At 40.5% G+C, this 225,191-nt stretch overlaps 11 protein-coding genes across 13 annotated transcripts; 6 read left to right on the top strand and 5 right to left on the bottom strand.

The window, feature by feature from the left end:
• The first annotated feature begins 4,789 nt into the window (after positions 1-4,789).
• On the top strand, positions 4,790-35,992 carry mical1 (microtubule associated monooxygenase, calponin and LIM domain containing 1). Its single transcript, XM_072366257.1, has 23 exons — positions 4,790-5,101; positions 7,595-7,802; positions 8,249-8,356; positions 8,474-8,569; positions 8,718-8,873; positions 9,508-9,608; positions 9,854-10,111; positions 11,464-11,579; positions 12,001-12,127; positions 12,425-12,503; positions 12,703-12,850; positions 15,768-15,958; positions 16,944-17,050; positions 17,264-17,326; positions 17,446-17,701; positions 20,130-20,197; positions 20,422-21,232; positions 21,354-21,454; positions 21,547-21,660; positions 32,752-32,845; positions 33,621-33,714; positions 33,970-34,043; positions 35,431-35,992. The coding sequence occupies exons 1-23, from the start codon at positions 4,844-4,846 to the stop codon at positions 35,622-35,624; spliced, it is 3,822 nt and encodes a 1,273-aa protein (XP_072222358.1). The 5' UTR covers positions 4,790-4,843; the 3' UTR covers positions 35,625-35,992.
• A 19,121-nt stretch (positions 35,993-55,113) lies between these two features.
• camk1gb (calcium/calmodulin-dependent protein kinase IGb) lies at positions 55,114-63,567 on the top strand. Its single transcript, XM_072366921.1, has 13 exons — positions 55,114-55,219; positions 56,521-56,632; positions 58,672-58,797; positions 58,933-59,007; positions 59,124-59,262; positions 60,099-60,222; positions 61,145-61,220; positions 61,336-61,448; positions 61,538-61,616; positions 61,797-61,884; positions 62,173-62,522; positions 62,614-62,711; positions 63,023-63,567. The coding sequence occupies exons 2-12, from the start codon at positions 56,547-56,549 to the stop codon at positions 62,669-62,671; spliced, it is 1,314 nt and encodes a 437-aa protein (XP_072223022.1). The 5' UTR covers positions 55,114-55,219; positions 56,521-56,546; the 3' UTR covers positions 62,672-62,711; positions 63,023-63,567.
• Positions 63,568-68,468: 4,901 nt separating this feature from the next.
• Positions 68,469-69,366, top strand: g0s2 (G0/G1 switch 2). The gene is made up of 2 exons (XM_072366860.1): positions 68,469-68,577; positions 68,697-69,366. The coding sequence occupies exons 1-2, from the start codon at positions 68,525-68,527 to the stop codon at positions 69,070-69,072; spliced, it is 429 nt and encodes a 142-aa protein (XP_072222961.1). The 5' UTR covers positions 68,469-68,524; the 3' UTR covers positions 69,073-69,366.
• A 10,395-nt stretch (positions 69,367-79,761) lies between these two features.
• taf8 (TAF8 RNA polymerase II, TATA box binding protein (TBP)-associated factor) lies at positions 79,762-86,400 on the top strand. Its single transcript, XM_072366407.1, has 8 exons — positions 79,762-79,912; positions 81,083-81,242; positions 82,980-83,078; positions 83,167-83,229; positions 83,406-83,530; positions 84,696-84,843; positions 84,919-85,061; positions 85,845-86,400. The coding sequence occupies exons 1-8, from the start codon at positions 79,865-79,867 to the stop codon at positions 85,983-85,985; spliced, it is 927 nt and encodes a 308-aa protein (XP_072222508.1). The 5' UTR covers positions 79,762-79,864; the 3' UTR covers positions 85,986-86,400.
• Positions 86,396-89,246, bottom strand: LOC140271908 (ciliary microtubule-associated protein 3-like). Its single transcript, XM_072367211.1, is given in 9 exon segments — positions 86,396-86,506; positions 87,373-87,491; positions 87,573-87,701; positions 87,997-88,085; positions 88,087-88,094; positions 88,276-88,348; positions 88,350-88,378; positions 88,494-88,546; positions 89,225-89,246. Coding segments are annotated over 9 exon segments (588 nt in total). The 3' UTR covers positions 86,396-86,440.
• LOC140271265 (V-type proton ATPase subunit S1-like) lies at positions 88,767-94,309 on the bottom strand. Its single transcript, XM_072366406.1, has 10 exons — positions 94,146-94,309; positions 93,500-93,620; positions 93,134-93,208; positions 92,838-93,031; positions 92,700-92,737; positions 92,498-92,583; positions 90,753-90,979; positions 90,596-90,631; positions 89,861-90,098; positions 88,767-89,776 (listed from the first exon to the last, which is right to left on the bottom strand). The coding sequence occupies exons 1-10, from the start codon at positions 94,265-94,267 to the stop codon at positions 89,564-89,566; spliced, it is 1,350 nt and encodes a 449-aa protein (XP_072222507.1). The 5' UTR covers positions 94,268-94,309; the 3' UTR covers positions 88,767-89,563.
• Positions 94,310-94,953: 644 nt separating this feature from the next.
• gdi1 (GDP dissociation inhibitor 1) lies at positions 94,954-105,855 on the top strand. Its single transcript, XM_072367952.1, has 11 exons — positions 94,954-95,464; positions 96,451-96,558; positions 96,732-96,831; positions 97,010-97,144; positions 97,226-97,424; positions 98,738-98,869; positions 98,979-99,078; positions 99,220-99,391; positions 101,825-101,969; positions 102,073-102,127; positions 103,159-105,855. Exons 1-11 carry the CDS (start codon positions 95,420-95,422, stop codon positions 103,309-103,311), a joined length of 1,344 nt encoding a protein of 447 aa, XP_072224053.1. The 5' UTR covers positions 94,954-95,419; the 3' UTR covers positions 103,312-105,855.
• Positions 105,403-118,893, bottom strand: itih6 (inter-alpha-trypsin inhibitor heavy chain family member 6). Its single transcript, XM_072367948.1, has 17 exons — positions 117,742-118,893; positions 116,847-116,882; positions 115,574-115,728; positions 113,895-114,005; positions 113,505-113,752; positions 111,397-111,566; positions 111,155-111,271; positions 110,846-111,017; positions 109,100-110,734; positions 108,925-108,957; positions 108,608-108,625; positions 108,450-108,497; positions 108,311-108,340; positions 108,128-108,172; positions 107,915-108,028; positions 107,422-107,805; positions 105,403-106,750 (listed from the first exon to the last, which is right to left on the bottom strand). Exons 1-17 carry the CDS (start codon positions 117,853-117,855, stop codon positions 106,482-106,484), a joined length of 3,699 nt encoding a protein of 1,232 aa, XP_072224049.1. The 5' UTR covers positions 117,856-118,893; the 3' UTR covers positions 105,403-106,481.
• A 99-nt stretch (positions 118,894-118,992) lies between these two features.
• On the bottom strand, positions 118,993-129,971 carry pfkfb1 (6-phosphofructo-2-kinase/fructose-2,6-biphosphatase 1). 3 transcript variants are annotated; one of them, XM_072367950.1, is made up of 14 exons: positions 129,729-129,971; positions 126,770-126,862; positions 126,542-126,638; positions 126,293-126,359; positions 124,903-124,977; positions 124,509-124,565; positions 124,247-124,368; positions 123,941-124,148; positions 123,708-123,854; positions 122,915-123,019; positions 121,843-121,972; positions 121,640-121,702; positions 121,496-121,560; positions 118,993-119,085 (listed from the first exon to the last, which is right to left on the bottom strand). In XM_072367950.1, the coding sequence occupies exons 1-14, from the start codon at positions 129,778-129,780 to the stop codon at positions 119,026-119,028; spliced, it is 1,341 nt and encodes a 446-aa protein (XP_072224051.1). In that variant the 5' UTR covers positions 129,781-129,971; the 3' UTR covers positions 118,993-119,025. The 3 variants fall into 3 exon arrangements, with proteins under 3 accessions (XP_072224051.1, XP_072224050.1, XP_072224052.1); XM_072367949.1 differs by having other exon boundaries at positions 126,770-126,895; positions 129,729-129,970; XM_072367951.1 differs by lacking the exon at positions 129,729-129,971 and adding an exon at positions 127,998-128,182 and having other exon boundaries at positions 126,770-126,895.
• A 13,793-nt stretch (positions 129,972-143,764) lies between these two features.
• On the top strand, positions 143,765-145,354 carry ugt5e1 (UDP glucuronosyltransferase 5 family, polypeptide E1). Its single transcript, XM_072366941.1, has one exon. The coding sequence runs from the start codon at positions 143,765-143,767 to the stop codon at positions 145,352-145,354; it is 1,590 nt and encodes a 529-aa protein (XP_072223042.1).
• Positions 145,355-181,270: 35,916 nt separating this feature from the next.
• On the bottom strand, positions 181,271-202,269 carry ccn5 (cellular communication network factor 5). Its single transcript, XM_072366980.1, has 5 exons — positions 202,143-202,269; positions 200,790-201,006; positions 200,065-200,313; positions 185,087-185,325; positions 181,271-182,131 (listed from the first exon to the last, which is right to left on the bottom strand). The coding sequence occupies exons 1-5, from the start codon at positions 202,203-202,205 to the stop codon at positions 181,853-181,855; spliced, it is 1,047 nt and encodes a 348-aa protein (XP_072223081.1). The 5' UTR covers positions 202,206-202,269; the 3' UTR covers positions 181,271-181,852.
• Between the last annotated feature and the right edge of the window lie 22,922 nt (positions 202,270-225,191).

Here is a 225,191-nt window from a genome sequence, read left to right as displayed (position 1 = left end):
AGCCCAACATTTTCCAAACAGAGCACTTCGCTCCCAAACTGCAGGTTAACTTGTGGTTCTCAGAGTTTCTAAAAGCAGAATGGGAGGCAGAGCCTTCAGTTATCAGGCCCCTAAAAGCAGAATGGGAGGCAGAGCCTTCAGTTATCAGGCCCCTAAAAGCAGAATGGGAGGCAGAGCCTTCAGTTATCAGGCCCCTAAAAGCAGAATGGGAGGCAGAGCCTTCAGTTATCAGGCCCCTAAAAGCAGAATGGGAGGCAGAGCCTTCAGTTATCAGGGCCCTCTCTGTGGAACCAGCTGCCAGTTTGCATTTAGTAAGCGGACACCCTCTCTACCTTTAATTAAACGTTACGTTAATTAAATACAATGTGTGATGCAGCTGCATCATCTAACCAATGTCTGATTGACTACCACTGTCTTTTATTATTTCTGTCAGGTAAGCATTACATGTTTGTGATAACATCCATAACTGTCAGACAGAAACCCCACATGTGCAAAACAATGCAACTTTTCAAGAAATTCAAAAAACAAAACCTATTTTTTTAAAATAAATGACTACTGTGTTTTCAAAGTTTAGATTTTGTCTCTGTACTTGATCACATAATTGAATGTAACATTATATTAGTAATACGCCAGAAGGTGATTTCATGGCTAATGTGGATATGAGAGTTTTTGAGACGTTTATTTCAACATCAACTGACAGGTGACTATTTTTATTCTAGCTTTGTTTGTGTTCATTTTTTTACCTTTCATTAAATAAAGTTGGTGACAACATTGTGTTGGAGTGCTATTACTTGGCCACTTAAGATGGTATTGCCTATGACAACATACCAAACTGCGTCACATTTCTTGTGGTTTGTCTGACCCCCACTCTTCTTCTACATATCTCAGGCCTCATGACAAAAGATTCATTTTGTAATTTGTGATTTTGTCATTCTTTTGTAAAGAAAAGCTGTACATATTCAAACAGACAACTTTATATTTAAGAAGACACTGCAGTTGTTGCATAGCAACTTATTTAATGCTACTTGTGTATTCCTCTTTGGTTGAATGAAGGCGCTACCTAAAACTATGAGACCTTTCTGCTCTCGATTTGTGGGGTAAATAGAGATGAAAATGGCCGGAAACAAATTGAACCCTTTTAGAAAAATATTACTTAGATGGAAAGTTGAGGTTTTGCAGACAGTTCCATAATCCAATGGAGTAACAAGATGAAATTACAAGCTATTTTTCATCTTTTCATTGAAGTGCTATTTGTGGAACCACAGACGGATGTAACCCTGCCTGACAGCAATGATATTTACTTTTGATTCAGTTTACAATGTAGATTCAATGTGTCATAACATCACAGATGCCTACAAAAGCTTGGCAAAGGATACACTAAATTGAAACATCCTTCTTGATCTTTTTGGTTAGGATTTTGCTGTGATCAGTTTCCAAGCAGGACGAACAAGTTAGTAGATAAAGAGGCTGAAATTAGACAAATCAAATTAGCCTTGGTTTTTTTATTATTATTATTTGAAGACAGTCACAGACACATAGGATCGAATCCATTTTTAGAAATACTATTTACTCAAGTACGAGTAAGATTCATGCGCTTCATTTGTTGTTTCTTTTTACTACATCATATTTGTGTTTATGTTTTTAAAAAAATGTTTTAAAATGTTGTCCTACATTTGTCTTGTGAATTGATTACAGAGAAAAAACAGTTGTGGTATAGTAAATAATAAATTGTATCGAGAAGGACGAACAAATGAAATATTGCAGTTACGCTTTTTGTTTGTTTGTTTTGTAAAAAAAGGACCAGTTGATCGCCAGTGCCATTGATGGCCATATTCCTCATAGCCTACTCTATCATCACGTGCGCTCGCGCTCACTCTGAGGCTGTATCAGAAAGCCCCGGAAGAGACTCCACTGGTGCAGGAGGTGCAGGTGAAGCAGTCGTAAACATAGGGGGAGAAAACAAGCCAGCGTGAAAACCAGGACTTGGTTTCACAGAAATTTGTTTCCAGCACGACTTCGAAGGTGGTAAGATTACTTCAGCACGTAACGCTTATTTCAACGAGTCTTTGTTTGATTTGAATTGTGTTGATTTGAAAGTTCAAAACTTTGTCGAAGGGTTTTGTTTCAGAATGCTGTGCTTGTGGTTACGTGTCGTCTATGTTCACTTTCACATTTCACGGTGCTTGAAGGAATGATTTAATTGTATTATGTGCCGCTTTATGTACCCTAAGCTCTCATAGGATTTGAACGTCCTATTAAATCTGGTCACATGGACTCGTAGTATGTTGAGATGGAAACCTGCTTTGGCACAGCAGATCCCATTCAGTGGTACATTTTCCTGTTATTTAATAAAGTTCCTATCATTGTGAGCTCCTACATTTGAAAGGGTATAGGTAAATGTCTCCGTTCATAATTTGGGTATTTCTTGCAGCCAGATAAGTTTAGGAAATTACATCTCTTAGGTTTTTTTTGTTTTCCCTTCTATTTGTGCCACCGATTCTGTTTTTCTCTCTTCTTCTCTGTGTCCCTCTCCAAAACCTTCCAGGATGGGGGTCAGTGGTGCCAACATCCTGATACAAACATTGCCAGGAGCATAGTGCAGATTTCTTATGTAATAAGGTGTGTGAGTCCACTCGCAACACAATCCATTGTGTAAAATTCAGCTTTATCTCATGGTAAAGGCTTTATGGTCATGGTTACAACATTCCTGCTGAAACAAGTTTCTTCTTTGCCTGACACAAGTCATATGATGGTTATCATAGTGTGTGTGAGTATGCCTACCTCCCCACAGATGACTGCTCATTCAGCATGACCTTAAAGTTTTTAGTTTGTTTTTATGTACTGTGGGAAAGTGGGTCTAAAGATAGTTGTGGTTCTTTGCTTTCTTTCATGTGACAGCATGTCTTCGAAAACTTGCTTAAACTGAGAAGGTAGCACAGCAGCCTACTTTAGAAGCAGAAAAAAAAGCTGATCATCTAAATTATTTTTTAGCTATGACAGGTTGTCTTGTCTTCACCTCCTTCTTGCTTAAGATTCTATTCGTTTGCATGCTGGCAGCCTCTGTAGCCTGCTTAGACTTTCACCTGCAGTCTTGATATGAAGATTATTTTCTGACCAAAGGTAACTATACTGTTTGCTCTGTTAGTGTCCACACCCAAATCTAAAGTGAGCCTTGATCTATTTTTAAAACATGTATCTTTGTATAAATCTCAATTTGAAAGCGGCTCTGCCAGCTTCTTAGAGATATTGTTTGCTTCAAAGCTGCCTTATTTTCATTTAAGCAATGCCTTTTATGTTGGCACCCCTGTGTTTTGTGATTATCATTGCGATAACCATGAAGACTTGGCAAACAAATACAAATACTGTTGTTTGTCTTCTGGTTTATTGTAGGCGATCACTTCTTTTGATTGTTTTGAACACTGTTCCATTGGGTTAAAGGCAGAAATGTAATAAACAGGAAGAGATGAACTTGTTTTAGCTTCCTGTCTTGTTTCTTTATAAGCTGCATCATTGTGACGTTCATATTCAGTAAAAATCTACAGACATTAGCAAACAATAAAAATGCATTGAAGGAATTTAGCTGTTCATTGCAATTGCAGAACATATTCTATTATGTTCACATCCACACACATCCTGCAGTGGTCTGTAATTAAAGACTTTACTTCTCAGGCGCAGGACAGACACTGTTAGATAAAACATATGAGGAAGTCATAATAAGAGCGTTTGTCACAGGAAATGTCAGGCAACAGCACTTTATCGTAACATGCATTTCTGTTGCTGCTGCTGGAAAAGTGTTGCAAATTTTGCAAATGGTGTTGCAATGTTGATGTCGACAGAAAAGACCAGCATGGCGTCTTTGAAATAGATACTTTTCTAGCATTTATCAAAGTCATGTTAAATGGACTTGTATAGCGCTTTTCTAGTCTAACTGACCACTCAAAGCGCTTCACTACATGCCGCATTCACCCCACTCACACACACTCACACACACTCATCTTAAGATTCATAACTATGTGCTTTTTCTAATCATTCATACACACATTCATACCCCAGTGATACACTGGGAGGGGTTCAGTGTCTTGCCCAAGGACGCTCCGACATGTAGCCCGGGGAAGCCAGAGTTGAACCACCAACCTTCTGATTGGTGGGCGACTGCTCTTCCTCCTGAGCTACAGCCGCCCCAATAATATTGAGGATTTTTAATCTTTGGCCAGACAAAGAAAAGAATTGAAGAAAACTGAGTAGTATTCATTGAGTTATGGTGTTTTGGAAAATATCATAATCAAAATGAACATAAGCTATATGTTTGCTATTTAGGTAGTTATTAATTTCAACCCATGCACCATATGGGCCAAATACATAGAAAAGGTTATACTCTGTATATGTGTTAAGCCTTGTATTTCCATCACTAAGTGTACTTTGCATGTTCAAACTTAAATGCAAACATCTTCGGGCAACGTGTGAGAATGACACATCGGTTGTGGGTGGGTTGTTCATTTATAAAAAAAATATGGACAACCACAGAAACCACATAGGAGAAGTTGCTAATGAATCAGCCAGCCAGGTGACTAGAAGCTCTCAGGATTTGAACACTTGGACTGTAAATACGAGAGCATGAGGAGAGAACTTCCCGTTGCACAGTAGGAGGAAGGTTAGGAAGACTGGAACACCTCTGTAAATGGAAACAAGAACTTTGTAATCCTTTGATTATTTACAGTAAAGATATCTCCACAGTTTAATTACTTCCAGATGGAAACTGCTAATGCCATGTTGACCTCTTCTTTCACAGCTAACCAACAAACTCTGTGAACAGAAGAAACTGAAGCTCTTGTCATCATCAACCATGGCGAGTCAGGATCCTGTTAACCCTTCACATGCTACGTTTGATCTCTTTGTCCAAGCCAAGACTCTTCCGGAAGCGAAGTGCCAGTTTTCAGAGCTTTGTGGGCAACTACACATTGATCCTAAGGATTTTAGGAGCTTCTATACCAAGTTAAAGGAAAGACTGAATTACTGGAAGGCCAAAGCCTTGTGGACCAAGCTAGACAAAAGAGCATCTCATGCAGCTTACCAGCAAGGAAAAGCCTGCTCCAAGAACAAGGTACTGGCTACCAGAAATTCTTTATAGTATGTTTAAATCGTTTACTAGGTCGTTGAGTTTAAGAAATGTAATTCTTGTTATTTCCTTGTTAATTAGACTTACTTTGATTAGGCACACATTGTGGTTAAGGTTAAAATAAAACAGTGTCTTTTGACGTCAGATACATTTGAGAATATATGGTAAAAATAAACTACAATCCTTTATTAAGACATGATAGAAAAACATCAGGTTCTTACCAGCTGTTAAAATGAAGTAAATACAACCTTAGATGAGAAACAAACTGCACATTGCACAGATCCATAATGAATCTAACAAAAACTAGTTTGTAAAAAAAACTAATGCAATTCCATTGTATGCCACTATAAACCAGAAGTTTTGGCAGTTTGCTGGTTAGTATTCTTCAGGTGTGTGTTAACGCAGTACCAAGGAAGAAAGACATCAAACATCTCAGACCGACTGTCAAGCAGATCATTTGGGCTGGTTTTGTAAGCATGAGACCTGGGCATCTTGATTCAACCATAAACTCCTCTGGATATAAAGTATTCTGGAGCCAAACTGTAACTTCAAGTTGCTAATGGTAAAGGTGATTTTTGCTAGCTGTAGTAGGCGAAATGCTTAGTTTTACACATAATGACACGGTGTGATACTTCATGTGTTGTTGTTCATCTGACTTAATATATACTTAAGATGATTAATGACCAGATGATTAATGACCTGATATGTGCTTTCTTTTGACCATGACTGTGAACTAATCACTGGTTTTTAGAAGTTTCAGAAAACGTAGTCTTATCACAGTCTTTTTTGGTTTGTACATTTTCTTAAAATGTTTATTCTACATTAAAAACTGAAAGTAAACAAAAGCACACACAAAGAGATAATTATCTCAAGTTAAAGAACAGCTTCTTCTTTTTAGCTATTGCAATTCAAAAGAAGAAGTTTGAACCTCAGTATTTATGGTATTCTCCTGAAATTTGTACCCTAAACTTTTAACTAATGCTAAACAGGCACAATGTAGGGCTGGGTGATATGGGAAAAAGTCATGTCGCAATATATATATATATATATATATATTATATCAGTCGATAACTTTCAGCATCCATTTGAACCCCTTATTGGTAGTATGTCTTTTGGAATACAATAAGCTACTGTATTTGTAATATCACGGTGTCTCTTAGATTTTTTGTCATACGGCATGGTACTGGATAAAGCAGACTCTATGGTCTTCTGTTGCTGCTGCACAGGCGGTGTTATTCGGGGAAGATTAGCCCTTGTTCAGGTGTTGTGCCGAAAAGAGACTGCTTGCCGAAAAACGACTGCACCGTATTACTCTGGATTGGAAGTGGTTACGTTCTCCGTGTTCTCCGTTCCAATCCAGAGTTATGCGGTGCAGTCACTTTCCGGCAGGCCTTTTAAAACCTTCTACATTCTTTTCTGCATTTATTTCCTTATCTTCATAAAAGCATTGAAATTGAGGTATTGAAATAAAACTTTATTTATAGATCACAGCGGTGTAAAATCACATTGCAACGATAACACAACAAAAGTGGCAAGGTAAAGCATCTCCCCTCATCAGTATCGAAACATCGGGCTACTCTTTTTTTTTTATCTGCGCCGTTCTTTTTCCATAGCCTCTTCACTTCGGCTACAGGACATTTCTTTTGCACAGTAAAAAAAAAAAGAAAAAAAGTCAGTTCTCTTGGTGCTGCGCCTGTCAGTCGGAGGCAGTCGTTTTTCGGCACAACAACGGGCTACTAATTCACTGTACGTGTAGCAGGTTGCAACAATGTCATCCCTTATACCTTGGACTGTGTCTTCCGTCGGTTTTTCCGAAGAAGCACTCATTTTCTTTTTTTATACAGCTTTAGCAGCACAAACACACGCGCCACGGCTAGCTGATGGCATGGCTCTATTCCAGCCACACGATTGGTTCAGCGCGGCACAACTCTCGTTGTCATTGGCTATTCGTATTGTCTGTCAATAGACGGACGAATGTATTCTATCGAAAAGTATATTGACCATGTTTCCAGCCCTTGCACAATGTCAAGTTTTTTTGTTTGTTTTTAAAAAATATACAGGTTGTACAGGGTTCAAAATGTATTTTGTGAAAAGCAATTCATAACTAGAATGATTTAGAAAGAGATTGGTGTTCAAGTACAACTGGTACAAATAGCCTAACACTGCCAGCTCTTTTTTTTAAAAGCTCTTTCATCTGATGATTTAAAAAAAAAAAAGTATAATTAATTGAATTACAAATGTAATATCGGAAAAAAAGGACTGAAAAAATAGGGAATAACTAAAGGGGCTGGGGATATTTTTCTTTCCATTGTAGAGAGTTTTAAGAAGAATGCATTTTTATTAAACCTCCCATTCATCCTATGCATCAACATTGATTGCCCTACTAAAGGGCATCAACTTTTCTGTTTTCTCAGATTACCTAATTAATTATTTTCATGACATTACAGATGCTGAATGTTTTTCTGTTCTTTATCTTAGTGTCTTGTTTTGGGTGCTGGACCGTGTGGGCTAAGAACAGCCATTGAGCTCTCCCTGCTGGGGGCTCAGGTGGTGGTGTTGGAAAAGAGAGAGGAGTTCACCAGGAACAATGTGCTTCACCTTTGGCCCTTTACCATCTACGACCTCCGTGAGCTTGGAGCCAAAAAGTTCTATGGCAAATTCTGCTCTGGCTCTCTGGATCACATCAGTGAGTGACTTTGACAATTACGCCAGTCTGAAAATAAAACATGTAAAAAGAGGAACCAGGAACAGGACCCCACCTGTTTATTGATTTGAGGTTTTCAAGCTCAAATGAAAATTAGATCTACTCTCTTACATTACATTCCCATGCTTAAATTTGTAGACTAAATGGCATATGCCAAGATTCAATAGCCTAAGTTTTATTTTAGCTTAAAACTCTTGTGAGAAAGCTTAAAGGCTTTGTAGTTATTGACTATAACCAGGACAATAACTAGTTAAATGATTGAATTGCACTTTTCAGTTATCAAACAAATAGACCCTCAAATGTAAGATTTGCTGCTTTTGCACATTTAAATTGTAGCTCTACAAAATGATAAGCATCCCCCTAATGAAAACAACATTCAGTGTTTTGGTTGTCTTGCATACGCCTTTCCAATGCAATATGCTTTTCAGGCATCCGTCAGCTACAGTTAATGCTGCTGAAAGTATCACTTCTCCTTGGGGTGGAGGTGCACACCAACGTGGAGTTCTGTGGCCTGATTGAGCCTTCAGGAGAAAATGGTACTACATTTAACAACTACCTCTCTCCTTCAAGTTCACCCTTTGTTATGTTGTAAAAGTTACAGGTATTTGTGAAAAGCAGTAAAGTAGAGTATGGTTATTATGTCTTCTTGAAAGGTTGGATGGCCAAGCTGGAGCCTCAGTTTCATACTGCCGCAGCCTTTCAGTTTGACGTCTTCATCTCTGCTGGGGGAGGCAGGTTTGTCCCTGATGGTGAGACAAACACTCATGCACTCTTGAATTGCTTCAGCCCTCCTGTTGCAATAAGGAGTACAAGGCCAAAATGCCTACTTCCCTCAGCAGTCTATTTCAATTATTGAGCTATCAGTCCAGTTTCCTCTTTTTCTTATTTTTTTCTTAGGTTTTAAGCATAAGGAGCTCAGAGGAAAGCTGGCAATCGGAATCACAGCCAATTTCATCAACAGGAACACTGCAGCTGAGGCCCAAGTAGCTGAGATAAGTGGTGTAGCGCGTATCTATAACCAGAAGTTCTTCCAAGATCTGCTCACTGAGACGGGTAGGAATCCAAATAACATCTGCAGTCACATACAGCTGCATGAAAGGACACATCCTCTGACTGCTGTCTATTTCAGTATAATGTTTGAAAATTAAGGCAAGAAAAGAGGAAATATGTTCCATCAGATTGACTTGTTTAACTCTCTGACTTGCTCAAAGTGAGAACATAAATGATGGAGCAGTGTCACTTAAGAATAACATTTCCAGTAACATCACAGCTCAATTTTCTTTTTTTTTTAATTATGTTATGCCCTGCTGAATGCACCCTGTAAAGCATGAAATGAATGTTCGTACTTTCAGCTTGAGTTCACAGTGAAACAAGCACTAGTGCTGTTAAACTGTATTCTAATTCTCATTTTCTATTACTTAACTGGAATGAAATCTATTATTAATCTCTGACTACACCTTCATTATAGTTAAATTGCATTTGTCATCTCCCTCCTCAACCCATTTGAGCAGTTAAAAAAATTCTAATCCACTTTAAACTTGCGTTTGGCACTGCATTTCATAAGCAAACAAACTATTGATAATGGGAAACGCCACATTACACACAACCTTCCGATTCTCTACTTCTTGTACACTTTAGTGTCTGTCTTGCTATGCTCACCATGCTTTCACTCCATGTTCCATTCCAGGTATTGATTTGGAGAATATTGTCTACTACAAAGACAACACCCACTACTTTGTCATGACTGCCAAGAAGAAGAGTTTGCTGAATAAGGGGGTAATTAAACAGGTGAGAACACGTCCATTATGAAGAAAAAAAAGTTTGTTTTTAATTTGCACAGGCTGCAGCTCTGTCCCCTGAAGAAATAGAAACATACCAGATGAGTGCAACAGCAAAGTAAATGTATCTATTACATCTTCTTTTCTCTCCAGCCAGACCCTCTACCTGATGCAGTAAATCAAGTATAAGAATTGTCATTCTGTCAGAAATGGTGATGTGAGTGATCACATGCCACCTCTTATATGTCTCCTCAGGACTATGGGGATGCAGAACAGCTGCTGGCAGCTGCAAATGTTGATCGTGAGGCTTTGTGTCGTTACGCGCAAGATGCTGCTTTCTTCTCCACTGGTGGTGAACTGCCTTACCTTCAGTTTACTCAAAATCATGCTGGCCAACCAGATGTGGCCATGTTTGACTTCACCTGCATGCATCGTGCTGAGAATGCCTCGCTGGTCAGAGAGAGGAGGGGCAAGAAGCTGTTAATGGGTCTTGTTGGAGACTGCCTTGTGGAAGTAAGAGTTCTGTTACTTTGTTATTTTTTGTTCATTCTTCCAACATTTAACTAGGGAATGTCATCTTGTGACTTCAGTCATTTCTATATAGTATCCGAATTGGTATGATATGAGTGCTTCAACTGAATCAGGTCTCTGTTGGTCTAAAGCTGGCTTAATGAAACTAATGAAAAAAGAGCTGAATCTACCCCAAATGCCTGCAGATCTAAGGAAGTTGCTATCAGGTTTTAGTTTGACTTTGAGTTCAGGGCTTCTAAGCAAATGTAAGCTTAAGTTTGTATGTAAGAAATGGGCTTAGACAATTAAAAAAAATGTGCAATCCTGTCACTGTGTTTTAGCCCTCCTAAATTATTTATATTTAATTCAGTGAGGCAGAAGAAATAGAAATATCCAGCCCTGCTCATCATTATGTCAACCCAACTTCAAGTTGAAATTAGGCTGCTTTCACTGGACTTCAAAGTACAGCTAATGCAGTATGAGGAAATAACTGAACTAACAATGCTCTTCCAGTATTTAATCTAATGTTGCAAACTCCAACTAGGAAATCTGACCTTAAAATGGTGTTCTTACTTTATTTCTTTGTCAGAGTTAAAAAACCCTTGTCATTGAATGTACCATCAGCGGCTCCGCTATTAATGAGATAAACTTTTGAAAATCAGCCTAGTCTTTGTGTTAAATTAAACTGCCTGTCGAGTATTTTTTTTTATCAGTTTAATTTCTGGTTGTTTGAGACCTCAGATTGTTTACTTTATACACTCTCATATGGTAACAATGTGCTTGAAGACCTTGCAGGAGAGGGGTTAGAGTGAACTCGAATGGGCCACTTAAAGCTCTAAAACTATCTGCTCTGTAAAGAGATGTGAATTCATTGTGGCAAAAAGATCTGTTGCCTTGTATTTCTGTGGTGTTTTTGGTATTTAAAAAGACATTTCATTTAGAGCCTAAGAAATTGTGTCAACTTGTGAAAATAAGGCATATGTCTATTTTTCAAATATCCACCTGCACATTGACCAGGAAGAAACAAATTACTCCACAAAGGACAGCATGCTCTTGGATAACTCGATATTTTATGAACTGGGTCTGTTGTAGCCAAAGATAATCTGGAGTCAGCCCCTGATTGCAGAAAGGGGTTTTAGGTTTTAGGGCACCTTATTAGAGTCACATAGCAGAGTTGTTGGCTTTGACTATATACACTCAGTGTGATTGGTATAATTTGCTAAGCATTATATCTGTGTACCGTTGCATTTGCATATTAGCACCAAGGTCTCTTAAGCATGTTGATCTTTGGGTCAAAGCACTACATTGCTGCTAATATATCTGTCGACTGACCTCTTGTGCTCTTTTCTCTGCAGCCCTTCTGGCCTCTGGGGACAGGCATAGCTCGTGGTTTCTTAGCTGCTTTTGATACAGCGTGGATGGTGAGGAGCTGGGGTATGGGAGCCCCACATCTCAAGGTCCTAGCTGAGCGGTAAATTTCATGATACTCCTTGGCTGCACAAGAATCTGTTGACTTCACTTTTTCATCATGATCAGTGTTATGAGAAGATTACCTAATGCGTCTGCTTTCTGTTCCGTTGCTTCATGCCAGCTGCACTCACTGATTCTATTTCATACCAGCAGCAAAAACGACAGATTTGACTAAGTACTACAATGTTCTCAGATAGTCCATGATAAATAGAAATGACAAAATTTCCAGCTTGCATAGTCATCTCATTGTCAGCCAACACCACTCATCCTGAGATCGTTAGCATGATGGGTAATTGTTTTGATTGCATAGGCAAGAATAGATAAAGGAGGCCAACATGAAGGTATAATTTGTGCTTTTACAAGAGTTGTTGATTCATTTAGGGTTTTGCTTTTCCCTAATTTAGTCTGGGTTTATTTTACAGAGAAAGTATCTACCAGCTTCTCTCCCAGACCACACCAGAAAACACCAGCAAGAAGTACGCTCTTTACTGCATCGACCCCAAGACACGGTACCAGAGAGTCAACCTCTCCTCCATTCATGCCAGCCAGGTCAGCACTGTTATCCTTTATTTATTAAACAGAGATTGAAATGAACAGTCTCTCAACATGTCATCTTGTGAAAACCTTGCCCAGTTCAAGGACAGTAAACAATGTTGCTATACCCTACAAGGGGCTGGAGCTCTAAAAACTGCCTGTGACAAGCTAAACATATTGCGTTTTAGCTACAAATATTCATCAACATCAATTGTTTGTGTTTAAAAGAACATTTTAATGACAAATGGATTCCTGTGAGCTTAAGTCTCACCTCTAAAAAATCTTCACTACTCCTCCCATCACTCAATTTAGGTGCAACACTTGTATGATGTTGATAAACCCCAAGCATCAAGCAAGAAACAGAAGGACAGTCACTCTCATACATGTCAAGGTAAGCAGCTCCTCTATACACTCAACTGCCAGCACAGTGGTTTTTCTGGTTATTTGTCCCCATTTAATTCAGTTAAACCAGGAAACACTGTGTCAAGAACATTAACATGTCATATATATATATCACCAACAACTGTTGTTATGACTGTGAAACCAGTGAAGGTCCACCTTACTGATTAGGTGTCTGTTTGCTCTTTCAGATTCAGTCAGTGGTTTTGAAGAGTTGTTGAAATGGTGCCAGAAACACACCAAAGACTATGAGAATGTAAATGTAAAAGATTTTACCCAGTCCTGGAGGTCTGGGCTGGCTTTATGTGCTCTGATCCATCACTTCAGACCTCATCTCATGTGAGTTGCATTTGGAGTTACCATCTCCATTTTCAGAAACACACCAAAGACTATGAGAATGTAAATGTAAAAGATTTTACCCAGTCCTGGAGGTCTGGGCTGGCTTTATGTGCTCTGATCCATCACTTCAGACCTCATCTCATGTGAGCTGCATTTGGAGTTACCATCTCCATTTTCAGCATAGTTTTGAACAGGCAAAAGGCTTGGAGAATACACAATTTATCTTGCAGTGTCGGCAACCTCCTTTACTTGCACATACTTGCCTGCACCTCCCAAAACGCGTGTGTGCGTGCGTGTCATCAGAATCGTTTGAAATTGTGTGCGCAACGATCATCTGAACGTCAGTAATCACACGACCCGTAGTGACTACGCATAACATTCATGCTTTTTTTTTTGGCGAACGCACGCATTAACGCTTGCATGAAGATAATTGTAAATTTTTGTCATGCACTCACCCGTACGCGGAAATGACGTGTGCACTCTCACCCATGACAAGAATCAGCGTCCGTACGAAGCAGCGTCCGTACGAAGCAGCGTCCGTACGTAGCAGCCGTACGAAGCAGCCGTACGAAGCAGCCGTACGAAGCAGCGTCCGTACGAAGCAGCGTCCGTACGAAGCAGCGTCCGTACGAAGCAGCGTCCGTACGAAGCAGCGTCCGTACGAAGCAGCGTCCGTACGAAGCAGCGTCCGTACGAAGCAGCGCCTGTACGAAGCAGCGTCCGTACGAAGCAGCAGCCGTACGAAGCAGCGTCCGTACGAAGCAGCGTCCGTACGAAGCAGCCGTACGAAGCAGCGTCCGTACGATGCAGCGTCCGTACGAAGCAGCCGTACGAAGCAGCGTCCGTACGATGCAGCCGTACGAAGCAGCGTCCGTACGATGCAGCGTCCGTACGAAGCAGCCGTACGAAGCAGCGTCCGTACGAAGCAGCGTCCGTACGAAGCAGCGTCCGTACGAAGCAGCGTCCGTACGAAGCAGCGTCCGTACGAAGCAGCGTCCGTACGAAGCAGCGTCCGTACGAAGCAGCCGTACGAAGCAGCCGTACGAAGCAGCGTCCGTACGAAGCAGCGTCCGTACGAAGCAGCGTCCGTACGAAGCAGCGTCCGTACGAAGCAGCGTCCGTACGAAGCAGCGTCCGTACGAAGCAGCGTCCGTACGAAGCAGCCGTACGAAGCAGCGTCCGTACGAAGCAGCCGTACGAAGCAGCGTCCGTACGATGCAGCGTCCGTACGAAGCAGCGTCCGTACGAAGCAGCGTCCGTACGAAGCAGCGTCCGTACGAAGCAGCGTCCGTACGAAGCAGCGTCCGTACGAAGCAGCGTCCGTACGAAGCAGCCGTACGAAGCAGCGTCCGTACGAAGCAGCGTCCGTACGAAGCAGCGTCCGTACGAAGCAGCGTCCGTACGAAGCAGCGTCCGTACGAAGCAGCGTCCGTACGAAGCAGCGTCCGTACGAAGCAGCCGTACGAAGCAGCGTCCGTACGAAGCAGCCGTACGAAGCAGCGTCCGTACGATGCAGCGTCCGTACGAAGCAGCGTCCGTACGAAGCAGCGTCCGTACGAAGCAGCGTCCGTACGAAGCAGCGTCCGTACGAAGCAGCGTCCGTACGAAGCAGCGTCCGTACGAAGCAGCCGTACGAAGCAGCGTCCGTACGATGCAGCGTCCGTACGATGCAGCGTCCGTACGAAGCAGCGTCCGTACGAAGCAGCGTCCGTACGAAGCAGCCGTACGAAGCAGCGTCCGTACGATGCAGCCGTACGAAGCAGCGTCCGTACGAAGCAGCCGTACGAAGCAGCGTCCGTACGAAGCAGCGTCCGTACGAAGCAGCCGTACGAAGCAGCGTCCGTACGATGCAGCGTCCGTACGAAGCAGCGTCCGTACGAAGCAGCCGTACGAAGCAGCCGTACGAAGCAGCGTCCGTACGAAGCAGCCGTACGAAGCAGCCGTACGAAGCAGCGTCCGTACGAAGCAGCCGTACGAAGCAGCGTCCGTACGATGCAGCCGTACGAAGCAGCGTCCGTACGATGCAGCGTCCGTACGAAGCAGCCGTACGAAGCAGCGTCCGTACGAAGCAGCGTCCGTACGAAGCAGCGTCCGTACGAAGCAGCGTCCGTACGAAGCAGCGTCCGTACGAAGCAGCCGTACGAAGCAGCGTCCGTACGAAGCAGCGTCCGTACGAAGCAGCGTCCGTACGAAGCAGCGTCCGTACGAAGCAGCCGTACGAAGCAGCGTCCGTACGAAGCAGCCGTACGAAGCAGCGTCCGTACGATGCAGCGTCCGTACGAAGCAGCGTCCGTACGAAGCAGCGTCCGTACGAAGCAGCGTCCGTACGAAGCAGCGTCCGTACGAAGCAGCGTCCGTACGAAGCAGCGTCCGTACGAAGCAGCGTCCGTACGAAGCGTCCGTACGAAGCAGCGTCCGTACGAAGCAGCCGTACGAAGCAGCGTCCGTACGATGCAGCGTCCGTACGAAGCAGCGTCCGTACGAAGCAGCCGTACGAAGCAGCGCCCGTACGATGCAGCGTCCGTACGATGCAGCGTCCGTACGAAGCAGCGTCCGTACGAAGCAGCGTCCGTACGAAGCAGCCGTACGAAGCAGCGTCCGTACGAAGCAGCGTGTGCACATCTATCTATCACTGTGACAGACGTCTACACGCTGCTTCATACGGACGCAGCTTCTTGTCACATGTGAAATACAATCTGCACATAACAACGCACGCATGCATAGCAAAATAATCATGCGTGCACACGCACGTTGCTGCATATCTCTATGGTTGTTTTGACATCGATGTCACCTTGTATTTATGAGAAAGAAGCCAGACCGTAATCTAAAGCTAATGTAATTCATTTTCAGTTAGCTGTGAAAAGATCTGCTATAGTTAGAACTAAGTAATGAAACATGCTCTCTCTTTCTTCCAAAGTGACATGTCGTCCCTGGATGAGTCTGATAGTGTTCACAACAGCCAGCTGGCCTTCAGTATCCTAGAGAAGGAGTTGGGAATCCCTCCTGTTATGTGTCCAAGTGACTTCACCAAGAGTGTTCAGATAGACAAGTTATCCATGGTCTTCTACCTTACTCAGATCCAAAATGCTTTCACTGTGCCACCAAAAGGTAAAATCTTATTTAGGTGGGTTAAAAAAAAAAAATCTACCGGTGTCTGTTTAAAATGAAAGAATGCTTTACAGTATGCCACAGTCAATGTTTTTATTTAGAATCACTAGAGGTTTCTTGATTTAGATTGATTTTTGATCATAGCTGTTAATGACAGCAGCTTCAAACTTATATAACTTGGTTGCTAAGACACTGAACGTCATTAACATCACCTTAAAAGGGTCAGGTGTCCTCCCACTGATATGTGTTCAGTGTGGAGTGGTGATTAAGTCAGTGCTGTCTCTTTAAGACTAAGTTACCCACAATTCATTGAGCCTAAGTGGCTAGTGCTGCACTCGGAGCCAGCTTCTACTGGTTGTGCTGCTCCCCTGCACTAAGCCAGCCCAGCGGCAGACAGAGCAAACAGTGTGGAGCTGGCTTATCAGGGTCCGACGGGAGCACCTTCTCTTGAAGGGGAGCTGTTGTTCCACCACTGGGGAGGGATTTTCTCTTGGCTGTTTATAGCAGAGGTATTTTTACATATTCTTTTTCATATGAGCAGTTTATTTAGTAAATATGTAAGCCCAACGTTGGAAGGTACTGAATGATCTGAAGTGGGTGTGATATGCGCTCTGATGCTGCTCTGCTTGGAATCTACTGACTGACGTGCAGGCAGGAGGGAGCTGTCAATCTTGAGTAACCTCATCTTAATGATGAAAGAGTGGGAGTGATAGTGGATTAAGAAGTTCAGTTCAATTGCTGCTGCTGTGATGCTACAAAAAATACAAGTAAGATTGAATTATCTAGGACTGCATCCTAAATATTTTAAAAAAGGTACGGTCAGACTATTTGAAATAGCTTTATGAAAAGCTGCAAATTGGCCATTGGTAATTCATTGGTAATTAATGTGTCTTTAGATTTGTTATCCAATCTAATAATAAGATCACCTTAATTTAGTGTGTTTCTCTCTGACAATTTTCTTTCTTTCGTTTTCTGTTGTTGACAGAACCTGCAGGCTTCTTGCCGTCCTCCAAGTCTCTTAGTTTGTCCCGGACACAGTCAGCTGTCTTTTTCCTGAGCAAGCTGAAGCACAACTCTCTGCTAAGACGCAAGGTATGCCCACTGTGACTAGATTGTTGACACAGCATGCAGAAATGTTTGATAATGTAATTTCACATCAGGGCTGGCCTTCAATGAGTGTTCTTGTTTTGTCTGTTATTCCTTTGTGATAATGTTTTATGGTTCCAGTCATTAAAATGGTTTAATTGTGTGTTCCACATAACCAACTAAATTGGTTGCTTGAAGTTTTTCTTGTTTTTTCTGCAGGAGAAGCTGACAGCTGAGAAACGAGTCACAGAGACTGAGAGAAGGATGGGAGATGTTGACAGTGTGAGTTTCATTTTGCTAATCACTCAACCTTGGAACTTTCTTATCATAAGTTGAATAACACCTGCTAGTATTGCTTTTTTGGTCCTGAACGTGACTTGGCCCTCTGATCTTCTCCTCAGACTTCAGTGCCTTCTGTGTCCCCTGAGCTCAGTCCTCTGCCTGCTCCGGCTCCAGCATTGGCTCCAGCTCTGGAGTTTGAGCCTGTTACTCCAGTGTTTATGACAAATAGTGAGGAGTGCTACTTCTGTGCTCAAAGAGTGTATGTTCTGGAGCGCGTCAGTGCTGAGGGAAAGTTCTTCCATCGGAGCTGCTTTACATGTCATCAATGTGGCATCACACTCAGACTTGGGGGATACACCTTCGAACAGAATACAGGTGAGCACAGTCAGAAAATAATCACATAAGTCATGTGCATAGTTGCTAATTGTACAAAATCACTTATTCATGAAGCTTCATAGAGCTGTCAAATCTTTATCTGATCTTTATTCTTTTCTAATCTAGCAGTTCTCAATCAAAGTACTTAGTGGTGCATTTTTTTGTTGAAAATAACTTCACCTTTAATATGATGTGCCCGCTCAAAGCGATATGGCAAAAATATCATATCACGATTTTTTAAAAATAAAATCATGGTTTCGATTTTATCACAATCTTAAATTAAAAAGTGAAAAACAGCCAGTGTTGCAGAAGTATTTTCGGCTGGGCAGTTCGTACCGCGGCTCAACTACTTGAAGCAGACGTTCGAACCCCTCTTTTTCTACCATATCTTTTGCAAGATAAAAGGTAGCTGCTTCTGTTACCTCTTTCTATCACTGCTTTGACTGTCATACGGAGTGCCTTTGTCAAACGCCTGTGTTAATGTTGTCTGTTTTGGTCTTAGCTAGCTGCTGCCTCCACCTGCGATACGGTACCGGTGCCGCCGGGCCCCTCGCTGTTTGGCTCTCAACATACTGTTTGGGATGCTTCCTCTTCGAGTGATTGGACAGGTTCGTCGTGTTGCCACCCGACGTGTCAACCGTTTCTGTGCAAACTTTGCCAATTACATTTGTTTGCGCTTGATTAGTTGCGGAAAATCTAAACCAATTCCATATAATGGAGGTGGAATTTTTTTAGCGACCAACTAGCTATGGCTCTCCATGCGGCTACTGCTCCACACACAAACAAGGAGGCGGGTGAGAAAACACGTCACTGCCCGTAATTCGCTGTGATTGGTCGGTCAGGTTGACGACGTAATACGTCTGGTGCGTCGGTGCATCAGCATAGAGCTGCAATTTATAGAATGTGCCCGAGACGATCTCTGCAGTTTGACAGATTGTTACGGATCGTCTTCACGTTGCAATCGTTCACGATTTAATATCGTCATGTCGCCCACCCCTAATCTAAATTCTGATTAAAAATAGATTCATAATTTTAAGTTAACCTTCTTGTGTCTCTGATTTGTTTTTAAGTCTTTTTTATTTTGGTTACATGTGATATTTCTACAGGCAGTGTTGGAAAGTATCTTACCTCAAATTTTTTTCAGATACCTAAAATAATAGAAATTGTGCACATTACTTGTTTGGTTTTTTTATTTCTGTTTTGTATCTTTGTTTTTTTGCAGCTTTACGTTCCACTCACCAACATTTCAGATGGAAAAATATCAATTCTACTCAGTTGCATCTTATTTGATGGCTTTAGTTATTATTTTATTTTACTGACTATAAGTCATTGATGAACGAATTTGCTATGACGTCACGCATTGCTTTGTTAACCTCTGTTATGAAGTCTTAAGGTCAGCATTTGGCCATTACAATATGTGGCCTTTTTGGAGTGGCCATATTTGGACAAGAGGGTGTATCTACCTTTGAAAACTGTGTGGACTTTTACCACATCCCTTGTGCACAAAGATGTCTCCAGGTTTTTTTAATTTTTATTCTTTTATTATATTATATACTTTAGATGATGGAATAAAAGTTTTCTCAATTTTACATTGAACATTCTGAAGTTGCTCTACCATTTGTAGACATCCTTTCTAAGGTGCTCTTTTTATGCCCAGGTATATTGTTGATATATTGCCACTTAGGATAAATAGTTGCAATAACTTCCTCCGGCTGTTACTCTGTCGAAACAGCCTTTTGTGCACATGTTCCAACTTTTGGACTTTCAACATTTGATGTTTTATTGTGCATAAGATATTCATCTATGAAATCAGTTTTTTATTGATATTTTACACAGTCCCAACGTTTTTATAAATAGGGTTGTAAAATTAAGCCTGGTGCCTATTTTCTTAAATAATATCCAGTGTGGGTTTTGCATTTTAGACCTGAGCTGTTAACAGCTCCTCCAAATAGAATTTTTTTTCACTCTGAATTTTCCACATGATTTCATTTGAGCGCATGTTTGAATAATTTAATATCTCACCAATAATTAATGTAATAGCAAAAAACCCAGAAATGAAAACAGATTTGTTTCTTAGGACTTCTCTTTCTTGTTGATTTATAAATAACCTAACCCGTTATTAAATTAACCCTTCAAATTTATTTGCTGCCTTTGTATATAACTCTGTCTCTATTAGCTGGAGCAGTAACATGCCCTGATACGTTAGTATTAAAAATAAACTGATCTCCTATTCAATATATTGATATGTCAGAGAGACTACTGTCTTTAAGACTTTAAAGACTAATGTTGATAATAGCTGCTAATACTTCTGCACTTAGACTATTGGATGCAGGGCTTTTACTTGTAACGGAGCTTTTTGATATTGCTGAATCACTGTTACACTTGCTTCGGTAAAGGGCCTGAATTGTTCTTTTACTGCTGCCCACAGGGAGATTTTACTGTGAATTGCACGCTGAAGAGCTGGTGTTTGCAAATAGAGTTGAAACATCGCATGAGGTGGGTCACTGAACAAAAAAATGTAAATCATTCTGTCACTTGCTGCTGTTTACTTCAGACTCGATGTTGAATTCTTATTCTCAGAATGCTCTTGTTATACAATCTTCTGTTGCATCATTCTTCTGTTGGTTGGTTCAGTGTCAACTTGAACATGTCTAATAAGCATGTTTGCTTGAAAAATAAATGTAAACTACTGACTAACGTCTGACTCCTTCTGTGTTTAGGATAGCAAAGGGAATTACAAAGAGACAGATGAAGAGAATGAACTTTTGGGTGATGATTATACACCATCTCCATCAGATGAGGAGTATGACCACACTCTGGAACGTGGGTCCTCTACTCACGTGCGGTCACCTGAACCCAAAGAACCAGATCAGCATATACTTGAATCCAAAGAAGAGTTGCAAGAACCGCACAAGTCATGCACTTCTACTGACCTTCTTCTTATAAGTGAGACAGCAGTGCTTACTTTGGAGGAGATAGAAGAAACTACACCCTGTCCAGTCCCAAAACCACGCTTTTGTCAACAGACCACTCCCAGCTCAGAGTCCTCTCCCCCAATAGCAAAAACCCGTACAACTTTCCTGCTAAATCCATCCACTCCAGAAAAACCTTCATCTCCTGTCCCTCCAGAGGAGACATCCAAAGCAGGGCCAAACTTGCGCCCTAAACAGTTCCTGCGTAAGCTTCAGTTAACCGATGAGGAGAAAAACCAACTGGGGAATCTTCAGAGCTTCAGCGTAGACTCAGACTCAGAGACACATGGTGGATCTTCCTCCTGTTCCTCTTCTTCTGCAAATGCAGGAGTGCCTCCAAAGCTAGAGGGCTTGGATGGGCAGGATGAGGAGGGCTACTGGAGTGGGAGCACAGCTAGTTGTATACGGGAAAAAAGGAATCGACGCTGCTTCAGGAAAAAAGAGATGCCAAACGGGCAGAACAGAGTACGGTCCAAGTTTTCCCCCTGGAATCTTTCCTCCCCGAGGATCAGTAGAGACAACCGGCTCAGTGTCCTTGTTAGTCAGCCAGGAAGAGTGGGTGCGTTTATATATATTAAAAAATGAAGACAAGTAATTGCAGAGAAAAGCTTCCTGTTGCATTGTTTTGGTCTTGGTGAGTTGGATTATGTAGTAACTGTTGCTCTTCCCTTTTACAACAGAAACAACTTTCAGACATGTTCATAGTGCCTCAGAGGATGGTGTTGAAGGAGATGATGATGATATGTTTGAACACGATGACATTGACTTAATTGATATGAGGGTAAGGAGAAGAGAATATGTTTTCATTTAATATGATACCATATAGTTGCTGCATTTTTATCAGAGCAATCACATAAGAATTTTTGCCTCAAGTTTCAAATGGAGCCATCAGATCCCATTGAGGCAGAGAAGCTGGAGTTGATGAGGATGAAGACTCTGGAGCGGAAAGCCAAGATGAGTGAATTAGAGCGATTTCGCAAAGCTCAGGTCAGTACCTTGTCTCTATAACTGCAACTTTACTTACACTGTTGTTAAATTTGTTAACGGATTGAGGAGTTGATGACCATGGCTCAGTTGATATAGTGGTTAACAACCACCAACCAATGTGTCAAAGTGTTCTCAGGCCAGATAATGAATCCCACAATGCCTGTTTGATTTCAGAGGAAATGCTCTGCACACTGTATATAGTGTGTATAAATGTGATTGGAAGTGCTGTACGAGTTTCTGGGTGAATGAGAAACACATCGAAAGTGTTTTGTAAAACTTTAGAAACAAGGTTAAGGAGATAAATGTGAAATATTTGTCATTTAAACGAAAACAGTTTGTATTGTGGAAATTGGTTGTCCAAAGGATTATTTCTAACAGTTCAGCTCTGGTTAATTTGGCTGCACCTTTGGTTACCATAGTTACTGTGTTTGATACTGATGACAACCCTGTTCTACAGTGACTTTATCAGAAAAGCAAAAGATTAGCAACTGAAGTATCTGCATACAGAATGGCAAAACAAACACATGCTGTTTTGGTGAAGAAGTCTATTACTGACCTTTTTCATAAGCATTCTGATTTCATGCTGGTTATGACAAGAGCAGCTTTCCACACAACAGTGGAGCCCGTTAGTTACCACCAGCAGTTGGAGTCTGCAGCTCTTCATCTATCAGACTGCAATTGTTGCAGTGGCTTCTTGGCTTTTTCTTTTTTTCTTTTTAAGCCACGGTGAAAGACTCTGGAGACTCTGAACTGTTCGTAAATATTATTTGCTAATAAATTTGCTTGCATTATTTTCTGTGCACTCAGTGTGGCCACTGTAACACCCCCATTTCTAAATTTTAATTTGTTGTATTATTTATCTTTTTGGAGTTAGAAGTGACCACATTTGGGTTGAATGGAGAGTGATAGCTGAAACCTGAATAATGTATTTGAAGTCTAATATCTATTAAATTATTGTGAATCAGAACCTGATTTTGACATTATCAAGTCAGTTTAATATGTGTGTACACTGCTAATGACGATGACCCTTCTTTTTTTCAAAACCTCTTTCTTTCTATATCATCTTACCCTGGTCAGTACATAATTGGCTGTGATTTTAATTGTGTGTTAGACTTGGGTTGGGCAATATGGACCAAAAGTCATATCCCTATATATTTAGGCTGAATATGGATATGCATTATATATCCTGATTTTTTTTTTTTTCGCAAAATGAGTGCAAATGTTCAGTCAAAGCCAAATATGACAATTCATTTTATTGAAACCGTCTATTTCAGTTGAACAGTTGCAAAGTCAAATGAATGGGGGGAAAAAAACCTATAGTTTATCATAATAGCTAAATGTCTGTTACCTTGATGATATCAACAGGCTAACCAGCATTTTAAAGTCATAATTGCCTCACATTGACTAGGTGTAACATTAAAGTGGTAAACACATAAATGCATGACTAATTCTTATCTAATAATCTAATAAATATGGTTCTGAAATCTGCCATTCTGTATTGTAAATGATTTCACTTTTAGTACTTTACGTTTTCTGTTTTATTAATTTATTTAACTTCTATTTAACAATCAATTTTTCGTTGGAGACCTGGCCAAGACGGCAGCATAAATCACAAAGTTGCAGACAGATACACAAAGGAAAATAAGAAAAAAACAACAACATTTTAATATGTTTTTGTTGAAAGTAAAATATCCGAATACTCCTTACAACACATCAATAGCCAAGTGTAATCTGTGACCGAAGCACTGCATCCTCAGCCACTCGTTCAGCTCGACCGCTTTGATTATGTTGCTCCTGTTGTCAGTTGTTATAACAACCGGGATGCTTTTCCAGCTTGCAATTGCGCACTGCTGGGCCTCAGCTATATGTTCTATATGTAGAGGTATGATCCTGGGGGAAATAACTTGTTTGGAGACACGCGGTTTTCATCTCCCAGTCTTCAATGAAGTGAACTGTCACACTTATGTAAGGCGCACATGTTCTGCTTGACCACATATCACTGGTCAATGCAAAATGGGTGATGTTAGCGAGCCAGTCAGCAAGGCTCTGCCTGACCTCTGTGTACATCTCATGCAGAGTAGTTGCGACTTGGAAGCTCATATCTCGGGTACATAGTTTTCAGTAGCTTTTTAAATCCGACTTGTTCCACAGTTGCAACAGGGACAAAATCTTTAGCAATGTGATAGGACTCCGCTTTAGTCATAGTACACCACTTGTCGCTTTCCTTTTCATAAGGCACACTGCGAGAAAATGAAGCTTGCAGCGAGCTTTGTTTCGGAGCTGGAGCTTTTTTGGGTTGTGGATGGCTTGCGGCTGCAGCACGCAGTTTCACACACTCTTTGTTACTGCAGTTTCTGCCACTGTTTCATGTGGTGAAAAAGACTATTGCCTCCACCCATGGCTGTAACTTTTTTTATGGCACTCTACATACCATCTCCAAATTATTGAGCCACTGCTTTTTCTTTTACTCAGAAATTCTTCCACACGCTCCGCAGATGATGCTGCTCCCTCCATGTTTGTTGTAGTACTGTAGTACAGCAGAATGTTTGTTCCGCCCCCCCACCCCATCCCTTCTCTGTGCATGAAAGAGGAGGGGCGGGGGCGTGGAGAGCAGTACAGAGAGCTCAGCAGCTTACCTAGGATCACAGCACAAATTTGAACTATATCGATATATGCAATATTTTCTAATTCCATATCATATTTTAAAAATATATTGACATATTTTTTATATCAATATATCGCCCAGCCCTATGTTAGACCCGACACAGGATCGTTCAACTGGTATTGATACCTCTTATCAACAAACAAGAAAAATTTTCAAAGAATTCATGATTGATCTAAACTTAAGCTGATATTTGGCGATATCTTTTCATTATTCATGATATTCTATTTAAGGGGAGAGATGATAAATTGTACTACACATAAGTCCAAAAAATATTATTCACAGCCTAACTCTCTGGAACAAAAAGTTAAAAAAAAATTAGAGCGAGAAATTCATCACAATGGCACCCCAGAAAAACAACAAGAGCTCCTCTTACTGAAATCCCAGTACAATGAGTTAACCACCAATAAAATAGCCTCAGTATGATCCAAACAAACATACTATGACCAGGGAGAGAAAGCTGGAAAGCTGTTAGCATGGAGATTTCAAAGGATACAAACTGATAGACCTATTAATTCAATTAAGTGACATGTTGGCAAAATCCTGATCCATCCATATGAAATAAACACTACTTTCAAAGAGCTTTATTAGGGTTTATATAAATCAGAATACAGCTCAGAAAAACAAAAGGATTTTTTGTATTAACTCCACTTTCTAACACTACCTTAAAACTGACCTTGATAGCAATGACAGGCTTAAGCAATGGAAAGGCACCAGTGCCCGATGGCGATCAGTCTGAGATGAGATTGTGAGAGCGACAACGAAGAGACTGAAGTGAGTGACGAAGTTCTGAGGCTGTTCAATTCAGACATTGAAGAAGATGACTTTGATGGTTTTAGTGTGCAGGAGGAAAATGAAGAAGGCAATCAATGACTTTTCCTGGTAGGCTAATGTTTTTGTTTTTTTTACCAGCCGTGTTACAAGCACTGTTTTATTCTGAACAATAGGCGTCTCAGGATTGACCCGTGGGGAACCCCAGAGGTCATAGCCATTTGGTCTGAGACACAGTTACCAATTTCAACAGAATATTTCCTGTCCTCGAGGTAGGACTTAAACCACTTGAAAGCACTACCAGAGATTCCCACCCAGTCTTCTAAGCTCTGTAATAAGATTGCATGGTCAGCTGTGTCAAAGGCAGCACTCTGGTCCAGCAGAACTAAAACTGAGACTGAGGCCTGCATCTGTGTTCAGGCGAATATCGTTTGTCACCTTGATCAGAGCTGTCTAAGTGCTGTGGTGGGGCCTAAAGTCCTGATTGGAAAGTATCAAAAGCATTGTTAGACAGGAGAAAGTAAGTAAGATGTTGGTATACAGCTTACAGATCTACACGCCAAGGCTGTCCTATGAGCCCTCTATTATTTTTATTTGCTGTTGAACCTTTGGCCAAGGCGATCCGTCAGTCATCTGACATTATGGGCAAGAGAAAGAACACAATTGGTCTCTTTTTGCAGATAATATTGTTTTGTTTTTAACAAAGCTCGAACCTCACTTAAAGGGGAACTCCGGTATTTTTAAACCTAGACCTTATTTCTGGCATGAAATACTTTTATCTACTCACCGAGAACAGTTTGGTGAAAGTCGGCTTCTTTCGAAAGCTATTTAGACAACTTGTGATCAGCGTATATCCATATAATGGAGTGAACGGGGCTTAGATGATGCAGCCTCTAAATAAGGCATTATCTGTCTTTATTTCACCAATACTTTAAGAAGAATGAATGAATGAACGTGTGCTATAGCTCTGTTAGCTCATAGCTGCTGTTAGGTGGCTACTTGCGGCTATGGCAGAGCTAACGGAGGGAATTCTACACAGGCACTCTACTGGGACTCCACACGCCTCCCTGGTGCACAGTTTATTTACTCCTTTCTCTGTGACAGTCGGTTAACTTCACACAGCGTTCACTACTGCTAGTTTTGTGCAACATGGCAGGATATTTATCAGATTTTGACAAGTGAAAGATGACACTCCAGTCCGTGTATCAGTTACTGTCAAGAGTTTTGATAAACGCTCAGGATGGCTCTTACCATTTGCTGATTTGACCCAAATAATTTCTCTGGATTCCTCAACTCCAGGAATGTCATCAGGATGGATTACAGTTCGTGTTGCACCTGTGAAAAGTTACCTCCATCCTGGAAACATTCAATGTAATCTCAGGCTTGATGTCCTACTGTAACATAAGTTCAATTCCCTCTAAGTTTAACACTTCTTCTTGCTTTTCTGCTTCTAACCTGGTTACATGCTCAGCTCCTGTTTTTCCCTTATCTAGTCATAACTGACTCCCAAACTCTTCCTCTGTCTTATTCTTGCGCCAGGCAGTCCCTCGCCCAATGCCCCCTCCTTCCACACAGCTGACATGTATCTCTTCCTGCTCTGTCTCTCCTCCTCTGTCTCTGCTCCTGTTTTGGTCTGTGTTTTTGCTTTCCCTCATTACATATATAGTTGCTTCTCTCCCTTCCAACAAAAAGTTTAGTCCTTTCTTGCTTTTCCTTTTGTTGTTAGAGTGCTCCTCTGCATGCCCTCTTTATTCCATTGCTGTGCAAACACATTAAGATTACTTTTTATTGTCATGTTACAAGTGTTACATCCAGTTCGGCACCTGTTGAACACTCATGCACAACCTTTCTATTTGATTTAATTAATATTTATCTGCAGGCTTAGAAACTGCTAATAGTATCAATATATTACTTCACTTGTGCAACTCTCTGGTCACTGTGGCTGGTTTTAAATGCACCATAAAAACAAACTTTGCCTTGTTATAACTGTTATGACTTGTTAGGATTCACTGCAGCTGTCTTTAAATTTCTCTTTAAGAAAGCCATTGTTTGATATCTGACTCACATAGCATATTTCATTGCTGTGTTTTTGTCCTAATACTCACTTTAACCCGTTCTGTAAAGCACTTTGCTGCTCTGTTATCAGATAAATGCTGCATGATATGAGTTCCTTTAAATTTTAGTTTTTCCTCAAATTTAGAAAATGTTTCAGTTTGGCTTGAAAACCATCTGCACCTGAAAGGTTTGACTGTCTGGTCTCAGACTTGCTTCAGGTGGAAATGATTGCATTTTCAATGCCTTGAACTTTGTCATTAAATAATATTACAACAACTCATTAACCTTAGAAGTAGAAATGAGTTTAAAGGCAGTGAAACTGGAGGGTTTGTTAATCTGTTTACTGTCGCAAGCAGGACACGAGAGTTAGTACTGCAGTTTTTGATTATTTCAGAAAAATAACTCTTCCTCGTTTTACACAAAGTCTGGTTGAACACACATAGTTTTTCTTTGTAAATCTCATAATGAATCTGGAGCTTTGACTTTAGTTTGGTTCGCTGGCACTCCCTTTTCTGTGCCCTGACCGACTCTTCTTTTCTCCATGGCGCCCTTTGCCCACTTTTAAACCATTCTAACCTTGACAGGAGCAATGGTATCCAAAGCATTTAAAAGACTTGATGTGTAAGAGCTCAACAGATCATCATCATAAGAACACGGAGTATTTTCAAAGCTAATCATTTGCATAAACTGTGTCCCTGTTCTGTCATTTATCAGTGAAGACCCAACTGCTGGTTTGGGTGTGACAAACAGGTCGAAGAAAACACCAAAATGATCAGATAAAGCAACATCGACTACCTCCATATTTAGAATAACAACACCCATTGAAATGAGCACATCTTGAGTGTGCCCTCTGCTGTGGGGGGGCTCAGTCACACGCTGAGTTAGACTAAACATTTCAAGGAAAGCAGTGAGTTAGCTTGCTTATTATGGGCTACGTGCACATTCAAGTCCCCTGTTATGACTAAACAGTCAAAAGCAATGCACACAGAAAGTAATTCAGTAAAGTCATCAATTCTGTGGTGATACAAAGTATGGAAGATTGTTTTATCTCCGTTTTAAATGACACATACCCGAATTAAGGAAAAAACTAAATGTTTTATCTTGTGAGTGGGTATATTGGCCCTGAATATGGCACAAAGACCCTCCCCACTCTGGTTTTGTCGTTTCATCTCTCAGTTAAACACATAAAATCAAAAGTCAGAATGCTGTTGGTATAAAACTTTTTCTAGGACTTTGCCTAAGAATGGCAGGTTTGATATGGAAATGCTAAAAATCTCAGCTTGTAAAACATCTTTTGCTCAGACAGTTTTTCCTGTGAAAGGAGTAAAGATTTGAAATGCTCTGTTTGTTTGTCTGAGATCTTCTGAACTTTAACTCTTTAAGAGAGCTGTTAAATCTTAATTCACAAACTTGATCTAATGAACTTGATCTTGTTTTAAACCTTGCCTTTTTAACTAGATTTACTTTGTACATTACTTTTGTCTTCCCCTTCTCTAGGATTGGGCAATGTTACAATGTTCAAATCTCCCTCAAACCCAAAGTATTTAATATTATCTGGGTTTTTTTAAACATGATTTTATCACTCCCACTTAACTCCCTATTAGCTATAAAAAAAAAGGGATTCCCCATATTTTTCCTCCTGCAGCTAATCAATTTTCAGTGGAGTTAATCTGATTAACTAGTCAATGAAACACTACTTCTGTCGTTATGTCACCAGCAACAACAGTACGGCACCCAGACTCCAATGTTTGCTGTTTCACCACCACTTCAACTTAATCCAAACTAGACAGTAAAACATTACTTCTGTCGTCACCATCAGCAACATCAACAGACCAGCAGCTGTTTCACTCTTTATACATACATAGAAAATATAACAACAACACTGCAGCAAAGAAACAAACAAATAAACAAACAAAGATGGATTTAATTCTTGCGATCTCCCATCGCAAACTCTCTTAAGAAAGATTCCATTTCTAACACATGGCGCGGAGTTATTTATTCCTGTAGTCTTCTCACACAGACTATAGACTCACTCACCTTTACTGACTGATTTTATGTTATTTATCATGGGCTAATCCAACACAACTATACAGTCTTAAGCTAAAGGCCCTTTGATACTAAGCTGCACTCGAAATAGCAACATTATTCCTTTAAAAAATAGCAATGCCCCTACTTAGTTAAAGGCCGCTTGGGTACTCAGCTGTACTTGCAAAAATTCACCATTATTTGTAAACATCTTAATTAAATGAAGTAACTGAATTAGTCAGTAAAACATTACTCGTGTCATTTCACAAACTACAGTACGGCTAACTGCAAGAGTCTGCAGCAGCTGCTTCACCACCAGTCCAACTCAGTCTGAATTAGTCAGTAAAACATTACTCGTGTCATTTCACAAACTACAGTACGGCTAACTGCAAGAGTCTGCAGCAGCTGCTTCACCACCAGTCCAACTCAGTCTGAATTAGTCAGTAAAACATTACTCGTGTCATTTCACAAACTACAGTACGGCTAACTGCAAGAGTCTGCAGCAGCTGCTTCACCACCAGTCCAACTCAGTCTGAATTAGTCAGTAAAACATTACTCGTGTCATTTCACAAACTACAGTACGGCTAACTGCAAGAGTCTGCAGCAGCTGCTTCACCACCAGTCCAACTCAGTCTGAATTAGTCAGTAAAACATTACTCGTGTCATTTCACAAACTACAGTACGGCTAACTGCAAAAGTCTGCAGCAGCTGCTTCACCACCAGTCCAACTCAGTCTGAATTAGTCAGTAAAACATTACTCGTGTCATTTCACAAACTACAGTACGGCTAACTGCAAGAGTCTGCAGCAGCTGCTTCACCACCAGTCCAACTCAGTCTGAATTAGTCAGTAAAACATTACTCGTGTCATTTCACAAACTACAGTACGGCTAACTGCAAGAGTCTGCAGCAGCTGCTTCACCACCAGTCCAACTCAGTCTGAATTAGTCAGTAAAACATTACTCGTGTCATTTCACAAACTACAGTACGGCTAACTGCAAGAGTCTGCAGCAGCTGCTTCACCACCAGTCCAACTCAGTCTGAATTAGTCAGTAAAACATTACTCGTGTCATTTCACAAACTACAGTACGGCTAACTGCAAGAGTCTGCAGCAGCTGCTTCACCACCAGTCCAACTCAGTCTGAATTAGTCAGTAAAACATTACTCGTGTCATTTCACAAACTACAGTACGGCTAACTGCAAGAGTCTGCAGCAGCTGCTTCACCACCAGTCCAACTCAGTCTGAATTAGTCAGTAAAACATTACTCGTGTCATTTCACAAACTACAGTACGGCTAACTGCAAAAGTCTGCAGCAGCTGCTTCACCACCAGTCCAACTCAGTCTGAATTAGTCAGTAAAACATTACTCGTGTCATTTCACAAACTACAGTACGGCTAACTGCAAGAGTCTGCAGCAGCTGCTTCACCACCAGTCCAACTCAGTCTGAATTAGTCAGTAAAACATTACTCGTGTCATTTCACAAACTACAGTACGGCTAACTGCAAAAGTCTGCAGCAGCTGCTTCACCACCAGTCCAACTCAGTCTGAATTAGTCAGTAAAACATTACTCGTGTCATTTCACAAACTACAGTACGGCTAACTGCAAGAGTCTGCAGCAGCTGCTTCACCACCAGTCCAACTCAGTCTGAATTAGTCAGTAAAACATTACTCGTGTCATTTCACAAACTACAGTACGGCTAACTGCAAGAGTCTGCAGCAGCTGCTTCACCACCAGTCCAACTCAGTCTGAATTAGTCAGTAAAACATTACTCGTGTCATTTCACAAACTACAGTACGGCTAACTGCAAGAGTCTGCAGCAGCTGCTTCACCACCTGTCCAACTCAGTCTGAATTAGTCAGTAAAACATTACTCGTGTCATTTCACAAACTACAGTACGGCTAACTGCAAGAGTCTGCAGCAGCTGCTTCACCACCAGTCCAACTCAGTCTGAATTAGTCAGTAAAACATTACTCGTGTCATTTCACAAACTACAGTACGGCTAACTGCAAAAGTCTGCAGCAGCTGCTTCACCACCAGTCCAACTCAGTCTGAATTAGTCAGTAAAACATTACTCGTGTCGTTTCACAAACTACAGTACGGCTAACTGCAAGAGTCTGCAGCAGCTGCTTCACCACCAGTCCAACTCAGTCTGAATTAGTCAGTAAAACATTACTCGTGTCATTTCACAAACTACAGTACGGCTAACTGCAAAAGTCTGCAGCAGCTGCTTCACCACCAGTCCAACTCAGTCTGAATTAGTCAGTAAAACATTACTCGTGTCATTTCACAAACTACAGTACGGCTAACTGCAAGAGTCTGCAGCAGCTGCTTCACCACCAGTCCAACTCAGTCTGAATTAGTCAGTAAAACATTACTCGTGTCATTTCACAAACTACAGTACGGCTAACTGCAAAAGTCTGCAGCAGCTGCTTCACCACCAGTCCAACTCAGTCTGAATTAGTCAGTAAAACATTACTCGTGTCATTTCACAAACTACAGTACGGCTAACTGCAAGAGTCTGCAGCAGCTGCTTCACCACCAGTCCAACTCAGTCTGAATTAGTCAGTAAAACATTACTCGTGTCATTTCACAAACTACAGTACGGCTAACTGCAAAAGTCTGCAGCAGCTGCTTCACCACCAGTCCAACTCAGTCTGAATTAGTCAGTAAAACATTACTCGTGTCATTTCACAAACTACAGTACGGCTAACTGCAAGAGTCTGCAGCAGCTGCTTCACCACCAGTCCAACTCAGTCTGAATTAGTCAGTAAAACATTACTCGTGTCATTTCACAAACTACAGTACGGCTAACTGCAAGAGTCTGCAGCAGCTGCTTCACCACTTCAACAATTTAACTTCATTGGTCTAACAGTTGTTAGTTAAATAATCACAAATTTTTGTCTAATTTTCTTTTTTCCTTAATAGTGACACTATTTCTCGCCAACAATAGTAATACAAATGGATCCACTGATTCAAAAATAGATCCTGTCACCTTTACCCCAGCCAGTGGCAGCCGGCCTCTATCAGTAACTCTGCTGAGAGGACTTCAGTTAGGAGTCCTGGACTCTCCCGTACACGGTTGCAGCTCCGATCCTGGGTGGTGGAAAGGATTTTAGGATCCGGCTTGAAGGACCAATATGTCAGAAAAATTCTCATAACAGTGTTATGAGAACCAAAAGATAGGAGGAAGCCTCCCCCATCACATGAACCTTTATTCTTGCAGCTTTTCTCATAGTATAACTCCATAATTTTTCTAACAGCAGCTAACTAATGTCACAATGGCTTTATTATTAAGAAAACAAAATCCAAAATTATCACCAGCACATTGATTATAAGGCATAGCACTGTATACTGACTTGTGGGAATAATTTATATTCTTAGTATTTGATTGAGAGAAGTTAACATTTGTTAAATGGGAAATTTACATTTCAAAAGACTTCCGCTGTGGGTTCACTGCGTGACCATGACCATCTTTGATATGATTAATGGATTCAAGGTGTCAATGAACCTTAAACACTGTCAAAATGATTTTATTTTATTTAAAAATTTCTAACAAAATGTCTTTTTCTTTTTTCCCAGTCAATCCAGAGAAGACTGGAGGAGATTGAGGTGACCTTCAAGGACCTGGAGGAGAAAGGTGTGGAGCTAGAGAGAAGTTTGCGAGGAGAAGCTGGTAAGAACAAAATGTTAACACCATGTTTTTGTTTATTAATCCAATTAAAGTTTTCACGAAGTAACAATTGAAGTGCATTTCCTGTACAAATAGCTGCCAGGGAAGCAAACCCTTTCCCAGTTATCCTAGCCTGCTCTGATTTCTTAGCTTCATTGGCCTGAGGAGGCTCTACTCTCCATTCTGAATCAATTCTGTTGAAAAATGGACAATTGAAAAAGTGTTTTCTTTAACACAAAGTTTGTATATGCTGACAAGTACAGGATGATCAATATTTTTATCCTTATGTAGGAAAACGATCACTTTAAACACCCCGAAGATTACATACAAAATTCATTGTATTTTTCTTTAATTAACGGGAAAGATGTACAGGTGACAAAAGGTACAAAACTTTTTTTTTCAGAAACAAAGGAAAACCCATATAAAACAAATATCACTTTTTTTTTAATCAAATCCGATTTCAAAGTGGAGACAGAATTCCATGTTACAGTAGGCCACATATTCACTACAAATCATCACATAGGCTGTCTTTGCTTTATTACTACATTTAATCAAATACATGTAAGCATAACAATGGGAGTGTTATGTTTGTAAGTCAGTTGAACTTGTGATAAAGTTCCTCAAGTGACTGTTATATTAGATGCAGCAAATGATTCTTCCATCATGCCACTTTATCAAGAATTTCCATACAAATGTGTCCTCTTCTTTTTTTTTTTTCCTTCTTCTCCTAAATCCACGAACATGCACAGAGTTTCAAACACTCTTTTTCTTTGTCCAGGCAACAGTGATTCTCCTGACAAGGTTGAACAGTGGATCCAGCTGGTCCATGAGAAGAATGCATTGATTTCTGAAGAGTCTGATCTTATGGTGGCGTAAGTCAAATTCTCAAACCGTGATACACAGAAAAATCACAGTAGGTAATATTACAGTATTACAAAACCGCTTTGTGCCAAGCAGAGGAGACATGGCAGGCATAGGGGTCATAACATCAGACCGTGGAGCTATTTTTGGTTACTGATTGCTCTCACAGTGGTAACAGCTATTATTCATATGCTCTTATGGTGACCTGTGGCAGTAGAGGACTGTTCCTGTATACATGACTAAGATGGTGTTCGTTTTCCTCTCAGGTCCCGACAGCTGGAACTTGAAGACAAGCAGAGCATGTTAGAGTTGGAGCTCAGAAAATACATGGATCTGAAAGGTATGGAGCATGTGCATGCATAAAATTCTACTCTTGACACTAATTTTGATATTTTTAAAACATGTCTGAGAGTGAAACCAATGTCAGTCTCCAATGACAAAAACTACTTAGAAAGGATGGGAATGACTTATGCAGTTGAATATTTTTTTGGCCAAAAGTTGGCAAAAGGAGGTCTTTAAGCAACTGGTTTAAAAAGACTTCAGTAGAAAAAATCCCTGAAAAATTCAAGTTTGTAAATATTTTTGTAGATCAATTTCAATAAGTGACAACATTGTGCAGGTGCATATGTTTGTCCACATATCCAGGAAGTGTCATTTGTGTATTACAAGATACATTATGAGCAAAAACAACTGTCACTGCTGTGGATTTTTGCTTTGTGCTGCAAAACACCACAAACAGTCTAAGAGAGATGAGGTCAAACCAGGGCTGGGCATTAATATGATCTTAAAGTAAACTGAAATTTGATTAAAGTTAGTCTCTGTGATATAAACATGTTAAAATTTTTAGTTGATCTATTGATAAGAGTACACAGCTTATCCATCGGCACAAACAAATGCGATAAAAGCCCATGTTTCGGGCCATCAGGTAGTACACGCCCATCTATTATCGCGAAGCATTGTTTGAACTACCAGCAGAGAATAGGACTGAATTCATGTTGGGGAGAATCAATGGACCTGTTGACAGGCACAAAAGCAGGTGTGACACTGAGATTGAGAGTGAATTTATGTTGTTCTCCCAAACTGTTGAGGTAATTATTTATTTTGTCAATTTTATAATCCAAAATAATCAAATAGAAGGAAGAGCTCACAGTATGACAGGCACACTCCAAATACAGAGCCAGCCAATTTTACCAAGTACAAGTTACAATGGACCTTAACTGCAGTCTCTTGAGTGAGTGTAGCAGCTTTAAAGCAGACAAGGATGTGAATGTGAGTGCAACACGTAATATAAAGATATTATGTTGGTTATGTTATGATGTGTAATGCAAATAGAAATATAACTGTAAATGCATGTAAATATTGTTGAAAAGAAAATTGTTACAGGCACAAACACATCACCATGATCAAATTATATCAATAATTAATGTGATTGTGCAATAAAAAAAAAAAGATTTTAAGAGAATAAGGCCCTAGAGCAAAGTGCCTGTATGTTCTAGATAAAATATTGGTAATACCAGTCCTGACATCTTGTTTGTTGGGGCTTTGCTTGACTGTAAATTCAAATCACTGTACCATCTAGCAATTCCCCCTTAATCTTCTTTCCTTCAGTAAGGGAAGTGACTAAGAAGACAACTTACATGTATATGTAGATTTTATTAATGTCCATTTTTGCTCAAGAGGTTGAGTGTGGTTTCATTTGTAATTGGAGGCATATCTTTGTTTGACAGACAAGACACCAGATCAGCAGGCAGAAGAAGATCGAGTCTTTCAGCAGAGGATCGAGGTTGTGAATATGAGGGACACTTTGGTGTCATTTCTGGAAGAGAAGAGGCTGAAAGAGATCAGTGAGGAGCAAGAGGCTTTTTCTATCATGGAGGCCAAACGGCACTCAAAGTCAGAGTCTCAGGTTCACTGGGCTTAAGCCTTTTGTGAACACACCTGAGCAGCATGGACCTGTATGATGCTTTTTAGGGGATACTTTTTGTCTGTGCGAAACTGGTTGCTTTCAGACTTTGGAGCCTGAAACTTGATGAAAAATCAAATTGATGAAAAACCAAAAATGAGACTATATTGTTGAGGAAGGTGGTCGCCTCGAGAACAGGATGAAGTTCAGCCTTAAGAACTGGAGTACGGGTGAATCAGTTGTAGTCCACCCCCTAGAGGGAGGCACAAGCCTGGAGATCTAAGACTTAAACCCAATGTGTCCAACAACTGCAGCCTAGCCCTGCCTATCATGATAGTGGGATCATGGCAATACACACAGAGCAGATCATCATTACTGAGCCTGAGCCAGACGGGGGGGGGGGGGGGGGAGTGGCTGGATTTTTTTGGATGGTGTTTTGGAAATACAGTAGTTTGATGTTCATGTTGATTTTAAACGTCATCATGGATAAGTGCTACTGCACGGAAACACATATTATATATATCTTAATTCTATCTTTAGTCTTTGTATCTTAAAAATAAAGATGATAGAGATTTAAAAAACTAAGGAATTTGAAATATTAGAATGATGAATTATGAGTTTGATGTTTTGTTTTTTTTCTTTTTGTATCCAGTTTTCATCTATTAATGTTAATCTGTTTTGTAGCACTTCCTGCTTTTCACCATGTTCTTTCCTCATAGCATGTTGGGTAGTTAATCTCAGGGGTTGATAGTTCAGTCCTGTTGGCTCAAAGATAGTCTTATATAGTCTTATTGATGGTCTTCAACAGGCGGCTGCTCTTTCAGTGGCCATGTATTGTACAAAAAATGAAGAATTGGGGTGAATAAAATGCATACTAAAGTGGACCGCTTCATTTATTCATAAATGCCACCATTCAGCGGGTGTTACTGAATAGCCAATACATGGGGAAAGTAAAAACAAGCCTTACTCTGTTCATTGTCATGCTGCCATTTTGTGCCATCTGAATAGTAGTTTCAAATATCAAATAAAGATCATGTACTTTGATGTTTTGGTTTTCATGTTTTAGGTCATGAATGAATGGTCGTGAATGACCTGTACCAGAAGCAGGAGTAGTGATTTAGCAACGTAAGTTAAGGTTCAGATCTGGATTTTCAGTATCATGAAACTGGTTCACCTCTTCAAGATTCAAGAAGCTTTATTTATCCCGAGGGAAATTGCTGTGCAACAGTTATGGTACAAGAGGGAAAGTACTAAATTAAATGAAATTTAAATAAAATAAAGCATACATAAGTAACTAAATAGAAAATGTGCAAATTAGCAGCCTCAATAGAAACGATATACAGTATACAAACAAAGTGATCGGGAGAAAGTGTCATAGTTTAAACTGTAAAGTGACATTTGGCCTCAGGACACAGTGTTTCCACTGACCCTCTTTCGGCCTGCGGTAGATGAGTTAAACGGTCTGATGGCCACAGACAGAAAGGACTTCCTCTGGCATTCTGTCTTACACGGGTGGAATGATGCTGAAGGTGTTTTTGTGGGAGGTTGGCACCAGGTGGAGAGGGTGAGTGTTGTTGTCCATGATACTATGCAGTTTACACGGCCTCCTCCTCTCAGACACCACCAACAAGAGAATCTAGCTGAACCCCCCAGGACGGACCCAGCCTTCCTGATGCCCCAGGACACCAAACCAAAGAAGATGGCACTGGCTACCACCGACTGGTAGAACATCCTCAGCATGATGTTACATACATCAAAAGACCGGAGCCTCCGGCTCGGACACTTCTTGTACACAGCCTCTGTGTTCTTGGCCGAGTTCAGTTTGTTGTCCAGGTGTACTCCAAGGTATACACGCTTAAATCATTCTGGTGACTTACCCTGGAAACCTAACATGACGCCGAGGAGGAGAATCTCTGTTTAACTCTTACTGGAGTCGCAGACCTGTTACGCTGCTTGACTTAATTCAGAAGTATCTTTATTAAAGATGTCTGCCAAATGGAATGTTTATGTAGCCATAGGTCTGTCTTAACTGATGTTAAGAAACCTATTGCCTTAACATTGGTTGTCATGAAATGCTTTGAGAGGCTCATCCTGCACCACATCAAGGCCTGTCTCCCCCTCAAACCTGGACCCACATCAGTTTGCCTACAGAGCTAACAGATCAACGGAGGACACCATTGCTACAGCTCTTCATATAATACTCCACATCGAGCAGCCAGGAGGCTACGTAAGGATACTGTTCATAGACTTCAGCTCAACATTTAACACCATTATTTCTGACATCCTGGTGGACAAGCTGGGTATGCCAACTGCAATGTGGCAGAAAGGCAGAACCTGCAGAGCGTCATTAACGCCGCACAACATATCACTGGCAGCCCCCTACCCTCGCTAGAAGACATTGCCAGCACGCGATATTAATTTATTCCTGTTTTATTTCAATTTTTATTATGCACTGGTTGAAAAAACACTGCAATTTCATTGTATACCTGATGTGCAACGATAATAAAGATTATATTCTATTCTAAAACGGGGATTGATTACTCTAAAGTTTATTCCAGGTGACCTTTAAGTATTTGGAACTAACATTCATGACTTTATCAATGAAAATCATCATTGAAAGATCAAAGGTCTACCTGCCTTTGCCCCATACCTTTTGTTGTGTGTGCAGTGTGTGAAATTTGCTAAATTGCATCACTTGATGTCTTTTCGTCCATATTCATGTCCACATATATCTTAAAAAGTTTTTTTTTAAATCATTAAAACTACTAGACAGCTAAAATATCTCTTGTTTGACATTTTAAATCTTGGATAACAAAATGAATGACAATGAATGTCTTTAATCACTTTTATGTTGGTCATTTTGGCCATTTAGGTGCACAGAGCATTTAGAACAGCTGGTACTGAATCTAACAGAATAAGACTGTTCCTTAGATACCTTCTTCTTTACGTACATACCTCAAGGACGCATGTATTGTGTTTATTTAATAAAATACACAATGAGGTCTACTCGTACTTTATTGACGTGGCATAGATGTAGATCAGCTTATTTATTACACAAATACAACTTGTCAGCTCCTCACATTCTTTTTTTTTTAGGCTCTCCTCTCCGTCTGGCTGCGTTGCTTTTCAGTCTGATAGAATCATAGGTTATAATTCGTCAACTGATGCCAACTCCCTGGTTTTACATGAAAGTATGTATATACAGAGTCCGAAAAACTGGGTAGACTGTCGTGTTCGTTTGTCTGAGAGAGGAAATACAAACTCAGAGTCTAGCTCAGAATTTCTTAAATGGCTCAAGGATCAAGATACACAGTGATGTGGACCTCTCTCTGCCTGATCAGAAAACAGGTGCCACTCTTTTGCAAAATAAACTTTTATATTGCCATACAAAAATTATGTGAATATTATTGGTCCAAAAGTTGGGGAGAAGCCGTGGTTTAGCCTTGGCTTTCCCTGATTGGTCCTTGGTCCTATATCAGCCTGATACCCCATCTCTGCTTCAGTCAGACGTCTTCTCCCTGTGTGGGGAAAACTCCCGATCTCCTTGTGTCCGGTACTTTTCCACTACAGGCTTCATCCCACCTGTTTTGACTACCCCTGTAAGCATGTACACCCGATTTGACGTTATCAGCACACATCAGTAGGGGCCTACTAAACCTACTGGAAGGCTCAGGAGGCTGTTATCAAACATTTCTACCAGTGGGTCATTATTTCAGTGAGTCAGTGGGAGAAGGCCTGTTATTAGGCATGTGCTTTTTTTGGTTGTTTTTCAACTTTATTGACCAAAAGTTTATCTCTCATAATATATTCATCAAAACTATATTATTTGATCATGTCGTAGGCTCTGAATTGGAGTAAAAATGTGTTTACAGTTTATACGTTTATATTTTGTGCGTAATTATGTAATTATTAGTTCGGCTGTACTACATATTTGATATATTTCTGAGAAATGTCTTTCTGAGACCCTATAAACAACCGAACTTTGCAAACCGGAAGTACTACGAGTACAGTGTTAATTTTGTATGATGTCACATTGTGCTGCTCTAAAAGTATCTGATATAAACTTATTTTAATTTTCTTTGTATTGATCAGCTAGATTAAGTGTAATTATTAGTTCGGCCGTACTGGATACTTGATATATTTAGTAGATGTATGTTTTAGTATTTTTTCACAACCCTAATTTGCAAAACGGAAGAAGCTGCTAACCCAAAACCACATTTCTACAATAACAGTTAGAATATCTAACATAAACCAACATCTTTACATTTTTTAAACATCAATTATATAGATTAAGTGTAATTACTAATTCGGCTGCACTAGATATTTGATATATTCAGTAGATATATGTTTTTAAAACCCTACATGGCAGAAGGGAATTGTAGTTACTTTTAAAAAATTGTCGTATTTCTTATAATTATTTGATAAGACATTTCTTATTATTTGGAGGGGTAAATACTAAATTTAGAGTACAATGTGTTAAAAACAACAACTGCGTCCATTTCGCTCGCGCTACTGCAGTCACTCACTCTCTTGTCCCTCTTGTCTGGGTGAACCATTCAGATTCCGCTCTCCAGCAGTGGCCAACACTGTGTTTGAAATCACTCACTCATTCCCTACTCCCTACATAGGGTAATAAATGTAGTGAACTATGTCGTGAGCTGAACAGAAAAATCTTTCGACACTTCCGGACACTAACTCTTGGCACCGGTAATTACGTAACACATTAACGTTGCCTCACACAGTACTTGTCCGTTTACTACTGCATTTTTGTTAAATTAGAGGATTTTGATTACTGTCCTGTAATTTTTATCTTCGTATTTTGTTATTTAAGCATATTTCCATATTTTATTCTCTTGGCTCTTTAGTAACAGCAAGTTACAGTTGTACTGCTCCACAACTCATGATTTTGTCTCGCGCTTGTCATCCAGGCTAACTACGAGCAATTCAAAAGAAAAAAAAAACTTTCACTCACTCCCTCTGCAAAGGCGAAACGTTGCATGATGGGATATCTTGCTCCGGTTAGTGACCATCAGATTTCGCGCTGAATTGTGGGATACATTCAGTGCACTATATTGTGAACATCAATAATCACTAAACATTTGGACACCACTACAAAATGGCATGGTCAATATATAGTGCACTATATAGTGGTGAAGGAGCGATTTCGGACACAGAAGAGGCGCCCATATTTCATTCATCACAGTGAAAAAAACTATTGGCAATATGGCGAATTTGAGGGCTAAGCATGTAAGTTGCTCTATTGTTGGCTGCAGTGACCGGCACAATACCCTGCATAAGTCAGAAGAGGAGCCAACCTCTTCTGACTGATTGCCTTCCTTTTCAGAGGGGCAACATTTGTGACTTTGACACTTGCGACTTTGTTTTGCGGTAAGACATATTGCATCACTTCCTGTTGCTTTGTGTGTGTACTGTGACATTTCTTGCTCCTCTTGAACTACTAATAATCACCTTATTTCTCCCTATAATTTACACATCTTGCATAGTTAACTCTATCCCATACTTGTTATATTCTAACGCTCACTCTTACAGATCTTAAGTCTTTATTTTTCACTTTTTAGCGGTGTGTCTGGTTCTCTAGCTTAGCATGGCTACCAGTTCTCTTCCTCCATCTCCTGCTTTCACCTGCTCTGTGCCCCGATAGTGAGCCAGGCCCCTTTAGTCAGTGCGGAGCCAAATAGCCTAACTAGCTCTATTAGTTGTCCCCTAGCAGATCCCGAGCAGCCGGGGCGTCAGAGTGGCTGGGTCACTGTCAAGAAGAGGAGTCTTAGTCCTAAAGTCAAGATGGTTCACCATCAACTTGTCCACGTTTCAAATAGTTTTTCCCCACTCAGCGACACACCCGCTGAGGAGAAAACCCTGGTAATTGGCAGCTCTATAGTCAGAAACGTGGCATTAGAGACACCAGCGACCATAGTCAAATGCATTCCAGGGGCCAGAGCGGGCAACATAGAATCCTATTTAAAACTGCTGACTAAGGATAAGCGTAAATACGGTAAAATAGTTATTCGCGTCGGCGGTAATGACACCCGGTTACGCCAATCGGAGGTCACTAAAATTAATGTTGCATCGGTGTGTAATTTTGCCAAAACAATGTGGGACTCCGTAGTTTTCTCTGGACCCCTGCCAAATCTGACCAGTGATGACATGTTTAGCCGCATGTCCTCATTCAATCGCTGGTTGTCTAGATGGTGTCCAGCAAACAACGTGGGCTACATAGATAATTGGCAATCTTTCTGGAGAAAACCTGGTCTGATGAGGAGAGACGGCATCCATCCCACTTTGGAAGGAGCTCTTCTAATTTCTAGAAATATGGACGAATTTATTAGTCATCCAAAAACATGACAACCCAGGGTTGAGACCAGGATGCAGAGTTGTAGTCTTACACACTTCTCTGTGGCTTCCCACCTGATGCTGCCCCCCCTCCCAATCAAAAAACACAAAAGGAGCAAATCCTCTTGTGCAAAAAAATTTAAAACAAAAACTTTAACTGACCAAAAACATCAAACTATTAAATGTGGTTTGCTGAATATTAGATCTCTCCCTTGAAAGTCTCTGTTAGTGAATGATTTGATTAGTGATCATCATATTGATATATTTTGTCTTACAGAAACCTGGCTGCAGCAGGAGGATCATGTTAGCATTAAGGAATCAACTCCCTCTGACTATTTAAATGTTCATGTTCCTAGAACCACAGGCAGAGGAGGAGGAGTGGCAGCTATCTTCAGATCAGGGTTACTAATCAGTCCTAGACCCAAGATTAGTTTTAGCTCTTTTGAATCTCTGATTCTCAGTTTTTCCCAAAGTGGAAATCACAAAAACCTCTCAAAGTTTTCATCCCAGTTACTGCAGAGTACAGATAAAGTCATTGTAGTGGGTGACTTTTATATTCATGCAGCCTAAATATTAACTTTAATTCTATATTAGACTCTATTGGATTTTCTCAAAGTGTTCACAGTTAACAGAGAACAGTTAACAGTGTTCCCGGCTACCTAAATTTTACTCCAGTAGAACTTGACTCTCTTGTTGACAGCACTATAGCTTCAATGCGTACAACACTGGACAATGTTGCCCCTCTGAAAAGGAAGGTAATCAGTCAGAAGAGGTTGGCTCCTTGGTATAATTCACAGCTGCTTTAAAGCAGACTGCAAGAAAGCTGGAGAGACAGTGGCGTTCCTCTAATTTAGAAGAGTCTCAATTAGTCTGGAAAGATAGTTTAATAACGTATAAGAAAGCACTTCGTAAAGCTAGAACTGCTTATTATTCATTATTGATAGAAGAGAATAAGAATAATCCCAGGTTTCTTTTCAGCACTGTAGCCAGGCTGACAAAGAGTCAGAGCTCTGTTGAGCCATGTGTTCCTTTAACTCTCAGCCGTCATGATTTCATGAGATTCTTCATCAATAAAATAGTTTCTATCAGAGAGAAGATTAATGGAATCCTTCCCACTATTATCACTGATGTATCATCAAGTAGAGCAGCTTTAGAAGTATCTTTAGAACCTGAATTGTATTTAGACAGCTTCTGTCCAGTTGATCTATCTGAGCTAACAACAGCAATAGTCTCTTCTAAACCATCAACTTGTATTTTAGACCCAATCCCAACCAGACTGTTCAAGGAGGTTTTCCCCTTAATTGACACTTCCATATTGGATTTGATCAATCTGTCTTTGTTGATAGGATATGTACCTCAGACTTTTAAGGTTGCTGTAATTAAATCTTTACTTAAAAAACCTACTCTTGATTCAGAAGTGTTGGCTAATTATCGATCTATATCCAATCTCCCTTTTTTGTCCAAAGTTCTTGAAAAAATAGTTTCAGCTCAACTTTGTGATCATTTACATAGAAATAATCTGTTTGAAGAGTTTCAGTCAGGATTCAGAGTGCATCATAGCACAGAAACAGCACTGGTGAAAGTTACCAATGATCTCCTCTTAGCCTCTGATAGCGGACTTGTTTCTGTGCTTGTCCTGTTGGATCTCAGTGCTGCATTTGATACGATCGATCACAGCATTCTGTTACAGAGACTTGAATATGTTATTGGGATTAAAGGAACTGCATTAGGCTGGTTTAAGTCATACTTATCTGATAGAAGTGCCATGAGGATGATATTTGTTGTAATTTGGAGCTATATAAATAAAACTGAATTGAATTGAATATACACATTTAAGGAGGTGGGGAACTGGTGGAAACAATCAGGGCAGGGAAGACAATTAGACCAGCAGGGGAACGCATAAGGAAGGGGCACCTGAAACAAGAGGAGAGATACATTTAAAAATAAAATAGGAATCCACAAGACAACATAGACAAAACAAAACATAAACATGACTGGAAAAAAGACATTGACATGACATTGATATGACATGAAAAAAGATTCATACCTGTGGTTGTGGTTGATTCATGGTTGTCCGTCATTGGTTTTGCAGCCTTGTATCTGCAGAAGGGACAGTGGAATAGTCCACTGTTGGTGTATTTGGTCACCGTTGGTGTGTCACCATATACTGACGTGTCTCTACATATCAGAGGGGGAATGAATACACAAAGTAATAATTAGAATTTCAAAAGACCAAAAATATGTTTATGTTTCTGTATTTATCAGACGCTTTTATCCAAAGCGACTTACAAATGAAGATATGACAAGCTATATAAAAAGCTAACAATAAACTACATGGAAGGAACCCAGGAGTCCGACTCTGTCAGAGGTGACAGAGTAGAGATAGGGTGCAGGCTTAGAAGGAAGTGCAGAAAGATAAAGTGCAGAGATAGAGGGGGTAGGTAAGTGCTAGGATAGGAGATGCTCTCTGAAGAGCTGGGTTTTCAAGAGTTTCTTGAAGATAGACAGGGACGCTCCTGTTCTGGTAGCGCTCGGTAGGTCATTCCACCATCGTGGGACGACAACATGAAAAGAGTTTGGAGTGTCTTAGGCGTGGTGAAGGCACTGCTAGACGAAAATCCTGGGATGAATTGAGGGACCGAGTTGCGACATAAGCCTTTGCAAGAGCATTCAAGTTCCATTAAGCACTTTGTAGCTAACATCAGTGACTTGAATTTGATGCGGGCGGCTAAGGGTAGCCAGAGGAGTTCAATGAACAGAGGGGTGACGTGTGTTCTTTTAGGCTGATTGAAGACCAGACGCGCCGCCGTGTTCTGGACCATCTGCAGAGGTTTCACAGTACAGGCTGGGAGACCAGTTAGGAGAGCATTGCAGTAGTCAAGGCGGGAGATGACCATGGCCTGCACCAGGAGTTGGGTGGCTTGTTGGGTTAGGTATGGTCTGATCATTCTTATGTTTAGTAATGCAAAGCGACACGAACAAGCAACCGAGGTAACGTGATCTTTAGGTTAGTTGGTCATCAATCATGACACCCAAGTTTCTAGCAACCTTTGATGGAGCAAGAGATAGGGATTCGGTTTGGATGCAGATGCTGTATTGTATGGTTGGTTTGGCTGGGAAGACAAGCAGTTCAGTTTTTGGGAGGTTAAGTTGGAGGTGATGGGCTTTCATCCATCCTGATATGTCAGAGAGACAGACTGAGATTCGTGCTGAGACCGTGTGATCGTCAGGTGGGAATGACAGATAGAGCTGGGTATCATCAGCATAACATTGGTATGAGAAGCCATGTGATCGGATGATCTGTCCCAGTGAGGTGGTGTATATGGCAAAGAGAAGAGGTCCCAGTACTGAGCCTTGGGGGACCCCTGTGGCAAGGTGGTGCGCTGCAGAAGTGTGACCAAGCCAGGATACTTTGAAGGACCGACCAGTGAGGTATAATTAAAACCAAGAGTGTGCTCTCCCTGTGATGCCCATGCCAGAGAGTATGGACAAAAGGATACTGTGGTTGACAGTGTCAAATGCAGACAATAAGTCAAGCAGGATAAGTACAGAGGACTTAGCTGTCGCTTTGGCTTCTTTTAAGGCTTCTGTCACAGCCAACAGAGCCGTTTCGGTGGAGTGTCCACTTTTAAACCCAGATTGGTTTGGGTCAAGGAGGTTGTTATGTGAGAGGTAATCAGTGACCTGCTTAAAGACCTTTTCAATGATTTTAGACAGAAACGGGAGGAGAGAGACCGGCCGATAATTCTCCACATGAGTTGGAGGGAGGGAAGGTTTCTTGAGCAGCGGTGTAACCTGAGCTTGCTTGAATGTGGTAGGAAATGTGCCCGATGTCAGTGAAGCATTAATCACATGCATGACTGCTGCAGTTACAGTAGGAGCAATGGATTGGAGAAGATTAGAAGGAACAGGGTCCATCGGGCATGTAGTAGGACGGCTACATGTGAGAAGTTTAGGCACACTGCTCTGAGTGAGAGGGGTGAATGAGGAAAATGATGCAATAGGACCTCTGCATGCAGATTTTGTGGTACCAGGTTTGGTAAACTGTTTGCTTATAGCTGCCACTTTGTCAGTAAAAAATGAGGCAAAGGTGTCTGCTGTTAGATTGGTAGCAGGTGGTGGAGGCGGAGGATCAAGTAGAGTTTTGAAGGTGGAAAAAAGTTTCCGGGTGTCAGTAGTACTATGAATCTTGTTGATGTAGAAAGACTTTTTTTTGCATCAGTAACACTGGATGCGAATGATGACAGTAGCGCCTGGAATTTAGCTAGATCTGCAGGATCTTTTGACTTGTGCCATTTCCTTTCGGCAGCTCTGAGATTGGTGCGCAACGCTCGGAGAGTATCATTAAGCCAGGGGTGAGACTGGGAGGATCGGGAGGGTTTGGTGGATAGAGGACACAGACTATCCAGAGATGAGCTCAGTGTAGAGCAAAGGGACACCGTGGCATCATAAACCTGAAGGGAGGAGAATGTGCTGGAGGCTGGAAGAGCGAAGGCAACAACGGAGGAGAAGCGGGTGGGCGACAGGTTGCGGCGGAAGGAAACCATAGGGGTAGTAAGCAGATGGTCTTCTCGGGTGACTCACTCTGAATTGAATGAAATAGTGGTAGTGGACACGCGCAGGTAGACACGTTAGTCTTTACCCAAGAATGTCTTCGCACGAGAATGACTGATGCTTCAGGCGCCAACCCCTTACTTTATGTTGTGCACAGCTGTTCATGTGTTGGCTAATTGCACTAGGCTGAGACCGCCCACCGAGAGTTAACCAACAAGTGTTTTCAGAGTGGAGAGTGACCGCCCGTTCACAGCTCCTGAATACTCTGATTGCTTTGCGATGGCCCAAACGACTAGGCAACAGGTTTCACCCACGGATGGGTTTTGATCACTCTCACAACAACAACAGATATTGAATTAGGCAAGAAGCTTAGAAAAAACTTACACTAGCAGACACACAGTTCTTTCGGTGCAGTTCCGATACCTTCAGTGTGCTGTAGTGAGTTTTTTAAAGCTCTAACCTTAGTGAGAGGACCGCCTACCGAGAGTTAACCAGCAAGTGTTTTCAGAGAGGAGAGTGACCGCCCGTTCACAGCTCCTGAATACTCTGAATGCTAATATAAAATAATTTTTCACCTCAATAACAAATGTTGATTCATGTCATGTTATGGATGCTGAAGAGCATGGATGAAGAACAGCTGACCGTCTGCTAACATGACAAAGACTGTCAAAATTTGATTTACACTCATTTTTACACAATAAGTCACATGACCTGGAAGCTGTTGAGCTAAAATGCTCATATTTATTTAAAATTAGTGTAGGAGCATAGTACTACACTGTTTTATGAGACACACATTTGAGGGCTGCATTGGGATGTAGCCTACTTGTGTTCTCATTAATGTTTCTTATTCAATCACCTCAATCACTGAGTGATTATATAAAGATAGAAAAATAAATAAAATACAGAGGAGGAGAACAGAATATGAAACACCCTTTACTTAATTAAAAACTAAATTAAAACAATAAAATAGGAGTGTTATTCCTGACCAGTGCGTCAAAAAACATGCTGGCCAGGAACGAAACAAACAACCCCATGAATCTCTTTTTTAATAGCCTATAAAATTACGTGTTTTCTCCTGCGGGACGGGAGAAGACACAAAATCAATGCATTTCTATTATTGTGCGGGCATAAATTCTCAAAGTTTTGCGGGTGTGGGCGGTACCGGTCAGAAATTTTGACACTCCTCGTTCATTTTGAAATCTGTAAGTTTCCACATGCTGTTATAAGTTTGCCTCGCATTTGAAATGTTGAAGCGACTGGCTTGACTGCAGTCTCGTACTGGCCCAAAAGTATGTCAGCCTACTGTGAAAATGCTCAATTACCAGTCCAGCCATGGCATAAGTTAATAACAAAGCTAATAACTAAGAACACGGTGTGTCATCACAGAGAGCATAGCATATTTTAAAATAAAATAATGTTACTTCCTTCCTTGTCTGTCACAAATATTGCAAAATAGCACATTAAAACAAAAGAAAAACCTTGCTTAATTCCATTTTGCAAACTGTAATCTTCTTCTTCTCAACAACACGCACTTCTCACTATTCACTACACCAATCTTTTTACACCGCTCTGCTTCTTCTTCACTTGCACACATTCTTCTTCTGCGATTCAATGTGGAGACAGACTGCAAATTGAGGCGGGGCTAAATATGGGCGTGGCTCAATGGTGAGCCCCGCCTCGATTTGCGGTCTGCAGTCAGGGCCTACTCAGCTCAGGAGGCAGAAGCAACTCTTAGACATACAGAGATTGTGGGTAATGTTCAAATGGCCCGGGGTGGCTTGGGGCCTGGCCCAGGCAAACCGGTGTGGAGTAGAACAGATCCCAAGGAGAAGAGAAAGCCAGTTGTTGAGCAGGTTTGTAGACAGGAGGAAATGTTAAGGGGTACAAAGGCAGTGGCTCAGGCTAAGCAGGGACAGTGGTTAAATTGAGAAGGTGTAGAGAAGAAAAAGCTTAGTTGGAAAGAGCTGTGGAGTATGGAGGAAAGGAGTATTAGATTTTTGAAAGGTGCAACATATGATGTATTGCCAACTCCCCAGAACCTAAAACTCTGGGTAAATGGAGACCCATTATGTTCATTATGATCAGATGCTGCAACTCTAAGGCTACGTTCACACTGCAGGTCTTAATGCACAATTCCGATTTACTTTACCTCTTCTATTTCTACCCCCTACCTGAACCAGGCTTTGTATCCCCACCCCGCTCCGCTATGACTGGTGTGTAGTTGGTGAGAGGCTGGTGTAGCTTGTGGTTGTGGGGAAAAAAAAGATGGTTGCTGTGGTGTGAGGAGCAGTGATGGCTGGCATTAGGGGAGTGACTCTGGGACACCAGTGATCACTGTCTAGCTTCCTGGAGGTGTTGTGGGCCCAACTAGATGAAACACCGATGAAAGGAGGTTCCCACCTGATGACCCCAATGACATGTTGGTCAGCACTGCTCACTGGTCTATGTAGGGATTATGGAAAATTATTCAGTCTGGTCCATTTTTTTTCTTTAGCACAAGTTTCTTGTTTTTACCTTGAAAAGCAATAAGCATTATTTTCCAGCTCCAATTCATTTAATTTACCCTCCAACATCATTAAGATTTACATGCTGGTGTCTTTAAATTAATAATTTTTTTGTTCTTTGAATGTGTGATTTCTTATCTTTTGCTACCTGTTTCATCATTTTCGTAACAGGCTACCTTATGTAAGGCCCTGGACATTTCCTTGATCTGTTTACGGTAATCCAAATGCCTTCTAACTTAGCTGCAGGGGATTTTAAGAGCCTTTAAGGCGTTGGTATTTACTTTTTGGTTATCTAAGAGCAGCTGTGTTTGACATCACTTTAATGATGTAATTAACAGAGTTGGAGTCAAATAGAGATAATTCCACGAGCAGGAATTAAAGAGTACAAACAAGTCAGATATTATATTGTTGCTATCTCAGTTTCTACACATGATACTGTATACCAGATAGGGTTATGACAGATGAAGTGCTTTAAGGGGAGGTGCGGTTGGGTGTTGCCATTCCATCGAAGGGCTAACACACAGAGACACTCACACCTACAGTTAATTCAACCATTTAACATGTCTTTTGACTATAGAAAGTAATGAGAGAAACCAGAAATCAGTATTATCAAGCACAATGATAGAGAGTTGCAGTTTTCAGTCACAGCACTGACTATGAACTTCTCTGTATACAAAATTATTCTCGAGTCAAATGTGAGGGTGTCTGTCCAATAGCTCAAGCTTAACCCAAATCGGGCCATGCAACAGGGCAATGATCCCAACCACAGCAGTTAATCTACAATAGAATGGCTGAAAAAGAAAGAATCAAGTATGTCTCCAACATCAAGCATCAGACTACAAGCCTGTCTTAAAGACATAAAGACCTGGATGACTCAGAACTGTCTGCTTCTAAATTCAGACAAAACTGAAGTTGTTCTCTTTGGACCTGAGCGCTTCAGGGAGAAATTGTCTAGTTATATAGTTACTCTAGATGGTATTTCCCTGGCTTCTAGTTCTACAGTGAGGAACCTTGGAGTTATTTTTGACCAGAATTTATCATTTGACACACATATAAAACTGGTTTCTAGGACTGCCTTCTTTCACCTTCGTAATATTGTTAAAATCAGGAACATCCTGTCTCAGGGTGATGCAGAGAAACTAGTTAATGCATTTGTTACTTCAGGATTGGACTACTGTAATTCTTTATTATTGGGCTGTCCCACATATTCTCTGAAAAGCCTCCAGCTGATCCAAAATGCTGCAGCCAGAGTTCTGATGAGATCTAACAGGAGAGATCATGTTTCTCCAGTTTTAGCTTCTCTTCATTGGCTCCCTGTTAAATTCAGAATAGAATTTAAGATTCTTCTCCTCACATATAAAGCTCTTAATGACCGAGCTCCATCATATCTTAAAGATCTCATTGTAAGATATTTCCCCAACAGACCACTTTGCTCCCAAACTGCAGGTTTACTTGTTGTTCCCAGAGTTTCTAAAAGTAGAATGGGAGGTAGAGCCTTCAGTTATCAGGCCCCTCTCTTGTGGAATAAGCTGCCAGTAAATGTCCGGGAAGCAGACACCCTTTCCACTTTTAAGATTAGGCTAAAAACTTTCCTTTTTGATAAAGCTTATAGTTAGGGATGGCTCAGGTGATCCTGAAACATCCCATAGTTAAGCTGCTATAGGCTTAGACTGCTGGGGGACCTCATCTGTCACACCTTTCCTCACTTTGCTCTCTTTTTCCCCCTGTTTAATTTCAAAATTGATTTTATGTACATGTGACATTATTGTGGTTATTAACTTGTGTTTCCCTGTTCCAACAGATATCCTTTGAATGGTGTTATGGTGTTTTTCCCCCCTCTTTTCTGTCTTCTCAAACCCCAGCTGGTCGAGGCGGATGGCCACCCTTCCTGAGTCTGGTTCTGCCAGAGGTTTCTTCCTGGTTCTGGTTCTGCCAGAGGTTTCTTCCTGTTAAAGGGAGTCATTCCTTTCCACAGTCGCCTCAGGCTCAGGACGGGAGATTGGACTGAAGACAAGTTTCGGTGCAATCAATGAATTGGATTATTTTGAAATGAATTAATTGGATTCGATTGGATTATGATTACAATGAATTGAACTCCAATGGGCTTGAACTGGACTCTATTATTTAAGTGCCTTGAGATGACATTTGTTGTAATTTGGTGCTATATAAATAAAACTGAATTGAATTGAATCAAGGTGATAAAATGGTCCTGTCAAAGTCCAAAGTCCTTAACTTGGCTGAAATTATGTTAGGGGGAACCTTAGGAGAGCTGTGCATTTATAAAATAAAAAAATAATGAGGCAACGTTGTAAAACAGCAAAAACAGGGACATAATTTGTTCACAGTGATGTGCAAGACTGATAATGATTACTTGATGATGCAATGTTGTACTCTATACATGATCTAACTGGAGAACTTAATTTTGTATGTTACATTACATTGTACTCAAATACTACGTTAACACATACATTTTACAAAGGACATTTCAAGGTTAGGGAGTAATGAAATCCAACACAAACTTATTTTGTAATGTGTTCATTCAAATGTTGGAGTGAGGCAAAAGAAAGGTAGAAATGTTTATAGAATAAATGGGTAACAGTGTTCTGGAAGATTCTAGAAATAACTGATTACTTGTTAACTGGTGAATGTATTATGATTGGATTTAAAAGGAACTTCCACCAAATACTTTTTTTACAAGCAATATTGTGTCATGACTCGTCATTTCATGAACTTGAAAAGATATTTCTGATTACAAGATTTGCAAAGAACCATGGTCTTTTGAAATATACAGGGCTTAAAATGTTTTGAAAAGATTCAAGGATTCTCTGGCCCATTTCAGTACGTAAAAGCCAAGGACAGAAACTACTGTTTGACATGTGTGACTATCAAGCCCTGCATGGGCCAATATGGGCTCGGGAGTATTTTGGAAAACAGCTTTCACTTAAAGTGTTTGCTGTATCCATGAATGTTACTTGAAACTATATTAAGTATACTGTATTGTATTGTATTGTGTAATACTGTACAATTTTTGTTCTGTGTTTGTAGGTAAAGATAAGCTCTGCTTGAGCAGGCAGGTTGGACAGGTCCATTTAAGCTTTGACATAAAACAAATTACCAACAGGTGGGCTTTTTTTCTCTTCTGGGGGAGAGCAGGAGCGGCACACCATGGGAAACTTATCTGTCAGTTATAAGCAAAAGGTGCAAAAAGTCTAGATATGAGATGGTATGGGGTGTATCAGTGCCTATCGGATGATTACTTGTATATATGTGAAGATACCAGTGAAGCAGAGGTGTACAGTGGACGTTTCGAGAGTTCTATGCTACCATTGAGGTGACATCTCTTACTGGGGGATTTGCGGTTATATTAGCAGGACAATAATGGACCTCTTTCTGTACGACTTCCAACAGTGTGGCTTTGTAGACGCAGAAGGTTCTTGACTGGCCTGCCTGGGGTCCTGATCTGTCTTCTGTTGAATGTTTGTATAGCCTGTCATGAAATAAAAGCAATCATGGACGGTTGAGTGGCTGAAATCTTGCATTAAGCTAGAATCAACATGCAAATTTGATTACAATTTTTGTCCACAGTTTTCAAACAAATAGAGACTATTTAAATGGAAGGCTGTCACAATGATCGAATAGAAATAGAAAAATACTTTGTTCATCCCCCATGGGGGAAATTCAAATAGTCATATAGCTCAGTTGAAATATTTACAATGATTGTATATTAGAACAATAATAATAATAATAATAATAATAATACATAAATGTGAGAAGAACATGTCAGCAGTCACTGTTATAAAGCCTTATGGCTGTGGGGACAAAGGACCTCCTGAACATATTATGAATGATAATAATAATAACAAATTCAACTGATGTACATACATCTCACCAAACTATATTCTAATGTGCTGGTGGCATCAAATTTCAAATGTATAATTTATTTTATTCATATTTGAAGTTTGTCAGTAAAGATGCTGGAAGCCATTTTCTTTGTATTTATGTCTGTTGAATAAAGCAACATTTTTTAAGAGTGTCTCTGATATTTCCCAACAGAATCTTTATATCCAATGTCTAAGTGTCACCAACATGACCATTAAGACAAATTTGTGCAAATCTGGTACTGGTGTCTACAGCAGATACAGCATACTACTGGAATCCATATACTCTTATCCTACAAACCCCACTTCCCCAAGACAGACACACAAAAGCTATCACAGTTTTTGAGAAGGCTCTCCTTAACAAAGAGGAAATATTTTGGTCACCAGTTCTGTGGTCATATAAAGATTACTGTGATTAAAGTGATTAAATTCCCGAATTAAAGGCGTGGAAAAATGTGGATAGTTTTTTTTTCTCATACATCTCTGACTAGGTGCCGAAGCTGATTTGGGCAATTTTAACATCCCAAACTGACATACTGATAAAACTGTTATTTTTCTTCTAAACTGATCATTTCTCTCCTGACTGAAAATTTAAACTGATTTTTTTAAAGGCCTAAAACAGAAGATGACCAGAACAACCTCTTGTGCTGCTATCCATGACAGGATGAACCTGACCAGCTTTTCATATTCACTCTCCATTTGCAATACATTTTGCAATACTCATCCAAAACTCATCCTCATTTTCAGAATTTGATGCTCCATCAAATGCTAGCAGCATGTTGTGTTTCATGTATCTGTTATATCTGAACTGCTGAGTTTGATTGTGTGATTAAAATGTTAGCATTTTATAAACAGACTGTAAAGTGATCAGAGAGGTTCCTCCCTTTCATCATCTCTCTGTGTTCTTTGTCACTGCTTATTGTGTGGCAGGTGACACGAGCACCTGATGCAGATTACACATAAGCCTGTTAAAGGTCACCGCTGAAGTCCACAATGTACAGTGTTACACTAACAACTTAAAGCTGGATTGTAGAGAAGGGCAACGTGTTGACCTGCCTCATATTTAGATGTGATGTGAAAACTTGTCTGAGCTGTTGTTTCGTTTTCCAATGTCTACCTTTGTGATCCCTGACCTTTTTAACAAAACTTAATAACAGATAACATATTTTATGTTTACACATTTTGTAAAGTTCTCCGTCAACATGACAACTAATATATATTACATTTGTATCAAAAAGTTAACTGCAACACACAGTTTGACCTCTGACTTTCTGGAATATAACTGCTAATATCCTCATGCAGCCGCTCTTCTGATCAAACTGGTGGAATAGGCATAAAATGTAATCTTTAAACCACTCAAATATCTTACTAATAACACCATTAGTATATTATGTGTTAAAGTGTCTAGAAAACATATATCTAAATAACAATACATGGATTTTTTCATCTGTAATTATCTTTCAAATCTGAATTTACATTTGACATCTGAAGAGATTAAAAAACAAACTCTCTGCATCAGTATTCACATCCTAAATCTTTACAAGTACAGCCAATTTGGATTACAAGTCGCAAGTATATTACTATACTAGTATATTCATTTATCTCCTGGTCAGTTTCTTAGAACTCTAATGGCATTCTCAGTGACACATTCAGCTATTTCTAGCTTATTTATATTTCCAAATGTTTGTCTTTCTGTTTACTGTTCACCTGTACACATACATTTTGTCTTGCTGGATTGTTTTTACCGTTTGCTGTCGCTTACTGTTACTTACTGTCAGAAGATTCTCTTGGAAGCAGACTCTACCCTCTGAAGAAGCTCAGATCTTTCAGTGTGTGCAGTAAAAGGTGGAGGTGAGATGGCTGGATGCTGAGCTGTGGTCAGCTGGGGGAGCAGCACCAGTATCAGAGATGCCAGCAAAGCTCATTCTCCTATCTTCCTGTCCTATGTTTTTTATCTTTTTGATAGCGATGCATGCTGTAGAATGTTTTTGAATGCGTGGTGCTCTCTTTCACTTATGCCTGGCTTCAAAACAATAATGCCATTGTAAATACCCCCCCAACACACACACACACACACACACATTTTTCTGTGCGAGATGTGACTTTGGCTGCAAGCCCAACCTGTGAATGTTCAGATGAATGAGGCGGCCCAACGGAGGACTCTCACCTGTCAGACTGCTTGCACCGCCCATCGGCAACATTCATGGTTGTAATCTCCGACGTATCAACGGCTTTTGTACGGTCTCAGACAAAGTAATCTGTCCAGACGCCGGTGAGCTTTTGGCAGGAGAGTCAGAGCAGAGCTTCCTCAGCGCAGAGTCTCTAGGTAAGTCTCAGTCAATGTGATTGTGAATGAATCCCTTCTTTATCCCGTGAATTGTTTGCTTTTCTTGTGTCTAACAACGGCACACAAAGGATTGTGGATTTGATTAGTTGTTTTTCTCTTTTTTTTGAGGTAATCATTAAACCTATAGGGTCCAGTGCTGCCTATTTCCAACGGTATCACTGCGACTTGAGGGCTGTGCGCTTCAAACTTGATATAAATGTTTGGTGATTTTGCCGCAGAGTGATGATGCCAGGGAAAGAGGATGGTATCCTCTTTTTTACTGTCCACTGTCAAGCGCCGGCAGAGCAGTTTTCCTCCTTGCCTTTTGTCCCCACTTTAACTGAAAAGTATGTTTTTTTTTCGTCAGGAAAAAAAAAGTCTGGTAAAGAGATCGAATAATGCAACATGTTGTAAAAGCTTTGGATCACTGCTGCAGGTTTTGACTTTTGAAATTAGTGCTGTATTGCTGATTATGGTGTGAGATCCCTTGCTGTTTCCATGTCATGTTATATATGTTTGATTTTAGGTTAATGTTAGTACACACACACACACACACACACATACAGCTGTTCATAGAGACTATATACCATGTGTTCAATGTTTTAGAAGTGTTGAGACATTTATTTTAGAATTCAGGTCATTTGTTCTAGGCTTTTCTCTGGTATCTATACCTGTTTGAAGGTCAGGTCTTCAGATCAGGAGTCACTAATCCATTATATAAGAGAAAATAGGGCAGGAAACCAAACTGGGTAACATGTTCATTTAATGTGCTCTTAATCCGTCTCAGTACCTTTTAGTTTTATTGGCTAAGTCATTCTGTCCTGAGCTCTGATCCTTTTGAGATGTTTGTGATTTCAGCACACACAGATTTTTTGTTTGTTTCTTTTTCTAACACCACAATAATATTCAAATGAAATTGGGAACTGAATTTGACAAACAATTTTCATATCATAATGGATCATATTATCTTTCAAATGCATGGAAAACAAGCTTTCTTCACTTTATTCCTTGCTTTGTTTTCATCGAAGTAGAGTGGACGCACAACTGTTTGATGGGGTTTGACTGTCTGAGCAGCACAGCAGACTCGCCTACCTTCATACCTGCTTTCTCGTGACTCTTCAATAATCCCAAATGACTGTCTGGCTATGATTATGATAATGAGGGAGTGCAAACATAAAGCTAGGATTACTTACTTCTTGTGTACCTACATGCAGCACTCAGATGCTCAAGGTAGACGAGGGCATTGTGGAGCTTCGGTGTTAGGTGACATCTGTGCTCTTTTTTTTCCTTAATACCAAAAGAAATCCCTGCTGAAGCACCTGCAGAGATGGGGCGTCAAGAGGCTGACTATGTGTGGAAGAAGACCACTGAAAACATCCAGGAGGTTTTTGACTTCATGGAAGAGTTGGGATCGTAAGTACTTTTGACTCAACATTTAACAACATTATTTCAGCTGGGTAGGTCTTTTCCCTTTCTGATCCTATCGGGAATGTTTTGCACAGCTTGATGTTCCATAGGACTGATGAGCAGTTAGATGTGACTGACATCAGGAGGCATACTTCAGTGAAGTCTGCCTTTCCTAGAATATAGACTTTTATTCACAGTACTTTGACCTTTTGAAGGGCTTTTTGTGTTGTCAAAAGAAAAAAAGAAGCAGGACTGCTGTCACTATCTGAGTCATCCAATTACAGCTTTGATCTCAGTTGAAGACAATGAACCCACAGAGCTTTTCAGTCCATTCTCTGGTGTACAGTTAAGTTTCCTGTCTTCCATCACAATAAACAGAAGAGAACCCAGAAGGGAAAGAAGATAGCGAGGAACACAAAATATAGCTGTCTCACCGGGCGTAGTCACATAAATTACTTCCCATCGGTTTCCTAGCAATAGAGACACATCAGAATGCATTTGGAAAACACAGCCCAGTTTAAGTCTGCAATGAAGTTTTTTAAAAAAGTTCTCAACAAGAGACTCTTTTGTTGGTAAAAATATTGACATCAAGAACATCCCAGAAAGAAAATTAGATCTGGTAACCTAGCAGTGAAGCAATGGAATAAGAAGAGCTGTGAAGATGTGCTTAGGAAACTTATTCTGTCTGCATATGATGATGTATGAGTGACAAACCTTTTAAACTCAGCAAACACACAAACTGGAACGTAAAACTGAAAATAGCTGTAGCCCAAATCAGTTCTGTTATTTTTTTACCCAGTGGAAATATATGTCACTTTATAATAAGAGGGCAGCTACATGATATCCAGTGTCTACCCACAGCCCCTTAACACCTGTTTGTGACCTGGTCTGCACTGCATCTCTTCCTTAAAGATCCTTCCTGCACATGCTTAGTGTCTGAGCTTTGCGCCTAGAATCCCCAGCCGGCCTCGGTTTCCATTGCGTCAGGGATAAATAGCCTAATCCACCTGGTAGAACAACTATTCCCAGACTGTGCTGAAGATAGCATGGGTACAGAACATTACAGAGCAGAATAATACGCTTCTGACATGTTAAGCCTCAGAGATCCTTGGCAGATCTTCACCTTGTGATATAGCTATTTCTGCCTAATTCTGGATGTCTCTAAGAAGTTTGGCTCAGGAAGCTTCATCAAGTCCTGAGTGATGCAACACAGAGAAATTAAAATGTTTCTTTGATCAAAGGAGAGGTTTAATGCAAATTCAAAAGTAGATGCAGGTAGTTTAAAGTATTCTAATGGCCTCAGAAAAATATGTTTCCCCAAGAAGACATACAGCCTGTGTTGTTCAGGTGGTCATACTTTAATGGCCCCACTTTGATAAAAGGGAATACACATTTCCTCTTACAAGTAATCTCTTCCTGTACTGTTTAGAATAGAAAAATACTTTATTCATCAGTCATGACTGTATATCAGAACAATAATAATAATAAATTACTAAATAAGTAAATAAATGTGAGGAGAACATGTAGCCTTATGGCTGTGGGGACAAAGGACCTCCTGAACCTCTCAGTCCTGCAGTGCCGTGAGATCTCAGGAGGAAGAGACTCCTGTACACTGCTTCTATGTCGGCAGACGACTTCAGTTTATTCTGCAGTACCACCCAAGGTATCTGCAGGTCTGAACAGTCTCAATCTCCCCTCCATCAATGCAGACTGACTGGCTTGGAGTCTTAGATCTCCTGAAGTTCACCACCAGCTCTTCTTTTTGGTCCAGCCATTGAAGGCCTCCACAAGGTCCCTGTACTCCCTCTCCTGTCCACCGCACACACATGCCACAACGGCCGTAGCGTCAGAATACTTCTGTGTGGCAGGACTCTGAGTTGTACCTGAAGTCTGATGTGTTCAGGGTGAAAAGAAACCAGCACCCTGTGGAGCCCCAGTGCTGCATTCTAGTGTTCCAGAAAAACAAACAAAAAACAAAAAGGTGTGTTTAAAAGCAATCGGAGAAGGTGTGACCACATACTCATTTTTATTGTTTTCATTTACAGAGGGGCTTTCTCAGAAGTTTACATGGTGAGGGAGAGGAAGACAGGAAAGACTTTTGCCATGAAGTGTGTGAAGAAGAAAAAGAAGAGGGACATCAACCTTGAAAATGAGATTGCTGTGTTGAGAAGGTATTGTTTTATTTTATAGGAATTTTGCAGGAATTGAGTCCTCTTGATCTGCTTTATTTAGTGGTTATTGTTGTGAAAATATTTGATTATAACAGAAAGGTCATGATGAAAGCACCTCTTATTTTTTCCAAACAGAATCAAACATGAGAATGTTGTGGGGCTGGAGGATTTCTATGAAAGTCAGACTCATTATTATCTCATCATACAGCTGTGAGTTTTCCCTTTTTTTAAAAAAAAAAAAAAAATCACAATATCCAATCATCAAAGTTGCTAATGAAAATATTTGCTGAGATGAAATATTAATGGTGGTTGTGTGTCCATATCAGTGTTTCAGGTGGTGAGCTCTTTGATCGGATTCTGGACCGAGGGATGTACTCGGAGAAGGATGCCAGCAGGGTAATTCAGCAGGTGCTGCAGGCCGTCAGTTATCTTCACCAAAACGGTGTTGTGCATCGTGACCTAAAGGTATGACTCCGACAACATAATGACCAACATACATATGTGAATATACATTTATTTCCATTTTGGTATATTTATATCCTTTTTTTAATTAATCTGATACTGTAATTAGATTGTGACAATAGAGGGAAAAGAGATCAGATGGGGTTGTGAAGTTGTGTTTAGTACTTATGAGTAGTCAATGCAGTAGACAATAGTCAGAATGCATTCATTCAGAGGCAGGGAAGTGCTGTGACCGCAGAGCCAAGCTGGCAGGTACAGGAGAAAGATGAATTTTAGTCATTGAACATAATTCAAATCTCATAAGCTTAAAGCTGTTTAAGCGAACGCTATCTAGTGGATATTTACACACTCTTACCTTTGCATCACATTGATGTTTTCTTGGACACTATGGTTTCTCAAGCTAAGATCATCAGTACTGAGCGGGTGGTTTGCAGCCACCAGTCATATACAGTGACTGCACATTACTGACACACATGGGTGTTTTTCAGTTCAGAAAAAACAGTGCTAATATAAAGAAGTGGTCAGAGGCCAAAGGGCCAAAATTCATAATATAGTGTTTGTTCATTGTGCTATAGGTTTATGAAGTTTGAGTCTTCATCTTGAGCAGGTGTTGGCTTCACTTATCAATTGGTTAACTTCAAATCTCATTTAGAATTGGCATGTACATCTTTAATGTTTTTAGTTTTATCAGGTATTTTTTGGTACAGTTCCAATAACAGGATTAATAAAGTACCACAAAATCAGATATTTAAGTACAAGTGTTACTCCACCACAGGTGAAGTTCATCACGAAGGACATCTGTGTGTGAAAGGCTCACCTGTCTCTTTGTCCCTGTGCAGCCAGAGAACATTCTGTACTACAGCCAGGATGAAGACTCCAAGATTATGATTAGTGACTTTGGCCTGTCAAAGATGGTAGACAACGGGATCATGTCGACAGCCTGCGGCACCCCAGGATATGTTGGTAAGGAAACAGCTCTTCCTTGTAAATAATGTAGGGAAACTTACCAACTGAGAGGCTCTATATGTGGAATTTTTGTTTCTTTACACACAGGTTTTTAACCCTATAATGCCAAATGCATCAAATTTGATACAAGCATTTCTGAGACCTATTGCATCACCATATGGTAAAAACTTTACTCAAAACCCTCCTGTGTACAATCTGATACTCGTCTTCAACCCCCTGGTGGATACCTTTTTCACTACAACAATTCAGACAGCACTTAGGTCAATCCAAAATGGCCTCCTTCAATTAGTTCCCAACTCGCTGGATCAAGGTAAAGAAAATTGTGGTTTTTGAGGATTTTCCAGAAAAATTTTCTTTGAAATTTTTACTAATATTTCAACAAGAACACCTAATCTGCTGAAGCAAGTTATAATTATTTGATTTTCTGCATTTTGGTATATAGTAAAATCATGCAGAAAATTTGTGTTCAAATTTGATACTATAGGTAAAAAGTGGAATCTTTTTTCATGGTGGAATATGCATTATATTGACCATTACAAACATGTTTTGATGAATCAATTACACAAATTACAGATCAAAATGGGATGTTTAGAACAAATAATTGCACTCAGAAATTGGTAAACCCAGTGTCCTCTTTCGTTAGCATCACTCCCCTAACCCTAACCCCAAGACCACATGAGACGCTGGGATCAGAAGACCAAAACATGTGTCATGAAGACGCTGATGTTCTTGTTGTATCGCCAGAACTGCATGAAATGCTCGATGTATCATTTACGATACAAATGGGAAAACATATATGCAAATAAGTTTTTGTAATTTTTATTTTGCTTAAGGCCCAAATCAAGGTCTCAGATTAAAACATTTCTGGAGTCAGGCATTACTCACTTCCATACCTTTAACATTTAATTTCTACTTTCAGCCCCTGAAGTTCTAGCACAGAAGCCTTACAGCAAGGCAGTAGACTGTTGGTCAATTGGAGTTATCACCTACATCTTGTAAGTATCTGCTCCAAATGTTACATCATTTGCCAGCACACATGCACACTGTTGACCATTTTCTTGGAGATCCATTTTGTGCAGACATGATAAATGTTAATGCTTTTCATTGCAGACTCTGTGGATACCCCCCTTTTTATGAAGAGAGTGAGACGAGACTCTTTGCCAAAATCATGAAGGCACAGTATGAGTTTGATTCACCCTTCTGGGATGATATATCTGAATCTGGTAATTACACCTGGTGCTAACATAGACCTATTGTGCATATATAGAGAACTGCCTTTGGTCTAAAGTGCTCTTTTTTTTTGTATGTGCAGCAAAGGATTTCATACGTAATATGATGCAGAAAAATCCCAATTTGCGCTACACCACAGAGCAAGCGCTCAGACATCCCTGGTGAGCAACACTCAGTAGCTTTATGAAGAAACAGTTACACTTTACAAACACTCATTCATACCAGCATAAGGCATAGGAATTAAATTAGAAGTAGGAATGTATAATAAGGTCACACCAATTTTAACTATTCATCTACTGTGAGATCAATTCAAAGTTTCTGTTACATTATGTGTTTTCTAGGATTATTGGAAAGACTGCCCGGAGCCAGGACATCTACTATTCTGTCAGCATTCAGATCCAGAAGAACTTTGCTCAGTCCAAGTGGAAGGTGCACTGATTTCTTGGCTTTGATACAATAAGCTAATTTGTTGATTATCTGCAGTTTTAGCAGATTAATTAAGTGTCCGTCTAAATTCCTGATGACAAAATGCTTTTTCTGTTCAGCTTTACCAGTTAGTTTAAAGCATTACGTATATTTACTATATGTGGAGATGTAGTTCAGAAGAAGCATTTTTGTCAAATGTTTTGTAAACCTCACCACAAATAAGGAGTTTAAGTGAAGCTAAGCTCTCAGATCTCATTCATCTCATTCTCAGCCTCTTTCATGTGTTTACAGCAAGCCTTCAATGCTGCTGTTGCCATCAACCACATGAAGAAGCTGCAGCTGGCCCATACAGAGATGGCCCTGAGGCGGACCAGTGTCCCAGACATCAAAGTGATCAGCGTGTCCTCCCCCAAAAAACCCCACAAACATCTTGATCTAGACAAGCCAGAGCCCAAGGTGGCAGATGTCAATGGGAACATAAATGAGACGCATCACATGTCCCTGCCAGTGAGCCCTATTGATCTGAAGAGCCACTGCCACCCACTGAAGGCCTGTCAGAGCCAGGCTGGTGCGCACCATGCACCCACCATAGCTGAGCAGGGAAAGCATGTCTATCACTCGGAGCCTGCCAACCTGAATGGGTTAGTATCACTATTACACGATGATGTTCATTTTGACCCTCTGAATTCATCGTAAGGCTGATTCACAATAGAACTTCTTTTCTGTTTGTAGGTATGCTAAAAACCGCAATGGGAGGAATTTACAGACTGGAGTTTGTTCTGTCATGTGAATGCTACATGAAGTTTTCATGCCATAAAACATTTTATCTGGTAGGTTTTTTTTTTTTTTTTTGGTTTTTTTTTTTTTTAAAGCATTTGTTCATCATGACCAGTTTGATATTAGCTTTTATTCCAATCTTGATTTTCTATCTGAAATCAGCCAAAGTAGCTTGAAACACTGAGTAGTCTTTATTACATTGTTTGACACTATGTTTTGCTCCATAAGTGAAGACATAAGTAAAGACCCAAGGAAAATAATAGTTTTTTTTTTTTTTTTTTTTAAAGAATCTTGTAGTGCAATTTTCAATACATTTTCAAATCATTCTTGTGGGCCTCACTCTCTGTGTTTCTGCCCTCTGCAGGTCAGTGCTGTTGTTTTGATACAGCATGTATCGGTCAGGAGCTCCTCCGTACTAAGAGGTGTTTGACGCTATGATGGACCAAAGTGACCTGTGTGGTTTACAGTCCATGTGACTTTTTATGTTGGAAAATAGTGCCAATGAAGCTTTCCAGCATCCACACATGCTCACACAAATTTGACTTGCATGCCCAGCCCATTTCAACATTTTAGACCAGATTCAAGGACATGTCTAATTTAGATGGAGATATGATGGGCTTGCTTGCTAGAAGGAATGCTGAAAGAAAGTCCCTGACCTCTTACGTTAGCTTTATATCAGGACAACCTTTTGTTTTCCCTTTTTTTGTTTTTATTAGGGACCATTTGCTTTTTTTCAAGTGCTTCATGCTCATTTTTGGGGGGGCAATATTTTCGTTATTTGTTGTTAAAGAAAGGGCACACAATCAGAGAAGACTATTATTGTACTTCATCTTATCTAAGGCATCATTATAAAGCCAACCTGCATATATGAAAAAACTCACTGCTTCCAATAAGCCATACTGGTGTAAAATGTTAAGAAAAGTTTTGTTATTAAATTTTTGTTACTTTCTTTGTGTCGTTTATATTTTATTCCATTTTTTCTAAAGTATTTGCTTCCTTTTTTTTAAGAAAAAAGGCAATGATTTAAAAAAGAGCATATCAAACAAAAAAAATGTTATGCTCCTACAAATGAAAAACTTCCAGTATAAATGTCTTTTTTCCTAATTTCATTAAACGTTTCCAACATTTTAACCCGACTCTATAACCTAGTTTAGTGTCATCAATTACACTAAACTCCAAGCCAATTACCTGGTTGTACTTTAGTGGATTAGTTATCACATTAGCATCCATCATAGTCAGGATTACCAAGAGCTGTGTATTTGGAGCAGGAGGTTTCAGACAACAAATTACTGCTAGCCAGAAGAGATTAAACCTGTTCTTGGTACCAAAGACTTAAATTTTAGAAATCTACGTTGGAAGTCGGGAATCCTCAGTGATGATTTCGAAAACATATATTCCTAACAGCAGAGATCATGGTTACCAGCTTGGCTTTTACTCTTGTCCTTAACGGACTGAAATTGCACAAAGGGTGTAGCAGAGGATTTCTCAAAGAATCCCTTTCTGGATAATGCTTTTGTACTGAATCAAAATTCGAATAACCTCATGATACCGGTTTGATATCCATGATAAATAGTCTGCACATATGTAGCAACTTTTTGGGCTTGTTTTTAGGTTCTATAAAGTCCCAAGCAATGTGTTTTACACTTGATTAACACCCTCATTCATACATACGCTTTATTATGTATTTCTACTTCATGTATGTAGTTCTTTTTTTCTCTTTTTCTTACAATCAGATACCAATGAACAAATCCAAAGCAATGTGTAGCTAATTGCCTAATCTAAAAAATTATATAAACTATGTACTGCTCTTCTATCCCATGAGCTCTGTCTGAAAAACTTTTCACATCTACTCTATGGAGTATAAACACTCCTCACCCCCCTCAACCACATGGCTGACTTGGTGGAGTCCAGTGTTGAGACAGACTGTCTATTCAAGCACCAAAACATAGAAATGTAGGGCAAAGGTCTCCAAACAGTCTCAACCTTTTCCCAGCTGTTGCCAACACAAATGCCCAGAGGTGAGTTGCTGAAAGAGGAACATTATTGACAGCATAAGCAGAGTGATATTTCCAGTAGTGGCTTAGAAAAGCCTGCAAATGGGTTGAGAGGCTGTACATGAGTTTCACCACTGGGAGCAATAGTTGTAGAGTATGAATGTGTGTACGTGCTGAATGTCATACTTGTTCAGCATATGGCAAAATAGACTGCAATAGCAGCGTTACTAAAGCTATCACCAGTATACTTAAACATTCATTCTACAATAATCGTGCTAGAAGGTGAGCATTTGGATAGAGATTAAGCTTTATTCTAAGATATAATGACCAAACAAGTAACCTATTATCCTCTGTGTAGAACATCATTGGGGTGTAGTGCTATTTAAGGACAGGAGCACACTCTGCCCAGCTGAGGCTTGTTTTAGTTGGTAAGTTATCTTTCATTCATCAACTGTCTGACCAAAACACCTTGACTTGACTTTATGAAAAGGTCTGGTTGCAGTTACTCATTGAATTACTTAGAATCACCTTCAGAAAGCAACATATGTAGAATCATATCAATACACAGGCATAGAAGCCCATCTAACAAGTTCTGTTCATTTTGATGGTTTATTCATCCACTTCAAGCAAGCAAACTACAAATCCCAATTCTAAATTGGGACACAAAACGAGATTGCATGGGTTTTCTAATCTCATAAACCAATATTATATTCACAATAGAACATAGAAAACATATTAAATCATCCTGGGTCTAATTTTCCATACTAATGATACGCCAAATACTTTCACTTTGTGAAACGTCTGGACTACAGGTAGATAAGTTTGAACCCCACATCCTTTGCACATCGAGTTGTCCTTGGACAAAACAGTGAACACCACATTGCCTCTGATATCATTATCAGTTTGTGATTGTAAAGAAAAAGCTCTGCATATATAAAGTGCTTATACAGTCATGTGAAAAAGAAAGTTCACCATCTTTAAATTCTCAAATTATATATTTTATGACATTTATTTATTATGTGTTATTTATCCTGTACAGCACTTTGGTAGACTGTGGATATTTTAAAGTGCTTAACAAATAAAGTTGGATTGCAGTAGATTGGATATTATGACATAACAAAAACAAAAACATGTGGTCCTCACCAGGCCTTGAAATTAGGTAAATACAACCTCAGATGAGCAACGCATGAAATGTAATTTTTTAAACAATAACTAAGCCGAAAGGCCAAAGAAGCATGTGAAAAACCAAGGGCACTTGTAGAACCACTTTTAGCAGCAATAGCTTGGATTCTGTATAATGTTATGAGTCGCTCACATAAATGTCCATTTCTCTTTACAGTGTTGTTTCAGATCAATAAATGGTAAATGGACTTGTACTTGTATAGCGCTTTTCTAGTCTAGCTGACCACTCAAAGCGCTTCACTACATGCCGCATTCACCCCACTCACACATACAGCACGTCTTAAGATTCATAACTACGTGCTTTTCTAATCATTCATACACACATTCATACCCCCAATGATACACTGGGGGGGCAACGTGGGGTTCAGTGTCTTGCCCAAGGACGCTCCGACATGTATCCTGGGGAAGCCAGAGTCGAACCACCGACCTTCCGATTGGTGGGTGACTGCTCTTCCTCCTGAGCTACAGCCGCAGTTTGCAGTTTTTTTTTTTCGTTTTTTTTTTTTGGGGGGGGGTTGGTTGCAGCTCTTTTATAGTCTAATTGCAGCATTTAATCAGGGTTGAGGGTTAAAGTCTAGATTTTGACAGGGCCATTATAACACCTAGATTAATTTCTCATTTAGCCATTCAGTTGTAGGTTTGGTGCTTTTCCTAGAATCATTGCCCTGGTGCATGACCCAACGAGGCCAAGTTTTAGCTGACAGATAGCCACCCATTTGACTCAAAAATACTTTGGACGCAGAGGAGGTTGATTCAATGACTGCAAGGTGTCCACTTCTCGCTGTTGCAAATCATCACCCCTCCACCATCGTGCTTCACAGCTGGTATGGGGTTTTTTTTTTTTTTAGGAAGAAGGGGCACTTCAAAACAAGCTACTTCCTCTGTGTTTCTCTAATACGGTTTTAAAGTTGAACATTTAACATGCTAACTGAGGCCTGTAGAGTCAAAGATGTAGCTCTTGGATATTTTTCAGTTTCTATGAGCTTTGAACAGTCTTGCTGGAATGTCCATTCCTGGGAAGATTGACAACTGCCTGGAATGTCTTAAACTTGTAATAATAATTGTTTTCACTGTAGAATGATTTTGTCATAATTGTTTGGAAATGGCATAATAACTCTTCCCAGCAAGAGTTGCTTCTCTGGGAGCATCACTGATGTCTGCCCTCTTTGGCTTCGTCTTAAAACGTGCCTGAATTGTCCAGCACAACAAACTGCCCAAACTTCTGCTTTCTCAGATTGACTGATGATCAACAAACCATTGCATTTGATGAACCACACCTGTCTTCTACTTACCCTTTTCATTCCTGTGGAAGCAGCAAGAGTGTATTTAAGTATTTTTACACACTGCATCCACATTTTACTTTAGAAAGAAAGAAAACAGCCCCGGTTACAGCCCAGAATTTAAAAAAATATATAAATAAATTTAAAAAAGACCTTATTGTCCATATGCTATCGATAGTTATTTTCGTATGTTAATTAGTTAAAACCCGGATTCAGCACGGCAAAATATAAGACTCAACTGCAATAATGGCCTAATGCATGAACTATTATAAAGACTTAAGAAGTTATCTTATTGTATTATTTTGTGACTTATTGTGCGGTTGTGTTGACAGAATTTTAATAAGGTCGATTCGTTTAGTCTGATAGGCTTTACTTAAATCTATTAATCTTTAAGTGTTAACTTTTTTTATTGCTCAATCAATTTTACATCTTAGACCACGAATTTTTTTTTATTTACTCTACATTTTATTGACGATCTGATATACTTGTACTTAATGTTCATGAATTTCAATAGAAGCAGTGTGTCGAGCGTCAGTCTAGACCAATGTGGGAGCATTTAGCCATTTACATGGCAAAAGGTCCAACCATACGAAATGGCTGTGTGCTAATCCTGCATGATCTGGTGTGCAGATGTTGATCCAGCCCTCGCAGTCATTTGATACAGTCATTTTCATGACACGTCTCTCTGTTACAAAGATCAGACACATTTCCCAACTCACTCGCCTGACTTCACCCCTCTCTCCTGGACAGCGGGATCTGGGTTAAAGGGCAGAGGGTTTGAGAAGAGGATACCGTACACGCAAATCCCAGCTGTCTCTCATTGCGTTATTGTCGACAGTTTACAGAGAGCAGGAGCCAGAACAGCTCGGAACGGCATGATTCAGGGGATTGTGTAAAACGTTATCAACTCTTGCAGTTTATCTTTCAGTGTTCAATAAGGGGTATTCCATGTGTGACCAGTACAGCTGTTAAAAAACTGTCAGCCAATATATGGGACTGGCTTTTCACAGACTAATGCGTTGTGATTGGACACTGTCCAAGTCCTCATTAGGAAGACATTGCATGTACAAGTCAGGAGGAATACATTGATCACTCATGTTGAGTGTTCAGTATAATAAATCCATTGTTCAATTCGACATTATCTCCTTATAGATAGCAAGTGACTGTCAGCACACCTTAATTTTGTTGACTGTTTGTGCTGCTTAACACATGGGATGTCACATGCACAGTATCATTAGGATTTGTTTCACTTCTTGTCCTACAAACCCATGCCCTTTAACACAAAGAAGTGCCCTTCTCTATGAAGCAATAGCAGTACAGTAGCCTCATGAATATGCATTGTGGGAGTTGACTTGTCAATACTTCTGTTTAAATTGCAGGATCTGCTCCTGCCTCTCTGCCTGCAATTGCATGCTTTGTGCCAAACATTGGGAGAAAGTCAAGGATTTGGTGTGGACTTCAAAGTGAGTATCTTTATAGTACAAAATGACTGGTTTAAATCTGAGCAAACCACTTGGTTTTCAAAAGTAAATTGTGTTTATGGGCAGTTTTCTTGAAGTAAAATACCTTATTTTCCATTCAGCAAAGTCATCAAATATCAGAAGATGGAAAACAGTGGCGACATCATCCCATTTGTTAAGGAGATGCTGAAGCAGAGGCCCAGCCGGAGCATGCTGAAGATCTACATACTTGGTTCTACTCTGGCGATGCTTGGAATGGTTGGTGGACTGGTGGAAATGGTTTTCCTGCCCTTTTCAGACAATCACATTGTTGAGGACGAACAAGCTGAGATTTTCATGGAGGAGAAGAAAGAAAGGAAGCAGGTGTTGAACGCACACTCTACCTTGGTTAATATTTATGCAGAGGACATGCTGGACACAGTATTGTCTGAAGCCAAGGCCAAACATCTGGGTACTGCTGTGCAAAGAAGCTCAGCCAACCGCTTACATGCTTCTTAAAGAAACCTCCATACAAATGGACACAAGAAGTGATGTAATGGTGGTGTATTTACGTCACCATGTAGAACTGGTCCCTTTCAACTCAATTTATTTCAGATTTGGTTGAAAATGTAATTTGCCCCCATTGATGACCAAAAAAGACTGAGTTGATATACTGATAACTGCAGGACACAGTGATGTCAGGCTGCTGGGCAGCAGATACATTTGCATGAGATGTGATGAATGTGTTGAGAAAACAATGGTATGTGTGGTTTAATTAATTTTGCACTTCAATAAAAACATTTCTCCTGGCAACAGACTCATTCATGATTTGAATAGAATCTGTGGTGCCACTTCATGTGTTAGAAAAAGAAAACTGAAAGGCAACAAACTTTGGATGATTTACTACTTTAATGTCTTGTTATTGGTTTACTATTCAAATCGGAAAAATGTAAAAGCGAAACAGAAAAACAATTCAAAACTTAATGTTAATTTTACTGTCATGAAATGAGATAAAAGGAAAACAAACAACTGTCAACTATACATTTGTTACACATCACCTTTGTCAGTCTTAAGGTCCAGGTTAAAGACTTAAGATAACAAAAACTTGCTTTAAATATCAAAAATCACAATATGCATGTCAGTTTTCAACAAGGAGACTGCTACATGGATGCCTCCACAATTGTGTACCATCATATAGTACCAAACTGCATATCATCTAAACACTGAGGAAGCAAATAAATTAATACATTCAATTCCTTAGAATAGTCTGAAAAGTGCTCACTCTTATGACTAGCACTGTGTCATTTTGGCCGCTCCAATGATGTTTTCATAGCATCCCTAAAACCAACCTGACATTTGCACTCACAGACACACACGTACACACACCTAATTGACCCTTCGCTAAGCCCCTCCCACAAACTTCTGTCCAATCCTACGTTAGCAACCGTAACTATGCACAAGAGGCCAGTGTGCCTACGGGACTTGCAAGTCCGACAGTCGACATCCAAGAAGTTTGGAGGCTGGTGTTGAATTGTTTGCCTTCCCCAAGCCGCAACAAGAAAGATGCCGGGTACCAGAACCGGGCCAGACCAGAACCGGGCCAGACAACGCCACCTGGGGAGTCTCACCCCAGGAAATACCGTATCTTAAAACAGTGTGACTGAGACCTCAATTAATTAACAGACACGCAAGTTTGTTTGCCGACACAAGACAGAGGTTCCAAAGTGAAGCCAAATTTATTAATATCAATTAAAGTTAAATAATGAAAGAAAATCTGTAAAAAGGGATTAACACAAGAAAAGGAATCAAATTATGAAAATGTAAATTTTATTAACAAGTTATTTTAAATTAAATAAAACAAAAGCTATTTTAAAAACACTTACTCTAAAATAAACAAAAAGGGAGCCGACAAATGCCAGCTAAAGGGAGGCAGCCTACCTAAGCGTGTGTTCCAGGGGTGCAACAACTTACCCACCATGTGTGCTCACGGCAATCACTACAAACTATGCATCACTACGAACTGTGTCCCGGTGAGCTTTAACACTACAAACAGTGAGGGGGAACCACACTACCGTGCCTAGCCTCCACTATAAGCTGACTAATGCCACTAAAGGAAAGGAAAAGGAACAAAAAACAACAATATTACAAATACTTAAACACACCAGTTGGTCCAGGCTAACATGTGCAAATATAGCAAGGGACTGATACCAAGGAAAAAATCCATGAGCCCTTGGAGAACTATCAAAAGAACAAGGGTTCATGTCTTAGTACCACTTCACATCACAATCGTACAAATCAGCAGTTCACACATACCTTGATTCATTAGCACGAATAAGACCATACGACCAGGCAAAAGAGGGGGTGGAGAACTCAGAGTCAGCCCACACAGCAGCCAGAGAGAGACAAAGAGACAGCCATGTGGCCACAGGTGTCTTAAATCACTTCAGCCTAATCAGCAAGCAATAGGGAGGGGTTGGCCTGAACACCAGGGTGTGTTCAAGAACCCACTACTTAGTGTATACAACCCTGGTTTCCCCATCACAATCCACCCCTATTTTTTTTTCAATCGTTGGCCCAAACGATTACCTTATTACCAAGGTCTAAAAATGGCTGCATCAGTTAAAAGTACATTAGAGGCAGTAGCCCTTGTTGCCCTGCTGACCACTGGGTGTGGGGGGTGTCTCCCAGCTGTGGGACAGGTGGTCCTCCTTACAGCACCAGTGACTGGTTGATCCTCTATTTGAGAAGGTGGGTGTGTAACCAGCGACCGTCCCTCTGGGGTCGTAATGGTGATGGTTGTAGGAGCGATTCGCAATCGAACCAAGGATGAAGTGTCTGCCTGGGCACATAAATTCACAGGTGCATGAGTCGTGACGCTCTCAGGCCATACCACATACCGGTCACCATCCAACGAGTCAACCTCTTCAACAGGGGATTCCACATCTTCTGGGGGAACAGGGGTTTCAGCTGCATCTGCATGTCCAGGATGGTCTTTCAACAGAGAGCGATGAATATTTCTTGCCTTACTTGGATCATGTACTGGAGTGATGGTGTACACAGATCCTCCATCTCTGGGGGCCTTTATGACCCTGTACACAACTGAGCTCCAGACATCATGAATTTTGTGGCGGCCCCTCAACCCCACATTCCTGAGGGACACCAGCTTTCCCTCTGGTATAAGAACATGTTTTACATTGTGATCATGCAGTACCTTTCGTCGGTTGGCAGCAGCCTGCAGGTGTTTGGTGACCCCTTCAAATGCCACTTGGAGCCTGGCCTGATGCGCCAGAATCCAATCATGTGGCCACTTACCAGTGGCCGGGATGGGATTCCTTCCTAAAAGGAAGTCAACAGGTAAAAGGGATCTCATCCAAACATCAAAAGGAAGGGAGACTCGCTTGTATATTGATGTACTGTGGTGTTGTATAAAAAAAACAACTTGAGGCAGATAGGATGATCAATCCCTTTTCTTTGTTGTAGGCAAAGTGCGTCGGCGGTCATGCAGGGTGCAATTAAATCGTTCACATGAGCCGTTCTCAGCAAAGTGGTACAGAACTTTTAAATACCATAAAGACTGCATAGCTGTTGCACCAATACACTCTCAAAATTTCTTCCTTGATCAGAATGAATACAACTGGGGACAGCAAACCTGCAGAACCACTCGTTTACCAGTACTTTAGCAACAATTGAGGCCCGTTGATCAGTGGCGGTTCTAGGGAGGGACCAGCAGGGGCCAGTGCCCCTGTGACCCCCTGGTTTTTGTCATAGTTTTTGACTCACCGGGGGGAATCAGAATGTTATAATTGGCTTTGTTCTTAGACATTGTGTTTTCATATTCTGTATTTTACTAAATAACCTCTGTTCTGAGCTGGTACTTTTCCACTCTGCTCATACTGCACAATCGATGACCTTAAATGGTCCAAGACCTTAGAATGACATAAACAACTGGGTCAGACAAAACATCTCTATTGGAGTAGATAGGTCTGGTACAATAGATCCACACCTAAAACAGCACTCACACACACACACACACACATTGTTTATCACATCCAAAGAACACAACGAGGACAGCGGCTGGCCTGATCATGCCACTAAAACCTGGCCAATTATACTCTGACAAGTGTGAAAACAACTTCTGTGAGATAAAGCTGAATATAAATATGAAATGTTTCCGGATATCGGGGCTCGGCCTGACGGATTTCCTGCGGGAGCTCTGGCACTCTGAGTCCAGCGCTGCAATATACTTTACATGTGACCACTAATAAATACTTTATTTAATAAACGATTTCCCCAGCTTGTTCTTGGGCTTCCAATGAAAGAATCGGGCTAACAATTGGTGCCGTGACCCGGATTGGCTGACTCTGAGACCATGTCCGATCGAGGACTTCCGGGGACTCTTCTTCAGACAAATCAAGGCGCCTAAAGCACAAGGTGAGCAGAAAACCTCTTGTCTTTCTGCACATTGGTCATTCTAAATTGAATTGTCTGAATTAGGATGTCCTCCGATCACTAAATCAAAAGCACGAAATTACTGTCTGCAGGTTTACTGAGTGTCACATGTAAAGTATAAACACATAGTCTCACATAGGGAGAGTAATATGTCACCGGGGGGAATCAGAAACTGGAAAAAGGCAACGTACAAAGATGGAGGATTTGCAGTTCATTCAAAGTCTGAGTGGCATAGACAAGCGATGATTGCATGGAGGGACAATGAGAGAGCAGTAAAAACAAATGCAACACTGGAAAATGTCCTAAACAAGGAACATAACAAACTAATTGTAGAAAACAGGGAGTACATAAAAACAATAGGGGAAGTGCTGCTACTTACTGCCACATAGAACATTGCTCAAAGAGGACATGATGAGTCTGCAGACTCCAATGATAAAGGGAACTTTATGGCTATTCTGGAGACAGTTGCTAACCATGACAAATCTGTTAACAAAAGGTTGACTTCCATTCATAATGCAAAGTACGCCAGCAAAACAATTCAGGTTCTGAGTTGTTTGGCAGATATAGTTCGAAACGAAATTACAGAGGAAGTGAAAAAAAGTGAAGTCTTCAGTATCATGGCAGATGAAACAAAAGATGTTAAAAAAAGAACAGATTTCTCTAGTGCTCAGATACTACTTCAGTGGAGCTGTCCAGGAGAGTTTTCTCCATTTTGAATCAGCATGAGAAAGGCTTAACGCAGCAGGGCTTACTGAAAAAATAATTCACATTTTGGAAAGTCATGGTCTAGAATACAAAAACAATCTTGTGGGTCAAGCATATGATGGTGCTTCTGTCATGAGTGGTAAACACTCTGGGGTGCAAGCCAGAATCAGAGAGCAAGCAAAATATGCCTTATACATCCACTGCAATGCTCACAGTCTCAATTTAGTTTTAGTTGACATAGTAAAAGCTGTCCCAGAGGCAAAGGAGTTTTTCTCATTACTTGAGAAACTTTACTTATTCACATCTGGGTCATATGTCCATCCAAAATGGCTGGCTATACAAAGACATATGTATGAAGGTCCACCAAGAGAACTCCAGCGTTTAAGTGACACTCGATGGGCTTGCAGATTTATTGCTTTGCGTATTGTTATGGATAGATTGCCTGCCCTTAAACGAGTACTGCAAGAGATAGCCAAAGAACACAGAGGTGACAGAACTATTGAGGCTCGAGGTCTACTGGCACAGATAGATCTTGATTTCATTGCGCATCTTGTTACACTCTGTAAAGTATTCAGAGAAGCAAATTTTTTCTGTGTTATGCTACAGTCTCCATCACTTGACTTTTCAATAGCTGTTGATTTAGTTTATGCTTTAGTTCAGACATTGAAGGACTTCAGACAAGAGTCATTTTTTGATAGTTGTGGGATGAGGTGTTGAGCATTTGTGAACAATGTGAGTAAACACCTACAGCCACCTACAAAATGACAAAAAAGGCTAAGCTCGAAGCTCAGTCAATACTGTGTACTGACTTTTGTTGGTCAGAGTGTGTCAGAACCAGATAAAGACTACTTTCGTATAAGCTTTTTCTACCCTGTCATTGATGAAATGCTCAGTGAGCTTGACAGACGGTTTTCAAAGACAAACTGTGACTTAATGAATAGCATTCAAGCACTGAACCCCAAAAGTGATGCTTTTTTGAAAGAAACAGCTCTGTCGTCGTTTGCCAGATTATATGATTCAGATATTGATGACTTGGGCCATGAACTACATCAGTTCAGGCAAATTTTGGAGAGAAAAATAAAGACTGGGATGCAGACACCCTCTAACACAGTAGAGCTAGTACAGTTCATTGAGCCATACAAAGATGTATTTTTTGAGCTCTTCAGACTCTTCAGCTCTTAGTTGCTATCCCAGTGAATTCTGCTTCCTTTTTCTACACTGAAGCGGGTGAAAACATGCCTCAGGTCCACAATAAGTGAAGAGAGACTAAGCTATCTGAGTGTACTTAGTATTGAGTCAAAGAGGGTAATTTCTTTGAATACGGAACACTTTGTAGATAGATTTGCTAAACAACACAAAAACCGCAGATTATTGTTACTCTAGTGGATGAACATGGATGGATGTGCAGAGTTTTTGCTTAAAAAATTGTGAACCTTTCCTTTAACCTTTACATCTTGTTTGGGTCAAATGTGACCTGTTTTGACATTTGACAGCTGTAAAAACACACCAAATACTGTTTTTATTTGTTTTCAGTTGGTCAAAAGTTATTATCACGCTGCTGTTTTCTGTCATTAGTTTACTACCCAATTAAAATAGTTGAAATTGTAAACACTGTTTTAGTCTCACTTATCCCTTGTCTGAATGAGGCATTTGTCTTTTTTCCCTGGGTTGTATGTGCCCCTCTTTCTTTCTTTTTTTTCCCCCCTTGTCCTGTTCAGCATTATGGCAGCAGAATTGTAATCTGAATACCTTTGATGCCAAACAGATTTGCTTTGCCAAGGGAAGTTTTATAAATGTAAAGCTCCCCTTGATGCCCATTTATTTATTTCTGTTTACAATATATAACATGTAATAGAACTGAACCGGACCGGGGGACAAGGAAAGAAGAAGAGGAAAGAAGAGGAAACAGAAGAAAAATAGAAACAAAAACCAGACAACCAGCTGCTACACCTGTAAAAAACAAAACAGACAACAATCCATGGCCTCTGAGGGGAATCCAGCCTTAGCGCCACCAGGAGCACCTGAAAGCAGACAAGAAGAGAAAAAACAAACACACAAACAGACAACAGGGGGGCTGCCAGTTTAGCAAAACTTGCAAAGTTTGCAAAGCCAAGAAAAGACTGCAATTCTGTTACGTTGGGCGTACTTTGCCACTTCGCAACAACATCAATCTTACAAGGGTCTGTAGCCACACCTTCTTTGGAAATAACATGTGCCAAATAACCAACCTCCTCTTTGAAAAAACAGCATTTCTCCAACTTGGCCTTGAGGTTTTCCTGCTTCAGTTTCTCCAGTACAGCATCCAGGCGTTCCATATGTTGGGCTACAGACGAAGAAAAGACAATCACATCATCCAAATATAGCAACAGGGACTGGCCCCAAAGATCCTCTCCATGAGTCTTTGGAATGTGGTAGGAGCATTACAAAGCCCAAAGGGCATTCTGCTCCATTTGAAAAGGCCAAATGGGGTACAGAAAGCTGTTTTCATCTTATCTTTTTCAGTGACCGGCACTTGATTGTAGCCGCTAGCCACATCCAGAGTAGAGAACCAGTGAGCCCCGGAAAGCACACCAAGAGACTCTTCGATATGTGGCAATTTGGCCAAGGATGGCCAGCATGGTTTTTAACAATGATAATCCCATATGTAATGATTTTCTTTTTGCTCTGCACCTTAATTCTGTGTGTACTGAAATGGCTGTCTAATGTGCTCATGAAAAGGATGATTCATTCCTTCACATATGTTCAGGTGAACGCCAATGTTGCTGATCAAAATTCAACTTCTCTTCACATTCCTGACCCCGATCATTACCCCAGCTCAGACTCTGACTCTGATGATGACATCTTGTAAATGTTTTTATTTTGTTTTCTTATGTTGTTTTTCATTGTTATTATTTTCTCTTCTCTAAACAACTGCCATGATGATACATTTTGAAACAGCATACCGGATACTTAAGTTGTGACTGCTTTTTTTCCCCTTTTATTTAGTTTTCTTCATTTATTTAATTTAAAAATAAATAAAAGTCGAACAATACACACCCAAAGAACAGGGCCCCCCTCACGTATGAATGCTCTGATTTCCGTTTGTCTGCATCTTTCCATTCCATAACCACTGAATGATGTGGACTGATCTTTTCCTTGCAACGAAAAATAAAACTTGGCAGAAAAAGAAAAGTTGCTCATCAGAGGTATTAGGAAGGAAGCGTGAAAAACTATAACCACGTGCAATTTTGTCCTTAGACGCCGAAAAGGCGTTTGATAGGATTGAATGGGGATATCTTTTTGACGTCTTGAAACGATTTGGATTTGGAGAAAAATACATAAACTGGATAAGATTACGATATACAGAACCAATGGCAGAAATTTTAACTAATGATCAGTTTTAATCACCCTTTAGATTGTGTAGGTCCACACGGCAAGGCTGTCCCATGTCTCCATTATTATTTGTTCTTGCCATTGAACCTTTAGCTATGGCTATACGCCAATCAGCTGAAATGACGGGAATTACAATTGGGAGACGGGAACATTGTTTAGCTCTTTTTGCGGACGACATTGTTTTGTTTTTAACAAGCCTAGTTACCTCACTTGTAGCATTAAACCAAATTTCAACTGAATTTAGACTTTTTTCTGGATATAAAATTAACAACTCTAAAAGTGCTTTATCAATACTATATAAAGAGGAGAGGGAACGCCCACTGATTCAAACTCAGTTTACCAAAGCTACAGAGGGGTTTTCCTATTTGGGAATGAAAATAATTCCAGAGATTGATAACATTGTATCTGCCAATTATGCCCCGCTGGTTAAAGGGATAGAGGATATGCTTGAAAGATGGAGTTCACTTCCGATTTCCATGATTGGATGAATTAATATCATAACCCAAAATCTCTCTTCGTCTGTCAGCCCCTTTCTTTAACAGACTGAGGAGAATTATCACCAATTTTATTTGGAACAATAAGCGCCCTAGATTACGTCTTTCGCTCCTTTACCTACCATTCGATCGGGGAGGGCTCAGACTGCCCAACATGAAACTTTACTACTGGGCTGCTCAACTCTGGGCTGCCATGTTCTATTTCCTGAACAGCGATGTTCCAATCTGGGTGGAGATGGAGAATAGTTTAACAGAACTTCCACCATGTTCTTATTTATTCAGCACAAAGGAAAACACTCCTGAAGCAAACACGTAACCCCTTTTTAAGGAACACCATATCAATTTGGCATTTGGCCCACATCTTTTTGAATGAAAACATTAAACTATCATGCTTCACTCCTATCTGGGGAAATGATAGTTTTAAACCTGGGAGGCAAGATGCAGGTTTCAAACAGTGGAGATGGCTCAGGTGATCCTGAAACATTCCATAGTTAAGCTGCTATAGGCTTAGACTGCTGGGGGACCTCATTTGTCACATTTTTGTCTCACTTTCCTCACCCCCGCCACCATATGTGGAACCGGCACCATCTTTAATCGAACAATTTACAATTGACCATTTACAGGACAGGGGCCAATTATCAAAGTTATACACACACTTTTAGATGGTTTGAGGGAAAGCTCTCATTCTTATTTGTCCGCTTGGAAGAATGATCTACAACTGGATATATCCACATAGGAATGGGAGAAGACCGGTCTTCTGACCCAAACCCAGAGTATTAACATGAGAGTCAGACTACTACAATACAAATGGCTTTTTAGAACTTACATTACTCCCGTCAAGCTAAATTATTTTAATCCCAATATTCCAACTCACAATTGTTTTAAGTGTAACATAGAAAGGGGCACTTTGTTGCATTATATATGGGAATGTAGGAAGCTCCAGGAATTCTGGAAAGATACACTTTTCTTGATTTCAAGATTAACAGACTGTACAATCCCTGTTGAACCTAGACCATGTCTATTGCATATATATCGGACTTTGTGGTAAATGCAAAGAAAAGAAAGCTCATAGATTCTTGTTTGTTGCAAGTCAAGAGAGTAACAGCTTTAAAGTGAAGAGATATTCAGGGTCCTAATCCCACCCAGTGGTTAAAAGAAATGTCTTCACACCTAGCTTTGGAAAAGCTAACATACATTCTAAGAGGTAAAGTTGAGGAATTGAATGACATGTGAACACCCTTTTTGCGTTTTATGGACAATCTGCACAATGATTCTCATGAACAAAGATATTGCTGTTTATTTTAATGTCTCCTTTCTTTATCTTTCTTTCTTTTTTCTTTCTCTCTCTCTTTCACACTGCACTAAGACTACAACAATGTGACTCTGCTGTTCTGCAGGAAATGGGATAATTGTACTTTTGCCAGTATTTTTTAAATGTTCTTTTCTTGGTTTTATTTTGTTTATTTATTTAAATATATCATTATTATTATTATTATGTATTTACATATCTTTATCGAGTACTTTTGCTGAGAACCTTGTTGGGGTGAGGGGGTTGAGGTTATCATTATCAGGCCCCTCTCTTGTGGAATAAGCTGCCAGTAAATGTCCGGGAAGCAGACACCCTTTCCACTTTTAAGATTAGGCTTAAAACTTTCCTTTTTTATAAAGTTTATAGTTAGGGATGGCTCAGGTAATCCTGAAACATCCCATAGTTAAGCTGCTGTAGGCTTAGACTGCTGGGGGACCTCATCTGTCAAATTACATTTCTTGTAATTTGGCGCTATATAAATAAAACTAAAATAAAAACTAAAATAAAGTACTAAAATTGAGCAGTACTGTTTGATGGAAAGTTCTACTGTATACACAGAACAAATAATGAGGAGCAGTAAGGAGACTACAAGGTCACCTGCATTCATAACATAGTTCACCTGTGAATTACTAAGCGTGCATATATTACTATATCTGCCGGTATAAATCATCCATACAGAGACTGAAAGTAAATAGGGACAAAATCGCCCCTTATCTGACACCATAACTGACCTCAAATGGAAAGCCTGCTGACTTCAAGTGTGAAAACCATAGACATGTATGTTTATTTTCGAGTTTGAAGTGCCATATTATAGATAAACACTGGACGGCAGCATTCAATTAAGTGAGGGGTGATTACAACTTCCGCTCAGATGGCGGAAGCAATGTAATTTACTAACGGCGGCGAAACGCTCGTCGGTTAAATAAAGTTATTTTTACGCAATTTGTAATTCACGTAACAACCTAAATTGAAAGAATTGCAGATGACGGATCCTGCGGTGGCATCGGGAGGGTCGCTAAATGCTAGCGGGGTAAGAGATGCTTTTTACGTCATAAGCAGACCGCATCCAGGTTTTAGCTAGCATAACACGTCCGACTGAATGAGATAACCTCTATGCGATGACATGTTTCAACACGATACCGAAAGTTAAATGGATCCTTTTTTGTTCAATAAGAACCAACTTTGCTTTTCTGTGTATTGTAAGGTTAACTATAGTTCAACCTCTTCATTCTGCATCGTCCGTAAAGCCAACGTGTGTTTTCTTTGCTGGATAAATGACAGTGTTCCACATATGTTTTAAAAATCTTTCTTCAGAAATTTCCAGAACTTCACCGAAAGTATACTTTAAACTAATTTGACCTATTTAGGCCAATAACACAAAATACTGTGTTTTTCTTGTTCATACTTAGCACGTTGCTCACATACATTCAAACAAAAATGTCCCACATGAATGTAGCTAAGGAAACAGGTCAGAGCCTCCCATTGGATAATTACTGCATGGATGATGATGTGTCAACTGGCAACAAGTTATTTAACCCTAAGTGATGCAGTGAGTAGCTTCTTTTTTTTTTTTTTTTAAACAACCCTGTGATCGTGGAAAAGATGTGCATATGTTTCAGAAGGGTCCTGTTACTGGCATGCATCGAGCAAAGAAAGCATCTAAGGAGACTGCTGAAACTGCTAACATTGGGTTAAGAACTGTCTAACGCATTATTGAAAACTGGAGAGATAGTGGGAAATCATCATCTTCGAGGAAGAAATGTGGTAAAAAAAAATCTTGAATGATCGTGTGGTGATCACTTAAACGTTTGGTGAAATCAAATCGTAAAGAAAACCCATAAAGATGAAGTCATGTGGTCTGATGAGTCCAGAGTTGCCCTGTTCCAGAGTGATGGGCGCATCAGAAGAGGGGCAGATGCACTCGTCACAAGCCTGCGAGGGCAGTGCTATGATCTGTGGTTGCTGCAGTTGGTCAGGTTCAGCAAAATGATGTGCCCAAAGAATGAGGTCAGCTGACCACCTGAATATTCTGAATTACCAGGTTTTTCCATCTTCTCTGATGGCACAGGCATATTCCAAGATGACCGTGCCTGGCTCAAATTGTGAAAGATGTGTGAACTCACATGTGATTCAGGGACATGCTCCCTGAGCCTCATGTGAGTTCAAGGGTGACGTTTTCTTTTCTTCTTTGCCCTCTTAGCGTGGGGGTGGGACTAAAGCAGCCCCCAGCCCCGCAGAGAACTACCACCTGGCCCGACGTCGCACCCTGCAGGTTGTTGTCAGTGCCCTGCTGACTGAGAGTGGCTTCGAGAGCGCAGAGAATGCAGCAGTGGAGACGCTCACTGAGATGATGCAGAGCTGTATGTATGAATCCTGAAGTGTGGCTTCCACCCGCTGATGAATGTTTGAAGTTTCTCTCAATATATCTGTAATATTTTGAATATTAACCCAAAGTCTTCTGCAAAAAACCACACTTTAATCTAGTTTATTCCACACAAAATGACCTTTAAGATAATCTGAAGCAGAACTTTTCTGCGTGGTGTGGGCTGTTGTGTGTCAAGCTGAGTTTGATGCATCACTTCCAGAAACTGATTTACCCAATGTATTTTAATGTGAAAATATTAGTGGCATAAATATAGAATAATCACACTTGAAGGATGTTCTTTAATTAAATATATTTGTAAAATACAGATACGACAACAAACAGTCCTATTTAATTCAATTAAATTCAGTTTTATTTAAATAGCACCAAATTACAACGAATGTCATCTCAAGGCACTTGAATAATATAGTCCAATTGTTCAATTCATTGTAATCATAATCAATCAAATCCAATTAATTCATTTCAAAATAATCCAATTCATTCATGTAGAGTCGATTCAAAAATTAATATCCTAGCTAAGGAAACCAACAGATTGGACTGAAACTTGTCTTCAGTCCAATCTCCCGTCCTGAGCCTGAGGCGACTGTGGAAAGGAACGACTCCCTTTTAACAGGAAGAAACCTCTGGCAGAACCAGAACCAGGAAGAAACCTCTGGCAGAACCAGAACCAGGAAGAAACCTCTGGCAGAACCAGAACCAGGAAGGGTGGCCATCTGCCTCGACCAGCTGGGGTTTGAGAAGACAGAAAAGAGGGAAAAGAGGGGGGAAAAACACCATAACACCATTCAAAGGATACCTGTTGGAACAGGGAAACACAAGTTAATAACCCCAATAATGCCAAATAGGCCTATAGCAGCTTAACTATGGGGTGTTTGAGGATCACCCGAACCATCCCCAACTATAAGCTTTATCAAAGAGGAAAGTTGTTTAGTCTTCTCTTCTGGCACTTTCATGTCTTCTTTGGTCGACTTTTATGTTTCCCTCTAACAAGCCTCCCATCCAACCAACTGAATTACATTCTTGAATGAGTTTTAGGATCCTTTTCATTGTTTCCAATGATGGCTCACTTGTTGGGGCCATGTTTCCTGACAATCAGCCAGGTGCAGCAACACATTCAGGTCTTCAGACATTGAATTCAAGTACTCAGTGCTAGCATTTTAACAGACTCGTTTAAATATTTAAACTTCTGCAAATATTTGTTTTAATAATGCAATTCACAAAGTAATTCTGTGTTCTTTTCTTCCACTTGGAAAAAAATAGCAGAGAATGACAACCAATTTCTGTTTTTTACAAAGCCAGAAATTTCAGCTATTGAATATTATTTGAATACTATTTGTTTTATATCTGTGTGCTGAATGAATGTCCTTCAAGTATGGTAATTCCATCATTTTTGAAGGTGGTTTTTGGCTTTATGTTAACAGGAGAAATTTCCCCAGGAAATACATTATCTGCAGCTTTATAGCTCTATCAAGAGAGATCTTTTATATCTCACCACCATTTGATTTAGATACAATAAACTAAGCTGGGGATGATTTTTTATAAAATGTAAATTATGAGGACTTAAAAAAATATTTTCTGCACCAACAGAGAGCACAGTGCAAGCAGGACTGATGATACTTCTTTGAATTGTTAGTTTGACTTGTATGTTATGAGCCATCCATTTGTTGTTATAAAAAACATACTGAAACAAAGTTTCATCCCTTTTTCCTTTTAGACATAACTGAAATAGGTCGATGTGCTAAAGCATATTGTGAACACACAGCCAGGAGCATCCCGACCCTTTCAGACACGGTGGTAACGCTTATTGAAATGGGTAAGATCACAAGTGCACCAACATGTGGATTATACACCGCTAACAGATGTTAAACTTGTGAGATGTTTAAATCTTTGTGTGACAAAAGGTTTCAATGTCGACACCCTGCCTGTGTATGCCAAACGATCACAGAGGATGGTCATAACTGCACGTAAGTGTACGATCTTCTCCTTATTTTTAGTTTGGACATTTAGGAATTTCATGAATGATGTTTGTAGTTTAAACTGATTTCCAAATAATACCTGAAAAATTTAATGAGGATATTCTATCATTTTGTTGTTGCCTTTTTTCAAATGTGGCAAATTTTTTGGACTTGCATAATTTCAGCTCCAGTGACGAACTCACCGGTGACGCCTAAATCACTGTCAGCTGGACAGAAGCGCACACATCCACCTCACATCCCCGGTTACTTCCCCGAGTTCCCAGACCCTCACACCTACATCAAAACACCTGTGAGTCAGAAGCGATTTCATTAAAGGAACCCTGACTAATGCAACCTTCATGTTCTCGAATGACCCTTTCCTTCAAAAACAGTGCTCACAATTACTTGACTTGATCAATAGATATAAAGTAATTGTTGATTGATGACGTAATCTCAGCACAGGTAATAGTTACTGTTTCAATAATGTCACAAATTTGACCAGCCAGCAGTAAAGATGTTGATTCATGCTGCTGGTTTTGGTTGAAGTGTCCTGGTGAAAAGCAACGAGAAATGTGAAGAGAGTCTTCATGCTTATACAAATACCTTCCTAAAGACCTGTGGCTGTTTTCTGTCCACACCTTCCCTTCCCAGTGGGCAAGAGCTCACAGGTGTAGCTTCACTTGGCCATTTAATTGGATTACTGTGTTTGTTCCAGTATACAAGCACAGGAAGGAAAATTGTTTTCACTGGTGATCTTATGCCCTCTCTCAGTTTGTCTGTATTTTTTTCTTGTTGACCTATGGTATCACAGCTCAAATAACAGGCCAAAAATGTAGCTGGCAGCAAACCTGTGCTATATTGGAGTGTGTGTGCTATATTTCTTTATTTTTTGTTGTACTGGCTCATTCTAGCAGAACTTGTTGTGGTAGCACATTGTTAAATTTCACACTGCTTTCAGTCATTTAGACCTTGTAAACATCACAATCACAGTTGAACACAACCATTCTTGAACCATTAGCTCACTATACAGCTGGTCACAGAAGGCTGGGCTCCTCTGTGCAACAGCTGCCTTTCAAGGCTAGCAGAGGCCATAAACTTTTCCCAACTCTCGCCTTCCTACTGCTGATCTTCATCGCAGTGTACATTTCCAGTGATGTCCTAAGTGTCGTCTTCACCACTTATGCTGTGCTTGGGTTTTGGCCGAATGGTAGTCCTATTTATCTTACCGTTGGGTCCAGAGACTGGGCTGACATTACTACCAATAATGCAATGTGACATAAGCAACTGGCTATGGGCTACAGGTGGAAGGATTCTTTGGTAGCATTTTGAATACCACAACCTAGTGGTCAGTGTAAAGCCATACCAGTAATATTATTGAGAGTTCCTTTTAAAGAGATCCATGGGGAAAAAATATCAGTTCCTTTTTTGCATGTTATTCATTATTAATTCACTTAGATGTGTTTTACTTCTTGCAGACATTCAGAGAGCCTGTGTCAGAATACCAAGTGGTGCGAGAGAAGGCAGCTACCCAACGGAGAGATGTGGAACGAGCCCTCACACGGTTCATGGCCAAGACTGGAGAAACTCAGAGCCTCTTTAAAGATGACGTCACTGCCTTCCCATGTGAGTGATCCATACCAGGATGATCTCTGTTTTAACGTGCCGAAGCTTAAACATATTCCCTCTGGCTGTTGTCAGTGATCGCAGCACAACCAAGCACCATCCCATATCTGAGTGCCCTCCTGCCCTCAGAGCTGGAACTGCAGAGTCTGGAGGAGACGGACTCCTCTGAGCAGGATGACCAGACTGACAGCGAGAACACGGCAGGAAATATCATCGCTGTAAGTCCTCACAGCTGGAATCTGGTTTCTGATGCTGTTATCTGTTGCTGAAAGGTTTATCTGTTGTACTACAGTTGTGATAGTGAAGTATATACAAATCAACAGACACACAAGCTGGCACATAATAAAAATCCCACTATTTATACATTTTGAGGGATTTATGTTTTTTTCCTTCCCAAATAGAAAGCTCTCTAAGAGTAGTTGTCATAAACAGATGTCGGTCGCATATGTGTTAAGCTAACTCTAGAAAACCCAAATGCCTCTTTGGCAGATGTTGCTTTTGTGTGTCAGATGTCTAAAGAAGACCATAACTTACTTTATTCTGTAACTAGCTTATTTCTTAACAGAATTAAATTAGGTTTGTATTGTAAACATGAAAAAATGACATTAAGCTGGTTATTTAAAAAAAATTAAATCTGTGCTTTCTTTATTTTTAGAAAAATTAACTAGTTTCATTAGTGGTTGATTTCTTTGGGTTTGTTTAGTAGTGGCTGCTCCTGGCCTTTACACACAACAGCACAACTCAAGACCCACAGCATGGGATTTTTGCTCTGCCATTTGTACCCAGATGTCACAACACACTAACATACTTTTTCTGAGCTCTGTTAACTGTGTTTGGAGTATTTTTGTTAAATTAAGCTTATTTGCTCCTTATGATGGATCAACTTCCTTATGGGTTTGTGGTTTGAAGCTTAACACCAAACTTAATGGTGTTTTTCCCAAAAATGTCATGTATCATAATGACTGCTCACTTCCATTTCTGTTTCTGTTTGCATCGTTCAGGACGATCCAGGTGCTGACAAAGAGAATTCTATACTTCCTCCAAGTGGCATTGTTCCATCTACCAAGGCCAGCGAGGACAATGTGATTGACAACCCATACCTCCGGCCGGTCAAGAAGCCCAAAGTGAGGAGGAAGAAATGAGTTAGGACCTACCTGTGCTAACAGACTTGTATATTCCTCAGTAGTTGGTGTTATCAGCAGTCCAGTCAATGATTTCCTCCACAGAGGAGTGGCCCAGTGTTGAACAGGTATCAACAGCTGCTTTTCTTGCCATTGGAACCTCTGCCATTGACTGTAATGTGCTGACTGACACAGTCTGTTGAAAATAACTGTTTTTTGTTTTATTTTGTCACTTTTTCAGCAAGAACTCACTTTGTATATACTTTGTGTAAAGTCATTTGGTAAGTAACTTAAATGTGTAACAGACTATACAAAATTCCAGTCATTTTGTGAATAATGAAAAATGGACTTTGGTTTTTAAAAGAAAATTTTGACAAGGGTTTTTTGCGGTTTTATTTCAGGCAAAATTCAAGTAAAATAATCTGATAACAAGATGTTGTGTCATTGTCACGATGAGTTTAATTTGTCAGATTTAACTAGTAGTACAAACCCAGATAGGCCAGTCTTTTCCTTTGTTTAAGAAACTTCTTTTCATCTGTTAGCTGAGGACAAAAAACAAAACAACCAAAAGAGCATTTATGTTCATTCTTTTAAAGCAAGAGAAAATGTTTTAACAGCAGTTGTGTGTATTTTTTTCAGCACTGTAATGAAAACAAACCGTGTGAGCTCTGCACATATACAGCCATACACATACATTTGTTGCCATATTGAAAATGTCCACAAAGATGCCAAGAGACGTTAAAACAACATGGTGCTTTGTGGGGAAACCGAAGTCATGAACCGTGGCATTTCTGCCTCTGGGTCCTCCAGGGCAGTTTCAGGCCCAGGAATCTACATAACGGGCCAGTGTCAGAAGCACATCATTTCCTGGTTTACAAACTTCTCTGGCTTTGCATTAGGAAAATTACAATTCAGTTGAATTTTTGTGAAATTCAACCAAATATTTAAATTTCAAACTGGATGTATGATCATTTATGGAACTCTGATAAGCTCCAAATCCAATTGAAGGTTTATTTATTTAATGAGACACACACACACACATTCCAACTAGTCAGAACCCATATTTAGGGTATCCTGATGTTAGTTTGGATGAATCATAATTTCAAAAATCTACTGTTGATGTCTGACAGTTAACAGATTTTGACATACAAAAAGATCAAAGTTGATGTTTTAAAACTCCTTGGATGGATATTTCATTTTGTGAAACACAAATTGTTACTTCCTTGCCAACATGAGATTAAAAAAACTCATCACTCAGAACAGTTTCACATACAATGGGAATAATAATAATAATCCATAAATGGAAAAACTCAATGTGAAAGTATTACATGCACAAGATGTTGATGTACAGTATATTTCAGTTTGGTTAACAAGCATGGGTCGAAACATTGACTATTCATAAACTTACTTTCACCCTGAGTGACGTATTCTCTAACGGAAGCAGTCTGGACCAGTCTGGGCTGCCAAAGCACTTTGGCCAGCTCACTTTCTTGTTTTTCACTGTATCTTGAGCGTATGTCCCAGGGCAAAAAAAAATATATATATATATATATACACCCCTCAGCTCAGTTGTGAAGTGTGCATCTAGCTATGTCTCTTTTCCTCACCCTGGCGTATCTTCAGCTGTACACTGCACGTGTTTAAATGTCTGTGTGACTGAGCTGAAAAGTGTTTTTCCAAGAGGACGGCTCATCGACTTGCTCTGATCTGGCTGATATTGCTGTGGTGAAGGGGTCACTATCTAGGGACAAAAAAAATGTATTACAGGAATTTATCCCACTCATAAGTGTGTATGGATTAAAATGGACTCTTAAATGTAGGCCATGCTCCAAAAATCTCATGATGCAACATCACAGCTGACAGAGGCTCATATTGTTTCACATCTCTGGTCTGGTCTGCCATGGGCCTCTTTCTCTTGATTAATGATTAACTTTATGTGAAATAGAATGGAACTCTTTAAGCTAATGAGATGATCATTAACTGTGTTCCACAAATTAAAGAAGAGTTGACTCATTTGCGAATTTGATATAACTTGCCTTGTTACAAGGTGCAAAGCGCGCAGCTGTCCTAGCAGAGAGCCCATATCCCCTCTTACTCCCAGAGGTCTTCTGTAAACTGTGTGGTGCCAAACTGAAGGAAATTAAAATATATAAGGCATGTGTTGGACGAACGGCCGACAAATATCTCTTTAATAACTGTTAAAGTATGAAAGTGATGTAAAACATTTCTACATATGAATTTACTTTACGTTAGTTCATAAACACCTTTCCTGGTGTTAACAAAATAACTTCAAAGTTTTAAAGAAACAAACTTCAAGGTTGTCATCGCAGCCAGGGCCAAGATGTGGCACTTCCTGTCCTGTAGACCGACTGTACTACAGTTCAGCTGTAGTACAGGGGGAACAGTTTCCTTTCCTGGGAATTTGAACTATTATGTTATGAGCCGAAACCGCTGGTATTTGAAAGATAACTTCTTGTCAAGGAAGAACTAGAAACTAAATGAGAAGGTAGAAAAAAATCTTGCACACACCAGCTTGGTCGCTGCCTTCCTCGGTGCAGTCTCACTGTTTTGAATCACATTAACTATTGCAACAAAAAGGTATTTCAGGGTTAATGTTTCACCAAGCCGAAAACAATTTGTGATCGTGTTTCAGATTTTCATTTACAGTACATTCAAAAATCTTTTTTAGTCATCAGCAATTGATGCACACAGCTAAATAATTGGGTTGTTCTCATTGATGCGATTCAATTATTTGAATACAGACTTCAGCATTTTGACATTGTTTAATCAGTGACACAACCAACAAAGTATTCTACAATAATACATCAGCTCAAAATCAAAAGCATCCCATCATAATGTTTAGATATCTTTGTTTGCCATTTAAAAAACGTCATGGCAACTGCACATCAATATCACTGACAAAACTGAGGCACCGTCATTAAATAAGTTGATGATCGTTTGACAAAGGGTCAACTTTAAGAGAGACGTTCAGCAGAGAAAATCTTTTTATATAAATAAATTACTTGTCAAGAGAATATTTTATTGCAGTGAACTCGTGTGATTGAACCCTGATAAGTAAAAGCAAAACTTAATACTAAGGAGTATTAAGTACTACTAGGGAAGTATTATATTTCTGTAAGAGAGAATCCAGTTCAGAAAATATCACAAGTGATCTATTATATACAGGCACTTCTTTCATTACAAGTAGTCTTATTTAAGCTGGGAACAATCAAAAAGTAAGAACTGAGGCATGGTCTGACAGCATTCAGCGATCACATTCATTTTGGCAAAGAAGGCATTCTTTGGTAGAGTGCAAATTATTCTAGGGAAAATATCAAGAGCAGATGGCAAATCTTCAAGCACATGCACTGCAAAATCAAACGGTAAAAGTTGCATCAATTTTGGCACGATATGGAGAGTTGAAGTGGAATGTGTTTTGGAAGCTATCAGCATCAAAAAACCTGGAAGGGGTCAACAATGAAAACGAAATGAGAATATCTGAGAATGTGATTCAAAGATCCAAATGTATAAAAGCAACCTACTTGGGGGGGACTAACGTACACTAGAGTGTGTGCATGTTTGTGTGTGTTAGGAACACTTCACTCCGACTGAGGCACTGAAATCGACGGCCCTTTGGGGTCATCAAATCGATCCATGGTGTTTAGCTGCATGATCATGTGCAGACCGTACACAAGGACTGTAAGCACAAGTAATGAGGTGAGCAGGCCCATCCAAATCCCTGGAGTGAAGAAGCCTGCACAGTCACTGGCATAAGAGAAGTTTGTTCCATTGGCCAAACCAAAGCCCTGAATCTAGAACACAAAAATAGTGTTTGTGAAATACTTCATGACTCTAAATCAAAACAGTCTTGCCATAGTGGTGACAGTCAGTTGTACCTGGAAGTCGATAAAATTGAGCCTAAACTGGGATGAGGTTTGATTGGAGCTGTTTGGAACAAGGAGTGCATTTTGGAAGCTGCTGACAGACTTGCAGTGGAAGGAATACTCGGCAGGGGCGTAGATGCTGTGCCTCCCTGTGAAAGAGGCAGTTAGACCATTCTTCTGCAGCTGCACCGAATCCAGGGTGAACCAGTTTCGTGCAGACACTGGATAGAGCCGCTGACTCATTGTGAAACTACAGTTCAACAAAACAAGGGCAGTGTGTACGTTAGTGAAAAAATATCAGTTTCTACAATACAGCATATATGAGACAAGAGTTGAACTGATAACATCTTTTAACTTCTGGTGTATGTATATGTCTGCATGTGTATGGTCAAAACCATGGCTGAAAGAACAACTGAGAAAAAATAGCTATTGGTTGGTTCGAGATTGGCCTAAGCAGAAGGAATATCAACATTTTATTTCACAACGGTGTACTATTGCTGCACTATTGAGGTGGAGCAATGGTACAACTCCTCTACTGTAGACCTGGGCCAACGCAGTTACATGTTACTACTGCTCATCAAAACAGCTGAAACATTTAGAAGGCAAAGAGTTGGTTAGATTTAACACTCAAAAAGTTTAGAGAACTGAGAATCATCCTCAATAACGGGGGCCACACTTCTAAATTCCATGAGCCTTTTTAATAAAACATTTCAACTGTTCCTTCATAGAAGTAATTTATTGCCTTACCTTAGTGTGTAACCCGATGCATAATTGAGCACAAGCCTAAGTGAGAAAACGCAATACATTAAAAAGACTTCTTTCCTTTCAATTACATTAAAGTGAAGTTCTCTTGTATACTGGTATATGGTGGATGTTTTCTAGAAATGATAAAAGGTCATCTTACACTGAGTTACTGCTGTTACACATGGATCCAGTCAAGGATGGGGTTTCTGTGGCGAGGTCAACCCATTCTGAAGTCCTTGAGAGGCTGACATTGAGATTTTGCACCCACAGCATTATGCAAGGACTACCTGTTTGATTAAACATGATGGGTGGCTTTACATCAGATACAACTGCTTGTAGTAAGGACCGGCCCACTTGCTGGTTTGATACAGACGTTTCTGAAATGACCTGCAAAAGGAATACAAGTGCTTTATGTTCTCAGTTATTTCTGGCCAAACATTCACTGTTTTTTTTTTTAACTAAGTACACCCTCTTTCAGTGCTTAAGTTTTACATATCAGTGTCAAATCAATATCAAAATAAAAAAAACCACATCTGGTCCTTGTCTGCTCTTAAAATGAGCTAAATAAAACGTAATATAAACAACACCACATGAGATATTCTGCCATGTCATGTTCAATTACCAAAAAACAAGTAAAATGTAGAAGCTGTGTGTTAAAAAAAAAAAAAGTACACCTACTCAGTATACTTAATAGCTTGTAGAACCACCTTTAGCAGCAACTAGCCGAAGCATTATTTTTCTTTATGACATCATCAGTCTTTCATATTGTTAAAGACAAAAAAGTTTAGCCTAATTTTAGACTAATTCAATTATATATTGAAAACCTTGAGGGCATTTGTTTTTACACACTCCCTAAGGTCTCACCACAGTATTTATTATTATGTATGGTTGAGGTTTGGAATTTGACAGGGAGATTGCAACACCTTGGTTATTTTCTTTTTCAACCATTCTGTTGCAGATTTCTTGCCATTTCTGGGATCATTGTTGCATTATCTAATTCTAGTCAAACTTTAACAGTTGGACAGAAGGCCTCACAATTGACTCAAGACCATCTTGGTATTCAGAGGCGTTCATGGCCAACTCAATGATTGCAAGTTGTGCAGGTTTGGTGGCTACAGAACCAGCCCAAATCATCATCCCTCCACCACATGCTCGACGGCTGATATGAGGGATTTTGTGCTGATGTGCCACATTTGGTTTTCGCCAAACGTGGCACGGAGCTTTATGACCAAACACCTAAATATTGGTCTCTTCTGTCCAAGGAATATTGTTCTAGAAGCATTGTAATTTGTCCAGAGACAAATTTGCAAACCTAAGCTTTGCTGCCATATTCTTTTTAGAATGAAAAGCCTTTCTCCTGGCAAACATCCAAAACAAGCACTACTTGTTTGGTCTAGGAAGATTGGCAACTGCCTTGAATGTTTTCCATTTGTAAAAAAAAAATTCTCATTGAAGAATGACGGACTCCAAATAATTTGGAAATGTCCTTAAACCCCTCCAAGATTGATGATCAGAAACAATTGGTTCTCTAAGATTACTGCTGGAATTTTTTCTCCTTGGCACTGTCTTAACACACACCTCAATGCTCCAAACCCAAAACTGCTTTTTATATGGGTGGTCACACTTGTAAATTGATTAGGAGTGCCTGGCTCCTGGTCATCCTTCTCGTTTCTATGGACACTGTAGAAACGCTTCTACATTTGAGCTTTTTTTAAAAAAATTTTTTTAGACATAACGACTCAGGTCGTGTGTTGTCATTTATCTGAAGTTGAATTAATTTTAAGACTAGGTAAGGATCAGATTGCTTTTTAATCATGTTAAAATTTAGTTAAAACTTTGTAATTGAAAAGAGTGTGTACTTCTTTCACAAGACCATTTTATATAAGGAGAATTATGAGATTTTACTCTTGAAGGCTGGAGTCCTGTGTATATGGCAGTGTAGGGAAGATCTTTTCCTTTCATGACACTTAGAATTTTTCCAATCATTTTGTCTGTGGACAACAAGATGTATTCAAGTTAAATGCTACACATCAAAAACTTTTTCAACACTAGACATCTGATTACAACTAAATATTGGTCCAAAATTATTATAACTGTTAAAACATACCATTGTCCCGTAGGTCTTCCTTGCACAACTTGTGCATACTGTTAAACAATAAAAAATAAAAGGGAAAGGATCAATTTGTCAATGTCTTCATTTCAAAATAGATTACCTAGAGTATTTCAGGAAAACAAAAAGTCTTACTCGCTACAGTAAGGTAGATTGATGAGCAACAGATTGCTGACAGATGTGTTGATGCTCAAGTGTGATAGAGTGTCTGCATCTACAAGCAGAGGTGGAACACCAAGCGTCTCATGTAGCAGAGTGGGGATGGCAGAGAGGCCTGCCCACTCTAAGGCAGGAAGTGTCACTGATGAAGAAGAGGACTGGAGTGTAGCCTGAAAAGGAATAAGAGGAAAGAAATAGTTTTAGCAATCTTCATTTTGTACTAATTAACAATCATAAGTTAATCAACAATTACTGATTTATCCTAAACCTACCTCTAGGTTTAGAAAGGCACTTTCCTGCTTGTTTCCAAACACTCCACCAAAAACTGTGAAGTCATCTTTGCTTAACTGAACACAAATAGAAGGCAGGAATATATTTTTAGTTTTGGAAAACACAAGATAGGTACAACATAAATCAACTCTATTAACCAGCTACAAAAAGATAATTCAGCACAAACAAACGACCTTCACAGTGTGCTAACAGGGAACTGTGAAACAGGAAGTGACCCCATTATCACACCAGACTGAGAAGACTGTTAAGTGTCACATGAGTATGCATTGCTGTAGCTACTATGTTTAATGCAACCTTTGAAACACAATAGGGATAACAATAGGGTTTTTTATGTAGCAGACACCGACCTTGTCCTGCAGAAACACAAGGACAGTGTGGGAACCAGAGCCAAAGACAGAGGTGAGGTAGGCAGCCAATTCGTCATTGGATGTTATGTGACCAGCTGCAGGTGAGGCCACCGCTGGTAAACTTGAAAAGCAAAAAAAAAAAAAAAAGATAAATACAATTACATATCTAATATATCTAATAGCGTCAACACATTTTTGAGAACTGCTGTCGATCTCAAAACACTTCGCCTCAGTTTCATAGTGCAACACAGTATGCCATCCTTAAGAGGAAAACAGGACACACTGTCACTCAAAACGGAATTTAAGTCAGACTTAGAATAGCCGAATAATAACATTAAATATCATCTGAATAGTTCACTTCAACACACAACTGTTAGATATACACCTTTTACCTTGACACAGTACGATCCTATAACCCCTGCTGGTATTTCACTCCTTCCGTCTCTCATACTGTATGTGCCTCCTCGTTTTAGTGTGAATAAATTAAGCCTTTCCCCTCTCTGTAAACGTTGTTGCCGTTTTTACATGCAAAAAAAAGGTTGTTAGAAACGCAACTAGCCCTAAATGTTAGCTTTAGCAAGTCGTTTGTTAGCCATTGTTAAGGGGAGTGTTAACACAGAAATATAGAATGGAAATTAAATATTACCCATCACTGGTCCACATAAGAAATGGCACTTGTGCAGTGGCGCTCCCTGAAGGTAAACGGGAGACAAAAAAGAAAATAAAAGCCACTAGTCGCCCTCGTCTACAGAACATCGATCCTGCCATTTTAGTTGAGCTTTTCCGTACTGCTCAGCTCACGTGACTCCAACCAGCTGACAGTCATGTGCAACGCTTCAGCACTTCCTGCTTCTCTCATTCAACTGCCCATCACGTAGCGGCCTTTCAATCCAGTTTTGCTCCCCTTTTCTTGTTCCTGTTGCACTAAGAGTTCAGGAGTGAATTAACTTTTCCAAGCAATGGCACATAGACCACTGTCACGACACGCCGTTCTGCCGTGAAGTTAAATGTACCTCATCACATTGTTCAGTCAAGCATGTCTCGTTGCAGCCGAACATTTGATGTACTATACACCGACTTCCATACTTCTTAGGATGCCTTATACCGAGTGTGCTGTGTATTTTATTTAATAATGGTCTTTCTCAAAGTCTGAGGGTACACCTGGCAACTGTCCATGGTGCTGACACACTCTTTTATTTATATATATATATATATATATTTCACCACATGTGTTATTATGGCCCATTATCTTACCATTGCACTTTCATTGGAAACCATAAAGAAAATATATAAGTCAAAATGTTCACTGTATTTACAAGGGTTGCGTGCTTTAAGTTCAGTGAAAGAAACTCCCCATCCCCATCCGCACAGCTGTGGCAGCGGATGGATACCACTGCCCGCATCCACGCAACGCTGCGCCTTCAACTGGGAAGGAAAGACAGAAAAAAATAGAGACCACACACTTGGTCAGCTGCAAAATTTCCAAACAATTGCGAAACTCCTGGCTTAGCTGTCGAACGAAACTGGGCGTGTGGCTATAAAACGCTTATTAAAACCAATTCAAAGCGGTGTTTTCTCAAAGAGACAATCTTTCAGTTTGAATCCATTGTGTTGTAAAGTGGGGAGAGATAAGGAGGATACGCACTATTTCCCGACGCGCAACGACATTGCTCTAGAGTGCTACGCTATCAGGGCCATCTTTAGTCGTTCTCGCCGGTGACAGTGTGGACGATATATTCCATTGGTCATTAATGCTTGATGATTAATAAATAATATTTAACTTAGAAGAGCCGTTTAAAGCAGTTGGCCTCAGAAAGGGATAGTATTCCCCTGCGTTTGGACTCATTTGCATTCTTCCCTTAAGTACCCTTCATTTCTCAAGGCAAAAAGAGGGCGAGACGGGAGAGACGGTGATACAACATGGATGAGGAATATGATGTGATCGTTTTGGGCACTGGACTCACAGTAAGTAGTCGAGTTGCGTTTGCTCTGTCCAAAACAAACCAGACTGATTGTGTGAAACAAATGACGGTCTAACCCAGTCGGCAGGTCCGCTATGAGCGCGTGAGTGAAAGCCTCCTGCATCTGTTGTGCTGTGACATTAGAAAAATACTGGAAGATGCGCTTTGGAAATATCGAGAAAACGTTGCAACTGAAGCTCTCGTGATACACAAGAGGGAAACAATTCTTCAGGAGTTGTGGTTTATTTTCATTTTTGTTTTCCTCTGTTTTTCCCCCCTTCTCAGTCTCACAGACGACTTGGTGTAGTGTTACACCCTGTAGCATCTTTTAGGCGTAACCCCAGTGTGTCATGATCCTCTTTGCATTACATAGGCCCTCATCCTGATCGACGCAGGCCTGAGGACGAGTTTGTTCAATGCTACGACCCTCGCCCCAATTACTTTTGTTAAACACACCCAGTGCATCAGAAATGCGCCGGATAGGCTTGTGGGAAAATATTGTATTAATCTATGTTTTAAGAGCCACACAAGCAAATATTTTGGTAGTTTTAAATGCTGTCAGACATACTCTTTGTCATTTGTTTCTTTATGTTCTTTTATTTGATTTATTACAGTTGCATCCGATTATTATTATCAATACAATAATAATAATAATAATAGTGTACGTGCACGAGTGACACAAACCTTTTATGCATCCGCTTACTGTTGAAGCCAACTCGCATTCCCAATATATTTCTGCATAAAACTAATGAAGTACATATACATATGATTTAAAAAGCTCAATGAATCATCACATTGTGGATACCAAGGAAGCATTAAATCTAATGTGGTCGTCTTTCCTGCATTAGACTTGTCTTTGTCCATCTGTGCCTCTCTTGCGTGAATAAATACCTCCTTACCTGTGCCCCCTGAGTTACCTTTATTTGATGTCTGCTCATTATTTCTGATGTGAGTTGAGTGCTCTGTTCTGAGTTTGCTTGTTTCCTGCAGGAATGTATTCTGTCTGGGATCATGTCTGTGAATGGGAAAAAGGTTCTTCATATGGACAGGAACCCCTACTATGGTGGGGAGAGTTCTTCCATCACACCCCTGGAGGAGGTACTGGATTGATTATGAAACTAATCAATCTATGATTTATGTCCCTCTGTATATCTCATCAGGCATCAGCTTCTTCTGTTCTATAGTGCTCATTCACCAACAACTTTTTCCTTTTGATAGTGTGAACCTCATAGATTTTATGTTGATGTCCTCTTTCCTGTCCTTTCCCACAGCTGTACAAGCGCTTTAATCTACCAGATAGCCCACCTGAGTCGATGGGCAGAGGACGAGACTGGAACGTTGATCTAATCCCCAAGTTTCTCATGGCCAATGGTGAGTATCAGATTACAGGATAGACATTATATAATTCTCAATTCTATGTAAATTAGCCTGTGAAGTACAAGGAGGAAACTTGTTTAAATGGGTCTTTATGTCAATACTATATAGGCAGAATGTGTTTTTAGAAAGTTAATCACATATTATAAGTTGTAGTTCATTTCTGTGATTGCAGGTCAGCTTGTGAAGATGCTGCTATACACAGAAGTGACAAGATACCTTGACTTTAAAGTAGTGGAGGGAAGTTTTGTGTACAAAGGAGGAAAGATCTACAAGGTGCCGTCAACTGAGACTGAGGCGCTAGCTTCGAGTAAGACACCTGGTTAAATCTATCATCTATCAAATCTATCATGGGTATAGTTTAATGTGGAGCCTTTTTTTAAAATTCCAGATCTGATGGGAATGTTCGAGAAGCGAAGATTTCGCAAGTTTTTAGTCTTTGTGGCCAATTTCGATGAGAATGACCCCAAGACTTTTGAGGGCGTGGACCCTAAAATCACAACAATGAGAGATGTTTACAAGAAATTTGACCTCGGTCAGGATGTCATTGACTTCACTGGCCACGCCTTGGCCCTCTACAGGACAGATGAGTAAGAGCATATAGTGAACATCAAATGAAAAAAAATCCCATTTTGTACTGTGCAAAAGTCTTGAGCCACTCCTCATTTCTTTGTATATTTCCTGGACAGTAATTTCAGCAATTTATTGAAGCATATACAACCATAAATGTACCATGGCAAAAAAAGAGTTTGTGCAATTCTAACAAGACTGAAATTCAATATTTGGTATTATCAGCTTTATTTTTCAACACAGCCTGGACCTTCATATCTAGGCAGTCTTTCTTGTACTTTTTTGAAACAGTCTTCTGGAATAGTTCTCCAGAGTTCTTAGAGGATATTCCAAGGCTTTCCTTGGATGTTTTTCTGCCTTTTGCTCCATTCTTCGTCAAGATGATCCCACACTGCCCCAGTAATGTTGAGGTCTGGTCTCTGGGTAGGATTTATCATGCCAGATTGATGCCTGTGTCTCTTATATTTAGTCCAGTTCCAAAATGACGTCTTGATAGCCATGCTTCAATGAAGACCATTTCTGATAAGACTGGAGCCTATCCCAGCTGCCATTGGGCGGATGTCAGGGTACACCTTGGATGGGTAGTCAAGTCCATCGCAAGGCCAATACAGAGACAGACAACTATGCATGTTCACACTCACTCTGACAGTCAATTTAGTTTGACCAATTAACCTAAAACAAATGTTTTTGGTCAATGGAAGAAATCCAGAGTACTGGGAAAGAACCCACAGGGTGTTTGCATGTTGTCCGCCATGGGACACATGGGTCACGTATGAAAGGATTGAGGCGGAACAGGCAATCAAAGTTGTTCAGCCACTGATATGTCTCTAAGCTCGCAAGAGAGTCAACAACAGTGGCGAAACAGGCCCACCTCATGTGTGCTAACACGCATCAATGCTAACCAACAGTGCTGCTGTTACTCAGCTGATGTGTCTATTGACACACTGATACAGGGCTGTTTAGCATATATGAATTACAATGCAGCGAGTTAACAGGGTGTTTTTTTTATGCACATTAGGCACAACCAATATGTGAAAGAGGCTTCTGAAAGACTTTCTAAAACCCTGAATAATATTGTTCACGGCCACTTTCAAATATTACAAAAAGTCTTGCTCCTTGGAAGCAAAAGATAAATAAATGAGAGGTGGCTCAAAATATTTGCTCAGTCCAAATTTCAAATATTAGTATTTCCTAACTTTATTTTGTTTAATGTAGCAGGGGATTTTAACATTGAATGTATTTTCTGATATTTTGTACTTGACTTCATTTTCTGTTACAAACATTTATGTTGAACAAAGTGAACCCGACTCCTTCATGCTGTTTCTGCCTTCAGCTATCTTGACATTCCCTGTTTGGAGACGATCAACCGTATCAAACTCTACAGTGAATCACTGGCACGCTATGGAAAGAGCCCCTACCTCTACCCCCTGTATGGCCTGGGAGAACTGCCACAGGGTTTTGCCAGGTATTTAGCTCATAATACAGATCATTTGATGGAAATGTAATGATTCAAATAGAAATAGAAATTAAAACTGGTTCATGATTTAACAGGTCTTATTCTTATGTTGTATAAGGTTGAGTGCAATCTATGGAGGAACCTATATGCTGAACAAACCAGTAGATGAGATAGTGATGGAGGGTGGCAAAGTGATTGGAGTGAAGTCTGAGGGTGAGGTATGGCCACGCTGATCTTTTGTCCAAGAATATGCAAGTTCAACAGTGTTTTAGCGAAGTTTCAATTGAGTTTATTCACTCAAATTAGTGGCCTTTATTAAGATGCCTGCACAGTACATCATTGTCTCATTCTTGCTAAAGGTGGCTCGCTGCAAGCAGCTCATATGTGATCCCAGTTACATACCGGATCGTGTCCATAAGGCGGGTCAGGTGATCCGTGTGATCTGCGTCCTCAGCCACCCCATCAAAAACACTAATGATGCCAACTCCTGCCAGATCATCATTCCTCAGAATCAGGTCAACCGTAACTCAGGTGAGCAGTGCCCCAAACAAACAACCATTTGTGATTGTAATAGAAGTAGTCTATAGGAGCTGGAACGATAAAACTGGTTTCAAATAAGTACGTTTTCTTACTTTTAGCGGAATTGATTTTTCTGCCCTGCAGACAGAAAGGCTCATTCTCAGGGAGACAAATCATTTAACAAATAATTTTGCATTATTGTCCTTTGGAGAAATGTAACAAATTTAGCCCTCCCCCACCATCCCAAAATAGATTACTGTAATCATTAAAAGCAGAAAAAATCATTTATTTTTTATATTTATCTCTGAGAGTAGCAATAATAATTCTTCTTGCTATATCGTCAGTGGTTCACCCAAGTCGGCAGTTCCTCTCCGCTTTTAGAACTCTTTAGTGAACTTTTTAGTTTTGATTTTGCAGTATTAAGCAGAAATTTCCAAAATCTCAACCAATCCTATGTAAGAACAGAGCTAAATTTTACACAGAGAGCCACCCCAAAAAGCCAAAACTTACAACTCCAATTTGAGATAATTGGTATCTTGACAGTGGTTGTCAGCCCTGGTTATGTTCTTAGCACTGTTTAAAACTGGACGAGTGGGTTGATTCTGGTGATTCACTTTTTGACTGATCCAGTCAGAATAAACATTTTTTTCTTCTGTTCAAAGCTCTGAAGAATATTCCAAGACTTTGCAGACAAGGCAGAAAAGGAATGCTGGCAGAAAAATGATATTCTTATTTTACAACTAGATGTCCTCTCCGTGGCTGCCATATGTTTCATTACAGAAGCACGTAGCTTTTTTGAGTTAAAACTTGATACATTTAAAAATTATGCTCAAGCATTCTTAGCTTAGACACTCTTCCATAATGAAGGATTCTTGGAAATTACTTTATATTTTGGCCAAATTAAAATACAATTAATTATACTGGTTGAACATTTTCTGTATTCATAGTAGTGAATCATTTACATCTGAAACTCCAAATATAAACTCTTCTGGTGCAGATCAGCAAGAGTTCATATGAATAACTAACCATTGAAAACTCTGGCTTTAGGTAAGCCATACCTCACTAACATTTCTGTGTAAGCTAAAAGGTTGTTCAGAAGAGCAACGTTTTTCACCTTGTAAATCCCTCAAACCTCAAAAATTCCAAAGCAGTTCAAGTAAGAGCTATGTTCTTTGCATTAGACAGTAGTTTACTACATTTAGCAACACAGGGGGACTGGATAGTAGTGGTATGATTGCCACCTTTCATGTGGGTGACCTGGGTTCAAATCCTGACACCCTTGCATTAAAGGTAACCCCTCCAGTAGGGGTCCTTAGGCAAGACCCCTAAACGCTACCTGCCTACCTGGGATATGAGTGTAAGTTTGTAAGTGCTTTGGATAAAAGCATCTGCCAAATGCATAAATACAGTCTGCTGTCTTTGGGTTTGCAAAACTGAGACACAACATGAACTAATTTACACTACACAGAACCAGTTGGGTTTTTTTCCTACGCTGAAGTGACTTTGGAAAGATTCACAATCTAGCATTTGCTTAAACCACTGTGAAATTTGAAAGATTTGAGTTTGTGGAACTTCACAAAAGTTAGAATGTCCCTTCACAAAATTTCCCTTTAATATCCATTGGTTGAAGACCGTTTTGGCGCGGGGAAAAAAAGGAAGATAGAAAAAGTCAGGAACTGAGAGCACAGAATATTATTCAGTGGCCTTAGACAAAAATATTTCCCTCAGAAGGTGTGGAGACAAAAACGTTGCAAAAGAGAGTCAAAATAAGAGATGCATCAGGTGGCTACATACAACATCTTTAAAATGATACTCTATATACTTCCCCTCACATATTAAAAGGGGAATACCAATGGTTGGGTCTTCATTCGTAAACAGCAAATCAAAGGTTATTTTTTGAAAAGCTGCAGTGAAGAAATGTGAATCTGATACGTTTCCATTGACTGGTTTAAAGCAAAAAACTAGGTTGTGTTGTAACTCTAAACTCACCAGAGAGTGGTAGTATAGGCTACATTGCTAGTGTTAGTAATTTGTCAAATAAGTAGTTGTCCTAACTTGAAACAAACCTTAAAAAGGAGAAAAGAACCATAATAGTGGGGAACGACCACAAGGGGTAAATAAAGAGAACACGTTTGCAGAAATGACTTTTATCTGTGGTAATAACTGGGATATCATATTTATAGCTTGGGGGATGCTGATCAGTCACATGAGTGCATTATTTGCTGGCCCAAGCTGGAAATAACTGATGAGTCACATCAAGCTTTATTCCGATGTCAGGTCAGATGTGAGTTGAAAAGTTGTTAACATCCAGTCTCCTTCAAAACAGGTTAAAGAACACCTCAGGTGAAGGTATAAACTGATAAACCTAGCCGTTTCCAGTTTGTTTCTGCTGCTTTAAGTGGCCGAAAGGTGTTAATTAACTTTTTTTCTCTGACAATTCTCCAGACATCTACGTGTGCATGATCTCTTACGCTCACAACGTGGCAGCCCAGGGGAAGTACATTGCCATTGTCAGCACCACAGTGGAAACCAGTGAACCTGAGACTGAGATAGAGCCCGCCCTAGAGTTGCTGGAGCCTATCGACCAAAAGTCAGTGCAGTGTTTACCTTCACTTATTTCTTTGCCATTATTTAATGTTTTGTGCATGTATAGTTAAACAGAATTAAAAAAATTCTTTATTTTTTTATGATAGGTTTGTGGCTATCAGTGACCTTTATGAGCCCACAGATGATGGAACTGAGAGCCAGGTAAGACATGTCTTATCCAAGTTACCGTAAATTCCAGGCTGTAGAGCGCACCTGAATATAAGCCGCACCCTCTGATTTTAAAAAGAAAATCCATTTTGTACTTGTATAGGCCTCATCGGATTATAAGTAATATGAGATATTTACACAGAAAGATGTTACATGTGAGGATTTTTAAACTTTAAATTAAATGCGTATGGTAACATAAACAAATGCATACTGCAAATGCTTTTTTCCCAAACAGAGCCTGTAACACCGATGGTTTTAACTTAAATACCTATCGCTAACGCACAAATACGTAGCATAAATGCTTTTTTTTCGACTAGTACACGGATGGTAAAAAAAAAAGACAGTAGCTGACCAGGAAAAGTCATTGATCGCCTTCTTCATCTTCCTGTGCACTAAAACCATCAAAGTCATCTTCTTCAGTGTCTGAATTGTACAGCCTCCGAACTTCGTCACTCCCTTCAGTCTCTTCAATTTACAGTAATTTAGTAGTGTAAGTGTGTGGGATTTCTCCTACAGTTTCATTGGACCACTGTGAACTATACGTTAATTTTATTGGTCTAATGTTAAGAGGCAAAATGTTTTTGGCAGCATGAAAAAAAAAAAGAAGAAAAAAAACATATATTAGTCGCACTGTGCTGCGCGGCGCTCAAAGCCTGGGAAAAAAGTAGCGGCTTATAGAATTTTACGGTACATGCTATTCATAGCTAATATAGCAATATCAGCAGCTTGGTCCACAACTTTTGTCCAGACTGAAGTATCTTATTGTTGTGAAATTTTGCATAGCCATTAATGGTCATTATAGGATGTGTTTTACAGACTTTGCTTCAATAGGATGGTGATTATTTGATGAGATTTCGATATAGGTAATATAGTTCCAAAAAGGATAATTTCTCATTACTTTATTTTATTTTATTTTATTTTCCAACATGACAGAGTAACAGCATTTAATTTAGAGCACCATTGCACTTTCTCAGATTTAAAAGTATTGTTGTAGATTCTCAGTCTTGCAACTTTATTCTTCCCAGGTCTTTGCCTCAAGTTCCTATGATGCCACAACTCACTTTGAGACTACTTGCAACGATATCAAGGATATCTACAAACGCATGACTGGGACCGACTTTGACTTTGAAAACATGAAACGCAAACAGAACGATGTTTTTGGGGAGGATGAGCAGTAAGGGGTAGAGGGGCTTCTGAGAAAGGGTGTGGCCAGAAAAGGAAGTGGGGGCAACAAATGGCTGAGAGATGGCAGATCCTGTAGTAAACTGCAGCGGCTGCCTGACCAGTGCTTTAAAAACAAATGGGTGGGTGGGGGAGAGTAGTATGAGTGCGATGGACAGAGGGTGTGTGTATGGGCTCAGCCTCTCTTCAGCTGTTGGCCTCCATTTCTTTAATGCTCCCTTTCTCTCTCTCTCTCTCTCTCTCAACCAACACATACATTCAAACACATAAATGCTCTCAAACACAAACAAACACGCTTTTCAAAGACTCACGTTCCCTTTCTCTGTCACTAAAAAGCGGGGTTGATAAGGTCTTTCATTCCATTGTAGAATATACAGAATAATCGTGTCTTAACCATCATCATTTATTACTTCTTGTAGATTTTCAGAGCATTTAATTTTTTCTTTAATGTCTTTCTCCTCATATCAGACGTTGGGTGAATGGAAGGCTGAGGGCAATGAGAAGTCCGAACTTCAAGATCTGACATGAGATCTGTTTTGGCTTTGTGTAGAATCCTCTGGTGACGTGCATGCATCTTTTACACATGGTAATATTGTACATAGACTCAAAGACACTGCGGTCTGAAAGCTGGACTGTTCCACACACCACTCCTGTCAACCCTGCTTTCACTTTTCTCTTGCTTAGTCTTTTACCTGCATTATTTCAAGAGACCTTATGGTAAAATCTGTTGGTTGGGCAAAAATGTGATGAAAAGTGACATATAAATGGGCTGTTCTTTAAACTGATAGTGCTCACTGCAATGCTGTTGTTGTTCCCTGTGTTAGCAGGCAAGCTAACAAGTGGCTATTAACTGTCACCCCATTCCAAAATGATCTCTGTGTGTTATGTCAAATTTGAATTGTATAGTTTACTCTTTAACGTTTCTTTAAGTTTTATTTGTGTATAAAGGGTGCACACCTTACTGGCTGAAGTTCTGAAGTTTACGTAGCAGTGGTTTAAACTGTGGTCTTCAAGTTGAAAATAAAAAAGGGAATGTCAGAAGCAAGAGAGCCATGGAGCGGATTTGTATACTGTTAGGTAAAGCTTTCTATGAAGGGCTTTGGAAGATTTGAAATGAGGGAAGAAGAATCGCTGAGATCAAGTGTGACGTGGGGAAAGGAATGTATGTAGTCAATGCTGTGGGTATGACTTGTGAAAAATGCCACTTTTGACTTACGAGGATGAAGACTGAAATTTCAGCTTACAGTGAAAGCACCAGATTGTTTATGTTGTTAAGATAAGTTTTCACTCTTGGGACTCAATAGAAGGAAGAATTTGATGCTCTCATGATTTTAAGACTTTGTAGCATAACAAAAGTATGAAGCCACAGTCACTAGTGCTGTCCCTTTAGAATAAACTAGATTTTGTTTGGTCTTAGCCTCAATGTGTGGTGTACTTCAAACGTCTTGACCCTTTGGGAAATTTGACTGCTTTGTTTTAACTAACAGGCAGTTATAGGTCAGTCTTGTGCCAAAAATGGTGCTTCTGTTATTGGCAAAGCTTGCTGACAATATTAAAAGTTCGCTCCTGTAGTGTGTGCAGACTAACTTAATACTGTAGAAGGTATATTGTTTTCCACTACATTAGGGGTGTTCTTGTACACCTGAGTGGAGACAGTTCCTTGCATTTCTGCAGTGCACACTTGCAGTTGATTTGCTCAATTGATTTGTGGCTTAGCTTGTTACACAAAAAGAAGATAAACAGACAAGATGCTTTAAAACCAGTTCCCTTTTACTTTATCCATCATGACCAATTCCTTAACAACTCTAAACAAATTTACTGTGTGTTTGGGGTGCTGATGTGTCTTATCATTGTGATCTATTTATTTGAACTTCGCTGATGTATCGTGGGAAGGTTCACGTCAAATGCCGAATATGCTATGCTCATAGTTTTATTGTCTAATGATGCAATTGATTTTAAAAGTTGATGCACTCCTGAATTTTTTGTTTGTTATTTGCTCAGTTGTGTTATGTTTACCTTACTCTATGATCATTCCATTATTTAATGTTATATCAGCTTTCCTAAGAAACAGGTTTTGATGGAAAGAAAGCAGGAACAGTCATCATACATCTGAAATCAAACTCAACACACACAGCCTTGTATTCACAACAATTTCACATTGTACATCATTTGTGTGTGGTCTTCATTCCATAAACATCTAATCTGATAAAAACTGGAAACCCTTATACATAGATATATTTGAGGCTCTTTCCCCCTCATTCTCCCACAAATTCTGATATTGTACTCTCCTTTTTTATTTATTGAGAACAAAAGCCTCACATGTGGTTGTACTGTTTTAATTTTCATCCAATATGGCCTTGGAAACCACTATTGACAGTGTCCCTTGAAACAAAAAATTGTTCAGACTGAGTAGTAGAAAACAATGTCTTCGTTTGATCACTAGTATGTGAAAAATGCCTAATGTCTTGTGTAACAAATACAATTAATTAAACTATGAATGAAATTATAGAAAAATAAAAAGCACATGGCAAACCTGGAAAGACCTCGACTTGGATTTGTGTCTCTTTTTGAGGATGTCTCGCTTTATGGGAGGATTACCTATACAGACATAATATATTACATACACTTGTACTAAAACTTACAGAATTATATGATTTTTAATTGACACAAATTTTTCTGAAAGAGAAGATTATGATTTTAACTAAAACTATTTGGAATGGAACATAATCTGTTAAATTACTTGCGAAGAGGATTTGTGTGCAGGACATTTTGGAGCAAGTGCAAAGTGCTAAAGCACAAATGGACATTATGTAGATGCCATGCGACCAGGAGAACATCAGGTGTAATAGATGTAGAACACAGAGGCCTGATCCAGTCAGCAATGGAGAGGGCATATAGGCACCACTCAGTCCTACAATTCAGGAACTGTACATCTTCATAATTCCTTTATATACTTTTTCACTGCAGCCTCTAACCTACCGCACTCTCTCCTGCTTTTTTATAACATCTCACCTACTGCGCCTCTCATTGATTCTCAGCCAGTCTGTGGCAACATGACATTATTGCCCAGTGTGCTATCAGTTTAGCTTCATGCTTTGATAGTCATGCCATTATAACTGCTGTGACCTGAGCTGTGAGGAGGAGAGACATGGTGGGGCAGACTCAGCTAAAGTTCCAGATGATTCACTACATAGCTCTCATAGAAATGACCCAGCAGTCTCTCAATCTCTGCCTTTGGCACCACCCAACATTTACCAAGGTGGCGTTTTTGCAGTTTGTCTTTCAGCATCTTGTCCTGCAAGGTTACTGGCATCTGCTCTGATCCCCACATCAGGATGCCCCTTGCTACAATCTTCTCCTTGTTAGGTGGGTGAACACCTCCATCCAGATGATCATTCTTCAATGTTACATTTACATCGGCATGCTGAAACTGGCCTGCAGGCAAATACAGAACATTGTTTCAATGCAATGCAATGCAGCTAACCACATCTACTCAATCACTCAAATTGATATTTGTATAGACAACCCCTCAACAAATTCAGTTGTCATTGTGTTTATTAATAAAAGGTAGGCACTATCAATGACTTTGCAGGAAAGGAGGCAAAAAGTAACAGAAATTAATAATCATGATAAAACCTTCAAGTTCAAGAGAGTAACTTTCCCCCTTTTTTCTCTGCTACCTTTTCATGTTCAATTACTTTCAGTTTCACACATCAGTTCACTTGCTGTTCGTTTCTTAAACAACAAAACTATTTCCTGAGGACTAGGCCTCACAATTTCCTAGTTAGGGTTAGGAAACAGAACCCCCTAGTTAGGTTACACCACTTACCAAAATGAATCAGACCTGTCAGATAATGATGCAGAAATATACTCTCACTATAATAACCCTTTGTAACAAAAACTGACACTACAGGCTTTCCTCTGTATTGATTTGTAATAAGGTGTCTTGACAAAACTGATCATAATGAGAATGATGTACGTTTAACCTATATTTGAGCATTTTACATTGTTATGTCAGTATGTTAACCACACTTATTCCACTAGTAACAGGGAGGGCCGTACATATTCTCTGTGGGATCTGACATTAAAAAGCTTCTTCTGCATACCCAGTAGGCCTTGGGTTGAGTTTGAAAGTCCCCGTCCATCTTCGATGTAAAAGCCGAGGTGAGCCATCTGTAGGTAGCTGGGGTGTTTGTAATGGTGGAATAGGACAAGGAACTGCACACCCTTGGCCAGCTTAATCCAGCAGCTCTGATGGTTGTCTACAGTAACAGTCACTCCCTGCCTTGTCACTGATCCCTGCTGATTGATAGGTAGGGTCTCCAGTCCTTCACCTTCCACTATCACAGAATCAAGTGACAGCGTGATCATGAAGTCACCAGAGCTGCCTGTGGCTGAAGAGATGGTAAGCTGGTCAAAGTAAGTTCGAGAGCGGGCTTCTACTCCATGCTTGGAAGGGGCTCCTATTAGGTGACCATCCACAATGATCCCTTGAAGAGGAAGATAAATATAAAAATACATAAATACATTTCGTAAAATGTCAGATGTACACCTTAGGTACACATCATGTTAGATTTGAAATTTTATTGTTCTATACACCTCGCTCTGGGTCCTCCAACAGTCTGAGAACATCATTTGCTCTGCCATCTACTGTAAAACACAGGTTCTGATGCAGCTTTGGAAGCTGGACCACAAAATGAGGATCGCCATCAACTAAAACAGACAATAGGCTAAATACAGTCAGAGGACATAAACTATTCAAATGACTCTGAGGGTATAATTATAAGCAAATAAATAAGATAGACTCTTGACCTGATGAGGTGAGGACTCTGATACTGTTCATCCTGGATGGAGGTTCTAAAAGCACAAGACATTCAACTGAAGAACAGTCCGCCTCACTCCCAACCACTGAAACCAATGGCAGTGCACATCATATGTTTAGCATTTCTCTATAAACTGCATAATATTTGATACCTACATGATTTGAATACTTACCAAATGACTCTGTTTCTGCTATTTCATCCCCTAATAAAAGAAATATATTTTCTTTTCTTATTTTTTCTCAGCCCTAAAAACTTGCAGAAGTGCAGAATTTCCTGATTTCTTCAAATTTCTTTAAGCAAATAAAACTTACAAGCCTCATAGCTGTTATCGTAGTCATAGCCATAAGTTGCATCATGATCTGGGAAATTCAGGTAAGCAAAGAGTGAGGTCAGGGCACATGTTGCTCACCAGTGGTCTTTTGAGTTTAGAAGTAGAAACAGAACCTGTTTAGTTGATAATGTTACCCACCTTTCACATCGTCAAAATCTACAAAGCAGAAACGAAAAGACACAAGATTACAGATTTTCCCAATTTTTGTTTTTATTGTTTTTTTGTTTTTTGCCAATCACTTGAGTGTAAGTAACTAAAAAAAGAGACGTAATAATGTTAACTTGTTTTATTTTTTTTTTTACTTTTTAAATTGCTATCAAAATTTAATTTGGGAAATACTCCTTTTCTCAGGAATTGTAATACTCAGTCATCCTAATGACTCGTTAAACTAACCTAATTATGAAATCTAGTTACATTTAGAAGGCAGATGACAAGGTAAGGCAGGAAAACGGTACCTTTTTGTTGGATCTGGATTAAAGTAGAGACATCTAAGAGAGAAAAAGCATTCAATTAGGGACAAGTATTCATAGGCCACAACTTTAACATGTTGATTGTAACCATCAGTGCACAAAAGGTTTTTGATTGGAAGTCTGATTCAGTGCACCACAATCAAAAAAGCTTGTAACCTACCCAGAAGCTGAGCTGCTTCCCACATTCCTGGCCCATCTGTTACACCAGGCATAGGAGCAAAGTTATCTGACACCAGGGTAGCGAGACTCAAGTCTGTGTCAGCATTTGAGTTTATGTTGTTTTCTTTCAAAGCTGGAGCTGGGGCCGGAGTGGGAGAGGTGAGTGTCGATAACAGCTTAGGTGGGGCAGAGGTGGTTTTAGGCTGATGAAGGTCTGAAGCAGATGTGGCGCTGTTCTCTACATCTGAGGATAACCCTTTCACCTTGATAAGGTTGAGAGTTGTCGACAAAGGACTGGGCTGTTGGGTTGTGATTCTCCCAAGTATGGGTGCAGGATCAACTCTGGATGAACTGACTGGCAGTGAAGTGCTAGAATGAAATGTTAACATACTGCTGGTTGTTGAGAGGATGGTTGTTTCCATGGCAATGGACCTTGGGGTGGAAACCTTTCCAGGCGAAGGAGGCAGTGCTGTTTTTAGAGTGTTACGAAGAGAAGTGGATATCTTTCCAGTTGAGGAAGGAGAGGTAGCTTTTGAATAGTTTTGGGAGACACTGGGCTTTTTTCCAAAGAGCAGTGCTGGGGCACTTTTGGTGGGACTAGATCCGGATGGTGCACTTGTTTTCTTGGACTGTGATGCTGCTGTTTCTGTCATGGGAGATGGCAACAATTTTTTTTTAGGCTTCAGGGTATTTAAAGGTGGCTGAGGTGGGTTTGGTTCTGATTTGTCAGGGCTGGAGTTAGATGGTGAGCTGGGCTTCTTTACAACACCTGAAGATGATATTTTGTTCGTGGCCTTAGTTGTTGCTGTTGTAGTAGCAGTGGTTGATCGTTTCGCAGTAATTGGGGTTTGAGTTGTTTCATCTGTATCTGGCTTAACAACAACTAAAGAAGTGACTGGTGTTACAAAATGATATTTAAGGGAGAGGTTGGTGGCTTTTTCTGTTAGTAATTTTTGAGTTGTAGGGTCAGTAGCATTTAGTTTTGCCAATAACAGCTCCTTGATGGTTAAGTACGCCCAGAGACGATGCACAAAACTAGGGATTCCTTCCAAATTTCCTAAACAGTCAAATGAATCTGTACTCCCATTTTCTTTTGCATGGGAAATATGCACATCATTTTCCAACTTTATGCGCTGCTTTGAATCAGTAGCTGACACTGACACCTTTAAAACTTTTATCCCTAGTTTAACTCTCCCTGCCACAACCAATTCAGACCCTTGAAAGTAGTTTGGAAACAGGGTGCGGGAAACATCAAATGCCTGATCATTCAAGTAAGACAGCTGGATGTCTGACAGCAAAGGGTTGGCCACTTCATCATAAAAGCCCTTCAGCTGCAAGGCAGCATCAGCATCTTCATAAACCATCCTGGCCACACCTCGGTTCTCCAGAGCCAGGCGTTTGAGAAGAAGGAAGTCTGCATCATCGCCAAAGGCAAGGCCAAACAGGGTGGCCGAGCCCAATGCTCTCTTGGCATTATTAAGGATATTGTCACTAGAAGTAACTCCAATGGTTGCTTCCCCATCAGTGAGGAAAATTACCAGAGGGACGCGATGAGATGTGAGGCGGCTTGAGGATCCAGTGGATGAAGGGTTGACAAGTTGGGCAGCTGATAGCAGAGCAGCATTGATATTTGTCCCTGATACAACAGTGTGGAACAATAGAGACAGTGAGTGTTAAAGCACATAGCGAAGAAATATTAATTGTGACTGAAATTCCAAAGCTGAGAAAGCATGAAATTTTCACTCACATCCTTCTGCAATAATTCTCCTCACAAACTCTTTGGCCTCTCGTACATTCTGCCGAGTTGCTCGCACTGTTTGTCCTTTTTTCCAAGTATGAACCTTGTCTGAAAATGTGATGATGTTGAAGTAGTCTCCTTCTCTTAGGTCTCCAAGGATGGTGTTCATGGCCTGCTTGGTCTACTGACAGACATCAGCGGAATTATTGATTCATTCTATTTTAACAAAAAACAATTAAGTTTTAGCAAATTTCCCTTATCTTAAAATTCTCAGCGTAGCACTAGCCATTGTAGGTCCATTAGATTTATTAACTTTACCTGCTTTATCTTGGTGCCCGTCATTGAGCCACTGACATCAATGACAAATATAACATCCTTAGGAACTACTGGGAGCCTCCTTGGTGCAAAATAATGTACAAAGTATCCACCATACACCTAACAGGGAGTACAGAGACAGTTGAAGTTGAACACTGATGTTGCAAAAATCATATTTTTGTGATGTAACAAACATGAACAATCAAATATACATAACATGCAAGAAATCCAAAGATGCTTCTGACCTGGACATCTCCTATCAAGTCTTTGAGGTTCACGTCATATTGAATGATGAAATCAGCATTAAGTCCTTTGGAGGAGATACTGTTTTGCTGCCGTACAGTCGGACTGTAGTAAACTCTGGCACAGCTTGCACTCTGCTCGACTTGAGTGGAATCAGGGGGGTTTGTATCACCTGTAGGAAATTAGAAGATACTTAAATCCACATAGGAGTCAAAGAACATTTATATTTCAAGCTAAAGTATGTATATCTCCAAACAGGAGGCACAAAGATCAGAATTAGGGTTTACCAATCACCAGTAGAGTAAGGTAGAGCAGGCCCCACTCAAGTGCAGCTTACCTCCCCAACTGTTTCATTCAAATGATAAGGAAACATAATATGGCCTTAGCCATAACAATAAAATTATTAAAGGATTACAAAAGCCACCAGAAATGTCCACACTTATTTTACCCATATTAATCTTATCAAGGTTCTACAAAGGGCTTTAACATATTTTAAAATATGAAAGTTTGGACTACACTAGAGCTTGACATTAAACACATCTAATGGTTAAAGAAACTGTACAGCAAGGATAATGGAATGTCATTCAGACAGGATAGATGTGGCCTAATGGTATTTAAGAGAAGCTAAATTATCACAACTTAAGGGGTTGAACTACCAGAGGCAACATGACAAATATGCAGGACAGCTACGATCATCTTGGGTCATTAAGAAGTTTTGAAGAAGTCAGCCACATCCAAGTGCCTACAAAGAGAAAGGAGGATCCTTAAGAGTCAGCTGACTTGGAAGAACAAAGTCGAAGTCATCACATAAGACCTGCCAGTTATATCCTGAAGGTATAATAACCTGGCCAAAGGAAGAGATAGCAGCCACTGATATTAAGACATGAAACCTATTCACAATGCACGGCGGGGGGTTTCACCTCAAGTCCAATTGGGGGAAGGAGGGAGGCTAGGGGATAGTTAGCATCAGGGCCGCTATCTGAGACAAAACAGCAAAGGTCTACGGCGATGTCCTCCAGTGATGACCTGAATGCATGAGCCAGCTAAAACCTAATGCCGGACTGGAGAAGTGGCTGATTTTGAGAAGCGCTATCAGCAGCTAGAGAAGTCAATTCTGAAAGACAGTATGGACGTTCCAAACATGGAAGCACAAGTACAGGCATAAAGAACAAGAATAACAGAGGCCCGAGTCTGCCACACCAGACAGGACCTCAGTTGCAGGCTGCGCAAAGAGGCCTCTGAGACAGTCCAACAGATAGTTGCAGGGTGTAAGATGCAGTCATGTATAGCATGCAATAGTGTACAAAAACATCTTAACTAATTATGGGTTGGAAGTCCCAAAATCAAAGTGGGAGATATCTACAAAGATGATCCAGGGATCCTTTGCGGCATCCAGGTCCAGACTGATAAACTGGTGATGGCTAACCAACTGGATATTGTGTTGGTCGACAAACTCTGAGGCAGTGGTGATAGATGTAGCAATCCCAAGCGACAGCAACATCAAAAAGAAGAAACTCAAAAAGGCCTAAAAATACCAAGAGCTAAAGGAGAAAGTTGAATTAATGTGGGAAGTGAAGGCAGCATTGGTGCTAGTGGAGCACTAACTTGGGAGATTGACCAACAGGGGACAACTACTCTTTTCCACCAGAGCAACAACTACTCCAATGTAAAATACTTTTTTTTCTGAAAATGTGACTTCATGGGCTTCTGGACAAAGGCAGATGTTTCATCCTGTTTTCAGTCTTTATGTCAAGCTAAGTTAACAGGCATTTATAGAGCATATATGTTTGGTATTAATCTTTTTTGTCAAACACTAATATCGGAACCAAGTGATCATATTTCCTAAAATGCCTAAATAACTCTCTTTCTAAATAAACTTGCCAATTTGATCAGTTGTGACTGATCCCATTGACATTTATTTTGTCTCTTGATATTCCAATATTTATCAAAAGTTAACTTTACTCATAGATACTTATCATGATTGTTAGATGATGGTTAGAAGATGATATACCTGCTGTACTTTATTGTTTTGTCCAAGACAAGAGTGAAATTTGAATTTTAAATCTACATAGTCCTGCATATCCTGATTAATCACTTCAACGCATTTTACCTTGAGCTGTGTTTGAGAGCAGTCGGCTCGTCTTCAGAGGAAGCACCTTAATGAAACTAATGCCAGTTCTCTCTGTTATACTGATATCTAAGGTGAGGTTCTGCACAAACTGTCCGGGCCTCAGACCCAAACTGAGCTCGTAACGGCCAAGTCGACGAGGTAACAACTCTTCATAGGACAGGAGGAAGGACATATGTGTTCTTGATGGCACACTCACTGCCACACGAAACTTCTCAATTTCCCTTTCTCTGCAACACCACAAAATAATAGATAAGAACAAAGGGAGTTTCATGTTAATAAACCTACATTAGAGTAAGAATACATAGTATGACATTGCAAATTAAAAATGTAAAATTTGCTGTTGTTGCTAAGGGTATTGGAAGTACTGACTTGGTAGCAACAAGTCCGGCTGTTTTTCCTTGCTTCTTAGCAGCATCGTAAATTCTCCTGGCCGCAGTTCTTTCCTTCACCTGGGCAACATACACCTTACCATTGGAGGTGCTGATGGGATAGAGGAAAGAGGAGGAAGAAAAAGCTCTCTGTTTGACTTACAGTAGCCAGATTATGTTTCAGTCAGTGGCAAGCATTGAGTGTTTGAGCAAGATTTATTTTACTTTAACTCTTGTATTTCCAGAGTAGTCACAAAGCTGCTTCACAAACAGTCATCATGCTTATTTACAGATGGAGTTCATACCATCTGAAGGAGGAGTGGGAGGTTATAAACAGGGTGAGTGGAAAAGAGTAATTTCCCTCTAAAAACAGCATTAATGAAAAGTGATCTTGTCGACTGGTGACACTCCAAGGGAGTGCTGCTGTGTACTACATCCAGCAAAATCCCAACCAAAATAAGTATTCAAAATTTGACTTCAGTTAACTCGTTGATGTCACATAACAAGGTGCTAAAATAAGGCAATGTCTTTTGAGCAAATATCCAAGGAGAAAAAACATGGTAATAACAAGGTATACCTAAAAAAAACACACAGGCTTGAAGTGGGTCTTGTTTGAGACACAGAGTAGAATGGCATGAGAGTGCAGAGTGGAAAGTGGAGGTGCTTATATTTATGTGGCTGAGGGACTGAGGGTATGACTGAACATCAGTAACCTTCTCATAGAACACAGAGTGCTTAGTTTCACAGACAGAAATGCCAAAGTACTAACGCAATATGTTTGCCACAACTATTTCCCTTTGGGTATTTGATGACATGACGATGACCATATAGGGTCTAGAGAGTGTGTAAATATATAGAACTGTATATGTGTGTGAAAAGAGAAACGAAAGAGTGAAAGAGAAAGGTAAATGTGAAAGATTATAGCTTTAAAAAGCAGTTCATCTAAGTCTACATCCAACTATGCATACATACAGTAGACGTGTGTGTTTAGTGTATCTGAACTGTCAGGTTGTCTTCATAAATTATGTCGGGGAGAAAAGGGGGGCTGGGCAAACTTCTGTTATTTTCTGTATTCATATTCTGACTTTCATTTACAAAGCTTGGTATTCATCTGCCCTCAGGTTTCCCCTCCTCCTGACCTGTTTCCGCTCCCAAATCTAGCTACGGGAATGCTGAATTATTTGTTTTATTTATATTTAGCTTATTTAAAGAAGAGTGGTTTCCATCCCACTAAGTAATTAAATTACGATATGCATCTCCTCTGGACCAGAATTGTATGTCCTTACATGATTCTTTTAAACTTTTACTTCTGGATTGTGCCAATCAACGAGAACATTCGTTTTATTTATTAATACTTCTACCCACATGGAAGGGGAATACCATTTCTTCAGATAAGAGATGATATTTCTTTGTCAACTTCAACACTTTTGAGACACAGAGTAGAATGGCATGAGAGTGCAGAGCGGAAAGCTGTGGATTCCAGATCTGTGATATTCAAGCTTATTATATTCAACACTACCTGGTGTGAACTATAATCCATAATACAGTGGAATCAGGAGTAGCTGCATTTCCAGATTTAAAAGGGGATGGTAAACAGTAGAGGAAATAAAGAGATAGACTCTCTAATACAAATCAGTTATTGTAGTTAACAAACAACGAAACTGGATATATTGGACTTACATGGTGAAGTTGGAAATGAAAGCAGAGGAGGGCAGGTCCACCTCAAAGGCTGCCTCCTTAATGATGGGGAGCTGATTCCACACTGAACTCTGGACTGTGGTAACAGCATAGTGGGATGCCACTGTACACTTCACATGGTATTCTATCACCTTCAGCTGACAACATAACAAACATACATATCACTTTAAAAGTAAAAAAACAGACTGAGGTTTTGGAGTCACATGGAATTCATATCGGGCTGCACGGTGGTGTGGTGGTTAGCACTGTCACCTCACAGCAAGACGGTTTCAGGTTCAACTCCCAGCTGGGGCCCTTCTGTGTGGAGTTTGCATGTTCTCCCAGCGTATGTGTGGGTTCTCTCTAGGTACTCTGGCTTCGTCTCACCATCCAAAAACCTGAATGTTAGGTCAATTGGTGTCTCTAAAATTGTCCCTAGGAGTGTGGTTGTTTGTCTCTGTGTGGCCCTGTGATGGACTGGTGACCTGTCCAGAGTGTACCCTGCCCAATAACCACTCGGATAAACTCCAGCCCCCCCATGACCCGACCAACAGATTAAGCAGGTATCGAAAATGGATGGATGGAATTCATATCATAAAGATACATAGGACTTTTTTATAAGGCATTAGTCTGCTCCACTGACTGTTGAAAATGCTGACTTGGTGGTCTGATTTTGCCACGTAAAGGAAATGTATTTAGATCCAGATATCATATTTTTAAGAATGTAAATTCACAAATCTGGTGCATCTGTGTTGCATAGGTACCAGAACAAACCCATTGTGTTACACAGAAAAAACTAATTATAAACCTTACACATTACATTCTGCTGTTTTTATTCCTCATATCATAGCTTTCCCTGCAATGCTTTGACAAGTTAATGAAATGACACAAAGCAGTTCCCTGCATGTTGTCTCTGCCCTCCCTTCATTTACTTGGGGAATGGTGGTGCCTGCTGGGACCAATCTGGTCAGTGCTGGCCACATTACTGCAGGACAAGCTGACAGGTAGGAGGAAGAGAGCAACACTCCAACTTGCTGTTTTTTTTTAAGAAAACTGTGGTTTGATCAACACAAAAAGGATTGCTTTATGTTCTCTGGGAATTGCTTCACAGCAAACCCTGAAGCTAACTATGGGGAAAGCCACAGTGGATGAGCTAACGATACCTAGAAAGGCAGAAGTAGTTGTTTCCCTCTCTGTGAAGTTTCCTTTGCAATTAAGTTGCACAAACAAAAAAATATATATTTGAGCATCTGCTGTATAACCTTCACAAACTTACCACTGGTTTTGTTGGTTTGCTTTGACGTTTTGCTCTCTGGAAAAGAAACAAGGCAATAAGTGAGAAAAGTGGTAGGCTAACTTTGTAAAGTTTGTACTAGTTGCTTATAGCAAAAGGCATGTTGTATTCAAACTGTGGTATGGCACAATAACTCTTTATGAAAGTGTATTCAAATGCCTCCTTTTTTGGGTAATCTTCACAACCTGAGGTCAAGATTTGGTGTCAAAACAGTCTGAATCAAAGCCATTCACGAATAGATGAAGGTGAGTGAAACTGGATATAAATGCTTTCACTGTACACAGAGCAGGCCAGGGCTGCATGGTTCGGTCTCCTGTGTTAATTCTGCACACAAGTCATTTCTGTGTCAATACATTACCAAATATCCTGTGTGTTGGTGGGTCTTTAACATAAACATATAACTTTGAGAGTGGAAACTCCTGACGGTGAAACTTAGATATTGTTTAAATCTAAGTATTGACTGTAAGTATAGCAACAATATCTTAGATATTCTATCTATCTATCTATCTATCTATCTATCTATCTATCTATCTATCTATCTATCTATCTATCTATCTATCTATCTATCTATCTATCTATCTATCTATCTATCTATCTATCTATCTACACATATATATATAAATATGTATGTGTGTGTGTGTGTGTGAGAGAGAGAGAGAGAGAAAATGTAAGAATAAGATACATTTTATTTTAGAGTACAATATGTAACAAATGGATCTCATAAGTTATGAATGCATAAAAGAAATAAGTATTTTCTAGTTAGTTATTAAATTAAGTTATGCCATCGTTGTGTCTTCTCTGGAGAGACGTGCTCTAGAAAGTAGTATTAATTGTGTGAAATAAAAATAATAAATACATTTTTAAAAAACCCTCTCACCTGTCGGAGAATGTTCTTGCCAAGATCTGCCTCATAATTTCCTAATAATCCCTCTTGAGCATACAAAGTGAGGCACGCTAGAATGTACTGAATTTTAAAAAAGGTCATGTTCATAATCACTTAGGAAGTACAAATAAAGAAAAATGTCCAGCGCTCTCACGTTGACTGATGCAAGCAGGGCTCACACCTCACATTTTACACAAGATTCTGTTTACTAGGGGCAGTCTTTCCCTCTCCCTCACCGCAGCTTGGTGTGAACGGCTCCGCTCCTGCCCATAAACATTTGCAACTGGTGTCATTTGAAAATAAAACGAAAAATGAAAAATGAAAGGGGGATCGACGCGCGAAATTCAGTAAGAGAGTCGTGCGAGTTACGCTGATTTGCAGAAAGCACGCAGAATTCACGCATTCTGGAAACTTCGCGGACTGCTACCATGTACCGAGGTCCAGGGGTTATTAAACCCTGCTCCACTTTTTGGGGAAAACACCCCCTTCTCCACCACCACTCTCGCTGCTCTGTTGGAGCGCTCTTAGTGTTTTCCTAAATTACTCCCTGATGGAAGTTTTCGTTTCCCTTGACCGCTCTCTCACAAAGATCTATTGACTGTATAACTACATTAAACCTGCCTTGCTTTACATCCACTTATAAAATCAGAATGTCTCTTTCTTGCAAAGTTAATCTATTTTCTATTTAGGGTAGCTCTTTCTTGATTTTATATATTCACATTTTCCATTCAAACCCAGATAGATTTTGACACCTAACAGCAGTCATATGACCAAATCTACATCAAGTGTTTTGTTTGTTTGGGTGCTGTCCATGGTGCTGATTCCTAATTTTATTATCAACATCACATTTTGTTATCTCATCTTATCTTATTTTACTGAACAAAAATTAGATGTACCTTACTGTGGTTATTTTTCTAACAACCTCTATATCAACCTCCCTTTCTGTGTTCTTTCTCAACCTCAAGACACAGGTCATTGTTCTTTTAATAAATCAAATGTAAACAATGTCAAGCTTTTAAAAAAAAGAAGCAAACCACATACAGCCAGAAAAGACAAAGACATTGGACTCACAACCAACCACAGGTTATGTCCATATCAATCCATGTGCTAACCAGGATTTTTCCTATTTACCACCTAAGCCTCTGCTTTGACGACCTCCCCTCTCCTCTGTTACAACACAGTAAGTATCTAACCTGGATCTCTAATACTTTACTGAGGCTCATCAGTTACAACACAACCAGTCCCTTATGAATATAGTCCATTTATCAAAAACAGCTTTCATATGTGGTCAGGAACTGTCTGCAGAGCTTCCTCAGGGTTTCTGTTGGTGTTGACATTCTGCAAAGACAACAACAGATTTTATAAAAATGAATGTTAGAGAAAAATAAGAAAAGAAAATACAGAATAAAAGCCCATCTGAGTTTCTTCTATTTACTTTGAATTAATTTTACATTTACAAAAGCCTGCAAAAAAGCACCCAACACAAAACAAAAAGCACCAGCATCAAAATTCCAAAATTCCTGTTACTGTTAAAAAAAAGAATAAAAAAAAAAGAATTCTGTAAAAAACATATCTCATGACATATGATTTCTATATATATCACTGCATGCAATATTACTCTGGAGGAATCACTGCGTATATACTTTTATATCAAATAAGAACATTTTCAGTTCTTATTTGGGTGGTGTTCTGTCTACTCATACTGCAAAAGCCTTTTACTGTATTCCTATGAGATTCTCGGGCCATCTTTGCTGTGCTGCTCCATTGAGGTCTGTCCACAGATAGTATATCCACAGATTTAGGATTAACTCTCTTTTGTAGTGACTATCCTTTTTTCACCATAAACTGTATATGGTCTAAAGCCAATTTCTATTAGATTACCAGTTCGATTCCTAACTCCTCAAGTCTACATGTTAATGCATCCTTGAGAAAGATACTGAACTCCACATTGCCACCCAATAATATTCCTCTTATGTCGATCACTGTGGATAAATTACTGCATTTTAGATTAAGTCATTCTTCCTTCTATAAAGTAAAGTGAAGTGTTTTTTTGTATCACTTGCTGACACAAGCCCAAAGTATAATTCATCCATCCCAAAGCTAAGCTTCCTTCTGAAGAAGGTGTCCCTCCACAGCAGAACAAACATCCATCACCACAGAGTCTGCAAAATCCCTCTGAGAGTTCTCTGCTGTCAGATTACAAATTTAAAAAAAAAGTTCATATTTGCCTTTCTATATCATATATAGTTCTCCCAGAAAGGGAGCTTGACCTCCACAGTTATTTTTGACTGTCAACTCTTGAAGGGGATTTATCAGGAACAAACGACATGGGTGTCTGATGTGACTGCTGACAGAGAAAACATTGTTTTGGGGCCCCTAAAGAATTTCATTCAGTGAGCTGTTCAGATTTGCTGTGGATTTTTGTGTCACATTCCCAGTTCAGAGTTGAAATATTCATCTGTCTCATCTTAATCTCCACCCATTTTCAAATTCCAATCTTGTTGTTCAAAGTATATAAGCAAACCCTGACAAATAAAAGTTCAATTACAAAAAACACAGTAAATCCATAAAACAACATAATATCTGAAAACACACCAAAAAAAAAGATAAAATCAAGATCTCAAGCTATACTTGTATCGAACGCCAAAGAGCCAAAGAGCTTTTGAAGAGAGGGTCTTCAAACGCATCTTGAAGGTTTCTAAGGTCTGAGCATTTCCTATATAAATCTGCAAGTTATTCCAAAGATTAGTAGCAGCCACTGCAAAGAGAGGATCAACTTTGTTTTTGTATTTAGATCTTGGAACATCTAGGAATAGCTACTTTGTCAATCTCAATGTTCTAGCTGGTTTATAGCAGTGTAAAAGTTCCTTTAGATACACTGAAATTAAGTTGCAGCCACAGCAGCAACATTTTGTACCAGCTACAGACAATGGAGATATTGTATCCTGAGTTTGACTTGAGTTTGACAAGGCCCTATTAATGCATAACTTGTGACAAGACTGTGAAAGACAAGGGACATTTAAATATTTGAGAGTAAAATTGCCAGTCTATCAATTTGCTGGGTGGTAGTCTGAGTTGGATTTCCTGCGTGTGCTTAAGTCAGCTCTCAGGCTATTTACTATGTGCCCTGTCTTATGATAATAATGTCCTTGGTTTATTGACAGCTTCCAATCTCAAAAGAAGATCCTGCAGAAGACATGGTCAGAGTAACCCAACCATTCCAAGCCCCCAGGCCATCACAACAAGCTGTTTGCTTCTGTGTTAAGGTTTAAACACTGCAAAATGAAGAAAAGTGATAAAAATTGGAATACTTGTCTTCTTTAAATTGTAAAAAGCAAAAATGCTACTACAATTAACATGTTGATATGAATGTTTGATCTTTACCTTTATGCCATATAGAGAAAAGTTTATCTTTTATTTCACTCTGCTCAGCAACTAAGATTTTGTGCAGCAGTTCTTTTTCTTTTCACTCTATCTCTGGCCTGATGAATGTGTAAGCGCAAGCACAAAAAATGGCACAAATTCAGAAAGATTACTCACTGATCTCAATTTTACAGCATCAACTTTAAAGTTTGTAAGTAAGGTTCCAGCAGCAAGAAATGCAGCATTAGTAACTAGGAGTGGCCTTTTCAGTTTCTAATTTCAACAGAGGTTCATTATCCCATCAGACATAGCTAATGTTCCACACATTAATAGTCAAAAAAGCTGAAGTATCTATGATAACAAAAATGTACTTATGGAAACTTACTGTTGGTCTCTCTCTGTGTGTGTTGACAGCTTCAATATTGAGAAAAAATGACTCCACTTTACATCCTGCAATTGAAAAGAAAGTTAGACTGAAGTACAGGGATTTGCAGAGGTTCATGTCTACAGTTTAGCACGTACTACCTACCGTATGCTATTGGTGTGAGTTTGAGCACTGTGTGAAGGGGACATCTTAGATAAGGCAGCTCATCTTCAATGGGAGGAAAATTAAGATTACATTAAGATTTCCTGTTTGTGGAATCTTAACATTGTCTACATCTGTGCTGAGTGATGTCAAACAGAAAATAATTTAGCCCTTTGTGGAGGTTGAGTTGATGTCTTTTTTAGTACCTGCAGGTTTATCTAAAAAGTAGGCAAGCAGGCAGCGCATTATAGCTTGGTGACAGATAACCAGGACGTTTTCCTGCCTCTCCAGCTCCATGATAACTGGCTCTAGACGATGGACAAGATCCTCATAGGACTAAAGAAGACACAAAATAATTAAAAAGTCCAACAATCATTAAATCCAGCTGTAACTATTTCAGCTTTACTCTTGATGGTATAAACGGAACTCCACTTGATTTTATATTGATTCTCATACAATCTTATAATATCTAGCAGGAAAAAAAATCAGGGTGGAGGAAGCATAATGTGCAAAACAGTTCAAAGAGGAAACGTGTTTTTCCATTTCGGGGTAACATGATCCCCTCCTCTATAATTGACCAATTTTAATTTTTAAGAGTACTTACTAATACAAAACTAAAGTAGAATTTTGAGGTATGTTTACTTTAGTTGATTATTTCCAGTTTGTGCTTTTGCACCAAAAAAAAGTATTCATTATAACATCAATTATTATCAGTTCCATGGTTCTCCCGCCAATGTAAAAAGAAAATAAAAAGCAAATAAATAAATAGAAGTTTGTGCCGTATTATTGTATAGAAGAATTTTAAGAGTTATCGTGCAAATTCAAATCGAGTTGCTAGAATATAGTAAAAAAAAAAAGGGTTAATTAATAATAATGTGATGCTTAAAAGTAGAATATTCTATAGAATATTAATTAAGTTTCAATCTTACCTTCATGGTACTATGTAGAACATATTATTTTGAATTGTGCAGCATGATTTAAAGGTTTTGCATATATTTACTTGTAATAAAAATGAGATGCTGGACTTTCATTTGTATATTACAATCCAAAATGACTCTCTGGAATGTTTTTTACATTGTGAACTTCCCAGCTAAATAGGAGTCATGCACATAGGACCTCAAGAAACAATTTCTTTTTTAAATCAATCTTTTCAGTAAAAAAAAAAGGAAGATTAAATTATTTCTTTAACCTGCAAAGTTCCCCAACAGAGATGCTCATTTGCTGAAAGACCAGATTTGACAGATAGTGAAAAACAAACAAAAAAAGTGCAGCTTTTACCTCCCCCTTGGGATAACGATAACGATACTTGTCCTGGTCTCTTAGTGCAAACTCTTCAGGAAAATTCTCTTGAATCTCCTCATAGGTTAACTCCTCACATACACCCTTAAAGAAAGAGTGAGACCAACATCAGCTTCAACAGAACAACTGAGTAGTCCATCCAGGTATATTTGAATGTAAACATCCTTTCAGTTATGGGCCTAGAAGATACAATACCTAAAGTAATAAGCAATAATCAATAAAAGCACAGACAGAGTTTGTTTTCATGGGTGAAGTAAGCTAACAGGTACACAGAACAGGGTCTCCAGAAGAGCAAATTCATTGCCAACTAAAACAACCTCAAACCTCAAATATACCATAGCACCATTCAAGTGAATGCTGTATTGTAGATTTTTAGACCCCATCAGTTTTGCATCAGACAGCTACACAAATCATAGACTTTGTTTTGCATTTGAATGTGGTGACAATAAAAGAAATTGATGCATGAAGTACACTTAAAGGAGGTGCTTAAGGTAAAAATACTTATTTCGATTGATTTTGAGGGCAACATATTTGCTTGTACTAAAGCTGACGGCACTAAATCCAGTCATCAAAATATTTAACTCAACCTAACAGGCAACTAAGTGGTGATGGGACCATCAAACTTTACTATACCTTGTCATCTGGGAACCTTGACTATTTGTGCAAAAATCATGATAGCCTTCATAGTGTTTGAACTATCGACTGAGCCAGGGGGGAGGAACAACTGACTTACAGACACTGCTAGATGCATTAATGAACTTTATAAACTCACAGCATCTATCTCATTGAGAGCTTTCCACTGTTCATATGGGACACCCAGAGTCTCTGCAGTCTGGATGGTCCTCTTCATGTGGCTCGTCCACATCTTCAAGTCCTTAATGTTCTGTCCCCTGATGAAGGATGCCAAGGCATTGGCATACTGAGAAAAAAATAGCGTGATTTGTAAACTTAAAAGCTATTCAGTTTTTTATGTAGTAATAATTGCCAGTGTTGGGCTCTATTCACCTTTTGTCCTCTTGGGGATAAGCCTGAATCCCCACCTATTCGACCTGACAGGTTGAGTTCGCTCTCCCCATGGCGGCTGAGATAGATGGATCTCGGTGTGACATGGATGTTCATTAGGTAGTAGACAATCCTACTCTGAATGTGGTCCTGAACCCGATTCACCAGATATCTAATGCCCACATCAAAGATCTTTATGTAGGAGAGTTTCCTGATCAAAAGATGGCATTAAAGAAAACAAACTTTAAAAAAGGACTTTTTCCATAAGAGAAAAGAAAAAAAGAAAAAGTATGTTTGGTCATACAGTACCTGTCCTTCTCATCATCTATAGGCATATAATTTGCCTTATAACACTCAATGCGCTGGATGAAGTCCTCCATGGCTTCATCTATGTCTCGATCAATGTAATCTGGACTCCCAAATTTCACTTGCTGGCAAAAAGAAATGACAAATTAAAGAAATACCAACACTCTCAAACAGTCTTTGGGAATTTGATTGAAAATACTACATCCAAACTTTTTTAAGTGTTGAACTGTTAGAGAAATCTATCTCATTTGAATGTGGTCCTCACCTTGATATTCTCTGTAATGATTTCCGGGTCATCACATACAGATTCTACAAAGAACACCTGCAAACATGAGGTAAAGAAGAAAAACATCTATTGAGCAGTTTTGATGTAGTGTATATGCTCTGATTTGTTTTTGTTTTCTCCACAATCCCACATTGATCAACATATTGGTGTGTGAACATATTCAATGTCCAAGGACACACAGACACATGGACTGGGGGATTGAACTGCCAATGTATTTATGTAGCTTTACATTGTTCAAGTTCCATCTGCTCTCTATCCTTATGCTAAGCTCAGCAAACAGGCTACTAGTAGAGGCTTATTATTCAATGCATGAATATTAGAGTTATGTCAATCCTGTCAATATACTCTTGGTAATAATAACTGTGCTACTTACCTTGTAACCCCTCTCCTTTGCAAAACTATTGATGACAGCTCTCCTCTCCCTTGTGGTGTTGGTAGCATCAAAAACCTGTATGATACAGAACACAGCTGTAGTCAACATGTAACTTTACCTCTTGAACAGCTCAGCAGACTTGTGGCCCTCTTCTGCTTCTATTGACATGTTATTTCTAGGCCAGTTTATTCAAAACCATAAAGTACATTTCCATTTTACACTGATGACACTCATTTGTACATGACAATAAGACCCACAGATCCCAGTAGCCTTGCTAATCTGACAGCTTGTTTTTCCAAGGAGGGGACGAGTTTTCCTCGAAAAACAACCTAGTTATAAATCATAAATGGCCCTAAATATCCTTAAATTCAGTGATGCTAAGTGAAAGGTCATTCTGTTTGTTTCCAGAAATTGTTTCAATATGACTGGATTTAATCTTTTAAATCTTTTAAATAATACCAGCTAGACACCGAAGAATGTGGGTGTTTGTTTAGTCTTTGTTTAGTCAAAAATGTTTTTTACCAGCTTAAAACAATATAATGGTATTGTCTTTCAAATGCTGAATTACAGAAAGTTATGCATGCTTTTGTGTATTCCCGCCTAAACTACTGTAAAGTACTATACTCAGGTATAAGAACACAAAGAACAATAATTTCCAGCTGATTCAAATTGCAACAGATATGCTCCTTATAGAACAAAAAGATATGAACACATTATTACTCATTGCTTACTGCCCAAAACCTTGAATGCAAAACCTTGAATTATCTTGTATGTGTGCTCCTGGCCAATGAGATCCACACATGGTGTCCTGCTAACTATTACAAGATTATAATTTTTTTGACAAGGTAGATTGGACCTTTTCAATTAGATTTTCCATCTTATTCCATATGATTCCAGTATTTTCCCAGTGAAGTCACACCAAGTCTGTAGGTGCCTTCAAATCCCTCCTCAACTTTCCTCTGTGAGAAAACCTTTGTCAGAATTTTGATGATTATGTTGATGAACAACCATCCAACTCTAACTCAACTTATCCCTTTTTTAAAGTATTTATAACATTGTTGAGAAAAGTATTCAATATAAAATACAAAATAAAGTAAATGAACATTTTCATTGAATATACGACCAGAATGACAACATCCTATATTGCCCATTAAACAGTGTTATGTCTAAGACATATACCATATGTTGAAAATAATAACAATTTTGGCCTATCTATATTTATCTGTGGATCACAAAGAGGAACAAAGTTAATGAACCATCAGAATAAAGCTCTTCAAAACCAAGGGTAGGGATACTTTGTTACACTTTCTAACCTTCAAGCCTGAAAAAAGAATCAATGAGATTATTTCATTGTTATTAGAGCGACAGTTTCAGTTGTCCTCTTACTCACAGCTACTTGTCCATGTTCCTTTTTGAAGTAGGCACCAACGTCTTTGAGTGCTGCAGAGGCGCATGCTCTGAGAAAAAAAGTTATACACGTATAGGCAAAGGAACAAAAACTGCAAAATAGAAATGAACAATAACTGATGTGTGAAAAATGATAGTAAAAGACAAATCAAATCGCAATTTTTGAAATGCCAAAGGATGATTATCTGCTATGACTCATCTTTAAGTGAGACTTCATCTGCTTTATACATACTTGCGGATACTCATGGCTTCCTCATTATCAGGTTTAAAGAACTCAAAGTTCTTATAGGTCTTCACTGCCTCCCTGCGGTACTGGCCCAAGTTAAACACTGGCAGAATTGGAAAACAAATGGAAAAAACAGACTCTTTTTCTCTAAAAGAAAACCCCTCATAGAATGTGCTAGACCTTAAAATACTCAAGATACATTAAGATAATCAGGATAAAAAGATTTAAACTGACCTTTTGTAGGAACCCCAATCCAGTTCAGGTAGCGTGTAAGTTTCTTGGATATGTATGTCTTCCCTCTGGCAGGCAATCCCACCATCACAATCACTGTGGGAGAGTTACAGAACTGTGGCACAGAGGCTGAGAAGAAATCAGACACAATAACAAGAAGCAATAATTAACAAATTCTGCTGAAGTTGGAAATCAGGAGTTTCCTAAATGAGTCATTGAATTATCAGCACCACAGCATCCATCCATCCCTCAGTTGCTGTCCTGCTCAGTGAAGCTCAGTGTTACAGGACATATGTTGTGTGTGTATGTGTGGTTTGTGTGGGTCACTAAGGTAATCCTCATTAACAGAGAACAAGACCTCTAAAGCAGCTCAGATGTCTTTGGCAGCATGTCTTGACACAGAAAACTATCCAACTAACCACAAACAAAATCAAACAAACAACGACAGACTTTTTGCAGATGATTTGTCCGAGTGTTTTATAATGTTTCAGCAGACTGATAAAACTGATCTCAGTTACAAACAGCAATCTTCCCACTATAACACCATTACTCCTACTTGACTACTTAACCTAAAACTTTAGTTTAGACTGTGTCACTTTTCAGAATAATGCTGCAATGACAAAAAAAATAAAAAATAAAATTTCTGAACTGCAATTGCATAACTATTCTCTTGAAAAAACACTTTCCAAAAAAAATCAGCTTTCAGTATACAGATGTATACACAAACCAGATGTGTCTTACCCAGGCATGATCCAGCTGTTGTGACATGCTTTTCTGTCTTTGGTTTAAAAAAAGATGTCAGCAGACTACAAGGTTACTTTCCTGTTAATTTTAGCCAGAGATGTACCCGGATGCCCTGTGTGTTCATACAGGGACAGAAAGAGTTTCAGCCTCCAGGCTGTTCGATTATGAATGGGTTATGCTGTGCCAGTAAAATACTCAAAGGACCACGTGAGACACTGTTCGGAGAGCCAACTGTGACCTGGTTTACTCCAGCTAGCCGGTCATCATATGGCTAACTCCTCTCTCTGTTAAACTGCTGCCTTCTTACACTATCAACCCCTGACAGGAGTTCAGTCCAGAAGTAGCAAGGGATCTATTACAGTCCATGTAACACAAACAGACAAAAGCTTTTTCTGCTAAAAGCAGAGATAGAATCAACATCAGGACAAAGTAGGCATTGTACTGTAATCTCTTACTTTGAGATTAAACAATTTTTCACAGCACTTACATCCCCTCCGAAGGTTCAAGTTGTATCCCATCCTTGGAACCCAAATCTTCAGTAGAGGAGTCTGTGTCAGCTTTTTCTGGTGTGTGGACATGTTAATTGTCAAAGCCAAGAGGCCTCTGTGGCCGGTGGAGGAGTGAACGACTGAGGTGCTCAGTTCTGTGATCTGTCTATATGTGTGTGCTTCACTTAGTAATACCTACAGCAGGTCAGCTGACTGTTGCAAAGGAGAACAACTTGGCAGGCAGGAAGGGGAGGACCTGACGCTAGACTGTTTGTCTGCCTCTCCATCTGTTTCATATTTAAAAATCTCGGTGGTGACGTCAGACAGCAGGAAAGCATTCATAATCCATTATAATTTACACCTGTTTTGGGAACACAGGTGGCCTCTCAGTCAGAGTAAAAGTACTGTCTGTGAGGCAAGTATAACTATGGAGACAACTTCTCATGAATGAGCACAGATGGTTCTGCACAAGTTGTTTATTTAGAAATCTGAGAAATGGCAGAGGGGTTTCTCCTTCCCTTCCACTAGAGGGCAGTTTAAATCTTTACTTTAAATCAGGAATGTGTGACAACAGTGACAACTGCTGTTCACTGCATGAGGATAGATTATAAGAGAGTCATGCCAGCTCCCAAAATTCTTTATAAATACAATATAGTTATATGTAGAAACTGGGCTTAAGATCCATTAAGTAACCTCTCTTGCAATGTCTCTTATCAGAGAGGCTGCTGCTTTTTTCTGAAGGTGGATATGCTGCAAAGTGAATGTAAACTAGTTTGTGAATATACAGTTGAATGTGATCACCTGTTTACATAAAATGTTGACAGAAAAGGGATTCAGGAGGTTGCTCCGTCCCAATAAGCACTAAAATGGCTGACGTTCACAAAAAGATTTCTTTTGCAGAAGATTTAAGTATTGAAAGACAGAAAATTACAATAATGTAATTGTATACTGCACTTAAACTTTATGTCAAATATTGTGTTATGATTCTTAGCAACAGTCTCAAGCAAAAATTTAAATATGCTAACAGGTCTCTCTATAACATAGGATAGATAGATAGATAGATAGATAGATAGATAGATAGATAGATAGATAGATAGATAGATAGATAGATAGATAGATAGATAGATAGATAGATAGATAGATAGATAGATAGATAGATAGATAGATAGATAGATAGATAGATAGATAGATAGATAGATAGATAGATAGATAGATAGATAGATAGATAGATAGATAGATAGATAGATAGATAGATAGATAGATAGATAGATAGATAGATAGATAGATAGATAGATAGATAGATAGATAGATAGATAGATAGATAGATAGATAGATAGATAGATAGATAGATAGATAGATAGATAGATAGATAGATAGATAGATAGATTTGCAGACCTTGTTGCGGAGCCTGGGCCTTTAACAGTCTCATACTGTCACATTATCATTAATCATGCATTAAAGTGCACTCAGCCATTTATTACCTGAAAAGAAAGTACCTGAGAAGCTTACAGAAAAGCACTGCTTAATTCCATCAATTACCGGACAAATCAGGTGAATTTCTTAACTTCCTGTTTCTCAATAATTGTCTTTACCAGCTAATGCAGTTTGTGCAGTCTAAAGGTCAGTTAGTATGAACTTGTATATCACAGTTTATTAAACTAAGCAGGAATGTTTCTTCTGCGTATTACTATGGTATGTTCTCTGTAGAATGAGTTTAGATGTAATCTCACCTGCGCTGTCACACCTGCGGCGCCTCACATGTTCCAGCTGGGGAAGCTCCATTCTTTGTAAACCCTCCAATAAAGCAAACAGCAGACCATGGAGACAGTCGACACACAGGATTATGTGGTCAGTGCTAATGCCCTTTTTAAAGAAACTGAACCCCTGTGCCAAAACATTCTCAACCCACCCCCACCCTTCTGGGCCCTCTCTTTTTTCGATACTTGGGACATATGATAGCAGCACACTGGGCTTGTCCTTTAATGTTTGCCAGGTCCAGAGTTCACAAATGTACACATGGCAGGGGAGAGGCAGAACCCAGAGGGAATGTCATAAAAGAGGCAAAGGTTACTAAGAAATTAATTTTTGCTGCACATGGAGACTTGGAAAAATTAGTGCTGACAATCTGCAATCAAACTGAATGCATTTTCATTTTAATGAGCAGCAGTGAAGACATTGATGTTCTCTAGTTTAGCCTCAATCTTCAAAAAATGGGAAGCATGTGACATTTGAAATGAAAGCCCAAGACATAACTGTGACATAATTTACTGTTATATTAAATCTCTTTAGTCAAGCAGCCATAGTAACTAATATATGTTTACAGATTGGAATGATATTTGGTCACATCAAATGTAAATGTAACTTTATACCTACACTAAGCATATTTTTGTCTTATAGTATTCCTATAGTATTACTCCTGTACTTAGAATAAAAACAGAATTGACATGCTTCAGTCTGCATATGATACCAAGCAGGGAATATCTGACACGTTAAACCTCACATGTCAATCAATCAGCAACGTGGAACAAGAAAATAAAGTGTAAAATTAGACAGTTTAATTATTGAACATATTTTATAATACTGTTGCCCTGTGGGGGCAGTAATACGCCTAAGTAATACGTTCTAATTGCCCCCACAGGTCACATATAGAAGTTTAGATAGCACACAAATCTCGCAAGACAGATTTTTAATGCGACTAGATGTACGACATGTATGTATATAATGTCACATTATGAAGTAAGAATACAGTATTATAAAATTTATAAAAAAGTTATGTCTTGGGGTTTCATTTCAAATGTCACATGCTTCCCATTTTTTGAAGATTGAGGCTAAACTAGAGAACATCAATGTCTTCTTAGTAACCTTTGCCTCTTTTATGACATTCCCTCTGGGTTCTGCCTCTCCCCTGCCATGTGTACATTTGTGAACTCTGGACCTGGCAAACATTAAAGGACAAGCCCAGTGTGCTGCTATAATGTTCTAATTCTCATTAGAATTAGAAGGAGAAGGAAAAGAAGAAGAGGAGGAGAAGAAGGGGAGGCAGCAATCAGCCAGAATGACGTCGGAAAATACCGGTATAACCATTGAAGATGCCCCCGCCACTTTCAAATCGTTTGTTTGGATGGTGTTTGAGCTGAAAAAACCCCAAAACAATTATAACAAAAAATGTGTTTATATGTGCAGAGAGTCGAGGAAGGATAGTAAGAATTTACATAGAAAGGGTGGCTGGCCAATGGAAAAGTTTAAGAAAATTGTATCTGCGTGGTGTTTGAGCAGAGAAACAAATCAGTCATAACACACACACAAAATATATGTACGCCCTGAGGTTTTGAGGGGGATAGTTAGATTTTTTCAGATTCTATGACAGCCCAGTGGAAAACCTTGACGGTCATGAAGTTATACATTCACTTGGGTTTAACCAACAGCTCACCAGGACGCAGACATTGGATTCCCCTTGGTTTGAATAAGCAGTAACAGAGATTGAAGATATTGAGGCCTAGTGAGAATCAGGTAAGAATCAAATTTACCTACAAACTGTTTTAACTTACTATGGTACAACTATATGCTTAGGACTGATGCCTGCACAAAGACTTTCTTCAGTTCAGCATAACACTACTTAACCTTTGAGAGAAAGATCTGACAGAGGATACTGACAAAAAGCATAAAAAATAAGAAAAAGTGAATAGACACATTTAGGTGAGGGGGCGCACAGACAAGCACACAAAAAAGAACCCACTGTAAACACACCATGCAAAGATTCAAGAGAAAGTAACGAACCTCATCAGGCTTTTCAGCAAGGGCAAGTGCACACAAACTGACATGTTCAAAAAGAAAGTTTGTTTTGTTGAGTGCAAATTTCAATTTAAAAAAAAGAAGAAAACTGAACTAATGACCTAATGTGTGTGTATGTCTATATATAACTACACACACACCCACATGCGATTATCTAAGGATACATTTATTGGCTTTTTTAATATGCATCTCTTATCTTGACATCCACTGGCTACTCCAGAGGTCAAATAAGACCTGTGAGCAGAGTTATAGCCCATAGGATTGAAACCATGTTGATCTTTGTGTTCTAGGACTAACTGATATACAGATTAAGCACCAGGTTTTATATTTACCCTAGGCTACATATAGCACCATAGTTTTGTTTCCTGTTTCACAAAAGACACATTTTTCTGTCATCTTGACAGTTATTATTTCTCTCCTTATTGCAGGAGAATGAGTGAGGGATTAGGGATTAATGTACGGGATTAATATGAAGATTTATAATTATTCATTTAGGAGACCCTTTTATTCAAAGCAACTCTCAAATTAAGAACAACTACCATCAGTACAATTAAAAATAAAATGAAACAGACAAACAGAAAAAATTATATAAGCATAAAAAGTGAAAACTATTCTAATCAGACTTACAATCACAATCACAATTGTGTACAACTTTATTGGCTACATATGATTAAAAAAAAATGGAAATTAAATATGACAGAGTAAGGACAAATAATGCATAGTCTGTATATATATTTAAGAGGAGATCAATGGAAATTTGAGTTATCAAATAGATATGTGCAGGTAGTTCTATCTCCATATGAAAGTGAAGTATTCACAAAGCGTTCACAAAAACAAAAAGTACATAGTAGTAAGATTGTTCTTGTATGTACAGTATATGTGTTATATGTACATTACATGTTCAGTATATGCAGTAGTGCGTAAAGATTCTCCAAATGTTAAGTGTTCGAGCTTCATCAGGATGAAGGCCTGTTAAAAAAGGGAAATCTTGATGTTTTATATATATATTTTATATATATATTTTCTGTCCTGAACATGTGTAGGTCCAGGATGGAAGGCTAGTTGGTGCTGATGATTTTCTGAGACCTGTCTCTCAATGAGGCCAATCCAAAACAGATATTGGTGATGTGTTGAGACTCGACTGCATTATTGCTGTGTAAAAGAGGATTGGCAAATCCCTAGTGAGGTTGAGGTCCTAAATTAACAAATCTTCATCTTCTGCTGGTCTTTTTTTTATTACAGTGTCACTATTGAGGATCCATTTCAGGTTATGTGAGACTGTGGAAACTTGCGTTTCTCCAGTGTTGCTGAGAATTAGAGAACAAGATGTTCAAGTTCTCGTCTGCATGTAGACTAGTGGCTGTTATGGGTGAGGCCAGTTGTGGTGGAGGTTCGATCGTTAGTGTAGAGAGAGAAAAACAGTGGGAAGGGTACACATCCCTGGGCAGCACTAGTGCTAATTAGGGGTCTAGCAGCATAGCTGCAGACACCTATTGTTTAAGCTGTTTTTCTTCTTATTATTATTATTCTACTTTCCGCTGCAATTGAAGTCTATGGCAGCCCATAGAACCGTATGGTAAAAAGTTGTGAAATTTGGCACGTTTTTAGGACAATCCCATTAGCAAACTCAAGAATTTTCGTTCCCAAAATCTGAACTCTCTAGCGCCACCAACAAATTAGACTAATTAAATAAAAAAAATAGACTTTTTATTAATTATGGTGAACTTCTACCCAGAGCGAGCGCTATAAGTAGCAGAAATGCATTTTGCTCATAACTTTGGAGCCGTTGGTTCAAATTGGACAAATGAGGTACCGTTGGAATTCCTGGATGAAGACGAGTTCATCGCAAACACCAAACTTGGTGTATGGACTCATGATGCCTTCCTGAGCAGCCATAGGCTTACCTGCTATTCTGCTAGACCCCGCCATCACTGCTTGCAGCTATATTTGTAATTGTCCCAGCCTAACATGCTGTCTGTGGTTTGTAAGGAAGTTGGTAATCCATTGACAGACAGGGGCCAGGATACTAAGATGGATGAGTTTGCTAAAGTCCACAAACAGGATCTGAATGTATGTCTCTGTGAAACTGAGGTGTTCCACGATGCTAGGGACCTTGGCGATGAGAGCACAGTCAAATCTGTTCAAAAATGGGATTTAATTTACTCAAAAAATTTTAAATCATTACAAAAATCTAAAAAGAATAAAACACAAATCCATAAATAGGTTAATGAAATATAATCATACTTAAAAGAAGGTAACTTAACAAGTGTTAACCAAATCAACATACTTAACAGAACAAAAACTGACATAATGCCACATAAGGCAAAAATATACTGGCTTGGCCCAACCAAATTTCACACAAAGGGGAAAACAAAATTAATGTCAATAACTATCACAAGACACAAACTAACTAAACCTAAAGCCTCATTGTTGTCAAATTGCACATGGTATGGCCTGATTAGTTTACTTAAACGATTTAGCAGCCCTCAGCCCTTGGCCATGCCTTTTGCTCCAGCAGGAAGCATCTGCTGTCCCCCACCATGGTAATTCAAACAAAGAAGCAGAAATAACAGAACAAATATAGTTATAACCCTTCAGTGTTGCTATGTGCACATGCCATATCAACATTGTAAAACCTAGTTTATGCTTCTGTGTCACGTCGACATGGACCCCTACGCTTTAGCCCGACGCGTACCTCCAAAAAATACTAACTATAAGTCGCGTTGACGCGGACCACAAGGGCTGTGATTGGTCCGCTCAGAACGTAATTTAGTAGTATTTTCGGGTCTTAATGACTGTATACGGCAAAGAAGCTCGTCAAATCGGCCCGTTGACATTCAAAAGTATCAAAAGTGCATTTGCTCATCCAGGTCCCTCAGTGGGTGAACCAGCGTTGTAAATTCCCCCGTTCCCAGCCTTGACCGGTTTAGTGGTCGTACAGACCACCTCCGCAAATGTTTTCTCCGTCGCCTACGTTTCAACATTTGCAATATAAGCATTTGTTCTTCAATATACATGAGCTCCAAACTGCAAATACAGCTGATCCACCTCGGTTGCCATTGTTTACTGTTGTTAACTGTGACCAGAAATAAAAGCAAGGATTCGGCTATAACCCTGAAACCACACAAACAAACAGCCAAACCTTCCTAGCGGTGCCACACCACTCCAGCGGTGTACAATGGTGTATTGCAGAGCAACGTGTTCCCTTGACATAGAACTTCGAATGCTCGATGATGGCATCACGTCCTACGCTGTCGACGTGACACAGAGGAATAAACTAGGCTTGTGGTTAAAGGAGCTGTGTGGAAGTTCCACTGTTCATCAGAGTCTGTCATTTTCGAGTGCGTTTGAAGGGTATTTGCTAGAGTCTGTCATTTCCGAACGCAACACTCCACGCTTCGCAGAAACTACGGTGGCCTGACGCTGCATGCAGCACACACTACCAAACACATCCATCACTCAAATGTGTCACAATGTCTTCTCCATCGAGAAGCTCGACCTTTGTAATGCCTACCACCTTGTCCGCATCAGAGAGGGTATGAATGGAAGACTGCTTTTAACACGCGCCCCGGCAGTTTTCCAGGCCTTGATCAATGACATCCTCAGAGACATGATCGACAAGTATGTTTTCATCTATTTAGGCGACATCCTAATTTTTTCCAAGTCCCGCGAAGAGCATATCCACCATGTCCCGACGGTCCTCTAACGCCTGTTGGAGAACTCCACAGTGTTCACTCACAGTCTGTGTCATTCCTGGGTTACATTGTGACCCAGGGTCACCTGGAGATGGATCCTGCCAAAATGGACGCAGTTAGGTGTTGGCCAATCCCTGAAACCCATAAGAAGCTGCAGCAGTTTCTGGGCTTTGCCAATTTTTATAGGCGCCACATCCGCAACTATAGCTCCATCGCTGCCCCTCTCACAGCCCTGACATCCTCCAAGACTTCCTTCCAATGGTCCCATTCTGCAGATACGGCCTTTCAGACCCAGAGGGACCACCTCAGTTCTGCGTCCATCCTCCCTGACGCAGAACAGCAGTTTGTCGTGGAGGTGGATGCATCTGACATGGGTGTAGGGGCTGTGCTGTCCCAACAAGCAGCCAGTGATCAGAAGCTCCACCCATGTGCCTTTTTCTCTCTGCGTCTTTCCCCAGCCGAGAGAAATTATGACATTGGTAACCGGGAGCTCCTAGCTGTTAAACTAGCCCTGGAGGAGTGGCGGCACTGGCTGGAGGGAACCAAGCAACCCTTCCTGGTTTGGATGGAGTATATCCGAACCACAAAGAGACTCAACTCTCGACAGGCACGATGGTCCCTCTTCTTTAGCAGGTTCAATTTCACCCTCTCCTACAGACCCGCAACGTCAAACCTGACGCTCTGTCATATCAGTTCCAGAGGGAGGACGATGGCACCAGTGATCCTGACACCATCCTTCCATCCCCGTGTGTTGTAGCATCCCTGACTTGGGAAATAGAGGAGAGAGTGAGAGCTCCCACATAGGGTCAGCCTGGTCCAAGTGCCTACCCTACTGGTTGCTTGTTCGTGCCTGCAGCTCTGAGTTCGGATGTACTCCAGTGGGCCGGTGGTTCAAGGTTGACCTGCCATCCTGGGATCCAGAGAACCCGGGATGTCCTTCTACAACGTTTCTGGTGGCCCACGTTACAGGAGGACACCCAGGAGTATGTCAGAGCCTGCCAGACCTGCAACCAGAACAAACCATCGCGCCAAGTCCCATCCGGCCTCTTGCAGCCTCTCCCGGTGCCACATCGCCCCTGGTCCCACATTTCAGTGGACTTTGTGACAGGCCTGCCACCATCGGATGGGAAGATGGCTATTCTTACCATTGTGGACCGCTTCTCTAAGATGGCCCACTTTGTGTCTTTGCCTAAGCTCCCGTCAGCTAAAGAGACAGCCCAGCTGCTCTTCAACCATGTCTTTCGCTTTCATGGGATTAATGTTGATGTGGTCTTGGACAGAGGGCCCCAGTTTTCATCAGTGTTCTGGTAGGAGTTCTGCAGCTTCTTGGGAGCCACCACCAGTTTGCCATCCGGGTACCACCCTCAATCTAATGGCCAGACTGAGAGGATGAACCAAGAAATGCAGATGGCCCTCTGGTGTATGGTGTCACAGAACCCATCCTCTTGGTCCCAGCATCTGTTGTGGGTGGAATATGCCCACAACACCTTGACCAGCTCCGCCACGATTTGTCTCCTTTCCAGTGTGCCTACGGTTATCAGCCTTCTCTCTTCCCAGCCCTGGAAAGGGAAGCCTCTTGCCCTTCAGTTCAAGCCTTCATCTGTCGCTGTCGTCAGGCATGGGGCCATGCTAGGGCCTCCCTCCTGAAGGTGGCAGACCGATACTCCTCAGCAGCCAACCGTCGTCGCTCTCAAGCTCTAGAGTAGCCCTGTGGCAATCTGGAAGTGGGTGCACCCAACATTCCAGGCGTCCTAGGTCAAGCCGGTCAGCGAGAGCCCGCTGGTGCCTGCTGCTCCATTCTAAGATCCATTCTAAGAACTGTGTGTCTGCTAGTTCTATGCCAGATTTGTGAATAAGTGTGTGCAAACCCACTGAGGTCAAATAAGTTAATCAGGGAAAGGAAGGCAATGAAACTTTAACTGCTGGATGTTCAAATCACCTTGGATGAGTTAAGGACTAACATGTTCTGGAATGGAAGACTATAGATTATGTTGCTAATCCACAAATATACCCTATTGACCAAGAGAATGGTAAATGACAAACAGAAATTTGCCATATTCAAAATTTGCTATGAAGCAGCAGTTGAGTGAATATGCTGTTACTATAAATTATTAAACCAGTTCACAATTAATGTTTGCAGACATATTGGAGGTACAGGATACTGCTGTTAATGTAGAGCACAGCTAGGACAACAGTATTTTAGCCAGTTGTCAGTTGCGAAGTAGCTCTAGATATAGCTTCAGTTGCATAGAAAGTAACGAAGACAGTTTCACGCTGTCTGGCAGTGCCATGACCCAAAAAAAGGAAAGAGATATTTGTTGGTTGGGTTTTTCCCATAATAACCAAAGATTATCCAGATTTCTGTACCCTTTGGCATGACATTTTCTGTGTATACTGGATTGGAATGATCGTAATAGAGCATCTGCTCTGGAAGGAGACAGTCAGCCAAAGTCAGCAGTCTTACAGGACTTTTTCTTCTTTTTTCAGGGTTTTACAGTGGAACATTCACTGACCTGTTACCGCTTAGGAATGTATGCTCACTTGTTCTCTTGCCAAGAGTTCAAGATTCAAAGGTTCAACAGCAAATATGTAGCCTACGGTAAATATAAAACTTAAGTTGGCACAAATACTAGAAACCGGGAAATGGTTAGTGTAGTTCTCAATAAAAGGTAATAAACCACATACCAGTACCTCTACAGCTCATTATTTAGTATGTTATAAATAATATGTGGTAAGTACATTTCTATAATTGAGACCAGTCTTTTTTTTTTTTTTTTTACAGTCTTTACAATTAACAAATTCAGTCTAGACAAAAGCTGACCTTTTTTTATTGAGCATATAATGTTGCTGAACCCACAGCACCAAATAACTGGTTTTGTTTATTCCAGGTGGTGAGGGGGTGTTTTGGGGCTGGGCACTCTGTAAAGGAGGAGTAAGTTATATATCTTTCAAACATAATGCAACAATGGGAAAGTTCTGAAATATATAATTTCCAACTGCTTAGAAATGGCAGTTTGTCACTGCACCGAACAAAGTGAAGATACCACTACTTGAGCTGGTACCAAGGTAGTAGCTCTTTGTTGAACTTAGAACCTATAGGGATGATGGGATGAGTATGTGTTTGACTAACAAAAAAGCTATTTAGCCAAGCAATGGAAGCAAAATGCAGAACAAACAGGTGTCTTGAATTTCCTTAACTAGGACACAAGGCCCTATTTGTGTGAATACCTCAGGAGATACCACTATAATGAAAGCAGATGTCTGCTTAATCTGCAATTTATTTTGGCAAAAGTAGTGTAATATGTGATAGAAAGCGAAAGTGATAGTGTCCTGCTTTGAGTTTTTCAATTTTTTTCTATTTGCTGTTTCCTAAACAACTTTCCTTTGCACTGTGCTTAAACTGCTGAGCAAATCACACCCAGTCTCAATAGCGCATCAAAAGCACTAATGACATGCATCTCTTCCAAAAAGTAGTAGCATATATGAACATTTTGTTCAAAGTGTGTAAGTGTTCTGAAAATAACATCAACATGAGTGAAATTGCTAAGATGCAATCAGATGCATTTACAGTGTATGTTAGACTCCCTCGTGGCTGCCCTTTATCACTAATTTAAAAAAAATGACAAATTTGAATTTCTATTCTATTGATGTAGTCCTGTTGGCTTCATCAAGCAGAGACCTCCAGCAGGCATTGGGGCAATTCACAGCCAAGTGTGAAACAGACAGGATGAGAATTAGCACCTCCAAGTCTAAGGCCATTGTCTTCAGTTCAAAAAGGGGAGTGTCCACTCCAGGTTTGAAGTGAGTCTTTATCTCAAGTGGAGAAGTATTTGGGGGTACTGTTCATGAGTGCAGCATCTGCACTGCTGCAGACATTGTACTGGTTTATTGTCGTGAAGAGAGAGCTGAGTTGGAAGACGAAGCTGCGGATTTACCAGCCGATGTTCCACATCCGCCTAGGGTCACAAGCTGTGGATAGTAATCAAAAGAAAAAGAGCGTAAATACAAGCAGAGGAAATTAGCTTCCTCCCAGGGGTTGCTGGGCTCACCCTCAGGGATAGGAATAGGAAGTCAGAATAGTCTCTATTCTTCTGCATCAAAAGGAGCCAATTATGATGGTTCTGGCATCTTGTCAGTATGCTCTCTGGAGGCCTCCCTGGTGAGGTGTTTCGAACACGTCCCACTGGTAGAAGGCCTTGAGACAATATTTATTTGTTGGCTTGAAAACGACTCAGTGGTCCCCCAGAGCTGGAGGAGGTTGCTGGGGAGAGAATGACTGGGGATCGCTGCTTAGACTGTTGCCCCTGTACAGCACACTTTGGTGAACTATTGTTGTTTTAAATGTGCCTTATAAATAAACTGGATTGGATATTAGTAGAAAAAAAAATAAAATGTTGACCTTATTGTTATCCAAGACAAGATGTAGATTGCTACGTGCAAATTGCTCATATTACACTTTGAGTATTCAGAGTATTCAGGAGCTGTGAACGGGCGGTCACTCTCCTCTCTGAAAACACTTGTTGGTTAACTCTTGGTGGGCGGTCCTCTCACTAAGCACACTGAAACTCACTACAGCACACTGAAGGTATCGGAACTGCACGGAAAGAACTGTGTGTCTGCTAGTGTAAGTTTTTTCTAAGCTTCTTGCCTAATTCAATATCTGTTGTTGTTGAGAAAGTGATCAAAACCCATCCGTGGGTGAAACCTGTTGCCTAGTAGCCTCGGTTGGGCCATCGCAAAGCAATCAGAGTATTCAGGAGCTGTGAACGGGCGGTCACTCTCCTCTCTGAAAACACTTGTTGGTTAACTCTCGGTGGGCGGTCTCCCAGTCTCACCCCTGGCTTAATGATACTCTCCGAGCATTGCGCACCAATCTCAGAGCTGCCGAAAGGAAATGGCACAAGTCAAAAGATCATGCAGATTCCAGGCGCTACTGTCATCATTCGCATCCAGTGTTACTGATGCAAAAAAAAGTCTTTCTACATCAACAAGATTCATAGTACTACTGACACCCGGAAACTTTTTTCCACCTTCAAAACTCTACTTGATCCTCCACCTCCGCCACCTGCTACCAATCTAACAGGAGACACCTTTGCCTCATTTTTTACTGACAAAGTGGCAGCTATAAGCAAACAGTTTACCGAACCTTGTACCACAAAATCTGCTTGCAGAAGTCCTACTGCATCATTTTCCTCATTTACCCCTCTCACTCAGAGCAGTGTGTCTAAACTTCTCACATGTAGCCGTCCTACTACATGCCCGCTGGACCCCGTCCCTACTAATCTTCTCCAATCCATTACTCCTACTGTAACTGCAGCAGTCACGGATGTGATTAATGCTTCACTGACATCAGGCACATTTCCTACCACATTCAAGCAAGCTCAGGTTACACCGCTACTCAAGAAACCTTCCCTCCCTCCAACTCATGTGGAGAATTATCGGCCGGTCTCTCTCCTCCTGTTTCTGTCTAAAACCATTGAAAGGGCGTCTTTAAGCAGGTCACCGATTACCTCTCACATAACAACCTACTTGACCCAAACCAATCTGGGTTTAAAAGTGGACACTCCACCGAAACGGCTCTGTTAGCCGTGACAGAAGCCTTAAAAGAAGCCAGAGCAACAGCGAAGTCCTCTGTACTTATCCTGCTCGACTTATCAGCTGCATTTGACACAGTCAACCACAGTATCCTTTTGTCCATACTCTCTGGCATGGGCATCACAGGGAGAGCACACTCTTGGTTTGAATTATACCTCACCGGTCGGTCCTTCAAAGTATCCTGGCTTAGTCACACTTCTGCAGCGCACCACCTTGCCACAGGGGTCCCCCAAGGCTCAGTACTGGGACCTCTTCTCTTTGCCATATACACCAAATCACTGGGACAAATCATCCGATCACATGGCTTCTCATACCAATGTTATGCTGATGATACCCAGCTCTATCTGTCATTCCCACCTGATGACCACACGGTCTCAGCACGAATCTCAGTCTGTCTCTCTGACATATCAACATGGATGAAAGCCCATCACCTCCAACTTAACCTCCCAAAAACTGAACTGCTTGTCTTCCCAGCCAAACCAACCATACAATACAGCATCTGCATCCAAACCGAATCCCTATCTCTTGCTCCATCAAAGGTTGCTAGAAACTTGGGTGTCATGATTGATGACCAACTAACCTAAAGATCACGTTACCTCGGTTGCTCATTCGTGTCGATTTGCATTACTAAACATAAGAAAGATCAGACCATACCTAACCAAACAAGCCACCCAACTCCTGGTGCAGGCCATGGTCATCTCCCGCCTTGACTACTGCAATGCTCTCCTAACTGGTCTCCCAGCCTATACTATGAAACCTCTGCAGATGGTCCAGAATGCGGCGGCGCATCTGGTCTTCGATCAGCCTAAAAGAACACGTCACCCCTCTGTTCATTGAACTCCACTGGCTACCCTTAGCCGCCCGCATCAAATTCAAGTCACTGATGTTAGCTACAAAGTGCTTAATGGAACGGCTCCCATCTACTTGAATGCTCTTGCAAAGGCTTATGTCACAACTCGGTCCCTCCGTTGGATCCCAGGATTTTCGTCTAGCAGCTCCTACACCACGCCTAAGACAATCCAAACTCTTTTCATGTGTCGTCCCACGATGGTGGAATGACCTACCGAGCGCTACCAGAACAGGGGCATCATGTCCCTGTCTATCTTCAAGAAACTCTTGAAAACCCAGTTTTTCAGAGAGCACCTCCTATCCTAGCACTTACCTTGTACTTACCCACCCCCTCTATCTTTGCACTTTATCTTTCTGCACTTCTTTCTATGCCTGCACCCTATCTCTACTCTGTCACCTCTGACAGAGTCAGACTAGTGGGTTCCTTCTATGTAGTTTATTGTTAGCTTTTCATATAGCTTGTTATATCTTCATTTGTAAGTCGCTTTGGATAAAAGCGTCTGCTAAATACATAAACATAAACATAAACATAAACATTGACACTAAACATTGACAGTACATGCAATTTGTCCGAAAAAACACAGCTTCTATTTTTAAACAGTGTGCGCCTACATTTTACAATGCATTTAACCCTCTAAGTGCCATGGTCGACTTAAGTCAACAAGATGGCGCCTTGAATAAAACGGCCCATTGTGGCAAAAATAATGTCATATTTTGTTCCTACTCTCCACTTCTGGTTGGCAGACATGTCACACTTCACCTCGACACAAAAAACGTCCTTCTATATAAATTTTTTGCGCTACAACAAGTTGAATCAGTACGAGTTCCTCACCGAGCGAGTACACCATTGAGCTATAGCAGCAGAGCGATATAGTCAGCATTAGCAAGTATTTTTTTCCAATAATCACACAATGTCCACTAAAAAGTTTACCTGTAAAGAAGTGCTGGGTCTTCTATTCGCTAATCCTGATTCTGAAGGGGAAAATCTACCTTCAGAAGATGACGGTCAGCTGTTAGCTAGTCCCGGCGCTAGTGGCAACGCGTTCCCGCCCCGCGTCCCTGCCTCACCAGCAGTCGGACAAAGTGTTTCCCTATACCAAACACCAACTTCAGATCCTTTGCCCAGCAATGTTGGTGGTGAGGAAAATGTTTCACGGGGTCGAAGTTTGCATCGAGGAGTTAGCAGGCATGGTAGTACTGGAGGGAACTAGGCTGGGTGTAATGTAGGTGTTCTGTGTTTTTATCGATCTCGCCAAGTGAACGCAGTGCTTTCTGACACGGTGCCTTCACAAAGTGTCAGCGCAGCCAATAACTTGACAAATCTCAATGGACATGTCAGACATGGTCGAAGTATCAGTGGGAGAGCTGGGGGAAAGCGTAGCGGCGCAGTTCATGCAGCTGCAGCCATGCTGTGTCTGTTCACTGTTGACTGATGAGGTAGTGTACCAAAATTAGATAAAGCCACTTGATTAAACAGTTGGATATCAGGGGGACAGAGAACTATCCAATGCTAATTCGGCTCTAGATTTTTTGTCACTATTTCTCAATGATGATTTCTGGAATTTATTGACTGTAGAAACAAATCGTTATGCCCATCAGTTTTTAGCCTCCCATGAAATCAAGCCACATTCAAGATTTCACCAGTGGTCTGATGTCAGTGAAATCGAAAACGCATCAGGACAAAACACACTACTAGTGGGTACAGATGAATAAATACACCTGTGTGTGTTGATGATATTTGGGGAAAAAGGCAGCATTTCATCATTGAAACATGAAAAAAAACTGAAAGAAGTGCTTTATCAATTGAGTTTATGTTCTGTGTCTCTTTTACAGGGATGGGTTTATATCCAACCGTGGTGTTTTTCCTGCTGTTTTCTGCATCTCTGTCTTCCAGTGGTGATTGTGGAAAGGTTCTAGTTTACCCAGTGGATGGGAGTCACTGGCTTAACATGAAAATCCTTTTGGAGGCCCTTCATTCTCAGGGCCATCAAATCACGGTGCTTCGCTCCTCTACCAGCTGGTATGTTTCTGAATTCTCACCATATTACACCTCCATCACAATTCCCCAGGAACAGCCCCAAAACCTAGAAAGCCAAGCTGTCATGACATCCTTTTTGAAGAGGTCGATGGAGATCCGTAAAAACCAAGGCTCAGTATGGGCATTTTTTGAGTTTTACAGGACCATTTTCAACTTGTTTGGAGAAAACCAGCAGGATGTGGCAAAACTGGTTGTCTGCATCTTTGAGAATAAGACTCTGATTAGGGAGCTGAAGGAAAAGGGATATGATCTCTTTCTTACAGACCCTGCCTTTCCAGGTGGAGTGCTTGTGGCACACTATCTCAAGCTTCCCTTGGTTTTCAATGTACGCTGGATTTTTAGTGGAGAGGCACATTTTGCCATTGCTCCTTCTCCACTGTCCTACATCCCTGTGGTATTCTCATATTACTCTGACAAGATGGACTTTTTTCAAAGGGTCAACAATATCATCTATAACAGCATTTTGGTTTACATGTACCACTATATCTCCAATCCACCATACCAGGCTGTGTGTGATCATTATTTTGGAAGTAATGTCAGCACCATGTCTCTTATGCAAGGAGCTGACCTCTGGCTAATGCGAGTTGACTTTATCTTTGAATTCCCTCGTCCCACCATGCCTAATGTTATCTACATTGGAGGCTTCCAGGGTAAGCCATCCCAGCCTCTCCCATCAGATTTAGAGGAGTTTGTGCAGAGCTCTGGTGAACATGGGGTGATTGTCATGACTCTGGGGACACTGCTGAGCGACCTTGGCCCTGAGGTATCAGAGACCATTGCCTCATCATTTGCTAAGCTTCCTCAAAAGGTTGTCTGGAGGCATATTGGAAAAAGACCAACCACTCTAGGAAACAACACCATGCTGGTTGACTGGTTACCTCAAAATGATATCCTTGGTCACCCAAAAACCAGAGCCTTTGTCACACATGGTGGTACCAATGGCCTCTATGAGGCAATCTACCATGCTGTGCCAGTTCTAGGTATTCCACTCATCTTTGACCAGGACGACAATATGATACGCCTGAGGGCCCGTGGTGTTGCTGAAATAGTTGAAGTGACGACAATGGATGTTGACTCTATGACAAGTGCTCTAAAGAGCATTCTAGACCCAGAGAAGCCCTACAAGGAGAACATGATCAAACTGTCACAGATTCATCACGACAAACCAATAAAACCCATTGACAGTGCAATTTTCTGGATGGACTATATCATGAGGCACAAGGGTGCAGCACACCTGCGCACTGAGTCCTATAAGCTGCCCTGGTATGCCTATTATTGTCTAGATGTGATGGCATTCTTTGTAGCATTTGGTTTGCTAATCACTGCATTGATTTGGGCTTTCTGTAGATTTCTAATTGGATGTTTGATAAGGACAAAGAAAGCTTGATTACATAAGGTGCTGATAAATTAGTCTTGGTATTATAATAATAAGAAGAGCCAGAGAAAGAATATACAGAAAAACAATTTGCTCAGCAACAGGAAATAATATTTAGGATTTATTTGAACGTACTAGAGAGAGCTATGACATTTAACCCTGTAAGACCCACGGTTGCAAATTTTCAACATCACTTTTAACAATTCTAAAAAAAGGCCTACAAATGTTTTCTCAAGACCACATTTACATAGTTAACAGGTCCTATTGTTTGTCCTCACAATGCTATTGGATAGAATATGTGTTTGTAGGGCTGGTCATCTGGCTTTGAACTCACTCTACCTGCAAATTTCCAGTAGAGCTCATCTCCTTTTTTGCATGAATGGATAAGTCAGGATTAAAGTAAGTAAAATTCCTTAAATATTTTTTTGTGTGTTTATTACAATGTGTACAACATATTTCTTAGTTATTTTGAAAAACATTCATCAAATTTGATTTAGAGCTTGTCTATGTTGTAATTCTACAACGTTGGGCCAGAGTGGTAGTCAAAATAGCCAGAGCTCCTTACACATTACATAAGGACACTGCACTTCTCACATAATCACATGATCACAAATTGAAAAAAAATGCAGTAGAAATTTAAAGTGTTAGATGATTCATTGTTACTAAGCGCTAAATGTGTTTTTCTGTTAAATGTTTTACTTAGTTTAGCTTAGACCATAATAAAACACATGAATAAATTGTTTGGGATATTTGAAACTCCGGCATCTATAGCAGTATTTGAAACTCCCTGTATCTTTGTAGTTTTTATTTTGTTTTTTAACTTCTGAATGATCATGAGCTATTTTTCTCAGTGTTGCCCAAGCAGCAGTTAGTAGCATTAGGAGATAGAAAAACAGGTTCTGAATGTTCTGAAATTGTTGGGGGGATGCCTGTTGCATTGTTCAGGGACAGGTTTGAATGGTCTTGAATGTGAACCTGTAAGTGCTCTGGGGGATGCGTGTGTTCCTTATAGTATGATAAACAACTTGACTGTGTTAGAGATGGAAAAGAAGGACAAACTCTGGAAACTCAGACCATGGCTGAATTCATTCAGGGAGAAATGCCTGCAGGTGCTTCCAGACAGTTCTGTTCCCAACTATGCCCAACGTTGCAAATTTACATTTCCCTACAAACCTACTAAAATGTAATAAATCTGAAAACGCTTTCATTTCTCCATCAAAGGCCTCCTAAAACAATATCTGAGAGGTAAAAAATTGTTTTGCTAATTTTTTTCTATATCTGGTTCTTACAGGGTTAAATCTATGATGCTTTTTATAATAAAGCTTTTTATAATCCTTAATAAAAGAGTAGAAAGAACAAACTAAATAAAAATGATAAATTTTCATGAATTCAAATTTCATATACAGTTTTGTGATTATTGTTTATCTTGTAATTACCGTAAATTCCGGACAATAAGCCGCTACGTTTTTCTCAGGCCTTGAGCACCGGGGCTGATAATACGGTGCGGCTAATATACGTTTTTTTTGTGTTTTTTTCATGCTGCCAAAAACATTTTGCCACGTAACATTAGACCAATAAAATTAACGAATAGTAGTGGTCCAATGAAATTGTACGATAAATCAAACACACTTACACTACTAAATTATTATCAGTCATTTGTACTCACCCTCAACATGGAAAACAAACAAAGAAATGCATATGATGCAGCTTTTAAATTAAAGGTGAGAGCGGCAACAAAGAGACTAAAGTGAATGATGAAGTTCTGAGGCTGTTCAATTGAAGAAAATGACAGATGGTTTTAGTGCGCAAGAGGATGATGAAGAAGGCAATCATTGGCGTTTCCTGGTAGGCTACTTTTTACCAGCAGTGTTAGAGGCATTGTTTGAGAAAAAAGCATTTGCAGTATGTATTTGTTTATGTTACTATACGCATTTAATTAAAAGTTTAAAAATCCTCATGTGTAACATGATTCTGTGTAAATATCTCAATTACAATGTTGACACCCACGGCTTATAATCCGGTGCGGCCTATACAAGTACAAAATGGATTTTCTTATTAAAATTAGAGGGTGCGGCTTATATTCAGGTGCACTCCATAGTCCGGAATTTAAAGTATTTCATGATTGTTATGTTTGTTGTTTCTATAAACTATTAAATTATAACACTACCTGTTGAAACTGGAACTGATCCTTGGATTTGTGTTTTTTCCTAGGTCTAGTTAATTCCTGTTTTAATTTGGTGAATTCTGATCCTTTGTTCATATGTGTTAATTTATCGCTTCACGCCCATGTCGCAACCCTGGTCCAGCAGCTATTTTTGATGTGTGCTGTTTTTTTTTCAAATGTAGAGTCATGAAACAATTAGGACACCCCATGAAAAGTAGACCTTTTCAAAAAACAAGAATTTAAATCTAAGGACATCTGATTGACATTTTAATAATTTCGAGAAGGTAATATAGCAAAAGATGTAGAACTTAAGAACTGTTGTTTTAAAAATATTTGTAAAATTGTTTGATTAATTAATTGAAAGAAAAGCAATTTCTTGTGAGAAAAAAGTTTGGACACCCCCACATTCATTACAACATAAAATGCCCAGAATGAAATACAACTGCATCACTTCTGATTTGATAAGAACTGTCTGTTATGACAATTTTTAAAATCCGAAAAAGGAGAAATAAATTGAGCCACAGATGCACCATGGACGTAACCAATACGCAGGCAAAAGAAGTAAAATTATTTATCCATTGTGAACAAGCAAACAAAGAATTATGCCACTGCTTGTATACAGCGTAATAAACTACATGATACACATATGTAGTAAGGTGTCCATAACATCAAATAGCCTGCATAACTGAAAAAGAAAATGTAACTAAATACATAAAAGAATATTTTTCCAAAGAAACATCTAAATTGCTTTGCTTTGAGGTAAAATGTATTGCATCATTTCCTGTTACCTTGTTTGTGTACTGTGGAATGTTTTGCTCCTCTTGGACTATTAATAATCACTATATTTCTCCCTATAATTTACACATCCCGAGATGTGCAGATCCAGAGCAGCCGGGACTTAAGAGTGGCAGGTGATTGTCAGGAAGAGGAGTCATAGTCCTAAAGTCAAGCCCGTGGTTCACCATCAACCTGTCCACGTTTCAAATAGATTTTCCCCACTCAGCGACACACCCGCTGAGGACAAAACCCTGGTAATTGGCAGCTCTATAGTCAGAAACGTGGCATTAGCGACACCAGCGACCATAGTCAAATGCATTCCAGGGGCCAGAGCGGGCAACATAGAATCCTATTTAAAACTGCTGGCTAAGGATAAACGTAAATACGGTAAAATAGTTATTTACGTCGGCGGTAATGACACCCGGTTACGCCAATCGGAGGTCACTAAAATTAATGTTGCATCAGTGTGTAATTTTGCCAAAACAATGTCGGACTCCGTAGTTTTCTCTGGACCCCTGCCAAATCTGACCAGTGATGACCTGTTTAGCCGCATGTCCTCTTTCAATCGCTGGTTGTCTAGATGGTGTCCAGCAAACAACGTGGGTTACATAGATAACTGAAAATCTTTCTGGAGAAAACCTGGTCTGATGAGGAGAGACGGCATCCATCCCACTTTGGAAGGAGCAGCTGTCATTTCTAGAAATTTGGACGAATTTATTAGTCATCCAAAAACCTGACAACCCAGGGTTGAGACCAGGATGCAGAGTTGTAGTCTTACACACTTCTCTGCGGCTTCCCACCTGATGCTGCCCCCCCCCATAATCAATAAACACAAAAGGAGCAAATCCTCTTGTGCAAACAAAATTTAAAACAAAAACAAAAACTTTAACTGAACAAAAACATCAAACTATTAAATGTGGTTTGCTGAATATTAGATCTCTCCCTTCGAAGTCTCTGTTAGTGAATGATTTGATTTGTGATCATCATATTGATATATTTTGTCTTACAGAAACCTGGCTGCAGCAGGAGGATCATGTTAGCATTAATGAATCAACTCCCTCTGACTATTTAAATGTTCACGTTCCTCCAACCACAGGCAGAGGAGGCCGCTATCTTCAGATCAGGGTTACTCATCAGTCCTAGATTTTAGCTCTAGTTTTAGCTCTTTTCCCACCCAAGGTGGAAATCACAAAAACCTCTTGTGTTTGTTGTGTATCGTCCACCTGGCCCTTATTCTGAGTTTCTGATCACAGTTAGCTGAGTACAGATGAAGTCTGTAAGGGGGTATGCCTATGGCCTAAGGGTCTTTCCTAAGGACTCCTACGGGAGGTAGTACCTTTCATGCAGGGGATTTGAACCCAGGTTTCCCACACAGAAGGTAGCAATCATACCACTACACTATCCCAATTATCACTGATGTATCATCAAGTAGAGCTCCTTTAGAAGTATCTTTAGAACCTGATTTGTATTTAGACAGCTTCTGCCCAGTTGATCTCTCTGAGCTAACAACAGCAATAGTCTCTTCTAAACCATCAACTTGTATGTTAGACCCAATCCCAACCAGACTGTTCAAGGAAGTTTTCCCCTTAATTGACACTTCTATATTGGATTTGATCAATCTGTCTTTGTTGACAGGATATGTACCTCAGACTTTTAAGGTTGCTATAATTAAACCTTTACTTAAAAAACCTACTCTTGAGTCAGAAGTGTTGGCTAATTATCGACCTATATCCAATCTCCCTTTTTTGTCTAAAGTTGTTGAAAAATAGTTGCAGTTCAACTTTGTGATCATTTACATAGAAATAATCTGTTTGAAGAGTTTCAGTCAGGATTCAGAGTGCATCATAGCACAGAAACAGCACTGGTGAAAGTTACCAATGATCTCCTCTTAGCCTCTGATAGCGGACTTGTTTCTTGTCCTGTTGGATCTCAGTGCTGCATTTGATACGATCGATCAGCGTTCTGTTACAGAGACTTGAACATGTTATTGGGATTAAAGGAACTGCATTAGGCTGGTTTAAGTCATATTTATCTGATAGATTCCAGTTTGTTCTTGTAAATGAAGAATCTTCCTCACACATCGGAGTAAGTCATGGAGTTCCTCAGGGTTCTGTGCTTGGACCGATTCTTTTTACTTTATACATGCTTCCATTAGGTAACATTATCAGACAGCATGGCATAAATTTCCATTGTTATGCTGATGATACTCAGCTGTACTTATCTATGAAACCAGATGAAACCAATAGGTTGGTCAGACTACAAGCCTGTCTTTGTCAGGAACCAGCAGGACACAGGACACAGATGCAGGATCGATTTCAGAACAAGATTGTTTATTATAAATAAACTCTCTTAACAGGTCTCCGAACAGAGAAAATAATCACTATGAAAATTACTATGGAACTGATCACTATAACTATAGTTGTGACAGATGCCGGTAAAAAACTTAATCAAACGAAACAGTCTCTCCACTCTAGGAGGAAAACGAAAATTCTGTAAAAGATTATTACTTTAAATTTCACACTCTCTTCTAAAGAGGTGAACAAAAAAAATCTCTCCTTCTATTGGAGGCACTCCAAGATTAAACAAAGAACAGAAAATGAGCTTCCGCTCCTATAACAGAGGAACTATGAAACATTGAAACCAAAAATGACTATGGAAATTTAGTCGAAAGCTAAGCTGAGATAAACACAAAAACATTTACCAAAAGAAACTCTCAAGGAGAAACGCTCGATTTCAGGAATCCACCAATGGGTCAAAACACAAGGTACCACAATGGTCAAGAATCTGGGTATATTCAGAACAACAAGGGATATTCGGAGGCTAGGATGAAGACTGTAAAGTACAACACACTGGCAACAAGACAAGGGAAGACAAAGACTATATGCACATGAGGATCCAAGGGGAACAGGTGGAAACACTTCAGGGTAATCAGGGAGACACGCAGACACGGGACACGGGAGGAAGGGCAAGTTAACTGAAACGAGAGGAGAAGTAAATTTTCTAAATAAAACCGGAAATGACAAGACAAGTTATAAAACTAAAAGTATACAGGAATCATGACAGTCTTAAAGACATAAAGACCTGGATGACTCAGAACTGTCTGCTCTTAAATTCAGACAAAACTGAAGTTGTTCTCTTAGGACCTCAGCGCTTTCCTTAGCTTCTAGTTCTACAGTGAGGAACGTTGGAGTTATTTTTGACCAGAATTTATCATTTGATGGACATATAAAACTGGTTTCTAGGACTGCCTTCTTTCACCTTCGTAATATTGCTAAAATCAGGAACATCCTGTCTCAGGGTGATGCAGAGAAACTAGTTCATGCATTTGTTACTTCAAGATTGGACTACTGTAATTCCTTATTATTGGGCTGTCCCACATATTCTCTGAAAAGCCTCCAGCTGATCCAAAATGCTGCAGCCAGAGTTCTGATGAGAACTAACAGGAGAGATCGTGTTTCTCCAGTTTTAGCTTCTCTTCATTGGCTCCCTGTTAAATTCAGAAAATAATTTAAGATTCTTCTCCTCACATATAAAGCTCTTAATGACAGAGCTCCATCATATCTTAAAGATCTCATTGTAAGATATTTTCCTAACAGAGCACTTTGCTCCCAAACTGCAGGTTTACTTGTTGTTCCCAGAGTTTCTAAAAGTAGAATGGGAGGCAGAGCCTTCAGTTATCAGGCCCCTCTCTTGTGGAATAAGCTGCCAGTAAATGTCCGGGAAGCAGACACCCTTTCCACTTTTAAGATTAGGCTTAAACTTTCCTTTGTGGTTATTAACTTGTGTTTCCCTGTTCCAACAGATATCCTTTGAATGGCGTTATGGTGTTTTTCCCCCCTCTTTTCCCTCTTTTCTGTCTTCTCAAACCCCAGCTGGTCGAGGCGGATGGCCACCCTTCCTGAGTCTGGTTCTGCCAGAGGTTTCTTCCTGGTTCTGGTTCTGGTTCTGCCAGAGGTTTCTTCCTGTTAAAGGGAGTCGTTCCTTTCCACACTCGCCTCAGGCTCAGGACGGGAGATTGGACTGAAGACCAGTTTCGGTGCAATCTGTTGGTTTCCTTAGCTAGGATATTATTTTTTCAATTATCTCTATTTGAATGAATTGGATTATGATTACAATGAATTGAATTCCAATTAGCTTGAATTGGACTATATTATTTAAGTGCCTTGAGATGACAATTGTTGTAATTTTGCGCTATATAAATAAATTTGAATTGAATTGAATTGAATTCCAGGGGCCAGTGCAGGCAATGTAGAATCCTATTTAAAAGTGCTGGCTAAGGATAAGCGTAAATACAGTAAAATAGTTAGTCATGTTGGCGGTAATGACACGCAGTTACACCATTCAAAGGTCACTAAAATTAATGTTGCATCGGTGTGTAATTTTGCCAAGACAATGTCAGACGCCGTAGTTTTTTCTGGACTCCTGCCAAATCTGACCAGTGACTCACTCCTACGGACAATTTGGAGTCATCAATTAACCTGACATGCATGTTTTTGGATGGTGGGAGGAAGCCGGAGTACCCGGAGAGAACCCACGCATACATTGGGAGAACATGCAGACTCCATACAGAAAGGCCCCAGGCAGGGATTGAACCTGGAACCCTCTCGCCGTGAGGCGACGGTGCCACACCACCGTGCAGCCCCTAATGGGAATCAATATTTTTATTTCAATTTGCATTCTAAAGTCTGGCACTGCCCAGGTATCCACAGGTCCTCTCGCTCCATGTTGCTGTGAGGTGACGGTGCTAACCACCACACCACCGTGCAGTCTGAGTTAATTCATTCTGTACATAATTATTTTATTCTAATGGTGCACTGTTGAATTTTTGCACTATTGTTTAGGTTATTTAAATGTTTTATTTGTCCACAGTTTCACACATTTTATTATAATTTTGCACTATTTCACACTGAATGTTTATTTTATTGGCTGTTTGGGTTATTTACATTTATTTAGAGAGAAAGAAAGAGAAATAAATGTTTCACCTTGGAGATTTCTTGATTTCTTTCTTGATTACTTTTCACAATTATTTTGGGGACTGGAGAGGTTTGGAACGTGTTTGTACATTCTGTGGCGCACACTCTGGGTGACTGTTTCAAGTGAATCAAGTGACTCGAAAACCCGATTCACTTTAGTGAGTGACTCATACAAACTTGAGTCAGAAAAAGGAATTGAGTATCCCATCACTACCATCCAATTCCTTGTCCTTCCATCGTCAGACATTGTAACTTGTTCAACCATTTTGCATGTTAAGACTTATGCGATGAACTAATGCCTAAATGTTGTGGGGGGTGAGACTATTCAACAGAGACACATTATAATACATTTTGATCTACGTGACATAAGTAATAGATAATGTAGGAAACAGCAGATCATTTTCCATAATCATTTGCATGGATGTACCAAAGCATTTGCAACTTGCTCAAAGAAATGAGAAACTGCTTTTTTTTTATCTGCACACGTGCCACAATGATATGAAGATTGAACAAATAGTTTTGAGAATTTCAATTCTGATTTGAGAAATGTACCAAAGCAATTGAGTAATATACTCTAACATACTGTCTGAGGTGTGGGTAAAACAATGCTTTCAAGCAGGTAAAAGTCTCCCTCTGGTGGTGGTTTTCTGCGGGTAAAAAATTTACACCCACAAGCCAAACTCAATTCCTTTGAACATTTTGTTATTTCAACTTTTGTGGGTCACTATTATATAAACACATAATGCATACCACTGATTCTAAATGGTTATGCAAACTCAAAAAAGGCAAGCTAATGCTGTGCATTGAATTATAAAACAAAATTGACCTATGTGACACTCATCAAGACAGTGGATTGATGGAGTCTGTCTTAGATGTTTACAGTCTGAGGGAAGCAATTGAGGAGATGATGTGAACATAAGATGTATGAGCTTTGGAGGTGCATCTTGCCTCATAAATCCACTTTGTTACTATCTGTTAATTAAATAAAAATTCTTAAAAAATATTTGTTATAAATGTGGAAGCGAGGAACAGGAAGGCTAACTTGGGCCTTTCTTCTTGCACTGACACACCTGGGAGCAGCTGAGCTGAGGCTTTGTGTGAAGCTGTGTTGGTAGGCTCTACTTTTTAGATGTTTGAAAGCATGATTTTAATATTACTTCATCACTAGAGAATTACCATTAGCTGTTTATTTGTTGTATGAATTGTTTGTAGGCATTCTATGTTGGGAGGGGACTGATCTACTGGATGATTGTTTAAAAACATCAGCCAAGAAGGAGGTACGCTTTAGCAGTGCTGAGATATTTTAAAATAGATTTTATTCTTTCTACAACAACTTTCCTTGTTAACCATCTCATGTTTGGTTTGATTTCATATTTTGTTTTTTTATAATTTACTTACTAGAGATCAGTATTTTTAATCAAAAAATATATTGTTGATAAAATTTATATTTTTTGTATAGCAGTCTCTGGTTTCAGTTTATTCTGGGTCTTGTGCAGTTAATATAATGAAAATATACCTCAGGAGGGTGAAGCTGTACACAAACACTCTGGCCCAAATGACATGGACAACACACAACCCGCTATAAGGCAAATGAACAGTGCGGCTTAATGCCGGTGCAAACAAACCAAATGGAGAGTCAGCACAAGGGCATGCAATAGCCATACATGACTGACAGTATTGCACATATGAACTGAACCCTTTTGTGAACCACTGAGCAGTGAGTGCATTCAGCATCCCCCCTTTTGACACATGGTCCAACCCATGTGTCAATTTTGCAAAATGAGGAAAAAAAATGTTTAGGTAGACAGGATTTACCATCAGGTCCCATCCAAACACCATCCGTATGAGTTGCACCCACAGAGGACCAAATGCGTTTTTCATCTGCAGAGGCAAAAGTTTGCAAAGCATGGAGATCTCTGAGGGAGTCTTCTGCCTGCAAAGAGAGGGAAGCGAAAACAGGAAAAGATTTAGCAGCTTGCTTAGCCACAGCATCAGCTCTGGCATTGCCACATGCAACAGAATCATCTGAGTTGGTGTGAGCCGCACACTTACAGACCGAGATTGCTGTAGGCAAAAGGATCGCATCAAGAAGATCAGAAACCTGCTTGGAGTTCAGAATAGTTTTACCATCTGATTTAAGGAAATGCCTGTGTTTCCACAGCGCACCAAAGTCATGAACAACACCAAAAGCATATCTGGAATCTGTGTAAATGGTGACAGACTTACCAGCTGCCAACTTACAAGCTTCAGTAAGTGCAATAAGCTCAGCAGTTTGAGCAGAGAAATGTTTCGGAAGAGAACCAGACAACACAGTGTCATGTGATGAACATACTGCAAACCCAACACAGTTAGTACCTGTGGCTGGATCACGCAAAGCTGATCCATCTACAAAAAGAATCATGTCAGAGTTTGGAAGAGGAGTCTCTAAAAGATCAGGTCGGGGTGTACAAACGGAAGCAAAGTAGCAAAGTAGCAGGATTCAGAACAGTACAACGTTTAACAGTGATATTTTGCATATCAAGGAACACAGAGGTGTATCTGAGCCAACGAGCAGTTGAAAAATGTGAAGTTTTCTGCTCGAGAAGAATAAAGGCAACAGAATGAAGAACCAAAACAGTCAAATTAGCATAGCCTACAATATCTCGGGAGGCCAGGACAGCTTTCTCTGCAGCTGCAACAGCACAAAGACAACCAGACAGGCCTGCAGCCACAGAGTCCAGTTTTGCTGAGAAATAAGCCACTGGCCTTTGCCTGCCCCCATGTTCCTGCTTAAGAACAGATGTCATACAACCATGCCTGTACCATCAACTGCCTGTATGAAATGATTATGAGGATCTGGAATGCCAAGTGTTGGTGCTGTTTGAAGAGCCAGCTTAAGCTGACTAAAGGCTGATTCAGCCTCAGGAGTCCACGGAACACGATCAGCTGACTGGAGGCCTTTACCATGGATAAGAGCACCTAAAGCAGCTTTGAGAAAAGAGTAGTTAGGAATAAAGTTCCTGCAGTAAGATGTTATACCTAAGAATGACATAAGCTGTTTTTTAGTAACCGGTTTAGGAATGTTCTGAACTGCAGCAACAATTTTAGGAGAAAGTGAGCGCCCATCCTTAGAAATCACATGACCCAAAAAGGTGACTTCGTCCTGTACAAACTGTAACTTAGAAAGGCTGGCTTTATGGCCATAAGAATGAAGATGTTTCAACAGAGTCACTGTGTCTTTTTCACACTGTTGTTTAGATGGACTACATAAAAGGATGTCATCCACATACTGCAAAAGAGCAGAGCCTGTGGTTAATTGAAGCGGTTCCAGACTAGTTTTGAGGGCAGTATTGTAAATAGTGGGACTTTCACAGTACCCCTGGCATAACCGGGTAAAAGTCCAAGATCTCCCTTTAAACTCAAAACCAAGCCAAAATGGGCTATCAGGGTGCACTGGCACAGAGAAAAATGCATTAGACAAGTCAACCACTTAGAAAAACTGTGCATATGATGGAATTTGAGACAAAATAGTGTGTGGGTTGGGCACAGTAGGAGCACGTGGCTGAACTGCAGCATTCACCGCTTGGAGGTCCTGTACAAAACGCCATTCATCTGGCTGGCCAGCATCTTTAATCTTTTTAACAGGAAACAATGGAGTGTGCACAGGTGAATTTTCACAAGGAACAATAACGCCTGTTTTCTGAAAAGATTGAAAAACAGCTTTAATCCCTTTAATTGCTTCAGGCTTCAAAGGGTATTGTTTTTTACATGGACGAAAGTCGGATTTAGGGGTGACAATTACTGGTTCACAGCCTTTTATCAACCCCACATCATATTTGTCACACCTGGTTCGTAACTCACCTGTGTTCCATCTTCCCTTGATTGCCCCGTTAGTTTAAATACCTGGTCTTCTCCGCCTTTCTTTGCTCGTGTGTTAATGTATTTGTTATGCCTGTTTGGTTCACGACCTGGATCCTGACCCTTGGTGTTTTGTGGATTATTTTCAGTTCTTGGATTACCTTGGTTTTTTGTTCCGGTTCTGCAGGCTGACTTCCCTGCTCACCAGGCCAGGTTTTTCCTCTGTGTGAGATTTTCTGTTAACTAATAAACTTTTGTTTGAACTAAGAGTTCTTGTCCTCCTGACTCTGTGACCGCACCGGGGCCCGCACTTCATTACGGTGTGACAGAACACACGAGCCAAATGGACCCCGCGGATCCAGAGTCGGTTCACCAGGCGCTGACCGCCCAGGGCTCTTTATTGGGACAGCATGCCCAGGACCTCAAGGACATTATGGAGGCGTTGGGGTCCTTGACTTCTAGCGTCGCCTCCCTCTCTCAGAGACTGGAACTGTGTGCTGCTTATCCGCCACCTGTCGCGGTTCTGCCATCAACGCCCCCTCTTCCTGAGCCCCATCTCCCAACGCCGGAGCGTTATGGCGGGGACGTGGGAGCCTGTGGACGTTTCCTCCTCCAGTGCGCTCTGGTGTTTGAGTTTCAGCCTCGGATGTACCGGGAGGACCGCACCAAGGTGGCGTATATCACCAGCCTCCTCTCCGGACTGGCTGCACAGTGGGCGCTGGCTACGTGGGAGGGCAACCCCCAGCTCTGCTCCTCCTACCGGCGGTTCGTGGCGGAGATGAGAGGGGTCTTCGACCATCCTGTTCGTGGTAAAGAGGCGGGCAACCGACTGCTCTCACTGCGCCAAGGCTCCAGGTCAGTAGCCGACCACGCTATTGAGTTCTCCACACTGGCAACGGAGAGCGGCTGGGATAATGCTGCGTTGATGGGAATATTTCTTCGCTCCCTGAATGACAATTTGAGGGATGAGCTGGCGGCTCGGGATGAGTCAGAATCCTTGGCCGATTTAATAGACCTTGCGAGGCGGTTGGACAACCGCGTGCGAGAGAGATGCCGGGAGCGTGACCGGAGCTGCATCGCTTCCGCCTGTACCCCGTTGTTTGGCTCTGCCTCTGGCCAACGGGTGGAGGTGTCCACTCCAGCAGGTGCTCATACTCCTGTTGTCCTGCCCCCTCCTGAACCCATGCAGCTTGGACGGGCCAGATTGACTCCGACGGAGCGTCAACGGAGACTTCAGGCGAGGCTTTGTTTTTATTGCGGCCAACCCGGCCACGTTCGAGAGAACTGCCCCAATCTGCCAAAAGCCTAGGCTCACCTGAGGAGGGGGGGACCCAGGTGAGCCAAGATTCAAGTTGTTTGCCTTCCACACGTACTCAGTTGTCTGCCGTTTTGTTTTGTGACTCTAAGGAGGTGGCTATGAATCCGTTTGTGGATTCTGGGGCAGATGAGAATTTTATTTCCGCAGATTTTGTTAAACTACATAATATTCCTGTTGTGTCACTTACAGCACCTCGTAAGGTAAATGCTCTAGACGGTAGGTTGTTGTCTGTAATTTCTCACCAGACTGTTCCTTTATCTCTACTTATCTCTGGTAACCACCATGAGCTTATCAGTTTTTTTGTTATGCCTGCTCCTCATACTCCTGTGGTTTTAGGTCTCCCCTGGCTTAGACTGCACAATCCCAACATTGACTGGACACAGAGCACAATTATTAGCTGGAGTGTAGCATGCCACAATAATTGTCTTAGATCTGCTGTTCCAGCCTTGAGTCCTCCTGCCATAGTTCCTTCCGTCTCTCCTGATCTTTCTGGGGTTCCTCCTTGTTATCATAACTTGGCTGAGGTATTTAGCAAACATCAAGCTCTCTCTCTCCCACCACACCGTCCCTATGACTGCCACATAGACTTACTGCCTGGGTCCCCTCTCCCCTCCAGCCGCCTTTACAACCTCTCCCGTCCCGAGAGAGAGACTATGGAGAGGTACATACAGGAGTCATTGGCAGCAGGTATCATTCGCCCCTCTTCCTCCCCTGTAGGTGCTGGGGGTTTTTTTGTGTCTAAGAAAGACAAGACCTTGCGCCCCTGCATTGACTATCGTGGTCTGAACGCTATCACTGTCAAGAATAACTTTACTTTGTGATCATTTACATAGAAATAATCTGTTTGAAGAGTTTCAGTCAGGATTCAGAGTGCATCATAGCACAGAAATGGCACTGGTGAAAGTTACCAATGATCTCCTGTTAGCTTCTGATAGCGGACTTGTGTCTGTGCTTGTCCTGTTGGATCTCAGTGCTGCATTTGATACGATCGATCACAGCATTCTGTTACAGAGACTTGAACATGTTATTGGGATTAAAGGAACTGCATTAGGCTGGTTTAAGTCATATTTATCTGATAGATTCCAGTTTGTTCTTGTAAATGAGGAATCTTCCTCACACGTTGGAGTAAGTCATGGAGTTCCTCAGGGTTCTGTGCTTGGACCAATTCTTTTTACTTTATACATGCTTCCATTAGGTAACATTATTAGACAGCATGGCATAAATTTCCATTGTTATGCTGATGATACTCAGCTGTACTTATCTATGGTTGGTCAGGCTACAAGCCTGTCTTAAAGACATAAAGACCTGGATGACTCAGAACTGTCTGCTTTTAAATTCAGACAAAACTGAAGTTATTCTCTTTGGACCTGAGCGCTTCAGGGAGAAATTGTCTAGTTATATAGTTACTCTAGATGGTATTTCCTTGGCTTCTAGTTCTACAGTGAGGAACCTTGGAGTTATTTTTGACCAGAATTTATCATTTGACGCACATATAAAACTGGTTTCTAGGACTGCCTTCTTTCACCTTCGTAATATTGCCAAAATCAGGAACATCCTGTCTCAAGGTGATGCAGAGAAACTAGTTCATGCATTTGTTACTTCAAGATTGGACTACTGTAATTCCTTATTATTGGGCTGTCCCACATATTCTCTGAAAAGCCTCCAGCTGATCCAAAATGCTGCAGCCAGAGTTCTGATGAGAACTAACAGGAGAGATCATGTTTCTCCAGTTTTAGCTTCTCTTCATTGGCTCCCTGTTAAATTCAGAATAGAATTTAAGATTCTTCTTCTCACATATAAAGTTCTTAATGACCGAGCTCCATCATATCTTAAAGATTTAATTGTAAGATATTTTCCTAACAGAGCACTTCGCTCCCAAACTGCAGGTTTACTTGTTGTTCCCAGAGTTTCTAAAAGTAGAATGGGAGGCAGAGCCTTCAGTTATCAGGCCCCTCTCTTGTGGAATAAGCTGCCAGTAAATGTCCGGGAAGCAGACACCCTTTCCACTTTTAAGATTAGGCTTAAAACTTTCCTTTTTGATAAAGCTTATAGTTAGGGATGACTCAGGTAATCCTGAAACATCCCATAGTTAAGCTGCTATAGGCTTAGACTGCTGGGGGACCTCATCTGTCACACCTTTCCTCACTTTGCTCTCTTTTTCCCCCTGTTTAATTTCAAAATTGATTTTATGTACATGTGACATTATTGTGGTTATTAACCTATGTTTCCCTGTTCCAACAGATATCCTTTGAATGGCGTTATGGTGTTTTTCCCCCCTCTTTTCCCTCTTTTCTGTCTTCTCAAACCCCAGCTGGTCGAGGCGGATGGCCACCCTTCCTGAGTCTGGTTCTGCCAGAGGTTTCTTCCTGTTAAAAGGGAGTCGTTCCTTTCCACAGTTGCCACAGGCACGCTCAGGACGGGAGATTGGACTGAAGACACATTTCGGTGCAATCTGTTGGTTTCCTTAGCTAGGATATTAAATTTTTTGAATTAGCTCTATATGAATTAATTGGATTATGATTACAATGAATTGAATTCCAATTGGCTTGAATTGGACTATATTACTTAAGTGCCTTGAGATGACAATTGTTGTAATCTGGCGCTATATAAATAAAATTGAATTGAATTGAATTGAATAAATATCCCCTGCCACTATTGGATTCAGCTTTTCACTCCCTTCATCAAGCCACTGTCTTCTCCAAACTAGATCTTCGGAATGCATTCCATCTTGTCCGTATTCGTGAGGGGGATGAGTGGAAAATGGCGTTCAACACACCTCTTGGCCATTTTGAGTACTTGGTCATGCCTTTTGGGTTAACTAATGCACCGGCAGTTTTTCAATCCTTAGTTAATGATGTACTCCGTGACATGCTCAACCGTTTTGTTTTTGTTTATCTGGATGACATTTTAGTTTTTTCTAGCACACTGGAGGAACATAGCAAGCATGTCAGATTAGTTCTCCAAAGATTGCTTGAGAACAGATTATTTGGCTGAGAAATGCGAGTTTCATGTCCAGTCAGTCTCTTTTTTGGGCTTTTTCATTGAAAGAGGTCAGATTCGCTCTGATCCAGCCAAGGTAAGGGCGGTGGTTGAGTGGCCAGCACCTGAGAACCGCAAGCAACTTCAGCGTTTCCTTGGTTTTGCTAATTTTTACCGGCGCTTTATTAGGAATTTTAGTAAGGTGGCTGCACCACTCACCCAACTTACCTCGACCTCCAGCCCTTTTACCTGGACCTCTGAAGCTGCCCAGGCATTCTCAAGACTTAAAGAGCTGTTTTCCTCTGCGCCTGTTCTCATCCACCCTGATGCCTCTAAGCAGTTCGTAGTGGAGGTGGATGCCTCTGACAGTGGTGTGGGAGCCGTGCTTTTGCAGGTCTCACAACAGAAGTTGCATCCGTGTGCGTATTTTTCTCGCCGGCTGTCTCCGGCTGAGCGCAACTATGACGTGGGTAACCGGGAGCTTTTAGCAGTCATTCTGGCATTAGAGGAGTGGAGACACTGGCTGGAGGGAGCAGAAATTCCATTTGTGGTTTGGACGGACCATAAGAACTTGGCCTACCTTCAGCAAGCCAAACGTCTCAATTCTCGACAGGCCAGATGGGCACTTTTTTTAGGCAGATTTAATTTTACACTCTCTTATAGACCTGGTTCCCGTAATTTAAAGCCTGATGCCCTTTCCCGTCAGACAGAGAGACAACCATTGACTGATCCTTCTGAGCCTGTGCTCCCTCCAAGCTGTTTTGTGGGAGCGGTCCATTGGGAGGTTGAGCAGCAGGTTAAGAGGGCCCTTTCCCGTTGTCCCCGTCCAGAGATCGGACCACCTAACTCTTTGTTCGTTCCCGAGAACGTTAGGTCTCAGGTGCTGCAATGGGGGCACTCCTCCAGATTGGCCTGCCATCCTGGGGCTGCACGCACACTTGAGCTCATTCGACAGTGGTTCTGGTGGCCCACGCTGGTCCGTGACACCAATCAGTTTGTGGCAGCGTGCTCTTTCTGTGCCCGAGGGAAGGCCTCGCTGGCTTGCTGAACCGTCTCCCCATTCCCTCAAGGCCGTGGTCTCACATCGCGGTGGATTTTGTCTCTGGTCTGCCTCCTTCTGCAGGTAACTCTGTCATCCTTACTATTGTCGATCATTTTTCTAAGGCTGTGCATTTTGTACCACTGTCGAAGCTCCCTTCTGCTCTGGAGACTGCTGAGCTCTTGGTTCATCATGTTTTTCGTCTCCATGGTATCCCCATGGACATCGTTTCTGATCGGGGACCCCAGTTTGCTTCCCAGGTTTGGCGAGCATTCTGTGGCGCATTGGGGGCGAGGGTTAGTCTATCGTCTGGGTACCATCCTCAGTCAAACGGCCAGACAGAACGGGCCAACCAGGACCTGGAGGCCGCTTTAAGATGTGTGTGTGCACGTAACCCATCCTCCTGGAGTGTTCAGCTACCGTGGGTGGAGTATGCTCATAACAGTCTCTCCACATCTGCTACTGGTATGTCGCCATTCATGGTAATGTATGGTTTTCAACCCCCTTTGTTCCCTTCCCAGGAGGATGATGTGTCCGTCCCTTCTGTTCAGGAACACTTGCGACGAGTTCGCAGAGTGTGGCTGGAGGCTCGGGCTGCTTTAGTTAGGTCCGCTGCCCGGAACCGACTGTTGGCGGACCGTCGGCGTTCGCCCGCTCCTAATTATCAGCCTGGGCAGATGGTGTGGTTATCCACCAGGGACCTGCCTTTGCAGGTAGATTCCCGTAAGCTGGCCCCTCGTTTCATTGGTCCTTTTCCAGTGGTCAGAATCATTAATCCCTCGGCTGTGCGCCTTAAGCTCCCAGACTCCCTTAAGGTACACCCCACGTTTCATGTGTCCCTCTTAAAGCCAGTCACCTCTTGTGCACTTGGTCCTCCAGCTGAACCTCCTTCTCCCCCCCTGGTCGTGGATGGCCATCCTGCTTTCTCAGTTGATCGGATTCTGAATGTCAGACGTCGTGGCAGGGGTTTCCAGTATTTGGTTGACTGGGAGGGTTATGGGCCGGAGGAGCGTTCTTGGGTTCCACGTCGGTTTATTCTGGACCATGCCCTCATCACCGACTTCTACAGAACTCACCCTAACAAGCCTGGTGGGCCGCCTAAAGGCGGTCGTCGGAGGGGGGTTACTGTCACACCTGGTTCGTAACTCACCTGTGTTCCATCTTCCCTTGATTGCCCCGTTAGTTTAAATACCTGGTCTTCTCCGCCTTTCTTTGCTCGTGTGTTAATGTATTTGTTATGCCTGTTTGGTTCACGACCTGGATCCTGACCCTTGGTGTTTTGTGGATTATTTTCAGTTCTTGGATTACCTTGGTTTTTTGTTCCGGTTCTGCAGGCCGACTTCCCTGCTCACCAGGCCAGGTTTTTCCTCTGTGTGAGATTTTCTGTTAACTAATAAACTTTTGTTTGAACTAAGAGTTCTTGTCCTCCTGACTCTGTGACCGCACCGGGGCCCGCACTTCATTACGGTGTGACAATATTTGCTCTTAGCCCAAAGATCATTGGGCACTTCAGCCAATATGGGTATTGAAGATGCTTCAATATGGGATTTTGTGGTAGGAATTAATTCCACAGTTCTTTGACAATGCATTGTGCTCAAAAATGTTTTTTTTTGTATGCTGACAATCGTTTAGAAAACATCAAATTTAGATCAGCAGGTGAAACAGTCCAATCAGTTTCTTTTTGACAAGTAGCAACAAACTCTCTCACACCTTGCCAGTGCCAATGTGTAGGTTTGGCCAAGGAAATGTGAGGGTGAGTACCACAAACATTAAAAAAATCGAAGTGCTCTGGAGTGAGCGACACAGCCAATAAAGTAGGCGCACATATTTTTTCACTTCTTCTCATAGTCATTGTCAGGCCCCAAAGAAATGTGTGATGTGCAGTGCAAATCAGTAGGTTGCATGACATCAGAAAGGGGTGAAACTAACGCTTTTGCTTCTTCCACTAGTTGTTGTGAAAAAGGAGAGCTCGGAAGTTTCCACTCATAAGCATATGTAAGTGCCGATGAATCAAACTGCACTGCTGTGAAAACTTTGTCAGGCTGTAACATAACGTTAACACCCTCTGGTGTAGAAGTTAAAATAATGCCTAATTTACACATGAGATCACAGCCCATCAGGTTAATGGGACACAACTCTGATAACAAAAATGAGTGTTTGAAGGAGAGCCCATCGGGAGTGACACAAGCAATGGGCGTTGTCATTTTCTCCTTCATAACCTGGCCTGATGCAGACATAGAGTAAACGTGGTTTCCACTTAACTTTGGAGGACAATCAAACTCCCCTGACGTCACTACTGATGATACTGATCTTCACTGCACAGAGCAGGAAAAATGTGTGTGTGTTGTGCTATCACCCATTAGTGGAGGCTCCGCTGGCGCGTGACGTCCAGAACCTGCCTCCCACCCTCAGTCAGCCTTTTGCCCAATTTCATCACTTTTCAGCTGTGGACAGTCCTTCTTCCAGTGTCCAGTCTGGCCACAGTAAAAACAAATATTCGGATCATAGCTCTGGCGTGGCCCATTTCGACCTCTCCCACGTCCACGTCCTCAACCTCGGCCTCGTCCTCTGTTTACACCAACTGCGTAATACATGGTCATGGCTGCCAAATGTAGCTCCTTTTCACACTTGTCCCTTTTGGTTGTCTTACGCGTCTCAACTTGGTTCTGAGCATGGCGAGCATATCGGCGAACGTCAGCCAAACGAGGACCCTCACACCATCCCACGTAAATGTTCTTTACTTCAGTGGCGACATCTGGCATGAGGCCTTTAATTATTGCATCGTATGCAATACTCTCCCATGGTCCTGGCTCATTACCCAAATCCATTGGTCTCTGATGACCGCTGTGCTTGCTGTCTTCCTCAAGGATGCGGTGTACAAAATCATCAGTCCCTTCACCGGGTTTCTGTTTGCAGGTGTAAATGTAGTGTGGCGGGACCAGTATGGTGATAAATGTAGATTAGTGAGATCAGACAAAAAGGTAAAGCACCATCCCAAACTGGGTTTACACTTAAGCACACAAATTCACCACTGAGGAGGCTCGAGACAACTCATCGAAGTTTATTCCACAATATCAAAATAAAAGGAACATTATTAAAAGACGAGCAGCTACTCACACATATACAAAGAAAGAGGGACACAGTTTTCTCTGGCTCAACTCCCAGAATTGAGAGACAGGCAGGGCAGAAATCTAAAAAGCAAAAAAAAAAAAAAAAAGCACAACACAACATGTACGAAAAGAAGAGAAATTATACTACACACCAACAGAAGACCACCACCCTGAAAATCCACCACCACCAGGAGCTGGCCGTGCCCTGTGCCAATTACAAAAGAAAGTTAAAAGATCAAAAGTCATAAATCAACGTCCAATTACTTGAACGTACAAAATAATCAACAATAGTAAAACAAATCAAATCATTCCAGTCAGGCCACAGCTGATTGCAATACGGCAATACAGCTGTCCTGGCGCTAGGACAAGCAGCCGGGCCGCACCAGAAGAGGCTACACAAAGTAGCCCAAGTCTGTAGAGTGCAGACAGCGTTCAACGGGCAGCCGCCTAACGCAGGACAAGCCCGAGCCCACGACGCAGGACCACAGTTGGGCAATCGAAATCATAAAGGACAAACAGCAGCGTCTATAAGTGAGAATGAGGAATAATCCAGTTAAAACTTAAGCTCTTGCACACAACAGACCCAGGCATTACACTTACCACTTTGAGCCCACGTTGCAGCTCCTATAATGGAGAGTCAGGCCACTTCGACTGGTGTTCTAATAAAACATGGAGGTTGAGCCCAAGCCAGCAACATACAGAAAAATAATAAAGAAGCTTCCTACCGTAAAGAATTGTTAGGAGCGGCATTCGCACAGGGTGAATCGGCAACCCCGGAAGTCTGAACCCAGCAGGCAATGACCACACAGGTGAGGGAGGGAGCTTTATGTGCCACCAGCGGGCCCAGTGACCAATAACAGACAGGCACTGACATAGTGCAATCAGGGCCTACTGCCACAGTAGGACATATTGATTTTGGTTGGAAATTGAGTGGTGATGGCTTGACAGTCTTTGGATGGCTGCTTCATATCGAACGTTATCCTTATGTCTTCGTTCACTGTTGATAGGTCACAAATCCAGTTGTGGCATACTGGCCTCTATTTTGCAGAGGTCGGTCGATTTGAACTTTTTTGCCAATATGCGACGCAATTCAACCTCGGTCGGGCGGAATTGTGCGCAGAAATCTCACAACTCATCAGCAAAATGGGGTCCAGAATTCTCTGGATCTGGTAAGTATTGTGATGCTTCCATGATGTCAGTCTCAGTCCAGGGTCGATACACCAGTAATGGTCCAGTGGGACCTGCAACTCCAACCATAGGCATGTTTTGAATCTGGTTTTGTTTTTTTCTCACGTTTAGATCTCCGAAGTCCAGATTGTGGGGAAAGGATTTTTGTCACTTGCATTAAAAGTTCTTGGGCAGGTACGCTGGAGAACCAAACGTCTTCCCTTTCCACACCCTCAGACTGATGCAACTGATGTTGTGAAGATGATGGAATTTCTTCCCGAGGGAGGATTGAAGAAGTCCTTACTTCCCGAGAGCCAGAGGCTTGTGGCAGGGCTGGCTGTTGTTGCTGCAGGCGTCGTGGAGAGCAGGAGTCCAGGTCTGGATCCGGCACAGCGAGAGCGCTCAGGGTGGGGTAAAGAGGTGCAGAAGGAGAAAAAGTGTTATCAGTGGAATGGTGGTGGTTTAAAAAAAGATTCAGTCTTAATCAGAGCTGAATTATCTTTTCGTCCACATACTAAATTACCATCATCATTCCGTCCTGGCATTTGTTTTCTTTCTTTCTCTTAATACACTTTCTTTTTTCCAACATTTTATAGCTTTCTTACATTGCACCAACCATTCCCAATCTTTAAACATAATTTTCTTTTTTTTTTGCTTCATCTCTCTCATATTTGCAAAACTTTTCTTCTAATTTTCTTATTTGTAACATACTAAAAGAACCTTCAGGTAGAAAACCCCAATTTTCCATCCAATACCTAGCCCTTTTTACACTCTCTGGACCATATTTCTTTTTCATTTCATCATGTTTAGGTCCTCCGGGAGGGTCAAAAGTCTGAGACCCCCATTCTCGGACTTGGAATGGGGAAATATGTTCCTTCACTCAAAGGACGTCTCCAATGAGGACCTTAATCTGTACTCACACTTCTTCGGAGTACTTCAGTCACACTTCTTCGGACTGCTTCAAAGGTTTCACTTACCCATGAAATCTCTGTCTCACTAATGACACAACCGGGAAACCCTCTTTTATTCAAATAAAAACTAAAAAGCAGTCTTATCGCCTCAGACTATCATATTTCAAAAATGATCCCAGCGCTGGTATTCATGAAACAGACCTGCCAGTCCTCTCTCTCCGAAAAGGCCTTGGCGGTATGAGGCTGGAACAGCTACTTCAGTCCAGGCTGGCCATGCACTGCGGTCCGGTTCAGAGACACCAGTCGAGGGATCCTGTTCGTGACGCCAAAACTGTGGTGGAAATTTAGTAACGCACAGAGTCAGTTATTTTCTTCTGAGATAAGAGGCTTTAATAATAATATCTTGCAAGAGAGAACAACACAGTACAGAATACAGAGTTGCTCTGACCACTGAGGCAAAAACACACAGTTATATTGCCCGCTTATAACGTCATCCGTCTTTGGGTATAGTTGATTGTTCTTCTAACTTTACTCCCCAACCATGAGTTGAGGTTACCCAGACACAGTCGTAAATACCAGCCTCAGCCCCGTCCCCCTTAAAGTGCAGCTATCTCATTATAACAAGCTCACCATTGTAAAGAGGAATTTAAGAAAAACAGGGCAGGGTGGTACCTTGCAGCTCGGTCATTTGCAGGTCATACACAGTAACACTCAATACAATGCATATAAGAATTAATTTTCCATTACAGTGTGTAGGAATATGGACACCCAGGGAGGTTTGCCAAGTATTATGAAAATAATCTAAAAAATGTACTGATTGAAAAATAAAATCTGTCAAGCAATAATATTTTAACAGGAATTACTTTTCCTTAAATGGCGAATGTTATTTGCAAGTTACAAGTATGATGATGGAAGTGGAGATTCACGGCGCACTATTTCAGGTACCTTGATGATAACTGGGTCTGGATCGAAAGAAGAATTTGTGTAGTTTGTGGATGTTTTGACTTCCCCGATCCCTCAATCGAAGTTAAATTTGAGACTTTTTAGAGACAACCATTTACAAAGGTAGATAATTTGATTGTGAACAAAAAAATGGACGTGTAATATTGTAGTAATGACACACATAATGTTTTATTGCCAAATATATAAGTATAACTGCAATAATAGTTGCGTAGCAACTACATACCCAACAGTAGAGGTCAAGCTCACAATGAAGGCCTCTTTTGCGGGGAAGCAGCATAGGTCCACTAGTCATTCATTCAGCATCCATGACATTCAGCATCCATGTCAGCCATCACAAACAAAGCAGCAGACTACTCAGAAATGCCCATGTGAGGAGGAGAACAGGACAAAAAGGATGACTGTGCCCCAGCTTGACTACCCATACTCAGCATGGAACTTATGGAATTGGTTCATGTTAGCACTTTGAATCACCTTGTTGTTGAATTGTGCTATACAAATAAACTTGCCTTGCCTTGCCTTACCCTTATTGTCAGAGTCAGAGTCAATATTATATGGACCTATATGTGGCCAGGTCATAAGAGAAGACCAGACACAAAGAAATATTTTTTGTGGGTTCTTTTATTCCCCGACTGTACTCATACAGAACACAGCATTAATTTTATAATTTTGAGGGGAGTATGAATAACATTCAAATAAAGATAAGAAACCAAAATTTAGCTTTCCCTCTCAGCAAAGTTGATTTTGTGAACTTTCTATAAACACCGACAAACAACAGTAGTGGCTGCATTCCTACGTAAACAGAGAATAAGACAGCCACATCCCTAACCACCAGTCACAATGAAATTATGCAAATAAACAAAAAGACATATTTTCAGTATTCAAACATGTTATTTACAACTGCTCCTACATAAACTTAAATAACTCCTTTGTAACATGTAACTCATTAACTCACTCACGTCCAGTTGATAGTCTACAGCCTTGATTCACACCTGGACACAGCATACAAACACTCCTCTTTCTCCCCTCTGCGATGTGCACCAATATACAGAATCACACTTCTAGTGAGATGAACAATATATGACACCATAACAAGGACATTTATCATTAACCGTGTCACTTACACCAATCCACCACTCAGCTCAATTCTCAGCAAAATGGAGACAGCGCACACACGCACTTGACAATGTGCTCTCACTGATAAAGTGCGATTACTCGTCACACACCAGCTCGTTAGCTCTGCAACACCCATCTATGGACTCTGCTAATTGTTCACTCTGTGATTTACTGTGTTTTAGTATGTTTATATCATCACAGTTAGCTAAAATACACACCATAACAGTTGCTTACTTCACAGTCTGTAATATTTCGTGGGGCTGTCAGGTCTCATGGGACTTCAGAGTTGTCACGAGATTTGCAGTCACTGGTCTTAAGGTGACCGTAACCTATTTTACTCCCTTATCACCCACTAAATACACAAAAAGCACTGTAACCCCAGTTCACCTGGCTACATTTCTCCCCTGCTACAAGTCAACGTCCTCGGTGACTTCATGTATCTATGGTCCCTTTCAGTTGTGATGAATAGAGAACCATACCAGCTAACACCTGAGACAGTACGTCTGGACTAAAGGTCACTGTGTTGCATGCAGACATAGGCAAGTTAACAGGGTTTCTGTTTTTTCCAGCTGTTGGTCTTCTGCGTGGAGTGGGAACGGGTGTGTCACCCCAGGCAGTTCCCTCCTTTCTCTTCCTAGGAGCAGGCAAAGGCCTCCTCTCTAGTCTTTTTTCAGGTGTGGAGATCTCTGACACTGGATGAGAACAGGACAGCGGTTCCTCTCTCAGGTCCTCATCAGGCATGTCACTCATCTCCTGCTCAAGTCCCTTCTCATTCTCCACCATACTCTCAGCTTCACCCCATGGATGGCTTTCTGTCTCAACAGTCATCGAATCCAAATCCCCAGGTTCCTGAGTTGTCACACTCGGAGCTACTGGATACCTGACTCTCTCCTCCAAAATGAACTCAGGTTCCACGATCTCCATCTCTGACTCCAGGCTTGAGACAGGTTCATCCATAGGTGTGGCTGAACAGTGACGTCGCCTCAGAATGGGCACAGGCCCCGTACATGGCCAAAGGTTGGACCTATGTATCTTCTTCACTGGCCCACCCTCTATCGGTTCCACGGAGGTTCTGGCACACCATCTGCAGGTAGCCGGGAGAGAGCATCAAAACAAGACACCCCTCGGATTCAGATCAGGGAGGTCGTTACTCCCAATCCACCTCTACAGGTCACTCCATCATTGCCAACATAGGCATTGAAGTCCTCCAGAAGAACAATGGAATCCCTAGGTGACAGCCAGGGGCTTGTTAGTATCCCCATGTAAATGACCTTTGATGCGATTATTGTTTCTAAGCACATAGTGTTTTCATTAAGTTTATTAATATTCTTTGAAGCCAGGTTATTATTTAATTATTTACATTAGACCCCAAAATGGAAACTTTTATTTTGAAAGCACCTGAAGAAGGCATACTGAGTCCGCATGTGAAAGTGTGCAGAGAAGTACATTCACGGAGTGAGAAGAAAACGTTATTATTAATTAGCTCCTGGCTGATATGGCACAAGGTTCGTGATTGTTTAAGTTAATACAAGGCTTAACACTGAGTTGAAATTGTTGTGCTTTTTTATATAATTTTTCTAAGATATTTTTTACTAAGACGTGTTTTGCTAGCGTTAATGCTAATCAGCGTTAGCCGAGCTCCTGGTCGTTCTATAGTTAATTTACAAGTGAGTTCATTAATGTAAAAACAATGTACTTGTGTGCCTTGTGTTGTCTTTCATGGTATGTGTGTTGGAGCTGCTTGTTTGATATGGAAATGACGTTGAAAATCAGAATGTACGTTGGAAACAATAGCATAGGACTATCGGAGATTGTTACTGATTTGGTATGGGTTATGGAAGGCGTGCTTTCATGTTGCAGTAGCTGGGGAATGCATGATTTTAGTTTGTGTTGTCAAAGAGCTATGATTCAAAAGGCTGAGAAGGGATAGAAATGTTTTGTGTTCTCTTTTTTTTAGCTCTTACGTTGAGTGAAGAAAATTCACCAAAATAAAACACTGAACCATCAGTCAAGGCCTATGACCATCATTCAGCTGGGTATGCTACACCCCACACCCACCCAACACTTCTCTCCATAGGCAACTCCAGAGTATGAGAGAGTCCAGCATTTATCCAAGAGTTTGGTTCCAGAGCCAACGCTGTGTGAGGAGGTGAGCCCAGCTATATCTAGTTGGTACTGCTCCACCTCACACACCAGCGCAGGCTCTTTCCCTGCCAGCAAAGTGACATTCCACATCCCTAGAGTGAGTTTGCAATGCCAGGGATTGGATCGCCCAGGTCCTCGCCTTCGCCTTCCCCCCAGCTCACATTGCACACGACCTTAAATTTCATCCTTTTTTCCTTAATTTTCTTAAGAGGGAATATCGCATTATACATCTATTAATCGGGATATTCAAACAAGTTCACAGCTTTGAAAACATGGTCAAAACAGTGTACACAAAGCTGAGCAGAGAAAACAATAACAATATCAGAGCACAACATTAGAAAACAGAGCAGTTAATAAAAATATTTTGTTTTATTTGGAAATCAAATCAATAAATGATGCAAGGATTAACTAACATGGGTATATTTAGTTCACTCTCTTCATACCATGTTTGAAGTACATATCAAAATCACTTGTGAACCACATTTAAAGAGATTCTTTAAATCGTCTCGCTGCACCACAATTGCATTAATAATTCTCAATCCTAACTTCCAGGAACTATTCTCGAAACATTTTTGCAGAATAAGATTATGTATCTGTAATGAAGGTCTTCATTCCATTCAACTTTAATCACCAACAATATGAATTCTGTTTCTGTGGAGCGTTGTAGATTTACAGAAAAAGGGCTTCTAAAGGTTATTTTTCTCTGGTGGGTCTGATTTGACATTAAAGGTATAACTGGGCAATTAGGACACAAATTTTTAATATACATTTTGGATGAGAGTATTCATAATAAAGCTGAAAATACCAAGTGAAAATGCTATAAAACAAATAAAACCTTAAAGTAAAATCATTACTGCTTAGCATGGTGGTGTGGTGATTAGCACTTATAGGTGAAAGAATGTTTAGTGTTTTTAAGCTTTGTGATTCCTTCCTTACAATGATGCTGCACTACTGATTTTGAGCCGATGGCATATAATGAAGTTAACTGTCTGGTGTTGCTGGTTATGGCACTGATGCTCTATTATGGTTCATCCCAAAGGATTTTCACATGGGCTGATCAGTGGTGACATCAAGCATATATAAGTCTATGGATGCTGCTCTCTGTAATTTTACACAAATTATTGATTTTTACTAGGGCTGAGCAAATATTAAATTCTTTAATTGCGTAAATCGCGCGATTTCCTGTGATTAATCACGATTAATGGCATTGTTATACGCAAAATCCAATAATGAATTCAAAAGTAGCATATAAGGCACTTCCAATAAAAGTGCCTTATATGTACCTTATATGTACAGTCATATGATCGAAGTACATGCCGGTGATAAGACAATTCAACGTTGTGTAACCAATGTTAATAGTTTTTGTTCATTTCACCATAAATCCAGTTTTCTCCTACTCACATTTTGTTGTTGATTTCAAATTATATGTTTGTTGTTGCAATATTTTTTATGGAGAGCTTTTATTTTGTAAATTTAGCTTTTATTGCGCGACCGGTAACTTACTGGTGATGTCACTTCCTGTCAATTCGCGCCGATCTTCTGAGTTGGTCGCTGTGATCGCTGAGGAATGACAGAATAAACCACCCCCCCTTCTTTTGGCCGGCAAGCAGAGGTTGTCCTTATTTCCTTTCTCCACGACACAACGCAGGGAGGAACACTTTAGCCAGGGTCGAATCACTCCGGCTACAGTGGTGCCGTGACCCGGATCCACACTGCTTCAGACTGGTTCATCGTTATTCCTGGAGCTGTGGATCAACACCAGCTTGGTCAATCGGGGTTGCTCCACCTTGTCCATCAATGTTTATGTATCTTTTGGTATTGAAAAGTGTTAAATAGAAAAAAAATATTGATTGTTTTCTGTTCAGCAGCTGTTTTATATTTCCTGTTCTGAGGGTAAATGTGTTTAGTATATCTCATTGTGCAGAGTTAAGCATTATGCAAGAGGTTTAAAATGGCACACTCAACTGGGAATATTGATGAGGGGAAAGTTTCAGCTGACAGCTTTAGTTTTGCTATTGGAAGGGGAAGAGTTATTAGTGAGTTACATAGTACTCCAATCAGAGGTGTGGTTAATGTTGGTTCACCAGCCCTCTGCTCTACACGTATACCTGGCAGTGCAGCACCTAGCCCCCATCAGGGTGTCACACTTTCAGGCCTTCCAGACACAACTGATCCAATGTTAAGTAATTTGATAACGCATATTGCTCAGCAGGTAGGACAGACTATAAGAGACCAGTTGAGAGCTGAGTGTGAAGAAAGAGATGTTGGAGGCACACAAGCTCAGAGCAGTGCAGGTCAGACACCCAGTGATTCTACTTACCTCAACTTGACTGGTGCAAAGTTAGTCCTACAGTCAGATGTGAAAGAGCCTCCGGTCTTCAGAGGAGATGGGTCTGACAAGAACACGGTATGTGAGTGGGAAGAGTTGATGGATGTGTACCTCAGGAAACGAGCCTCGCCCCTGAAATAGCAGTATGCAGAAATAATGTCTAAACTAATGGGCAAGGCTAAAGACATAACTCTGAGAAGCAGCCCATCTATGAGGCCTCAAGAGAATCCAAAAATCATCTACGACATCCTCAGACAACATTTTAGTGAGGTGACTTATTCATGCATGCCCATGGCTGATTTCTACAGCACAGTTCCAGTGGCGGGAGAGAACCCTGTAGATTACTGGCTTCGTCTTAACAAGGCAGTTGATGCAGCAGAGGAAGGTTTGAAGAGGTTGGGTAGACATATGGAAGATCCTTGTCGGGAGGCAGCTATGATGTTTGTTAAATACTGCCCAGATCCCTCCCTCGCTGCTATCTTCAAGTTTAAAGCACCAGATAAATGGTCAGCCAGTGAAATTCAAGAGCACATTGATCGCTATCGAACTGACATGAAGAAACATGCTCTCTCCAAATCAAAGTATCTGAAGCCAGTGACAGTCCAGATGCAAGCTCCTGCGCCTGACGATTTTGGGAGAAGTTGCCAACTGGGAGAATCACCTGTTCAGAGTGAGAGTAGTGCAACATCCTAACCCCCTTGTAATGATAATTGCCTGAAAGTTTTAGTCAGCCTCTTTGAAAATGCTCTTTCACATAAGAGCCATGCTGTACAAAGACCAGTTCCCTCTGACCAGTTTCTGCATAGCTCCTGCAGGGTTTGTCAGTCAATGGAGCATTCCACCCTTGCACATTGCAGACAGAAACACTTATGCCTAGCATGCTTTGAGCCAAATCACATCAAGAGAAACTGTCCTAACCGTCAGCCTAACAGAGTTCAGAGTGTCTCTCCACCACAAAATACTCAGTCTTTAAACTAGCGGGCCTGCATTTGGTGAGGGGATGTGCGGGTAGAGAAGAAGAAACCCTCAACGGTGGTGTGGATGAGCAACATTACGTAAAAGCTTGTGCAGCAGCACCAGCCGGTGCTAAAGTAATAGTCCAAAACATACAGAGACTGGGTCCTCATGATGAACTGTTTTACACCCCTGTCAGCATGAACAAGATGTTTCAGGTGCAGGGGATGATTGACTCAGGTTCCATGGCTTGTACAGTCAGCGAGCAGACAGAGCAAAAGATGTTGAATGAAAATGTACTCTCAGAACCTATTCCCCTGACTCAAGAGGTTGTTCTAGTGGGATGTGGAGGGACATTGACCAAACCTAAGTGCATGTATGAGATTGAAATGAATCTGTATGGAGAGACATGTATTGTGCCAATCCTTGTAGTGCCTGGCCAACGTGATTTAATCATAGGCACAAATGTCATCAGGTTCCTTATGCATCAACTGAAAATAACCAGTGTGATGGTAAAATTTATGTCTCAGGACTGACAGACTCTCCAATCCACATTAACCATTTGTATCACCCAGACACGCTAATTGTTTTAAACTATTTACCTCTTAATTAACACTCAGACAACACTCAGGCACCATTAATTGTTTTAACCTCCTGTTTCTTAATTATCATCAAGACTGCATCCTGCCCCCCCTGCAGATGTGATTACACATCTAAAGAACAAAGCCCCCCTCCTCAGGTATAAATGCTCTGTATTTCTTTTGTCTGTATCTTTTCATACCATTGCCGCTGAATGGTGTGGACTGATCTTTTTCCTTGCAACGAAGAATAAAAACTTAGCCGGCTGGCAGAAAAAGTAAGTTTCTCTATTTCATTGCTCATCAGAGGTATTAGGAAGGAAGCGATTAAAAACTTCCATAACAGTTTGGCGTTGTTGGCTGGACCCCGTGAGCAGCCGTTCAGGACGAGGCACGGAAAGCGACAGGCCATCCTGGAGAAATAGATCATTTCCAGCCTCCGAACCTCAATTAATTTGTGAGACGGGAGGGCTAACCCGTAACACGTCCTGAGTCGCTGCCACCGGGGTTCCAAGAACAGAGTTCAGCAAAACTCGTCTGGTGAGTGTTGAAATATTGACTTAATGCATTTTCTTTCAAATTTGGATTTTTATTAGACAACAATTTCATTTCTCATAGTCTTCACAGTTGGCCAGCTATTTATCTGTTTGTAGCAATCGAAACAGTTAGCTTTATTCGTCATTTGAAGCTGAAATCGACATGTCGCTATTTATCTGTTTGTTGCAATCGAAACAGTTAGCTTTATTCGTCATTTGAAGCTGAAATCGACATGTCGCTATTTATCTGTTTGTTGCAATCGAAACAGTTAGCTTTATTCGTCATTTGAAGCTGAAATCGACATGTCGCTATTTATCTGTTTGTTGCAATCGAAACAGTTAGCTTTATTCGTCATTTGAAGCTGAAATCGAAATGTCGCTATTTATCTGTTTGTAGCAATCGAAACAGTTAGCTTTGTTCGTCATTTGAAGCTAAACTCGAAATGTCGCCATTTATCTGTTTGTAGCAATCGAAACAGTTAGCTTTGTTTGTCATTTGAAGCTGAAATCGAAATGTCGCTATTTATCTGTTTTTAGCAATCAAAACAGTTAGCTTTGTTTGTCATTTGAAGCTGAAATCGAAATGTCGCTATTTATCTGTTTTTAGCAATCAAAACAGTTAGCTTTGTTTGTCATTTGAAGCTGAAATCGAAATGTCGCCATTTATCTGTTTGTAGCAATCGAAACAGTTAGCTTTATTCGTCATTTGAAGCTGAAATCGAAATGTCGCTTTTGCCAGTTGTAGCATAACTAATTGGCTCTCGTCGTACGACCTCTTCACTCAGAATGGGGAGTAAATTTTCCGTAGAAGTGGTCCAGTCTGCGGAGGGGCCAATTGTGGAAATTATGAAAAAGAGATTTGGGGATAAAAGCTTAAAATATTAAAATTTATGGACAAATGAGCTCAAATTCCCAATAGGGGGGTCCCTTAGTTTAAAAGAAAAAAAAGACAAAACAAAGAAAAACGGAAAAACTAGAAGAGAAACTGATAAAAAAAAAAATGTTGCTTTCTAAAATCTGTCCCAGTAACCTGACAGGTAGGAACTGGATGTGTAAATGAAGCCTTTATCTAATCCCAACCCCAGTTGTCTTCCACACCTCGAACATGACATATGCATCTGCAACCACTAACAACCTTCCCTGAGTTTGTTTCAGCAAAAAACATCATTTCAACAGCCTCAACAGACTTCATGGCCAAAGAGGACCTGCAGTGTACCTCCCATCTGTCACCAGAATCTGACGAATCGTACGAGGAAAGCTGGTTAAGGGAGAGGTTTGACAAACTAACACTGACACACATTTTTTGGACAGAACATAAATGCGCTGTGTCAGTCTCTCTCACACCAGCTCAACGTAACATGTACACCATGGACTACTCAGTCCCACACATCCCACACACATCGGATAGCTGGGAAGATTTGAGCCCAGTTATGAAATTGTGTAAGCCTACAGCCGAAAGGCAACAAACATCTGATCTATTATTTTTTCACCTTCACTGACATCTTTTGTGCACACACAAAGAACAGTCAACAGAAAGTATGATATTAAAGATTGTCAAAAGCTCCTGTCAAAGATTGTGAAAATGTTGTCATCATTCCAAAATCAGACTTAAAACCTTGCAAGGCTCAATACTCACTTAAACAAAAAGCCATTGATAATATACCACCATGCTTTGAGTCTCTTAAGGGAGCAGGAGTAATTGTTCCACGTAACGATTCTCCAATACGCACGCCTTTGTTTCCTGTCATAAAATCAGAGGCAAAGATCAACCAACAGACTGGCGCTATATTCAGGATCTGCAAGCAGGTGATGCAACCAACTAATGCAAAATTCTTTTCAGTGGTCAACCTTTCAGACACCTCCAGTGTTCCAGGTCACCCAGGAAGCTAATTCTGGTTTGCTTTCAAATTCAATAGAAGGGGCTACACATTCACACGTCTGTGCCAAGGATACTGTGAAAGTCCCACCATTTGCATTAAAGCTCTCAGACAGTCTTGAACCCTTTGTTCTCTCCCCAGACACTGCTTTGTTACAGTATGTTGATGACCTCATGATCTGCAGTCCGACCAATGAGCAGCCAACACAGTCAAACCCTTGAAGCATCTGGTTAAAACTGGTCACAAAGCCAGCTTGTCTAAACTTCAATTTGTCTTCTTAGGTCATGTCATCACTTCTTAAAGAAAGACTCTTTCACCAAAAAGAGTTTCAAGCAATTCAGAACCTTCCAAAACCCATCACAATTTTCTTGGTATGTGCTCTTACTGTAGACAATTCATTTCTAACTATGCCATTCTTGAAGCTCCACTCACCTCCCTCATTCATGGCAAAGGCCTGCAAGCAAAACATGAGATCAAATGGACTCCTGAAGCAGAACAATCTTTCATAGAACTAAAACTTGCCTTACAAAGCACTCCAACTTTGGGCCTGCCTGACCCTACCAGACCGTTCACTCAAACAGTAGATGGAAAAGATGGATGTATGACTTCAATTTTGTTGCAGGATCATGGAAATAAGCTGCGGCCTGTAGCTTATTTTTCTTCAAAACTGGACCCCGTGGCTGCAGATCTCCCAAGATATATTCAGATATGTGGCGGCAGCTGAAAAGGCAGTTATGGCCTCCAGTGATATTGTGGCCTATTCTGATGTAGCTCTCCTGGTCCCACATGATGTGTCCATGATTTTACTTGAACAAAAGACTTCTCACCTCTCCACAGCATGATGGCTACGATACAACAAAACACTTTTAGAAATGTCTAACATCACTGTCAAACACCCTGTGTTAAAACCTGCCACCCTCCTCCCCACACCAGATGACAGAACACAACATAACTGTGTTGCTGTCCCCCAACCGGTTTGCTTGCCAAGAAACACCAGTAACAAACCCTGATTTGGTTCTCTTTGCAGATGGATCAGCTTCACGTGACCCACAAACGGGTCACAACAGAGTTGGTTTTACTGTTGTCACTAACCATGAAACTCTTCTCTCCAGCTCACTCCCTCCTCACCATTCTGCACAGGTGGCAGAACTGATAGCAATGGCAGAGGCATGCAGACTAGCTAACAACAAAGCAGTAACCATCTAATCTGATTCCAGACACATGTTTGGGTTGTCCAGGATTTTGACACTCTGTGGAAACACAGACAATTCCTAAAATCTAACGGCAAACCCATTCTCCATCATGACAAAGTCACAGCTCTTCTTGATGTCATTTTACTCCAAAAAGTCAATCTCTGTTTGTAAATGCTTTGCTCACACTAACAACACAGGTCCTGTCTCTCAAGGAAACGCAAGAGCGGATGCTGCTGAAAAAGAAGCTACACTCCTACCCACTATAATTTATCCCTGTCACTATTTCCACCTCTTTCACAACGGTGCAATCTTTTGCCACACCACAGGAAGATGTGTGGCGAGAAACCGATAATAAGCCTTGTCTACCTAAACATTTTTTCCCTCATTTCGCAAAATTGACACATGGATTGGACCATGTGTCAAAAGGGGGGATGATGGATGCCATAACCCAGCACTGGTTCACCAAAGAATTTTCAGTTCCTACAGCAGATTTTCTGACATTACCTGTTTAATTGGACGTGTATATAAGCTTTACATCATTTTTATTGTTTGTACTTGCATTTGAACTTTGTATACATTTATTACTAGTGCTCCTACCTAAAATGGATGTATTTCTAATGAGATACAGGGCATTGGAAAATATAAAAAATGTTTTTAACATAAATGGAGTTTACAGATTGGAACTGGTTGTGTTTTCATGTTCATTGTGTGGTGTTCTGTCTTTGTGGATTTGTTTTAATTTGTCCCAAAAATGATTTTTTTTTAAACTGTAAAACTTTTGAATTATGTGTAGTACTTTCAACAACATTTGAAGAGTTATTGGTTGGATACTTACAGTCACTTCTTATTTGAGATGAAAACACACTTATTTATAAGAACTGTTTAACTGAATAAGGTCTAGTATTATAACATTACCATTAAATGTTTTGCAAGTCAGAACAGTAAGCAGGAGTTTCTTCTGTTTTCTTTCATTGGCAACATTTTTTTCTTTTGCTTGTCAGGGAAATGACCCTTTACACTTCCAAGCCACCTTTTTAGACTTGAAGCCACAAGGGTTATGTCAAAACTTGTCACCTCAAAATGTATCTTTGTGTTCCATAGATGATGATGATGATAGTCAAGCCATTGCAATGCTCTCAGCCTCTGCAATAGATTTTTTACTCCAATACATGTCAGAACATGTAAAAAAATAAAAACACTAAGAGGTCTGACTGAAAACCCTTTCAGAAGCAGATTGAATGCTTGAATGCAAATTAAAACATCAACAAAGAAACAACTAGCATTTTTCAAAACTATCAATTTGGCTTGATTCATTCGATCAAATGACGATGGTGTGGCTATGTTTATTTCAAATAGTGTGAATGTGTGCTGCAGACATAAGCTTTAAACAGCTAATTGACAAAGTTGAAAGAATCCACATATCAAACTGAAGTAAAAATATTTTATCATGTACAAAATAACATAATCTGAGTGAACTAACATGAAAAAATACACAAAAAACTCAAAATTCAGTGAAAATGCTGGACATATAGAATGTAAGATATATATCTGTTCAGAATTATTTACAACAAAACACAAAATTAAGAAGTAAGTGCAATGTCATCCAACTACAAACACAAAAACAAAGCTGTACAAGTTGAGAGGTGCATTGTTCATGTCTGAAAACATTTTCTGTCCACACAAAGCTCAGAATAATTCTGTGGGATAAACTTTGAGTACAAAATACTGCATATACATTAGAATTTATTGAGAAACACACTTAAAGAAACTCAGCTGTCCTTTACTTAGATTTATGATACTTATTTTTATTATACTGACCCAAATAGCTGTGATGGACTGGCGACCTGTCCAGGGTGTACCCCGCCTTTCGCCCGATGACTGCTGGGATAGGCTCCAGCCCACCCGCTACCCGACCGACGGATTGACGGTATAGTAAATGGATGGATTACCCAAATGGATTTCTAAATAATATTATATATGGTATTCATTCATTTATTTTTCTCTATATAAATGCTTAGCTTTTTTTCCAGACACAATACATTGCAAGAATCAGACAATAACTTCAGCTTAAAGATTTGGAAAAAGTAAATGCTGTGCATACAAGACAATATGTGGTCATGAATCTCTGTAGTTAAAGAAATTCTTAAATAAACTGAACTGCACAGGAGAAGCCAAATCAGTGAACATCTTTAAAAATGATCTGAAAAGCCCATAGTTTCCTTTGGAATATACCCTTACCCATTGTTTTATTTCTTCTTCTTTATTTCTCTTCAATCTACATGTTGCTTATTCCTTTTTCCTGTAAAGAAAGCTTTAACTTATATGGGCATCATTTAGATTTTTGGATAAAGTCAAAAAGCAAAAAGTTTCAGAATATACGTAGGAGCTATAAATGAGTGCAAAGTTTGTCTCTGTATATAGATCAAGATTCATCCAAGTCAGTTAGTTTCCTAAGATGATTATCTTCTCATTTTATTTCCATCTTGAGATGTCTCTCACCTTTCAGCTCTTGAATCAGTTTGACTGTTCTTGGTGAGTCAATGTCATTCAGGGCAAAAGAGCTGGGTTAATAAATGGCGCATAGGGGCAGTTGTTGTGACAAACACATGAATGGATCATCATCACAGATCGCTGTAACAGTCTGCCTGCTGGGCAGCGGAAGGTCACTTGAACAGTGGAGGTTTGGTATGGCGTGCAGCAGCGGGAGTCGGTGCACTGTCCACAGTACCGCAGCTGGTAGGCATGAAGGCTGTAGCAGCCCTGGTGAACGAGCCGAATGGGCCCAGGTGATGTATAACTAGCCTTGCACCGCTCCTGCTGCCCCCTCTAGGAAAACAGTGTACCAAAGACAAAAACACACACACAGTAAGCAATGTAACTATTAGTTAAGGGTAGGGATCGATTATCGGCTGGGCCGATTTTCAGCATTTAATCGGCCGATAAGAGATCTATTTCAAACCGGGTTATTTTGACTCTGATGCAGCCGCGCTTCTCTGTCTGTAGTCTCTACTCTGTCTCCAGCATTGTCCCACCCACAGCACTATCTGATTGGTTAGACACAGAGCCAGGTAACAGCCAATCAGCAGTGAGAGCTGTGCACACACTGCTCACACAGGACAGAAAGCAAATGTGTGAGCAGTGTGTGCACAGCATATGTTTCGAAGTTAAGTTAAGGCAGCAAACTCTCCCAAAATTGTAATAAACATCCCAGGTCACAGAGAGAGAGAGAGCGAGAGAGAGAGAGAGAGAGAGAGAGAGAGAGAGAGAGAGAGAGAGAGAGAGAGAGAGAGAAACCTTATGAACACAATTCAGTCCAGTTTTATTACAGGGAAGCATGTTGAGGGGCTGGCTAGAGAATAGTGAGTCTCTCCTATTGCTATTGTACAATTTTCTTCAGCTATAGTAACATTAATCGTTGTGATGTAGTAGCCTAGTTTTGAATGACAGGGTCCCTGCTATCACATGTTAAAATATAACATTTACATAATGTTATAGGCCTTGGAACTCCCTGCACTTTTTGTTTTTGTTTGAACTGTAAACTTTATTTACAGTTGAAAACTTGAGGGAGCTATTTATTTGTTTGTTTTCATTTCACTTTATTAAACATGATGCTGAGCATGGAGATCCCTGCACTTTTTGTTAGAAAATAGACATCTTTGTTTTAAAATTCAAAGTAAAAAAACCTTTAACATGTTCTGTTATCTGAAAATCTGTTTAATAAACATATACTAAAAGGCATTTAAACAACTTTAAGCGTTGGAGTTTCTATTATTCAATATTTTGACGCCAATATTTTCACTTGTACTGCAAACGAATATCGCCTCCAAATATCGGTTATCGGCCTCCTTGACAACTAATAATCGGTATTGGTATCAGCCCTGAAAAAAACGGTCTATCTCTAGTTAAGGGTAAGGTCAATTAGGTAGAATTAGATTTAAAAGTACTCTTTCTGACATTTTTAGAGGCCACTTCATTAAAGCAGATCAAACTCAGCAAATTTTCCTGGAAATTCTCCTGCAGTTAGCTACTATATTCTGAGCTAAAACACTTTTGCCAGTCAAATACATATAGTGTTTGATACTGGAAAACTGAGTCACAACATTCTTGTCAACATACTTGAGCATTATTTACTAATGGTAAGTATAATTTGGCTAAATTTAGAGAAAGATAATTGTTATGGTTAAGTGAAACCAGCTAGGGTAGGTTGAGAGTTAGGCAACAAAAGAAATGGGGTAAGGTAAGGAAAAGTTCATGGTTGCTAAAATGTTGCCAAAAAATTGTTGCTGTGCTGAATCATCCAATAATTGCAAGGGTAACTTAAATGGTATTTTTAATTTCTAAGCTAGTACCAGAGCTGATAATTAAAGTCCTAGCATCAGCCATTTTCATTGGCAGTTTATAGTTTAATTTTAAACAGCCGCTCTACCTCTAAGAAATACTTGTAATCAGCTGAGTGACTGAAGTAAAAGAGGACCCGACGTGTCCATTTCGAGCTCCATTTATATTCTGGGATGAAGCTAAAGTGATTTTGCAGATTGAATATAAATTATTTTCACCTCTAAAAATAATTTGTATTCCGCTTATACAGACTGTTTATGCAATCTGCCCAGTAAATACAATGTTGAAGAAAGCTGTTTTAGCTCCTGTGTCTTCAATAAATTTTGTCTTTGAGCAGATAAAGTCATATTCAGAGGAGTCCGAAGCTTTTTGCCGTAACTACCTTTAAATGTATTTACCTTACAATTAGGGATGCACTGATACCGATACCATGTCCGTGTACTTATACTCAGTATTCATTAAAGTGTTTCAATACTACAGAACCGATACCAGTGTGAAAGGAGCTTAATTTTCTTGCAATGTATCTGTGAAAGTTAAAATGATAAAACAATTTGTTGCACTAAGAGTAGTTTTATATTACTAAAATGCACAAAGTGCAGTTGTATTTGGGTTGAATATGCCCAAAGAAAATAAAATGTGTTTAACTGTAAGAATTGTAATGGCCTTGATTTGTACTCATATCGGTACTCGGTATCGGCAAATACTAAAAGGTAAGTACTTGTACTTGTACTTGGTTTAAAAAACTGTGATATCGGTGCATCCCTACTTACAATTTGAAATGTTGGCTATATACAGTATAATGTAAACATCTGAAATTAAGGAACGCTACAATGTCCCCTTTAATTATATCACTGTGTGTAAAAAGTTTTTGTCATGACTGTCATGTTCTGTGTGTTTTCTTTGTCACAGTTTCTTCTGCCCTGCCATCAGCTTCACTCAAGTCACCTGTGTTTCTCCCCTCTGCACCAATCACCCTCCTCAGTATTTAGTCTCCAGGTCAGTTCATGTTCATTGCCAGATCATCACCGTCACTCATGCTGTGTATCAGATTTCTCCTTGTTGTCCAAGTCAGGTTTTGTCATAGTTTCATGTCAGGTTTTGTTTTGTTTAATCCAAGTCTAGTTTTTTCATAGTCTCAGTTTAGGTTTTTGTATTCCAGTTTAGCCATGCTTTTTGTTACAGTCTTCGAAATAGATCAAGTTTCATTTGGAATATCTTTATTCCGGTCTTCCTTCAACACCACGCCACACTACATGACTACGTGACAGTTTTGATCAGATGCACAAGACAGTTTTCTCTCAGGAAAGTTTGTCCTCAGGAGCTGAGATACTTTGGACGCGTGATAAACTTTTTCAGTCATGACTGGATGTTTACAGAAAATTTGAGATCATTCAGCAGTAAAAGTAAGAACTTATGGGTACAGGTTTTTTTTTAAAAACGTACCATGGGTTTCCTTGGTCCAGACTGAACAGCATGGCAAGGCCTTACTTTACAAAGTCGAGTTTCCATTTGCATCTTACAGGCAGCGTTCTGGTTCGACACCCTAGTGGATACCCCAGCACCGCAGCTCTGGGAGCAGAAGCTCCATTGCGTGCTCTGTTCTACACAAGTAGGGCCAGGGGAAACCAGTTTTCTTAGAGGGCTCCTAGGCAGAGCTGGCCATACCCTCTCAGGTCTCATGGCTGTAAAAGAAATAAGTCAAAACAGCAAGAAAAGTAAGAAGAATTTTCAGTCTACAACTACAAGTCAATGTTGCACCAAGCTAACATGTTGGGATTCAAAACTCAGAGATATGTGGTGATTTGATATTCAAAAAAATACTTACTGATTCAATTCAGTTTTATTTATTTAGCGCCAAATTACAACAAATGTCATCTCATGGAACTTAAATAATATTGTCCAATTCAAGCCAATGGGAGTTCAATTCATTGTAATTATAATCCAATGAAGTCCAAATAATTAATTACAAAAGAGAGCAAAGTGAGGAAAGGTGTGACAGATGAGGTCCCCCAGGAGTCTAAGCCTATAGCAGCTTAACTATAAGCTTTTTCAAAAAGGAAAGTTTTAAGCCTAGTCTTAAAAGTGGAAATGGTGTCTGCTTCCCAGACATTTACTGGCAGCTTATTCCACAAGAGAGGGGCCTGATAACTGAAGGGACCCACAAGTAAACCTACAGTTTGGGAGCAAAGTGCTCTGTTAGGAAAATATCTTACAATGAGATCTTTAAGATATGATGGAGCTCGGTCATTAAGAGCTTTATATGTGAAGAGAAGAATCTTAAATTCTATTCTGAATTTAACAGAGAGCCAACGAAGAGAAGCTAAAACTGGAGAAACATGATCTCTCCTGTTAGTTCTCATCAGAACTCTGGCTGCAGCATTTTGGATCAGCTGGAGGCTTTTCAGAGAATATGTGGGACAGCCAATAATAAAGAATTACAGCAGTCCAATCTTGAAGTAACAAATGCATGAACTAGTTTTTCTGCATCACTTTGAGATAGGATGTTCTTGATTTTGGCAATATTACGAAGGTGAAAGAAGGTAGTCCTAGAAACCTGTTTTATATGTGCGTCAAATGATCAATTCTGGTCAAAAATAACTCCAAGGTTCCTCACTGTAGAACTAGAAGCCAAGGAAATACCATCTAGAGTAACTATATAACTAGACAATTTCTCCCTGAAGCGCTTAGGTCCATAGATAATGACTTCAGTTTTGTCTAAATTTAGAAGCAGACAGTTCTGAGTCATCCAGGTCCTTATGTCTTTAAGACATGCTTGTAGTCTGACCAACCTATTGGTTTCATCTGGTTTCATAGATAAGTACAGCTGAGTATCATCAACATAGCAATGGAAATTTATGCCACGCTGTCCGATAACGTTATCTAATGGAAGCATATATAAAGTAAAAAAATATTGGTCCAAGCACAGAACCCTGAGGAACTCCATGACTTACTCTGGTGTGTGAGGAAGATTCTTGATTTACAAGAACAAACAAATCTATAAATTCAAGATAAATGACTGAAACCAGCCTAATGCAGTTCCTTTATTTCCCAATAGGTAAGTAGGATCATTGGTAACTTTCACCAGTGCTGTTTCTGTGCTATGATGCACTCTGAATCCTGACTGAAACTCTTCAAACAGATTATTTCTATGTCAATGATCACAAAGTTGAGCTGCAACTATTTTTTTTTCAAGAACTTTCGACAAAAAAGGGAGATTGGATATAGGTCGATAATTAGCCAACACTTTTGAATCAAGAGTAGGTTTTTTAAATAAAAGTTTAATTACAGCAACCTTAAAAGTCTGAGGTATATATCCTGTCAACAAAGACCGATTGATCAAATCCAATATGGAAGTGCCAATTAAGAGGAAAACTTCCTTGAACAGTCTGGTTGGGATTGGGTCTAAAGTACAAGTTGATTGTTTAGAAGAGACTATTGCTGTTGTTAGCTCAGAGAGATCAACTGGGCAGAAGTTGTCTAAATACAATTCAGGTTCTAAAGATACTTCTAAAGCTGCTCTACTTGATGATACATCAGTGATAATAGTGGGAAGGATTCCATTAATCTTCTCTCTGATAGAAACAATTTTATTGATGAAGAATCTCATGAAATCATCACTGCTGAGAGTTAAAGGAATACATGGCTCAGCAGAGCTCGGTCTCTTTGTCAGCCTGGCTACAGCGCTGAAAAGAAACCTGGGATTATTCTTATTCTCTTTTATTAATGATGAATAATAAGCAGTCCTATCTTTACGAAGGGCTTTTTTATACATTATTAAACTATCTTTCCAGACTACTTGAGACTCTTCTAAATTAGAGGAACACCACTGTCTTTCCAGCTTTCTTGAAGTCTACTTTGAAGCATGCAGCAGTGAATTATACCAAGAAGCCAACCTCTTCTGACTGATGAAAGTCAGACATTTTACACTAGTTGAAAAACTAGCTATTGCTAACACCTGACATGTCAATGCAACATGTTTAATAAGTATTCAGTCATGTCTCAGAGGACTCTATTGTAGTTACAAGGATTAAGGATTTGCCCTCAATCACTATACACTAGTGTACATAATCAAAAACAGTGAGGGTGCTATGTTCACTGAGCCTACTTCTAAAGATGTAAAGTTATCTTTAAGATTTGAATCCTGACATTCAAAATGTATCAGTCATACCCTCTCTACAGCAAAAGTAGTGTGAGTATGTAGAGAGGTCACTTATTCTTTACTGAAACACATATATACTGACCGTAACATCTCACAAGAAGGCTCTGTCACCAACTGCAAGAAATGAGATCGATTCTACATGTCTGGAAGACAACTGAATTTCAGTCCCATTGTGCAGGCTTTTAACTTTGACTCAGCTAAAAAGTGCCTTGAGATCACATTTGAAGTGATGTGGCACGATTGAAGTAAAACTGAATTGAGTTTAATTGAATGGTTATCACTTACAGAACTCTTATTACTGCTAGATGTAATTAATGGATGCAATTCCAGTTTCTGAGTATTTTGTAGTCCTTAGAACACAGAGGGTCCAATTGTGATTTTACATAAATTCCAGATAGGGTATTCTATTCATATTTCTGTTTCCATGCAACAGAACATAGGCTGAGTATTGATGCAACCCAACACTACATCCCACTGTGTTTGCACATATCCAATGTCTTAGTTACATACATTTCTGTCATAACACAGAGCTACAGGCTACTTGAGTATTTCCCTTGTCTCAAAAGTCTTCTTTTCACTGTAGCCTTCTTGTTAGGCAACAAACTCTGCTGGAGCTGGTGTTGCCTGATCGTATGATAGAAACAAGTAACCTCATCTATCAAAAGAAACTATGTTCTTTAGAACAGGGGGAGAGAGCTCATACCAAGTGGACCTTACTCTCATCTGAGACTTGTAAATTAGAAGTGACATTTATCTAACCCAGACAAAACCCAGGGTTGGTCAAGCCCCATTCCACACTCTTGGAAAATACTGGAAAATGCTTTCAGAGTCACCATCAAACTGGATTATTGGAACTGCATTAAGCATGTCTCATACCTTGGCGCAAGTTGATTAAAATTCTCACTGACATCTCAAGCTTCATTTTAGGACTTTTCACAATGTTGTATGTGGTACGCCAAGAAAGTGAATATCGTGCGATAACATCAGTTGTTTTGCTATGGTGCCACAGTACCATCCAGAGGTCAGTGGTACCAAACCGTTAAGCTAAAAAGCATTCTGTAATCAGATACTCAGGTGAACTGAACTCCATGGTTGAACAATGTAATGTGTATTTCACAATGGTCCAGTGGTCCAAACCTACTGATAACATTCTGTTTAAGTTTAGTTGTAGTTGCCTACATGTTTACAGACCTGGAGTTGGTATTTGAAACTATATGAATAATATTAAATTTTCTAGTGCTTTCTTTATACCATACACTATTTCATGTCTGTTTTAGACATGTTGTTGTACTATGTGCTGGTTTCAGAACTCTTTGAATGTGTGTTGGGGATAAAATAAATTGGGATAAATGGAGAAATTAGTCTTTATCTTAGTAAAGTTTTAACTTAAAATAAAAGACCTGTCGCTACACCCACAATCGTAACTAAAGGGTTGCGGATATATCATTGGTTGAGAGTTGTGAGCAACATTCTGCCTTCACTTGTGAAAAATTCTGGAACAAGGCCAGAAGAGCTTGCTTTTTGGCTTACGCTTACACTTACTTTTACGCAGACTGTGATTTGTGAAAAAAACAGAGAGGGGGGGGGGTAATTTTTCAAAACATTACCACACAACAGTGTGAAAACATGAAAACTGTTGATTCTTGTGTAGATAAACCTTATACTTAGGCTACATAACGTAGATGATAAGCCTATTTTGAACATGAACTTAACCACTGCATTTGCAGAAATATTTTATCAAAATATTGTTTTTAAATTTGTCAAATAGAAATAAAATTATAATTCTTTCGCGATATCAGTTCAACAGAAAACATGAAATGCCACAATGTGCTGTTAAGGTGTTTTTTTTGTTTGTTCGTTTGTTTTTTTTAATGGTTAATCTGGTAGACTATAGGTCAGACTATGGAAACAGTATATATTTTCTGTTGTGATCCTGTAAAATATGACGATATGCTGCTCTGGATTCTTTTAATTTTTCCTCCATTTGATTCAAGCTTTTGTTTTGGCGCCGATGACGCAGACAGGAAGTTGGACTTTTGAAACACAAGAAAATCCGGTTGGTTTTCAAAATAAAACTGCTTTCTGTGACTGCGATGCTCCCGATAGATTAAAATCACAGCACAATCAAAATGAACGTGGACCCTTTGTATTTTGGTTGTTAATACCCACTGGCAAATTTCACTCTTTTGCCCTTACGGCTTACGCTTTTACACTTACTTACAAAGAACTTATACGTGACAGACTGAATGAAAATTCAGAAGAAAAGGATCGAAGTTTTGTGTCTTTCATCTTGTTTGGCTTTTTGTTTCTCGTGCTCTATGTTTTCGCTTCGTATTCGTCTAGCTGTCATTCAGAGAAAGTAAACTTTTTGGTATATTTAATGAAATTTTTCGCCTTTTTGATAAAGTTTATTTCAAACGCATAATGCCGTTTGATTTTCGGTTATTTTAATCGACATTACTTGGCACTCTTCGGCCAAGAGAGACGCGAGTCTTCCCCCATCATCTTACCACACGCACTGAGAGCACTCCAGCTGATCCAATGAATGAACCACATCGCCCAAAAGTGAGACCCGAGAGGAACCACTCGTGCATCGTTTCTCCAGACGAGGAAAAATAAAGCTGTTCAGCAACGACATGAACAACTCAAAGTAAGATCCAATCTCTGCCGGCCTTGAAAGTGTTGTGCTGTGGTTGATGTCTGGGTAAATGCCAAATTAGAATAACCATTAATTTATCCCCATAACCAACTATTATCAGTATTTAGCCATAGACCATGATAAGACTTAGAACTACAATTAGAATTGGTTTCCCCACATTTCTATATTCTCTTGCCTTTGCATCAAGTCATGAATCATCTTCTATAACCAGATGTTTACTCCAGGTACCATTAAGGCGTTATTGATTGAGAATTCTTAAAGTAGCACAATTGAGACTGATACACTCCTAATTCTGTGTCCTCCCAAACGAATGGGAGGTGGAGCCCCAACAGAGTTATAATTAGATAATAAATTCAGGAGGGTCATGATGGCTGGCTGAAGGTTGTGTCTTCGCGGTCCTCCCGCTCTAGTCCCGATATTTTTCAACCTAAAAGCTCCTTATTCCAATCTGATGCCACTCTAATGATATTATAACATGCCAAATAAACCTGGTAGTCGGTCTCAGAGAGAAAGACCAACTAATCTGAGGCAAACAACCCAGTCAAAGATTACGGATCTCCCGCCGCGGGCTGGCATGTCAGCTACTTCCTCTCCGGCAGCTAACACGATGGGAGCTAGCAGTATGGACATGTCCGAGGTGGTGCGCAAAGTTACTCAAAACATTATGGAACAGAAGTTCTCAAAACTAACCGACACTTTGGACAAAATGGCCGACAACCTGGAAGGTCAGGCTAAATGCATCGCTGGAGACAGCGGGTCTCCGCCGTGGAAGATCTGGTCACCACCCTCGAGTTGAGTCTTTCACAGGTGGAGGACAAGGAGGTGACCATGGCCAAGCAGATAGACTATGCGGAGAACCGTAGCAGACAAGAAAACATACGGATCTTAAATTTGAAGGAAGGCACAGAGGGTGAAAATCCTCTGCTTTGAATCCTGGACCGATCCAGACCGGTGAACATCAAACTCCACAATTCTCGGGACAAGCCTCGCATCTTGGCAGTCACAAGAAATGCAACAACCTGGAACATGGGGGGTCGCGCAACATCATTCATCAGGACCTGTCCAGCATGGTTCAACTGAAGCGTCGCTCTTATAATGATGTGGTTCGAAAGTTTATAGATAAGGACATTAGATTCATCATGCGGTTTCCAGCCAGGCTTGTGATACAGCATAACGGGACGGAGCCCATTTTCAGCGATGCAGAGGAGGCACGGCGTTTTCTGGCCATGCTTGACTGACCACACTGTCAGTGAGGTTTGGATATAAACACGCCTTAAGAAATGGTCTTGGCAACTCTACATTTACACTTATATACTTTTTGTGGTGAGAATCTCTTCATTATGTAGTACTCTTCTGCCTGGTCTTCATTCAGACCAGGCTTAGCTCAGTTAACAGATTGAGAGCCCTGGAGCTTCTTTATCATTTATAATGTTGGCTTTCTTCTCTGATTTGATCTTTGTGCTCCTCTGTTTCTCTTGTTTACGTCCTTGGTGATTACTTTTTTATACACTGAATAGTCGGTGTCACGTCTTGAAAATTTTTGCCTGACGTTTTTGTACCGTCGCCTGTACTTCTTGCCCTGTCTAGTAAACTTGTTTGAACCTCCACTTTTGTCTCCGAGTCTGCATCACGAATCCTTCTGTGTGCCCACCTTGATAGTACGAACTGGCCACAAATGGATTTGGCAGACTCAGACCCTGTGCACACCACCATCCAGTCACAGGGACAAAAACTGCACAGACAGGAGGAGAACCTGTGTGCTCTACGTCAAGAGCTCCAGGCCACAAATGCTCGGCACGAGCAGGTGCTGGCTAAATTTGGTGAGCAACTTAACTTTCTGACAACTCACATTAAACGGATGTCTCTCCAGGATGCCCCTCCAGGAGCCACAAACAGGACTCCTGTGCTGATTTCAGCTTCCTCACTGTTCTCGCCTGTGGCCGAGGAACCTTCGATGGTTCCGGTACCACCACAGATCCCCATTCAGCTCTCTCAACCAGAGAAATTCTCCAGGGACTCAGGGGACTGCCGGCCATTCCTCACACAGTGTGAGCTCCACTTTGAGCTTCAACCCATGTACTATTCCTCTGAGCAAGCCCGTGTTGCCTACGTCATTTCCCACCTGTCCGGTAGAGTGGAGGCATGGGCTACAGCGGAGTGGAGCAGGAGATCTCCGGTATGTGATACTTTTCATCTCTTTACAGTCTTTTCAACAGATCGCGCCGGGTCGGGAGGCTGCCCGTGCGTTGGTAAACTTGAAGCAGGAGAGAAGAATTGTTGCTGATTATGCTATTGAGTTCCGGACCATCACTGCTGACAGCGGATGGAAACAGCCGGCACTATATGATGCTTTCCTACAAGGACTGTCTGCATTCCTGAAGGATCAGCTAGTTCCCTTGGACTTGCCATCCGATCTGGACTCTGTCATAGCCAAGGCCATCAGGATTTATAAACGCCTTACCGAGAAAGAGAAGGAGAGGCCCTGGCTGAGTCCATTTCAGGAGACCACCGAGGACCGGTTTCCGGGTTTTCCCACCGTCCTCCGGTTCAAAAGGCATCTTCGACGATTCCGAGAGCGCCCCCTGTCAACTCGGACGTACGCATCTGTTGGCAGAGGAATGACGGCGAAGCCTGCTGGAGGGCTGATGTTTTTACTTAATTGGGTCATCTTCATGCTTCCTGTCCTGCCAAAGGACGGGCTCAGCTACTAGAGAAGTATCGATGAGTCAGGCCAACCTTCCTGAAATCCCTTCTCGTCCACCTACCATAGTAACACTTTCCTCTGCTTGTTTTACAAGGTCTCAGGCGGTGCTGGTGGACTCTGGAGCAGACACTAATTTTATGGACCGAGGGCTGGCTGACAAACTCAAATTATACTTTTCACCTCTGCCTAAGCCTTTGCAGGCCACCGCATTAAATGGACGTGGACCATGTCAAGTCATTCACATCACTCAGCAAGTCCAGGTAACCTTCCCACCACACTGAGATCCTACCTTTTTTTTTGTTTTGCTCACCACAGTACCCCCTGGTGTTATGACTCCCATGGCTCCTAAAACATAACCCTGTTTTTAGTTGGAGATTGGGCCAGGTTCTTAAGTGGGGTGATGACTGTGCCAAGACTTATTTTTGCCAAGAGGATTCTATTCTCCTTGGGGAGATATCTGACATTTCCCTTAACATTGATTCTGACTACCCCAATCTCTCTAAGGTTCCCCAGGACTACCTAGATCTCAAGGAGGTTTTTAACAAGCCTTGTGCTACCTTTCTTCCCCCACAGAAACCTTACGCACTCTTGATGGCACTCTTGTTTTCAAGACGTGACACCTAACTTTTTGTTAAAGCCGAGAAATGTCAGTTTCATGTGCCCACAGTGCCATTTTGAGGGTTCATCGTGTCTAAAGGGAGGATTCAAATGGACCCTGAGAAGGTCAAGGCCATCGCTGAATGGCCCATACCTGAAAACCGCGAGCAGGTGCGACGTTTCCTGGGATTTGCAAACTTCTACAGAAAGTTTGTGCAAAACTTCAGCACTGTGGCCGCCCCATTGCATGAGATGACCTCTCCTAAGAACAAGTTTTTCTGGTCATCCCTGGCAGACCAGGCCTTTTACAAGTTGAGACAAGCCTTCATTACGGCTTCAGTCCTGGTACTCCCAGATCCTCACCGGCATTTTGTTGTCTAGGTGGACTCCTCTAACATCGGGTTAGGGGCCATCCAGTCCCAGAGGTCAGTAAAAGATGATAGGCTTCACCCATGTGCTTTCCTTTCCTGTAAACTATCTAGCTCTGAATGAAATTATGACGTGGGGGATTGTGAGTTGCTGGCCATGAAGGTGGCTCTGGAGGAGTGGAGGCACAGGTTGGAGGGAACAGAGCAACCATTCCTGGTATGGACAGACCACAAGAATCTGGAGTTTATTCGCAGAGCCAGGAGACTCAACCCGAGACAGGCTAAGTGGAATTTATTTTTCACTCGGTTTAATTTTGTTGTGACTTTTTGCCCAGGCTCTAAAAATGCAAAACCTGATGCCTTGTCTTGGATTCATGATCCCGACAACTCTCCTAAGTCTCCTGAACCCATTCTGTCGAACAGCTGTGTTGTGGGTATGGTTTCTTGGGAGATTGAGGACCGTCTTCTACGGGCCCTGGAGGGAGTAAATGTCCCTGAGAACTGTCCCACGGGACGCCTATTTGTGCCTGACTGCCTGTGTTCACAGGTTATTCATTGGAGTCATTCCTCTCGATTGTCCTGTCACCTGGGGGTTAAGAGGACTTTGTCCCAGGTTAAGCTGAGGTTCTGGTGACCGGATATGGAGACGCTGCAGTGGCAGAGTACGTGGCAGCCTGTCCAGTTTGTGCCAGGTGCAAGCCGTCCAGACAGGCTCCGGCAGGACAACTTCTTCCCCTCCCCGTTCCTTCCCGCCCCTGGTCTGAAATCTCTTTGGACTTTGTGACTGGGCTGCCCACATCTGGGCTGCCCACAATACTCACCGTTGTTGACCGATTTTCTAAAATGGTGCACTTCTTCCCCCTTCCCAAGATCCCCACTGCTAAAGAGACGGCTGTTGTGATCTTAGACAATGTGTTCTGGATCCATGGGTTGCCAGGGGTGTGGTGTCCCCAGTTCATGTCACGATTTTGGTTCTGTTCTTTGGTGGGAGCCAAGGTTAGTCTCACTTCTGGATACCACCCACAGTCAAACGGTCAGACGGAACGGCTGAACCAGGAGCTAGAGATTGGTCTTAGAATACACTCCTCTCAGAACCCATCCTCATGGTCTCGACAGTTATTGTGAGTTGAGTATGCGCACAATACTCTACCTTGTGCCTCAACTTGTTTGTCTCCTTTTGAATGTGTTTTTGGGTTAAAAAAAGAACCCAAAAACAGCTGCCGCTCTAGTCCGGAGGTGCCGGCTTACCTGGTTTAACGCTCGTCACACTCTGATAAGAACATCCAGCAGTTACAAGAAGACTGCTGACCGCCGTAGGACCCCAGCTCCAACCTACCATTGCGGCCAGAGAGTTTTGCTATCCACCTGTGATTTCGCCATTCGAGGGATTCTCCATAAGTTGACACCCTGCTTTGTGGGGCCCTTTCCTGTTACAAAGGCCATTAACCCTGTGGCTGTGAGGTTACGTCTCCCTAGATCGTTGCGCATCCACCCTACATTCCATGTCAGGAAGGTGAAACCTGTCAAGGAGAGTCCCCTGTTTCCCCCCTCCAAACCCCCTCCACCCCCCAAATTCATCAATGGAGGTCCAGTGTACTCAGAGGCCGTTGGTATTTGGTGGACTGGGAGGGGTACGGTCCTGAGGAGAGGTCCTGGGAGCCATCAGGAAATATCCTGGACCCTGAACTCATTAAACAGTTTCATGACTCTCACCCTGAAGAACCTGGGCCATCAGGAGCTGGCCATTAGAGTGGGGGGGTTACCGTCACGTATTGAGAATTCATGTTTTCAGGTCTCCTTATTTCTTACATGTCTTCTTTTTTAGGTGTCCGCTTTCCCCTGTGTTTCATCCCTGCTCCCTGATTACCTGCCTCCCTCATTTGTTTCATCTGTGCCTGATTGTGTTTCCACTCCCCTTTTCCTTCTCTACTTTAGTCTCTGTGCTTCCTTTGTTTGTCGCCAATTCATCTTGTCTTGTACATCGTCCCAGTATTACTTTGTCTACTTCTAGTTACCTGATTACCGACCTTGAACCTGTTTTTTTTTTTACCACGATTTTGCCTGACATTTTTGTACCTTCGCCTGTACTTCTAGTTCTGTCTAGTGAACCTGTTTGAACCTCCACTTTTGTCTCCGAATCTGCATCACGAATCCTTCTGTGTGCCCACCTTGATAGTCAGAAAGTTAATATAATTTTAGGCACATGGCTCTGTGTCTGACAGAAGAGTGGACACTACTGAATTTTGCCCAGATTTGTTTAGATGCTATCTATTTATGTAGTTGCCAAATTGGGATTGAGACGGGGGGTCTATTTTTTGGGGCGGGGAGAATTTTGTGTTTTTTCTCTTTCGTGTCCTCTCTATAGTGATGGCCCCCTTTAGCATCACGTCCCCTTGTAAGACCCTATGGGTATTTGACACCTGGTCACATTTGAGTTTATTTTTCTGTTTTGGGTGGGTTCTGGTTCCTCTTCGTGTACGGTCGTCATTTAGGGACGACCTCTTTTTTCACATGACAGTTTTATTTTCCTTTTTGTTCTTTTCTATGTCTAAGGGCAACAGGTTTTTGTCGACACCAATATTCATGTACATGGGAAATACACTCTTAAGATGAGTATCACTGAATGTATTACATGGAATGTAAAGGGAATTAATAATGTAGTTAAAAGATGTAAGATTCTCTCATCCCTCAAAAACGAAGCGGCCCAGATAGCTTTTAAACAAGAGACCCACTTAAGTGACCTTGAACATGTGAAATTAAGAAGAGACTGGGTGGGTCAAGTTTTCTTCTTTTAATTCCAAAAGTATGGAGTTGGCGATCCTGCTTCATAAAAGGCTGCCTTTTACACTTGAAAAATGCATAAAGGATCACGAAGGAAGATATGTAAGGTTTCTTATATGGGGAAAGGCTTATTCCCCCAATACATTTGAGGCTTCTTTTTATTCCAAATTGATGGCTGATTTGTCTTCCAGTACATCACCTCTCATTTTGGGGGTGGGGACCTGAATGCCTGTCTGGAGCCAGAGCTGGACCAGTGTCCCATGAAATCCACTCGTCCATCTAGAATGGCAGTAGTCACCAAGGCGCTATGCTCTGATTTAAATTTTTTGATTTAGTTCAGAATTGAGTTTAGTTCTCGCAGCATTGATCTCAGGGAGAGTTGTTTCAGCAAATGAAGGATTACACATTTTTCTCCCGTCCGCATAACTCATTTTCAAGGATTGGTGTGCAGATAATATTTTTGTGCTCAGTCTTTGTGTCATAAACTGGCACTTTATGCAGATGTTGTTCTTTTTTTGACTCAGCCTGAATTCTCTGTTCCTGCCCTCATCTCCACTCTACAATTTGGCAAATTCTCAGGTTACAAAATTAATTTTGACAAATCTTAAGTAATATTGATAAAATTAAAGGTTTATGGTACAGGGACTTAGCAACTGAGTTTTGGGGAGGAAGCGTGATCAGATGCAATAGCACCAATAGGCTAGTAATGTTTCAGTTTGTGGGAAGAATGTAGATGATGGATCCAAATGCAGACCAGCAGATGACCAAAGATTGAAGGAAAATGAACTAATTTATTTCTTAACAAACAAAAAGTGTTATCAGAAATACATGTAAATAAGCTGTGCTGCAGCAGTGCGCGTCAATGACATCATCCCCGTAGATGAGTGTGTAGAAAGCCCTCTATAAGCCCCCCGAAGCCGCCAACACAGCAGCTATGAGCTAACAGTGCAATAATACGCGTTCATTCATTCGTCTTAAAGTATTGGTGAAATAAAGACAGATAATGCCTTCTTTAGAGGCTGCATCGTCTAAGCCCCATTCACTCCATTATATGGATCTTGAGGAATCTAAATATCTTTCGAAAGACGCCAACTTTCACCAAATTGTTCTCGCTGAGTAAATAAATGTATTTCATGCCAGAAATAAGGTCTAGGTTTAAAAATACCGGAGTTCCCCTTTAAACATGTAATACTACCCTCTGATACATTGCATAGGATGACTCAAGAGGCAGCAGATATTCGAGGATATTACGTAATGTTTAACTGTCACACATCTGTGGTTTTTATAAAACTCGGATACATGGTGTCTCACTCATTTTTCTAACACTCACTCATACCTAAATATGATTCAGTTGAAACCATGTGGCTTATATTTGGACATTATGAGTTTTCTTGTGGCCAAACACACCTTGGTTTATTGCCAATATCCTCTAGTAAAATCTTCCAGAAATTATTGCTGCCCTATAGTACATTTTAAAAAATTGTGCGTGTGTGTGTGCATGCTCTTTTTATCTCTCCATCCACTTCTCCTTAACTCTCCAAAGCTGAGCTTTTAATCACCTTGGCTCTAAATTCAGATCATCTTGATTCTAAATGAACTCCCTCACCACTGTGATTAATTTCCAGCACAGACAAGTATGACTTGTCTAGTTGTATTTCACTCATAAAAATTACCGCGTGTAATCCAATGCTCTGGATTTTTGTTCACATGAAAATCTAAATCTTAACAAATTTCTTTCCCAATGCTAATAGTTAGAGGTCACAAAAATCAGCTATTTTTGAAGCATGACGTTGCAGATTTTTTTATTTGAGAACAAAATGTTCCTGTGCTGTTCCCACAATGTAATTTCACTCAGACAGTATTTAGAAGTCCAGATGTTTTCAGACTGGCTTCATTTCCCAAACACCAGTCTCATGTGTTTCTCACTCACAAACCCCTCTTTTAACAGAGCAACATAATCATTAATTGGGTAACTGTCTCTTAGCTGTGGTTTTTGTTATGAAACAAGAAACATGGTAACTGTAAAAAAAAATGTTTTGACTAAAAAATGTGGCTTATATTTGGACTTCAGAATTTTTCCTTTGGCCAGACACACCCAAGTTTAATGCAAAAATGCTCCAGTAAAAACTTCCAGACATGACCACTGGTGACAGAGCTCATAAAAGTGATTGAAGCATTACTACACATATGAAATAACTGATCATCAGTGAGAATCAACTGAAGCTGAGAAATTCAGTCAAACTGCACATAAAGATACATCTGGTTCTAGCATCCAGACACTGGAAACAATTTTGGACATTCCCAGCCCTGATGTCAAGATAAGATTTTAAAGGATTATTTTTTTCTCACTGTCTCAATGTCTTACCTGCAGTAGGCAGCAATCAGCGTGCTTTCAGTTTGGAAAATCAGGGAGGAATTCTGACAGGGGATCTAAGCTAAGAACTTCTCAGAAGAAACTAACAGAAGTGCAAATCTTCACTATCTAAAACAACTCAAACCTCAAAAGGTGATGGTGGTTTGAGTGAAAGCTATATAAAGTAAATTTTACACTGTGTTAATTTTGTATCAGACCGTTGCTTACTGTCACTATTTTTTTTCTGCTGCATAACTTCTATGTTTCTACATTGCATTGCATGCTTGGTGCCTGGTCAACAGATCCTGCTGCTGATAAGCTAAATCAGTCAAGAGTTGAGTCAGACTTGTTGAATACTGTAGCTTACTGCAGCAAATATTTTTAGAAAATCAAAAGAAAGTGTTTATGTCCTTCTGGCCTTTTCATTTATCTTTAAATGCGTCTATTTTGTTTATTTAGAGTTAGACTGGTGGACCTTTGAGTCACAGCTGTTATGTCACAGTCACAGTTGAGTCACAGCTATTATGTCATATCCTACTGCTGTGATATGTGACATAATAGGCCCATGAGACAAACCCTTATGTTAACTCTATAAAAGAGAGTGTCCAAACTTATCATATTATCTTAGAGGAGTCGGACATACTTCAATCAATAAATTAATTCCCTTCTTTGGCTTGTATACTGGGACAAGGACAGCAGTAATATATATGGATAGTTGTAATAAATCCATTCTAAAACACACTACTTACTAGAGGATGTTTGATGATGAACTCATGCATCCATTTGAATGTTATGCTTACCTGTGATGGCATCCTGAATGACCGTGTTATCAAGGTTTTCACACACCCATTCCCTGCAACACTTCCCAGGTAGACGGATGTGTTGTGGGTTGGGACAGTCTGGAGTGGGAAGCTGAACATTCATGGGACAAGCTGACACACAGCTCATGCCTCCCCCTCTGCAGTGGCAGAAAGCATTACAGGAGGGCTGGAATGACTGGCCCTCTTGGTAAGTGATGCCATTAACTTCACAGCCCAGATCCTTCTGACCTGTAAGAGAAACAGCAAAAACAATCCATTTTTGCTCAACCACACCAGTATCTTAGATGTGGTAAACTTAATCAGGAAATGAAAGGATGAAAATGGGAAGGTGACGGAGATTGGTGAGGACACAAGTCGCTGTTCCTGCCAGTAGTTGGGAAGCTTTTTGGGAAAACAGGCCTCTCCTCTGGAAAACCGAGGGGTCTGTTTTGCAATCCACAAGTCTTATATCTACATTTAATCATTCTCAAAGAGCAGTCATTTGAAGAAATGTATCAACATCCGTACTTGAAATAGAAGTTAAAATGTTTTGAGTTTCGAAGACTGCTGTTCAGCAGGTCTGAACACATGGCTGCACAGACTATACATTAACTGTCTGCATGTCCCGCTCGTGCAAACGGGCTGCATGTCTATCATCTCTTCCCACTGTGTGTTACCCACAAAAACATTGGCCAGATTGTTTGCTTGTTAGAGGAGGCACTCACTGACACACTCCCCAGGGTCCCCAGGGAAGCTGGCGGTGTAGTCACACTCCAGTCCTTTCTGGCTGTCGCAGGGCAACATCTCTGTGCAGTGCTCTCCTTGTTGCCGAGCACACACATGGCAACAGCTGCAGCCATCTAGCATCAGTTGGACCCCGGTGGGACACTTAGTGGCAGGATCAGGGCAGAAGCAAGGTCTGTCACACAACTTACAGAGCACCTGAAGGAACAACACATAGGGATAAATTAGCTCACTAGAGCAAAAAAGTCAGACTTTTCATATTAAGAAGATCAATGTTTTACCACCACAAAATAATTATCATTATCATTTTAATGATTATGCTCAATACTAATTTTTTTTAATATGAGGGGAAACTCTATGTAGCTCTCAGAAATGTCAATATACAATGCAGTCAGGCCAAATCACTGGCTACAATCTTATGAATGTGATGGAGCCAAATTGCAGACAAAATTTAGACAAGCCCAGTCACTTTTAACCTTTTAAGAATCAATTCTCCTTAGTGCCTGGCAGTGTGAACATACACCTACCCATAATGAACTTTAAAGCACAAGGCAACATGGATATAATAATAACAACAGTCGATGTGTTGCATCTTCTGAATCTTACTATATTTGGGACTGAAGAGTTATTTGACTCTTCAGTCCCAAATATAGTAAGATTCAGCATGAATTCTAATTCTTAGACATTAAAAAAAAAACAGATCAGATTTGCTTTTTGCTTGTTTTATATGGTTGTAAATTGACCTTATTGAGGTTTTGCCTGTTGATCAGACAAAACAAGAAATTTGAATCTCTAAAAACTTAAACTCATTAGTAGTGGAAATAATCAGCAGTTATGTCACAGTCACAGGACTGTGATGCCACCTTCCATGTGGGAGACCTGGGTTCAAATCCCCTGCATGAAAGGTATTACCTCCAGTATGGGTCCTTAGACAAGACCCCTTTACCCTACCTGTAAGTCGCTTCAGATAAAAGTGTCTGCTAAATGCATAAACATAATTAGTTATGGAGAAAAATGTATCTAATATTTCACACAAAGAGCTGTCTATCACTATTTTTTGTCATGATTTTTGGTCCCACTTCTCTAATCTTTTTTCAAATCAGGATAGTAATCACTGGCAGATACTATTATTTTCCCCAGCAAACATAAATTGACACATTAAGTGAAATAACTATGATTTATTTATTAATTATCTGTCTATGTGCTTTTCATCCATGTTTAACATTGTCTTGTAACAGTAAAGTTAGAAAAATCACAGGAAATTGTTTGAACTTGTACATCTTTCACACACACTTAAGAACAAACTACCATAAACAAGTAGGAATATGCCTCACCTGTGTAGCCACACACAGCAGTCCAACTAAAACAATCACACAATCGCAAAGTAATCGGTCCATGGGTGCTTGTTTTGTTGATGGAGCTCAGTCTGTCCCTAACCTGGATGATGGTATGGTGAGACTAGTGTATCTGTTTGCTAACTGCTCATTCTTGTGCCTGCTGACATTTATAAAGTCTGAACTCTGATGTCACAGGCTGACTACTGTGTAAACAGCCACTGGACCAGCATCAGAAATGTTTTACATTCCTCCTCCCTGCTGCCCATTTCCACTTCCAAACACACACACCTCCACCCCCTTTTTTTCCTCTCCTCCCTCTTTCCAGTCTTGTGGCACTCTTAAGTTTGCATAGCTTACCATGAGCTAAGGGAAGAAAAATATATTAGCCAAGCTGTCTTTAGGTTAAATAACATCCAGGGCTTTTGTAGTGACAGTTCTGGTTTAACATGTAGTGGCTAATCTTTTGGAAGCACAGATAAAAAGCAGTAATATGAATCTTTACTTTCAAAGCACACTAATACTTAGTAAAACCCAACTATACTGGGACCAGAATTCCTCTGGCCAGACCATGGAATGTCTGATCATTGGCATGAGCTTGAGTCATCATGGTTTCCTCCATTGAAAGAGAGACTTACTTCTGAAGAGAAGTCAAATAGGAACTAGTATGTAGACAGGCTTTAAGTATATCTTCAATTATATCTTGTTACAGCAGAAGATGTGTTTTTAAAAAAACTCACTCAGCTCAGGATACAGGCAGTCATTTGAAAACGTAAAGTAACCCCTCTTTCATTTCCAAGTATCTATGTGTCAGAACATAATAAAAATCGTCTGGTCTTTTCGGATCTTTAAAATGAGTTCAATACAGCCTCAGATGAAGAACAACACATATTATGATGTGCCATCATTCGCTTCGTAAAAACTAACAAATTATGTAACAAGGTCAATTTTTTATTGTGCATGTTTTGATTTTTTTCTTTCTATGTTATGATTTCATTGGACGTTGTACTCCCTTGTGTTTTTATATATTACTAGTGATGGGTAGATGAGGCCTAGTGAAGCATTGCGACACATTACCCGAACTGTATTGATAGTGTTGGTACTGCGTCACTGTGTTGCTCAGTACTGACACCTGCTGGAGCTTAAACATCACTGCAGACAACCAAGTGGACTGACTGAACTGACTTACTGATTCAATGAGTATACAAAAATTTTATTTACGTTATTGTGTTTTGTATTTTATTATTTCATATTTTAATCTAAGTTTAAAATATCTTTGATATATTTAAAATAAATACCTGTACCCCGCCTCTCGCCCGATGACTGGGATAGACTCCATTCCCCCGCGACCCGACAGTTGGATTAAGCGGGTAAAGAAAATGGATGGATATTTAAAATATACTGTCAATAAATAATGTGAACATGTGTCATAACATGTGAAAAAGTGATGGTGCTTACTTGTCTTTGAGGCAGGGAGGGCTTTTTTTAAAATAATTTTTCATTTAAAAAATTAAAAAGTTTTTCCAGTGTGTTTGTATTCAAGCAATTACATCCTTTGGATGCAACTTCTCCAGCTTTTGAAAAGACCCGCTCACATGGCACCGATGAGGCTGGTGTGCATAAAAACTGAAGGGACCTGTTATTGGACTTGAGATCTGTTATTTTGGCACAGTGCATCCCGTTGACATTGGAAGATTCGGTTCCTTATAAATACAGTTTATGTGTCGCCTCAGTCACAGGCGACACCAAGTACCCCTGACTGCAGGCCGCAGATCGGGGCGGGGCTCAATGTGGGCGGGGCTCAACGTTGAGCCCTGATTGACTCATTTTTGGACGCCATCTGGTGGTGAAGACCATGCAGCACATTACCAAACAGCAATGTATGAAAGAATTAGAATTATATATATTAGATAGATTTTGTTTTTTCTTCCCGTTCATAATTTTATCCATTCTGCCTATATTTAAAACAAAGTTTTTATAGATTTTCCCCAGAACAGAAACAAAAACATACGCCTCTGTATATGATTGTACCAGAGGTAGTCTGTACATCTCACGAACCATATATGTGTCAGGAATTGCAGAGAAGGGCTGCACGGTGGTGTGGTGGTTAGCACCGTCACCTCACAGGGTTCCAGGTTCAATCCCTGCCTGGGGCCTTTCTGTGTGGAGTCTGCATTTTCTCCCCGTGTATGCGTGGGTTCTCTCCGGGTACTCCGGCTTCCTCCCACCATCCAAAAACATGCATGTCAGGTTAATTGGTGACTCCAAATTGTCCGTAGGAGTGAGTGTGAGTGTGCATGGTTGTTTGTCTCGTTTGTCTCTGTGTGGCCCTGTGATGGACTGGCGACCTGTCCAGGGTGTACCCTGCCTTTAACCTGATGACTGCTGGGATAGGCTCCAGCCCACCCGCTACCCGATTAACGGACTGTCGGTATAGAAAATGGATGGATGGAATTGCAGAGAACTGGACCTAAATGCAGACGCTGGTAGAGACAGGTAGGTGAACAATAAACTTTATTTTTACTTGCAAACTGAACTCACAGACAACAGGAGGGACACAGGAACACCAGCCAGGGGGAACAGGCTACAACACAGGACAAAACACAGGCACAGAACACACAGGAAGACAGGACACTGAACTTCAAAATAAAACAGGAGCACAATAGGGAACAAAAGACAAAGACCATGACAGGACATTTGTAGGGGTTAGGGTTCAAAGGCAGAAAACGCCTGAGATCAGTTGATTAACTGAGTCAAGTCTTGTATACTGTTGCTTGGTTGGGACGAAAACCTGAGAATGCTGTAACCAGATTTGAAAAGGTAATTCCATCATTAGTTTCATCTTTCTTCGGATGGCCACCCTTCCTGAGTCTGATTCTGCCAGAGGTTTCTTTCTGTTAAAAGGGAGTCATTCCTTTCCAAAGCAACCTGTTGGTTTCCTTAGCTAGAATATTGTTTTTGAATTGGCTCTATACGAATTAAGTGGATTATTTTGAAATTAATTGATTGGATTCATTCATGCGAAGTGCCTTGAGATGACATTTGATGTAATTTGGAGCTATATAAATAAAACTGAATTGAATTGAATATACACATTTAAGGAGGTGGGGAACTGGTGGAAACAATCAGGGCAGGGAAGACAATTAGACCAGCAGGGGAACGCAAGAGGAAGGGGCACCTGAAACAAGAGGAGAGATACATTTAAAAATAAAATAGACAACAAACAAACGAAAAATAAACATGACTGGATTCCCTGGACATGACAGTAATAAATGAAAAAAGATTCATACCTGTGGTTGTGGTTGATTCATGGTTGTCCGTCATTGGTTTTACAGCCTTGTATCTGCAGAAGGGACAGTGGAATAGTCCACTGTTGGTGTATTTAGTCACCGTTGGTGTGTCACCATATACTGACGTGTCTCTAAATATCAGAGGGGGAATGAATACGCATAAAAGTAATAATTAGAAATACAAAAGACCAAAAATATTAAATAATTTTTCACCTCAATAACAAACATTGATTCATGTCATATCATGGATGCTGAAGAGCATGGATGAAGAACAGCTGACCGTCTGCTAACATGACAAAGGCTGTCAAAATTTGATTTACACTCATTTTTACCCAATAGGTCACATGACCTGGAAGCTGTTGAGCTAAAATGCTCATATTTTATGAGTGAGTGTGATGCTGTAGGTGAGTGTGATGCTGTAGTGTCGCGAGATTGTGTGAGACTATCGGCAGATTCAAACAAGGCGCGCCTCAAATAGAGCAAACAATATAGTAAGATTATAATTACGCCAATAACTACTGTTTAAATAAATATATTATCGGGTGAAACAAAAACAAAACACTGGAGTACAGTGAAGAAAGCCTGGAGAGCCTCACGGATTTAATCGACGAGTGTTTTGACAGGATCGTCATGGGGAAAACTAACCAAACCCCATCTGCTAGCAGCAAGGCTTCAACCTCAAAGAGAAGTCGTAATGAAGAGTCACCCGGAGCGACGTCTCCAGCTGGTAGTGATTCGACGGACATTTTAACATCGATCGATAAGAAATTATCCAGCTTCGACGCCCGTATGTCGCTGTTGGAGATTCTACACAGAGAGTTTCAGGCATTACGGGAGTCGTTGGAGTTCAGCCAGCAACAGGTGCAGACGCTGGCTGCAGAAAACGCAGCCCTCAGAGGATCGGTGAAAACACTCACCGAGGGAATGAGCCGGATCTCTGATGAGAACAAGAGGATAAAAGAATCAATTATTGATCTCCAGGCTCGTAGTATGAGGGACAATCTGGTGTTTTCTGGAATCCCGGAGCAGGCAGACGAGGATCCTGAACTCGCAGTGAAAAACTTCCTTCAAAATCAGCTGAAACTTCCAGGAGATGTAGTGAAAAACATTACTTTTCACCGAGTCCACCGCCTGGGAGGGAAGAGACCTGATGCCTGCCGACCGAGACCGATTGTGGCCAAGTTCGAGCATTACCAACAGAAGGTCCAGGTGAGGGGACGCGGCAGGGAGCTGAGAGGAACGGACTTCAGCGTCAACGACCAGTTTCCCAAAGAAATCCTGGAAAGAGGCAGGGTTCTGTTCCCCATCCGGAAAAAGTTCATGGAAGGAGGCTCCCGAGCTGTCATCGCGGTGGATAAGTTATTCATCAACGGGCAGCTGTACCGCGACCAGGAAACCACTCCTTGGCTCTTCTAAACTCCAGGTGATCTGTATTCGTTAACTTGTATAAATCATATCACCATAGATGGTACATAAGTAACTCTGAAATAATCTATCCAATTCACAGTTATCTATCAAGGCAAAATATATAGCTCACTGCCAGTCTCACCTGCACAGGATGTATGCAGTTCATATTTGTTTATTTGGGTATGTTTTTTTGTTTTTGTTTTTCCTTTTTCTATCTCACACTTCCACTCTTTTGCACTGTTTTTCTATTCTGTCTTTCTTCCCCAACCCGCTGCGTTTCCACCTTAATAAGTAATGTTAACAAGCACGGCGCACATAGAGTTTTGAGCAGAGCACATAATCAAATACCACACAGCATTGACAGCAGACGTACATATTGTAGCAAGTCCATAGTGACAAACAGAAACACAAACAATGGCATGTTCATGGAAGCATATATGCACACACGCACGGGATGCTTTTAGCAAGCATCCAGCACTCACTGCGTTAGTCTGAGCATGTCCACACTGAGGTTTATCTCATGGAATGTGCATGGAGCAAGGTCCAGGGAGAAGAGATTAAAAATCTCCAATAAATTGAAGGATTTACAGGCGGACATTGTTTTATTACAGGAGATTCATTTATCAAAGACTGTAGCTGATGTTCTCACCACAGCACAGTTTCCTCATGTGTACTCAGCCTGTTACAACTCCAGACAAAGAGGTGTAGCCATTCTGATAAATAGAAGAGTAAATTTCACCGTAAACAACACAGTTATAGATCCAGAAGGTAGATTTCTAATAGTTAATTTATCTGTTCAAAATATGAATTTATGCATTGCAAATATATGTGGTCCAAATGTGGATGACCCCTCATTTTTTCACTCCTTTTTCACTTTACTCTCTGATCACTCAGATAACACACTCATCATAGGAGGGGACTTTAACATGGTATTACACTCAGGAGTAGACAGACTCAGTACTTCAGGAAGTCAGCAGAACTGGCAGTCCACGAATATTGTTAAACAGTATATGAAAGATTTTGGTCTTTGTGATGCTTGGCGCTCCCACCACCCCACTCTTAGAGAATACACCTTCTTCTCACCGGTACACCACTCATATTCAAGAATAGATTATTTCTTAGTTAGCAGTTCCACCAAAATCCACCCCATCACTATCAGTGATCACGCTCCAGTTTCTATCACACTGAAGAATAACAGAGTTACACCACCAGCTAGGAATTGGAGATTTAATACATCATTACTAAAATACCCTGATTTTATTAATTATTTCAAAAGGGAATGGTCTGTATATTTAGAAAATAATGACCTGCCAGGAATGTCAGCTTGTACTCTTTGGGAAGCCGGAAAAGCAGTTATGAGAGGAAAAATAATCTCTTTTTCATCAAATAAGAAAAAGAGGGAAAGTTCAAGGATATCAGATTTAGAACTCAGGATTAAATCATTAGAAATTGTCTACAGTACCTCCAAAGAGGAACACACACTGAATGAACTAAGAAAAGCTAAACTTGAATTAAACAAAATTATTGATAAACAAACACAGTTTCTGATACAAAGACTTCGCTTGGAGAACTTTGAGCACGGCAATAAATCTGGAAGGTTCCTAGCTAACCAACTAAAGAGAAACAAAGAGAAAACAACAATCACTTCTGTTAAAGACTCAAAAGGAAATGTCACCCATGACCCCGATGTAATCAACAATGCTTTTAGGGACTTCTATAAAACCTTATATTTATAAAAAAAAGATCCATCAGACAGTAACATAGATCAGTTTCTTAGTAATATCAACCTTCCAAAATTACAAACCGAACAGGCAATGGCTCTGGATTCACCTCTTTCAATAGGAGAACTCCATGAAGCCCTTCAACATATGCCTAGTAACAAAGCCCCGGGACCAGATGGTTTTCCAGCAGAGTTCTACAAAGAATTTTGGACTGTTTTGGCACCTGCATTTCACAAAATGGTATTACAAGTTAAGCAGAATGGCAGATTATCCCCACACATGAACTCTGCTAACATTATCTCGCTACAGAAACCAGGAAAAGACCCCATACTTCCATCCAGCTACCTCCCAATATCTCTAATAAATGCAGACCTCAAAATAATTTGTAAAGCCCTCGCCAAAAGAATGGAAAAAAATAACTCCACTTTTAATACATCCTGACCAGACAGGTTTTATAAAGGGTAGACACTAATCCACTAACACTCGCAGGCTAATTAATCTCATAGACTATTCTACCATCAACAACCTGGAAACCACAATAGTCTCTCTAGATGCAGAAAAAGCATTTGATCAAGTGAACTGGAAATTTTTATTCGCAGCATTAAACAAATTTGGGTTTGGGTCACACTTCATCAACTGGATAAGGATATTATATAGCTCCCCAAATGCGTGTGTCAGGACAAATGATCAAACCTCTCCAAGCTTCAGTCTGCAGAGAGGTACAAGGCAGGGTTGCCCACTTTCTCCCTCACTTTTTGCTATTTTCATCGAACCTTTAGCAGCTGCTATCAGACAAGAAAGAAATATTAAAGGCATCCAACCCCAAAATATTGAGCATAAAATAAGTCTTTATGCTGATGATGTTTTACTTTTCCTTCAGAACTCTCAAACGTCTCTCACTCACACGATCACACTCATAAATAAATTCTCAGCACTTTCTGACTACTCTATCAACTGGTCTAAGACCACAGTTCTACCCATTAACTGCAGAGTCCAGAATATACCTGCGATCACTTTACAGTCAGGAAATATTAGATATTTAGGCATAAACATTTCCTCCAGGCTCTCAGAGCTAACAAAGCTAAATTATGTGCAATTATTAAAGACCATAGAGGACGATCTCTCTCGTTGGAAGTCCTTACCTATATCACTTATGGGGAGAGTTACAACCATTAAAATGATGATACTACCAAAAGTTAATTATTTGTTCTCAATGATCCCCATAAAACCATCTGCTACTTGGTTTAAGTCACTAGATTCATGCATCTCCAAATTTCTGTGGAAAAACAAACCACCACGTATTAGTTTAAAAACCCTACAGAAGACCAAGGACAGTGGTGGATTAGATTTACCTAATTTTCAGCACTATTCCTTAGCCAATAGGTTACGGTATATATCAAAATGGTTTAAACCTAGCCCAATAGATGAACCATGGATAAATATAGAACAAGCATTGTGTGATAATCTGGAATCTCTGACCTGCCACTTATTAGTCAAAACGTAAAAAATCACAAAGGTTTCAAAAGCATTAACATCAGCACCTCTCTGACAGCCTGGTGGGAATTTCTTAAAATGACAAAGTCTTCAATTGTCCCATGTAAGCTTACACCCATCTGGAACAATCCTGACATCCTGCAAAACAAAAAAATGCTAAACTTTACTCTGTGGAAGATCAAACGAATCAAACATCTGGAACATATAATCCAAAATGGACATTTTATTTCATTTGATGAGCTCATATCACAACACGAGATAGGCAGCAATAAATTCCTAGAATATCAACAACTTAAGTCTAAAATAACAAAGAAATATATCCTCCACCAACCAGACTTACAACTCCCGACTAGGGTAGCAGAATTTCTAAGCATCTGCAACCCAAAACTACTATCAAAAATATATAAATTATTGTCTAAAATAGATGACACAATGTCTCTTCCATCCTCAAAATGGGAGGCAGATTTATTCATCAGTTCTAGTCATAGCTTCTGGCCACAAATATGTTTTAACACCTTCAGAATGACTCAGAATTCTAATTTACAGCTCATACAATACAAAATTCTTCATAGAACACACTATACAGGACAAAGGATGTCCAGGATGGGTCTAACACACTCACACATCTGCTCACATTGCACAGATAACACACCTGATGATTATGCACACGCTTTGTGGTTCTGTGCGCCTGTCCAGAAGTTCTGGCTTGAAGTCTGTGAGGACCTATCAACATGGCTAAAGTGTAGCATCCCTGCATGCCCCACACTGTGCATACTGGGTGACTTAGACAACATCAACATGGAAATTAACTCAGCACACATGGTTCTCACAGTGTTATGTATCGCAAAGAAAACTATTCTCATGAACTGGAAAGCGAAGAACAATCTGTGTATTAACCAGTTTAGAAATTTTCTTTTAGATTATATTAGCATGGAAACAATGTCTGCCTCCTCAAAACATCAATTGGCTGAATTTAATTCTCTCTGGTCCCCTCTGATTAGCTTTATCACATAGTGGTGGTGGTGGGTTGCTGTCCCGTCGCTCTGGGCGGTTGGGTGTGTGCTGGGGGGGGCTGTGTGGCTTCGGGCGTCTGGTGGTCTCTCGGGTCGTGGGGACCGGGTTGGTCATTGCTGGGGGGGACTGTGTGTCGGGCTTGGAGGGCAGTTTTGGGGGCTTGCGGGTGGGACTGTCTTGCGGTGTGGGGGGGGGTCCCTTAGGGGCCTTGGGGTGGTGGCTGCTGGCTCTATGCCGGGTGGCCGGGCCGCTCTGCGGTGGGTGGTGGTCCTGGGCCCTGGTGGCTGGGCGCTGCCTTGCGCCCGGGGGGGGGGGGGGGGGGGCCTGCCTGCCTGCCTGTGCCTGGGGGTCTGGGTTGCCCTGGACGCGCCACAGTATGGGTGGGTTGGTGCAGGTCCTGGTGCCGGGCTTGTTGCTCTGGGACCTCCAAGGTGTCCGCAGATGGTTGTTTTTTTTTCAGGGTGTTGGGGCGTGCGGTGGCGGGGGGGCGGTGCTTTTCCCCTGTTGGGGGGGGCCTGGAGGGCCTGGGTGATGGTGGGTCTCAGGCCCGGGCTGCTGTGACTGGTTTGACCGGGTGGTTTGTTTTTGTTTTTTGTTGTTGTTTGTTTGTTTTTTGTAAAGGTCCTCTGTGGTGGGGTGGGGTGGGGCGGGATGGGTACCTTCTGGGGGTACAGTAGCTCCTGGAATATGGTCGCTGCAGGCCCCGAGCCTGGTGGACATCAGGCCCTCCTGCCCTGTGTTGGCTCCCAGGTAGCGGGGATGCCTATTGCAGCCAGTCTCTGGCTGCCTTCTCCGGGGGAGAGTAGCTCCCCCGGTGTATATATCCATACCCCTCTCCCTTCTGGCTCCTGTACACAGCACACACTCACACATGAAGGGTTTTGGGGGCGTGTGTGTTCGGTGGGGTGTAGTGGATGGGGCCACGTAGGTGGTCCCCTTTGGTTGCACTCTGCAGTTCCCCGCCCCTGTTTTAATTACACCTTAGACATTACTACTCATCAAACACACACACATTAGGTCTTGGGGGGTGGTTACACTGAGTGGCATCTGGTGGGCGGGGCTCTTTGGGTATGTAGGCTGCCCAGAGGGCCGCGCTCCCAGTTCTACAAGTTTGGCTGCTCCTCAATTTTAATCGCTCACTATTAGAAAATATTGAAGAGCCAGAAGGGTGAGGGGAGGGGTCTTCTTCCCACACCCCTGCTTCCTGGTTGCTGCTCGGGGCGGGAGGGGCCAAGAGGATTAATTAATTGTTCTGCTGGTTCGGGGTCTGTGGTGGCTGGGGGGCTGCTGGCCCCCTGGTGTGCCCGCTGCACTACACCCCAGCAGAGTTGAGGGAGGGATGACGTGTGGATGTATGGGACGTGAAAGTGTGTGTGGTAATGATTGGGCCTGGATCTGGGACTTGCTGTCGCCTGGCCTGGCCTGGCCTGCTTGTGCTTCTCTCGATGGGGGGGCAGCGTTGCCTCTCCCCACTGCTCGCGACTTCACCCACCTGTGGGCACGTCTTGACTCCCAGGGCACTTGGCCAGGGGCGCTGGGGCAGGCGCTGACCCACTGTGTGGCTGTCTGGGGCGCTTGGCCCTCTCGGGTATTGGGTGGGGCCTCTGCCGGGGGGTTTGGGGGCGCTCGGGCTCCTGGGGCCTGGGTCCAGTGCACGGCCCATGTCTGGGCGGCTGGGGCCTGGCGGGGTCGGTGGGCTTTTGCCCCTGGCTCCCGGAGGGCCTCTGCCCTATGCTTATGGGGGCTCTGTCCGGGGGCTTCCTCTGCAGTCTTCTGGGTGGATGCGTGGTTGTCCCTGCGGTGGGCTTCCTGGGTTCTGTGCTCTGTGGGGGCTGCTGGTGGCCTGGGTCTTGTGGCCCTCTCTGCCTGCTTCTGATTGCTGGGGGGGGGCTGTGGATTGTGGCCCTGTACACTTATACACTCATAACTAAGCACGGTTATCATGTAGATCCTGTGCCATGGGTGTTGCATGTTCTCACACACACACACACACACACATTCATTAGCCCAGTAGCATGCTCGCTAAGCAGTTGATGTATTATCATGTCGTCTCAGGTCATCTATATCCACAGCTGTGTTGTATGCGATTGCCGCTTCTTGTGCTTGTTTTTGTTTGTTTGTGTGTTAGTTTTTTCTCTGCTTGTCTGCTTTCAGGTGCTCCTGGTGGTTCTAAGGCTGTATTCCCCTCAGAGGCCATGGATTGTTGTCTGTTTTGTTTTTTACAGGTGTAGCAGCTGGTTGTCTGGTTTTTGTTTCTATTTTTCTTCTGTTTCCTCTTCTTTCCTTGTCCCCCGGTCCGGTTCAGTTCTATTACATGTCAAATATTATCAAAATAAATAAATAAATGGGCATCAAGGGGAGCTTTTTATTTATAAAACTTCCCTTGGCAAAGCAAATTGTTTGGCATCAAAGGTATTCAGACTACAATTCTGCTGCCATAATGCTGAACAGGACAAGGGAGAGAAATTTTTTTTTTTTTTATTTAAAAAATATTTATTTAAAAATTAGTGTAGGAGCATAGTACTACACTTGTTTTATGAGACACACATTTGAGGGCTGCATTGGGATGTAGCCTACTTGTGTTCTCATTAATGTTTCTTATTCAATCACCTCAATCACTGCGTGATTATATAAAGATAGAAAAATAAATAAAATAAAGAGGAGGAGAACAGAAGATGAAACAGCCTTTACTTAATTAAAAACTAAATGAAAACAATGAAATATAAGTGCTATTCCTGACCAGTGCGTCAAAAAACATGCTGTCTTGGAAAACGAAACAAACAACCTTCTTTAATGTGGCTAAATGCCCCGCCCCGATCTGCAGTCTGCAGTCAGGGCTTACTCGGCGACACAGCAGCTGTATCGGTCACGTGACTTTTTCTTAAAGTGATACGCGCACCGACATGGGGTATCACTCCATGAGCTCAACACATGCACCGACACATCGGCATTGCCGGACCCATCACTATATATTACTTAGTTTAGATTTTACGTGAATTGCATGTAGTGTCTTTTTTTACATGCTGACCTTGAAAAATACACAGACTTGCAGGCAACTGACTTGATCAGGGATGAGCCACAGGTGGTGGCAACTGGATTTTACATCTTTTTTATTCAGGAGGCTGCAGTGAAGCAAGAGGTTGAAGGATCGGAGAGCGAGAGAGAATGGCAGGACGGCGGAAAGGCCGGGGGTTGCCAAGGACTGAGGACCTGGGCTGCCAGCGGGTGAGTATGCTTGGCGCGGCGGTCATGTCCGTGGTGATTCTCGCCGGGCAGTGCTGGGAACCCAGAGGACACTAACGACAGAGGACCCAAGCTACAAGCAGGCAGGAGGTACCGTATTTTAAACCGGAAGGACTATGTTTTCAAAATATGAGCGCTGCCAGTGACAACATACGCGCTGCTATTAAAGAATATTTTGATGGCAGTATCCCGTCTTACATGCAACTTCATCTCTCTATGGTAACAAAAAGGTCTCAAAAGATATTGACAAGATGTTATTAAACTTTATATGGAGGAACAAAAACCACAAGGGAACTTATGGTTGCCCCCCACCACCACCACCCCTTTGGGATTATATATTTTTTTTAAATTGTCACTTGAAATCCATTTTTAAAATTAAAAATTTTACGATGCTATTGTAGGCATTTTGTTCTGGTGTTTTGGTTTTACTGTTTTAATAAATAATTTATGTGGTACAGGGCAAATGCGGTCCTTCTTAACAGTGGAAATCTTTATTGGCTGGTGTCAAAGAATCTCACACAGTGTGTGATATTTTCACGGAACTGTAAGATTTATGGTCCTTGAATGATAGATCCTGGTGAATGTCGTGAACACGGACACAACCGGCGCATGTTTAATAAGTTAAACTTACATGTCGTCTCCTTTGTCTGCGGCGCTCTGCTCTCCTTCTTTCTTCATGAAAAGTATCGCCCGCTGCTCGATTCTTCGTCTCCTGACTCTCGCTGTGCGCTCTTCCAGCCTTGATCTTAGATGCATGATGTGATTGTCCGTGATTAATATCACCGTCATGCAGACCATGAACATGGTGGCCTCCTCGCTCCCGATATTAGCTTCTTGGTGTTGTTGTTTTCTTCTCTCATTACTTTTCGCAGGTTTTGTTTTGTTTTGAGTTTGCCGCTAAAGTAACACGTCTTTCGCAGACTGTTGCATCACATCAGTCCCTGTCAAGTAGTGTTGGGAAGTTCGACTCTTTTGGCTGAATAGGATCATTTACTCTCGAACAGTAAATTGAACGAATCTTTGAACGAATCATTTGGTTCATTTTTCCAGCAGGTGGCGCTGTAACCCTACGGTGGGCGTTGCACAAAATGGCCACGGTTCTAAACACTTAACACTGAAGGAAACATAGTTTGCTTCAGCTGAGCTGACAAAATACAATACACAAAATGCCACAAACAATTCAAACCATGTGAAAACCTGGGAAAGCAAATCCACAATAAGGTGACTTGTGTCTGTATCCTCCCTGCCATTGTTGTTTAAAGGAGACACTGACTCAGTAGCTGTCACGTGACAAATTAACGAACAAGAACGATCCGTTCAGCCCTGTCACGTGACAGCTGGTAGAGAACAAGTGAATGTAAAACTCACATTCATTTAGACAATTAGTAACACAATTAAGTGAGAAAAAAGTAACAATAAGTTCCCTAAAATGTTACATAGTGCATTTATTGTGTCTTATTATTATTATTATTATATTATTTTATGGTAGAGTATAACACAAAATCAATATGTTGATATAATTTTCAAAAGTATCTATTCACATTATTACATTATCATTTATCTATTTACACACTGCAGGCATTATATACACAACAACACTATACATATCTACAACAACCGAAGACCACTAATTAATTATGATTTCATGACAAATGAATGAACATCACACATCAGACATCATTCATTTCCTCCTTCGTTTCTCAGTCCACAGTAGAGTCCTGTGCAGGACTGTTTTCTTCACCCCGCTCCCGCTGAATTTCTGACCATTACCACCGCAACGTGTGTGTTACACTCCTGCCTGCAGCCGCAAAACTTTAAGAATTTATGCCCGCACAATAATAGAAATGCATTGATTTTGTGTCTTCTCCCGTCCTGCAGGAGGAAACACATCATTTTATAGGCTATTAATAAAGAGATTCACGGACAATTGAGAAACTTCTCCAAATATCACATTTGCCTTGCTTTGTCTTTGTGCTGTAAAGACCTTCTTTGAGCTTCCCTTCCACATAATTTATTGACATCTTGTGGCTAGGCTACATCCCGATCTCACAGTGTTTTTAGCCGCCAGCAGTTAAGTCGTGAACGAATCAATACTGTTTCCTGTGCGAGGGTTAGGGTTGATTTAGCCAACAAATTGGACAAATTTGTCACAGAAATATCCACCGACCCGACATCGTCTTCAAGTGAGAACTCTCCACTGCTACTGTCCCCAGTCATTGACACGGTAGATGTTAGGCAGAAAAAAGGTTTGACTTTTCAAACTAGCTGGAAAGGTAGCCATGACTAGACTACGATGTTGCAAAAAATGACCTCAGAACATCTGGGTTACATTCAGTTAATAATATGACAACATTTTACTAAAACACTTAACTCACCTGGTTGGTAAAAACTAACATTACTTTGTTAGGGGTTGAAATCAAAACTAATTGGTTAGGGCTAAAATGCATTCTTTTTACAAAGCCACTTTAACCTCATTAGAACCATATTGCTAGTTATCTTGGTGACATATCGAAACAGCGACAAGTTTAATATCTACCGTTTGACAAACAAAGACAAACAACCACGCACGATAACACTCACTACTCCTGTCAACAAGTGACCCGTGAGGTTTTTTTTTTTTTTTTTGGAAGGACAATCTTGTTTTATTCTACAGTTAATCTGCAACTGATATCCTGATTGTTTGTGGAAAGTGATCACAGTCACTTGTTAACTTCCTTTTTTGTGAAAATTTGTTTTCTCCTCCTTAACACTTGGATCTCAGCAAACCCAGACAACATCCCAGTCTGCCAGTATGTGGGTCTGAGTGGTGCCAACTGACTATGACAGATATAAGTGTGACTCAGAGTAAACAGCCAGTAATAATACTCCAAGACAAAATTTAAACACTCTACATACAAACTGCGGCGCAAGTACGAGTACACCTGGTAATTGCTGTCTGAGGTTTTGGCACCTCATATCACTGAAGGACTCTGCCATTGTCTCCTCCTGGTTTCCTGGACTCTACCAGACTACTGGAGTCACAAACAGAGACGAGCATGCAAGTTGTAGTTTACTCATGATATTGACTGTACTGAGTTATACTAAGTCATTCTTCCAGTAAAGCTATAATCATTGGCCATTCTCCAGTCAACAATTTGCCCCACAGTTCTATCTGCTTTCCGTCTATCTTTTTCCAACTTTCTCCAATTAATCTTTTTTTTCTCGTCAGGTCTGCACTAGAAATAATATTTTCTGTCATTGATACTGACTTTGAAATCAAATAACATAGCTAAATAACTTCTGGAGGTTAAGCTGAATGAACTTTTAGTCACCCAGGATATTTGTAGAAATCAAGACTGTGACCTGACACTGCAACAACTTATTAATTAAATCTTAATTGAAAAAAAAAAAGACAAGTTGAAGGTGTAAATTCTTAAACAGATGGAATATTTTTAAAACTTCAAGACATTTTGATAAACTATAGACAAAATAGCACAGGTGCACAGCTACAGTATTATATGATGTAATATACAACTTTATTTGTAATAAGCGGTCTAAATATATCTAAAATAAAAACTGAGACATGATTTAATTCTGCCTAGCCCTTCAGCTAGACTAAATACAGCAATTAATGTGTCAAGAATGTTAATTTGTAAATGGTCTGCACTTATGGTGGGCCTTTTGAAATTCTTTTCATTGAATAAAATGCTTCTAAATGTGCTCTTATTCTTTTTATTGTATCTTTAAAATTGTTTAAATTTTCTATATTCACACACCGATGCACATGGTAGGGGCAATGTGGGATTCGGTGACTTACCCAGGGGCACTATGACACATGGAGAGGATAATCTTCCACTGGAAAGACAATGGAACACACTCAAATGTTGAGGATCATTTAACTTTTCTTAATTTGTATTTATAAATCTACCTCTGCAACTTGTTTTCCCATCCACTTACCCTGTGGCATTTGGTATACTTCAGTGTTAAAGGCAGGATCTATTTACATTGATAAATACAGCAATTACCAAAATTCTAAAAATGTCCTAGAACAGAAGTGAATGCCACAAAATGGAAACAATGACAACAAAAATAAATTTTGATGTATGATTTGATATGATTTAATTTATGTGTCAAGATGTGGACCAGATGTGAGATGGTACACACACACGTACAGATGCACTGCATGGACTCTTCCAACATTGATTTCTCACACTGCCGCCAAAATGTTTTCCCAAAGAATTACACCTAAATTCCAGGCATTCCAGTTGGATGTGTGAAAGTGCCACAGTGTTGCCACAGGAGCAGAGCAGGCAATAAGGACATCATTGTGACCAAAGGTCACCTCCTGACGTATACAGGTCCGAGGTCACTGCCGTGTCAACACCTCCTCCAGACACCCATTCATTTGGAATTCATTTCCTCCTTTCTTCCTTGATAGTTGCATGGATTTTTCCATCCGTCCTTCCAAATCAGACCCAATCCTTCCAAACCATCCCACTCCCCAGCAACACTCTACAACTAGTTCTGGAGGATCCCGAAGCATTCCCAGGATAGAAGAGTTATATCATCAGAAAGGATATATGAAGTTATATACATGGAATTTTTTTCCAGACGCATATATGACTGCTGTTGGATGGATTTCCTTGAATGTTTTTGCAGATTTTCTTGATCCTGAGATGATGAATCCTAATGATGAGTAATAATTGACTGAATAACCAAGTATCTTCAGGGTGGATGGATGCATAATCAAGGGATAGACAGAAAACTTGAAAGAAATTATCTGCTGAAGTATTGTCAAGAAAACTACAAATGCCAACACGATACTCACCAAATTATCATTTGAATCAGCCAGACTTCGTGTACATGTATGGACATATTACAGTCATAATTTTTAAAAAACTTAAACTTGAAAAGCAAATGCTGCTGAAGTTAACAACATTGTGAGTTTGATGGCATGATGATGTTCATATTTAGCTCAAAGCACTGTACTGCTTGCCCCCTCACACACCTTCAAATTTACCTTTATCCCCATTCCTAAACACATAAACCTGACTTTCTATCTTATTGCCCATGGATCTGGTCACTTTTTGGGCCAACCCTCAGTTCAGAAAATGTTTTTGGAGAGCTGATTGGAGCAACAGGGAGTCAAAATATCCTCCTGAATTTGTTGACACACCTAAACCAACAGCACATCCATTTCTAGCTTCAGTTTCTATTAATAAATCAGAACAAATAAATATGGAACAAGGCCTACATTCATTGGGGCAACTACTTTCTAGCATAGTACACAGTGTGAACACTTGATGCTCTTATCTACAAAGAATGAAACCTTATGAAACATTGAGGACCTTTTGCACGAACATGGAATTTAATATATAATTAAACTATTTTGCACATTCATGGCTGATTAGGTTTCTGGTAATCTTGAAAAAAATCTTCACAGACCTGATTCCTTGTATATTATTGACAAAGATAAATATTCAAATACATTTCCAATAACAACTATAATAATGGGGCGGCTGTAGCTCAGGAGGAAGAGCAGTGGTTCGACTCTGGCTTCCCCGGGCTACATGTCAAAGACTTTAGGCAAGACACTGAACCCCACGTTGCCTACAGATGCATCCATCGGTGTGTGAATGGATAGAAAGCATGTAGTTATACACAGACTAAGATGTGCTGTATTGGTGAATATGGCATGTAGTGTTAGAAGTACTTTGAGTGGTCAGTTAGACTAGAAAAGTGCTATACAAGTGCTGTCCATTTAATGTTTTGAATAGGGAGAATCAATTTTCCAAAGACCACAGATGGTAGATAAACAGTATTCAATCAGCCACAGCTCTCGAAAGCTGCACTTATTAGTGAAATGGTTCATTGATGGCATGGCATAAAGCTGTATTTGCCAAAGTGTGGGAGAGTCAGAATGTACATAATTTTGAAACACATGGAGAGGCTAATCTTCCACTTGAAATACAATGGATCACACCCAAATGTTGAGGATCATTTAACTTTTCTTAATTTGTATTTATAAATCTACCTCTGCAACTTATTTTCCCATCCACTTATACCCTGTGGCATTTGGTATACTTCAGTGTTAAAGGCAGGATCTATTATATATTTCTGTAGTTATGCTGTAATACTGAAAACACTATATTGCATGTAAAAGTTCAACATCCTAAAGTATTAGTGTTAGAAACAAAATGTGCTTATTACTGTAAGTAGATGGATAAATAAATCAGGTTTGATGGATTTATCATGTCATATCCAAGGTGTAGTCTTGTAAGGCAATGTGAAGGGATTTTACACCTACATAAACTGTGCACTTAGTCTTGAGCTTGTCACTGCACAAAGGCTTTTTGAAAATGTTTTTGAAGAGACTCCTATTGTCCAAATGTAGTTGGAACTGCCAACCAAGTCTTCCCCCATCAAACTGACAGAACGTGACTTTATCAATTTATATTCCACAAGACAGTGCAACCACAGAAATAGGAGCAGGGGTGTTGTTTCGTATTAGCCTAAACATTAAAGCCTAGTCTTGTATTTACATGGCTTAACAGACATTTTCCAATGAGAACACAGCAGGGAAACACCAGTAAACAATGAATAACAAAATGTAAAATTACATTACTCTTTTTAACCGATTCAGTTTCATGGTAGTTCAGTAATTGTTCATATTTGGTCACTGTTATACAAATTACCTAATGTTTGTTTGTGTGTTTAGTAACACATGTGCTTTCTTCCCCAATGAGATGGCTGCTATGCAAACTTCAAACTCCAGGTAAACATATGTTACACAATGACCCAACCCGTCAGGCTTTATTGATGCCTTGTTTAAATAACAAGTAAGTAACTGTTGCAAAACCTCACACTTGTGAGGGTTCATGCCAATTGCATGAAGCTTCAGTTCAGCTTCATGCAATTGACTGTTGGCTATCCTTGCAAGGATTCTTGCATGGCTCTGGCTCATCTTGAAGAAACTGAAATTAACTCCTAGTTTATTTGTTTTTTTTGACGAGTTTTAGGGAGGAATAAAGAAGTTTAGTGGGGTTTAATCTTCAGAAGATTTTAAAGCTTCAATGATTGTGATCAAATTAATACTTTTCTTTGTTCATACCATCTTTTCATTTATTTTGTTTTTCTGTTATCACCATCATTTTCTTATAAAATTCTGATTCTAGCAACCCACACTACAACATTGTATTGCACGTCTAAGCATTTATTAACTTAAGGGTTGGTTGGACACCGTCTTTATTATATATATATATATATATAGGTGGCACACATAGCATAGCAGTTTTAATCATCAAAGACTAAAAAGAAAAACATTTATTTTATTATATGTACTCCCTCCATTTTTTTTTATTATTATTTTTTTTTTAGATGTGCTGAAGTTCATGTCAGAGATGACTGGGAAAGCCTTTAACAGGGCTTTTGCCATCTAAACAACATCAAATGCAGGTACTTACAACATTAATGGCGGGGCGTATAATAAATTACATACACTCATAATCGCTATCAAAAAAATTGTTATCTCTATTCACACTATAATTTGCACATTTTCTGATATTGGTTCACATCAATTTATCTGTCCCAAAAAAAATTCTTACCTCACATATAATGAAAACAAATCGTTTTCAGCTTACCTTTACAACGACACCAGAGCTGCTTTCATCTTGTTGGAATGAATGGGACATAACCCCCCCCTTTCCATTTGACATCCACCCATTCCGTCTTTCCATGACATGTGCGCCTCATCATGAAGTACTCCCTGAATAGAGGTTATATTCATCATTCTCTTTTAATTCAGGTTCCTCATGTCCAGAGATTATCACACACATTTGCAACAACCCAGTGAATAACCAATATTTTCATTAATTACAAATACTTATTCATTATCACCATTTTCAGATCAACCCCTAAGATGGAGATGAACTGTTTTCAAATTTCAAGTTTTTAACTGACATTGCTGCAGATGTAAGAAATGTACCATGGGTAATTTTTTTATAATCTATTTTACAAGTGAAATCATAGCTTTAAGGTCTGAACATTGAACATTAATTGTATAAATCACCAGCTTTACATCTTTGAAGATTTCAACCCATATCATTTTAGAAATGTTATATTTACCTCCACCAAGGAGGTTACGTTTTCTCCAGGGTTTGTTTGTCTGTCTATTTGTTAGTTCGCAACATAACTCAAAAAGTTATTTTGATTTTCATGTAATGTCCGCAAGGGGACCAGGAACAAGTGATTTTGCGGGGTGATCCGGATCACTGTCTGGATCCAGGATTTTTTTTAAAGGATTTATCATGGGGGGATAGGGCTGTTTTCAGCATATATGCATGTAGCCCCACAATAAATGGCCAGGGTGCTTAGTAAAAAAAAAATACAGGATAAGTTCCCACCAGGTTCTACAAGATATAAAAAACTGCCTTGGCTCGTTCCTCGAGTGTTTTTCTAGTTTCCCTTTCAGAATTATCTATTCCCAACTATTGATAATTTAAAGAGCCTTAGCATGTGGCCCATTGAATGAAAACGGGTACACCTTATTTGATAACATTTGTAACAAAATGTTGAGAGTGCCACATTGTGATGAAGATATGTGTGCTATTAATATTATGAATTTAGGCAGCAGCATGGCTCCTAATCAGTACTGTCTGTCAGTTGCTTTCTGCCTGTCTGACCCTGGTGATTTTGCAATAGTGTTAGGTCTTACTCACCATAGACACACATACACACACACACGCACGCACAAAGACTTATTTATAAGCCTATGTTAATTAGGGCCTGGCACCTGGTGGTGTGAAGGCCTATTGTGTCTGATAGGATTATTAGTGTGGCCCTAGGCAAGGCAAGGCAAGTTTATTTGTATAGCACAATTCAACAACAAGGTGATTCAAAGTGCTTTACAGAGACATTAAAACAGAAGAAATAAAAAGCACGATTTCAAATTTAAACAAAAGAAAGAAATAAGAACAATAGATAAAATCAGAAAAAATTATATATATGAAAGATAAAATCAATAGTTAAAATATGATTCCGTTTTGAAACTCAACCTTATTCAAATGCAGCTGAGAATAGATGTGTCTTCAACCTGGACTTAAATACACTGAGTGTTTCAGCTGATCTGAGGCTTTCTGGGAGTTTGTTCCAGACATGTGGAACATAGAAGCTGAATGCAGCTTCTCCATGTCTGGTTTTGACTCTGGGAACTGATAAAAAACCGGATCCAGATGACCTGAGGGGTCTGGAAGGTTCATAGTGGGTCAGGAGGTCACTGATGTATTTTGGTCCTTGACCATTCAGAGCTTTATAGACCAGCATCAGAACTTTAAAGTCTATCCTCTGATGAACAGGCAGCCAGTGTAAAGACTTCAGAGCTGGACTGATGTGCTCCACTTTTTTGGTCTTAGTGAGGACTCGAGCAGCTGAGTTCTGGATGAACTGCAGTTGTCTAACTGACTTTTTAGGCAGATCTGTAAAGATGCTGTTACAATAATCAAGCCTACTAAAGATGAATGCATGGACTAGTTTTTCCAGGTCCTGCTGAGACATCAGATCTTTTAGCCTTGATATATTCTTAAGGTGATAGTAGGCTGACTTTGTTATTGCCTTAAATGTGTTTGTCCAAATTTAGGTCTGAGTCCATCACTACACCCAGATTTCTGGCCTGGTCGGTCGTTTTTAGATTTATAGATTGAAGCTCTGTGGTGACTTTCAATCGTTTATCTTTGGCTCCAAAGACAATTACCTCAGTTTTGTTTTTGTTTAGCTGGAGAAAGTTGTGGCACATCCAGTCATTAATCTCCTCAATGCATTTTCCAAGGGCCTGTACAGGCCCTCGGTCTCCTGGTGACATTGTTATATACATCTGTGTGTCATCTGCATAGCTATGGTAGTTTATTTGGTTGTTTTTTATAATCTGTGCCAGTAGGAGCATGTAGATGTTAAACAGAAGAAGTCCCAGGATGGTACCTTGGGGAACTCCACATGTGATTCTTGTCTGCTCAGATGTAAAGTTACCTATTGACACAAAGTACTTCCTGTTCTCTAAGTATGTTTTAAACCAGTTTAGTACAGTTCCGGAAAGACCAGCCCAGTTCTCCAGTCGTTTGAGTAATATATTGTGGTCGATTGTATCAAAGGCAGCACTGAGATCCAGTAAAACTAAGACTGACATTTTTCCACTGTCCATTAAACACTTTGGTCAGAGCAGTCTCAGTGCTGTGGTGCTGTCTAAAGCCTGACTGGAAGGTATCATAGCAGTTATTTTGTGTTAAAAAGTAATTAAGCTGTTGAAAAAACGCTTTTTCAATGATCTTACTTAAAAATGGGAGATTTGAGATGGGCCTGTAGTTGTTCATTTGCGTCTTGTCAAGATTGTCCTTTTTCAGCAGAGATTTAATTACAGCTGTTTTTAGAGGCTCTGGAAACACACCTGACGTTAAGGACAAGTTCACAATCAGTAACAGGTCTGACTCCAAAGTCTTTGAGACCCCTTTGAAAAAACCTGTTGGCAGGATGTCTGAACAGCAAGAGGAGGACTTCAGGTGACGTAAGATGTCCTCCAGGTCTTTACTGTTAATGGGTTGAAACAGTGTCATGGTGTTTAAACCGGTTTTTGGTGGACACAGTACATATGCTGAACCTGCTGCTGATGTACCAACTGCTTGTCTGATATTTTGGACTTTGTCTATGAAGAATTTGGCAAAGTCATTGCAGGCCATGGTGGAATGGAGTTCATTTGCCACTGACACAGGAGGGTTTGATAGCCTGTCAACTGTAGCAAATAAGGCCCGAGCATTATGACTGTTTTTGGTGATGATGTCAGAGAAGTAGGATTTCCTTGCATTCCTCAGTTGTAAATTATAAGAGTGAAGTTTCTCTTTATAGATGTCATAATG

This window comes from Leuresthes tenuis, unplaced genomic scaffold (assembly GCF_036924035.1).
Source record: "Leuresthes tenuis unplaced genomic scaffold, fLeuTen1.0.hap1 SCAF_16, whole genome shotgun sequence".
NCBI classification, from domain to species: domain Eukaryota; kingdom Metazoa; phylum Chordata; class Actinopteri; order Atheriniformes; family Atherinopsidae; genus Leuresthes; species Leuresthes tenuis.
The sequence above is the reverse complement of the archived record's forward strand: the minus strand, read 5'-3'. Positions and strand labels throughout refer to the sequence as shown.

Excerpts from the sequence above, each read along its gene's own strand:
- mical1 (XM_072366257.1), top strand. The coding sequence starts at position 4,844 with ATGGCGAGTCAGGATCCTGTTAACCCTTCACATGCTACGTTTGATCTC. Across the intron at positions 5,102-7,594 it reads AAGCCTGCTCCAAGAACAAG|TGTCTTGTTTTGGGTGCTGG; the intron begins GTACTGGCTACC and ends TCTTTATCTTAG. Across the intron at positions 10,112-11,463 it reads TTGGAGACTGCCTTGTGGAA|CCCTTCTGGCCTCTGGGGAC; the intron begins GTAAGAGTTCTG and ends TTTTCTCTGCAG.
- camk1gb (XM_072366921.1), top strand. The coding sequence starts at position 56,547 with ATGGGGCGTCAAGAGGCTGACTATGTGTGGAAGAAGACCACTGAAAAC. Across the intron at positions 60,223-61,144 it reads CGGCACCCCAGGATATGTTG|CCCCTGAAGTTCTAGCACAG; the intron begins GTAAGGAAACAG and ends TTCTACTTTCAG. Across the intron at positions 61,885-62,172 it reads TTGCTCAGTCCAAGTGGAAG|CAAGCCTTCAATGCTGCTGT; the intron begins GTGCACTGATTT and ends ATGTGTTTACAG.
- g0s2 (XM_072366860.1), top strand. The coding sequence starts at position 68,525 with ATGCTTTGTGCCAAACATTGGGAGAAAGTCAAGGATTTGGTGTGGACT. Across the intron at positions 68,578-68,696 it reads GATTTGGTGTGGACTTCAAA|CAAAGTCATCAAATATCAGA; the intron begins GTGAGTATCTTT and ends TTTTCCATTCAG.
- taf8 (XM_072366407.1), top strand. The coding sequence starts at position 79,865 with ATGACGGATCCTGCGGTGGCATCGGGAGGGTCGCTAAATGCTAGCGGG. Across the intron at positions 83,079-83,166 it reads GGTAACGCTTATTGAAATGG|GTTTCAATGTCGACACCCTG; the intron begins GTAAGATCACAA and ends GTGTGACAAAAG. Across the intron at positions 83,531-84,695 it reads ACACCTACATCAAAACACCT|ACATTCAGAGAGCCTGTGTC; the intron begins GTGAGTCAGAAG and ends TACTTCTTGCAG.
- LOC140271265 (XM_072366406.1), bottom strand. The coding sequence starts at position 94,267 with ATGGCAGGATCGATGTTCTGTAGACGAGGGCGACTAGTGGCTTTTATT. Across the intron at positions 90,632-90,752 it reads TGTAACAGCAGTAACTCAGT|GCTTGTGCTCAATTATGCAT; the intron begins GTAAGATGACCT and ends TTTCTCACTTAG. Across the intron at positions 90,099-90,595 it reads GCATCGGGTTACACACTAAG|TTTCACAATGAGTCAGCGGC; the intron begins GTAAGGCAATAA and ends GTTGAACTGTAG.
- gdi1 (XM_072367952.1), top strand. The coding sequence starts at position 95,420 with ATGGATGAGGAATATGATGTGATCGTTTTGGGCACTGGACTCACA. Across the intron at positions 97,145-97,225 it reads GACTGAGGCGCTAGCTTCGA|ATCTGATGGGAATGTTCGAG; the intron begins GTAAGACACCTG and ends TTAAAATTCCAG. Across the intron at positions 102,128-103,158 it reads ATGATGGAACTGAGAGCCAG|GTCTTTGCCTCAAGTTCCTA; the intron begins GTAAGACATGTC and ends TATTCTTCCCAG.
- itih6 (XM_072367948.1), bottom strand. The coding sequence starts at position 117,855 with ATGAACATGACCTTTTTTAAAATTCAGTACATTCTAGCGTGCCTCACT. Across the intron at positions 111,567-113,504 it reads GCTCTCAAACACAGCTCAAG|GTGATACAAACCCCCCTGAT; the intron begins GTAAAATGCGTT and ends AATTTCCTACAG. Across the intron at positions 111,272-111,396 it reads ACTTGATAGGAGATGTCCAG|GTGTATGGTGGATACTTTGT; the intron begins GTCAGAAGCATC and ends ACTCCCTGTTAG.
- pfkfb1 (XM_072367951.1), bottom strand. The coding sequence starts at position 128,088 with ATGTCCACACACCAGAAAAAGCTGACACAGACTCCTCTACTGAAGATT. Across the intron at positions 126,360-126,541 it reads GAAGCCATGAGTATCCGCAA|AGCATGCGCCTCTGCAGCAC; the intron begins GTATGTATAAAG and ends TTTTTTTCTCAG. Across the intron at positions 121,973-122,914 it reads ATCGTTATCCCAAGGGGGAG|TCCTATGAGGATCTTGTCCA; the intron begins GTAAAAGCTGCA and ends TGTCTTCTTTAG.
- ugt5e1 (XM_072366941.1), top strand. The coding sequence starts at position 143,765 with ATGGGTTTATATCCAACCGTGGTGTTTTTCCTGCTGTTTTCTGCATCT.
- ccn5 (XM_072366980.1), bottom strand. The coding sequence starts at position 202,205 with ATGGACCGATTACTTTGCGATTGTGTGATTGTTTTAGTTGGACTGCTG. Across the intron at positions 201,007-202,142 it reads TGCTGTGTGTGGCTACACAG|GTGCTCTGTAAGTTGTGTGA; the intron begins GTGAGGCATATT and ends TTGTTCCTTCAG. Across the intron at positions 185,326-200,064 it reads CATTCAGGATGCCATCACAG|CCATGAGACCTGAGAGGGTA; the intron begins GTAAGCATAACA and ends TTTCTTTTACAG.